General features: G+C 44.2%; 1 protein-coding gene across 2 annotated transcripts; it reads right to left on the bottom strand.

Annotated features, from left to right (window-relative positions):
* Positions 1 to 26,307: 26,307 nt before the first annotated feature.
* Positions 26,308 to 226,482, bottom strand: LOC143943086 (deubiquitinase DESI2-like). Of its 2 annotated transcripts, none has more exons than XM_077464623.1 (5): positions 225,625 to 226,482; positions 81,943 to 82,015; positions 51,904 to 51,997; positions 43,383 to 43,524; positions 26,308 to 33,344 (listed from the first exon to the last, which is right to left on the bottom strand). In XM_077464623.1, exons 1-5 carry the CDS (start codon positions 225,661 to 225,663, stop codon positions 33,159 to 33,161), a joined length of 534 nt encoding a protein of 177 aa, XP_077320749.1. In that variant the 5' UTR covers positions 225,664 to 226,482; the 3' UTR covers positions 26,308 to 33,158. The 2 variants fall into 2 exon arrangements, with proteins under 2 accessions (XP_077320749.1, XP_077320748.1); XM_077464622.1 differs by having other exon boundaries at positions 26,308 to 33,419; positions 225,625 to 226,469.
* Between the last annotated feature and the right edge of the window lie 36,557 nt (positions 226,483 to 263,039).

Below are 263,039 nucleotides of genomic sequence, written 5' to 3'. Positions count from 1 at the left end.
TTCACTACTGTGTCCTGGGAAGAACCAGGGAGAACAGGAGGTATGTTGTGGAATAAATAAGACTTTGCTGCAGAGGTAAGTATTCACAGTGTTCTATTGCAGGAGCAAATACCTCTCTGGCATGCGGTACAGTTGTGGGCAATTACTTCATAATTTGGAACTTCTGCAAGTGTAGAAAACCTGCGTCCCTTGCTATAACCAATGGTTCTTGCCACCAGCACTTGTATCACTACTGTGCCATAGGAATAACCACAGTGGGCAACAGGTGAACCAGGCACTTTCTTTAAAGCGGGAGTCCATCGGGACTCCGCGTTTTTTTTTTTTTAAAAGCCAGCAGCTACAAATACTGCAGCTGCTGACTTTTAAAATAGTGACACTTACCTGTCCAGCACGCCCGTGATGTCGGCACCCGAAGCCGATCTCTAGATCGACACTCGAGTGCTGCCGCCGCCATCTTGGGTATGGGAATCAGGAAATGGAGCCTTTCGGCTTCATTTCCCGGTTCCCTACTGCGCATGCGCGAGCCGCGCTGCGCAATGAGGAAGGTCCCCGCTGCCTCTGGGATCTGTGTGTTTCCCAGCAGGCAGCGGGGCACTTGCGGAAAGGGGCGTAAGTTACGCCCCTTTCCGCAGAGAGCTATCCCGGAAGTGGGTGCCGATTGTGGCACCGGAGGGGGGGAGGGTTCCGATGAGAGGAAGGTCCACTTTAGGGTGGACCTCCGCTTTAAAGAAGAATTCATATATTTTAAGATAAAATCAAAATATTTTCTTTAACCACCTCCAGACCGCCCGCCGTCGTTATACATCGGTACTTTGACGTTAAATACCGGGGTTATGACAACAGATAGCTGCCATAACCCCGTTATTTTCTTAAACGGCGGGCAGTCCGCTTTAAGATAAATTGGTCTCTGTGGTGGATTCGCCGCAAGATCACTTTTATTGGTGGCGGAAGAGGTGAGCCCCTCTCGCCGCATCCCGGCCATCTCCGCGGCTTACCGGTAGTGGTGGAAATGAACGATCTTTTCCCCTGCTTGACACCAAGTTGAATGAGGGAATGATGGCCCCCACCGACTCAATGCCATTGGATGATGGAAGCGTTGTCAAACGTCACTTCTGCCCAACGGCCTTAAAGGGACAATTTAAAAAAATATATATTTTATTTTATTTTGTTTATTGCATTTAAGTGTAAATGTGAGATCTGAGGTCTTTTTTACCCTAGATATCACATTATAGAGGTCCTCTCATGCTTTTTTATATTATAAGGGATGTTTACATTCGTTGTAATAGGAATATAAGTGATCAGAAAAAAAAATTAAAGGGGCAGTGTAAAAATAAAAAGTAAAATAAATAAGAAATATACATATTTTTTAAAGCACCCCATCCCCGCGTGCTTGCACGCCGAAGAAAACACATATGTAAACGGTGTTCAAACCACACATGTGAAGTATTGCCACAATCGTTAAGAGTGGGAGCAATAATTATAGCAAAAGACCTCCTCTGTAACTCAAAATTGGTAACCTGTACAAATTTTTAAACATTGCCTATGGTGATTTTTAATGGTCAAAATTTGTTGCCATTCCATGAAGCATAACATGTTGGATATCAATTCATAATTCATAATGTAAAGATTGGGCAAATTTTACTGATTTATTATTTTTTAATTTAAAAAAGTGTTTTTTTTCCCCAAAAATATTGCGTTTGTAAGACCGCTGCGCAAATACGGTGTGACATAAAGTATTGCAACGATCTACAGTGGGGATGGAAAATATTCAGACCCGCTTACATTTTTCACTCTTTATTATATTACAGCCATTTGCTAAAATCATTTAAGTTAATTTTTTCCTCATTAATTTACACACAGCACCCCATATTGACAGAAAAACACAGAATTGTTGACCTTTTTGCAGATTTATTAAAATAGAAAAACCTCTAATATCACATGGTCCTAAGTATTCAGACCCTTTGCTGTGACACTCATATATTTAACTCAGTTGCTGTCCATTTCTTCTGATCATCCTTTAAATGGTTCTACACCTTCATTTGAGTCCAGCTGTGTTTGATTATACTGATTGGATTTGATTAGGAAAGCCACACACCTGTTTATACAAGACCTTACAGCTCACAGTGCATGTCAGTGCAATTGAGAATCATGAGGTCAAAGGAGCTGCCTGAAGAGCTCAGAGACAGAATTGTGGCAAGGCACAGATCTGGTAAAGGTTACAAAAAAATGTCTGCTGCACTTAAGGTTCCTGAGAGCACAGTGGCCTCCATAATCCTTAAATGGAAGACGTTTGGGATGACCAGAACCCTTCCTAGAGCTGGCCATCCAGCCAAACTGAGCTATCGGGGGGAGAAGAGCCTTGGTGAGAGAGGTAAAGAAGAACCCAAAGATCACTGTGGCTGAGCTCCAGAGATGCAGTCGGAGATGGGAGAAAGTTGTAGAAAGTAAACCATCACTGCAGCCCTCCACCAGTCGGGGCTTTATGTCAGAGTGGCCCGACGGAAGCTTCTCCTCAGTGCAAGACACATGAAAGCCTGCATGGAGTTTGCTAAAAAAAAACACCTGAAGGACTCCAAGATGGTGAGAAATAAGATTCTCTGGTCTGATGAGACCAAGATAGAACTTTTTGGCCTTAATTCTAAGCGGTATGTGTGGAGAAAACCAGGCACTGCTCATCACCTGTCTAATACAGTCCCAACAGTGAAGCATGGTGGTGGCAGCATCATGCTGTGGGGTTTTATTCAGCTGCAGGGACAGGACGATTGGTTGCAATCGAGGGAAAGATGAATGCTGCCAAGTACAGGGATATCCTGCATAAAAACCTTCTCCAGAGTGCTCAGGACCTCAGACTGGGCCGAAGGTTTACCTTCCAACAAGACAATGACCCTAAGCACACTGCTAAATTAACGAAGGAGTGGCTTCACAACAACTCCGTGATTGTTCTTGAATGGCCCAGCCAGAGCCCTGACTTAAACCCAATTGAGCATCTCTGGAGAGACCTAAAAATGGCTGTCCACCAACGTGAAGAATTACATTTCACAAAGGCACTCTGCATCTAACCTGACAGAACTGGAGAGGATCTGCAAGGAGGAATGGCAGAGGATCCCCAAATCCAGGTGTGAAAAATCTTGTTGCATCTTTCCCAAAAAGACTCATGGCTGTATTAGATCAAAAGGGTGCTTCTACTAAATACTGAGCAAAGGGTCTGAATACAAGGGATGTTTACATTCCTTGTAATAGGAATATAAGTGATCAAAAAAAAAAAAAAATTAAAGGGGCAGTGTAAAAATAAATAAGAAATATAGAAATAAATCTGCAAATATGTCAACAATTCTTTGTTTTTCTGTCAATATGGGGTGCTGTGTGTACATTAATGAGGAAAAAAATTAACTTAAATGATTTTAGCAAATGGCCGCAATATAACAAAGAGTGAAACATTTAAGGGGGTCTGAATACTTTCCGTCCCCACTGTACATTGTATTCTCTAAGGTGTCTGAAAAAAATATATAATGTTTGGGGGTTCTAAGTAATTTTCTAGCAAAAAAAAAACAACTGATTTTAACTTGTAAAAAAATAAATAAAGAAAGAATAAGCCTGGTCCTTAAATGGGTTGTAAAGGTTTGTTTTTAAAAAACATGTTATACTTACCTCCTCCGTGCAAGGGTTTTGCACAGAGTGGCCCCAATCCTCCTATTCTGGGGCTCCCCAGCGGCACTCCTGGCTTCATCCCCGTACCCCCTTGGAGACCTGCATTCCAAGGGGACACCCGTGCGGACCCGCTTCCGAGTCGTGCTGCTGCATCCATTCACACAGACAGCAGGACTCGGCCCCATCCCCCGGCTCCCGTGTTACTGGATTTGATTGACAGCAGCAGGAGCCAATGACTACGTTGCTATCAATCTATCTAATGAGGACCCAAGACAGCGGCAGGTATAGATATTTTATACATAGTTACATTGGTCCAGCTTGCCTTGGACTAATGTAGCTTTGTATATACCTGGCTGATGCCCCTGGCAGCTGGTAATCACTGAAGTAGACACCGCTACTCCAGTGATCTCCACTTGCTTTCATGTCCTGAGCTGAGGGGCTGCTGCTGCACTTGACAATGCACTCTCCTTGTTACCAAAGTATTTTCCAAAGTGTTTTCCAGTGATATCAGCTTGTAAAATTCAGTTCTGGGAGGGGCTAGAAGCAGTTGTGCCAACAATCATTGCGCAGGCATCTCTTGCTATCAGGGAGCAAGTCCAGAGTAATAACATGCAGCCTTTGTTGGCGCTAATGTATGTAGACAAGAAGTGCCTGCAAAGAGGCTGGAGGAGATCCAGAAGTACTCAAAGCAAAGAACACTATTGTTAGGTATGCCTGGATATATATATTACATTTTTTTAAAGCATAGGTTTTCCACAGCCTCTACTGTGGAAAACCAAGTGCAAAAGATTGCATTCTAGGGTCCAAGACTTTGACGTCTAGCTTGTTGGCATTTAAATTCCTCTCATCACATGAACCACACTCTCTGTAAAATCATCCTGATGTAAAAGAATGATTCACCATTTAAACACCAGAGGGACCCATCGTCTTATTTCTTTATGGCTTTCTGATAAATTGTAGCAAAGTAGTTTGCTAATGGAAATGAAGCATTACATTTCACAAAGGCACTCTGCATCCTTATGGCAGCAGAACCTGGTTCATACTATCAACAATGTTGCTATCTAAACTGTAGTGTATTCTAATTAAATATTTGAATACATTTAGTATATATTTCTATCATTCATCACTCTTTTATGGGTCCTTGCATATATTGAAAATACTGGAAAATTGCTTTACCGCCAAACCTCAGACAATTAAAGTAGTATTATAGATCCTCAGTGTTTTTTAAGTTTACCACATTGTGACAATTCTTACCCCAGTACAGACAGAGCCAAGCAATCTGGATTAGTAGCAAATACGCATAACAGGCCATAGCTAAAAGACCATGATCTGTCAACATAACACGTTGTACATATTGACCACAGAGCAGGCCTCTGGATGTATAGGCATGGACACTAAAGGTACTCTAACACCAGGGTCATAGTTGCCAACATTCTCAAAAAATGTATAGGGACACTTTTTTTTGTCTGTAGGATGAGTCTTATAATTAGGGGACAGGGCATTCATTTGTAGCGTGGGGTGGAAAAATTCAGTGAAAAAAAGAGGTGTGGTCTAAACTAAATATTGGTCGTGGCTTAAAGGGGGTGTGGTTAGAATCTGAGTTGAAAGAGAGATGGGTGGAGAAGGAAGAGAGGGATGGATGGAGAAAGAAAAGGAAAAAGTAAGAGATAGGGAGGGAAGAAGGAGAGAGGAGAAAAGAAAGAAGGCAGATAAAGCAGATAAAGATACTCCAAACACCTGGTGTTGGTTGTTATGGTTTTAGGATGATTGAAGCGTGTTAGTTCTTATATTACATTGTAATATAAAATGAAATAGTTTACCTCACCATAATGCAGAATAAGTAGGAGCCCTCAGTGTGTCACTTGCCACTGTCACCTACCACCAGATTGTTAGAAACCATGAATCAGACCGAGATAGAAGTACAGTTAAATCACACTTGTTTAATAATAAAAGTAAATAGAACAAACGTGGCCAAAACATAGCCAAAGTTTGGTAACTGGAATGGATAGTCAGACAAGGCAGAATGTCAGGAAGCCAGTGAACAGCGTAGTGGAATAGCAAGCAGGATCTGGAACCAGAAGGAATGTCAGCCAAGCAAGTCTTTAACAAGAATGCAGGAATCTCTGTGATGTTGACCAAGGCGAAGGCAGAAATCATCTGGGCTGGACGGCTTAAGTAGGCTGACCAGCAGCATATCATCAACAGGTGATATGGAAAGATAGGATCTGGCAATTAGCCGACATCTGAACGGCCAGCTCAGAGAAGGAAGGGCTGAGCCCAGTCCTGACAGTACTCCCACGTCAATGACCCATCTCCCTCAGAGGACCACCAGGCTTGAGGGGAAAACGGATGGAAATCACAGAAGAGGATGGGGCATGTACTTCCAAGGATGTGACCCAAAAGCGTTCCCCCGGACCGTACCCTTTCCAATGCTCCAGGAACTGTATGCGCCCACCGAGCCTGTGGGAGTCAACAATGGACTCTACTTCATATTACATATTAGTACTAACAATAATTTACAAAGCCATCCATAACTCTGCCCCTAGTTACATCACTAACCTAACCAAGCCGCTCTCTTCGGTCATCCCAAGACCTCCTGCTCTCTAGCTCCCTTGTCACCTCCTCCCATGCTCGCCTCCAGGATTTCTCCAGAGCTTCTCCCATCCTTTGGAACTCCTTTGGAACTCCCTACCCCAATCTGTCTGACTGTCCCCTACTCTATCCATCTTTAGACGATCCCTGAAAATCCTTCTCTTCAAAGAAGCCTATCCTGCTTCTAACTAACACTGTTTTACTTCCTCCATCAGCTCATCCCCCCACAGCTATTACCTTTTGTATCAATTGACCCTTTTTAGATTGTAAGCTCTAACGAGCATGGCCCTCTGATTCCTCTTGTACCAAATTGTAATGTAACTGTAATGTCTGCCCTCATGTTGTAAAGCGCTAAGCAAACTGTTGGCGCTATATAAAACCTGTATAATAATAATAATAATATTCCTCATGGTTCTCAACCTGTACAGGGAGAGGACGAGGCACTGAGGTGGTAAAGCAGTTGCAGACCAAAGGTTTTAATAAGGAGACAGGAAATACATTTGAGATACACATATTAGAAGGAAGGTCTAATGCGTAAGCCACTGGGTTAATCCTGCAAAGAATACGGAAAGGCCCAATAAACCAATGTGCGAACTTCAGAGAGGGAGCACAAAGTTGGAGGTTGCAAGATGACAGCCAGACCCTGTCCCCAACCTGGTAGGAAGGCACAGGCAGGCGTCTGCGGGCAGCATGGAGTCTGTACCGATCATTAGCATATCGCAAACCCTCCTGGACTTGTGCCCATGTGGAACAAAGATCACGGATATGCTCCTCTAATGCAGGAATACTCTGTGAAACAAATGAGTCAGGCAACATGGAAGGTTGGAAACCATATACAGGGACAATCGGGAATCAGGATTCAAGGCACTATTGTGAGCAAACTCCACCCACGGTAAGAGGTCTGGGTATGATGGTCAGAAATATAGCAACATAGGAATTGCTCCAAGAACTGTTTGGCTCCTTCTGTGGCCCCATTAGACTGCGGGTGATACTCAGAGAAGAAAGCAAGCTGTATTCCCAACTGTGCACAAAAGACTCGCCAGAACCAGGATACAAACTGACTACCCCTGTCTGAGATAATCACCTTAGGTAGCCCATGTAAGCGAAAGATCTCCCGAGCAAAAATGGAAGCCAGTTACTTTGAAGTGGTCAACTTCTTAAAACGGCGCTCCACCCAAAAATGTAACTTCCACTTTTGAACTATTGAACTTCTTATTTGGCATGTCCTTTTTTTGGGGGGGGGGACCCACTTTTTAGAGGGTTTCAGCTTCCACTTCCTCCCGGGGTACAGTGGGGCCACAAGTAAATTCACCTCTCCCCCCTCCCTCTCTACAATCATCTGGGACACGTCACAGGTCCCAGATGACTGCCCAGCCAGTCACGGCGCGACGTGCTGCTTGCACATTCACAGTGCGTGCTCAGCTGTGATGCCACAGTCGGGTTGCCCACAGTAAAAATGCCGGCACCGCAAAGAGGAGGGAGAGACAAGTGGGGCTTCATTCCCCCACATCGCTGGACCCTGGGACAGGTAAGTTAAAAGTCAGCAGCTGCAGTATTTTTCGTGAATTTTTGAGAACCGGTCAACCACCATAAGGATAAGCCCTGGGAGTTGAGTAACTCCACAATGAAATCCATAGACAGGTGGGCCCAGGGCCTCTCTCCATTGAGTATGGGTTATAGGAGGCCCACTAGCAGGTGTCATGGAGTCTTCCTCTGAGCACACACAGAACAGGCACCTACGAAGGCACATAGACTAGGCCACCAGAATTGTTGGGAAAATGGCGCCAAAGAGTTTATTCTTCCCAGGGTGGCCAGCAGCCTTTGGAGAATGGTAAGTCTGGAGCACGACAGAACAGAGACTTTATGGGACAAAGCAGTGGTCACAAGGTTTTTCAGGAGGAGCATGCAAGAATTTTGTCACCCAAAGGAGAAGTGAGACTGGCGTGAACCGTAAGCCAGAATACAATCATGGGGAATCACAGGAACCGGAACCGACTCTATCTTGGAAGTGGAGGAAAATTGTTGTGACAAAGCCCTTACAGTCTTAGTACCGGGTAAGAATGAGACAATGTAATTGAAACTAGACAAGTAAAGAGCCCTTCACACCCTTCTGGGAGAGAGCCGTTTAGCCTCAGACAAAAATTTGAGATTCTTATGGTCAGTAAGATTGAGAACTGGCACAGTGGTACCTTCAAGGAGATGTCTCCATTCTTTCAGAGCTAAAATGATCACTATCAGCTCTCTGTCACCAATTTCGTAATTGCACCCCGCAGGTGACAATTTCTTGGAAAAGTAGCCACAAGGATGCATAGCACTCTCACAGGTAGGACGTTGAGACAGAAGGGCGCCAACTCCATTTTCAAAAGCATCAACCTAAAGCATAAAAGGTAATGTAGGATCAGGATGAGCCAACACAGGAGCAGAAACAAAGGCAGACTCTCAAAGGCCTTAACGGACTCCGGAGACCAACTCTGTGGCTTACCGTCCTTTCTGGTCATATCAGTCAGGGCCTTGACCAGAGATGAGAAGTTACGAATAAACTTCCGCTAATAGTTGGCAAAGCCCAGAAAATGCTGCAGAGGACGTAAACCCACAAGTCGGGGCCACTGTGGGACTGCTGAAAGTTTATCTGGGTCCATCGAAAAACCAGCAGTGGAAATTACATAATCCAGGAATTTAACCTGTTCACAATGGAATTCGCACTTCTCCAATTTACAATAGAGATTGTTCTCTCTTAGTTCTCTCTTAGTTTCTGAAGTACACAACAGACATCTGTGTGGTGGCTCTCCAGGGACTTGGAAAATATGAGGATATCATCAAGATAAACCACCACACATAACTGCAACAAATCTTGGAGGACATCGTTAATAAATTCCTGGAAAACTGCTAGGGCGTTACAAAGGCCAAAAGGCATTACGAGGTACTCATAATGGCCTGTTCTGCTATTAAACGCAGTTTTCCACTCGTCACACTCCTTAATCCTTACAAGATTTTATGCCTCTCTCAAATCAAGCTTTGTGAAAACCGTTGCTCCCTTTAGGTGGTCAAATAACTTCATAATCAATGGAATCGGACAGGCATTCTTAATCGTGAAATGATGGAGACCCCTATAATCAATACAAGGTCTTAGTTCACCACTCTTCTTCTTCACAAAGAAGAAACCAACACCAGTAGGAGACAAGGATTTGCAGATGAAACCTTGAGAAAGTGCACCTGCAACATACTCCTCCATGGCCTTATTCTCCAAGACCGACAAAGGGTAAACGCAGCCACAAGGGGGTATGGCACCAGGTTGAAGGTCAATAGTGCAATCATATGACAGGTTTGGAGGCAAACTACCGGCTAAAATCGCAGTACTCCTCTGGCAGGGAGGAGAGTGAATAGGTGCACAGGACCTTGGATACCTTCTGGAAGCATGTCTTACTGCATTGTAGCGACTGGGAGAGAACCTCAGCACGGAGCCAATAAAAAGAGGGGCTGTACCTCTGTAACCAAGGATAACCAACAACCAGCAGAAACTTAGGTGAGGAAATAACTTGGAATTGGATTATCTCATGATGAAGAACCCCTACGGCCATGGACAAAAGAACAGTCTCATGAATCACATGGACAGGCTGTAGAGGTCTCCTGTCAAGAGCCTCAGTGGCGAGTGGAGTGTCATGCAGCTGCAGTGGAATTGAGTACTTTGATACAAAGGCAGCATCAATGAACAGGCCTGCAGCACAGGTTGTACCGAAGCAGCCACAGTGGAAGATTCCAGGTGAGCCGTGCAATTCAGGAGCGTTTGAAAGGCCATGGCAAGCTGATCCATGCAGTGAACCTGCTCATCCAATCTGGAAAAGATATCCCCAACAAGTGGATTGACTGTATCTTCTAAATTCATGGCCTTCGCCTACTGTCAGAAACCATGAAATCAGACTGAGACAGACGTACAGTTCAATCACACTTGTTTAATAATAAAAGTAAAATAGAACAAACATAGTCAAAACATAGCCAAAGTTCAGTAACCGGAATGGATAGTCAGCCAAGCCAAAGGGTCAGGGATCAGTGGAGTGGAACAGCAAGCAAGATCTGGAGCCAGAAGGGATGTCAGCCAAGCAAGTCTCCTGCAGGAATGCAGGAGATAGTCTCTGTGATGTTGACCCAGGCGAAGGCAGAGATCCTCTGGGCTGGACGGCTTAAGTAAGCAGGACTGACGGGCAGGATATCATCAACAGGTGAGTAGCTGTGGAGAGATAGGAGCTGACAATTAGCCGACAGCTGAACGGCTAGCTCAGCGAAGAAAGGGCTGAGCCCAGCCCTGACACTCACAGCCCCTCTGGCTACAGGTTTGTATGTGTGATTGAATTCTCCCACTGGATCTTAAGGGAAAATGGTGTTCATTAATGATTGACTTTCCAAGTGACACCTGTCTTTCACCATTGTTTGAAGAGGCTCCCACCAGTGAAAGTTTCCCTGCAGTTGTTACCACTTTTCTCCATACCTTGCCCATGTGTATTGATCACACATGTGTATGGTCTGATACTTATGCTTTATATCCGTGTCGGAGAGGTATCACCATTCCACCCACACACCCCCCGGTGTAATGCACAGACAGGATGGCAATGATTACCCATTATGGTTAAATTAATTCACTACTTGTGTGACAATTGTCGCATTACATCCTTTATGTGCATTATGGGCAAGTGTCCGGGCGCTTTTTGTTTTTAATATGTTTGCACTGTTTAGTTACATGTATGTCCTTAACTGCTGCTCCTTGGTGGAGCGCCTATTCTAGGGGCTAATACCATATAGAGGATAATGTGAAGCTGTACTCCAAGCAGAGTGTAGCAAATTGTTGTTTTTTACTGCTTGTTAAATAAATATTTTTCTCAGTTTCTACTATAGAACTACCCTTTGTTACCCATAGTAACAGCTATGCTTTCCCAATGTCTGTGATTGGGATAAACCCCCCTTTTTTTGTCTACAGTTTATGGTTACGGTGACAACACCTTACTTGTTGAGTGGTAGGTGAGTACTATATCAAGTAAGAAAGTGGATCTTTGCCATACCCATTATGTTTTGTTTTTGGTTGCCACCTGCAACAGAACCTGTCTCTTCATTTGTCTAAAATCTCACTTACGTAATTCTGGTACATGTGCATTGTGCCACCTCCACACTCACAGATATTTTAGACTACATGATTTAGACAACTCAAATAATCCAAGTGAATTGTTAATATCCCAATGTACTTCTGAAATCCTATTAAACACAAACCGTTATGCAAATGAAGAAATATGTGTCAGTCTGGCATCTCCTAAAATGTGTTAGTTTGTTAATACAGCAGAACTTTGTGCAATTGTGAAGGTACATACAATAACAGAAATAAATGAGTTTATTACAAATAAAATACATGAAAAAATCAAACACAAATGACCTGAACATCGGATGTTGGCTGGCTACTAAGCAAGACAAACGCCTCGTAGTAAGGTTGAATCCAACATCTGTAGGTGGGATCACCATTATTGTGGCCATACACTACAGTTGGGGGCCTACTTGTAAACAGGTCTTTCCAGGGAATATTTTGTATTTTGTAACTGCCCAAGCACACATAAACGCACTTGTCTAATAACATGTACAGGGATACCGGCATGAGACTGGCTCACTCCATCCCCCTGATCCAAGTCCATAACAACCACAGACACTTGGAACACCTCTCACACAGGCCTATGATGTAACAGTGCACAGATTAGGGCCCTGGGAGGCCACTTGAACACCTGGACCCATGGTACACAGAAGCTCGGGTCACCTTGGGCATATTCCATGACTGGACACTTTCACCGCCAGGAAGGTGACTCCTTTCCTTTAATTATCACCTGCGCCTGAGATTTGCAATCAGGTGGGCACAAATATTCACACTAAAGCCTCGTAAACACGATCTGATTTTGCGCAGACAAAACCTTAGACTTTTGTCCGAAGGTGTGTGCCTGGATTTTGTCTTGCATACTAACGGCAAGGAATTGTTGGCCACCAAACACGAATGTAGTGATGTACTATGTGGTTTTTCAGATCTTTAGCACCACCCATTGTGCTCCTGCTAATTTCATGTTAGTAGAAGTTTGGTGAGTGTTGATTCGCGCTTTTCTTTTTGTGCTTTTCAGTTCATTTCTGAACGGCCGTTTGTCAACCAGACATGTTGCGGAATCGGAGGCGATAACATGTTATTTATAATTGGGCTTGGAGTTATTGCTTTGACCCAAGTCCAGTCCAGTCCAAGAACAGCAAGAGGAAGAGCTCTTGGACCAAAAATTGGTTGGTTTATTAACCACTTTCAGACCGGACCATTTTGCTGGTAAATGACCAGAGGTCTTTTTACAATTTGGCACTGCGCTGCTTTAACTGGTAATTGCGCGGTCATGCAATGTTGTACCCAAACAAAATTTGCGTCCTTTTCTTCCCACAAATAGAGCTTTCTTTTGATGGTATTTGATTGCCTCTGCGATTTTTATTTTTTGCGATATAAACGTAAAAAGACCGCAAATTTTGAAAAAAAATGATATTTTCTACTTTTTGTTATTAGAAAAATCCAATAAACTCAATTTTAGTCATACATTTAGGCCAAAATGTATTCAGCCACATGTCTTTGGTAAAAAAAAAGTCAATAATTGTATATTTATTGGTTTGCGCAAAAGTTGTCACATCTACAAACTAAGGTACGTTTTCTGGAATTTACGCAGCTTTTAGTTTACGACTGCCTATCTCATTTCTTGAGGTGCTAAAATGGCAGGGCAGTACAACCCCCCCCCCCAAATGACCCCATTTTGGAAAGTAGACCCCCTAAGGAAATTGATAAGTGGCATGTTGAGCCCATTGAATATTTTTTTTTTTTTTTTACACAAAGTTGTCACTAAATGATATATTGCTCACACATGGGACTTTTTGGGAGCCTAGCCGCGTACGGGGCCCCGAAAACCAAGCACCGCCTTCAGGCTTTCTAAGGGCGTAAATTTTTGATTTCACTTCTCACTACCTTTTACAGTTTTGAAGGCCATAAAATGCCAAGATGGCACAAAACCCCCACAAATGACCCCATTTTAGAAAGTAGACACCCCAAGCTATTTGCTGAGAGGCATTTTGAGTCCATGGAATATTTTATATTTTGCCACAAGTTGCGGGAAAATTACAAACTTTAATTTTTTTTTTTTTTTTTTCACAAAGTTGTCACTAAATGATATATTGCTCACACATGCTATGGGCATATGTGAAATGACACCCCAAAATAAATTCTGCTGCTTCTCCTGAGTACGGGGATACCACATATGTGGGACTTTTTGGGAGCCTAGCCGCGTACGGGGCCCCGAAAACCAAGAACCGCCTTCAGGTTTTCTAAGGGCGTAAATATTTGACTTCACTCCTCACTACCTATTACAGTTTTGAAGGCCATAAAATGCCAAGATGGCACAAAACCCCCACAAATGACCCCATTTTAGAAAGTAGACACCCCAAGCTATTTGCTGAGAGGCATGTTGAGTCCATGGAATATTTTATATTTTGCCACAAGTTGCGGGAAAATTACAAACTTTTTTTTATTTTATTTTTTTTTCACAAAGTTGTCACTAAATGATATATTGCTCACGCATGCCATGGGCATATGTGAAATGACACCCCAAAATAAATTCTGCTGCTTCTCCTGAGTACGGGGATACCACATATGTGGGACTTTTTGGGAGCCTAGCCGCGTACGGGGCCCCAAAAACCAAGCACCGCCTTCAGGCTTTCTAAGGGCGTTACAGTTTTGAAGGCCATAAAATGCCAAGATGGCACAAACCCCCCCCAAATGACCCCATTTTGGAAAGTAGACACCCCTAAATTTAGGGGTACACTAGTGAGACTAGGTAATAAAAAAATAACTAACCAACCAGCGTCACCTGTAACAGTTATATGGTGATCACTGGTGAAAGGGTTAACTAGGGGGCAATCAGGGGGCTTTATGCGGTAGTATATGGGGGTCCCTGGCGCTATAAAAAGCTGCGGCGAACCTAAATACCTACCTGCCTAACTAGCGTCACCTGTGACACTAATACAGCGATCAGAAAAACGATCGCTTATTAGGCTGGGTTCACACTGGAGCGATGCGGGAACGCCACGAATCCGCGGCGGGTTCCCGCATCACATGCCTCCCAGCGGCAGTTCACACTGCCCTATGCGAACTGCTGGGAGTGTCAGTGAAATGTTAATGACACCCCCAGATCAGTTCGCATATCGTAGTGCGATCTGCAAACTCGGATCGCCTGGTGTGAACACCCATGCGATCCGATTCTGCTGCGGACCAAAAAAAGGGTCCCGTGCGAGTTTGCGGCGGGTGCGACACGAATTCAGCCATACTATCTGTATGGCTGAACTCGAATCGCACAGAGATCGGATGTGATTTGCACTGCAGTGCGGTGCGAATCACATCCGTTCTCATAAACCGCTGCAATGTGAACCCAGCCTTAGTGACACTGGCGACGGGGGGTGATCACGGGGTTAAACCTTTATTGGGGGGGTTAGGGGGGTACCTTAGAACTAAAGGGGGCTAACCCTAACTGCCCTAACAGTTATTACAGTCACAAATGACACCCGCCGGGTGATCAGGGGGTTAAACCTTTATTAGGTAATAAATGGCGGGTGCCCTGAAACTATAAAAAAATAACTAACCAACCAGCGTCACCTGTAAGGGCCGATTCACACTGCAGGCGAGGCGAGGCGACTCCGACTTGCCTCGCCGCGACCTGCCGCGACCTCGGCGGCAACTTGCAGATGACTTCTGTATAGAAGTCAATGCAAGTCGCCCCGAGGTCGCCCAAAAGTAGTACAGGAACCTTTTTCTGAGTCGGAGCGACTCGAGTCGCTCCTCTCAGAACGGTTCCATTGTACAGAACGGGGTCGACTTGCGAGAGCGAGGCGAGGCGAGGCGAGGCGAGTCGTGTCGCCTCGCATCGCCCGCTGTGTGAACCGGCTCTAACAGTTATATGGTGATCACTGGTGAAAGGGTTAACTAGGGGGCAATCAGGGCTTTATGCGGTAGTATATGGGGGTCCCTGGCGCTATAAAAAGCTGCGGCGAACCTAAATACCTACCTGCCTAACTAGCGTCACCTGTGACACTAATACAGCGATCAGAAAAACGATCGCTTATTAGGCTGGGTTCACACTGGAGCGATGCGGGAACGCCACGAATCCGGGTTCCCGCATCGCATGCCTCCCGGCGGCAGTTCACACTGCCCTATGCGAACTGCTGGGAGTGTCAGTGAAATGTTAATGACACCCCCAGATCAGTTCGCATATCGCAGTGCGATCTGCAAACTCGGATCGCATGGTGTGAACACCCATGCGATCCGATTCTGCTGCGGGCCAAAAAAAGGGTCCCGTGCAAATTTGCGGCGGGTGCGGCGGGTGCGATGCGAATTCAGCCATACTATCTGTATGGCTGAACTCGAATTGCACAGAGATCGGAAGTGATTTGCACTGCAGTGACAGTTATTACAGTCACAAATGACACCAATGCAAAAAAATAAAAAATGACATTGGTGTCACTGTGACTGGGGGGCAGGGGTAATTGGGGGGGTGATCGGGGGGGGTGTGAGTGTGCCTGGCATGTTCTACTGTGTAGTGTCGTGTTGGTGCAACTCACCGATCCTCTCTCCTCGGTGTCGGAAAGAAAAATACCGACATGGAGGAGAGATTACATCACTTCCTCTCCTGTGTTTACATTACAGGAGAGGAAGTGATGTGACGAAGGATTTCTATTCGTCGGGAGCGATCGCGAGGGGGTGGCCATGAATGAATGGCCGCCCCCTCATCCCGGATCGCTCCCGAACGAATACCGACCCGCGGGAAGGCAAGGACGTACATGTAAGCCCTTATGCCTGCCCGTGCCATTCTGTCGACGTACATCGTCGTGCGGCGGTCGGGAAGTGGTTAATCGTGACCAATTATGTCATATGCCTTTGCTGCGGGAGCTCCAGGAGAATAATCTGGATGTTTTTCTGAATTATCTCCAGATGACCAACCCCGCTTTCACCAATTCTTGGCATTGTTGACCACTTTATATTAGGAAGCAGTACACATGCAGCTTTTATTTTATTTTTTGGTTGAATAAGGATTTGATTTGGTATATTTTCTATATTTTTGGATGCATAGAATGCACATTTGGTTAATTTCTATTGGCAGATAGCATGTCAAATTTTATTTGTTTTCTTTTTTTAATGCACAATAAAAAAAATTGTGTAGAATAATACTTGGCTTTGTGTTTTACTTCAAATGACAGTTTGGGAGTAGGCAGTTACATTTAAAAAAATACAATGTAAAATTGACAAGGAACACCAACATTGTTTTATCTTTGATTTTAAAAACTACTGGCTAATAGTGTTGTGGTAAGTTGCCCAAAGAAAAAAATAAATAAATCATAATAATATTATTCTTGATATCACTAGAAAATAAAAGTCTTTTAAAATGTGTTTGCCATAACTCCATCAGTATCACCAGCAAAGCAGCTTCATTATTATCCCATTAAATAAAGAAGATGAAAATGTGCGCTGCATTTCAAGATTTCATGAATTGACGAATGTCAATTCTCCATTACGAACGCTAGTTTACAAGACTGACAGCTCCTGGCTCATATTTGCTTCCGAGCATGCGTGTTTGTACTTTGGACTTTTGTCCGACCGACTTGTGTACACAAGCTCAGAAAATCCGACAACAGACATTTGTCTGCGGAAAATTTTATAGCCTGCCATCCAACATTTATCCGCGGAAAATCTGACAGTTGTCTGATGGAGCATACAAATGGTCGGATTTTCCGCCAACAGCCTGTCATCACACATTTCCACCAGAAAATCCGATCATGTGCACACGGCTTTATTCTTCTCCCCACGTATACGCTGTGCACACTTTTAATCACTTTCATCACAACACACGAAGGCTGCTTGTTGTATTTTAGTATTTTAATCTATGTTTGTATTTAATCTATGTATTTAATTTATTTTATTATATTTATTTCAAATAAATGTAAGCAATCTATAACAGCGACTATAGCACAATTCCAGGCAATTGGTATTGATTTCTAACAGTCCATGTATCCACAACTTCCAGCAAAGTGGAGGGAGTATTGTGTTATGCACTGTTAGATACATAACTTCACCTCATCCTGAGGCCTCATTTGAGGGTCACAGCCTTCCTTTCCTAATCAGGCCTCTCCCCAAAGGGTAGGGAGCACAACACAAAATGACAGTGCTAGGTCCCACTGTCAGAACTCAATTACCCAGCAGGAGAGATTCCGCCACCCAATGGAAAAGTGTCAATAAGAAAGCTATTGTTGAAAGAAAGCCATAAGAAGTCCTGTTTTTAGTTTGCGAGAAGCCATGTGGGGGACACAGCAAACATGTGGAAGAAGGTGCTCTGGTCAGATGAGACCAAAATTAAACTTTTTCACCTAAAATCAAAGCGCTATCTGTGGAAGAAAACTAACATTGCACATCACCCTGAAACACCGTGAAACATGGTGGTGACAGTATTATGTTGCAGGGATGCTTTTCTTCAGCAGGACCGGGGAAGCTGGTCAGAGTTGATGGGAAGATGGATGGAGCCAAAAACAGGACAATCTTAGAAGACAACCTGTTACAGTCTGCAAAAGACTTGAGGCTGGGGTGGCGGTTCATCTTCCAGCAGGACAATGACCCTAAACATACAGCCAGAGCTACAATAGAATGGTTTAAATCAAAGAATATTCATGTGTTAGAATGGCCCAGTCAAAGTCCAGACCTAAATACAATTGAGAATCGGTGGTAAGACTTGAAAATTGCTGTTCACAGATGCTCTTCTTCCAATCTGACAGAGCTTGAGCAATTTGCAAAGAAGAATGGGCAAAAATTACACTCTCTAGATGTGCAAAGCTGGTAGAGACATCCCCAAAAAGACTTGCAGCTGTAATTGCAGTGAAAGGTGGTTCTACAAAGTATTGACTCAGGGGGGCTGAATGCAAATGCACACCACACTTTTCAGATATTTATTTGTAAAACAATTTGAAAAACATTTATGACTTTCCTTCCACTTCACAATTATGTGCCACTTTGTGTTGGTCTATCACATAAAATCCCAATAAAATACATTTACAATTTTGGTTGTAACATGACAAAATGTGGAAAATGTCAAGGGGTATGAATACTTTTCCAAAGCACTGTATATCAAATATGTCAGACTATATCAGTGAAGCCTATAGGTGGCTGAATGATACTATTACTTAGATAACTCTTGGTGCTGATTCTACAAAATAATTAATAGATGTCTTGTTTTAGTATCCACAGATGTGAAAATGGGGATGTTTTTAAAACAGACTGAATTTTACACTGTCAAGCAACCTACAATTCCCATTATTTATCATTTACCTAAGGTTCATGAAGGGAATCTAACCTCTTGAAGCAGATCAACAACGTCCAGAATATAAAAACGGGTAGTGGGGTATACAAACCCTGGGAACTCCTTTCAGTGAACATATTTTGGCCCTTATTCAATGAATCAGGGGAGAGACATCAAACCAGACAACACATCCCAAATAAATAGAAACACAAAAACGGGCAGTGGGGCATACAAACCCCCGGGACATTTAAAGTGTCAAAAAACAAGGTAGATAGATATTTAATGAATATCCATAAAACAGTTTTTATTACAAAAAAATATATAATACAATAAAATTATCAACATCAATTTTTTATACAGGACAAAGCAATTGGTTAACACCGAAAATACCACTCAAAATATACCACTCAACATGTTTCGCTCATTTGAGCTTCCTCAGGAGTTCAGGTACATTGTATTGGTGGGCTGAAAGCAATAGAAAGATATGGATGAACTATTTTTTAAAACACATTTGAATATATCTATTTAGCCAACAAAATATATATGTATATGAAATTGTATGTCTATTTATGAAAGTTTATCCATATCTTTCTATTGCTTTCAGCCCACCAATACAATGTACCTGAACTCTTGAGGAAGCTCAAATGAGCGAAACATGTTGAGTGGTATATTTTGAGTGGTATTTTCGGTGTTAACCAATTGCTTTGTTCTGTATAAAAAATTGATGTGGATAATTATTTATTGTATTGTATATCTTTTTGTAATAAATTATTTTTTATGGATATTCATTAAATGTCTATCTACCTTGTTTTTTGACACTTTAAATGTCACAGGGGTTTGTATGCCCCACTGCCCGTTTTTGTGTTTCTATTTATTTGGGATGTGTTGTCTGGTTTGATGTCTCTCCCCTGATTCATTGAATAAGGGCCAAAATATGTTCACTGAAAGGAGAGTTTAAAGGGTAACTCCACTTTTGTGGAAAAAAATATAGCAAATAAAATAGTAAATAATATAACATTTACAATTACTACAAAAGACATGCTATAATTTAATGTTATTAAAAATACCTTTCCTTTTCAATTTGCAGTGCTTTCATTTTCAGTAAAATTTAGTGCAATATGACAACCTGGAGGCAGATCAAAAAGATGATCAAAAAGCCTGAAAAATTTAATTTCCTGCTTGTACGGTTGGCTCACTGATTTTCTCAAAGTCTACACTAAGATATAAATCCGATTTTAGACATTCACTGCAAAAGAAATGTAAGTTTTGGTGAGATAAGGATACTTCCTAAGGGTTAATCTTAATCACTTCTATAGTGATGCAGATACTGAAACTTTCCTCATTAGAACACAGAAAGTACTTTAGCTGATTGAAAAAGTAATAAACTTAAAAGCAAACATTTTATTAGGTGATAAACTGAATAAGCTTGGAGCAAACCAAACTAATGACTCAGAACCGTCTTAATTGATACAGCTGCTGGCACTGATCACAATCTTATAAGTGCGTAAATATATAAAAACAAATAAAATGCCGTGCTATATTAAGATTACCAATGTGATATGACACATATAAAATGCATGAATATCTTAGTGCAAACCATGCATGTTATTAAACATAATAACATATAATGTATAGGGGAGGGGCCCGGGACGGTGCAGTAGGCAGCAGGTTTGAATGCTGTGAACAGACAAGCTATCTTATCTGCTATAGAGTGGTGCGCTTCGGCACCTGCAAAATGTAAGTACTCAGATTGATGTTTAATAAATAAAATAAGTTTTTAAATGATAAAACTCTATTTGGACTTTATTTTTATATATGGATGGAGGAACTGACTGCTGGACATCTCAGGATCCCAAAGAGCTTCATTCCCATAGAACCCAGGGGTGGTTCACAGGCGTTTTTTGACCAAATTTAGGTGTGCGGTCAAACACCCTGAGATGAGCAGATTCACACAGGGGGAGCACAAGTTTGTTGTCACCTTGTCAACTTTGGAGCACCATCACAGGATTTTGCTTTGCCAGCACAATGGACATTTTTTATTTTATTATTTAATATGTTTGATATTAAGCACGTTTTGCACTAAGTCATTCATGCACTTTATTTATATGTGTCATATCACATTGGTTACTTCAATACAGTATAGTGCAGCACTTTTCATCTGTTATGCCCCATATACATGGTCGGACATTCCGACCACAAAATCCGTCTAATTTTTTTTGACGGATTTTGGCTGAAACTTGTCTTGCAAACACGGTCGCACAAAGTTGTTGGACAATCCGATCGTTCGGAAGGAGGTGGCGTACAAAACATACAACGGGACTATGTAGAGGCCAGTAGCCAATAGCTTTCGTCTGCAAATTTTTTCTGAGCATGCATGGCACTTTGTGCGTCAGAATTCTCTACACACAATCGGAAAAAAGTCAGATCGGATTTTGTTGTCGGAAAATTTTAAATCCAGCGCTTAAACTTTTTCCGTCAGAAATTCTGACAGAAAAAGTCCAACAGAGCCCACACACGATCGGATTTTCCGACAACATAATTCGATCAGACTTTTTCCATCTGAATTTCCGACCATGTTTATAGGAGCATAATGTTTTTAATTTGCCAGCACAATGGACATTTTATATATTATATGTTATTATGTTTAATATCATGCACGGTTTGCTCTAAAATATTCATGCCTTTTATACAGTATTTGTCATGTCAAATTGGTAATCTTAATACAGCGCGGCATTTTATTTGTTTTTAGCAAACATTTTAAAATATTGTAGTTTACCAATTCTTAGGTTCTGGTGATCCTGCCAGTAATGGATGGGAAGGAAGAGGCGACAAAAATGCCAAAAGTGTAGCACTTTTTTTTGAGCAAAAAAAATGTAAAACATAAGTAATTCACTCACAATGTTTCCAGGGTAACAGGCACGTGTAGTGTAAAACGTCTCCTCCAGGGATAACAGTCCGCGTTGGTGCCGCCGTGGAACAGAATCCACCACGGGCGGAGATAAAGGGAGCTGGGAAGAGGCTGGGAAAGGAGCCGTCAAGGAGCTGTTTTTCCTGGAAGTAAACTAGCCAATAGGAACTCGGAAGCAGGGCCATGCCTCCTTCGTCAACCTTCATCCTCTTTTTCAAATTCAGATGCATTTGAAAATAAGGGCAGAGTCCCTGGAAATGAGTCATGTATATCCTGACTTCCACCAGGCATTTTGACAGCTATCATCCTCGTATGTGGCTGAGAAGACTGTGAGCTGGCTGGAGCTCTGTCAACCTTGGTTTCTGTTTACTCAGTGATGCCTCCAGCCTCAAACTGATCACAGATGCTTGGTCTCAGATCTCCCCTAGCTATGCTGTTTTATGCTAACTTCAAGGTAAGTGTGATGCTTATTTTAATAAAATCATTTTTTTATTTGATACTTACCTCAGCACCCTAATGTTAATTTTCTTCTGCATCGGAGTGATCTTTCCCAGATTTTCTGCAGGAGCTACAAATGTTCCAGTCTCAGTCCCTGCTCCCGCTCAGTCATCCTTCCATCAATTACGCTATCATCCATCCATTAAGTTGCCTTATCCCTGCCTCTAGCCTTTTGATGGTCTACACTACAGATACAGATGAAGGTTCCAATGGACTAAGTGACTCTACACTTCTAGGAGCATTGTATGTATGTACTGTGTACTTCAGCCTGCCATGCTGATCGAGCAGGGAAAATCCAACAGGACGGTTGTACAGAAGTCAGTCAGTAGACTATATAACCTCCGGGCCCATACATGAATAAAAATGTATCTGGTTCCTGCTGAACTGACCCAATTTTCGATCCATGCATGTCTGGCTTAAATGATTGCCAATATATTGGCCAAGAATTAGCATGTGTTCCCCAGCGGCCCTGGAGCTGATTTTTCACAAGCAAAAAACATCTGATCATTGATCAGAGTAATAGGGATGACCTAAAGGTTTTTTTCTTTCTTTTAATAATTAAAATGATAATCATAATGTTTAACCACTTCAGTTCCAGAAGATTTGGCTGCTGACCGGCCATTTTTTGCGATTTGGCACTGCGTCGTCTTAACTGACAAATAGAGCTTTCTTTTGGTGGTATATGATCGCCTCTGCGGTTTTTATTTTTTAAGCTATAAACAAAAAAAAGCAACAATTTTGAAAAAAACACAATATTTTATACTTTTTGCTATAATAAATATCCCCATTTTTTTTTTAAAAAAAAGCTAATTTTTTATCAGTTTAGGCCGATATGTATTCTTCTACATATTTCTGGTAAAAAAAAACTGCAACAGGCATATATTGATTGGTTTGCGCAAAAGTTATAGCGTTTACAAAATAGGGGATAGATTTATAGCATTTTTTTTAATAGTAATGGCGGCGATCTGCGATTTTATTAGGACTGCGACATTATGGCGGACACATCGGACATTTTTTACACATCTTTGGGACCATTGGCATTTATATAGCAATCAGTGCTGTAAAAATGCACTGATTACTGTAAAAATGGCACTGGCAGGGAAGGGGTTAACAGTAAGGAGCGATCAAGAGGTTGACTGTGTTCCCTAGTGTGTTTTTTTAACTAAAGGGGAGGGGACTAACGAGAGGAAGTGACGGATCGTGGTTCCTAGCTAATAGGAACACACGATCTGTGACTCCGCTCTGAACAGAGCAGGGAAGTGTGTGTTTACACACACTCATGACTGTTCTGTCTCTTGTGCTCGCGATCGCTCGTGGCCGGCGGTCATTGTGACCGTCGGCCACGAGCATGGACACCCCTGCTCTGCAGCAGGTGCACGCAGCCTGCTATCCGAATCCCGCGAGCCAACGTATAACTACAACAGTTCGCGGGATCGTGCCGACCTGCCGCAGTAAAATTACGACGGCTGGTCGGCAAGCGATTAATATTCCTATTTATATATCATTTTGATCTATTTGCAGTGCTCCAGTTTGCTTACATTTGGAAGGAAACCAAACCACTCATATACTGTATATCACGAAACACTCTGTACTGCTATATTCACTGGTACAGTTTCCATCTATAGATCTCTGTGGGTCAAAGTTTAGTGTTTTTTTCCCTTCCAGTGTTCAGAAAATACATACTTTACAGTCCAGCATGCAAAACACAAACAAACTGGAAGCAAAACTCATGCAAATGAGAGGCAAATTGCATACAATTCACAATTAAAATATACACACAATGCGTTTTTTTTTTCTTTTTAAATACAGCTTTGGACGGAGAGCCTTCTTTAGTGGTTTGGTATATGTAGTCAGGAAAAATATAGACAAGTTGTAACTTTTCCAGACAGCTCAGTTTTACATTGTTTTAAATCAAAATACTGGAAGAAAATCTTTGCTTTGTCGCTCACTGATCTTTTTTTTTTATAGTGAATGTGGCTGTTTATTTATAACCGCCCATAGTCTGGTATTCCAGTGCTTTTATTGCTGCATCCATTCATTTCATCATAATCAGAATAAACAAGAAGTCTTTGCATTCATTGTTGGTTGTTGGCAGCAGCTTATTTCTCATTGCCCTGAGGCAGAGATACAGTCTTCTACAATAGAATATAGTAGAAAAGTTGCTGGGTCAAACTCTGTTTAAATAGATCACCATCTGTCTGCAGGAGCCACACTATGTTGTACTAATGATTCAATTGTCTTCCATATAATCGCACATCTGCATGTCACAGTAGAGGATCAGATTTATATCCACCACAGCTGCACAATGAAAATAAATAAATATGTAAGTGTGTCATTTTCTTGCAGTGAGCAACAGTGGGAGATTGAGGTTGCTTTTTTTCCACATAGCATGTCGATGTAAACAGCTGTAAATCATATTGGTAATATTTTTTTTAATTATTTTTATTTTTGCTTGTGAAACGAATGCTCTGCTACACCCTAAGCTGTTTATCATGCAAATCACTTCATCAGGGCCTGGCTATCACAATGTAAAGCCTTGTACACACTACTATTTTTTATTTTTTGTTCAACGCATTGGTCAGGTCGGAGCTTTGGTCGGAGCAGCTATACTAACAATCCGATGTTAGTACAGTGATATGCCCTGCTGAGCTATTGTGTTCTGACAGGGGGAATCCCCCCACCAGAACACCTTCCGGTCAGCACTCTCAGCCATTGGCTGAGAGTGCTGAACGAGAGTTGGCCAGCAGACCTTTTTCGGTCATGACCCCTGGACAGAAGTCAGCCAAACGGCCGGCTTCTGTCAAACCAGCTGCCACACACACGGGCTGAATGTTGACACAAGTGAGTTAACAGGGGTCTTGCTTTTTTAAGACCTGTATGAAGATCTTAATTAAGGTATGAGTGGCTAGCTGTCTTGCAACAAGATTGCAACCGCCAAATTTGACATTTGATGGTATTCAGGGCCAATTACTGATCCAGGCCTGACTAAAAAAAGGTCAGCATTCATCCCACAAGGTACTTTCCATGTGTAAAACTGGACCTTTTAAGGCAAGTAGTTTCAATCGTTTTTATTGGTATTTTGAAAAATGCTAAGTAAATGAGTACTGTGTAGAGATGCAAACAATCCTCACATGCTCTGAATCATACAACAAGAGTTGGTACAGAAATGAGGGGAGGTGAGTAAAAAGTCATCAGGGGAAGATCTTGGTAAACCAGTTAGGTCTTCAATAAGGCCACGGAGGAACATATGGGCATTAACAGAAATAAACAAAGAAAATAAACTTTGAGTTATGAACATAGTACATTACGAAGACATTATTAACCCTGAGAGGTAGCTGTCAGGACTATTGCCCTGTATATCAGAATAAGAATTAATAAGGGCAGGAAGATCCTGAGGTTGAGACCCTACTGAAATGTAATCACTTTTTTGACAAACGCTCCGGCACTAAGTGCTACCTGGCGTTGACTTTATAGCCTGCTTCTATCAAGGCTACATTCAGCATACCTTTATGAATCCGCTTGCTCCATTTACACCAGTCTTCCGCCTCGGGGGTTATGAACAGATCCCTTTCCCATGCCACCTGGTAAGATAATCTATTGTTCGTGTTGATGAACAGTTCTTATAATAGCGAGATGCTACCCCACAGAGCAGCGTCCTGCATGCACCTGTTTTCAAACACAGTAGGGACTGCCACGTCAGAGCTGCCCTTCTGTAGGGATTGGAGAAAGTGATAAATTTGTTGCCAGTGAAATCTCTCGGCGGGGGGCATCTCCAAACTTCCCGTGAAATGAGAGGAGGGATGTATGCCTCTGTGATCAAAATAGTCACCTATACAGTACATTCCCTTATTCAGCCACCAACCATACCTGTCAGGTTGCATACCTGGCGGGAACAGGGGGTTGCCAAAAAGAGGAGCTACTGGGGTGTGCATTGAACGCAGAGGCCATCTCCTACAGCTTGTGTCCGACACCTGAAGTGAGTGGGAGAGTGTTGGGCTCAGTATAGCCCTTTGATGTTTTGGGGGGGACCCAAAGGTTCAGATCCATTGCAAGTGGGAAGCTTTTTTTTAACCAATCAATTTTTACATCAGTACTAATTTTTAGATGATGGGAGGCAGTAATTTCTGTACACCCAAGTCCATGTGCTGATCATCTAAAAAAAACTCTCCTAATGTGTGCAAGAACCTTACAATTTCAATATTTTATATGAGACTGAACATGGAAAGGCTTATATTTGCACACAGGTTACACACACAAGTTAAAGGTGAATTTAAACTCATAATCATATTTGCAAAAGATCTTTTTATTATTGAATGATATCAAAAGACATACATTTAGAGCGCTTATATTTCCTTTGTAGACTCAAAAATATAAAAATGCTTAAAATTCCCCAGCCAAATATGAGACTGGCATCCCATCCAAAGAAACAAACAAAAAAATCAGGCACAAAAATCAAAAGACATAAAGGAATTCCATAATAATTTCTGTATTTCAAGGAATTATATATCCTGAATCAAAACCCCAGATTCAATCTGCATCAGGAACAACATATATATTATGCAATGACTCTTCCTCCCTGAAACCAATCATCAGACCTTTTGTCCTTTGTGTACAAAATCTCAATAAGGGTTTAAGAGTGTCAATGATAGACTGGGTATGAGTATATTCATAAGGCATACAGCTACCCAATTGGATGTATCCTTAAGAAAAATATTTGAAACATATAGTAATCCAGTCCGATGGAACCTTCCAAACACCATCAACAGTCAATGGCTGAAACAAGTTTACAGAATATAAACACTAGAAATCTAGATTCATAAAAGCATGGATTTTGTATATTTTAAGGTGGTCACCACATTGTCTCAAAAATTCTAAGCACATACTGTACATGAATGGTATAGGGAATGACCTGCAACTTTGTCCAGGGAGTAACGTGTATATATGACATCCAGCATAGTTAAAAAAAACGTCCTACTTTCACCCAAATATGTATTAAGTAATAAATAGTTCAACCTTGTGGTTAGGTTCACCACTTCTAGATTATAGAGGAAGAATTATAGCTAGCAAGAGTAAAACATTGATATTCATGTGTACATTACACAGGTGATACATGCAAGACAGGGAGGGCATTCATCCACTTGTAGTTTTTGAATATATGCAAAGAAGGATTCAATAGACTAATCAATAGTGGAATCCCAAGGTGATTGAAATGTTCCAAAGCTAAAAATGATAAAAAAAATTGCTAAAGGAACAGGAAGGAACAAAAATAAAGTAAAAAATGTACTTGTACAGCAAGTCGTGTCACTGCTTTAGTCTGCAAGGCATTGTGTCAGCACTAATGGTGGCTTTTGGTGAGCACTAATGGTGACTTCAAGCAACGTGGTGAGGAATAGAGCCTTTACATAGGATATATAAGCGCAAAATGGTGCCAAGGGGGGGGGGGATGCCGAATGTGTTACATCTGGGACCGTAACTACGTCACTGGAACCAGAAGTGACATAAGCGGAACAGGAAGTGCATCTATAACAATGATAAAAAAAACACCAGGACCAGATATGGTGAACCCCAGCAACCAAGTCTTGTAGTTCTCAGTCTACTGGAGAAATATGATAGATGACACATTAGCATCTCCTGTCTTCTGGTATTTTAAGTGTTTTTCCTACTGGTGCTTCATCGATTACTGCTTCATCAACCCAAGATGTCAGACAGATAATTTTTCACCTTGCTCAGCTATTTGCTGAATCTATATACAACCCTACAAAAGTCAATATACAAACTCCAGTTCTGATTGCCCTAAAAACATCACTTTCTCATGTGGTTGTTCTTTCTTTGTTTCCTTTTTCACTCCATTTTCATTAGGTACAGAATACTTCTAGCACATCAAAGATACTACACATTTCTCAAATAATTCTTTGTTTCCTCTTATTCTACTCTTTTATTGTTACTGTTTCATGTATTCAACTTTATACAAATCAATTGTCTAAAAGCAATAAACATAGAGAAATAAATTACTGATTTAACTGCATATAAGAATGGATGTTAGAGGTTTTCAGCACCTCTTTACAGAAAACATTTTCTTCCCAGTCCTTATAAAATTGTTTGGTGCTTAAGTGTGGTCAGCACTAAAGAGAATCTGTAAATCATAGAAAATGGTATGACATCATTGAAGATCTTTTCAAAAAACTGAAGTTCAATAACTAATTGGAACAGTCTAGGCTGTTTTTTTAAACAGTTAAAAATCTGTCTTTTTACCTATACAGTAGATGTCTTGGTCATTTATTATTTTAACATTATGTATTTAAAAAAAAAACGTATGAAAATCAAAATGAATACATAGTTACAAATTTGCTCCTGTTAAGCGGATTCTACACTTTTCCTCTGTGTTGAAGTTTCAATGAATAAATATCTTTGCAGCTCTCTCTCTTTTTGTGTGATTGGTCTTGTATTCGCTCCTCCTGTAATTTTCTGCAGGCAGTTTTCCACCTACAGCTCTGCTCTCTGCACAGGCTGTGTTCAACAGTGTAGATGCCACTCATTCTCTTAGGCTAAAGCCCCATACATACTAGTAGTTTTTATTGTTCATCCCAGCAGGGCTGAACAAAAATAAATTGACAGCTCCAGAGGAGCCACTGTATTAGCCATGTGATGTTAGTACAGCGATCTCCCTTGCTGTGTTATTGTGTTGTAATAAGGGGCCAGCCCTCCTGCCAGTACACTTTGATCAGTGCTCTCAGCCATTGGCTGAGAGCAGTGATCAGATTCCAATCTTCAGACCTTTTTCAGTCATGCCCCATCGACAGAAGCCAGACAAACATCCCGCTTCTGTCTGACCGGCTGCAGTACACGTAGGCCAAATGTCAGCTGGTTTCTATTGAGCTGGCCGATGCCACCCAACATTCGGCCCATGTGTACTATCACACTGGCAATGAAAGCAGGCATTTGGGGGTGTTTTTATTGCTCCTCAAATGCCTATGCAAATTATACTATGCACAGCACACAGTGCTGTTCACATTATCAAAATATGAATAGTTAGCATCAGGTCGCTTTGCTTCAAAATTGAAGCCTTGTGTCTGGAGGCGTTTGAAGCCTTTCAATTCCTCCCATTTAGCCCTATAGTAATGCTCTGTAAACGCACTGGTAGGCGTTTGTGGCATAGATGCAGCGCGTTCAAACTGGTTTTAAAAAAATAATGCAGGAGGAATTGAATGTACCACAATTGAGGAGAGCATAGAGTATCCTGCGGTCACTTCCTTCTATGCACTTCCTGTTTGTGCTGCTTAAAGATGGCTGACATCAACTTCTGAAGGTAGGTGTGTAAATCATGATACAGAGGATAAAAGTGCCCTTTAGAATATCTCTGAGAAACAATTGGATGTACCATATACCGCCTGGATGCCCTTCTCCTCTTTCTCTGCTAAGCCAATTGCTCATACATCAGCATCATCTGCAGGAGGCCAAACTTGCAATAAAGCAAAGTAAAGTAATCCATGCTTTTGCTTTCCCTACTGATGGAGTATGCACAGGAAACATTAGCCATGACAAGCCACACTTCAAATTGTTTATTTCCTGTAATGTCACTTACCTTTAAAAATAAAACAAAAAATTGGCATTTGTGGAGTGGTTTTAGCGCATCAATAATGCATCAATAATGCTTGTAAAACTTTAGTCTTACACCTATACTAAATCGCATTAACGCCAGCCTAAAGCATATACTAAAGCGTGTTAATGCTATAGGAGCATTTGTTAAGAGTTATAAATGTATTCAAGTGTGAACAAGCCCTTACACAATAGTATCTGGGCTTGTAAATGCAGTTGGTGCACATTTATGTGTTTTGTGGCAATTGAAGAATTTATTTCAGTAAAAATGTTTGTGCTTAGAGTTCAGCTTAATACTTACCTTTGCTGCTTGGTGCAAAGCTAAGCTGACAAAAAAAATTTCTGCATTTGACACACTTCCAATTGTGTCTGTGTTCTCTATGTGGTTCCAGCTGCCGCATGCTATGGCATATATGTGTCTTTTAGTGGCATATTATCAGGAAGGAACCAAAGTGCAGAGCAAACATGAGGCATCTGGCACTCTCAAATCTGTCAGATCCAGAAGATTTTTTATACTGTGTTTTGTAATAGATTGAATATCAGTGGCTAAGGCAGTGGGGAAGATAAGTATTAAGTATTTTATATACATGCTATAATTTTTTTAATGTTTATCTAGCAACAGAGTTGCTTTAAGAACTAAAAAGGCAGACATTATAATGTTGTCCCAATTAACCCACGGTTCACACTGCCACGACTTGTCATGTGACTTGAGAGTTCAAAGTCGCATGACAAGTCATGCTCCGATAACTGCAATAGAACCATTCCAATCGGTGTGACTCAAGTTGCTTCAACTTAGAAAAAGGTTCCTACACTACTTTTGGTGTGACTTAAAAAACGACTTAGATCGACTTCTGTTGAAAAAGTTGTATGCAAGCTGTGATGAAGCCATGTGGGATGTTGGATTGGAAGTCGCGGCAGTGTGAACCCAGGCTTATTGTTTATGCAAGAATACTTCACATTCATAAGGATCCAACTACTATTCCAATATACTGTGAGTATTTACATGTTTGTTTTAGGAACAGTTGTTATTTCTCTTTAGTGACTAATCAGCATCAGACCTGTCCTAAAAATATAAATTGGTTTGGTGTGGGAAAATAAACAGTTCTTGGTAAGAACACATTGATACATACCCATCGATACATAAGCCTCTGTATGTTTCAGTTTGCGCACTTGTCTTTGAAATGTCACCTAAGTCTTTATGTATAATCTAAAAGGTCGTAACAGACAGTATATGTTAGCTTTAAATCGTAGCACTTGGTGTATTTTCCTGAGCTCTAAGTGCACCTGGAAATAGTGCATTAAACTGAATGGCTTGGTACACTTGAATGCTTGGTGAAGTATTCACTTTGCTTTGTGGCACGTCAAAATCAGTGTTACTCAGCTCATTCCTCTGTTATCATGTCCCGGTTGGCAATATTCTTTGCTCAAGTAGAGAATGAAGCCCCTGAGGTCATATGGCCAAAGTGGGAGAATATACCAAGTAGGAGAATAAGCCATTTATATAAAGACTACGATGATATCTCAATGACAGATGCCCTCTACTCTGTTAGAGACCCAAACTCCCTTCTTATTACCTAAAATTTAAGTTGCCATTCTTCGACTCACAGGCCAATTGCTAGTTCACTGAAAATGCATGTCCTTGTGAAGATGTTAAAGCGGTTGTATACTCTATTTTTCACTTTTACTTACAGGTAAGCCTATAATAAGGCATACCTGTAGGTAAAAAAAATATCTCCTAAACCTGTATGGTTTAGGAGATATTTCCCCTGGCAATATTGCAGCGGCGCATACGCACAGGGGTTTCTCGGCTGGAAGTCCGGCAGACACCGGACCCTGCCGCAAAGAAATCTCCTGTGCGCATGCGGGTTTACTACCGCTTTAAAGAAACTCTGTCTCTTTGCTAATTTAGGACAAAGTGACAATCTCTTGAAAGTCAACCCTAACCCACTTATATACACCTCCCTGCCACTCCACTGAAACCCTCACAAATAGAGAGTGTTCCTGGGTATTGGGGAGAATGTGACCTCTCTCCAGGATGTAGTGCTTGGGCCTCATGTGAGGAGGAGGACACCTCAATCCTTTTCTAAAGATCTGGCACCATTCAATTTAGAGTTTACGCATGGTTTGACCACTAGCTCTCATGAAGGAACGGAACAGTTATGGGGCACAGGAAAGGTGAGTCTGATAGTAAGTAAGGCACAATGGAGACTTGCAAGAAACCAAGAAACTCTGGTACTTTGTGAAATGGCAACTTCCATTAGAGTTTCAGAGACAAACACTTGCTGCTTACTTACCATCAGACCCTCTAAAGATTATGTGTCCTCCTTACCCACAGCCATTCCTATTGTGTGGCCTAGATGGGATGGGTACTCTCACTTTAACTACTGCAACATAAAGTCTCCTTTTATATACAAAATCCAAGGGGTAAACCTGACAATGTGGGTCACTGCATATGAACACTCTGATGAATCACTGAGCTGGGATTCCAGAGCAAAGGAAGGAACTTATTTCAGCAATATTTCAATAGCATGATATTACTATTTAAAAGGTTGGCTTTCTTTAAAGTATGTACGTAGTTGCATTTAAAGCAAAAATACCCGAAAACTAAACTTTCATAAACCTAGCCACTCTGTGGGGCTGACATTTAAATCGATTTTTGCAGAGCGCTCCACAATGAATGGTAAGTTTTGGGAGTTACATAACATGATAGGGGTGCTTTAAAGTGACACTTCTGCCAAAATGTTTTTATTAGCTTTGGATAGAGCAGGGAAGGTTAAGAACCTCTGTTGGGTTATCTTTCTGTATCAGGCCTCGTTAGTGATTTTTCCCCTTCTCGTCCTGGTAGCAACATGGTTATCCAGTATGGCAAACCTCCAGTGGGAACACAGACAACTATAAAAATCTGTTAGGAGCTTCAGCCCTCCCCCACTCTACTAAAAAAATATGTTTATTGATGTCTGTGTCCATTTTTTAGATTTCCTCTCACTTATTATTCTGCTCACTCATTGTCAACAAGAACAATAAATACCTTATCCACTCTATCCAAATCTAAAAAAATAAACGTTTTGGCTCAAGCTATGCTTTAAATATTAAATGGAAAAAACAACACTAAAATTGCAATTCTATACCTCCAACAATAATTAAACCTAAATTTTGTCAAAATAAGCTTGTTGTACAAATCATCTTTGCAATATACTTATTCTGCCCAAACAGGTCATGCTGTTTAAGCCTTATCCTTTTTTGATGAAGCTCTATCAATTATGGTGTCCAGGAATGAAGACAGTCCAACCAAAGTTAAAAGATACCAATAAAAATTGTACAGTCGGAAATTTGTTACATTCCTTGGACATTCAAAGAAATGAAAGAAAATGTACATTTTTTTGCATAATTATGATCCAAAGAATCACAATGAAAGAGAAAATGAAAAAAAAGGGATAAACTAATAAAAATTGAAGAATGTTGTTTCTTTCTTGAGTTGGAATTAAAGTTATATTCTCCTTTGGAGAATGAAAACTATAAGTCTGTGAAGGTCACAATGTCATTTAAACTCTTGTGTGTCTACAGGTTCGTGAAGCCCCAGTGGAGGCAGTCGATGTTGCTGTTGCGGCAACACCTGATGTGGAAGGAGAGTCTTCATCTGTGGTTTCTCCGTGCTCCTCTCTTTGAAGACCAAGGGTGATATGACTCTGTAGTGCTGCTGGTGTTAGCCATTCTTTTGGAAGGCAGCTCTGAAGAAAAGGGATACAGGAGCTAAAATAAGCAAGGCGATTCACCCACCGGGGAATTTCTTTTCCACACAACATCTAGAATATACAAGAACAACAGTGTTAAAATTGATGAAGGAAACATAATTGTACTGAGTCAAACATTTGTATAATGTGCAACTGGGTTGATTTACTAAAGGCAAATAGACTGTGCACTTTTGCAAGTGCAGTTGCTCCAGAGCCCAGTAAATGCGGTAGAGCTCTATTGACTTATCCAATCTTGTGCAAGCAAAAATGCTGTTTTTTTTCCTTGCATGTTGTTGGGTGTTCTTTGTAAAGTGAAGCTTTACCTCATTTATTAAGCCTTGAAGCAACTGCACTTCCAGAGTGCAATTGCACGTTCAAAAGTATATAGTCAATTTTCCTTTAGTAAATCAACCCCAATGTCTTAGCAGGCCCTATAATTTGGTTCTGGTACAGAAGTATTTTTCTGTAGAAGATTAAATATGAACTTAAGGATAAGCAAATATAATCTAAATACAAGAGACATTTGTGTTGTTTCTTGAATCTTGGTGTGCTTTGTGTATTTTTTACGGATTACTGCAGTAAACTGTTTTAAATACTTAGGTGCAATTCCCTTAAAAAAATTATACATAGTTCATCATTTAAATATGCCAGTGCATATGTAAACAATAATATATGCAATCAATACAAATCAATAAAAACCGTGAACATGCAGTAATGAAAAACGATATAAATGCAGCTTCCATGCAATATTCTTCCAACAACAAATAGTAGAGTAAGTGTTTCTCCATGTGACTCCTCCACCAAAAAAACTGTCAGCCTCTTACCAGATGTTATTGATCCTCTATGGCAAGGGAGATCAGTATGCGCTCAATATACATAAGCTTCTTTAAACTGCCTGCTTCGGCCAGTACACTTCCCCAGATCTCCAGCAAACCTGACTCAAAGGGTTAACAGCATGGCATGTTAAGTTAATATATCCTCATCTATAGAAGCTTACTTTTCCATTATGCAATAGCTTCCTGTAATCAAGACCAGTCACTGCTACTCTCTGTCCTTGTGCATGCAACCTGTCGTTGGTGGACTTGCTGGGTTCCTCCCACTTCTCTGCCCTCTCTACAGGCTATGTACAGCACGGTGAAGATGCCACTGCCACTTTTACAAGTTTATCTCTGGGTTTGCAAAGCCATTTGGGACACACAAAGTTGATTTATAACCCTTGTGGCTTTAAAGGAAAATATTTAATTACACATTTTTGTTTTCAGTGTTCATCTTTAACTGAAAAGGAAAATAATACTCTGAAACACATTGAGAGCTTGGAGGACAAGCTTCCAATCACATGATCACTGCGATAGCCTTTAATTAGCTATCACAGTCATCAATAGTTTTAGAACACCCCCAATCTTTTCTTCTTTTGTGGAGAGAATGAGATACATTGTATGTTTTTCCCCTCGTTTAAGGGGAAGTCTGAAAAAAAGAATGAATAAAGAAAAAATAAACTAGATCAGGGCCTGCTTTAGGTTAGTCTTATGCCCTGTACACACGAGTGGAATCTACGTGAGTATTCACAAGGTTAAAAATAGGATTCATGCAGTGCATAAATCCTATTTTTAACCTTGCGAATACTCACATAGTGTCAATGAATTATAAGTGAACTACATCTGTGGTAAATTTGAAGGCTTGCTATGGTGGTGATATTTATTACTAACCCCTTTTTTTGCATTCTGTAATTTCTCAGATGGGATTTTCTCTGTATGAAGAATTTCTGAAACGCGTCAGTTCAGGGAGATCTTACCACATTTCATTGACGGTTTTTAATTGTATTCATAACTGTCCACTGTGCACAGGCATTACATGCATTTATATATATGTTTTTTGATATGTCAGTTTTTTTGTAATAAAATGATATATCTTTTTCGTATACATTTTCTATTTATATTTATTTTTCTTAGTAGGGCCCTAAAAGTTCCACCTCAGGAGTATCTCCATTTTCACTTCTGTATAGGTAGGACCACTGTCTCCTATGGCAACTAGTATTGTAACAGTCACTAACAGTAGTTGTACATTACTCCTTTTATTTATCTCACAGTATCCCACTGTAGATCTCCACTCACTGAGCTCCCAGTCTCCCACTAGACTTCCAGATGCCTGTCGTCACTGGATTCCCTGAGCAATTCCACAGCTATCCCGCTGTATACTCCTCAAGTGTCACAACCACTATCCTGCTGGGTCCCTGGTTCAGCACTGGCTGATGCTTTCTCACTTCTTCACCGCTCCCGGCTGTTGAGAAGACTACTCTGGGACTTGCTTCAGCTTTCTCACAGTAGTCTCCAGTAACAAGGAGGTTGGTCCCTTAGTGGCGACAGCTTCCCCTCTACCTCCGACCACAACTGGTTCCTCATCCGACTGAACTGTCTCAACTTGGTTGGACTCCAATCCTGCAGCCCCAACCCTACGCTGCTTCTCCTGCTCCTGGATAGGCCTCAGGCAGCCTAGCAGCCAGGTGTCCCCAGGAATAGGCCTCAGTCTTCCGGCCTAGCAGCCCAGAGCGACATAACACACGTCCACCCAGACAGCTGTCCAGGTGGCACAGAACCCCGGTCACCTGACTCCACCCAAATAAATAGGCCCCCAGCAGGCCAAGGGGCTTAAAGAAACCCTTGCCCATTGGCTGAGACACCCCATCCATTCATAATCTGTTCTTGCTATGCCCTTGTCTATCTAATGTCACCAGTTATAATGCCACCTAGTGACAGAAGAGAAAGTGGAGCAATTCCAGAAGTAGGGGGAAATCAGTAGATCACCTAACAATTAGCCAGGACAATTACTGCCTGGCAAACTAAATTGGTTAGCAGCCCTGCCTAAACACCAGGGTGCTACACAGGTAACTCTCAAAATAATAAAAGTATCACTCTTTGAACTACAGATGCCAGGTTCCCTTTTTTTCATCTTGAACCTCAGGCCTTACCTTAGAAAAATACAAAGTATGTTTAATAAGGAATTTTTCAGGTAGCATCGTGAGAGGAGACAGCAAGCAGAGAACAACATGTAAAATCTGACTTTTCTATTTTTTTTCATGTCTTTACAACTGTGGGTGGATCCAGCAACTAAGCCTATCTGAACAGGTGGGGGGCGCAGACTGCCTAGAGCCCCTGAGCTAGAACACCGCTAATGGTGTGTGGTACAGTGACGTTAGTGCCAATGTGCTGATCCTGGTGCATTACACTGTTTACTTTTTTAAGCAAACATTAGGTTCTAGTGGCCACAGTGAAATGTGAGGTGGTGGATTACGTTGCACCACACAGCACTGAAGAAAAGCACTGCATGCCATATTTTTTTCAGCAACCACTGCCAGAAAGGGGTGGTGTAAACTAGCCTGATAGGAGACAAGGCATTTTTCCTTATTGTCAGGACTTTATCCACAAAAATGGCTCACATGCATTGAAACAAAGACCTGGCATTTCTGCCAGTATTCTACATGGTCGCATTTGTTTGCGTAGGAATGCGAATAGTGGATGCATTGGGAATGCAATGGACCACGGATGCGCACTGGCATGACCTTGCCCACCCTCATCCAGGATTGGTGCCAAATGGCCTTTAAAATGGAGTTAGCTGCCTCCAGAGATTGCTGGTTGATCTTCGGCTCTCCACTGTGCTTGTTCCTATGCACCCTGTATCTGTGGATTCTCCGTTACAAACTCGGCTTGCTCTGGGACCTATATTCTGCCTGCCTGGTTTGACCCTGGCTTGCTTAACAGACTTGCTTATTCTACTCTCCTGTGCATGACTCTGGCTTACCCTCCTCACCATTCTTTGTCCCAATGTCCACACCTAGTACCTGACCTCGGCTTTGAACAGGATACGCTTCTGGCTTCTTCTCTACTTGTGACCTGTCTCTTACCGCACCATGTGCCTCCAGTTAATGCACCAATCCTACTTCATCTGCTCCAGTGCCTTGGCTGACTACCTGGATGCCTGATCCAGCAATGCTCCAGTCAGTACATCCTTGCTAGCAGTTCCAGCAGGGGAGCCGTGCTTCTTTTGGTCCTAGTATCCCTTGTTCTCACTTTTAGGGGTGCCTGGAGCTTAGCTGCAAGGGAAGCTCTCTCACCATTTGGCCTTCAACCAGGTATGTGATTACTCAGCTTGCAGTAGGACTGTACTGGGCAAGGCTGTCCACCATAGTCCCACTGAATCTGGAATTAATGGACCCCTAGAAGAGCTGTGAGAATCTGTAGATTTGGCATGTGCTGTGCTCACTTCCCCTTCCTCTTAATGATTTCCATTGATGAATTCTACAAGCCTGTGACAACTCTCATCACATTTTAGTTTTATTTTTTTACAATATCACCCATTTCACCCAAGTAATTGTGTAACAGTGATTTGTAGCAGCCAAATAATTTCTCTCAATATTTTCCTAGGATAAAATTGATCACAATTAATGAAAGGTCCATGTGATTTGTAGCTCAGTCAGGCTGGGTTCACACTGCTGCGGGGGGAGATCCGGATGTGATTCGCACCGCAAATCACATCCGATCTCCGTAGCGCTGCGAGTTCAGCCATACAGATAGTATGGCTGAACTCGCAGCGGTCCCGCAGCAAACTCGCACGGGACCCTTTTTTTCGTCCGCAACAGAATCGGATTGCATGGGCGTTCACACCATGCGATCCGATTCTTGTGCGAGTCGGCAGATCGCACTGCGATATGCGATCGGATCTGGGGGTGTCATTAACATATCATTGACACTCCCAGCCGTTCGCATAGGGCAGTGTGAACTGCCGGCGGGAGTCGTGCGATGCGGGAAAACGCCGCGGATTCGCGGCGTTCCCGCATCGCAGCGGTGTGAACCCGGCCTCAATGAGCGATTCACATGTGCAGCGTTTGAGTAGCTAATTATGTTATCCAATGTAGCTGCTGATGTTCATGGCACACCTGCTTATAATCATGTAGTCAGCTACAGCAGAAAATCAGTATTCTGCTACAAATACTCAGAGAAAAAAACAATTGAGATATTTGTAGCTGCTATAAAGTTGGTAGTGTGACGTGGCCCTAACAGTTACATGGCTGGAAATTAAAGAGGTGAAGCCAATACAAATTGATGTGTTTATTTGTGCCTTGGCCCTCCTACAGCCTTGTACTTGCCTTGCAATTGAAGCTTCCCTTAAAACTCAATAAATCAACTCAGGGTGCAGCTAGACTGTAAATGGCTAAGCTTTTATGTTTATTTAGCAAGCTGATTTAGGACAAAATTAGCCTGTTCTCTGCCAGTAGGCTGTAGAGAGTACTCGGGGCCGGTGCTACCACTAGGCAAACTAGGCAGCTGCCTAGGGTACACTGCTCTCTTCTCTCTGCAGCAAGCCAGAAAGTCTCAGCATCAGCAGGCAGCCATCGCTCCATTCACGTATAGTGTCAGAGGCCCAGCGGCGGCGGAGGACTGTGTCTGTGTCTCCACTCCCAAATGAATGGAAGCAAGTAAACATTTGTTGATGGGCGCTGGTAGGCTGCATTGATGGGTGCTGGTAGGCTGCATTAATCAGCACAGGTGAGGCTGCTTGATGGGCACTGGTGAGTCTGAATTTGATAGGTGCTGGTGGGCTGCATTTGATGGGCGCTTCATTAAAAAGGTGGGGTGTCCATGGGCATGGCAAAGGGGACAGAGTCAGGGGTGGAGCCAGGGGGAGGGGCGGAAAAATTAGGTTTCGCCTAGGGTGTTTAAAATCCTTGCACCAGCCCTGAGAGTACTGCTGCTTTCAGAGCCAGTGTCAGAGCTCCTGGACATGTCAGCCTGCTGGAGAGAGTCCACTGCTTACTAGCAGAGAGCAACAGTTCTTATGGCTGTCCTGAATTGATTGAATGACTTCTAAATTGAGCTTCAGTTGGGCCTTAACCACTTCCAGTCTGGGCCAATTCTGACATTACCCTCCTACATGTAAAAATCTGCATTTTTTGCTAGAAAACTACAAACTACTTAGAACCCCCAAACATTATATATTTTTAAAGCAGGAGTCCTAGAGAATAAAATGGTGAGTGTTGCATATTTTCATGTAACACGGTATTTGTGCAGCGGTTTTTAAATGCAAATTTTTAGGAAAAAAATAAATTTTAATCAACTGTATTGCACAAAAAAATATAATACACAATTGTTTGGTAAAATATAAAAGACGATGTTACGTTGCGTAAATAGGTACCATGTCACGTTGTAAAATTACGTGTGTACATGAAACGGCGCAAAACGACAGTACCTAAAAATCAATATAGGAGACATTTTAAAAGCCTGTAAAAGGTTACCAGTTTAGAGTTACACAGGAGGTCTGGCACTACAATTAGTGCTCGTGTTCTGATGTTCACAGCAATATCTCACATGTGTGGTGCGATCGCCATTTACATATACAATGTGTGCATTAGCCTTTGCACGTGAGCATGAGGGGACCAGGACAAATAAAACATTTTGTTATATTTTATATTTTTAGTTATTTTATAAAAAAAAAAAAAATCAACACTGTATCTTAATTTTTTTTATCAACTTTATTGCTATCACAAGGGATGAACAACATTCCTTGTGATAGCATAGGCTGTGATAGGTTTTCTTTATGGAGAGATCTGGGGTTTATAAGACTCCAGATCTTTTCTCTAACCTCAAAAGCATCAGATCAATTTGATCTAATGCTTACAGCCAGTAATAGTTTGCTTACGTGAGACCAAAACCAGAAGTGCTGAAATCCTTGTCGCTTCCTGTGTCTGACGTCACACAGTGGGAGGAATAACATCAGTTCCTCGCACTGTGTCCCGGGAACCAGATGCCATCAGTTGCATTCTTACCGGGTTCCGATTGGAAGTAGAGGCAATGGCGGAGGGGTGAACTCCCTTCCACCGCCTGTAAAATAATCCAGTGGCTATTTAGCTGCTCGGATTACTTTTACCAAAAAGAGAATCAGCTGCAGAAAAACATGATACCGGGATCATGACTGTAGCTGCAGCCATGATCCTGGTATAACCACTATCCTAGTTTTAGTCTGTAGGGTTCGATATTGAATTGGCCCACCCTTTTCAGCTATAACAGCTTCAACTCTTCTTGGAAGCCTGCCCACAAGGTTTAGGAGTGTGACTATGGAAATGTTTGACCATTCTTCCACTTCTGAGGTCAGGCACTGATGTTGGAAAGGAAGGCCTGGATGCCTGGCTCGCAGTCTCCGCTCGAATTCAGCCCAAAGGTGTTCTATTGGGTTGAGACCAGGACATGACTTTATGGACCTTGCTTTGTGTATTGGTGCGCAGTCATGTTGGAACAGGAAGGAGGCATCCCCAAAACTGTTCCCCCAAAGTTGAGAGCATGAAATTGTCCAAAATGACTTAATATGCTGACGTCTAAAGGGTTCCCTTCACTGGAACTAAGGGGTCAGGCTCCAAACCCCTGAAAAGTCCTGACCTCAAACTGATAGAACACCTTTGGGATGAATTAGAGCGGAGACTGCGAGCCAGGCCTTCTCATCCAATATCAGTGCCTGACCTCACAAATGCACTTCTGGAAGAATGGTCACACATTCCCATAGACACACTCCTAAACCTTGTGGACAGCCTTCCCAGAAGAGTTGAAGCTGTTATAGTTGAAAAGGGTGGGCCAACTCAACATTGAACCCTACGAACAAAGACTGGGATGCCAATAGAGTTCATGTGCGTGTAAAGTCAGGCAACCCAATACTTTAGCTAATATAGTGTATCAATAAAGATATATTTTCCTGAAATTGTATGCAATTAATTCATGTTATGATAGTATATACAATAGTAATTCCTGCCAGGGGTGCTTACAATGCTCTCCTGACAGTATGATAGTTTTTCCCAAAAAAGCATCCAAGAAGCGCTGGGATTAGGTTAGGTTAGGCTGCTCAGAAGACAGGGCTACCCTCCTGAGGGACCCGGCAGGTTACCAGAAATAAAAGGAAGGCGCGCCAGACCAAACGATTAAAGATTTCAAATGAATTTATTGGTTTACACTCAAAAACATTTCACGTGTTTCGGGGGCTCTTTCACATTGACTAAACCCATGATGAATGGGAAGTTTCTTTTGGCCCAGAAAACATACTGGATATTCTTTAGTGTAAACTGATGAATTAATTTGGAACCTCATCATTTGTTCTGGCACTCCTTCCATTGGTACATAGTCAAAACATACCCTTAGGGTGCTGACTCCAATGATCCATCTTCACTCTAACAAAATATGCAACTCCTTCCGTGTTTTTTTTATTATTATTATAGTTTGATCAATGGTCTCTATGGGGTTCATTTAATAATACTGGAAATGAAGTGTAAAATCTGATGCAGCTCTTCAAAAAAGCAATCCAGGTTTCCATTTCAAGTTTTTTTTTCAAAGTCTAAGGCCGCGTACACACGTGGGGACTGTTCGCCCAACTTTGTCCATCAAACAGTTTCGGCAAACAGTCCGCTCAAAATTAGCATGGACGGACATGGCCACACACGACGGACGAACAGTTTGCTGAAACCGTGCGCGATGACGTGAACGGCACGTACGACGGGACGAAAAATACGACGTCCTATACACTGCATTATAACTTTCGGCGTGTAAATCCTTTCTGAGCATGCGCGGAACTTAGTTTGACGAACAAGCCTACACACGAGCGGACTGTTCGCTGAAACAAGGTTTCAGCGGACAGTTTTTCGGAAATTCCGAAAAACCTTGTTCGTCAAACTGTCCGCTGAAACTGTCCGCTGAAAGCCCACACACGAGCGGACTGTCCGCCCAAACACTGTTCAGCGGACAAAGTTGGGTGAACAGTCCGCCCGTGTGTACGCGGCCTGACTGAACAAGCTGAAGTTAGAAGCTGATTGGCTACCATGCATACAGTGCCTTGAAAAAGTATTCATACCAGATTTGGTATTGGCATTATTACCAGACATCCATTTAAAGACCTGAGACTGGGGCGGAGGGTCACCTTGTAGCAGGACAACGACCCTAAACATACAGCCAGAGCTACAATGGAATGGTTTAGATCAAATAAATAGTCATGTGTTAGAATGGACCAGTCAAAGTCCAGACCTAAATCCAATTGAGAATCTGAGGCAAGACTTGAAAATTGCTGTTTACAGATGCTCTCCACCCAATCTGACAGAGTTTGAGCTATTTTGCAAAGAAGAATGGGCAAATATTTCTCTCTAGATGTGCAAAGCTGGTAGAGACATCCCCAAAAAGACTTGCAGATGTAATTGTAGCGAAAGACGGTTCTACAAAGTATTGACTCAGGGGGGTTGAATACAAATGCACACCACCCTCAGATATTTATTTGCAAAAAAAATTGGAAACCAATAATCCTTTTGCTTCCACTTCACAATTATGTGCCACTTTGTGTCACATAAAATCCCAATAAAATACATTTACGTTTTTGGTTGCAACATGACAAAATTTCGGGGGTATGAATACTTTTTCAAGGCACTGTAGCTGCACCAGATTTTGCACTCTCCAGTTCTAGTAAATTAGCACCTTACTGTCACTTACCTTCAACAGCTTGATCTATATGTTGTATAGAGTATATATAATTGTGGATAATATATATAACTGCATAGGATGCAAGAAAACATTTGATATACTAAATGCTACTATTACCAATATTAATCACATGCAGTTACTGGAATACAATTTTTTGCAATAGTGGTTCTTTAGTTTGCTATAAATGAAAACCAAACAAACCTTATTTAGATATTTCCATTTACAGTTGGTTTAGAAATATAGCAAATAAACATGTGCTTTATGAAGTGGGTAATCATTTCATGACCAACATCAGCAAGAAGTCAATGTGAATATTCTGAAAATTGGCGCTTGCTGTGTTCAAGTCTTTCCCTTCTATCTTTTTTTTTTACATCAGCAGCTGTCTTTTTATATTTGAGATGCTATAATGTAATCATACTCCTCCAGATTTATTCAAATGAGAGAGCAAACAGGGACGTGGCTGCTGTGTAACAGCAAATAAGGGGCATGAATGCAAATTAGCGTGGTACCAGGCAGGTGGGATCACGGTGTCACAGACCTCAGCCAGAGCTGCAGAGAAGTGATTGCAGTTTTTGTGCATTAAATGGTAGGCGTTGCCCTTATACTCCTTCCCTAGCTCCTCCATGATGTTATCAATGTCTTCCTCTGTGAAGTCTGTTGTACCAAGGGCAATGGCTTCCCTGTAGAAGACACAAATGACAGAAATGACAAGGAGACCGTGTGACCACCATTAAAACCAGAACTCTGCAGCACACATATGTCAGCTAGATTAGATAGAAGGGTCTAATGAAAGGTTCTAGGGAAATTATTGTTATAAAGTTTAGACATTGAATATTTCTTAAAGTGTAGCAGTGAATTTTCAGCATATTATTTCATCAGAAGGATTTGCAAATTACAACTTTAATGTTGTCTAAATATTTCCACCTGAGAATCCTGCAATTCAGAAAACTTGACAACTGTGATTAATAAATTGTATGATGCTCTGCGGACTGGACAGGTCTGCAATTATATATTTAGGCAAATTGAAAAAACTCATGATTTGCTTACTTTGAAAAGTGACACCTGTTAGTACATAACAGGTTGCATGGACAGCAGTGGAAGTAAGACACATACTGGCGAACCCCTAGTTACAAACACCCAACTTACAAACGATTCCTACTTACAAACGGGGGGAGACAACAGGAAGTGAGAGGAAATCTACTCCTAGGAAGGGAAATTCACTCCTATAAGCCCTTGTACACATGGTCTAACATTCTGACAACAAAATCCGTCTGATTTTTTCCGACGGATTTTGTCCAAAACTGGTGTTGCATACACACGGTCGGACAAAGTTGCTGGAAAATCCGATCGTTCTGGACCTGATGACGTTCGTTCATTGCGACGGGACTACGTTGCGGCTAGTAGCCAATAGCTTTGGTCTCGTAATTTGAGATTCCGACAACCAAATCTGACGGATCTTGTTGCATACACACGGTCGGACAAAGTTGTCGGAAAATCCGATCGTTCAGAACGTGATGACGTAATTTCGTTACGATGGGACTACGTTCAGGCTAGTAGCCAATAGCTTTGATGTAGGAATTTGATCTGAGCATGCGTGGCACTTTGTCCGATCGGAATACTCTTTATATCCAGCTCTCAAACTTTGTTGGTCGGACACTCTGACGGAAAAAGTCAGATGTAGCCCACACACGGTCGGATTATCCAACAACATGGTCTGATCGGATCTTTTAGGTAGGAATTTCCGACCGTGTGTACAGGGGCTAAGAGTTATTATGGGAAAAAGGTGTCTCCAACTGATGCTTTATCACCAATGCTTGTTTCCACAAAAACCCAACATTTTCAAAAGCCAATAGTCATTGGGACAAAGTAAGGTGAAATATTGTAAACAGAGACACAGACAGCAAAACAAACATTCCAGGGGTTATAACTAGGGATGAGCTTCGTGTTCGAGTCGAACATACGTTCGACTCGAACATCGGCTGTTCGCCCGTTCGGCGAATTCCAAATGTTATGGGCCGTTCACGCCAAATTCGTGTGGCGCTCACGGCCCACAATGCACTGCGATGGCGCAGTGCATTGCTGGCTCATGATTGGCCAAGCATGCACTGTGACCCCACATGCTTGGCCAATCACAGCGCCGGCAGCGAGGAGAGCCATGATTGGCCACAGGCAGGATGCCTGTGGCCAATCATAGCTCAGGCTGTGTAGTACATGCCCCACACTATATAAGGCCGCCAGCGCGGTGGCCTTGTGTAGTGTGTTGGCGTCCGTAGCAGTTAGTGGGTGTTCTGTGTACCTTCAACACAGTATACACCGATCGTTATCGGCCGATTTTTCGTTCTTGCTCTTCTGTAGTGGTTGTTGTCTACGTGCCCTGACCGCAGTATACACCGCTATATTCACCTATATAGCTAGCGATATATCTATCTTTTATAATAGAGCTTTCAGTCAGTGTTAGGAGATTATGCGTGCTGTCTGCGTGCTCTGAACGCAGTATACACTGCTATATCCACCTATATAGCTAACTATCTTGCTCGTTTTAAATAGAGCTTTCAGTCAGTGTTAGGAGATTGTGTGTGATGTCTGCGTGCTCTGAACGCAGTATACACCGCTATATCCACCTATATAGCTAACTATCTTGCTCCTTTTAAATAGAGCTTTCAGTCAGTGTTAGGAGATTATGCGTGCTGTCTGCGTGCTGTGAACGCAGTATACACCGCTATATCCACCTATATAGCTAACTATCTTGCTCGTTTTAAATAGAGCTTTCAGTCAGTGTTAGGAGATTATGCGTGCTGTCTGCGTGCTCTGAACGCAGTATACACCGCTATATCCACCTATATAGCTAACTGTCTTGCTCCTTTTAAATAGAGCTTTCAGTCAGTGTTAGGAGATTATGCGTGCTGTCTGCGTGCTGTGAACGCAGTATACACCGCTATATCCACCTATATAGCTAACTATCTTGCTCGTTTTAAATAGAGCTTTCAGTCAGTGTTAGGAGATTATGCATGCTGTCTGTGTGCTCTGAACGCAGTATACACCGCTATATCCACCTATATAGCTAACTATCTTGCTCGTTTTAAATAGAGCTTGCAGTCAGTTGTAGGAGATTGAGCTACACTTTAAAAATGTACCAGTTGAAAATTACAAACAGATTCAACTTAACACAACAAATCTAAATAGTCCCTGTCTTGTTTGCACTGCCTGTATACTGCTGTTCTAAGTATATAGGGCCTGGGGGGCCACACGCATTTCCTTTTTTTAACATGGGTACGGGGTTCCCCTTAATATGCGTACAAGACCCAAAGGGGCTGGTAATGGGCAGGGAGGGCTACCCATGCCATTTTTTTCAATGATTTTCAACCATATTGCAGGAACCAGATATAACATTTAAACCGCAAGCAGTTTTAAATGACGTTATTTCCGTTAAATGTCATTTTGTGCAGGGACTGTTCTAAACACGGGAAACACGTGGCACTTCACAGGCATTCCACAGACACCCCCCAGGCACGATATTTAAAGGAATATTTCCTTTTTTTTTTTACTTTAATCGTCAATAAAATCAGTGCTCCCGCCAAAATGGCCATTTTTTCAACTTTTTTTTGCATTGACCCATGTCCCCTGGGGCAGGAGCCAGGTCCCCAAACCCATTTTAGGACAGTATCTTGTATATTAGCCGTTAAAATTAGCACTTTTAATTTCGAACGTTCGAGTCCCATAGACTTCAATGGGGTTCTAACGTTCGTACGAATTTGGGGTCCGTTCAAAAGTTCTGGTGCGAATCGAACCAGGGGGTGTTCGGCTCATCTCTAGTGATAACCCTTTCCTATGCTATCCAAAAACCTTAAAAATATATTTTTTCACTGGAGCTACACTTAAAAAATCTACCTGTTCCAACTTACAAACAGATTCAACTTAAGAAAAAACCTACAGACCCATCTTGTTTGGGACCCCCTGTACTAGGAATTGTTGTTAATATTTGTTTCCTTTTTATTGTTCTGTGGGTTAGCATTTAAACCAATTAATAGATCCAGAAAAATATGCAGCTGACTTTATCAAAAAATCAAGACTTTTCTGTTAATATGGAGCTTGGCTCCATCCCTCCTACCTCTCCAAGTTTACCTAATGGTGGAGACTTGCATATAACTTCAACACATATGTCTCTGGATGTGCGCAGCATTTTATTCAATGGATTTCACTTAAAGTAAATCTAATGATGTTTGTTTTTTTACATCATGTTTTGTTGGATTTGCCCGGTTTAAGAAAGGTTTACTTTAAGCCCATCCCTTTCATAGACTATATGCATGCTTCTATGACAGTTGTGCTGAAATAAAGTTGTGGGAGAGCTGGATATCAGTTAAAAATATATATCAGATTGAGTTGCTAAAAAAAGAGGTGTACCAATCGCCAAAAAGAAGCAGTTTGAGTGCTCCTGACACACCAAGTACTTCCTGGAGCTCGTTGTATGTAAATTGAATGGAGCAATTCATACATGTGCTGAAGCAAGGGTCTTCTTGTTCTTTACATGGTTACATAGTTAGTAAGGTTGAATAAAGACATCAGTCCATGCTGAGTGAGTGTGGTTCATGTCCACAACCTCTATGCATTGTGTCCCATCAAGATGCTCATCTATTATTATTATTTATTTATTTATTTATTTAAGGTACCCATATAGCATCATCAATTTTTACACAGTGCTCCACACACACATCGGTCCCCACCCCCAAGGAACCCACAATCCAAGGTCCCCAACCCACACCCATGCACTAGGGCCAATTTATTTTGGACAGAAGCCAATTAACCTACCAGCATGTCTTTGGAGTGTGGGAGGAAACCCACACAGGCACAGGGAGAACATGTAAACTCCAGGCAGGTAGTGTCGTTGTTGGGATTTTAACCAGCGAACCTTTTTACTGCTAGGCGAGAGTGCTTCCCACTACACCACTGTACTGCATCTGTTTTAGTATGTAGACATCTAAGTTCAGTCTGTCCTGAAAATGTGCTCCCAATTATTTTTTCCCACCCTGAGTAGACCCTTTACTTACAAGAGCATCAGTGTTTTTTTTATTACAGTGATTTTTTTTTTGTCTTGGAAACTCCCAACAGAAAGATTTCCCTTGAAGCTCTGTTTTTGTTTTGTTTTGGATGATCTTGCCCATTATTGTAGGGTTTAGCACCTCCCAATGCATTGAACACATTATAAAAAAATGTAAATATAACAAAAGGAGGGATCCTTTTATATTGTCATACAGGCGCTCAAGCACAGTGATCTCACAGAGATATAAAAACACAATGAAATCTTAATCAATATTAATCAGCCTACAGCAAATGTTTACAATTACAGGTTTGCTTTAAGTCTTAGCATTGGTGTTTTGCAAGGCCTTGTGCAATTATCTCTTTTAAAAAAACAGAAAGCTGGACATGACTGGCCTGTGGCCTCTCATATTTATAGAATAGCACAGCTGATACACAGGCAGAACATTACTCAGTAGCAATAAATGATCCAGTAATTACAATTCACCTTTTGGTATTCATCATTAAATACCAAAAGCAGCTGAAATAACGTCTTCTAGCACAATCTATTTTAATATAACTCATGCCCTGTAAAAGAACTGTTGATTAAAGCTGAACTACAAGCAGATAAAGATCACTATTTAATACAATTATGAATTCAATTAAAAATAATATTTTTTTTTTATAGATGTTGATGTACCGCTCTATGCTAAGTATGTTTGTCTCTTTAATTGTGTTTTTTTTATAACTTTTGTTCTCTTTCTCCCCATTTTCTTCATCTTTGGAAGCCGGGAGAGATGACCTATCTACCTTCTACATTTTGGGAACCCAAGCTATATGCTTTAGATGGGTGGCTGCCTTTCATCCGGAGAGGGGTAAGCAGCAGCCTAGCAGCCCCATGCCTCAATTTTTCAGTACACCATGGCTATTCTCTTTTCCAAGAATGTTCCCTTTACCCTGACTCAAGAAATCAAAGACGCTCGTGGTCCTAAACTTTTGCTCAAGGGTTACAAGATGAAGGGAAGTCCACATCCTTGCTGCTCTTACAGTAAAGAATCCTCTATGTAGTTTAAGGTTAAATCTCTTTTCTTCTCATTTTAATGAGTGGCCACGTGTCTTGTTAAACTCTCTTCCACAAAAAAGTTTCATCCCTATTGTGGGGTCACCAGTACGGTATTTGTAAATTTAAATTATATCCCCTCTCAAGCGTCTCTTCTCCAGAGAGAATAAGTTTGGTGCTCGCAACCTTTCTTAATAACTAATTTCCTCCAGACCCTTTATTAGCTTTGTTGCTCTTCTTTGTACTTGCTCCATTTCCAGTACATCCGTCCTGAGGACTTGTGCCCAGAATTCGACAGCATACTCCAGGAGCGGCCGAGGTCTTGTAGAGTGGGAGAATTATTGCTTTATCCCTGGAGTTAATCCCTTTTTAATGCATGCCAATATTCTGTTTGCTTTGTTAGCAGCAGCTTGGCATTGCATGCCATTACGGAGGCCATCATCTACTAGGACCCCAGGTCCTTTTCTATTCTAGATTCCCCCAGGAGGTTCTCCCCCCAGTGTATAGATTGCATTCATATTTTTGCCACCTAAATGCATTATTTTACATTTTTATACATTAAACCTAATTTGCCATGTAGTTACCCACCACATTAATTTGTTCAGATCTTCTTGCAAGGTTTTCACATCCTGCGGAGAAGTTATTGCCCTGCTTAGTTTAGTATCATCCGCAAATACAGAAATGTAACTGTTTACCCCATCCTCCAGGTTGTTTATGAACAAATTAAATAGGATTGGTTACAGCACAGAACCCTGTGGAACCCCACTACCCACCCCTGACCATTCCGAGTACTCCCTATTTTTATCACCACCCTCTGAACTCACCCTTGTAGACAGTTTTCAAGCCATGTACTCACCCTATGGTCCATGCCAATGGACCTTATTTTGTTCAGTAAATGTTTATGGGGAACTGTGTCAAATGCTTTTGGAAAATCCAGATACACCACATCTACGGGCCTTCCCTTATCTAGATGGCAACTCACCTCCTCTTAGAAGATTAATAGATTGGTTTGGCAAGAATGATTCTTCATGAATCCATACTGATTACTGCTAATGATACTGTTTTTATTACTAAAATATTGTATATAGTCCCGTATCATCCCCTCCAAGAGCTTGCATACTATTGATGTTCGGCAAAATGATCTGTAATTCCCAGGGATGTATTTTGGGCCCTTTTTAAATATTGGTGCTGCATTGGCTTTTCTCCAATCCGCTGGTACCATTCCAGTCAGTAGATTGTCAGTAAAAATTAGGAACAATGGTCTGGCAATTACTTGACTGAGTTCTCTAACTACCCTCGGGTGCAATCCATCCAATCTTGGCGATTCATTAATGTTAAGTTTCCCAAGTCCAGATGGCATTTTTGAATTACAGAGGCGATCTAGGGCTAGAATTATTGCTCTCGCTCTACCGATCGTGGAGATACCTCACATGTGTGGTTTGAACACCTTTTCATATGCGGGATCTGCTCATGTATGCATTCGCTTCTGCACGCAAGCTCATCGGGACGGGGCGTGTTTTATAAAAATAAAAAATGTTCTTATTTATTTTACCTTTTATTTTTACACAGTTTTTTTCTTTTAAAGTGTCACTTTTATTTCTATTACAAAGAATTTAAACATCTCTTGTTATAGAAAAAAGCATGACAGGGGACAGACTTTTAAATATGATATCTGCGGTCAAAAAGACCTCAGATCTTATATTTACAATTAAATGCAATAAAAAAAAATTGTCATTATTGTCATTTAAAAAAATTATTTTAAAAAAATCGCCCCTTAAGAGCTATAGGTGGAAGTGACGTTTTGACATTGCTTCCGCCCTGCATTGTTATGAAGACAGGTGGGGGCCATCTTCCCCTCACTCGCCTCAATGCCCAGCAAGGGTGAAGATTGTATTGCCTTTGCCACTGCCGACAGCTCTGGTAAGTGGTGGAGGGCACCGAAGCGCGGCGGGAGGGGGGCTCCCTCTCCCGCTGCCAATAAAAGTGATCTTGCAGCGAATCTGCTTACAGAGACCACTTTTATCTGAAACTGGACCGCTCACTGAAGAAGAAGATAACGGGGTTATGGCAGCTAGCTTACTTACTTAGAACCCCCAAATATTATATATATTTTTTTTAGTAGAGACCCTAGAGAATAAAATGGTGGTTGTTGCAATATTTTATGTCACAATGTATTTGCGCAGCAGTCGTTCAAATGCAATTTTTGGAGAAAAAAATTACACTTTAATGATTTAAAAAAAAACAAACCAGTAAAATTAGCCCAATTTCTTTTGTATAATGTGAAATATTTATGCTGTGAGAATCGCGAAAGAATTGCAAGAGAATTGTGATCTTTTATTCTAACCAAAAAAATTGTGATTCTCATTTTGGCCAGAATCGTGCAACTCTGCTAGAGAGTATCCTGAAGATAATGAAGTGCATCAAGTCTGCTTTTGGCACTATGGTTAAACCAGTGTGACTGCTTCCACAACTAATCCGGTACCAAGCGAGAGTTGTCATCATCCTCTGTGAATAGTTCCAGTTAGAGCATCCCACTAATCCCTTCTCCCATCCAAGTTCCAAAATAAAATACAAAAACCCAAATACCTTGGATTGGTCATTGAGTGGAGAGCAAGCAGGAGTAAGAGTGGGACAAGTGGAAACCCCTAGCAACTGAAGTGGAAAACCCTTAGTAACCAGAGAGAGGTCTATGTAGTCAACACACAGCAAGCCCTACGGGGACAGTGTTACACATGTAAATATTCTCTAGTACTAAACATGAAACTAAAATGCTTATGTTGATAATCATTTTTCAGTATCTAAAATATCTTTCATGGACTTTCTTTCCTCTGAATAAAAATGGATGTGGAGTTTCCATAAACTGGTTGAGCTTCACAAATTACATCAAGATTACTGGCTATTACCACAATGCTAACTAAGCACATGGTGACATGACATACTTCGTATCAAGTGCATTAAGTGCATAAATGGCGTAAATTAAAATTACTTGAATTTAAATGTTTCTCCAAGTTCCACTGCGCTGCCGGGTGTAATTTCGAAAATGCCACTGAATGGGTAGGGATGTCCTCCATAGGCAAACTCTGTAAATAAACAATTACAGATACTTAAAAAATGTTAATAATAATCACTGAACAAGAAAGAGGTATTTAAAAAAGTGTGAATATATATTGACATAGAATGTCACTATTTCTTTGAAATAACTTTATTCAACTTGTTTTAAATCAAGTAGACGTGACTGCCTAAAGCATATTTAAACCCAAGAAGTAAAATATAATATATTGTAGGCAAAAATAAAATGAAAACCCAGACTAACTGTCTTAAAAGTAAATTATACAGGTCAGTCAAACTGTGTGCCTGCAAACCTTTACTCCCAAAACTGGCAAACGGTAATGTTGCTACATCCACCTTCTAAAACTTAGTGAATATAAGAGCTGACAACCAAATGGCTACTTACAAACCTCAGAAATTAATGCTTGTTGTCAGAGAGTTTGGGATGCACTTACACTTCTCGTAGGTTGTGCTGTAAGCAAAATTATTGGTTCTTGGTGCTTGATGGCAGTGCTGCAACACCCTAATGTGCCCCTCTACAACCATCAACAGAGAATCTGACCTAGGAATCCCAAACATGCTATTCAAAATACACCCCATTGCTCCAGACTATATCCAAAGAATGTAAGGCAAATTCCTTTGGGTGGACTGGCTTAGGATAAAGAAACAAAAGTGCAATGTTTTTATTCATGTGAACATCTGATACCACCTTACCCAGAAAAAAGAGTCTTGTACACAGGTCAACCTTGTAAGCTTGCAAGATAAATTTACCAGTTCAGAGACTATACATGATGAACTACATGATTCTTTGCCCAACCCAGGATGTGAAACTTTTCCAGTGCTGCTTGTGGTCCCCCCAATGATTTATATGAACCACCTCCATGGCATTCTGTGATTGCAACTTCCCTCTATTAGATACATTCAGCAAATCAGAGCCCATCTGATCACTTGAAGAAGAAGCAGGGAAGCAGGGACTACTCCAGGCTCCAGGAACCCTGAGTGGACTGGAGACCTGGTACTCCCTTCTCAATGTTTTACAGTAGGAACACCTACCTTGGCCTGATTGGTAATCAATGGGAGCACCAGATATTTCAGGAGACAAAATCAGCAAGGAATTCTTGAAATGTAAATTCTACCTCAATTCCTCCAAAGTCCAAAAGATGATAGAAGGGTTGGACTCCAGTTTTGAGTAAGACTCCACACAGAATAGAAGGACATCCAGGTAACCGGCTATTGTTATATCTGGCAACAATATCTTGACAAAGCTGCAAACTAATAAAGCTTCTTCTCTACTGCAAAATGCAAGAACCTCTGGTGCTCCTGGTAAATGTGTACATGGAGGTATCTTTCCTTGATATCTGTGGCTGCCAGACAATCCCCCTGATGCTGGGACACTATTACCAAACGGGTCAACTCCATCGTGAACTTGTGAATGTTGGCAAAAAATCCAAGGTCTTACTCCATCCCTCTTGGTCATTGTGAGGAGGTTTGTGTAAAAATCATGGAATCTTCCTGTAGCTGGAACTGGATATACCATCTCCTGGACCAAGAGTCCCTTGATGGCTAGACATAAATTTGATAGCTGGTGAGGATAAAGGCACAGGTTGGAGGTGGAAATCCTTTGTGGAGGGGGTTTCTGAAACTCTTTTTTGTAGCCCGAGGCTGCCAATTTGCTAACTTATTTGTCTAACATATGCACTAGCCAACAGTACACAAACATGTGGGGGCCAAACCTCACACAGACGAGAATTGTTTCTTTGTGCCCTTTTTGGTCTGGGATTGCCAGAACTGCTTGCCCACTGTGGAGGTAGAGGGCCTAGAAGACTTAGTCCCCTTGTCTGAATTGACTGTGAATGAAAGAAAACTTTTATGCCTCCACCACGCCTTAAGGGACTAGCACCCAGCACAGCCAAACAGCCATCACCCTAGCTCCAGTTGTAACCCCCATTAGGCAGATCTCCAATGGTTTACCCCACTATACATGGGGGAGGGGACAGGGAAATGTGTGTGGGTGCACAAAAGGGGAAAACCCCCTACTTACCACCTTATAGAGAATCTTTGTTTGAAGTCTCATCATCTGCTTGAGACATTGTCAGGGCCCATGCTTGACTGTAGGCAAGACACACTTGTCTTTCTACTCCTCACCTGGTTGCCGCCACACACGGTTGACACCATCTGAACCAAATAAGTTTATCTTGGTCTCATCAGACCACAGGACATGGTTCCAGCAATCCATGTCCTTTGCCTGCTTGTCTTCAGTAAACTGTTTGCAGGCTTTCTTGTGCATCATCTTTAGAAGAGGCTTCCTTCTGGGACCACAGCCATGCAGACCATTTTGATGCAGTGTGGTGTATGGTCTGAGCACTGACAGGCTGACCGTTCACCCCTTCAACCTCTGCAGCAATGCTGGCAGCACTCATACGTCTGTTTCCCAAAGACAACGTCTGGGTATGACGCTGGGCACGTGCACTCAACTTCTTTGGCCGACCATGGTGAGGCCTACTCTGAGTGGAATCTGTCCTGTTAAACCGCTGTAGGGTACGGACACCATGCTGCAGCTCAGATTAGGGTCTTGGCAATCTTCTTATAGCCTAGGCCATCTTTATGTAGAGCAAGAACTTTTTTTTTAGATCCTCAGAGAGTTCTTTGCAATGAGGTGCCATGTTGAACTTCCAGTTACCAGTATGAGAGACTGAGAGCGTTAACACCACATCTGCTCCCCATTCACAGCTCAGACCTTGTAAAACTAACAATTCACATGACATTGGGGAGGGAAAATGGCTAATTGGGCCCAATTTGGACATTTTCACTTAGGGGTGTACACACTTATGTTGCCAGCGGTTTGGTTTACACATTAGTGGCTGTGTTCTGAGTTATTTTGAGGGGACAGCAAATTGACACTGTTATGCAAGCTGTACACTCACTATTTTACATTGTAGCAAATTGTTATTTCTTCAGTGTTGTCACATGAAAAGATATGATAAAATATTTACAGAAACGTGAGGGGTGTACTCACTTTTGTGAGATAATATATATATATATATTTCTTGGCCATTTTTCAGAGAATATGAATGATAACACAAAAACATTTATTTCACTCATGGTTAGTGTTTGGCTGAAGCCATTTATTATCAATAAACTGTATTTACTCTTTTTAAATCATAATGGCAACAGAAACTACCCAAATGACCCTGATCAGTTTACATACCCTGGTGATTTTGGCCTGATAACATGCACACAAGTTTTACACAAAGGGGTTTGAATGGCTATTAAAGGTAACCATCCTCACCTGTGATCTGTTTGCTTGTATGTGTATAAAAGGTCAATGAGTTTCTGGACTCCTGAAAGACCCTTGCATCTTTAATCCAGTGCTGCACTGGCGTTTCTGGATTCTGAGTCAAGGGGAAAGCAAAAGAATTGTCAAGGGATCTGCGGGAAAAGGTAGTTGAACTGTAAAAAACAGGAAAGGGATGTAAAAAGATATCCAAGGAATTGAGAATGCCAATCAGCAGTGTTCAAACTCTAATCAAGAAGTGGAAAAACGAGGGGTTCTGTTGAAACCAAACCATGGTCAGGTAGACCAACTAAAATTTCAGCCACAACTGCCAGGAAAATAATAAAACTTCAGGTGAAATACAGGACTCCCTTAAAACGTGTGGTGCGGGTGTTTCAAGATAAGGAGGTACTTGAAGAAAGATGGGCTGCATGGTCGAGCCGCCATAAGAAAGCCATTACTATGCAAATGACACAAAGTATCCCACTTACAATATGCCAAACAGCACAGAGACAAGCCTCAAACCTTCTGGCACAAAGTAATTTGGAGTGATTAGACCAAAATTTTGCTTTTTAGTCTATACCATAAACGCTACATTTGGAGAGGAGTCAACAAAGCCTATGATGAAAGGTACACCATTCCTACTGTGATACATGGAGGTGGCTCACTGATGTTTTGGGGATGTGTGAGCTACAAAGGCTCAGTGCATTTGGTCAAAATTGATGGCAAGATGAATGCAGTATGTTATCAAAAAATACTGAAGGAACATATGCATTAATCAGGCGTCTTCAATATGCCAAACAGCACAGAGACAAGCCTCAAACCTTCTGGCACAGTCATTTGGAGTGATGAGACCAAATTGAGCTTTTTGGCCTCAACCATAAATGCTAAATTTGGAGAGGAGTCAACAAGGCCTATGATGAAAGGTACAGAGGTGGATCACTGATGTTTTGGGGATGTGTGAGCTACCAAGGCACAGGAAATTTGGCAAGATGCATGCAGTATGTTATCAAATACTGGAGGAACATTTGCATTCATCAGCTAGGAAGCTGCGCATGGGACTTACTTGGACATTCCAACATGATCCAAAACACAAGGACAAGTCGATTTGTCATTGGCTACAGCAGAATAAAGTGAAGATTCTGGAGTGGCCATCTCAGTCTCCTGACCTCAATATAATTGAGCCACTCTGAAGAGATCTCAAAACGTGCAGTTCATGCAAGACAGCCCAAGAAATTACAGGAACTGGAGGCTTTTGCCAAGAGGAGTGGGCAGCTTTACCATCTGAGAAAATAAAGAGCCTCATCCACAAATACCACAAAAGACTTCAAGCTGTCATTGATGTTAAAGGGGGCAATACACGTTATTAAGAACTGGGGTATGTAAACTTTTGATCAGGGTCATTTGGGTAGTTTCTGTTGCCATTATGATTTAAAAAGAGTAAATACAGTTGATTGATAATAAATGGCTTCAGCCAAACACTAACACTTTTTGTGTTTTCTTATTTTTATTCTCTGAAAAATGGCCAAGAAATCATAAATTCTGCCAGGGTATATAAACTTATGAGCACAACTATATATATATATATATATATATATATATATATATATACATATACACACACACACACACCAAAAAATAGTTATAAACTCATAAATGACCCATATCAAACCTGTCTTTAGGTCGTAGGTGGTTGCACTTGCAGTGATTAATAGATATTGCCATGTAAAAACCTCTGGCACTGCAATAATATAGCCAAAAATGTATCATTTGGGAGGTTTTGTTGTTGGTTCATGCGATGGTAATAATCAAAGTTACTTGACAAGCATATCCTAGCAGTGAGAGGAGCAAAGGATTCTCATGCCATCCTTAGTTGTATATACAATATCAAGCCATAAGGGTCTCATTTATTTGGCTCTGAGGAAGAGAGGACACCCCTCGATGTGGATGTGGAGAAAGTATTGGAGTCTGACTACCACACTTGTGCGCAGGAGGTGATTTACTGTATAAAGCACACAGCTTTATGAACATATCCAAGCGTAATATACCCCAGGCACACGTTCCGGAAAATGGCTGTAGTAATGCTGGGTGCTGTAATGACCATTGGCTGGAAACCATAGGCAATTCAAAGGGTAGAAATTACATCAGCACACCAAGGATTCCTCAGAAGGATCCAAAGCTTTATTTACATGGTCACAAAGTACACATACGGCAAAACAATACAGCCGTATGTGTACTGTGTGAACATGTAAATAAAGCTTTGGATCCTTCTGAGTGAATCTTTGGTGTGCTGATGACATTTCTACCCTTTGGCTTTATGAACATGTCACATAAAAGCTTCAGCAGAGCCCTGTTTTCACAAATGGCAGCAGCTAGCTATATAAATTAATCTATATTTTACAAAATGGCAAGCTGTCTCTATTTTATACTTTAGGAAAACATACATATTGTTTTATTTGACAAACGAACTGTTACATTAGTGACATTTTGCTGGAAATAACATGCTTTTGAAATGTATATCACTTTAAAAAAAATCTATGCCAAAACAGATGCCAGACTCAAGTTGGCAGGGTATCCTGATACGTATTCAAAGACATTTCTTGCAATGAACTTGTTATTTTCATAAATTGAAAATATAAAAATATCACAGTATTCAAGATAAACCTCTTACATCTCAAAAACAAAATTTGGGCCTTTCTTTTCCTCAAATCTTTAAAAAAAGGAGAAGCAGAACTGGAAAGTGATATTAAAATCCAGATTATGTTGTTGTCCTTAAAGCATATCTCTCAGACATTTTAAACAATTTTAATTTAAGGAGAAATATAGGAACAAAAAAACAAACACATACTCATCTCTATGCTGCAGCATCAGTGTGATGCTGCAGCTGTCCCATATCAGTTCTAAGTTTGCTGATCACTCAGCTCTTGGCTTTTTCTGAGCAGAGAGAAGTGACTGTCACTTACTACTTTCCGTTCTGCGCCTCCAGCGCTCAAGGGAGATCTAGGAAGGGGAGGGGAGGGTGTAGCTGACTTCGGTTCTCAGCCATGTGTTGAAAGGTGGAGCCAGTTGTCAGTCAGGCAGCTGGGCTGATCCTGATAATATAGTTGGGTCTATCCAGATCCTGGAGCGTCTCTGCGATGACAGCTGACAGAAGGCAATTGCACGCTATAAGCTGACTCTGGGTCACAGGAGTGCAAAAGTAAGTGCACTCCTGTGACACAGAAAAGAAGTATGATCAAAAAAGCTTTGGCTATACTGAACCATAACAAGCTGACCTCCACCCACACCTTTTACCCCCACCCCCTTGAACTAGTAGGATGATTTCACAAGGAAAATAACTAAATTACCTACATACCCCAATGAAATCATCTGGGGTCAGCTGTATACAACTGGATACAAACAAAAAAAGGAGAAGAAACAAACTACTTAAAAGCAGCAACAAGCTAGTATTTCAACAGAAAATAACAAGTAATCAAAATAATTAAAGAAAATTGTAAATGGTTTATCTTGCTATCCAATTTCTTTACTAAGCCTATCTTACAATGTTAAGGTTTTCAATTCTGTCATGAAGAGGTGGCTGGCCTTAAAAGAATTTCGACAGTCAAGGGCTGATATCATTTTAATACAGGAAACCCAATTTCGTAAGGGCAGTTGCTTTAAATTTGCATGCAAATATTTCCCTTCTATACACATTGCTTCTGATTCCAAGCTGGAGTGGCAGTGTTAATTAAACAGGCCTTTCCTTCAACTGTCTATATGGGGGTAAGCTCCTTACAATTCTTTTCGTATACACCCCAAATGCTGGTCAACTTGGTTCCCTATCATTTCACCTCTGCTGCAATCCTCTCATCCCTATACATTTATGGGGGGGTGAGGGGGTGGGGGTATTGGGACTTTATTTTACTCATGTCCCCCACCAGAGATTGGATATCTCTTCAAGGCCACCAACCTTCTAAACAGCTACTTAGGCATTCAGTCCCATTCCGCCAATGGATGAGAGAACATATGATAGGTTATTTGACTCTTGCTGTGTGAAACATTGCACTCACTGTGTTTATTCTAGATTAGACACTCTTTTGTCTCTACCCCCCTCCTAAGGACTATAGTGTCTTCAGACATTGACCTGATTACCTGATTGGTCTATTCCTCTCTTGTCCTGGATTTTGAACTGGCTCCAACCAAACACAGAACCTGCCATTGGCGCTTGAATGACTTTACTCCACAATGACAAAATTACAGCCACTCTTTCCCAGGCACTGGAGGAATTCTTTTGACTAAACACAGGCTTGGTATCAGAAGCTTCTGCTTTGTGAGACACTCATAAGGCCTTCATTTAGAGGGCAATATATTGCTGCTGCCTCATGTCACAAATGTGATTTAACTAAATTGTTAATGATAGGTGTTCTTCCTCACCAGCTGTTTCATCCCTAAAAAGATTGGACCACCATGCAATGCACATGGTTGCAGGGCAGGTGCAGTGTGGCCATATACAGTTAGGTGGGTTGCGTTTGGCCATGGAACTGTACGTCAAATACGACATGTGCTTTTTTAAATGGGTGGTCTGGGGAGCAATAACATTGTGGCACAATTTTTACTTTTTACTCTACTTTTACTGCCGACCTGGCAATAGAGGCGGTACTAATTGTAGGTGGTTATTTTTGGGCAGAGGTTGGCTTTAAAATTCCTGCCTAAAAAGTGGATACCAGAAGGTACCTACAACTAAATTATTAGATAGAAAACCCTATTCTGTGTGCCTCCCTGATTTAGTTAAATTTTGTTACTATGAGCCTAGGTTTCCTGATTTCTGTGCTAAATTCTGTCCAATTGCAAAGGATCCCAACCATATTATCAGGACCTACCCAGCTGCCTGATTGACAGCTGGCTCTGCCTCTCTGCAGCTGAGAGCCATAGCCAGCTCTGTCTGCATCTTCTCCAGCCTGGTGCTCCAGTGAGCGCTGGAGGGAAAGCGTGAATGAACAGTGACTGATAGTCACTGCTTTCTGCTCTGAGCAGACAAAGAGCTGAGCCATCAGCAGTCTCAGTCTTAGAGACCATGAGGGATAGCTATAGAATCATACCAATTCTGCAGGATAGAGGTGAGTATGTAGGTTTATTTTTTTATCAACCCCATACTTCTGTTTTAAAGTCATTTTTGAGGAGGTGGTAAATGGTACCCTTCCATATTTCACGTGCTATACCTGGATATCCCCCCAGGTGTTTCAGGGGACGCAGTCCTACCCAGAGCCATCATTTTTGGTCCTGAACTTAAAAGTAATTTATACTTTTCTAGATAGACCCTTATGGCATGGCAGAGGCCCTCCTAATTAAGAAAACAGTTAGTTGTGCTAAATCATAATTCCATTAGCTTACTCATAATTTTACGACCACAAAACAGACCATTGCCAGCAATTGAAGAAAACTACATTTCCTTTTGAGGAATCACATTATTTTGTGCATGGCCTATGAGAAAAGTCAGAAACTTTTTCCGTTGTTCTCACCCCTGGTCTTGCCTAGATACTGTTTCTTTTCTGTTTCTGTTTTTTCTGCCCACGGGGTTATCTTGCTCCCTAAATAATTTTGTCTCTGATGCGAGTCCAGAGATGAAATATCTCTGGGAATGCTCTTTGCAGTGCACACTCTGGATGCTGTAACAGATTAATAACTATTCCATTGCCCTAAATGATAGTCTTATGTGGCTTTCTATTTATAATGTTTTTCTATATGCAACATAATGACCACATACTATTCTATTCTACTGTTTCCTTACCTGGAAATTGTTAGAAATTCAAGAATAACTGCTGAAACAGAAAGTGCTTATTGAGGGTATTTCTTGTGAATAGGGTGCAGACAAGTAGATAGAGATTGACCAAATGTCATGGAGGTCAAGCTTCTTGAAAGAAATAGCTATAAAAGGAATTTAAGCAGTATTAAAGATTCCAAATTTAAAATCAACTATTCATACTAAGCTGAAACGTTTTCCAAATATTTTAAGAAATACCTCACCATGAACATGGGTATCTGAAAGGTTTCTTTCAGCTGACAGGAGGAATTTCCTGCACAAACAATACAGATTTTTTAGGGGTTTTTTTTGTTTTTTGTTTTGTTTTTTTGCTTCAGAAAGGTACATTCCAAATCAAAAACACAAATAAATATTATTTCTTTTTATATATTTCTTACTGAATTTTGTTTGCCTAGAATTCTCCTTTAAGCTACTCATTGGACTCCCAACTGAGATTAGATGCCGTTGTTCAAAATTCATGATGCATTCATGTACAAAACCCTGTGCGACCTTTCACAGCTCTGTGTACAATAAAGAAAGTGAAAGGCACAAACAAATAGCTTTGGATTTAGGACAGTGCAGACAAATTGAGCACAATTTGTTTGTCAGGAACATTGAATAAATGACTGGAGAGAGGTGCAATTATTTTACAATGTCACGGACTGACATTTGGAAAGCCGCAGAGAAGGTGAATATAGATTAGTAGAGAGAGGTAGAGAAACAGTAGACAGCAAAGCCGATTGATAAAACGAAGCTATCAGATTAATTTATTTCTCACTTAAAAATATTTAACTATTAGAGGTGGACAACTAACAGATCTCATGACTAAAATATATCTTGATTCCCCTGTGGCTTTTTAGGTCTTTAGATTAAAATTTCAATGCATGAATTTTGTAATTTACATACGTTCCAAATTCCTGAGACCCAGGAGCATATGTAGGCCAAGGACACTGCTGTGATGCACCAGTTACATGGACCATGAAGAATTGACATGCAAAAAATTATTGGTTTAATCCACAAGTGTTTTTTTTCACCTCTACTTTTCCTTTATATTGGCTCTTAAAATGAACAAATTCAATCATTTAGTGGTCAGTTGTTTTAGTGTACAGCAATAACACTTTGAAATAGTACATTTCTCTATAGAGGTCTTTATAGAGGTCTATACATAAGACTAAAAAGAGGGACAAATGAGGAGCAAAGAAGGACAGGGGAATTTGGTTCCAAAAGAGGGACAATTCGTCCAAATCAGGGAAAGTTGGGAGCTAAACAATTGTGTATTCATGGATGATAATTATACAGTAAATGAGTTAATACATGGCTAGTATAGGGTAGTGGTCCCATGTGCTAATCTTGTTTTTACAAATAAACTATTGACAAATCTTTTTTCAGGGTTGCTTAGGTGTTCAGTAAAGCTCTGCATAATTACGTTTAAAGCACACATACTGTACTTGTCACAGGCTTTTGTTAACCTTTTTTTTTTTTTTTGTACACATTTTTTCAAGAAATCAGTAAGATCTAACTTGAAAGAAAGAATGAACACCGCGCTCAGCTATGCAGTGTAACAAGTGCAAAAAACAGTATGATTCATAGTGATATAATAATGATATGATAACAGTCCCACTTCAATATGAGGTAAACTGCTCTTGCGATGATCAAACACCAGTGCTCCAGTTCGGTGTGCAGACACAGGTGCCCCACATGGATATGCATTCACCCTTATGAGTTGAGAATCTATCGCTAGAATGGTCACTCGTGCTTTGTGGGGATAATGAGACCCTTAGATGATATACTCCAGGTCAGCTATACTCAGACTAGTCCTCCATAGGTGGGGAGAGAGAAACAACAGAAGGAGGCTCCCATAGTGTAAACACATTTGTTTATTTGTAAATGATTGAAGTTAAGAAATATATACACTCACATTTTTAGGTGCCTAAAGCCCGGAACCCGATGTGATCAGCATGTATGATGCTAGGGAATGTTGGGCAGTCTCGATCTTTAGATGCTGCTGGCCCGCGTTGAGGTTCAATTCCCTGAGATAGTGATTTTGGGTGAATATGTGGTAGCGACGATGTGATCAAAACGTGACGCGTTTCAGCCAATAGGAATGGCTGTCATCAGGAAGTTCTAAATTTGCCATCTTAAGCTTAGGTCTATATTCCCATATAGGCAACAGCCTTAGTTATTTCATGTTGTGTGGTACTAGTTAATGTCCACACATGCTGTACACATGGGTGCTTACAGTATTAACTTTAATTGCATAGAAAATTTATTAAAAAACAAACAAAATAAAATGATATTTGGATATAAAATTTATCATTGTAGTAAATGGGTATGTCGCCAACCAGTGACAACCTAATGGTAATTACAAGTGAGGCTGCTATTATGGAATAACATAAAGCTCCATCTTATGTTTGAACCACATTGGTGCATGCATTGCCCAAATTGACTAATTACATATAAAATGCCTCCATATTAGTTGATACTAACATGTTTTGATATGAAGCTGGTTTGGAAATGAGTTGAAATATTTAACTGTAAAATTACACAAAGAATTAGAGAAAAATTGGAAAAAAATAGGTTGAACAGTGGAAGTTGATATACGTCTTAAAAATTTGTAATAAAGCAAATAAGATCCAGTTCCACGTTCAACCCCTGAGGCGTCAATGTTTGGAGTTCGAATATCCATCTGGTCTCGTTCTGGGATATTATTTTGATCATATTAGAACCCCTTCAATGCCTCTTAATACTATCAATGGCATAAAAGGTCATCTCTGCAGGGTTGTTATGGTGTTTGAGTCTGAAATGATTAGACACGCTATGTTTGGGAAAACCATTGCATATATTTGTGATATGCTCACTAATGTGTTTAGTTTTTGATGTCCTTCCTACGTGTTGGCACACACATGTGCATTCCATAACATATGTGACATTCTTTGTTCCACATGTGATGACATTTTTAATGGGGTACTGTCTGTGTGTTTGGTGGGAAACAAATGTTAATTTTAACACTGTGGCATAAACACTTTAAAGCAACAATTTAAAGAGGGATTCCGCCCAAAAAAAAAATATTAAAAGCCAGCAGCTATAAATACTACAGCTGCTGACTTTTAATAAATGGACACTCACCTGTCCCGGGTTCCAGCGATGCCGGCAGCCGAGGCCGATTGACCGCTCGGGCCTCGGCTGCTGCCGCCGCCATTCGAGGTGTGGGTATCAGGAAGTAAAGCGAATCGGCTTCACTTCCCGGTTCCCTACTGCGCATGCGCGAGCTGCGCCGCGCAATAGGAAATCTCCGCGCTGTCACTGGGAACCGTGTGTGTCCCAGGAGACAGCGCGGCAGGGAAGGAAATGGCGTGGGAGTCTATGCCCGGAAGTGGGTGAAAATACCTGTCTTTGACAGGTATCTCCACCCCCCTCCCCCCTGAAAGGTGTCAATTGTGACACCGGAGGGGGGGAGGGATCCGATCAGCAGAGGTTCCACTTTAGGGTGGAATCCCGCTTTAATAAGTTATTGAGACCATGTAATATCCATAATGATCGGATTAAACAAAGGCAGGAAAGCGTAGATGGCCCATGTTGTATGCATGTTATTTAAAATGAAAGACATTGCTATAGTGAAAGAAGGCCAGTGGTGTACTGAGAGAAAGCAATTATTGGAGCAGGTACAAAGTTTAACTAAGAATATATTAACAATGGTTGCAAAGGCATATGCAAATGTTTGTGATCACACTGAACAATTAGTGACTGAGAAATGTGTATTGGAATAGAAAATTTAAGAATTAGAGGAAACGTGTAAACAAAGAGGAAAGTTGCATTGCAGAGGCAATGCAGCTTTCTTCTTTGTTTACACAGTTCCTCTAATTGCATCAGGGAGAAGCTGAGAATGTGCGTATTAAACCGAAAATAGTCAATTCAGACAGGAAAGGTATCACTATGTAGAACAGTTGCATAAACTCAAAATGGAGGTAGATGCATGTTCATTCAAATATAGCACTGTGAGCTGCATGTGTGGTAAGAATTTTCTGGTTATAGTTTCTTTGCTATGAATAAGGTTTAGATGTGAGTTACAGAGATTTGCCCTTCATGTTTGAAATATTATAGCAGACCTTGATATATTTTTAGTATTTTCAAGGATAAGCCTCTGGATTGCTTTTGTTTTAATTTTTTTGTGATTTTTTTTGTTATTTCTGTATTCATTTATTTTATTTTTGTTTTGTTCAGGTGGAAAATTGTTAGGTTTAGTCCACCTGAAAGGGGAGCCATTGGCTATGCCCTCAATTAGCAGCTGAATATATATTTTTTTTAAGACAAGAGTTGGTAGGAATTCATTCTAGCCACTGGAGTTATTGTCGTTTTTTTCTTAGTTTTTTTTTCATAAAAAGTATAACACGTTAAAACCGTTATGGACTGTTCCATAGTAGCTGTTTTTGAACTACTTGTTGAGAAACGCAACAAGTTAAGACTGTTCCATAGGAACTGGTTCTGAAAACACATGTTGGGAAGCGCAATGCATTAAGACAGTTATGGACTGTTCCATAGAAGCCGTGTCTGAAGAAGGGTGATATGCCCCCTTTAGGCGCAAAGCGGATGGGGGAAGGCAACATGTTTTATTTCATAATACAAGAGGTGGTTGAAATATGAGCTATGGCTATACCAAGCCTCTGCATTCTTGGTGGCTGTCTGGAATGTAACAAGTTGTACAAAGCTTTATAGCATATCAGAATCTTCATCTGAAAGAAGAAGTCAGGCCTCTATCAAGGCTGAACAAAAGCTTGGCTCATGATCGACTGGTGTGATAACACTATGCAAGCAAGCTTCAAAAAGGATCCTTGCTGACAAGATGATTGATGAATGTCCTGCTACAGAAGATCAAAGGGTCAGCTAAGAACTGCTCCTAGAGGCCAATACAGCAGGATGGACAGAAATATAATATATTTAAAGGACTACCTCTTGGCAATATCTCGTTGGACAGGAGGCTAGTGGGGTGTGGTTACGAGTGGGTCTGAATGAATGTGTCAAAAAGTACATGCAGAAGGGAAATCGTCCCTTTTCCACTTTTGGTTCATGCCTGATGGCTCTCTGAGCCTCATGGCTCTCTCTGTTACCATCTTGAGCCCAGCTGATGAGACCATGTCTAAGGGACAGCCTTGCGATAAGTATCTTTGATATTCTTTTGTTATATGCTCTATGGTATTTTCATGTTAGCATTTTCCTATTTTCTTGGGAAATAAAAGACGTTGTTTTATTAACCACTTGCGATCACACTCACGGGCACACCGCACAATTCCGCTTCTTAAAGGGCAACTTACAGGTACGTTAATATGCCTGTACGTGCCCTTCTGCCGACGTATATTGGCGTGAGCCAGTCGGCAATGGGTTAAGCAGTGTGTTTGTTTTAATAGCTAACCTTATATTATTGTGCTATCAACAGTAATATTATCAGAGTTTTAATAGACTAGCTAACTATAGGAATAGACAAATTAATATATATAGTTCCATAATATATGGAATAAATATAGGCAATTTGTAACCACCCTCAGATAATATTTATTTTAGAAGTTATTTCATTAGTTGTTACATTTAATTTTTGGACACATTCACTGAGCGATGGGACTGCAGAGAGAATTGGGATGAGCATGGTCAGAATATTCGATATAGCTTGTCAAGGCTGAGGTGGTATTGGGAGTTGAAAAGTGAAAACACAAAAGTAAAAGGAAGTACAAAGGGAAACACAGCTAAGACCATGGTTATGAAGAGTGTAAATAGTTTAGCAGAATATGTAAACTGCTGAATATTCAGATAGGGAGTAACTGTAACTTGCGGTTTACTCAACAGGTTCAAAGTTATAAGCAATATTGCAAGAGGAAAGGATGGCAAAGAACATACTGTCAGGAACCATGAAACAGACGGAGACAGAAAATTCAGTAAAAATCACACCTTTTAATAAAATGGTAAAAACAGCACAACTGGTAAACGTAGTCAAAACATAGCCAGGGTTTGGTAGCCAAATCGGGTAGTCAGAACAAGCCAGGAAATCAGGGAGCCAGAGATCAGCGTAGTCAGAGGCAGGAGACAGGATCAGGAACCAGAAGGGACATCAGTCAGGCAGGTCTTCAAAAGGAACACAGCAGAGAGTCTCTAGATATTTTTGACCAAGGTGAAGGCAATTGATGAAATGAACCAGGCAGTTTAAATAGCCAGGAGGAGCTGGCTGTGGGCTTGACTGACAACCCGGAGATGATCAACAGGTGAGCCACTGTGGAAAGATGAGTTCTGGCAATTAACCAACAGCTGAGCAACCTGAGCACAGAGAAGGAAGGACTGAGAGCCCAGCCCTGGCAGTACCCCTCCTCAATGGCCACTCCCCCTCAGAGGACCACCAGGTCTGAGGGGAAAACATCTATGGAAAGCACAGAGGAGGACAAGAGCATGTACTTCCGAGGATAAGACCCAAGAGCGTTGCTCCGGATCATACCCTCTCCAATCAACCAGGTACGCGCCCACTGAGCCTACCAGAGTCAATGATCAATTATATCTCATACTCCTCATGGTTCTTGACCTGCACCAGGCAAGGACGTTGTACTGGACTTGGTGAAGCAGTTGCACATCAAATTTTTGAGTGAGGAGATATGAAAAGCATTTGAAATATGCATGTTAAAAGGAAGGTTTAATGCGTAAGCCACTGGGTTGAACCTACGTAGAATATGGAAAGGCCTAATAAATCATGGCGTCAGTTTTAGTGAGGGAACACGAAGTCTGAGGTTACGAGATGATAGCCAGGCCCTCTCCCCAACCTGGTAGGAAGGCGCAGGTAGGCGTGGAGTCTGTACCTCTCACTGGCACATCGCAAGGACTCCTGGACCTGCACTCAAGTGAAGCAAAGATCACGTAGATGCTCCTCTAATGCAGGAATTCTTTGAGGAACCTAATGCATCAGGCAACATGGATGGTTGGAAACCATAATTTGCCATAAACGGAGACAATTGGAAAGCAGTATTCACGGCACTATTGTGAGCAAATTCCGCCCAAGGTAGGAGGTCTGACCAGTTGTTATGGTGGTCAGAAATATAGCAGCATAGAAACAGCTCCAAGACTTGGTTGTCTTGTTGTGCAGAACTATTGGACTGCGGGTGATATGCAGATGAGAAGGAAAGCTGAATTCCTAACTGTGCACAAAAGGCTCGCCAAAACATGGATACAAACTGGCTACCCCTGACCGAGACGATAACCTTGGGTAGCCCATGTAATCGAAAGATATCCTGAGCAAAAACGGATGCCAGTTCTTTGGATGTGGGCAACTTCTTAAGTGGAATGCGATGTGACATTTTCAAGAACCGATCAACCACCATAAGGATGACTGTGTTGCCCTGGGAGTTGAGCAACTCCACAATAAAATCCATAGACAGGTGGTTCCAAGTCCTCTCTCCATTGGGTATGGGTTGTAGGAGGCCCACTTGAAGGTGTCATGGTGTCTTACTCATAGCACAGACGGAACAGGCAGCTATAAAGGCAGCTACATCAGTGTGGAGACTAAGCCACCAGAATTGTTGGGAAATAACCCAAATGAGTTTATTCTTCCCAAGGTGGCCAGCAGCCTTGGGAGAATGGTAAGTCTGGAGCACAGCAGTGGGGAGACTCTCAGGAACAAAGCAGAGGCCACAAGGTTTCTCAGAAGGAGAATGCATCTGAGCGGCAAGAATTCTGTCACGCAAAAGTGAAGTGAGACTGGTACGAACCGTAGCCAGAATACGATCAGGGGGTATTAAAGGAACAGGAACCGACTCTATCTTGGAAGTGGAGCAAAACTGCAGCGACAATGCATCAGCCCTTACATTCTTAGTACCGGGTAAGAATGAGACTACGTAATTGAAGCTTGACAAGAAAAGAGCTCATCGTGCCCTTCTGGGAGAAAGGCATTTAGCCTCAGACAAGAATGTGAGATTCTTATGATCAGTCAGAATGAGAACCGGCAGAGTTGTACCTTCGAGGAGATGCCTCCATTCTTTAAGTGCTAAAATGATAGCTAACAATTCTCTGTCCCCAATCTTGCAATTGCATTCTGCAGGAGATAATTTCTTAGAAAAGTAGCCACAAGGTTGCATAGCGCTCTCAGGGGTAGGATGTTGAGACGGAAGGGCACCCACTCCAGTCTCGGATACATCAACCTTTAAGAATGAAGGGTAGAGAAGTTCCAAATAAATTTCCAATAATAATTGACAAAGCCAAGAAAATGTTATAATGGACGTAGACCTACGGGTCGAGGCCACTGTGGAACTGCAGATAATTTCTCTGGGTCTATCGAAAAACTGGCAGTAGAAATGTCTTTACTAGGGATGAGCTGGGTCGAACATCGGGTGTGCGCCCATTCGGCAAAGCCAAAACTTTGTGGCCGTTCGTGCCATATTCGTGTGGCGCTCATGGCCCACAATGCACTGCGCCATCGGCTGATGATTGGCCAAGCATCAACTGTGACCGCATGCTTGGCCAATCACAGCGCCGGCAGTGAGGAGAGCCATAATTGGCCACAGGCAGGATGCCTGTGGCCAATTATAGCTCAGAGGGTTTAGTACACGCCCCATACTATATAAGGCCGCTTGCGTGGCGGCCTTGTGTAGTGTGTTGCGGCGTTCATAGAGAGAAGGATAGGCAGGGACAGTGTCTAGATTTCTTGTGATTGAACCTAGCACAGTTACAGTGGGTGTATTGTGCCCCCTGCACAGTATACACCTGAAGCTACTCCCAATTGCTGGTGTTGTTGTGTTCCTATACCACAGGCATCTGCAGCAGTTACAGTGGGTGTATTGTTGCTCCTGCACAGTATACACTTGAAGCTACCCCCAATTGCTGGTGTTGTTCTGTTCCTATACCACAGGCATCTACAGCAGTTACAGTGGGTGTATTGTGCCTCCTGCACAGTAAACACCTGAAGCTACCCCGATTTGCTGGTGTTGTTCTGTTCCTATACCACAGGCAGCTGCAGCAGTTACAGTCGGTGTGTTGTGCCATCTGCACATTATACACTTGAAGCTACCCACAATTGCTGGTGTTGTTCTGTTCCTATACTACAAGCAGCTGCAGAAGTTACAGTAGGTGTATTGTGCCATCTGCACAGTATACACCTGAAGCTACCCCCAATAGCTTGTGTTGTTCTGTTCCTATACCACAGGCAGCTGCAGCAGTTACAGTCAGTGTATTGTGCCCCCTGCACGGTATACACCTGAAGCTACCCCCAATTGCTCGTGTTGTTCTGTTCCTATAACACAGGCAGCTGCAGCAGTTACAGTCGGTGTGTTGTGCCATCTGCACATTATACACTTGAAGCTACCCACAATTGCTGGTGTTGTTCTGTTCCTATACTACAAGCAGCTGCAGAAGTTACAGTAGGTGTATTGTGCCATCTGCACAGTATACACCTGAAGCTACCCCCAATTGCTTGTGTTGTTCTGTTCCTATACCACAGGCAGCTGCAGCATTTACAGTCAGTGTATTGTGCCCCCTGCACGGTATACACCTGAAGCTACCCCCAATTGCTCGTGTTGTTCTGTTCCTATACCACAGGTATCAGCAGCAATTACAGTCAGTGTATTGTGCCTCCTGCACAGTATACACCTGAAGCTACCCCCAATTGCTGGTGTTGTTCTGTTCCTATACCACAGGCTTCTGCAGCAGTTATAGTCGGTGTATTGTGCCACCTGCACAGTATACACTTGAAGCTACCCCAATTTCTCATGTTCTTCAGATCATATACCACAGACAGGCAGCTGCAGTAATTACAGTCGGTGTACTGTGTCATCTGCTCAGTGTGCACCTAAAGCTACCCAAATTGCTGGTGTTCTCATCTCCCTGCAGGCCATTAGTATGTCTGGAAGGCCAACAAGGAGAGGCAGACAGTCACAAGCCAATAAAAGAGGGCAAGCAGGCTCTGTGTCTAGAGGAAACGCTTGTCCTTATTTTCGGCAGCTGGACGTGTCCACTTGGTAGAGCGGATGACCAAGCCCTCCTCATCCTCCTCATCCTCTCTAACCCAGGCTCAGGTTAATGGCAAACCATCTGCCAACGCGTCCTCTACTCTCGTCTCAATGGCATCAGTCACTCCTTCCCTAGACCCACCATGTCCTCCTGAGGAGTCCCCCGAACTGTTTATCAGCACAGTGTTAGGTACATGCTCCAGGAGAATGCCCAGCATTTTGAAGGTTCTGATGATGATACCCAGCTAGAGGAAGGCAGTAGCGTGAGCCCAGAGAGAGGGGATGCTCAAGAAGGACAGCAATCTGGCAGTCATGTTCTACCAGCTGCAGCATACTGCCAGGTTTGCTCCAGTGATGATGAGGGAGGGGATAATGAGGTCACTGACTCCATGTGGGTGCCTGATAGGAGAAAGGAGGAGGAGGCACATCTCCAATGAGGCAGGATGCCCTCCAGGGGCCAGCTTAAGGGCAGCACTCCGACTGAATCACACCGCAGAGCTCCGCCTGTGCAGGGCGCTGCCTCTGCGCGTTATTCCACAAGTTCTTTGGTGTGGGTCTTTTTTGAGACAATTGCATCAGATAGCACCGCTGCTATTTGCAACATATGTCTCAAGCTTATATCGCGTGGCCAAAACATCAGCTGCTTGACCAGACATATGTTGACCTGCCATGCAGCTCGTTGGCAAGCGTGCTTTAAAGACCCACACCAAAGAACAAAGCGGACCTCTCCTTGCTCCTCATCAGCTGGGATCCCCAACCCCACTATACCTTCAGTCCTCTCTGAAACCTGCACTGAGAGGAATGAAGTGTAGAATTAGGTGTGTCACAGCCAAGTACTTGCGGGCACTCTGCTAGCAGTACACAAACGTCCGATTGTACCAGGCAAATTTCCCTGCCCCAGCTGCTGGACCATCAAAAGAAGTTCACTCCCAGCCATCCACATGCCCAGCAGTTGAATGCTAGCTTGGCTAAATTGCTAGCACTTCAACTGCTGCCTTTTCAGTTGGTAGACTCGGCCCCCCTCCGTGAGTTTGTGCAATGTGCGGTTCCTCAGTGGCAGGTTCCCAAACGCCACTTTTTCTCACAGAAGGCGATTCCGGGTCTCTACTGGCATGTGGAAGGTAATGTCCATGCCTCGCTGGACAGGGCAGTCAGTGGTAAAGTGCATATTACCGCCGACTCATGGTCCAGCAGGCATGGACAGGGACGTTACCTATCTTTCACGGTGCATTGGGTCCCTCTTCTGGCAGCTGGAAAGGATGGAGGACAAGGTGCAGTAGTGTTGGAGGTCGTTCCGCCACCACGCCTCTAAAATGCTACTACTGGTTGTGACACACCTCTCTCCTCCACTCCCTCCTTTTCTTCTTCCTCCATGGCCTCTTCCTATGCTTTGTCCTCGGAACCAGCAGTTCAAGGGGCTACACAAGTACGCAGGCAAAAAGATGCCATGCTGTGCTTGCGCTGGTGTGCTTGGAGGACAGGAGCCACACTGGGGCAGATGATCTGTCAGCTCTGCAGGGGCAGGCTGAGAAGTGGTTGATGCCATGCCAGCTTAAGCCAGGAATGGTGGTTTGTGACAATGGCACCAACCTCCTCTCCACCCTCCGACAGGGACAACTGACCCATGTGCCCTGTGTGGCTCACATGCTTAATGTGGTGGTGCAGTGGTTTTTGGGCAGATACCCGGGCTTACAGGATGTCCTGAGGCAGGCCAGGAAAGTCCAAAAGGAGTTGAACCTGCCCAAGAACCGCCTTATCTGTGACATGCCCACCAGGTGGGACTCAACGTTGGCCATGCTACAGCGGCTGCACACGCAGCAGAGGGCCATCAATGAGTACCTGTGCGACTACGACACCAAGACAGGGTCAGGGGAGCTCAGTTTTTTTCCCCACGCCAGTGGGCCATGATCGGGGATGCATGCACTGTCCTGTCACCGTTTGAGGAGGCCACGAGGATGGGGAGCAGTGACAGTGCATGCATCAGTGACACTGTACCTCTTGTCCACCTAGTGGAGCACACGCTGCGTGGAATAATGGACAGGGCACTTGAGGCAGAACAGAGGCAGGAAGAGGAGGACTTCCTTTCCTCTCAAGGCGCCCTTTATCCAGACAGTGTTCCTGCTGTCCCGCCGATCACACAGGAAGAGGAGGAGGAGGATGAGGATTGTGTCAGCATGGAGGTAAATCCTGGCACTCAGCATCAGCAGCAGCAGTCTTTTAGGGATGATTTACAGTCCCAAGAAACCCGTGGACTTGTACGTGGCTGGGAGGAGGTGGCTGCGGATCATGTCGTCCTTAGTGACCCAGAGGACTCCGAACCGAATGCCTCAGCTAACCTATGCTGCATGGCTTCCCTGATCCTGCAAAGCCTGTGGAAGGATCCTCGTATTCTTGGGATCAAGGAGAGGGATCATTACTGGCTGGCAACTCTCCTTGATCCATGGTACAAGGGTAAGGTTGTGGACCTTATCTTGCCATCGCAGAGGAGCAGAGGATGAGACATCTCCGGGAGGCCTTGCAGAAAAGTCTGTGCAACGCGTTCCCAGAGATTGGGAGGTTACAAGCTCCTGGTCAACTGAGACTTTGGTCAGTCACAGAAGGAGCAGTGGAGAAGGTGGCCGTCTGACCGATGCGTTCAGACAATTTTTTAGTCCGCAGCCCCAAAGTATGATCAGTTCCAGCAACCGTCGCCAGCGTCTGATTTACATGGTGCAGGAATACCTAGGGACAAGGTCAGACTTGGACACCTTTCCCACCGAAAATCCTCTGGGTTACTGGGTCTTGAGGATGGATCACTGGCCAGAGCTTGCACAGTATGCAATTGAGCTACTGGCCTGTCCTGCATCCGGTGTTCTTTCAGAACGCACATTCAGTGCTGCTGGAGGCTTTTTAACTGATCACAGGGTGCACCTGTCCACCGACTCAGTTGATTGACTGACCTTCATAAAGATGAATCAGTCTTGGATCACCACCAGCTACCAAGCACCTGAAGCTGATGTAACCGAATAATTTTTTTTTGAAATGTCACATCCCTTCAAGACTGCCTATGCTGATGCTGAGTGACTGTCCTGTTATGTTGGGGCATGTAATTACAATTTTTGATGCAATACTTTGCAGCAGGGCTCATTCCGGCACTCCAACTACAGTATCTGGGAAAGGTTGCAGTGTCGTGGCACCAGTACCAGTGCCTAAGGCCCAATTTTTCAGCCCTTGCTTAACAGGGGCGTGTAATTACAATTTGTGATGCAATATTTTGCAGGAGGGTTCGTTGATGCGTTCAACTACAATATTTGTGAGTGGTTGCAGTGTCGTGGCACCAGCACCAGTGCCTAAGGCCCAATTTTTCAGCCCCTGTTTAACAGGGGCATGTAATTACAATTTTCTATGCAATATTTTGCAGGCGGGTTTGTTGCTGCACTCAACTACAATATTTGTGAGTGGTTGCAATGTCGTGGTACCAGCACCAGTGCCTAAGGCCCAATTTTTCAGCCCCTGTTTAACAGGTGCATGTAATTACAATTCTTGATATAATATTTCACAGCAGGGCCCGTTCCAGCACCCACCGAGAGTAACTGTGAGGACTTACAGTGTTGTGGCACCAACACCACCACCAGCACCACCACAACCACAACCACCAAAGGCCCAATTTTTCTACCACTGTTCAACAATGGCATGTAATTACAATTCTTGATATAATAGTTCACAGCAGGGCATTCCAGTGCCCACCAAGAGTCACTTTGAGGGCTTACAGTGTTGTGGCAACACCAACACCTTAGGCCCAAATTTCTGAAGAGCATATAGGGCAGGCCCCTACTTTCAAACATCCAACTTGCAAACGTATCCTACTTACAAACAGAAGGAGACAATAGGAAGGGAGATGAAAAAAGATGGACGGCAAAAAAAATTATACAGGAGTGATAACCCTTCCCTATGTTTTCCAAAAAGCTTAAAAATCGATTTTTTGACTGGAGCTACACTTTAAAAATGTACCACTTCAAAATTACAAACAGATTATACTTAACACAACAAACCTACACAGACCCTGTCTTGTTTGCACCGCCTGTATACTGGTATTCTGAGTATATAGGGCTTGGGGGCCCCACGCCTTTCTTTTTTTTAATTTGGGTACGGGCTACCCATGCCATTTTTCTCAATGATTTTCATCCGTATTGCTGGAACCAGGCAATACATTAAAACCGCAAGCAGTTTTAAATGACTTTTTTTCCGTTAAATGTCATTTTGTGCAGGAACTGTTCTAAACACGGGAAACGCGTCCCACTTCACAGACACCCCCCAGGCATGATATTTAAAGGAATATTTCACATTTTTTTTCACTTTAAGCGTCATTAAAATCAGTACTCCCGAAAAAATGGCCATTTTTAAAAAAAAAATTTGCATTGATACGTGTCCCCTGGGGCAGGAGCCAGGTCCCCAAACCCTTTTAGGACAATAACTTGCATATTTAAAATGAGCAGTTTTGATTTTGATCTTCGAGTCCCATAGACTTTAATGGGGTTCTAAAGTTCGTGCAAATTTTCGGTCCGTTCGAAGGTTCTGGTGCGAACCGAACCAGACCGGGGGTGTTCGGCTCATCCCTAGTCTTTACCCAGAAATTTAACCTGTTCACGATGGAACTTGCAGTTCTCCAACTTACAATACAGGTTATTATCTCTTAACCTCTGTAGCACATGGGAGACATCTGTGTGGTGGCTCTCTAGGGATAGTCGCCCTCCTTGATCCTCACAAGATTGTATGACCCTTTCAGATCAAGCTTTGTGAAAACTGTTGCTCCCTTGAGGCGGGCAAATTATTCCATAATCAATGGAATCGGGTAGGCGCTCTTAATCGTGATGCAATTGAGGCCCCTATAATCGATACAAGGTCTCAGTTCACCACTCTTCTTTTTCACAAAGAAGAAGCCAGCACCAGTAGGAGACGAGGATTTGCAGATGAACCTTCAAGAAAGTGCGTACGCAACATAGCCCTCCATAGCTTTATCCTCCGAGACAAAGGGTAAACATGGCCACGGGGAGGCATAGCACCAGGTTGAAGGTCAATTGCGCAATCATATGACTGGTGTAGAGGCAAACTACCAACTTGACCTTTGTCAAAGATATCGCTAAATTTGCAGTACTCCTCTAGCAAGGAGGAGAGGGAAGAGGGGTAAAAGACCTCTTTTCAAAAACATGTCTTACTGCATTCTGGCAACCAGGAAAGAACCTCAGCACAAAGCCAATCAAAAGAGGGGTTGTGCCTCTGTAAACCAAGGATAACCAATAATCACTGGCTAATGAGAAGAGGAAATGACTTGAAATTGGATTATCTCATGGTGAAGAGCCCCTACAGCCATGGTCAACGGATTAGTCTCATGAGTTACAGGGACAGGCTGTAGAGGTCTCCCATCAATAGTCTCAATGGCAAGTGGAGTGGCACAAAGCTGCAGCGGAATTGAGTGCTTAGACACAAAGGCACCATCTATGAACAGGCCTGCAGCCCCAGATTAGATTAGATTAGAGCCTGTATCTCAATAGATGACTCAGACCAAAAAAGGGTAACCAGAACCAGGGGCTTATCCTTCTGGATAACTGGGGACATAAAGCCACCTAAGGTCTGTCCCCTACAGAGGTAATATTCGAGGTGGATGCCTGCACAGAGACTGCAGTAGCTGCAGGGATGGCCTGCAACACATGTTATACCGGAACAACCACCGTGGGAGGATCCAGGTAAGCAGTGTGAATCAGGAGTGTCTGTAACGCTATTGCAAACTGATCCATGCGGTGATCCTGCTCATTCAACCTGGAAAAAAATATTAACACTAGGTGGATTGCCTGCATCTTCTGAATTCATGGCCTTCACCTACTGTAAGCAACCATGAAACAGATGGAGACAGAAAATCACACCTTTTAATAAAATTGTAAAAATGGTACAACTGATAAACGTAGTCAAAACATAGCCAGGGTTCAGTAGCCAAATCGGGTAGTCAGAACAAGCCATGAAATCGAGGGAGCCAGAGATCAGCGTAGTCAGAGGCAGGAGACAGGATCAGGAACCCGTAGGCGTGTTTTCGTCTAGTAGTGTTTTTAAAGGGAAACGTTTTACTTAAAGTGGTTGTATAGTTAAATTTTGTACTTTAACCTACAGGTAAGCCTATAACAAGGCTTACTTGTAGGTAAAAAGAATATCTCCTAAACCTGTATGGTTTAGGAGATATTCCCCTCGCAATGAGCCGCTGACTTCAGCGCCGCATGCGCACTGGGGATTCTCGGCTCAAAGTCCGGCAGACACCGGACCTTGCCGGGAAGAGAAACTCCTGCGCGCATGTGCGGGAGTGACGACATTGCGGCTCCGGCCACTCACAGCGCCAGAGCCGCGATACCCAAAAATATTCACAAACGTATTCCCATGCACTAAGAAGTGCTATGTGCAAAGTGCTATTTTGCTTGATTCAGAAGCTGACATGCGTTATATATACAGTCCATTCACAGTTCAAAACATCCAAAGCAACTGGTGATGGCAAAACGTGTCCTTGTGTCCACTCTGGTACTCACCCTTTAGTATATGCGCTCACCTTAAAGCGTGTGACCTTGCAATTAAGCCTGGTCAAAATATGAACCGCCTCCATAGAGAGCCAGTCACAATCTCCTGCTATGCGAATTGGATGCAGGAAAAACCAGCATCCAATTCACATAAGTGTGATCCCAGCCTAACTCTATAATCTGTGTCTGACAAGCTTGTGCAGTCTCTAATGGGGTGGATACTTTCTATAGAGCTATGGAATATATGGATACTTGTAAACACTATATCCACTTCCCGACTGGCGCACGACAATGTACGTCGGCAGAATGGCACTTGCAGGCAAATTGGCGTACTGTCATGGTTATGCAGTGATCTTCCTGTTTGCTTACCTCCCTTCATGTGTTCAGACTAGAGGCCAGCCACTTCCACCTGGTGGTTTTTATAACCTCTCCTCTAAGCATGGCTCCACCCCAGGCCCTATCAGGGAACCTTATTTTAACCTGTGCACTACAAGCCAACAGTGCTGATCAACCATTGTGTATTCCTTTGTGTGTTTAGCTTCCTGTTACCTGCTGTGTGATCTTCTGTTGTTCCGTTACCGACTTTGGTGTGTCTTTGACTATCCCTGTTTGCCTGTGATCCTGACCTTTTGGCGTGTCCCTGACTATTCCTGTCTGCTTGTGGCCCCGACCTTGGCTTTGTCCCTCACCATCCCTATCCTCCTGTTGCCTACTGTGGGTGTGAGCTGGGGGACCCTGGGGGTCGCGACCTGGAGCCAGTTGCAGCCAAGTCCATCCTCACCACTCGAGGCTCTGGTGAACACCTGCTGGCTCTTAGACTCCGCGCCCCAGGGAATCTTACGCTCTAACCTTGGTGGGATCTGTCTCCGTCCGCAGCAGTCAGCCGTAGGGTCCACAACCTTGCGGTGCACTCCTGATTCCTACGGTGTGCATCTGTCACCTCGCCTCAAGGTGACCTGACACGTACAGGTACGTTCATTTGAAATTGCCACCCTGCCATCGCGTGCGTGCCGTCAGTGGCGCACGCACATGCTGGTCGGGACCTCCGTGAGTCCAGTCGCAGGTCCCGCGGACTCGATCGCTGCGGGGATACCCGCAATCGTCTCACAGGGAGGCGGAACGGGGAGATGCGAAAGTAAACAGCATCTCCCCGTTCTGCCTAGCAACAAGTGACACTGATCTCTGCTCCCTGTGATTGGAGCAGAGATCAGTGTTCACTAACACACAGCCCAGCCCCCCACAGTTAGTAACACGCCCCTAGGACACACTTACCTCTACACTGCCACCCACTTGTTAACTCCTTCGCTGCCAGTGTCATTTACACAGGAATCAGTGCATTTGTATAGCACCGATTGCTGTATAAATGACAATGGTCCCAAAAATGTGTCAAAAATGTCAGATTTGTCCGCCATAATGTCGCAGTCACAATAAAAAAAAAAAATCGCTGATCGCCACCATTACTAGTAAAAAAAAATTATTAATAAAAATCCCATAAACTATCCCCTATTTTGTAAACACTATAAATTTTGCGCAAACCAATCAATAATCGCTTATTGCAATTTTTTTACCAAAAATATGTAGAAGAATACGTATCGGCCTAAACTGAGGGAAAAAAAACGTTTTTTTAATATATATTTTTGGGGGATATTTATTATAGCAAAAAGTAAAAAATAATGCTTTTTTTCTAAATTGTCGCTCTTTTTTTGTTTATAGCGCAAAAAATAAAAACCACAGGGGCAATCAAATCCCACCAAAAAAAAGCTCTATTTGTGGGAAAAAAAGGACGTAAATTTTGTTTGGGAGCCACGCAATTCTTAGTTAAAGCAATGCATTGCCGAATCGCAAAAAGTGGTCTGCTCTTAAGCCAGCAAAATGGTCCGGTCTGAAAGTGAATATAAATGCATAAAATCATTATGTTTAGAATGTCTATACTTCTCTCCTCTGGAGCTCTAGGTGTAAGAATGAGATTAGGGTTGAACATAAGTTTGACCTGAACCCAGCCCGTTTGCTGTTTGGTCAAAGGATAAATGAACTGGTCATATTTGACCAGTTTGATTGCACGAATCCGAGCTGATGATTTAAAACAGATATTTATGAACTACCACAACATTAATGATGCCCAGGGCACTGGTGTTTCTAAACAGATCAACTGGGATCCCAGACTCCAAGACATCATGACCGTATTTGGTCATTGATCTCACCCAGAAAACCCGGCTATTTTGTTTGCATACAGCAGCTGCCAGATATCTGGCATTGTGCTTTGTTTTTTTGAAAAATCTTTTTTATTGATTTTCATGGTGTAGTACACATACAACTGCGGCCCACGCGGGGCAAGACCAAGTGGTCTAAATTCACATCTACCTTTAAAACAAGAACAAAACAACTGAAAACAAAACTCCTAAACTACTTCCCAATAAGGAGAGTGAGATCTTCTCAGGGGTAGCAAGGCTCAAGTAGCAAGGCTCAAACAAAGGTGAAAAGGATATAGAACATAGTAACAATTCTATGACAGTGTTAGTCAAGGCCTACTCATTAAGTTGGGCGGCACAGTGGTGTAGTCGTTAGCACTCTTGCCTAGCAGTAAGAAGGATCGCTGGTTCAAATCCCAACCAGGACTCTACCTACCTGGAGTTTGCATGTTCTCCCTGTGCCTTCGTGGGTTTCCGCCAGGTACTCCGGTTTCCTCCCACAAACCAAAGACATGCAGGTAGGTTAATTGGCTCCTGTCCAAAATTGGCCCTAGTATATGAATGGGGACCTTGGATTGTGGGCTCCTTGAGGGTAGGGACCAATGTGAGTGTGTAATGTACAGGGATAGGGACAATTGTAGACACTCAGGTTGAACTGGATGGGCTGGTGTCTTTATTCAACCTTACTAACTATGAAACTATGAAACTATCATTCGACTCATTGGTTGCTGTAGAAGTGTCATCTAGCCAGCATGACCAGATCTTTTGAAACTTATGGGGGAACCCACTTGCATATGTAGCTTTGTAAAGAGGTAAACTGGCATTAATCAGTCCCTTCCAAAAAGGGATTGTAGGAGGCAATGTTTTCTTCCAATTCATCGTGATGGCTTTGCAGGCATAAAATAACAAGAGACTAATGAGTATTATCCTGGCCACTGTAATTGTCAGCTGATCCACCAGCCCCAGCAGACAGTATCTCGGGTCTCTTGGCACAGGTATGTTAGATGACTAAATATGTTAGATGACTAAATACTGCTAGGACCCCCTGCTAATATTGCGTTATTTCCAGGCAGGTCCACAAAATGTGAAAGAATTCACATGTTGAAATCTGGCATTTTGTGGTGGTAGTGTGACAGGCAAACATCATCAGGCAGTGGATCATTGTGTCAGTTGGTCAAGATCGTTAAGCAGCAGGTCATCATAAGTCACAAGGATCACAGTGATTCATGAGGATCAACATGATTTTTTAACGGTGTGGGTTAATTATTATTATTTTTTTTTTTTTGGGGGGGGGGGGGGGGGTGAGTAGCAAGAGTCACTATGTAAAGTTCTAAGTTAAAAAAAAAAAAAAAAAAAATTAAAAATGACATGCCAAATGTTGCAAAGGAAGGGCGGAGGAGGACCTAAATTGGAACTTCCCCTTTTGGGTGAAGTTCGGTTTTAACTATTTATCTGCATTGTAGGGATCAGTTATGTGGTAGAATGGAGCCCTTTGTCAGTTCACTGGCCAAGGAGTAGCAACTTACCTACCTCTATTACACAATTCTTCTTCCTAACTCCCTCAAGTACTTCTTTGGCAATGGAGGTGCCGCATCATCATGACAACAGCCTGATTCGTTGAGAGGACACCACCTGTCCTTATGTCCTATTCTCTGATGAAATTTGAATAGGCTCAATTCACACAGATAAGTTCACTCAGCTCTAATAATCACGTTGCAGTGCTTACATTTCATGGAGATCAATATAAAAAGTAATGTAATCAAACAGACTATGAGGAAGCATAGGGCTTGCCCTGCTGCAGGCATTGGGGTGTAACCTATATCTACTGAGATATGTCCGACAGAACCTAAGATATGCCAGCAGAAGTATATTTTCCAGATGATAGCTTCAATGGTGACAGTATTAAGCCTTGCAGTGGTATTAATAACGGAATTATCTATCTATCTATCGATATATCTAGGACCCATGTTTTCGACCAACACAGCAATTTTAATTGTTCAATTAAGCTTATTTGTACTCATCTTTGCTTGTAAGTCAAGTGAGGAACAAAGACCTAATGGAAAGGTGGACATCATTGGCATAGAATAATTTGTCTTTCTATATCAAAATCAAAACATTTTAAGTCCACCTCTCATCTGCTGACACATGTTGAACATATGTGCACATTTGATAACAAAATACAAACATTTTTAGTTGAGAACAAATGTCCTAAACACATGATGAAAACTTACCTCTGCCATAGATTTCTATCCCTGAATGAAATACTCCTATGCCCAAGGTTGACGTATATTCGTTTATCCAATACTGAAAGAGAAAAAAATGGATTGCCATTGGGTGACAAAGGGAAATATTTTCATTTTGAAACTGGAATAGTCTATTGCATTTTATGGAAAAAAAATGTGATTACATATAAATTAGTACAATCATTTTTATTTAAATATTTATGATGTTACCTTTCCTATTCAGGGCAAAGTGACAGTTGTTCTGTACAGTTCCCTTGCCCCCCAAACCACTGATACTTACTTTGGAAGGATACTCTTGATACTCTTTCCTACAGCCTGCACCAGAATACCCTATGTTGGCTGGAGAGTATTAGTGGATCAGAGCACATGTCAATTTTTATTTTTCAGTAAAACACATCAGTTTGCAGTGCAAATGATACTAATGTGAGCAGCCTCAAAAAATGTGCTAGATATACACAAAGCAATACACCATGAACGTATTCACAGCGCTTTACTTTTTTTCACATTGGATTCAATTCATTATTTTCTTCAAAATTCTACAAACAATACCCCGTAATGACAACGTAAAAGAAGTTTGTTTGAAATCTTTGCAAATTTCTAAAAAAAAAAAAAAATCAAAAAAAAATAAATCACATGCACATAAGTATTCACACCCTTTGCTCAACACTATGTTGAAGCACCTTTGGCACCAATTACAGCCTCAATTCTTTTTAAGTATAATGCTACAAGCTTTGTACACTTATTTTTAGGCAGTTTCTCCCATTTACCTTTGCAGGACCTCTCAAGCTCCATCAGGTTGGATGGGGAGCGTAGGTGCACAACCATTTTCAGATCTCTCCAGAGATGTTCAGTCGGGTTCAAGTTTGGGCTCTGGCTGGGCCACTAAAGGCCATTCACAGAGTTTTCCCATAGCCACTCCTTTGTTATCTTGGCTGTGTGTTTAGGGTCATTGTCCCTATTAGAAGATGAACCTTCGCCCCAGTCTAAGGTACAGAGCACTCTGGAGCAGGTATTCATCAAGATGTCTCTGTACGTTGCTGCATTAATCTTTCCCTTGATCCTGACTAGTCTCCCAGTTCCTTCCACTGAAAAACATCCCCACAGCATGATGCTGCCACCACCATGCTTCACTGTAGGGATGGTATTGCCCAGGTGATGAGTGGTGCCTGGTTTCCTCCAGACATATCACTTGCCATTCAGGCCAAAGAGTTCAATATTTGTTTTATCACACCAGAGAATTTGGTTTCTCATGGTCTGAGAGTCCTTCAGGTACCTTTTGGTAAACTCCAGGCGGGCTGTCATGTGCCTTTTACTATGGAGTGGATTTCTTCTGGCCACTCTACCATACAGACCCGATTGGTGGAGAGCTGCAGAGATGGTTGTTCTTCTGGAAGTTTCTCCTCTCTCCACAGAAAAACACTGGAGCTCTGTCAGAGTGACCATCAGGTTCTTTGTCGCCTCTCTGACAATGGCCCTTCTCCCCTGATCACTCAGTTTGGCTGGGCCGCCCGCTCTAGGAAGAGACTTCCCCTTCTTACATTTATGGATGATGGAGGCCACTGTGCTCATTGGGACCTTCAGTGCTGCAGACATTTTCTATACCCTTCCCCAGATTTGTGCCTCAATATAATCCTGTCTCTGAGTCCAATTCCTTGGATGTCATGGCTTGGCCTCTGACATGCACTATTAACTGTGGGACCTTATATAGACAGGTGTGTGCCTTTTCAAATCATCCAATCAAGTTGTAGAAACATATCATGGATGATCAGTGGAAACAGGATGCACCTGAGCTCAATTTTGAGTGCTGTGGTAAAGGTTGTGAATACTTATTGTATGTACATGTGATTTTTTTTGTTTTTTATTTTTAATACATTTGCAAATATTTCAAACACATTTCTTTCAGATTGTCATTATGGGGTATTTTTTGTAGAATTTTGAGGTCAATAATGAATTGAATCAATTTTGGAAAAAGGCTGTAACATAACAAAATGTGAAAAATGTCAAGAGCTGTGAATACTTTTTTCCTGATGCATTGTATAAAAAGAAAAAATAATGCTGTGCTTATAAGGTATAGTGAAATAACTCAAATCATACATATGCAATTTTAGAAGATATCAATATTATATACCAAAGAAAAACACTGCGCACAAATAATGTTCCACCCAGACAACCACTTTAAAGGCTTCCCAGATGATATGTGACTCTTGATATAAACGAGTCAGAAAGCGTGACCGAAAGTAGTGGCAGCATGCGCACAAGTCAAACAGCGTTCTGGGTATTTTAGTCGCCATACTGCCGATTGATGTGTACTGTTTTACTGCCGTTTGTTGAACTGGAATAAAGTAAACTAAAATATTTTCATTCATGAAGACAAGTCACCATTAACAAAATTCCAATTTAATATAGTGTTCTGAAAAAATGTTGCAGGAATTAGAATTTGAGTAACATCCAAATTTCGTCACATTCTTTTAGAACCAGGGCAGCTACAAAAGCTGCTAGGATTGGTTTTGATAATAAAGGTATAGAAGGTATACAAGTCTGATTCTAATAAGTTTTATGTACGACCTAATTCTGTCTTTTGATTATTATAGGTCGCCAGACAGTGGTCTGGTCACACATGTCCACACATGACTGGACATTTCCAGCGGACTAGGTCCAGCGGACAATCAGCCGGACTTTCGGCGGAGGTCCGCCGGACTTTTGAAATGAACGGACTTGCCCACACATGAAGTAAAGCCCGTTCATTTTGAACGTGACTCCAGGTAGACAGGACTAGCGAAGGAAGTCAATGTCGCCGCCTCCATCGGTGAGATTGACACCTCGCTAGCCTCGTCACCTGGTATGGATTTAAAGAGGAACCCCTACTCCCTGGGACTGTGACATCATAAGGGGAGGGGTCACCATGTGACATCACCCGGTGACCCTGCCCCTTGTGCCTATATAAGTCGGCGCGCAACGCATCCCTGCCATTACGGGCGGAGAGAGCGTCGTGTCAACATCGGAAGAAGAGAAGAAGGGAAGAAGAGGAAGAAGGCAGTGACAGCGAGAAAACCGGCCCAATGCTAGTAAAAAAGCTGTAAGAAGATAGCGGAGGCCCGGCAGAAGAACGGAAGAGCGGGACAAGACCCCCGAAGTTGGAAGAAGACCCCCGCACGGCGGCGACGAAGGAGAAAGCCCCTGGACCTGTCTAATAACGTACTTTAAAAACCTGTGTACCCCATGCTCATTCATATAGGGTGGGGGGCTGGGATCTGGGGGCCCCCTTATTAAAGGGGGCTCCCAGATTCCGATAAGCACCCCACCCGCAGACCCCGACAACCAACGGCCAGGGTTGTCGGGAAGAGGCCCTTGTCCTCATCAACATGCAGCAGGCCCCCCTTTCCCCAAAGCACCCACCCCCCATGTTGAGGGCATGTGGCCTGGTATGGTTCAGGAGGGGGGGCACTCGCTTGTCCCTACCCCCTTTCCTGACCAGCCAGGCTGCGTGCTCAGATAAGGAGGGGGACCCCCACGCCATTTTTTCGGCGTAGGGGTTCCCCTGTAACTCCATACCAGGCAATGGGGCTCGTGAGGTGTCAATCTCGCCAATGGAGGCGGCGACATTGACTTCCTTCTCTAGTCCCGTCTACCTGGAGTTATGTTCAAAATGAACGGACTTTACTCTGTGTGTGGGCAAGTCCGTTCATTTCAAAAGTCCGGCGGACTAGCACACAGATGGGCGGATTGTCTGCCAGATTGCCGAGTCCGGTGGACAATTTTGAGTCAAGTCTTCTTTCTAAGTGCGCCGGACTTTTGGGAAGAAAAAGTTCACCGGAGCCCACACGCGGGCGGATTGTCCAGCGGACTCTGGCCCCCTGGACATCCTGAATTTGAAATGTCAGAATTGTATTGCATTGGCTGCGGGCTTGTGGGGGGATGTGACAGGTGAAGAGGCTTGGGCTCCCACCTGTCATTTGGGACAGTTAAAAAATAAATAAATAAAATTAATTTTAAATACAAAGTTATTTCAACTTGAGTCTGAGTGGCTAATCTGGGTTTAAACATGTATAAGATTGTTAATATTGGTGAATTGGTAAATTAATGTATTTACATTGTGTTTTTTAAAAAAAAGCAATGGAAATAAGTCAGAAATGATCCAATAAATAAATAAATAAAATAATAATAAAAACGTTAAATACATTTTTGGTGTGGTGTTTTCCATTATTATGTTCAGGCCATCCTGTTTACGATCCCATACAAGGAAAAGGAGGGTAAGCCTGTTTCAAGGCCCCCCTTTTCTTATGGGATTGTGACAGGAGCAGTTTCAAGGCTTGCTCGCTGATTTTGAAGGCAACAGGAGTCTATTAGAGGTTAGTTAGGGCAGTTAGAACTGTAAATTTCTGGTATAGGCCCCCCTTTTCATGATAGGTCAAAATGGGTCAGATGACCTCATGGAAGGTTCCAGAATGTCTGGGGGTCAATATATAAAGGACCACCTCAATATGTACCGGGCCAGTCATCATAGGGAGGACCATACCACAGAGCTCCCCACCCAAACCCCCCCCCCTTTAAAAAAAAAAAATATATATATATATATATATATATATATATATATATATATATATATATATATATAAAAATATATTATATATATATATATAGTCATGGCTTAGAATATGGTTTAAAGGGACAGTTTAAAAAAAAAAAAAAAATAGAAATACATTTTAAATACAAACTTATTTCAGCTTGAGTCTGAGTGGCTGAGCTGGGTTTAAATGTGTATATGTAAATATGTTAATATTCGTGAATTAATTTATTTACATTGTGTTTTTAAATAAAAGCAATGGAAATAAACCGTGGGCAAAAGAAATGATCCAAAAAAAATTTTTTTGGTGTGGTGTTATTCATTATTATGTTCAGGCCATCAAAGGGACTTTGTTGGTGTCAGCATCCAAAGTTGTTGGGTATCAACCCTGGGAACCCCTAGACTTGGAAGAACAAGCCAAGTGGAGGTAACCGGTAAGCCCAAAAAGTTAAGGCCGTCCTGCAAAGGGTTATGGCCCCTACACGACCATCGCAGGTTTTTTTTTTTCTTTTTTGGAAGGCTGGAACTCCACATTAAAGTGGAGTTCAACCCAAAAGTGGAACTTCTGCTTTAAGGACTCCTGACCCTCTGACATGCCACATTTGGCATGTCATTTTTTTTGGTACCTAGTTTTGACAGGTACCCAGCTCCCACTGGAGCCTCCTCTCCCCCCTCCCTGCAATCTTGGGACATGTCACAGTTCCCAGAAGATTGTCCAGCCACTTAGAACGTGCAGCACAGCAGTGCGCAACTGGCTGTGAAGCTGCAAGCTGTCACAGCTGGGTCCCCACACTTGCAATCCCGCCGGCGCCGCAAAGAGGAGAGAAGCGCTTCGGATGGCCGCATTGTTGGACTGTAGGACAGGTGCGTGTCTGTATATTAAAATTTCTGTAGCTGTTGACTTTTAATAAACACAGGAATAGGTAGAACTCCGCTTTAAGCCCTGTATCCGGTGACATCGGTCTGTTCAATAGAAACCAGCCGACATTTAGCACGTGTGTACATCTGTCTTTTGCAAAAGGGGCATGACTGAAAAAGGTACCAAATCAGCACCCTCAGCCAGTGTCTGAGAACGCTGACTGCTATCTTCTGGCGGGGGGAGACTGTAGCTCAGTGGGGAGATCACTGTAGTTAGTACAGGATCTCCTCCCGAGCTTTTCATTTATTTTTTCATCCAGCCTGCTGGGTTGAACGAAAAAAAAAACTGTTAGTGTGTACTAGGCTTTAATCATAACTGTGATCAAGGCTTCGGCTGAAACGTATTAGCATCCTGTTGAAGATATGGATGTTTGATACTGCTGATGATTTTAACAATAAAGGATTACTGAAAATTGTATGAAATTTCCAGCTTTTTGTATGTATACTTGTTCTGGGTCAGTAATACAGATAATACTGAAACCATTGGACCGAAATTACAACAGGCAGCCTCCATATTTCTTTCAATAAATGTTTTCTTTAATAAAAAATAATAAAAAAATATATATATTATATTATATATATATATATATATATATATATATATATATATATATATATATATATATATATATATAATTGTTATTTTAGATTCTATTCCGTTACAGTCAGCCCTTGTTCAGAAATCTCAGAGCTAGACTGTCAGGTCATATCTATTTATCACAACAGTTTGGAATGTGGCATGGTACACAGCCTTCTGTTACTAATTGACATCTCCATTTGTCTTTGTGTGATGTGACCTTATAAACAATGGGAAAGCTAAGATACATTACAGAGAGCAGCTCCAGAGGGGATGGCAAAAAAAAAAAAAATCTGCCTAAAATAAATATCCCCAAACTGAGATAGAAGGTGTAAAGTAATTTATCAAAGTTTCTCAAGTGCAAACGGTAGCTGTGAATCTATACACGTGGGTGAGAATGAGCTCTTAATGGTTTCCATGGCAATATATTTTCTTATCACATGATCAACTGCAATTGGGCCATTTTACATGCTTCTGATTTATTTCAGGATATGGATTGTGTTATTATTGGCATCCCTCCTATCCTCGCTGTTCATAGTTGTCTTTTTTTTTGTATTCCTGTTTTTCTTACTTACTGAGCCTGTATGTAAAAGATACACACAAAGGGTCAGGCTACCCAAAAACTGCATGTAAAGTAAATCCACAATTGACCATGTTATATATTGCATCATACAAGTCCTTTCTAGAGTCCCTGTTAGAAGTCTTGTGTTATGTATTGTGTACTAAACTAAAATTTCAAACACGTTCAGCTTTCCATCTTCTGTGAACTACAAAACAACTCCGCTCTATGTAAGAGAGATGAGAAGTGAAAGGTGTTTGTAGCCCATATAGGGAGAGCAGCTGGGGGTAACAACTAGAGTTGGGCGAACAGTTCAAGCCGAGCAAAAGTTCAGCCCGTTCATCCATTCAGCGAACACCCGAATTTGTGGGGCGCTCTGTGGTATTTTCGCCCATCGAGCACCCCACAATGCACTGCTCGCTGCATAGTGCATAGTTGTTTTTAAGGAGCAGGCCTTAACAACAGATGAGTCATCACCTGTCAACAGGCTTCCCCCGCTGAATGAAAAAGAAAACATTGCTGGTAATAGAAAAAAAAACAGCGTGGGGGTCCTTCCAATCCATACCAGGCCCATAGGGGGCAGCGTGGGCCCCCCCCCAATCCATACCAGACCCTTATCCACGCATGCAGCCCAGCAAATCAGCAAAGGGAGGACAAGTAAGCGCCCCCCCTCTCCTGAACCATACCAGACCACATGCTCTCAACATGAGGCCCACTCCAAAGCACATTGTACCCATGTTGATGGGAATAAGGGCCCCTTCCAGACAACCCTGGGCAGTGGTTGTGGGGGGGGGGGGGTCTGCGGGCAGAGGGCTTATTGTAATCTGGAAGCCTCCTTTAACAAGGGGACCCCCAGATCCCACCCCCCATGTGAATGAGTATGGGGTACATTGTAGCCCTACTCATTCAACAAAAATAGTGTCAAAAATATATAAAGACAGGAGGCAGTTTTTGACAATTCTTTTATTAAAAAAATAATGTAGATTTATCGTCAATCACGATGCCCGACACACTACCGAACCTGAAAAAAAAAAAAATTGCTCCGCCTGCAACGAAGGCTAACTGCCAAATGCCTGCTCCACCGTTTGACAGTTCTTAAATAGGTAAGGGGCAACCCAGCATGCATCCACCCCATGTTGACGGCAAGTGGCCTGGTATAGTTCAAAAGCCCCTCTTTCCTAATCAGCAGGTTTTCATGCTCAGATAAGGGTCTGCTATGGATTTTGGAGGGAGCCCACGTTTTTTTTTTTTACATCAATTTAAATGTCTTTTTTTCTTTAGAAATGTCAGTTTTGCTGCAGCAGGTTCTATACATGGTACAGATATGCCACTTTACATTCACATTAAGCATCATTAAAATCACTGCTTGTGTAAAAACGATCATTTAAAAAAAAAAAATAATTAAAATGTGCATTGATACATGTTCCCCAGAATATTTTTGGCTAACTTGCATATAAGCCTTCAAATTGGGCACTTTTGGTTTTTCAAGTTCGAGTCCCATAGACTTTAATAGGGTTTGTAGTTCCAGTCTGAAATTTTGCGATGTTCGAGAGTTCTGGCGCAAACTGAATCAGGGGGTGTTGGCCCATCTCTAGTGACAATGCTGCTCCTCTGCAGTACAGCGAGTGTGAACTGTAAACCTCTAACATGAAATGTGTTGCCAATGGAATAACCAAGTGGAAAGAAAGAAAAAAAAACCTTAAACTATTTCAGCCACCACATTTGAGGATTGATTAGTTGCAATGAAAAGCCTTTTTAGGCTGTAAACTCAAGTAACACTCACTATGGCATTCAGCTCCGTCCAGCCACAGCCTGCCATAGACTTTGACAGGATACAGGGAGAAGGGCTGGACATGGCACCTGTGCTTGGCACACTAAAACAAGAGGGATGCACATCAGCTAGATGCCCCTGTGTGCAAAGGGCTTTAGAAGGTTGCATTAGGTCTTCCTCATACTACTATATAACTACTTTTAAGCTGAAGAGAAGGGAGAGAGAGTTTCATGTTTGCACAACTATAAGAAGCCCTTCCACACTGTCACTTGCTGAATTTAGCTAGAAATATGTTAGTAGATGCAGTTAGCTAGCCTGCCACTACATGGCTCTGCTCCCAATATTGCTTGGAACGGTATACCAAAAATGGTAATTGGGTTTTAGGCCCCTTTTACAGAAAACCTTCCTCTAGTGATGTAATGGGTAGACTTAGTGCCCAAATAAATACCAGGATGTGAGGGAGCTATCCGGATGTAGTTGGTAGGGATGAGCTTGATGTTCCGGTCGAACATAAGAACAGCGAACATTATGGGGCGTTCGCGGCAAATTTGAGCGCCATGGAATGCCCCATAATGCACTGCAAGATTGCAGTGCATTGCTGTAATATTGATTGGCCAAAGTATTTACCTGACCTACATGCTTTAGCCAATCACAGCGCGCTCTGCTGAAAGAGCCATAATTGGCCAAAGGCAGGGTGCCTTTGGCCAATCATGGCTCATGGGGATTAAGTCCACGCCCCACACTATATAAGGCTGCTTGCACACCAGCCGGTTAAGCAGGCAGGTTATTCAGTTAATGGCAGTGTATTTGATATATATATATATATATATATATATACACTATATATCTATATATATGACTATATATATGACTATACAGTCTTGTGTATATATATATATATATATATATATATATATATATTCTCTGCATCCAGTGTAGCCTATATCTACAGTACATTCGGTGGTGTACTGTTTCTAATACACTTCAGGCAGTACACAGTATCTAGTACAGTGTGTACAATTTCTACTACACTTCTGGTGGTGTACACAGTATACAAAACAGTGCAGCCGTTGTACAGTTTCTAATACAGTGCAGGCGGTGTACACAGTATCTAATACAGTGTGCACAGTTTCTATTACTTTTCTTTTGGTGTACAAAGTATCTAGTACAGTGTTTACAGTTTCTACTACACTTATGGCAGTGTACACAGTATCTAATACAGTGTGTACAGTTTCTGCTACACTTCAGGCAGTGTAATTAATATATATATATATATATATATATATATATATATATATATATATATATATATATACACACACAGTCTAATTATATATATATATATATATATATATATATATATATATATATATATATATATTTATTTATTTATATCTTTTTTGAGGTTGGCAGAGATAAAGTGCGCAGGGGACATGGATGGCAGCACTGATAGTGACGAAGGAACAGTAACAGGTAATGGCATGCTGGTATTACCTGCAGAGGTGCCAGCTTACACAGAGGCTATGGGAGCAGCAGCAACTTCCACCTTGGCTGGGCGGGCCTCCATTACATCCATGCTATCTTGCAGCAGTTAAATTGGAGTGGAGAGAATGTTTAGAACTGTGTGAATCTGGGTCAGTGACGTGAACAAGGACACATGGCTGTGGCTGGGATGGGCTTGGAAATAATAGCCTAAACAACTCCGCTTTACTAGCTATGGCCGAGAATAGAATGCCCCTGCGTTGGAGCTCTGCTATGAGCTTCGGTATAGTCAAGTTCCTCAGAGATGGGGCGCTGCCATGCTCTGAACGGATGAAGGCAAATTCATAGCTCTCCGAAACGTGTGACATATCCAAATCTGTAGAAAAACCCAACTAGAGACCATTAGACCCAATCAAATTAAATCCTGAAAAACAATGACACCCTACCGTGCCTAACTCTGTATGAAAATGTAGGTGCCGTGAATCAAAACAAACAGGAACAGAGCATGACGGTGAACCTAGTGACCGTAACCCCTTGTGTGTATGCAGTAAGCGAGCCCCAGTAACCTGCAACGCAAAGACAGGTAATTAAAAAAAAGAACACTCAGCTTGGAACCTACAGACCATAGTAGACAGAAATAGGAATGTAAGTGACGTGCAACGTATGCCGTATGATGTACAGGCAAGAAGACTGCAAATATTACAATTATTAAAAAATTAAACCTCAGCCCATATGGATCTGTAGACGTAACAGATCCTGGTATGTAAAGCAACTAGCTATGACCCACAGAATACACCTTGCCCTTCCAGAACGTAAAATGTAGAATCCAATTGCAACAACATCATGACGTATGCACAGAATAAAATGATGGAATGAACAAGCAGAAAATCCAAAACCTAAAAATGCAACACCAAAATAAGACACCACCTGAACAGAGTGAAAGGTCAGTTCTGTGGCGGGAGAAAGAAAGGTAAACCCGCAGCAGAGAAAGAAAACCGTGAAACCTCCTTTTTTTTCTTTATATTTTAAAAAAGGGGGCTGGAGGAACAGGTTGTGCGTGGCCAGACCCACCTGTAAGATGCAACATGGTGCTAAATGCCATGACAGTGGCAGCCCAAATGAGGGGCTAATGTGGCCACCAAGCTGTGGAACTACAAGACTCAGCAATATGCCTGAGTAACGTCAGTGAAGTTCCCAGGGCTGAGGCCCCTGGAACTGTGTGGCTGACAACTAACCCTGAACAACCACCTGAACAGAGTGTGACATGTACTTGGTGGTGGGAGAAGAAAGGTGAACCTGTGTCAGAAAAAGAACTAAAAGGATTGTGAAACCCCCCCCTCTCCATGTGTATCGTATAAAGGGCTGGAATCACCAGGCTACGTGAGCCCTACTATGCCTACCATGCCTGACCTAAATCGTGCTAATTTACGTGATGTGGCAACCCAAATGAGGGGCTGAAACGAGACCACCAAGTTGTGGAACTACAAGACCCAACGGTTGCATGAGTGACGCCAGAGAGGTCCCCAGTGCTATGGCCCCTGGTTCTGGAATGCTGACAGCTTGCCAAACTAACACCATGAACTGACCCAGTGATACACCATGCATATGGGGGTCAGGTGACTAAGTGAAACCCCCAATGAAAATGGTGCAGCAGACCCTGACAGAGCAATTTGCAGTGACAGATCCCTAAATCACTTTGCCAGTGACCCCCCATGGTAGAGGTTGATAAAGGAACCAATGAGATTTTCCGAAACACGTCCCTCTTTGATGACTGCTTACTGTTCTGTTTCCGGTCCATGCTGGTTGCTGGTTATTGTCTCCTGCCGCTGACGTCACTTCCCAGGATCGGCATTTCTCGTGTTTTGAGACTGTGACTGCGGGCTGGCCTGTCAGTTCTCTTGGAGCTCCCTGCTGGTCTTCCCGTTGGCATCCACGGGACCCCCCTCGCTACTGGACACACACAGCCTAAAGAACTTGTATATGCCAGTGACCACTGCCTTCATGCCAGACCACCTACATGGATATTAATGATATGCTCTGCCAGTCTACATATCTTGTAAATGTTTTTAACCCTTTTTGGGGAAATGAAACAGCTTTTAATTCTACACTTAGAGGCGCCTTTTCTTTGTTTTTCTGACCCCCCATGGTATAGCACCTGCATTCCCCCCCACCCCCCTTAACATCCTGGCCTACCTTTACCAAACCAAGGTGCAATGCCCTTGGGAGGTACCTGTACCGATAGCCAAGCCATATGAGCCACCGAAAGCAAGCTGGAAATGAGGAGAGCATCCACACAGCTAACCCCCCTGCCATCCGATACCTGGAAATTATGACACCGACTGCTTCCCTTTATGATCCGGACTAAGCCAAGATTCCCCTGCGATACATGCGCTGGAACACTCACCTAACAGATAAGAAACATTGATCAGATGAAAGCGTCCGCATTGCCAGAAAGAGAAATCACACTGAGCTTGACCCGGAACTGAAAGTGACTCGTCGACTGCTTCCTCCAACCAAAAAACGCTAGCCAACGAGTGTGTAGGGAGGGAGGGGGATTATAAGCCCCAGACTCCTCCTACAAACTCAGGCTAGCCAATGGCCAGCCTTCTAACATAAACAGTCTAGTATATATATATATATATAAGTGTCCTTTCAGCATATGTGTATATCCTATTTCCCTTCATTACATCTTGCAGTAATATTTCTCTTCTTTTGCCCATCTAGCAAAATATATGTGTTCCTCTTTCCCTATCTTAATTATTTTGTGCCAAAAAAATAGACATTTGTGGCGAATTATGATCCCAATGGTGCATTCTCCCCAACCTATCCCAAATCTTAAAAGTATTTCTAGTTAGTGGGTTTGTGCTAATGGCTAGATGCAGGTATTGCTGTGGTATCCAAACCATCTTTCGCAAATCCACCTTACTTTGTGTTATCTCAATATTTACCCAACATTTCCTCTCCTTATTATGGGTTCACTCTGCAATCCGGGAGACATAGATCGCCTAATAATATATCTTGAAATCTGGTGCTGCTAGTCCCCCTTCCCTTTTTCCCTTCACCAATGTTGCATATGTAATCCTAGGGTGTTTATGTGCCCAAATGTATTATTAATTGTCCTTTAATCTTGTTAAACACTGGTATATAATTAGCTTCAAACAAACATAGTCCTTAAAGATGCAGTCAGTTTTGTTACCAAGTACCCCAATCCCTCCTCACACCACACAAAAGGGAAATTAGGTTGAATTGCCAGTTGATCCTCCCTTGGAGTGGTAATATTCAGAATCTCAGATTTAGACATTTTTATTTGAAAATTTGACAGTTTTCCATATCTATTCAATTCCTCTAATATAATTGGAATTGTTATCCTAGGGTTGGACACATAAAAAAGCAAATCATCCGCATAGGCGGCTACTCTATAATCCCGTTCCCCGCTCTCACGCCTCTAATATCTGGATTTTTACGGATTGCAGCTATCAAGTTCCAAAACAGCCCTTCAAAGACCTTAGACCCAGTAGGATTAAGCTGAGGTTTTTTAGTTAATAGTTAGGTATAAAATGTATTTTATGCATTACGATTGTTTATATTGTTTGTATTTCATTTTGTTGTAATAAAAGGCTGCTATGGTCAGTCTTGGGGGGAGGGGGTGTGGAAGAATGGGGTTTAGTTGTTTATTTTACAGGAAGCCTGAGCCTCGGTAATCTGCACATCTCTCAGTCACGTGCTGATACCTCCTGACCCCCTAAACTCTGTTTCACCCAAGTCATCATAGATCTTCCGTACTGCTGAGCTGTCTTTTATATAATGTAATGTCAGATGGTATTGACTGTACGGTATATGCTACAGCCATTGCATGAAATATTTTGCAACAGAAAATGTCTCACCAAAGAACGGATCGGCCTCTTCTGAAAAGGTCAATACAGTTAGCATTACTGTTACCAATTTGCTGAAAAAGAAACTCCTTCATGTGTGTCTGGTTTTAGTCAGCACTCTCCATGGATTGTAAATGGCAAAAACAGGCCGTGTTTACAGTTCTATTCTCCTGGCTCTGGAAGGTGTTTTCATGTAGCCTGTCTTTTTCCACTGTTATTATCAAATGCCATGCGGGTTGTTTTTTTAGTGCACCGAAGAACACAGCCAGGCTTTTTTTAACAATCATTTTAAAATAAGCATGTAAAAAGATCAGCTTGTTAAAAAATAGTCCTATTATAGGACTCCTATAAATGTTGTAATGTATTTAAAAAGATGCTTCTACATATAACTTGTACATTTATATATTTCAGGGCAGCTAGATTCACTCTCTACATATGCAGCACTACTTCGCATTCTACGTTGCAGCACTACTTCAAATTTGTGCTTTATGCTCCTGTGTCTGTGGGTCAGCTGACTCATTGAAAACAATCTACTGTACTCCCTAAATTACTGTATATTCTATTTCAACATTGCTAAAAGGAAATTCTAGCCCGAACTGTCAGGTTATTTTATTTTGCTGTCCGTGTGCCCACTTAGGAGGCTTCTCTACACTTTCTGTCCCAGAGACACAGCTGTTATGTCCCGTACACGCGATCGGAAATTCCGCCAACAAAAGTCTGATGTGAGCTTCCCACCAGCAAAAGATTGAGAGCAGGTACCAATACAGGTCACCTGTACCAATTCCGACGCGCAAAATTCTTAGGCATGCTCGGAAATAGGGATGAGCCGAACACCCCCCAGTTCAGTTCGCACCAGAACTTTCGCACGGACCCCAAATTCGTACGAACGTTAGAACCCCATTGAAGTCTATGGGACTCGAACGTTCGAAATTGAAAGTGCTAATTTTAACGGCTAATATGCAAGATACTGTCCAAAAAAGGGTTTGGGGACCTGGCTCCTGCCCCAGGGGACATGGGTCAATGCAAAAAAAAGTTTTTAAAACGGCCGTTTTGGCGGGAGCACTGATTTTAAAGTGAAAAAAAATGTGAAATATTCCTTTAAATATTGTGCCTGGGGGGTGTCCATAGTATGCCTGTGAAGTGCCACGTGTTTCCCGTGTTTAGAACAGTCCCTGCACAAAATGACATTTAACGAAAATAACGTCATTTAAAACTGCTTGCGGTTTTAATGTTATATCTGGTTCCTGCAATATGGTTGAAAATCATTGAGAAAAATGGCATGGGTAGCCCTCCCTGCCCATTACCAGCCCCTTTGGGTCTTGTATGGATATTAAGGGGAACGCCGTACCCATATTAAAAAAAGGAAATACGTGTGGCCCCCAGGCCCTATATACTCAGAACAGCAGTATACAGGCGATGCAAACAAGACAGGGACTGTGTAGATTTGTTGTGTTAAGTTGAATCTGTTTGTAATTTTCAACTGGTACATTTTTAAAGTGTAGCTCCAGTCAAAAAAAATATTTTTAAGCTTTTTGGAAAACATAGGGAAGGGTTATCACCCCTGTATAATTTGTTTTGCCGTCCGTCTTTTTTCATCTCACTTGCTGTTGTCTCCTTCCGTTTGCAAGTAGGAGATGTTTGTAAGTTGGATGTTTGAAAGTAGGGGCCTGCCCTATATGCTCTGCAGAAATGACGGAACAAGGTGTTGGTTTTGCCACAACATTGTAAGCCCTCAAAGTGACTCTTGGTGGGCGCTGGAGCGCCCTGCTGTGAACGAGAATTGTAATTACATGCCATTGTTGAACAGTGGTAGAAAAATTGACCTTTGGTGGTTGTGGTGCTGGTGCCACAACATTATAAGTCCTCACAGTTACTCTGGGTGGGCACAGGAACGGGCCCTCCTGTGAAATATTATATCAAGAATTGTAATTACATGTCCCTGTTAAACAGGGGCAGAAAAATTGGGCCTTAGGCACTGGTGCTGGTGCCACGACACTGCAACCTCTCCCATATACTCTAGTTTTAGTGCAGGAATTAGCCCTGCTGCAAAGCATTGCATCAAAAATTTGTATTAAACGCCCCTGTTAAACAAAGTAGCAGAAAAATTGGGCTGATGGCATCACCCAGAACCAAAAATGTTCTTCCAACATATCAGCGGAGGAAGAGGATAAACAATCAACATAACAGGACAGTCACTCAGCATCAGCATAGGCAGTCTTGAAGGGATGTGATATTTCAAAAACAATTATTCGGTTACATCAGCTTCAGGTGCTTGGTAGCTGTGGGTGATCCAAGACTGATTCATCTTGATGAAGGTCAGTCGATCAACTGATTCGGTGGACAGGCGCACCCTGTGATCGGTAACAAAGCCACCAGCAGCACTGAAGGTGTGTTCCGAAAGAACGCTGGATGCAGGACAGGCCAGTAGCTCAATTGCATACTGTGCAAGCTCTGGCCAGTGATCCACCCTCAAGACCCAGTAAGCCAGAGGATTTTTCGGTGGGAAAGGTGTCCAAGTCTGACCTTGCCCCTAGGTATTCCTGCACCATGTAAATCAGACGCTGGCGATGGTTGCTGGAACCGATCATACCTTGGGGCTGCGGACTAAAAAATTGTCTGAAAGTATCGGTCAGACGGCCACCTTCTCCACCGTTCCTTCTGACCGATGCCTCAGCAACACGTTGTCCATGACCAGGAGTTTGTAACCTCCCAGTCTCTGGGAACGCGTTGCACAGACCTTTCTGCAAGGCCTCCCAGAGATGTCTCATCCTCTGCACCCTCTGCAATGGCAAGAGAAGGTCCGCAACCTTACCCTTGTACCGTGGATCAAGGAGAGTGGCCAGCCAGTAATGGTCCCTCTCCTTGATCCGAAGAATACGAGGATCCTTCTGCAGGCTTGCAGGATCAGGGTGGCCATGCAGCGTAGGTTAGCTGAGGCATTCGGTCCGGAGTCCTCTGGGTCACTAAGGACAACATGATCCGCAGCTACCTCCTCCTAGCCACGTACAAGTCCACGGGTTTCTTGGGACTGTAAAACATCCCTACAAGACTGCTGCTGATGCTGAGTGCCAGCCTCCACCTCCATGCTGACTCAATCATCCTCCTCTTCCTCCTCCTCCTCATCCTCTTCCTGTGTGATGGGTGGCACAGCAGGAACACTGTCTGGATAAAGGGGGCCTTGAGAGGCAAGGAAGTCCTCCTCTTCCTGCCTCTGTTCTGCCTATAGTGCCCTGTCCATTATTCCACGCAACGTATGCTCCAAGAGGTGGACAAGAGGTACAGTGTCACTGATGCATGCACTGTCACTGCTCAACATCCTTGTGGCCTCCTCAAACAGTGACAGGACAGTGCATGCATCCCTGATCATGCCCCATTGGCGTGGTGAGAAAAAAACGAGCTCCCCTGACCCTGTCCTGGTGCCGTAGTCGCACAGGTACTCATTGAGTGCTGTGTGTGCAGCCGCTGCAGCATGGCCAACGTTGAGTTCCACCTGGTGGGCACGTCACATATAAGGCGGTTCTTGGGCAGGTTCAACTCCTTTTGGAGCTCAGCCAGCCGAGCACAGGCATTAAATGCTCGGCGGAAATGCACACAGACTTTCCTGGCCTGCTTCAGGACATCCTGTAAGCCCGGGTACCTGCCCAAGAACCGCTGAACCACCAGGTTAAGGACATGAGCCACACAGGGCACATGGGTCAGTTGTCCCTGTCGGAGGGCGGAGAGGAGGTTGGTGCCATTGTCGCAAACCACCATTCCTGGCTTAAGCTGGCATGGCGTCAACCACCTCTCGGCCTGCCCCTGAAGAGCTGACAAAACATCCGCCCCAGTGTGGCTCCTGTCCTCCAAACAAACCAGCGCAAGCACGGCATGGCATCGTTTTGCCTGCGTACTTGCGTAGCCCCTGGAGCACCTACGGAGCACCGCTGGTTCTGAGTACAGAGCACTGGAAGAGGCCATGGAGGAAGAAGAAGAGGAGGGGGTGGAGGAGAGAGGTGTGTCACAACCACCAACACTACTGCACCTTGTCCTGCATCCTTCCCAGCTGCCAGAAGAGTGACCCAATGGGCCGTGAAAGACAGGCAACGTCCATGTCCATGCCTGCTGGACCATGAGTCAGCGGTAATATGCACCTTAATGCTGACCGCCCTGTCCAGCGAGGCAAGGACATTGCCTTCCACATGCCGGTAGAGAGCCGGAATCGCCTTCCGTGAGAAAAAGTGGCGTTTGGGGACCTGCCACTGAGGAACCGCACATTGTACAAACTCACGGAAGGGGGCCGAGTCTACCAACTGAAAAGGCAGCAGTTGAAGTGCTAGCAATTTAGCCAAGCTAGCATTCAACCGCTGGGCATGTGGATGGCTGGGAGTGAATTTCTTTCGCCGGTCCAGCAGCTGGGGCAGGGACATTTGCCTGCTATAATCGGACGTGGGTGTACTTTTAGCAGAGTGCCCGAAAGCACTTGGCTGTGACACACCTAATTGTACACCTTCATTCCTCTCAGAGCAGGTTTCGGAGAGGACTGAAGGTCTAGTGGGGTTGGAGATGCCAGCTGATGAGGAGCAAGGGGAGGTCCGCTTTGTTCTTTGGTGTGGGTCTTTGAGGTACGCTTGCCAACGAGCTGCATGGCAGGTCAACATATGTCTGGTCAAGCATGTGGTGCCCAAGCGGCTGTTTTGGCCACGCGAGATACGCTTGAGACATATGTTGCAAATAGCAGCGGTACGATCTGATGCACTCTTCTCAAAAAAGGTCCACACCAAAGAACTTTAAGAATAACGCGCAGAGGCAGCGCCCTGCACAGGCGGAGCTCTGCGGTGTGATTCAGTCAGTGTGCTGCCCCTAAGCTGGCCCCCGGAGGGCATCCTGCCTCGTTGGACATGTGCCTCCTCCTCCTCCTCTCCCCTACCAGGCACCCACGTGGAGTCAGTGCCCTCATCATCCCCTCCCTCTTCATTGCTGGAGCAAACCTGGCAGTATGCTGCAGCTTGTGGAACACCTTCTTGAGCATCCCCTCTCTCTGCATTCACGCTACTGCCTTCCTCTAGCTAAGTATCATCATCAGAGCCTACAAAACACTGGGCATCCTTCTGGAGCATGTACCCAACACTGTGCTCAAAGAGTTCAGGAGACTCTTCAGGAGGACGTGGTGGGTCTAGGGAAGGAGTCACTGATGATGACATTGAGAGGAGGGAAGACGATGCGTTGGCAGCTGCTTTGCTAGTACCCTGAGCCTGGGTGAGAGAGGATGAGGAGGATGAAGAGGGCTTGGTCATCCACTCTACCAAGTCGTTGGCATGTTGCGGCTCAACATGTCCAGCTGCCGAAAAGAAGGACAAGCGTGTCCCATGGCCACGTGCTGATGATGACGATGCACCGCATCCACGACCAGCACTGTTGTCTCTAGACACAGAGCCTGCTTGCCCTCTTTTATCGGCTAGCGCCTGGGTTCAGAGCACGCAGACAGCACGCACAATCTCCTACCACTGACTGCAAGCTCTATTTAAAACGAGCAAGATAGTTAGCTATATAGATGGATATAGCGGTGTATACTGGGTTCAGCGCACGCAGACAGCACGCACAATCTCCTACCACTGACTGCAAGCTCTATTTAAAACGAGCAAGATAGTTAGCTATATAGGTTGATATAGCAGTGTATACTGGGTTCAGAGCACGCAGACAGCACGCACAATCTCCTACCACTGACTGCAAACTCTATTTAAAACGAGCAAGATAGTTAGCTATATAGATGGATATAGCGGTGTATACTGGGTTCAGAGCACGCAGAATCTCCTACCACTGACTGCAAGCTCTATTTAAAACGAGCAAGATAGTTAGCTATATAGGTGGATATTGCGGTGTATACTGGGTTCAGAGCACGCACAATCCCTTACCACTGACTGCAAGCTCTATTTAAAACGAGCAAGATTGCTAGCTATATAGATGGATATAGCGGTGTATACTGGGTTCAGAGCACGCAGACAGCACGCACAATCTCCTACCACTGACTGCAAGCTCTATTAAAAAAGAGAAATATAGCTAGCTATATAGGTGAATATAGCGGTGTATACTGTGGTCAGGGCACGCAGACAACAACCACTACAGAAGAGCAAGAACGAAAAATCGGCCGATAGCGATCGGTGTATACTGTGTTGAAGGTACACAGAACACCCACTAACTCCTACAAATGCCAACACACTACACAAGGCCGCCACGCTGGCGGCCTTATATAGTTTGGGGCATGTACTACACAGCCTGAGCTATGATTGGCCACAGGCATCCTGCCTGTGGTCAATCATGGCTCTCCTCGCTGCCGGCGCTGTGATTGGCCAAGCATGCGGGATCACAGTGCATGCTTGGCCAATCATGAGCCAGCAATGCACTGCGATGGCGCAGTGCATTGTGGGCCGTGAGCGCCACAAGAATTTGGCGCGATTGGCCCATAACGTTCGAAATTCGCCAAACGGGCGAACAGCCGATGTTCGAGTCGAACGTATGTTCGACTCGAACACGAAGCTCATCCCTACTCGGAAACAATTCGACACATGCTCCGAACTTAATTTTCTCGGCTCGTCGTAGTGTTGTACGTCACCACATTCTTGACATTCGAAAGTTCTGAGAACTTTTGAGTGACCATGTGTATGCTAGCCAAGCTTGAGCGGAATTCCGTCGGAAAATCATCCAAGTTTTTTCCGATTGAAAATCCATTCGTGTGTGGAAATATCACTACAATAAGGATAAGTCTCACTTCTGATGGGTGTCACAGAACAGGTGTCCCCATTTATAGATTATGCAGGCCAACACACATTTTGATGCCTCAAATAATAGCCCTGTTCCCGAGTATATTTGACCTGCTGATTCCAAAAATTACAACATCAGCTCTTAATGCCATATACTGCTCTTCAGTATGGTCACCAGTCAAAAACCAGGGTACAAATATAGCAAAATACATTGGGATGATTCCGGCAGCACCATTGTGAAGTAGCCATAACCTCTACAGCGCTCTACAAAAATGAAACAATATGAGGTGCAATATTCACACAATTCCAGTACGGCCATAACTATCAGCCTGGGTTCACACTTGTGCAATGCGGGATACAATGATTTGGATAGGAATCTCACCGCATTCCTATTGAAATCACATACGATTCCATGCAGTGCGATTTGAGCCCATTCATTTTGTATGGGCTCAGTTCGCACTGCACCGCTTGAAAAAGGTGCAGCGTCTTTTTTTTTTGCCGCATCGGCAAACATACCATGCATCGGATTGTTGCAATTGCACTTCGTTTTGTAACCTGTTTTGGGGTGTTGTAAATTTTACATTGACACTGGAGGCAGATCGCATTAACGGAGTGTGAATTTCAATGCAGTGCAAGAAATGCTCAAGATTCGCTGTGGTTCCTGCACCGTACTGTATAAATGTTAAACTGGACATAAACAATGTGTATAATAACAAGAGGAGTATTGTAAAAATTGAACAAATAGAATGTATCATATAATTCCATTGGCCATGCTACTGGTACTTCCGGACACCCCTATGGGAGCATACTGTGAGGCGGGAGCATGATCAATCATCACACTGTGTAAGATTTTTTTCTTCTTTTTAAAGAAACTGTATTAACATAATACATATTTAGTAATGCATTTAGAATTTACAATAAAGAATATTAAGGCTACTTTCACACTGAGGAGGGCGATGGCGGTAAAGCGGCTCTATATTTAGCGCCGCTTTACCGTCATTCTAGCGTCGCTATTCGGCTGCTAGCAGGGCAGTTTTAACCCCCGCTAGCAGCCGAAAAAAGTTAAAACCGCTCGCAAAGCGGCACTTTGCAGCACTGCCCATTGTTTTCAATGGGAAGAGGATCTTTAGGAGCGGTGAATACACCGCTCCTACAGCACTCCAAAGATGCGGCTTGCAGGACTTTTTTGACCGTCCTGCAAGCGCACTGCTCCAGTGTGAAAACCCTCAGGGCTTTCACATTGGAGTGAATTGAGCGGCTCTTTCAGGGTGCTTTGCAGGTGCTATTTTTAGCACTTTAGGGCCTGCAAGGGGCCTCAGTGTGAAAGCAGCTTAACTCTTAAGCCATTTTGCATTTGAGAGCTTTCAGGGTCAGTAGATTTAATTGTATTTTCGAAGTTGTATCAAAAGGGGTGTAAAAGTTTTATTATTGAAATAAAAAGGGGTTATGGGAGGGAGAATAACTTGGATGTTTGAAGAAGGATTGGTTTGTTGGTATATCTTGTAGAGAATGTTTGGTCCGCTAATTAGGGGGATCTCCGTGTAGAGAATTTGAGTAGTGGATGCAACATGCCCAGGTTTTACTAAAGGTGCCTTAAACCATCACGCCAATGCCAGTTCTGGGAAATCTCCTTTCTTCACAGTTTATGGGCAGCATCCATCTGTTCCCTTTCCTGTTCCCATTTCTCCTGTGGTACCAGCAGCAGCCGAGACCCAAAGGTCCTTCAACTCTATCTGGAAAGAAGTCTCTGGGAATTTTCATCTAGCTGCTTCCAGGCATAAAATGGCGGCAGATCGTCATCGCCGCCAGCTCCTAAGTTCCTGCCTGGCGATAGAGTTTGGCTCTCTACCAAGCACATCCGACTCCGGGTACCCTCGATTAAATTTGCCCCTCGTTTCATTGGTCCATTTCCTATTCTCCACCAGATCAATCCAGTGGCTTTAAAGCTCCGTCTACCCTCTCATCTCAGGATACCCAACACCTTCCATGTCTCCCTGCTCAGGCCACTGGTCCTCAATCGCTTCTCTCGCCCTTCTTCTCACCCTGCTCCTGTGGCTGATACCTCGGATCAGTATGAGATTAAAGTAATATTGGACTCCAAGTACTCCCGGGGGAAGTTATTCTATCTCATTCTGTCTCACCTTTACTGCAGTGGGTCGGCTGGCATCTGTTGTCCACTGTCTGGTGTTCAGCTCTGTGCACTCTCCAGCTATGGGTGTCGACGCCCTTCACCTGTTGCCTAATATATGATTCCTTCCTGCTACTTCCTGTCCAGCCCTCATGTGCTTCTCTATTTAAACCCCTTTTAAACCTGCTACTGGTTGCTTGAGCAACGTTTGTTCCTAGCTCCCCTGTGTAACCTGTTTACCTGTCTTCTCGTGATCTGATCTTCTGTGTACCGACCCGGCTTGTTCTGAATACGTTGTCTGCAGCCCGCCCTGACCTTGGCTCACTACCTGGCTTTCCTTGCTTCATCCATCCATCCTTGTCTACAGTGTCTTCGGGTACTTCCCTAGCGAGCAGGGTGAACCCGGGGGTCGTGACCTGGGGTCAGCACGCAGCTAAGTCCAAACCTTTGTGAGAGGGTCACTGGCGGAACATCAGCTGACTCTTAGATTCCACGCCCTGGGGGATCCTGTGTCACCCGCTCACCTGAGGGTTCGCTGTAAGTAGTACCGTGACACTGGCCTGAGAAACCATCTCAGGCCATTGTGGGGGGTTGGGCATTCCAGCTAAAAATGTTCCACGTAAGCATGCAAGTGCTTGGAGATAGAGAAAAGTGGTGTCTGTTAAAGTAGACATCTCCTTGGTAGCTACGTTGTCAGATGGCCATGGAGAGAAGAGGGTTGTCTTGTCTGACCTCACAGCTAGCCTTAGTTATCTCATACTGTAGAAAGATAGAAATAGGTATTACATGTACCCCAGGCAACAGAACATATAAGTAAATATTAGAGATGCACAATTAATCGGCCAAAAAAACGCGATCTTCATTCAACCTCCATCACGATCTTAATCCAGCATTTCCATGATTCATGTAACAAGTACAGAGCCCCTCTCTGTTCACAGCTGACAGCTGTCAAAAAAAAACTGACAATGTTTATCACAACATTGCTCAATGCCTGAAAAAAAAAGAAACATTGTATAATTTGGCTCTTTTAGATCAAAGAGATAAACTTCCGTCTGTAAATTAGGTCAGTTTACCCACTTAAAGTGGAACTTCAGTCATTTTTTCATCTTTCCATCTATTAAAACTTCTGCCCTTTTTGATCTAACTTTGGATAGTAAAACATTTTTTTTTCTGCCAGTAAATTCCTTATGCAGCCCACTTTCTGTTTCTTGTCTAGAAAAAAGCCTAGGCTTATGACATCATGCACAGCTCTCCCTCTTGTAAGAGTTTGCCAGGAAGGGAGGTGGGTGAGTCATAAGAGAGCCAATGAGAGCTGCAGAGCTGGAGGTGTGCCTCTGTGTGTCTGTGTAAATACACAAAGTGGTTGCAGCCAGACTCAGCAGAGGGAGAATTCTGCAGCATATTTGGCAAGTACAGAATCACAGTATATATAAAATACAGGCATGCCCCACTTTTAATTACACAATAGGGTTTATATACTAAAGCTGAAAAGTGCAAAATCAGGTTCGCTTCTGCATAGAAACCAATGAGCTTCCAGGTTTTATTACCAAAGCTTAATTGAACAAGCTGGGTTTAGAAGCTCATTGGTTTCTGTGAAGAAGTGAGCCTGATTTTGCACTTTCCAGCTTTAGTAAGTAAACCCCATTGTGTACTTAAAAGTGTGGTATGCCTGTAATATGCAAAGTGGTTGCAGGGAAGCTTCAGAATGTCAAAGATGTGTTTATTACGAACTAGAAAATGCATTTCCTGGAGAAAATGCGTGGGAATGCTGAATAGCATCAAAACTGCCCTATCATATTGCCACCATCAAAACTGCCCCATCATATCACATAAGCCAGGATGCTCTAACTTGAATGACATTTTCTGAAATGATCACTAAACTTAAACAGCTTTTTGACAAAAACTGTAAAAGATATCAAACTGAAAAGATATAGCCAGATAGCTGAATATGTTGTGAACATTTTAAAGTTTGTTTGGTGTCCGTAGGTGGAAGTATGAAGGAGCTGAAACTTTTGGTAGCGGAAGAAGATTTTAAGGATTTTAAGCATGCTCTCATTGACTTCAATGTTAAAAAAGTATTAAAAAGCTTAATATTTTAAAAAGTAGAAATAGTAGAATTTTTTTAAGAAGTCCCATCATCAGCTGAAAGAGCTGAACATTTTAAAAGTTGAATGGCTTTAATAGCTGAAAGTTTGCAGAAGTTACGCAGAGCCAAAAAGCGTACAGAATAATAATAAAATTTAAATTAAAAAGATGATTAATAAATAAAATAACAATAGTGGGACTGCTGAAGCATTCCCACTAAAAACTAATAACAATAGTATATATATTTTTTTTTTTTTAATTTATTTATTTATTTATTTTTTAAGCAGAGACCCTATATTTAATTTTATGTCACACTGTATTTGCGCAGTGGTCTTTCAAACACAATTTTTGGGGAAAAAACACACTGCAATGAATTAAAAAAAAAATGAAACTATAAAGTTAGCCCATTTTTTTTGTATAATTTGAAAGATGATGTTACACCGAGAATCATGATCTTCTTTATTCTAAGACAAAAAAATGTGATTCTCATTATATCCAGAATCGTGCAGCTCTAGTAAATATGGAAGTGAAAAATGTTAAAAACCTTTAGCTTGATTTGTTCGTCATTTACTTTAAATTCATCTAAAACTACATGTCCTCTACAGGGTGACAATGTTGTTGTCATTTTAGTACAGCACAAAAAGCATTGTCACTCTGTTATAGGAAGTGAAATATCAACTTAAAATGATACCAAAGCATTATTTTATTTTTTTAAGAACAAGCATTTTATACTTTCCGGCTCTGTTGCAATGGTTTTGCACAGAGCAGCCCCAATCCTCCTCTTCACAGGAACCCCGCCAGTGCTCCTGGCTCCTCCCTCTGCCAAGTGCCCCCATAGCAAACCGCTTGCTATGGGGCACTCGTGTGTGCTTACTTCCGAGCCCCGCTCTGTTTCCATAAGACACACAGAACAGGGTTCGCTGACCCCCCCCCCCTTTTTTCACTGGCTTTGATTGACAGCAGCAGAAGCCAATGGCTCCCGATGCTGCCTCTGAGCGAATGAGGAGGCAGAGACCCAGGACAGCAGCCATTCTTGTGCACTTCGCTGAATCAAGCTCGGGTAAGTATCAGGGTAAGGGGGCTGCATACCGAAAGTTTGAATAGAATGTTTAAAAGGTAAAAAAAACTTCAGGCTTTACAACTACTTATGTTACAGGGAGAGTCAAAAAAAATCACAAACTGATGTGTTAATATATCTGATAAAATTCAGCAAAGATAATTTTTGCTTTTGACAAAAGTTCTTCTTGAATTTTTTACACTGCTAAAATGACCATTGGAAAATGATTGGTTGCTTAGAACAACACTGACACTTGATTCCTTCAGGTTTTATTCTTGCCAAAAAGACCTACAAGTACTAATGAGCCTTTGCTGTATATATTCTGAGGCTTTGGTTTAGCGCCCTAAATTTCTGTTTATGCCACATCCAATGCCACTTGTCCATAAATCATTGGGATATTTTCTTTTATCATGCAGCTGCAGCCAGCAGCTCATCATCTCAAGCCCATCAATCAATGTGTCCAAACCACAACAGCTCTGCAAAATGCTGAAACTGCTGTATCTAAGGTGCTTTTATATTAGAATGTGTTTTCATGGCTTGCCAGGACTGGAAAAGGAAACTACAAACACACATCTGTGACCTCTGCTTCAGCCATTATTCACTTGCTTTGATAGATTATGCCGGACAGCTGTTTTTTCTGTCCATCCATAACAAAATGCATGACCTAATCCAGGGGTTGTCTTTGGGAAATAGATGTATGAGTGCTGCTAGCATTGCTGCAAAGGTTGAAGGGGTTGAGGGGCAGGGGCGTACCAAGCGTTTGGCGAGACCGGCGCACGTCAGGGGCGTAGGCCGAGGGGGAGTGCCAATTAGCAGTGTTTCAGTCACTTCAACACAGGCGCCAAGCACTGCTGCTTGCCGCTGGGCTAGTGGGCTGTAGTGATGGACGAACTTCCGATGGGACGTTTCACGATCGTTCGCGAACCGTAACGTTCGCGGCAGGCCCCATTGACTTCAATGGGAGGCGAACTTTGCAAACCTACAGGTCAGATTTGCAGCCACAAAATAATTGCTAGCTGTGCAAACATAGTCCCACCACATGGCCAATGACATAACAGATGTATGAGGTGAATCTGGGATCGACAACTAAAAGCATTCTTTTTTTATATGTGAAATTGTTGTGACAATTCAGGACTGTGGAGCGCATGAAGGCAATGGAGGAGAGGGAAGGTCAGGGTAGGCAAAGAAGAGGGTGCGGGAGATGATCACCAGCAGTGTGACATACAGCAATGACACCTGCACCGTGATAGAGTGATCTGACACCAGCACCGTGATAGAGAGCACTGACATCAGCAGCGTGACATACAGCAATGACACCTGCACCATTATAGAGAGCACTGACATCAGCAGCGTGACATAAAGCACTGACACCAGCACCGTGATATACAGCACTGACACCAGCACAGTGATAGAGAGCACTGACATCAGCAGCGTGACATAAAGCACTGAAACCAGCACCGTGATAGAGAGCACTGACATCAGCAGCGTGACATAAAGCACTCACACCAGCACCGTGATATACAGCACTGACACCAGCACCGTGATATACAGCACTGACACCTGCACCGTAAGCAGCCCCAGGAGGAAGTCAGCATAATGAGCATAGCACAGGGATGGTGGGAGCCCCTCATAATATGCACAGCAGAGGTACAGCCCCAGGAGGAAGTCAGCACAGCACAGGGATGGTGGGAGCCCCTCATAATAAGCAGCCCCAGGAGGAAGTCAGCATAGCACAGGGATGGTGGGAGCCCCTCATAATGAGCATAGCACAGGGATGGTGGGACCCCCTCATAATATGCACAGCAGAGGTACAGCCCCAGGAGGAAGTCAGCACAGCACAGGGATGGTGGGAGCCCCTCATAATAAGCAGCCCCAGGAGGAAGTCAGCACAGCACAGGGATGGTGGGAGCCCCTCATAATAAGCAGCCCCAGTAGAAAGATGACACCGCTCAACCTCTTCAAACAGGAGGATACAGGCATATAGTACGGTGTGCTTTTTTTGGATAAGGAAGTGAGCCAAATGAAGAAAGAAGGTCTGTTTGCTCGATTAAAAAAATAGTTTATAGACATATACATGGTCTACTGGTCACATGTGTTGAATTCCTCCGAGATCCATCCCTCATTCATTTTTAGAAATGTGAGGTAGTTAACACTGTCGTGAGCTAGGCGAGTACGCTTATCGGTCACGATCCCCCCTGCTGCGCTGAACGTCCTTTCGGACAGGACACTGGACGAGGGGCAAGCCAACAGTTCGATTGCAAATTGGGCAAGCTCTGGCCAGAGGTCAAGCCTGCCCACCCAGTAGTCCAGGGGTTCATCACTCCTCAGAGCATCCACATCGGCCGTTAACCCGATGTAGTCGGACACCTGACGGTCTAGGCGTTCCCTGATGCTGGATCCGGATGACACCTGTCGATGGGTCGGCTGAAAGAATGACCTCATATCCGAAGTCACCAACACATCTTCAAAGCGGCCTCTTCTTGCAGGCGCTGTTGGATTGGTACCCGCAAACTCCTTCTCTGGGAGTGGGAATTGCTCCTCTGCCAGCGCACGCAAAAGCAGAATGCAGCATTTCTCGAAGCAAGGCCTGGAAGTGCTCCATTCTGACAGCCCTCTGTGACGGCGGTAACATTTCCGCCATTTTGTGTTTGTACCGGGGGTCTAAGTACGTTGCCACCCAGTACTGGTCCTTGACCCTTATGCTTTTTATACGGGGATCCCTATTAAAAACACTGGAGCATGAAGGCCCCCATTTGCACTAAACTGGAAGCGGTGTGGTGGCCTGGCTCCTGCTCATCATCCAGGATAATGTCGTCCTCTTCATTCTCCTCTCCCCATCCACGCATAACAACAGGGATCCCAGAAAGGTTTAAAGCATGCTCTTCTTGCTCCTCCTCATCCGCCCCGGCACCATCCTCCTCTGACTCCTCTTCAGACTCCTGTTGTTCACTTGTCTCAGATAGAGTAGCCCCTCCTGGGAATTCATCCAGCATTGCGACTTCCTCATCTTCCCGCTCCTCCACAACTTGATCAATGACACGACGCAATGCACGCTCCATAAAGAAGGCATAAGGTACCATGTCACTGATGGCGCCATGGCTGCGACTGACCAGTTTTCAAATGGCCGCAGAACTCTGCATGCGTCGCGCATGAGCAGCCACTGGCACAGTGAAAAAAAACCCAGCTCCCCAGAACCTGTTCTGCCGCAGAGTTCATACAGGTAGACGTTAACTGCACGTTTCTGCTGGAGCAGCCTATCAAGCATATAGAAGGTTGAGTTCCATCGCGTGGGGCAATCGCAAATAAGAAGTCTGACCGTCAGATTGTGTCACCGCTGAATGTCAGCAAGGCGAGCCATGGCCATGTAAGATCTTCTGAAATGGGCTGAGATTTTCCTTGCCTGCCGCAAGATGTCCTGGACCCCAGGGTATTTGACCACGAATCGCTGCACGACCAAGTTTAAGACGTGTGCCATGCATGGCATGTGCGTGATTTTGCCCTGTTTCAATGCGCTAAGCAGATTGGCACTGTTGTCACAACCACTTTACCAACTGTCAAATTGAGCGGTGTTAGCCACTGATCTGCTTGTGAACGCAAAGCTGAAAGGAGTGCCGGGCCAGTGTGGCTCTTGGCTTCCAGGCACAACAGACGCAGCACGGCATGGCAACGTCTCACCTGGCATGTCGAATAGGTTCTGGGGAGCTTGGGCGGCGCAGCGGAAGAGACGCTAGCAGCGGAAAAGGAGGAGTCAGCCGAGGAGGAGAGGGAGGAGGATGGAGTAGGAGGAGGAGGAGAAGAAGAGCCAGGCCTGCATGCAATCCGTGGCGGTAAAACCAAATCTACACAGGTGCCACGGGTTACATGCTTGACAGCCGTCAGAAGGTTCACCCAGTGGGCAGTAAAAGTGATATACCTTCCCTGCCCGTGTTTGCTAGACCACGTGTCTGTGGTCAGATGTATCTTGGCACCCACACTGTGTGCCAGAGATACATTCACTTGCCGCTGAACATGGCCATATAGCTCTGGGATGCCCTTCTCTGAGAAATACTTCCTTCCTGGGACCTTCCATTGTGGTGTTCCAATGGCCACAAATTTTCGAAAGGCCTCCGAGTCCACCAGTTTATATGGCAGTAGTTGGCGGGCTATCAGTTCTGACAAGACAGCCGTCAACCGTTGGGCAAGAGGGTTATCCGGCGTCATCATTTTTTTACGCTTGAACATTAGGCCCACGGAAGCCTGCCTTTTTGCAGAAAAACGTGAGCTTGGCGTGATGGAAGGTGGGGCGGAGGACAATTGTGAGGTGAGAGGAGAAGGAGAAGTAGAAGACGAGGCTGGACGGTGAGAGCCTGGAGTGTGGCTTTGTGTGTTCCGTTGCTCCCACTGGGCTCAGTGATGGCTGCTCATGTGCCTTTTTAAGGCGGTCGTCCCTAGGTGAGATTTGGGCTTACCGCGACTAATGCGTTGACTGCAAAGATTGCAGATGGCAACGCTATTGTCAGCAGCAGACACGTTAAAAAAGCCCACACTGCGGAGCCATGTGTCGGCGTCCTGGGGAGCGCCAGATGTGACCGTACATGGTCGATGACTCGCTCCTGATACATTAGCAATCTGCTTTGTTCCTCCTGTGCAATGTAAATTATTCCTGCTTCTCCTCCCTATCTGCTGGTGCATATCTCCCTCTGAACTCCCCTCCTCTTCCTCTCTTGTGGGCACCCACGTGACATCACTAGACACGTCATCATCGACGTCACCTTCCCCACCGCTATAAGTAGAGATCTCAGAGTAGGCAGCAACACCGGGAAACAACCTCCTCCTTGGGCTGATCTGGGTACTGTCGTCAGACTGCTGAGTGGCGGTTGTTGCTACCTCCTCTTCCTGATCCAATGCCAAGAGTGGCTGCGCATCAGAAATGTCTTGATATGGATCGGAAAATAATTCCTGTGACTCAAGCGGAAGGTATGTGGTGGTGGTGGTGGTGTTGTTGGTGGTAGTGTCTTTGGGGGTGCACATAGCAGAGAGTGAAGAAGAGGGTGCAGATCGAGAGGATGAGGAGGGTGCAGAAGAGTAAGGCTGAGTGAGCCACTCAACCAAGTCTGGTGCATCCTTTTTTTTTTTTAAATCAAATAAGTTTTTATTGCAAAACACATATGGTACAAACCAAACATAGGAGTAAAGTACAGTCGTACAGCAGCATTGGTTTTTACATCCAAAGGTATACAGGAAACACAAAGTACAAATAGGCTCAGTTTGTAGACCGCTGAGACATGGAAAATGTCAATGAAACAAAAAAAAAAGTAAGAAAAAGGAACCAAAAATAAAAACAAAAGTAACATTCTCTCATAGACCACACCGCACCAGGAGGCAGCCACATAAGTACCATACTCATGCACTGCGGCCAGCATCCCTCCACCCATTCCTACTGGTGTCTCCCTGCACCCCTTACAAATACCGGGTGAGGGAGAGACATAGAATTAGCCCCTTACCGGGAGCACATGTGTTTATATACCTCCATGCACATGTCCTTGGACCTTCAGTCAACCCTGTAAAAGTCTGTCCTGTATAAGTTGGTGGGGAGCTAGTCCCGGAACCTCGAGCCATCCCCCCCACATGGCATTAAATTTGTGCGGTGCATTTCTGTGTTGGTATGTTATCTTTTCCCTGATCAGCATCTGGTTCACCTGTTCCGTCCATTGCTGCCTGGTGGGAACCCTGTGTGTTATCCGCAATCGCGCTATTAATTTCCTGGCTACGTATAGCAGCCTAATAATGGCCGTATGAACCGAGGGCGTCAATGATTCTTCATCCAGGGCCCCCAACAGGCAGACCAACAGACACCGCGGAATACCAACAGAGAACACAGAAGATATAGTGTCAAGGATTCCATCCCAATACCGTTTGAGTTTCGGGCACCTCCAGAACATATGCATGAGATCCCCATGGTCCCGCATACATTTAGGGCGAAGGGGAGACCCCCTAACACCCCAACTGTGCAGTTTAACTGGTGTCCTATAAGTCCTATGTAGTAAGTATAGATGGGAGAGCCTATGGGAGGCCGACACCGACACCAACGGAGCGGAGGATAAGCAAAGGTTCCAGGTCTCCGCGTCCAAGGGCCCCAGGTCCGCCTCCCACTTCTGCCGACACGGAAGACGTGCCGGGTCCTGCACTGCGTCAAGAAGCATAGCATATCCCCTAGAAATCATACCTTTACGTTCAGTCTGCATGAATATCCCCTGTACCACAGGATGGTCCGTTAGGGAAAGCTGCATACTGCGTGCCTGTGTCTGTAGCGCATGGCGTAACTGTAAGTATTTGAAAAAATCCCTACGTGGGATGTCAAACTCAGCCTGTAGTTCCATGAAGGACTTCAGTACCCGTCCACTATACAGCTGCGAGAGGTACCGGAGGCCGCTCCTACTCCAGTTACCAAATCCCTTGAGCTTAAAAATCTCACAGTAATTAGCATTCCGCCAAATAGGGGTGAGGGCAAGGAAGCCACGTATTCGTAATAGTCGTTTAACATGGGACCGTAAGGTGTTCAGCAGCATAATAGTCGGGGCACTCCTGTCCATATGAGGGAAGCCTGCTTCCAACCTGGCCAACGCTATGTCCTGGGCGACAGTGTCATCCAGTATCCTACGTATCGGGTCCAGGGGATCATCTGACCCCCAACCACCCAGGTGCTGGAGCTGCGAGGCCAGAAAATACATCCTAGCATGTGGTAGTGCCAACCCCCCTTCATCCTTATTATATTGCAGGGTAAGCAAACTAAGCCTGGCCGTCTTTCTACACCATATTAATTCCCTAAACTGAGAGTCAATATTATCGAACCAACGTTTCGGGATCCAGGTCGGGGAGTTATGACAAACGTAGAGCAACTGTGGGGCCCATACCATTTTAATGAGGTTCACCCTTCCCACTACCGATAGCGGTAGTTTGCACCAGATCTTACACTTATCCCTAAACTTAAGTAACAATGGCAGAAGATTCAGATTGGCATAGTCCGTCACCTCGGGTGATATCTGTACCCCCAGGTATTTAAAGGACGCAACCGTCTGGATCATGTTTGCACAAGGGGGTAGAGGTGCCGTTAGAGGGGACAAGGGCAGTAGTACAGACTTGTCCCAGTTAATCTTAAAACCGGATAATGTACCAAATAGGGTAATCAAGTGCATTGTGGCTGTGAGGGAACCCTGTGTGTCCCCCAGGTATATAAGCGTGTCATCTGCGTATAGTGATACCACATCCGTTCCAGTGGGCCTGCAGAATCCAACAATGTCCGGAGCCGATCTCATTCTGGCTGCTAGTGGTTCAAGCGCCATGGCAAAGAGCAGGGGCGATAAAGGGCACCCCTGTCTCGTGCCTCTATACAGCACGAATGGGTCGGAGAGCTCCGCATTAGCTCTAATTCTAGCCGTAGGCTTGGCATATAATAGTTGGACCCAGCTAATAAATGTACTGCCCAGCCCCATCCGCTCCATCACTTTCCACAGATAAGGCCACTCAACACTATCAAAGGCCTTAGCCGCGTCCAGCGAGAGGACGGCCTGATTACCGGGGTTATCCACAGGGACCTGTAGGTTTAGGAATAAACGGCGAATATTTAGGGCAGTGGAACACGAGGGAATAAATCCTGATTGATCCCTACGGATCAGTTTGTGTATTACCAGGGACAATCTCGTCGCCAAGACCCGAGCCAATAGTTTGACGTCTGCCGTGAGCAAGGAGATGGGCCTATATGCATCCGGTGACGTCGCTACCTTACCCGGTTTTAGAAGTACAATTATGATTGCTTCGTTCATAGAAGCAGGCAGGACCCCTGTCTCTAGGGCGTTGTTGAATACTTTCAAAAGGGTGGGCAAAAGAACACCGGCATAACGCTTGTATACCTCGGATGGGAGGCCATCTGCCCCTGGAGCTTTGTTATTATGGGAGTGTTCCAGTGCTGAAGCCAATTCATCCTCCGTTATGGGGGCGTTCAACAGCTCCCCATCCGACGCAGACAGGCATGGGATATCACAACCATTCAAAAAGTCCACAATCTCCCCGTCACCGGGCTGCACCCTGGAGGAGTACAAGTCCGCATAAAAGGACCGAAATATCTGTAAGATCCCAGGGGTGTCCGAATGGGTCACCCCCTGCGAATCGCACAGTGAGTGAACCATAGGAGCGGAACCCTGAGCCCTCGCCAGCAGCGCCAGCATATGGCCTGTCGTTTCCCCCTCCTCAAAGTGCGTTTGTTGCAGGAAAAATCGTTTATTTTCTGCCAGTTGTAAAGTCACCTGTCTAGACATAGATTGCGCCCCCAACCAAGACCTCTTAGTGTCCTCCGAAGGATTGTCAACATAGGCCTGCTCAGACTCTCTAAGTGCTCTACCGACCTCCATTTCCCAAGCTTTAGTATTCAGTTTTATACCATTTATAGCGGTGATAAATTGCCCCCTAAGGAAGGCCTTAGCTGCATCCCAGACTACGTCTATAGAGGCCGAGCCTAAATTGTCCTGCAGGAAAAGTTTAAGGGCACTTGCTATGGGGTCAGGCTGCGGGAGAAGTGCAAGCCAAAAGGGGTTAAGCTTCCAACTCCTAGGTGCGAGGTCAGTAGATAGGGACATCTCAATCCACAAGGATGAGTGGTCGGATACATGTCTAATCCCATAGCCAGAGTCACTAATTAGGGGAAGAAGGGCGGAGTTCCCCAGTCCCAAGTCTATTCTGGACAAGCTCCCAAACGCTGGAGAGCAACAGGAGTACAAACGGGTGTGGGGGTGGGTTCTCCGCCAGACATCTACCAGCCCAAGTTCAGCTAATAGAGCTGCAAAGGGAGTATCGCCATTAGGGCGGGAGGGGACCACAGGAGGAGTTGGAATCTTATCCCACAGGCCATTAACATAGTTATTAAAATCACCCATCGCCAGCAGGGGTATGCCAGGGAATTGCGCCATGAACCCAGCTAGGCGCCTAAGAATCTCCGCCGAGTACGGCGGCGGGATATAAACGTTAGCGATAATGCAATGTACAGTAGCAATCTTACACAACAAGAAGATGTACCTCCCCCCGGGTCAATAACCTGTTGGGAGCAAGAGAAATGGGTATGTTGTCTAATTAGGATACTCACTCCCCTTGCGTAAGCAGAGTTTGTAGAATGGAATTGCTGGGTATACAGTCTAGACCCAAGGCTATGAGTGCCAGCAGGAGCAAAATGTGTCTCCTGCAGACACACAATACCAGCCTTCATATCCTTAAGGTGCCGCAACACCGCTAGCCTCTTCACCGGACTGCCCAGCCCCCTGACATTCCAAGAAATAAATCTAACCTTAGCCATCAGGAATACAAAATATAAGTGTAGTTAGGAGTGGCCATATTAACATTCGTAAACAACCAGGGAGGAAAAATACAGTTAACACATATATATCAGCAACAAGCGACTGAGAAGTCGCATCACCTGAGATGCCCCAAAAATGGGGAGAAAAAAGTCCGGCATGAGCTGTAGCAGCTAGGAGGAGGCGCCCAGACGGGTGCAGACAGGCCGGGAAATAGTCCTTGTCCGTTGTGATCCCGAGAGAAAAAAAATTAAGCAAAATGAAAAAGAAAAGAAAAACAGTTAAACAGCAAAAAACCGTGGTATCTTCTGTATTAAAGCCCGCTGGGCTCCCACACGGGAAAGATAGCAGTCTAATTGTCCCCATCCATAACTCGGGGGCTGGGGGAAGGCCATGGAAACACCCATAGAAGACTCTTCTAGATGACAAGCAGGGTTTCACATGTGCAGTGTAGCTCTAATGGGGTTGCAATGGAACCAAAAACCTCTGCCTTCCGCCGGACCTGCAAAAGTGGAAATCCAGTCATCCTGTCTGAAAGTGCCGTTATCGTGGAGGAGATCTTTGAAGCTTGGCGGCTTTGAGTGCGTTGTGCTCCTGGTCAAGCCACTGTGCTGCCGCCGCAGGGCGATCAAAAAAGTGCGTGGAGCCCAGGGCCGTAACCCTGAGCCTGGCCGGATATAGCATACCATATTGAACGTTAAGGTCCCGAAGGCGTCTCTTAACTTCAAGAAATGTCGCACGCTTCTTCTGGAGCTCTGCTGAAAAGTCCGGAAATAACGAAATCCTGGAATTCTCAATCTCCATTTTATCTGATAACCCCCGCGCTTTAGAGAGAATGGTATCCCTGTCTCTATAGTTGAGGAGTTTAAACAAGAAGGGCCTGGGGCGATTTCCCGGAGGTAGGGGACGAGACGGCACCCGGTGGGCGTGTTCTACAGCAAAAAGCGGTGACAAGGATTCTTTACCAAAGGTGGCAATCAACCAATTTTCAATAAAGTCAACCGGGTTTTTACCCTCAACACGTTCCGGAATCCCCAAAGCGCGAATATTATTGCGTCTCATGCGATTTTCCATCTCATCAAGTCGCATAGCGTGCTGTTCAGTAAGATGGCAATTATATTTTAGATCCCTTTGCATGGGGGCCAGATCATCTTCTACTGTACTCAGTCTGCCTTCCAAGGCAGCTGTTCTCTCCCTGAGCTTTTGCATGTCATGGCGGACAAAAGTTATTTCAGCTTTAACCCCTTTAATGTCCTCTGAGAGGGCTGCAATAGAGTGATTACAGGAGGTGACAGCAGCAAATATGTCCCTTAGGGTAGGCTCACTTTCCAGTGCTGGAGAGGGGATGGCCTGTGCCTCAGGCCTAGCACTGTCCCTGGGTGTACTCACTGTGTGCCATGCTGCGGACAATCCATCTTCATCCTCCAAGGGGACTGTGTCATCTGCTTCAGGAGAACCTCCAGGGATAGCTTGAGGAGAGGGCTGGCCAGCCAGGGCATCCTTGTACGATTTACCACCATAGAGGAGCTTTTGTGCCGCTTCCTTGTTCTGGTCTCTGGCTGCACGCCGCGCGCCGGCGCCATCTTGGCCTGGGGGGTCCGTCGGCCCCTTCCCTCCGGTATGGCATCTGGACATCACAGCGGGGGTCCCGAGATATACCGCGGTGGTCCGGGATGCTTCTCCTAGCGTGGCAGGAGGTAAGGGCCCCGAAAACAGCGTTTCAGAGCAGACTGTAAGGATGTAAGCACGGATGGCCGGCGGAGCTCAAGGCATGCACGTCCTCCTACATCAGCCGCTAAGCCACGCCCCCTGGTGCATCCTTTAAAGTAATTGAACGCACCTTCTGCAACTTCCCACTTTGGCTCAAGCCTGTTGCTCCTGCCCTACCCCTACCACCCCTGCGGAAGGGCCTGCCTCTTCCTCTGCCTGTCATTTTTTAAATGACCCTGTGACAAAACTCTCAGTCCCTATACTGATAAAGGACTGCTGCAGTATAGGGCAGCAGTCAGCAGTAGTGCACCTCAACCCTATATATTGTGGACCTATACCAGTCCTTAAGGAATAGCAGACTGTACCTCACTCAACCCTATACCTTACCAGTCCTTATAAGGACCTTTGTGGAACTAGTAGGTTGTGAATGATTAGCAGACTGTACCTCAGTCCCTATACTGATAAAGGACTACTGCAGCAGAAGGGCAGCAGTCAAGTATAATATTCTTTCTATATTTGGAAGAAAGAATATTATACGTGTACAAGCCTATTACCATACCAGTCCTGAAAAGAACCTTTGTGGACCTAATAGTAACAGCTACTGATTAAACTGACTGTCCCTCAGTGCCACACACAGCTTCCTGCCTGTCCCTATTAAAACTGACAAAACACAGGCTGCTGGAACAATAACTTGAATAGCACTCAAAACTATATCCTGTATTACTTTACCATACCAGTCCTGAAAAGGACTTTTGTGGACCTAATAGTAACAGCTGATGATTAAACTGACTGTCCCTGCTGCACACAGCATCCTGTCCCTCTCTCTACACTGACAAAAGACAGGCTGCTGCAACAATCACTAGCACAGCAGTGCCTCAAACCTATATCCTGAACTACACCTAACACCTATACCAGTCCTGAAAAGAACTTTTGTGGACCTAATAGCTAGCGATTTTGGTCACTGCAGTCTCTCCCTGCTCCACACAGCAACCTCTCCCTATAGTGACAGTAGAAAGAATGTAAAATGTCCATGTGCTGTAATGTCTCAATTTGCTGTCCTGTACCCCATGATGGATGTGTCATCATAGGTCAAAGTTCTTTTACACAGTAAACACGGAAGTCTGCCGGGCGAACGGCGGCAATAGTCCGCCGATCGGGCAGACGGCGAGCAGCCGAAATTCGCCGCGAAACGACCGCCGGGCGAACCGTTCGGCCATCCCTAGTGGGCTGGCCCAGTGGCGTACTAAGTGGGGGGCGGGCCGCCCTGGGTCACGGTGCCACACTGTCAGGCTGGCCACCGGCGCCCCCCCTCCATGACTGAAGCAGAGACAGCGGGCGGATTTGAGCAGCTCTCATGGCAGCACCGTGGCTGAACGGCTCTGATAAGTCTCGGCTATGACTGTCTCACACAACCGAGCAAAGTGAAGCCGCCGCCCCCTCCTGTGTCTACACGTGCTGAGTGCTGACTATGCATGTCCCGCGCCGTACTGATGCTGATCATCTGAGCCAAGGTACAGTAACATTATGGGTCTGAAGAGGGGGTCTGTATTGTAGGAGGGGGTCTGTACTGTAGAGGGGTCTGTATTGTAGGAGGGGGTCTGAAGGGGGTCTGTATTGTAGGAGGGGCTCTGAAGGGGTCTGAAGGGGAGTCCAGAGGTGTAGGGTGCTGTGTAATGTAAAGGGGTCCAGAGGTGTAGGGTGCTGTGTAATGTAAAGGGGTCCTTAGGTCAGACAGACTGACAGATCAGAGTGCTGCCTGAGAGCCTGAGCCTAGGTTGAGGCTGCCTTGGCTCCCTGACTCTGACTCCTCCACTCTGAATGGCATGCTGGAGCCTTGGTCTCTCTTTCCGGCCGAGGCTCCGGGGGGGGGGGTCTGTATTTTAGGAGGGGGTCCTGAGGGGGCTCTGACAGATCAGAGTGCTGCCTGAGAGCCTGAGCTTAGGCTGAGCCTGCTGCTTCTGCCTGACTCTGAGTTTGCCTGCCTGGTGTGGTGGTGCTGGCTAAGTCTAAGCCCTTGTACACACGGTCGGAGAATCTGTCGGAATGAGTCTTATCGGACCGTGTCGTCAGATAATCCGACTGTGTGTGGTATGCATCGGACTGATTCCATCCGAATCTCCGTCCGACCCAATTTTCCAACATGTTGGAAATATTTCCCGACCAACTGGGCCGGACGGACCTAATCCGATCATGTGTAGAGTATTTTCATCGGACCAAGTGCCACGCATGCTCAGATCAAATTCCTACATCAAAGCTATTGGCTACTAGCCTGAATGTAGTCCCATCATAACGAAATTACGTCATCACGTTCTGAAAGATCGGATTTTTCGCCAACTTGGCCCGACCGTGTGTATGCAACAGTTTCGGACACAATCCGTCGGACTAAATCCGACGGGCAAAATCCGACAGATTTGGTTGGCAAAATCTCCGACCGTGTGTACGTGGGCTTAGACCGCAACAAGGAGAGGAGGTAACCCTCCTCCTCCACTCTGAATGGCATGGCTCCAGCCTCCAGCATTCAGAGTTGGGGGGTGCCGATACAGATTCTTGCCAAGGGCACTGTAGATCCTAGGTATGCCTCTGTGGGGGGGTCAGCCTGTCAGTGCTCAGACCATAAGCCACACATTGCATCAAATTGGTCTGCATGGCTGTCGTCCCAGAAGGAAGCCTCTTATAAAGATGATGCACAATAAAGCCCGCAAACAGTTTGCTGAAGACAAGGAGACTAAGAACATAGATTACCGGAACCATGTCCTGTGGTCTGATGAGACCAAGATAAACTTATTTGGTTCAGATGGTGTAAAGTGTGTGTGGTGGCAACCAGGTGAGGAGTACAAAGACAAGTGTGTCTTGCCTACAGTCAAGCACGGTGATGAGTGTCATGGTCTGGGGCTGCATGAGTGCTGCCGGCACTGGGGAGCTACAGTTCATTGAGGGAACCATGAATGCCAACATGTACTGTGACATACTAAAGCAAAGCAGGATCCACCCCCTTTGGAGACTTGGCTGCAGGCAGTATTCCAACATAACGATGGACTGCCCAAGCATGTCTCCAGACTTAATCCCTGCTGAGCATTTGTGGGTCATCCACAAACTGAAGGTGGAGGAGCACAAGGTCTCTAACATCCACCAGCTTGTGATGTCGTCATGGAGGAGGGGAAGAGGACTCCAGTGGCAACCTGTGAAGCTCTGGCGAACTCCATGCCCAAGAGGGTTAAGGCAGTGCTGGAAAATAATGGTGGCCACACAAAATATTGACACTTTGGCCCAATTTGGATATTTTCATTTAGGGGTGTATTCACTTTTGTTGCCAGTGGTTTAGACATTAATGGCTGTGTGTTGAGTAATTTTGAGGGGACAGAAAATTTACACTGTTATACAAGCTGTACACTCACTACTTTACATTGTAGAAAAGTGTCATTTCTTCAGTGTTGTCACATGAACAGATATAATAAAATATTTGCAAAAATGTGAGGAGTGTACTCACTTTTTTGAGATACTGTATGTTTTTCAAATGTTTATTTAGCTGTAGTCCAATTTTAATCCCTAAGGGCCCAAAATTGTGATTGTTGTAGATCAATGAACTTAATCACAATATTGAAAATCTACTGTCTATCAGCTCACTTTAAGGCTGGGTTCACACTGCTGCGGGGGGAGATCCGGATGTGATTCGCACCGCAAATCACATCCGATCTCCGTAGCGATGCGAGTACAGCCATACAGATAGTATGGCTTAATTCGCATCGCTCCCGCAGCAAACTCGCACGGGACCCTTTTTTTGGTCCGCAACAGAATCGGATCGCATGGGGGTTCACACCATGCGATCCGATTCCTGTGCGAGTCGGCAGATCGCACTGAGATATGCGGACGGATCTGGGGGTGTCATTAACATATCATTGACACTCCCAGCCGTCCGCATAGGGCAGTGTGAACTTCCGGCGGGAGTAATGCGATGCGGGAAAACGCCGCGGATTCGCGGCGTTCCCGCATCGCAGCGGTGTGAACCCGGCCTTAAAATAATGTCATGGAAAAAGATCTCAAGGTTTTTTTTTTTAACAGAAGGAATGTTTATTTGAGATAAATCATCAGGTTACATGTGAATAACAGCAGGTGTCACAATGTTTAAGTCTATAAAGTACCATCAGAATGCGTTAAGTTAACAGGGGTTTCACTTGAACAGAATGGAAGATAAAGGAGCCTTCCAGGCTTGTCTCATAACAAATCAATCAATAGCATAGCATTTCCTGCCTTTTGGATAAACAAGGGGCACAGTGGAAACAGCGTATGGGTTTATTAGAAACAAGGGGGGAGGAAATAGGAGACACGGAATAGAGTGGAGCAGGTAGGGGAACTGGGCAGAAATGAAGAAGGAAGAGGGGGACCAATGCAGGAGGCTACACTGTGAGTTGTCTGGCCTCCACCCATGGCGACAAGATTTTATAGAATTTCTTCGGATAGTGATGACCCATGTATGTCGGCTTGTATAATGGGAGAGTTGCATTGACCAGTTCCTTCCAGGAGGAAGTCCTAGGTGGATCCTGTGCCTTCCATTGAAGCAAGATCATTTTCCTAGCATAATATGCAGTGTAGATGATAAATAATTTAATATGAGTGGTAGTGGTTGGTTACCTGTCACGCCCAGTAATAGGACCAAGGAATCAAGTTTAAGGGACTCCCCACTGATCAAGCTCATGTCAGCAACCACTGCCTGCCAAAATTCCTGTATGCATGGACACGACCATACAATATGTATGTAGTTTCCTACTTCTCCTTTACATTTTGGGCACACACCATGAGAGGTATGATACATAACTGATAGCCTCTGTGGTGTATAATACACCCCATTAAGGAATTTTAGCTGTATGAAGCGATCCCTAGCTGAAATCATAAGAGGGATATACTGTTGGAGGCTCTTAGACCAGTCCTCATCCGTAAAGGGCCAGTAAGCCACGCTGCCAAGCTAGGAATGCCTTCCTAGCCCCAGCACCACCCACGCATGTAAGTCGGAGGTAAATAGAGGATTGTGTTCTATCTATAATATGGTCCATAAGAAGCTCTCTCAACCCAATGGGGCGCCACACTGATAGATCCCGGGAACTGCACCTGAACCGCATGCCGAAGCTGCAGGAACCTAAAGTAGATCCGGGGAGAGGCCTGAATCTATTCTTCAGCTAGCCGAAGGAGAGTAAAAGCCCCTCAGGCATGACATCACTCAGTGTTCTCACTCCATGTCAGGCCCACAGCTGCGGATCAGGCACAGTTCCCGGGTGACACAGCGATGGATTACCCCACAAAGGGGTATAAGGAGAGAATGTTTGTGGCTCAGCCAGAAGCCTCGAAACCTGACTCCACACTAGCATGGCGGTGGTAATTTGTGTACTGAATCTAGACTTCCAATATACCAGGTTGCTAAGTTCAGAATAGGACCCCAGTATGACTGCCTCACATACGGATTAGATTGATCCTGGGCAAACCACCACCTCACTGGCACCAGAACAGCCGCCCAATAATATTTCTTAAAATGGGGCAGTGCAGGCCCCCCTCAAACAACGAAAAATGGAACGTGGATCTAGCCACCCTTGGGACTGTCCCCTGCCATACAAAGGCGCTAAAAGAATTAATTATACTAATGGGGGTGTGACTAAACACATATAGGAACTTAGGGAGGAAGATCATTTTAATGAAATATTCTTTTCGAGATTGAAAATTTCTGAAAGAATCGCTGAAAAACCCGGAGGAACATTGGCCACCATGTAACTCGGGAGATATCTATGGATCTGGATACCTAAATATTTAAAGCTGTCTACCCACTGGAGAGGGGCAGCTAGATCAGGGGGAGATCCCGTCTGATTAAGGGAAATAGCACTGATTTGTCCTAGTTGATTTTAACACCAGAAAATATACCAAAGGCATCAATAAGTGCCAGGGCAGCTTTAAAGGATTGGAGGGGGTCGTCAAGATAGAGGAGGGTATCGTCTGCATATATTGACACTTTTTCAACAATGGGGTGCACCGATATACCAGTGACTGTAGGGGGAAGATCGAAGCAGACAAAATGGGGAAGTTAATTGAGTCCAATCGCGGGAAAGTGAATCGCGTCCAGAAAGGAGTGGAGTTCCTTTGGGATGTAGCCCACCCCGGAGGAATACAGATCCTCATAGTAGGAAGCAAAGCAGGATTTTATTTCCCTAGGGTCTGACAACAATTTCCCAGTTCTATTAATAATATTAGCGACGTGAGCAGAGTTTGTTTGTTCCCTGGAAAGCCATGCAAGCAGGTGTCTCGTCTTCTCCACCTGTTCAAACACTTTCTGCGATTTTTAGATAAATTATTTTTGGGCTGCCAAAAAGCCTGAGTAGCTGAACCTCCCTTAGAGCTGCAAACAAATCCAACCTCTGACTCTCCTCCCCAGTCATTACATATTGTGCTTCCCGCATCTGGGTGTTGGCTTCAGCTTGGGCGAGTGAGGCCCAGGAACACCTGCTTGTTGAGCCAATAGCAGATTGGTACTACCTTCTTATATACGTTTTGAAACCTTCCCAACGACCCGGTGACGAGGCCGAAGAGGGTTCAGAGGACCAATATAACAAAATGGCTAATTCTACCATTGGTTCAACCCGCTCATCTGCGATCCAGTATCTCAAAAGACACCACAAGCAGTTAGGTGGGGTTACTGTAATTTGTAACTTCAGGAGGATTGGGGTATGGTCTGAGATACCTCTAAGAAGGACAGACACATCCCGGACCTTAGCCAGAACGGGGCTGCAGACATACATGAGGTTGATACATGAAATAGCTGTGTGTGTGGCAAGGCTGCAAGTGTATCCTCTAGCCCTGGGTATTTCCATCTCCAAATGTCTGTGAGGCCAAAGGTAGCTTCCCAACGGGAGATTGGAGAGTCTGTGGCTGTGTCAGGAGTCATTTTGTCCATAGTGGGACAAGGGACCATGTTGAAGTCCCCAGTCAAGACCACGGCAGCAGTCGGTTAGGTCACTACAAGCTGGGTTATCTTGGTTAGGAGCCCAACTGTGGCTGCAGGGGAGTTATACAAGCCCACCAATAAAAAAAGGCATGCCATCAACAGCGCACAGTACTATGTATTTGCCCTCAGGATCCAGATGCAGGTCCATTAGTACAAAAGATAGGGATTTTCGAATGAGAATGCTAACCCCCTTGGCATGGGAGGTATACAGTCCCTTGTGAAAGTATTCGGCCCCTTTGAACTTTTCAACCTTTTGCCACATTTCAGGCTTCAAACATAAAGATATAAAATTTTTATTTTTTGTGAAGAATCACCAACAAGTGGGATACAATTGTGAAGTGGAACGAAATCTATTGGATTTTTGAAACTTTTTTAACTAATAAAAAACTGAAAAGTGGTGCGTGCAAAATTATTTGGCCCCTTTACTTTCAGTGCAGCAAACTCACTCCAGAAGTTCAGCGAGGATCTCTGAATGATCCAATGTTGTCCTAAATGACTGATGGTGATAAATAGAATCCACCTGTGTGTAATCAAGTCTCTGTATAAATGCACCTGCTCTGTGATAGTCTCAGGGTTCTGTTGAAAGCGCAGAGAGCATCATGAAGACCAAGGAACACACCAGGCAGGTCCGTAATACTGTTGTGGAGAAGTTTAAAGCCGGATTTGGATACAAAAAGATTTCCCAAGCTTTAAACATCCCAAGGAGCACTGTGCAAGCGATCATTTTGAAATGGAAGGAGTATCAGACCACTGCAAATCTACCAAGACCTGGCCGTCCCTCTAAACTTTCAGCTCAGACAAGGAGAAGACTGATCAGAGATGCAGCCAAGAGGCCCATGATCACTCTGGATGAACTGCAGAGAACTACAGCTGAGGTGGGAGAGTCTGTCCATAGGACAACAATGAGTCGTACACTGTACAAATCTGGCCTTTATGGAAGAGTGGCAAGAAGAAAGCCATTTCTCAAAGATATCCATAAAAAGTCTCGTCTAAAGTTTGCCACAAGCCACCTGGGAGACACAGCAAACATGTGGAAGAAGGTGCTCTGGTCAGATGAAACCAAAATCAAACTTTTTGCCCACAATGCAAAACGATATGTTTGGCGTAAAAGCAACACAGCTCATCACCCTCAACACACCATCCCCACTGTCAAACATGGTGGTGGCAGCATCATGGTTTGGGCCTGCTTTTCTTCAGCAGGGACAGGCAAGATGGTTAAAATTGAGGGGAAGATGGATGCAGCAAAATTCAGGACCATTCTGGATGAAAACCTGTTGGAATCTGCAAAAGACCTGAAACTGGGACGGAGATTTATCTTCCAACAAGACAATGATCCCAAACATACAGCAAAATATACAAAGGAATGGTTCACAAATAAACGTATCCAGGTGTTAGAATGGCCAAGTCAAAGTCCAGACCTGAATCCAATCGAGAATCTGTGGAAAGAGCTGAAAACTGCTGTTCACAAACGCTCTCCATCCAACCTCACTGAGCTCAAGCTGTTTTGCAAGGAAGAATGGGCAAGAATTTCAGTCTCTCGATGTGCAAAACTGATAGAGACATACCCCAAGCGACTTGCAGCTGTAATCGCAGCAAAAGGTGGCTCTACAAAGTATTAACGCAAGGGGGCCGAATAATTTTGCACGCCCCACTTTTCATTTTTTTATTAGTTAAAAAAGTTTTAAAAATCCAATAGATTTCGTTCCACTTCACAATTGTGTCCCACTTGTTGGTGATTCTTCATAAAAAATAAAAATTTTATATCTTTATGTTTGAAGCCTGAAATGTGGCAAAAGGTTGAAAAGTTCAAGGAGGCCTAATACTTTCGCAAGGCACTGTAAGTGGTGTGATAGTAATATCCCATCCATGGCTTCCTAAGGCTGAGGATTCTACTCCCTATGAGATGTGTTTCTTGCAATATGCAAATGTCCGGGCAATAATTTTAAAGGAATTCGAAAACTAGGGCCCATTTGATTTTGGAGTTCAGCCATCGGACATTCCATGAGATCAGTGTCAATTTGTCAGAGGCCATGTTGAAAGGGAGAGAGGCATGAGGGAAGGTCCATTCATCACATCTGCATCCCTAGGGAGGGTCACAAAAGGGAGAAGCCACCATGGGAATTTAAATGGCGGCCTTAGTCCTGGCTGAAACACCCGTCTACCATATAGATCCAACATTCCTTCATCAGCTTCAGCTGATAAGACCGTAGTAATGCTGTCCGATGCCCTGGTTTACACTGCATGTGATGTCACATGGTCACATGGGGTGTAGGAGGAAGCTCTGAATTATTCTGCAATCTCCTGGGATTTCAGTGTTGTGTGCCGTAGGAAGTCCTGATAATAGATAGACAAGTACACAGAGTATGCCGTATATCAGGGGAGATCTCGGCATGCTCAGTGACGTCATTCTAAAGAACAAAAAGTATTTTTTTATTTTTTACCTTTTTTATTGCACAGATAAGTAGTATTCATTACAAAGATAAGTCAGCATTATTCTCCTTATATAAACCTATCCAATATAGCAACATCTGAAACAGATCCTTAAATTGCAGACTTCTTTCTAGCCACATGTGATTCGCACAAACATGAGAAATGAGAAAGAAAAAGACATATAAACTTGCACATATTTGGTACATGGTAACATATGCCACAGTTCTTGTACCCAAAAAATATGCTTTCATTACTGTGCCAAAAGCATGAGTCTAACAGACATGCATAAACCTCTGCACAATTATTTGTAAAAATCAAGCTCTAACAAATTAAGCTCTAACATAGCACACAGGCTAACACAGGCTAACTAAAGCCCCCCGCCCGCAGACCCCGACAACCAACGGCCAGGGTTGTCGGGAAGAGGCCCTTGTCCTCATCAACATGGGGACAAGGTGCTTTGGGGTGGGGGGGCCGTGCGGCCCCCCCTTCCCCAAGGCACCCCCCATGTTGAGGGCACGCGGCCTGGTACGGCTCAGGAGGGGGGGGGGCGCTCGCTCGCCCCCCCTTTCCTGGCCGGCCGGGTAGCGTGCTCGGACAAGGGTCTGATGTGGACCTGGGAGGGCCCCCACGCCGATTTTTTTTGGCGTTGGGGTTCCCCTTTAAGTCCATACCAGGCGGCAGGGCCAGCGACGTATCCTTCGCGGGCCCCGCCTACCTGGAGACCCGCTCGAAATGAGCGGACTTTTCTCCAGGCGGGAAAAGTCCGCTCATTTCAAAAGTACGGCGGACTGGCATACACACGGCCGGATTGTCCGCCGAAATGCGAGTCCGGCGGTAAGATTGGAGTGTAAAACTACTTTCTAAGTCCGCCGTACTTTCGGGTCAAAAAAGTATGCCAGAGGCTACACACGGGGGATTGTCCGGCGGACTTGAGTTTGCCGGACTTTTCCACCCGCTTGTTTGATCGTGTGTACGCGGCATTAAGGAACTTAATTAAAATCGTCAGTGATTTCTTAGCAACCAGCAACAGTTGTACAATATAAAGTATGCAGTAATGAGGGCTATCAAATACACAGCATAGTATATAAAACTTAGGGATCAAGGGTGTGTAAAGCACAGAGTGCAGGGGTCAGAATTTCATGATACACAGAGCACATGCCTAATAAGTTTATATGACACAGAGTACAGAGGTCAAAAGTGCACAATGAATTGTGCAGGGGACAGGAATAGTTATTGAACAGAATGCAGGGAACAGATGTGTGTAATGCAAAGAGTTAAAAGGGTTGGGGTATGTTTAAGCACAATGTGCAGAGTCAGGAGAGTAAGTACAGGTCAGTAGACTGAATACAACAAAAAAATGACCTCCCTTTCCCAAGCACAAATTCCCTCTTCAATACAGGTCACCCCTATTCCACCAGCACGGATTTCTATCCCCCAGTATAGCTCTCACCCCAGTACAGATCCCTTTTCCTTACTAGTGTAACAAGTAGACATGTGCAATTTATTTTGTAATGAATCGAAATTCGGCTGAATTTTGCATCATGTCGAATTAATTTGTTATATTCGCTAAAATTTAGTTTGTTTTCGTTGGAATTCGTTATTTATAAACGAATATAAAATAAATTTTAGTGAATATAACAAATGAATTCGACATGATTCGCTAATTCGTTAAAGATTTCATGAAACATAAGTACAACTCAAAGTAAATCTTACAGTCCAATCAGCTGATTAATTTTGTGCTGGAGGTTGGATTACTGGCAAAGTGCATTCTTGAGAACTGAGTGAGAAGGGTGTTGTATTGTATTTGAGCAGAGAAGAAGGGATATTGTCATTGTGTGTGTTAATAGTTTCAATAAACAAACGACTTTCCAAATTACGAATCATTATCACAAATTTATATACATACAGAAATATCAAATTTCAACGAATACAAAATCAATTATAGCGGATATAACGAATGAATTTGACGCGATTCGAGATTCAGTATAATGAATATTGACACTCTACAGAAATAAGGAATTATCCAAAAACAAATTAACGTAATATAACAGAACAAAATTATATATTTTACGAATGACAAAGAGAAAAAAATGTGTGTTAATACTGTAGCTGCCAAAGGCATTCATACACTGAAGTAACCTCCTAATGCTCAACCCTACCCTACTGAACACTAAAGGCCTGTACACACGATTGGACTTTTTGACAACAAACATGCAAAATAGCTGTTTTAAGGCAACATCCAACCATGTGTACGCTCCATCGGACAAACTTTTTCAGTTTTCATCGGACTCTTGTTGGCTGTGCGAACGGACAAACTTTTTCACAACATAAGTCCGATGGAGCAAAGTCCGATTGTGTGTACACAAAACCATTGGACTTTTGTACAAAGTACAAACACGCATGCTCAGAACCAATGCAAAAGATCAGACAACAATACAGAAGTTGACCAAAGGGTTGCCTGAAGTAACTGAACGTCCTTTTTTGAAGCGTTGTCAGTACGTTGAAACGTCACTACTTTTGTATTTGTGGCCTAAAAAGTCAGATCGTGTGTATGCAATACAAATTTACAGCCAACACCCTTTGTACAAAAGTCCATGGGAAAGTTTGTACAAAGTCTGATAAATGGGGCATAATTGCCTCTTCCTTTTCGGGACCGATGTCCCTTTAAGATAAGCCGGTGCCAGCGTGAGGAGAGGAAAAAAAACCGATCACCAAGCTTTTGTTTACATCATGTGATCAGCTGTCATTGGCTGACAACTGATCACATGGTATGGGGACGGGAGGCTGTCATATGATGTCCTCCCGGGAATTCACATCCGCGCTGTGGGCGTCATTCGGCCATAGCGCGGATGTCAGGTGGTTAATCTTCCTCAACGCGTTTCCAAAAAGCTAAGCCCAAACATTAACTTGGCTTCTAAACTAGATCTAACAGTAATTAATTCCTATCCCCCCATCCTGCGACAGGAGCCTCTGTGTGCTAAAACCATGTAAACAGTCAATTTCTTATACCGAAAGCAGTGCAGCAAGCATGATTCCCAGGCTGAAGGAGAGAAATGTTACCCTGTATGGCCAGCATCAAGTGTACAGAAATAAGACCGTTCATGCTGGTCATCGCAGCTGCTACTTCTTGACCAGACTTCCACTTCAATTTACTATTCTACTATTCTAATTCTATTCTAATTATTTATTGTATTTTATCTTATTTTAATACTACTATTGTGTCTTTCCTGGCACAGTAATAAACAAGTAGTGTAACTATGCCAACACTTCATCTTTAGGATCTGTGCTCTTCCTCGTGTCTTGTTCTGGCAATGTAATATGACTGCTTGTTTATGTAAATGGGAACAGCCTAGGATTTGTACACTGTGCAGAAAAGAATGTGACAGGGAACATGTAATGTTATGTTTCTGGATAAGTTACTTTTACTTAAGCAATAACAAGGAGATAATATTCCTCTCAGGTGAGAACACAGGGATGAAATAAATAATTCAGTGTGGTAAAGCAGTGTAGGGTTTTCCTCTTGTGCATATCTTCATTCACTTGGCACACGAGGCTCCGTTATTTTGCTTAGACATGTAACAATACAGAAATCTACATGCTCCAACCTATAAGCAACATTTACAGTGAACAACCAGCCCTTTTCTTGTTATTTTGGACAGTATGGGTTAGACTCTCAGAGTTTTACTTCTTTTTGGATTCCATTTAAGGTTGGGAAGTAAGGGGGATCACAAATGGAGACAGAGACAGCAACAAAAACAAAGTGGGAAGAATTAGAACACCTGTCAAATATACACTATATCAGTGGTGGCTGGTGAAGTTTTAGGATGGGGGGGGGGGCAGACCCCGCCCTTCCTTTTTAATCTCTCCCACTTGGTGAAAATGGGCGTGGTTTCAGCGAAATAGTGGGCGTGGCTCTAAGGTGGTATGGGTAGTGTCTGAGATGAACGAGGGACGGAGGGAGAGGGAGAGAGGGAGAGAGGGATAGAGGGACAGATCCTACACAACAATAGAAATATGTGTATTCTAGAAAGTTTAACAATCAGCAGATAAAGATATTTCAAACACCTGGTGTTAGCACTTCAATCATCCCGGCACCATTGTTGTTATGGTGTCAGAATGATTGAAGCTCATTATTTCTATTATAACATTGTAATATAAAATGAAATCATTCAACTCACCATAATGCAGAATCAGTGGGAGCCCTGAGTGTGTCACTAGCCACGTCGCCTCCCACCAGATGCCATCAGGTGTCCCCAGCGGAGTCCCTCATTACAAGCAGCCTGTGTCCCACCAAATGCAGCCTGTGTCATCACCAAATTGCAGCAGTATGTGTCACCATCAATTGCAGCAGCATGTGTCTCGTTCAAATTGCAACAGCATGTGTCCCCATCAAATTGCAACAGCATGTGTCCCCATCAAATTGCAACAGCATGTGTCCCCATCAAATTGCAACAGCATGTGTCACCATCAAATTGCAACCGCATGTGTCACCATCAAATTGCAACCGCATGTGTCACCATCAAATTGCAGCAGTATGTGTCACCACCAAATTGAAGCAGCATGTGTCACCACCAAACTGCAGCAGCATGTGTCACCATCAAATTGCAGCAGCAGCATGTGTCGCCACCAAATTGCAGCAGCAGCATGTGTCGCCACCAAATTGCAGCAGCATGTGTCACCTTCAAATTGAAGCAGCCTGTGTCACCACCAAATTGCAGCAGCATGTGTCCCACCAAATTGAAGCAGCATGCTTCCCACCAAATTGCAGCAGCATGCGTCCCACCAAATTGCAGCAGCATGCGTCACCACCAATTGCAGCAGCATGCGTCCCACCAAATTGCAACAGCATGTGTCACCACCAAATTGCAGCAGCATGTGTCCCACCAAATTGCAGCAGCATGTGATCACCACCAAATTGCAGCAGCATGTGTCATCACGAAATTGCAGCAGCATGTGTCATCACGAAATTGCAGCAGCATGTGTCACCACCAATTGCAGCAGCATGTGTCACCACCAATTGCAGAAGCATGTGTCCCACCAAGTTGCAACATCATGTGTCACCAAGTTGCAGCAGCATGTGTCCCACCCAGTTGCAGCAGCATGTGTCCCACCAAGTTGCAGCAGCATGTGTAACCAAGTTGCAGCAGCATGTGTGAACAAGTTGCAGCAGCATGTGTCCCACCAAGTCGCAGCAGCCTGTGTCCCACCAAGTCGCAGCAGCCTGTGTCCCACCAAGTCGCAGCAGCCTGTGTCCCACCAAGTCGCAGCAGCATGTGTCCCACCAAGTCGCAGCAGCATGTGTCCCACCAAGTCGCAGCAGCATGTGTCACCAAGTTGCAGCAGCATGTTTCCCACCAAGTTGCAGCAGCATGTGTCCCACCAAGTTGCAGCAGCATGTGTCCCACCAAGTTGCAGCAGCATGTGTCCCACCAAGTTGCAGCAGCATGTGTCCCACCAAGTCGCAGCAGCATGTGTTCCACCAAGTTGCAGCAGCATGTGTCGCCAAGTTGCAGCATAATGTGTCGCCAAGTCAGAGCAGCATGTGTCACCAAGTTGCAGCAGAATGTGTCATCAAGTTGAAGCAGAATGTGTCACCAAGTTGCAGCAGCCTCACCAAACCCCCCCCCCCCTTAATTACCTTGCAGTGTGTTGTCATCTCCAGCGATTTCGCCTCATACTTCCTGCTTCCTCTCTCCTGGGCGAAATTGGAGAGAAAAAACAGGAAGTGAGATCATCTCAGATGTCAATCAAACCGCCCGGCCGTATTAATATACACTACGAATGGGCGGAAGCTACTTGGCGCTTCACAAAGCTAAGGCTAAATGCCCGCAAATGAAGCGCCATGTCTGCAATCTCGTGAATGTCCGGCGTCCGAACACAGTGCACTTAAGGCTTAAGGACTTTTTTTTTTAAGGGCCAATTTTTTTTTGACTGCCTGGAGGGGAGGGGTGGTGTGGGTGTGGGTGGGGGTGCCCTACGGACGGGCCACCCCTGCACTATATTGTAAAAAGTATTAGGTCGCCTGCCTTTACACGCACATGAACTTTTAATGGCATCCCAGTCTTATGCCGCGCACACACGGATCGGAATTCTCGTCAGAAAAAGCTCTGATGGTTTTCCTGTCGGAATTCCGCTCAAAACTGTCTTGCCTACACACAGTCACACCAAATTCTGACCACCAAGAACAACACATACAACTAGAAAAAGGAAGTTCAATACCTAGTAGACAATAGCTTCCATCTCGTAGTTGAATCTGAGCATGCGTACGTTTTTGCGTGTCGGAATTGCATACACGCGATCGGAAGTTTTTCCATCTGAAAAATTTAGAACATGCTATCAAATTTTTTGCTAGCAGGAATTCGGCCAGCTAAATTCTGATGGAGCATACACAGTCGCATTTTCCGATGAAAAGCTCTCATCTGTCTTTTGCTGGCCAAAATTCCGATTGTGTGTACGTGGCATTAGTCTGTAGTGTTCAATATAGAGTTGGCCCACCCTATGCAACTATAACGGCTTCAACTCTTCTGGGAAGGCTGTCCACAAAGATTAGGAGTGTGTCTATTTTTGACCATTCTTCCAGAAGCGCATTTGTGGGGGTCAGGCACTGATGTGAACGAGAAGGCCTGGCTCGCAGTCTCCACCCTAATGCCCTGTATGCACAATCGGACATTCCGACAACAAAATCCATCGGATTTTTTCAGACAGATTTTGTGCCATACTTGTCTTGCATACACACGGTCGGACAAAGTTGTCGGAAAATCCGATCGAAGGGATTACGTAGAGGTTAGTAGCCAATAGCTTTGGTCTCGTAATTTAATCTGAGCATGTGTGGCACTTTGTCCGTTGGAATGCTCTTCAAACAATCGGAAAAAGTCTGATCGGATTTTGTTGTCGGAAAATTTTAGATCCAGCTCTCAAACTTTTTACGTTTGGATTACCAACGGAAAAAGTCCAATAGAGCCCACACACGATCAGATTTTCCAACAGCATAATCCGATTGGACCTTTTCCGTCAGAAAATCCGACCGTGTGTACAGGGCATAATTCATTGCACAGGTGTTCTATTGGGCTGTGGTCAGGACTCTGTGCAGGCCAGTTAAGTTCCTCCACCCCAAACTTGCTCATCCATGTCTTTATGGACCTTGTAACAGAGAGCTATAAACCTTAGCGCCTTTGCATAAAAGAACTGATCATCAAACTCCAGCTGCAGTAAAAAAATCTTGCTATTAATCAAATGGCAAAGAAGCAAAGTAGGAATGTAAAAACAGTTTGCTGCGCTTATGGTTGATCAAATTCACGTAAAACATGCAGAAAACGCAAAAAAAATGTAGAATACACAGAAAAATTGCAGAACACACAAAGGATTAATAAAGTCTCATTAGGTGATGAAATAAAGTGCTCGTGCTTTTGACATCTCTTGTGCAATTGTGTTCAGATTGGGTGCCCCACATAGATGTACACTCACCCTGGATGTTGACTAGTATGGTCTAATAGGCATGTGGGGATACCCCTAGGGAGCCCGTTGAAATGACGTCTCTTGCAAGAGTGCACATCATAAATATAGATGGAAAGGACAAAGGAAAACCTTCATTGCGCAATGCCGTAAAACCATTTTTTTTAAATACACAGATTAAAATAGTTTCACTCACATTTAAAAGTGCCTTATAGTCTTGGCACTCGGCGTGTGTAGCAGGTTATTGTTAAGTGTAATCAGCCCTGATAAGGAAAGACGCCGTTTATGGCGTTCTGCTCGATTCCCAGGGAGTTTCGTATGGGTGGAAGAGACGTGATGACGCGGTGTCACCATCGACATTTTGGCCTATCACAAAGACATCATCAGTAAGTGGTATCCCCTCATGCCTATTAGACCATACTAGCAATAGTTAGTAAACATCCAGGGGGAGTGTACATCTATGTGGGGCACCCAGTCTGAGCACCATTGCACAGGAGATGTCAATTTAAGCACAAGCACTTCTTTTCATCACCTAATGGGACTTTATTAACCCTTTGTGTGTTCTGTAATTTTTATGCATGTTCTGCATTTTTTTGCATGTTCTGCATGTTTTACATGAATTTCATCAACCCTAAGTGAAGCAAATTGTTTTTACATTCCTTCTTTATGGACCTTGCTTTGTGCATTGATGCGTAGTCATGTTGGAACAGGAAGGGGCCATCCCCTAATTGTTCCCACGAAGTTGGGAGCATGAAATCGTCTACTTTACTGTCTGTTTACCTGAATTAAGGGGTAAACAATCCCACACCATCATTCCAAATCCACCAAATGATTTGAACCAGTGCACAAACAAGGTCCATAAAGACATGGATGAGCAAGTTTAGGGTGGAGGAACTTGACTGGCCTGCACAGAGTCCTGACTCTAACCCGATAGAACACGTTTGGGATGAATTAGAGCGGAGACTGCAAGCCAGGCCTTCTCGTCCACATCCGTGCCTGACCTTACAAATGTGCTTCTGGAAGAATGGTCAAACATTCCCATAGATATGCTCCTAAAACTTGTGGACAACCTTCACAGAAGAGTTGAAGCTGTTATAGCTGCAAAGGGTGGGCCAACTCAATAACGAACCCTATGGACTAAGACTGGGATGCCGTCAAAGTTTATATGTGTGTAAAGGCAGGTGTCCCAATACTTTTGGTATTATAATGTATATTGTAGGCTGCAGAAAATGTGGTTAATGGGAAAGAAAATTAGGAAAATTTCCCCAAAGGGGGTGCAGACAGCTCTAAAAAGTTGGCAAAGTTTACCACTTTCCACACGTCTAATGTGCTTCCCAAACCCAACGTTTTTATTTTTTTATTTTGCATAGAGCAGTGAATGGTTACAACCCCTAAAAAAGTGTGTGTGTTTTTTTTTTTTTTTTTTTTTTACTTTCTGTGTCTCATCAGGGACATTTCCATTTCTGCCCCAGAGACACAACAGGAATTGAGAAGAAATCCCTAGAAAGTTGTCACCAAGATCGTTGTCCCCATTGGAAGATTTCTCTTCTATTTCTGTTTAGAAGGCAATCATAAAATGTTAGATTATCTTCACTTTATGTGCCCATGACAATGGCCATCAGGATTTGTATCTCTGTCCATCCAGTTGCAAGATTTGTGCAGCTCTGTCACACAGCATAGCCCTGCCTAGCAGGGGAGGGGACATGGTCTTTCCCTGCTACAGTTTCACTTTACCTTTAGGTCTCCTCCCCAACCTCAGCACTGTAACTGGACAAGGAAAGGAGAAGCAGCACATTGATGAGCTCATGTTTTTATGACTGTATTCTCCTTCTGTCAACATTCTCCTTACAATGCAGCACACCGGATTTGCTCCTTGCACTGATCCCCTCTCTGAACTCTGCAATGCGGTGGATTCCAAGAGGTCGATGCTATGTCAAATTCAGTCATTGAGATTGATAGTATTGACTCTTCCTATGTTCATTCTATTCAAAAGGAAAACTTTAACAAGAAAAATGTTAATTGGTCAAATGGGCACTTGTTGGGAAACAAGGGTTGCAAAACACTATAGTAGACTTATTTTCAGTAACTGCAAGTAAACCCTTTTTATGTTAAGATCATAAGTGTTCGATCAACCAATCGGCTGCCTTAGTAGATGGGGAAGGAAACTGTATATCAGGAAAAGTTTCTGATTTCTGGTAAATATTTTGTGAAGGAACAAACCAGAATGTAATATACAATATTGCGTGCATTGAAGCCTCCTAGGTGCATAATGTAGATTGGACATATATGCTGGATGGGTGGAGTGTCTATATGCTTGCTAAGATAGGAAATCACAGGAATACTGGGGAGGTTTCTAATCGTTATATTATTTTGCAAGTGTAGCGCTTACTCCTGTAGGGGCCACTGGATTTTTGATCTTCCCTTTACACGCAACCAGCCTACGAGAATTTTGCAACGCTCTCAGAGGCTCAATAATCAGTCATGGGGATTTTTGTATTGTTCTGTTTATTTTTGTTTATTTAGTGGATAACCTTGGATAGGGAATGAGAAGCTTGGGATACCCAGAACTGTAGAACTTGAATGAAATCTTGGGATTTACTAATCTCTCTGGCTTCTAGGTATCGATGTCAAAAATGCTATTTTCAGCTGGAATTGATGGCCCAGCTAAACTGACAACTGAAGAACTGAAGAATGCAGGTGCTGGTCCTTAGATACATTCTATCGCAACTGGTTGCTTCTGACACAATCTAGAGGTATGGGGTGGCTCCTGATAGCTTTGTACTAATGCTGGGCTGTCCCTTGGTTATGGACAAGCAAGGTATTGCACCTTGCTGTCCCCTCTATCCAGGCTTGTGGTGTAAAGAAAGGAAGTTACATACTCGGTCCCTTTTTGGTGAATACTGAAGTCCAAAAGGCTGCTGTGTCAAGCCTTGCCAAGCCTAGCCGAGGCTAGTAAAAAAGGGAAAATGGTAAGAGGCTCCCAACTGCACCTTCTCTCTTCTACCTGCTCCATTTTTCCAGTCCTTTCTTCTCCTGCCTATGTACAGAGACCCCCCCTCCCTAGCACAGAAGTCCCCTCTAGGCAACTGGACCCCAGACTCTGGTCCCTCACTGTCATGCTCCTGAACATGTATGGCCTATTTCCCTACCTTACCGCCCCAGGGATTGGTGGAAACGCCATAAATATTCAGGCTTTCCTCCACCCTCCAGAACTATCCTGAACTATCCTGAAAGCCTCAGAAGCCAGAAGTCCCCTCTAGGCAACTGGACCCCAGACTCTGGTCCCTCACTGTCATGCTCCTGAACATGTATGGCCTATTTCCCTACCTTACCGCCCCAGGGATTGGTGGAAACACCATAAATATTCAGGCTTTCCTCCACCCTCCAGAACTATCCTGAACTATCCTGAAAGCCTCAGAAGCCAGAAGTCCCCTCTAGGCAACTGGACCCCAGACTCTGGTCCCTCACTGTCATGCTCCTGAACATGTATGGCCTATTTCCCTACCTTACCGCCCCAGGGATTGGTGGAAACACCATAAATATTCAGGCTTTAGCCCCTGTTCCTCCACCCTCCAGAACTATCCTGAAAGCCTCAGAAGCCAGAAGTCACCTCTAGGCAACTGGACCCCAGACTCTGGTTCCTTACTGTCATGCTCCTGAACATGTATGGCCTATTTCCCTACCTTACCGCCCCAGGGATTGGTGTAAACGCCATAAATATTCAGGCTTTCCTCCACCCTCCAGAACTATCCTGAACTATTCTGAAAGCCTCAGAAGCCAGAAGTCCCCTCTAGGCAACTGGACCCCAGACTCTGGTCCCTCACTGTCATGCTCCTGAACATGTATGGCCTATTTCCCTACCTTACCGCCCCAGGGATTGGTGGAAACACCATAAATATTCAGGCTTTAGCCCCTGTTCCTCCACCCTCCAGAACTATCCTGAAAGCCTCAGAAGCCAGAAGTCACCTCTAGGCAACTGGACCCCAGACTCTGGTACCTTACTGTCATGCTCCTGAACATGTATGGCCTATTTCCCTACCTTACCGCCCCAGGGATTGGTGGAAACGCCATAAATATTCAGGCTTTAGCCCCTGTTCCTCCACCCTCCAGAACTATCCTGAAAGCATCAGAAGCCAGAGGCCTGCACAGCTAAGCACAAACAAATTAGCTCCAGCTCCTCTGCCAACAGAGGAGCCAAACTAAATTTACTTACTCTGTGCACTGAGGGTGCTACACAATTACTCTGTTGGACTTTGTCATCTACAGTATTTTGGAACCCAATAACCGCTCTTATCTGGAAAAATCAAAGTTGTCACGGAAATTTGTTTTGGGTTGCAGGAGTTTATCTTCTATACCTGTCTCTGCTTTCCTGTTTCTACAATACAAATAATTACATTAAATATTAGTCCTTTGTCATTATTATTTACAACAAAAATCACATTGAAAGACTTATTTACATCAAGCTGACCACCTTTATATGTAAAATAATGCCCCATACACACGATCGGACATTCCGACCACAAAATCCGTCTGATTTTTTTCCGATGGATTTTGGCCCAAACTTGTCTTGCATACACATGGTCGCACAAAGTTGTCGGAATTTCAGATCGTTCTGAACGAGGTGACATACAACACGTAAGTCTGGAGTATAAATGGCCAGTAGCCAATAGCGTTCGTCTCTTAGTTTATTCTGATCATGCGTGGCACTTTGTCTGCCGGAATTGTCTACGCGCGATCTGAATTTATGTGATCGGATTTTGTTGTCGGAAAATTTTAGATCCTGCTCTCAAGTCCGATGGAGCCCAAACACGGTCGGAGTTTCCGACAACATGATGCGATCGCACATTTTCCGTCGGAAAATCTGACCATGTGTATGGGGCATTAGACTGAAATGGAAATTAGCAGCTGGCTTACTAAAACTTCCAGTTATCCTAAATTAATCTTGACGTTACCTGGATGCTCAAAATTTGTTAGTTGAGCATTTTACAAAAGCTTTTACCAAAAATTCTAATCTGAACAGTAATTTCTTATGAAAATTAAGCACATTTTTAAAAATCCTATTTATTTTCAGCTCATTGAAACTATAGCTCTATGCAAGATTCTTGGGGCGCAAATCTTGCCCAAATCTCTCCATTAGGATTTGTCTGAATCCTGGATTATGTTCATCCTTAATTGTTATTTCACACACTGCTTCTCTCTCCACGTTCCTGTGAAGATTATCAGGCTCGCTCTAAGGAATCGCTGTCTTGGAAAAGCTTTAATATATATACTGTGTACATATCTCACCAAAGCCTCAGCAATCTCCTTTTATTAATTTCCTCTGCTAAAGCCGGCAGCATGTGATTGATTTTTCATGCCGTTATTATTTTATAATAACTTAACTCTGCAATTTTTCTTTGTGAAAGGAGACGAAAATGGCAAAAATGTCAAATAATCAATGTCTTACTGTAGCAGAAAGGCATTGTGCAACCTGGCCAGGCAATGTTAGGGTTTTGCTTAGCATGGAAAAGAACGTTTTAGATTCAGGATTTTCAGCAAAAGCTTCCTTTTATTAGGATATTTGTGGCTACAACAATCCAATCTCCCATCATTACAGTCTTTCTATAAAAATTTCCCCAAAGCATTTACGCAAGCTTTAACAAGGATATTTTTTTTTAGATAGAACTACAATGAGCATTGCTTATTGCCCCTGATGTTAGATATGAATTTTTCATGAACTGAGCTGGAAAAAAGGAACAAAAGCATATGATTGAATCAAGATCATATTAGTACACTGGGCCCAGCAGCAGAGAGGATCAGTATAAAGAGAGGTGCCTGTGTCAAAGACCTGTGCTGGATGGGCTAGCTGCATAATGACAACTACTGGCAGATAATCTGTTCATGCACTGTATATTAGGGTGACCACATTTCCAAACTGCCATTCAGGGACACCAACCCCCCCCCCCCGCCCCAAAAAAGATGATTTTTGACATTTTTTTTGCCGATTTTTGGGGCAGGGGTGTATGGAATCAGCGGACCTGTGAAGAACAACAACATGGCGCGCAAAGTGTGTCGTGGTGAACAGTGGACATGTCTTAAATTGCGCTAAATATTGGCTTAAAGGGGGTGTTGTTAAAGAGAGTCTGAGATGACTTATATAGTGCAGAATATGGTAATGTTAAATAGGGAATGCAGAATGTATTGTGGTGAGTAGTATGTACAGGAGAGGAGTGTGGAGTGTATGGCGGGGGGTAATATGTACAGGAGAGAAGTGTGGAGTGTGTGGTGGGGGGGTAATATGCACAGGAGAGGAGTGCGGAGTGTAGGGTAGGGGAGTAATATGTACTGAAGAGGAGTGCGGAGTGTATAGCATGGAGTAATATGTACAGGAAAGGAGTGCTGAGTGTATGGCGTGGGGTAATATGTACAGGAGAGAAGTGTGGAGTGTGTGGTGGGGGGGTAATATGCACAGGAGAGGAGTGCGGAGTGTATGGTGGGGGGTAGTATGTACAGGAGAGGAGTGCAGAGTGTATGGTGGAGGGTAAATATGTACAGGAGAGAAGTGTGGAGTGTATGGCGGGGGTAATATGTACAGGAGAGGAGTGCGGAGTGTATGGCGGGGGGGTAATATGTGTAGGAGAGGAGTGCGGAGTGTATGGTGGAGGATAATATGTACAGGAGAGGAGTGCAGAGTGTATGGTGTGGGGTAATATGTACAGGAGAGGAGTGCAGAGTGTATGGCAGGGAGGTAATATGTACAGGAGAGGAGTGCGGAGTGTATGGTGGGGGGTAATATGTACAGGAGAGGAGTGCGGAGTGTATGGCGGGGGGGTAATATGTGTAGGAGAGGAGTGCAGAGTGTATGGTGGGGGGTAATATGTACAGGAGAGGAGTGCGGAGTGTATGACAGGGGGGTAATATGTACAGGAGAGGAGTGCAGAGTGTATGGCGGGGGGTAGTTAGTGGAGAGAGGAGGAAGAGGAGTGCAATACCACCTCCTGATAGTCTGTCAGCCACTGCTATACCGCCTTGGTGGCTGGGCACTCTGAAAGGATGTAAGGGGGCACTCTGGAGGCACTAAGGGGGCACCCTGGAGGTTGTAAGGGGGCACTCTGGTGGTACTAACTTAGTCAGAGCCCCCTTACATCCTCCTCCAGAATTGCCCTGAATCTCTAGCAAAGTTCCCAGGATTCCAGACGGTACAATTGTCCCCTCAATAGCAGCCAGTTTTTCTTTGAAGATGGGGAAGGGGGCAAGTTGTCAAAGAAGAATACTTGCAGTGATTTTAGGGTATAAGAGCATGCTGGATGTGCTAGGAGGCACAATTTGGGAGGGGAGAGAAATTGTGCAGGAAGGGGGGGGGGGGTTGAATAAAAAATCTGACCCCCCCAGCACAATTTCTCTCCCCTCCTAAAGTGCCTCCTAGCTCATACAGCATGCTCTTATCCCCCAAAATCACTGCAAGTATTCTTTTTTGACAACTTTCCCCCTGTCTCTCTATGTCTCCTTCTCCTGCAAGTGCCAAGCATTAACATTCTGTGCAAACCTCAGATCAGCACGTCCCGTCCTGTTGTGTCCATTCTCCTCCCACTCCTTCTCCTGTCTGTGACATCCGAGCCGAGGACAAGGGGGAGGGGACTTCAGTCCGTTTGTTAGTGTGAGGTGGGCAGGAGGGGGGAGGAAGGCAGAGATGCCATGCAGTACACACTGTAATCGCAGTGTGTGGGAACAGAAACACCCCACACAAGCTGCAAGCCAGTCACTGGAGCCAAGTGCGGAGGTGAAAGAACCAGCAGTGACTCCCAGCAACACTGGCGCGGAGGAGGAGGATGTGAAGTCCTCCTCCGCTTTAAATGCTGGGCAGTGACGTCACTGGTTGCCAGACACAAGGCGGCTATAGCAACCAGTGATCAGGGGTAGGTGGAGGAGGTGGAGGCGGAGCCAGCGCTATGGCGGCTCGGTCCGCCCCTGTTCCCAGATTGTCTGTTTCATTCCGGGACACTGTATTGTCCCGGAATGAAGGTGCCCGGGACCAGGGACAAAGATGTAAATCACGGGATAATCCCGGGCAATCCGGGACACGTGGGCACCCTACTGTATATCTGAAGGCTCTGTGTACATATGGAGGTGGACAATGCAGAGTGCACACCATGTCCTACTTCATGTTGAGGAATAAAGATTTAGAGTTATTGATCCAGTTCTGATGCAAGGTCAGAAACCGGTTTGGTGTACTGACCCAATGGACCAGTACTAATAGAGCCTCAGAGATCTGTTGGTGCACTGAGCCATTAGTCCAGTGCTAATGGGGGTTAGAAATATATTTGGTGCACCAAGACAAAGGCTCGGTACTAATGGGGGCTCAAAGACCTTCTGGTGCATTGGGGCAATGGCCCAGTACTAATGGGGGCCATTGCTCTGCACCAATTGCCCAGTATTAAAGAGGGATCAGAAATCTGTTTGGTGCACTGCACCAACAATCCAGTGTGAATAGGTGCTCAAAAATGAGGGCTCAGAGATCTGTGGGTGGAATAAGCAAATGGAGGCTCGGAGATAGGTTTGGTTAGCGGGTCAATGGCCCAGTACTAATGAAAGCTCCAAGGTCTATTACTAGAATAAATCAATGGTCAAGTCATATTAAAAGCTAAAGATTTCTTTGGTGCACAGGACAATGGCCCATTACTAAAGGGGAATTATAAATCTGTATGGTACACTGTGCCAATGACCAGGTACTAATATGTGCTCAGAGATGACGGCTCTAAAATCTGTCAGTGCAATGAGCTAATGGTTTAGTACTAATGTAACCAAAGAGGTTTGGTCTGTGAGCCAGTGGCCTAGTACTAATGCGAGCTCAGAGGTCTATTGGTTCTATGAGCTAATGTCTCAGTACTAATGGAACTCAAAGATCCATTTTGTGCATTGAATTAATAGTTCAGTGCTAACAGGTGCTCAGAGTTCTGTTGTTATGCTTAGTTAATAGTTCAACACTATTGGGGACTCAGAGATCTGTTTGTCAGCATTGACATTACAGGCCCCTCATAGCCTGTGTCATTGCATCTTTGTTTAGGTAACTTCTGAAGTCTATGTTGACTTGAGAAATTAAAGTCCTGGTAAGTTACAACACCTGGAGCTTACAGTAAGGCACCTATGGCTTCAGGAATTTAATATATACAGTCTGGAGGAAAGAAGGGAAAGGAGGAGACATGACTGAAACCTTTAAATACATCAAGGGGGCAAAGAGGTTCAGGAGGGCAGCATATTCAATGAAACCAAAATCAAGAACACTGAGATATGACCTCAAACTAACTATAGGAAAGTTCAAAACTAATCTTACAAAATGTCATTTTACCAAAAGGGTAAAAGGGTAGTTGGTGCTTGGAATAAACTTCCAGCAGAGGGAGTGAGCCAGTCAACAGTAAATGGCTTCAAACATGCTTGGGACAAATATAGATCTTTACTCAGACAAAAAAGTTAACGAAGCAAAAAAAAAAAAAATACAAAACATATAAAAAAAAGAAAAAGGGCTGACTCAGTGGGCCACTCAAGTCTTTTTTTTTGCTTCTTTTTAAGTCCTTTTGGACTACATGTAACTAGAAGCATTGACCCACACAGATTTTCCTACAGGTGCAGTTAGTTAACATTCATACAAAACCAAAGAAGAGCACATTTTAACATTCCTGATAGACACCTAGCACTCTTATGTATTCAAACCATGATAATGAGTAGGCATGAGCTCGGTGTTCGTGTCGAACGCATGTTCAACTCGAACACTGGCTGTTCGCCCGTTCGGCGAATCCAGAACTTTGTGGACCGTTCGCGCCCATGTGCGTGTGGCGCTCACGGTCCACAATGCACTGCGCCATCGCAGTGCATTGCTGGTTGATGATTGGCCAAGCATGCACTGTGACCCCGCATGCTTGGCCAATCACAGCGCCGGCAGTGAGGAGAGCCATAATTGGCCACAGGCAGGATGCCTGTGGCCAATTGTAGCTCAGAGGGTTTAGTACCAGCGCGGCAGCCTTGTGTAGTGGGTTGCGGTGTTTAGGGAAAGAGCAGGATAGGCTGGGACAGTGTCTTCTTTTCTTGTGAACCTAGCACAGTTACAGTGGGTGTATTGTGCCTCCTGAACAGTATACACCTGAAGCTACCCCAGTTGCTGGTGTTGTTCTGTTCCTATACCACAGGCATCTGCAGCAGTTACAGTGGGTGTATTGTGCCTCCTGCACAGTATACACCTGAAACTACCCCCAATTGCTAGTGTTGTTCTGTTCCTATACCACAGGCAACTGCAGCCGTTAGAGTTGGTGTATTGTGCCACCTGCACAGTATACACCTGAAGCTACCCCCAATTGCTGGTGTTGTTCTGTTTCTATACCACAAGCAGCTGCAGCAGTTAGAGTGGGTGTATTGGGCCTCCTGCACCGTATACACCTGAAGCTACCCCCAATTGCTGGTGTTGTTCTGTTTCTACACCACAGGCAGCTGCAGCAGTTAGAGTCGGTGTATTGTGCCACCTGCACAGTATACACCTGAAGCTACCACAATTGCTGGTGTTCTTCAGATCCTATACCATAGGCAGGCAGCTGCAGTATTTACAGTCGGTGTACTGTGTCATCTTCTCAGTGTGCACCAAAAGCAATTGCTGGTTGTCTCATCTCCCTGCAGGCCATTAGTATGTCTGGAAGGCCAACAAGGAGAGGCAGACAGTCACGAGCCAATAAAAGAGGGCAAGCAGGCTCTGTGTCTAGAGGCAACAGTGCTGGTCATGGACGCGGTGCATTGTCATCAGCACGTGGCCATGGGACACGCTTGTCCTTACTTTCGGCAGCTGGACGCGTTGAGCCGCATCATCCTGAAGACTTGTTAGAGTGGATGACCAAGCCCTCCTCATCCTCTCTCACCCAGACTCAGGGTACTGGCAAATCAGCTGCCAACGCGTCCTCTTCCTTCGTCTCAATGTCATCTGTCACTCTTTCCCTAGACCCACCATGTCCTCCTGAGGAGTCCCTCAAACTGTTTGAGCACAGTGTTGGGTACATGCTCCAGGAGGATGCCCAGTGTTTTGAAGCCTCTGATGATGATACCCAGCTAGAGGAAGGCAGTAGTGTGAGCGCAGAGAGAGGGGATGCTCAAGAAGGACAGCAATCTAGCATTTATGTTCCACCAGCTGCAGCATACTGCCAGGTTTGCTCCAGTGATGAAGAGGGAGGGGATGATGAGGTCACTGACTTCACGTGGGTGCCTAATAGGAGAGAGGGGAAGGAAGAGGAGGAGGCACATCTCCAACGAGGCAGGATGCCCTCCAGGGGCCAGCTAAAGGGCAGCACTCCGACTGAATCACACCGCAGAGCTCCGCTTGTGCAGGGCGCTGCCTCTGGGCGTTATTCCAAAAGTTCTTTGGTGTGGGCCTTTTTTGAGACAATTGCATCAGATTGCACCGCTGCTATCTGCAACATATGTCTTAAGCATATCTCGCGTGGCCAAAACATCAAAGACCCTCACTAAAGAACAAAGCGGACCTCTCCTTGCTCCTCATCAGCTGGGATCTCCAACCCCACTATACCTTCAGTCCTCTCTGAAACCTGCACTGAGAGGAATGAAGGTGTAGAATTAGGTGTGTCACAGCCAAGTACTTGCGGGCACTCTGCTAGAAGTACACCGACGTCTGATTGTACCATGCAAATTTCCCTGCCCCAGCTGCTGGACTGTCGAAAGAAGTTCACTCCCAGTCATCCACATGCCCAGCGGCTCAATGCTAGCTTGGCTAAATTGCTACCACTTGCCTTTTCAGTTGGTAGACTCGGCCCCCTTCCGTGAGTTTGTGCAATGTGTGGTTCCTCAGTGGCAGGTTCCCAAACGCCACTTTTTCTCACGGAAAAGCGATTCCGGCTCTCTACCAGCATGTGGAAGGCAATCTCCATGCCTCGCTGGACAGGGCGGTCAGTGGTAAAGTGCATATTGCCGATGACTCATGGTCCAGCAGGCATGGACAGGGACGTTACCTATCTTTCACGACGCATTGGGTCACTCTTCTGGCAGCTGGGAAGGATGCAGGAAAGGTGCAGTAGTGTTGGAGCTTGTTCCACCATCACGCCTCCAAAATGCTACTACTGGTTGTGACACACCTCTCTCCTCCACCCCTTCCTCTTCTTCTTCCTCCATGGCCTCTTACTGTGCTTTGTCCTGGGAACCAGCGGTGGTCCGTAGCCATTCAAGGGGCTACGCAAGTACGCAGCCAAAAATATGCCATGCCGTGCTTGCGCTGGTGTGTTTGGGGGACAGGAGCCACACTGGGGCATATTTTTTGTCAGCTCTGCAGGGACAGGCCGAGAGGTGGTGGACGGCATGCCAGCTTAAGCCAGGAATGGTGGTTTGCGACAATGGCACCAACCTCCTCTCTGCCCTCCATCAGGGACAACTGACCCATGTGCCTTGTGTGGCTCAGGTCCTTATCTTGGTGGTGCAGCGGTTCTTGGGCAGGTACCCGGGCTTACAGGATGTCCTGAGGCAGGCCAGGAAAGTCTGTGTGCATTTCCGCCGATCATATTATGCCAGTGCTCGGCTGGCTGAGCTCCAAAAGGAGTTGAACCTGCCCAAGAACCGCCTTATATGTGACATGCCCACCAGGTGGAACTCAACTTTGGCCATGTTGCAGCAGCTACACACACAGCAGAGGGCCATCAATGAGTACCCGTGCAACTACGGCACCAGGACAGGGTCAGGGGAGCTCGTTTTTTTTCACCACACCAGTGGGGCATGATCAGGGATGCATGCACTGTCCTGTCACCATTTGAGGAGGCCACGAGGATGGTGAGCAGTGACAGTGTATGCATCAGTGACACTGTACCTCTTGTCCACCTGTTGGAGCATATAATGGACAGGGCACTTGAGGCCGAACAGAGGCAGGAAGAGGAGGACTTCCTTGCCTCTCAAGTCCCCTTTATCCAGACAGTGTTCCTGCTGTCCCGCCGATCACACAGGAAGAGGATGAGGAGGAAAAGGAGGAGGATTGTGTCAGCATGGAGGTGGAGCCTGGCACTCAGCATCAGCAGCAGCAGTCTTTTAGGGATGATTTACAGTCCCAAGAAACCCGTGGACTTGTAAGGGGCTGGCAGGAGGTGTCTGTGGATCATGTCGTCCTTAGTGACCCAGAGGACTCCGGACCGAATGCCTCAGCTAACCTATGCTGCATGGCCTCCCTGATCCTGCAAGGCCTGTGGAAGGATCCTCGTATTCTTCGGATCAAGGAGAGGGATCATTACTGGCTGGCAACTCTCCTTGATCCACGGGATACAAGGGTAAGGTTGTGGACCTTATCTTGTCGTCGCAGAGGGAGCAGAGGATGAGACATCTCCGGGAGGCCTTGCAGAAAGGTCTGTGCAATGCGTTCCCAGAGACTGGGAGGTTACAAACTCCTCGTCCTGGACAACGTGTTGATGAGGCTTCGGTCAGTCACAGAAGGAGCGATGGAGAAGGTGGCCATCTGACCGATGCGTTCAGACAATTTTTTAGTCCGCAGCCCCAAGGTATGATCGGTTCCAGCAACCATCGCCAGCGTCTGATTTACATGGTGCAGGAATACCTAGGAGCAAGGTCAGACTTGGACACCTTTCCCACCGAAAATCCTCTGGCTTACTGGGTCTTGAGGGTGGATCACTGGCCAGAGTTTGTACAGTATGCAATTGAGCTACTGGCCTGTCCTGCATCCAGTGTTCTTTCCGAACGCACATTGAATGCTGCTGGAGGCCTTGTAACCGATCACAGGGTGCGCCTGTCCACCAACTCGGTTGATCGACTGACCTTCATAAAGATGAATCAGTCTTGGATCACCACCAGCTACCAAGCACCTGAATCTGATTTAACTGAATAATTTTTTTTTGAAATGTCACATCCCTTCAAGACTGCCTATGCTGATGCTGAGTGACTATCCTGTTATGTTGACTGACTATCCTCTTCCTCCTCAATGATCCTGCTGATAGCTTGGAAGAACATTTTTGGTCCTGGGCGCCGCCACCAGTGCCTAAGGCCCAATTTTTCAGCCCCTTTTTAACAGGGGCATGTAATTACCATTTTTGATGCAGTGCTTTGCAGCAGGGCTCATTCCTGCTCTCCAACTAGAATTTCTGTAAGGTGTTGCAGTGTTGTTGCACCAGTGCCTAAGGCCCAATTTTTCAGCCCCTGTTTAACAGGTGCATGTAATTACAATTCTTGTAATAATATTTCACAGCAGGGCCCGTTCCTGCACACCGAGAGTAACTGTGAGGACCTACAGTGTTGTAGCACCAGCACCATCACCACCACAACCACCAAAGGCCCAATTGCTCTACCACTGTTCAACAATGGCCTGTAATTACAATTCTTGATATAATAGTTCACAGCAGGGTGCTCCAGCGCCCACCAAGAGTCACTTTGAGGGCTTACAGTGTTAACTTGTGGCAACACCAACACCTTAGGGCCAAATTTCTGCAGAGTATATAGGGCAGGCTACTTTCACACATCCAACTTACAAACGTCTCCTACTTGCAAACAGAAGGAGACAACAAGAAGTGAGATGAAAAAAGACGGACGGCCAAAAAAAATTATACAGGGGTGATAACCCTTCCCTATGTTTTCCAAAAAGCTTAAAAATAGATTTTTTGACTGGAGCTACACTTTAAAAATGTACCACTTCAAAATTACAAACAGATTCTACTTAACACAACAAACCTACACAGTCCCTGTCTTGCTTGCAACGCCTGTATACTGCTGTTTGGAGTATATAGGGCCTGGGGGCCCCCACGCGTTTCCTTTTTTTTATTTGGGTACAGGGTTCTGCTTAATATCCGTACAAGACCAAAGGGGGCTGGTATTGGGCAGGGGGGGATACCCATGCTATTTTCTCACTGCTTTTCATCCATATTGCCAGAACCAGACATTAAAACTGCAAGTAGTTTTAAATGACTTTTTTTCCGTTAAATGTCATTTTGTGCAGGGACTGTTCTAAACACGGGAAACATGTGCCACTTCACAGGCATACTATAGACACCCCAAGCACGATATTTAAAGGAATATTTCACTTTTTCACTTTAGGCATCATTAAAATCAGTGCTCCCGAAAAAAGTGCAGTTTTAAAAAAAAAAATTGCATTGATCCATGTCCCCTGGGGCAGGAGCCGGGTCCCCAAACCCTTTTTAGGACAATAACTTGCATATTAGCCTTTAAAATTAGCACTTTTGATTTCAAACAGTCGAGTCCCAATGGGGTTCTAAAGTTCATATAAAATTTTCGGTCCATTCGAATACTGGTGCGAACTGAACCAGGGTGTCAGGTCACCTTGAGGCCAGGTGGCAGATGCACACCGTAGGGATCAGGAGTGCACCACAAGGTTGTGGACCCTATGGCTGACTGCTGTGGACGGGGGTCAAGGTGATAGGAAGGCAGGGCCTTCAGAACACCAAGATGGATCCCACCGGGGTTAGAGCTTAAGATTACCTGGGGCGCGGAGTATAAGAGCCAGCAGGTGTTCACCAGAGCCTCTAGTGGTGAGGATGGACTTGGCTGCAACTGGCTCCAGGTCGCGACCCCCAGGGCCCCCTAGCTCACACCCACAGTAGGCAACAGGAGGATAGGAATGGTGAGGGACAAAGCCACGGTCGGGGCCACAAGCAGACAGGAATAGTCAGGGACACGCCAAAATGTCAGGATCACAGGCAAACAGGGATAGTCAAGGACACGCCAAAATCGGTAACGGAATAACAGAAGAGCACGCGGCAGGTAACAGGAAGCTAACACACAAAGGTTGATCAGCAGGGTTGGCCTGCAGTGCACAGGTTAATATAGAGTTCTCTGATAGGAGCTAGGGTGGAGTCATGCCAGAGGATGGATTACAAAAGCAGTCAGGTGAGGGTCGGCTGGTCTCTAGAGATGAACACATGGAAACAGGTAAGCAGACAAACTCTATTGCAAAACCATGACACAGGGGGTGTGGATTGAAGTGTTGCCCCACATTATGAAGATTTTAACACCTGTTACTTACTTTGGGAGATTGCTGAAAATAGATGCACGTCTTTAGATTTACATGGATTGCGGAGATGGATGTCATAGGTACTCGTTTTTCAAAACACTGTACACATAGGTTGGACTTGATGGACTTGTGTCTTTTTTCAACCTCACCTACTATGTAACTATTGTGAGGGGTTTGCTCGGTAGCAGGTGTGTGTGACCCCCTGGATGGGTTCACAACACGAAGTCAGGCACAGCAGACAGCGGTGTAGGTTCAAAAAACAAAAGATCCGGTTTATTTTTGCTACATGCAGTGATACAAATAACAGCCAAACAAAATAAAACAAGAAAATAAATCCTGGTCAGCTTGACCTCTAACTACACACGTAGACTCCCTGTCTAACAACTGGGTGCAGCCTTGTGCTGCCCCAGTCCCTGTCTCTATTGTAGGGGTTTGCCACACAGGCGTTAACTCACCACACAGAACAGATCTCAGACTCCCCAGTCTATACACACAAAACTGGTTCCAGGATGGAGCATCTCCCTATGCATGCTGGGGTTTTTTGTAGAGGCCTTAATGAGCCCACTTACTACAGCTGGGCTCATTAACTCTTCCCCTCTAATTGTAAAAGTCTGCATAAAGCCTGAATCTAGGACACACATATTTCCCATCCTGAATACAACCAGGTGATTTTACCTGCGTGCTGCCACACTATGCAACAATACAACCAGAAGGTAGAGTTTATATTCTGCTTTTGTCCAGGAAGAACATTCTAAATATATGCAGAAAAATTCAGTAAAATGATCACTGAAGCATGTGAAAAAGACCATAAGAAAAACATGTATCATAACACTCAATGGCAATGCAAGAAACTGCGATCCCAGCCTAAAAGGGTCTCCTAAGGATGAATTCATGTTTGGAAAGTTACACACCCACTGTGCTGCAAACACAGAAAGAAATGACAATCGTGTAAGTATAAAAAATTGCTCTAAACATTTTTGCAGCAGGAAATAGACTTCCACCAAAAAAAAAAAAAAACCTCCGGAAACTATTTCCTATTTTAAGCCTTAACAGGATATGCTTTGTTATCTGGGGTGAAATAACTTTTCGCCTGCTCTATAACATATACAGCAGATAATTCTTGAACTTTCAGTTGAAGATGAAAAATGTTTCAAACTTAAATATGCACAGATAGGTTCCCTTGTAATACAAAGATATTATACTCACCTGTCCCCAGTAGCATAGCGTGGGGGGGAGGCCGGGCAGGGGGAGCCGTGGCCCCCGTGCGCAACATTTAGGGGGGGGTGGATCCCACGCCAGTGTGTGTCACTCTATCCTAATTCCTATTTGTATTTACTGTGTCGCTGCGCTCCAGTCTCAGTCTCTGTAATGGGTGGCCAGAACCCTATGATTGGGTGAATGCGGTCATGTACGATAGCGGGGCTTGGCTGTCCATGATTGCGGGTGGCACATGTGCAAAGGTTGCTCATGGAGTCCCACCTCTGCCTTGCTGTCAGTCTGAGCCACCCCCGGCATGTTAGACATAGTGCCTTAAGACACTGATAAATGCCCACTAGGGCATTCCTATAGAACCTATTTTTAACCTATATATATTTTAACCTATATTTTCATACAGAAAAGCTAAAAATGTCAAAAACTCAGTGGCCCCCAGCAAGCATAAATCTCCACATCACCCACACAAGCCCTATGCCTCATCTCCCTAGTGGGCATGTATCAGTGTCATAAGGCACTATGTCTAACATGCAAACATGTAATTCATGGCCAAAAGGATTATAAGGTCAAAGGTAAAATTTATCAAATCCCTATTTTTTTTCATTGTTCCACAGAATTTGTGGTATATTGTCTCATTTGTACTTGTGGTCTGCATTATGTTGGGAGAACCATCTGTATGTTGAGAAAAAGATTTGGGGAGCATTGTTGTTTTGTAGGGGGCGGAGAAGATAAACACAGTGGGCCCCGACATTTTTTTAAATATCATGACCAATCCTCTACAGGCCTCAGGGTGTGGGTCATAGAGTCTATTCCCAGCACATTTCCAATGGCGGAACATTTTAAACGTCTCTGTCAGAGAGAAACATTTTGGCTTTATACCTTGGATTCTCTCACACCTGGAGGCCTTAATGAGGAAATAGAGGTCAACAGTCCTGATCTCATCCATAATCTAGTCCAATTCCCTATTGTACTTTGCTTTGGTTATTTTATACATCCCCCTGATTTCTTCCCCCCTTTTTTTAGCATTTCCTTCTCCTCACGGCTTCTTTCCTTTGCCCTTTTCTCTCCCTCCCCCCCCCCCCCCATTGGAGTGTGTATAGATACACGTGTGTATTTCATCTCACACATATAGTGTGGTTATATATCTACACATGTGTGTATATATTTTCATATTTTACAAAAAAAAATTTGATTACATATTTGATATAACCTGCTGACACCGTTTCAGCATGTATGTGTATGTATTTATGTATGTGGAAGGATTAATGTGCGTATATGTATGTATATGTATATATTTTTAATTATTCATTTTTTATTCTAATTATGATTGCACCAAAATAACTCATATTTTTCATTCAGGTTTCATTTATTCAGCTTTTACATAAGAGTTTGGACCCTTAAGGTCTTCACCAACCAAAGTACCCATATAGTATAAAATTCAGTTGTTCAACCATCTTATATCCCACACAACATTTTGGTCATTTTTTAAAATATACATATCCATTTTTTTTATAAAAAGCACTATTATTAGTGTGTATAGAGGCTCACGAGCATATACTCCAAGTACACACAGTAGTCCCATTTCATATTTTTGTTTATTTTTATTATTATTTATATTATTATTATTTATGTTGTTATTATTATCATCATTTTCATTTTTTCTTATTTTTTCTTATTTTTCTTATTTTTATTTATTATTATTATTTTTTCACATTTATTCTTTATTGCACATTTCTTTCATCATTTTTGTCATGTTTAAGTGTATTCATAACTCCATGGTAACTGCATTAATTTTTACTTCATTCATCTGTTATCGTGTATCCCCTTTATTGTATATTGAACTTGTTTGTAAAATCCCAAACAACTTTTACTCCAATTTAGGCAAGTTCAACCCTCATAGCAATTGTAATTCATGTGTTTATAAAGCCACAAGACTTTAAGACCCAGCAGCGGCTATATTGCTTATAATCCCTTTTTAAAAATGGCATCAGCTAGGCCTAAAGAAGGAGTGCATGCTCCGCAAACGCATTGCCTATTCTCTCATCCTGGAAGTGACATCATCATCGGTTCCCTGTGCGTTACAGGACTTCAGGAAGTGTCTGCAACCACCGGTGTGCGATCCTTTCAAGTGCCACACTGCAGACGCCATCCTGATACACAAGCTTCATGGACGCCATTGCACTATTGTGCTCAATGCCTTTATTTTATCCTTGTGAGTACCAGTATCCACATTTTGTAATAAATGACCTTACTCTCTACACTTAGATTGGCGCCTGTGCTTTCTTCTCAGTTCTACAATGTATATCACTGCTCTTTGGTAATTTGATTACATCCATGTAATCTTAAACTGGCGATACAACAATTGATTTATTTTAATCAGCATATGAAGAAAAGTTAGCCTGAAGCATGACGATAGCATGAAGCCAAATTTAGCCTGGTTGTCACACCACTTCCTCAAACGCAATCTATCCAAACCCACGCTCATTTTTTTCTTCTCTTACATGCCTCTTCCCCTGATTTCTCTGTCAAGATTAATGGCACAACTATCAACCTGTCTCCACATGCCAAGGTGTACTCCTGGACTCTGAACAGACCTTTTGACCCTACGTCCAATCACTGTCCAAATCTTACCTCCACAAGATCTCCAAAATACGCCCCTTCCTAATCAATGATACCACAAAACTCCTAATTCACTCCCTGGTTATCTCCCGCCTTGACTACTGCAACTCCCTCCTCACGGGATTACCTTTACATAGTCTATCTCCCCTTCAGTCCATCATGAATGCTGCTGTCAGACTCATGCACCCTACAAAGTGTAAGGAGTAAGGCGTGTCTGCTACTCCTCTCTGTCAATCCCTCCACTGGCTTTTGCCTACCCAACTAATTAAATTAAAAATACTAACAACAACTTACAAAGCTATCCACAATTTGCCCCCAACTACATCACTAACCTAGTCTCAAAATAACAACCTAATCATTCTCTTCATTCCTCCCAAGACCTCCTGCTCTCTAGTTCCCTCGTCACCTCCTCCCATGCTTGCCTCCAGGACTTCTCCCCAGACTCTACGATGTTATGGAACTCTCTACCCAAATCTGTCTGACTATTTTCTATTCTGCTTGCTTTTAGACAATCCCTGAAAACCCTCCTCTTCAGAGAAGCCTATTCTGCCCCTACCTAACAACTGTACTTTTATTTTCTCCATCCCCCACAGCTGTTACCTTTTTTATCCCTTGACCCTCCCTCCTAGATTGTAAGCTCTAAAAAGCAGGGCCCTCTGATTCCTCCTGTATTGAATTGTAACTGTAATGTCTGCCCACATATTGTAAAGTGCTGTGCAAACTGTTGGCGCTATATGAATCCTGTATAATAGTAATAATAATAAACCTAACAGATTCCTCCATCTAAACAGTACAGATGGACAAATCCCCCACTGCTAAAATACCCAAACAGTGGCTGAACCTGAATGGACTGGAGTGCTGTTTGGCTGGCAATTTTCTACCTGACTCCTTCAGTTGTTCAATTAAAGGATGTTGGGCAGAGTGGCGCCAACAGGGCCACCCACTGATTGAACTGCAACTAATTCATTAGGAAAATTTGCTCAATATAGCATGTGGCCAGTTTAACAGAGAAAGATTCTTTTAATACCGATTTATTTATTCAGGGACCTATAGTGCAAAAATGATGGCAGCTACCGTAGCTGATTTCTTTCTCAAAATGCTAGGTGCCTCACTGTCAAGCTAATCTAAGCCTCAGGCCGCGTACACACGCGGGGACTGTTCGCCCAACTTTGTTCGTCAAACAGTTTGAGCGGACAGTCCGCTCAAAATTAGCATGGACGGACTTGGCCACACACGACGAATGAACAGTCCGCTGAAACTTGCGCGATGACGTGAAAGGCACGTACGACGGGACTAGAAATACGACGTCCTATACGCTGCAATGCAACCTTCGCCGTGTAAATCCTTTCTGAGCATGCGCGGAACTTAGTTTGACGAACAAGCCTACACACGGGCGGACTGTCCGCTCAAACCAAGTTTCAGCGGACAGTTTTACGGAATTTCCGAAAAACTTTGTTCGTCAGACTGTCCGCTGAAACTGTCCGCTGAAGCCCACACACGAGCGGACTGTCCGCCGAAACACTGTTCAGCGGACAAAGTTGGGCGAACAGTCCCCGCGTGTGTACGCGGCCTCAGAGCTTTCTGAGTCACTGACCTGGAACAAGTATACTGTACAGATTGGGATATCTTTGCTTATTGGGTGTCTTTACTAGGTCTGTGCCTCAGAAAGTACTAATGCCCGAGACAGCCAGGCAACTAATATTTTTAGAGGGAGGTCAGTAGTAGAAGCGTTCAAGTTTCTCTTACAAGAAATTTCCTTTAATGTATTTTTCAGGTCAGGTTATGTTTATATAGCGGAGGTCAGCAGGCAAGAGTCACTGAACCAGGGTGCGTCTCTCGCTGTCATCTCCTATATAATCAAATTCCACTTTGCCAGCTCTATTGACAGGGACTACAATGCTACAGCAGCATCCTATTAATCTTATTTAGCTGTATCTCCCAGCGTGCTCACACATCCAGGAAAAATAGATAAGCAAAACACCATAATGCATATCCAAAAGTCAAGCAAGAGTGAGTGGAAAATTACAGTCCTATGTCACAATCGACCAGTGCTGTTATTATAAATAACCTCTGTCCTTTTCTTTTTTCATTAATGTGTTCTTGGTTTATTGTTTTAAATCACAGGTAGCATTTAAACAGCTGAGAAATCTATGTAGATTATCTTCAAGACAATACAGTTATTTTAAATGTTCGGCTGATGGATTGAGAAATAAAACATCTTCCCAAAGGAAAGAGTACATTAATAACCGATGAAAGGTACAAGTTGTATCAATATGTCTGTGTGATCAGGTTTAGCGGCCTATTCTCTTGCAATCGGGGAAACATTGCAGATGCCTGAAAAATGAACCCAAGCTTGGCAAAGACTTGCAGTAAAAACAGAGAAACAATCAGAAAAGAAGGATAACTAATTTCTGGTGGAGTTCCCTTTTAAAGTAGATGTAAACCCTGAAAAAAGACATATCTACAAAAAAACTAAAATTCCATTTTACCGATATATAAAATGAATTGTAGTGAGGGGAAAAGAGTTACTGATTGCTTACCCAAGACAGACCAGAGCCCAGATGGCAGTCAAGGTAGGCACACCACCAGGGATCCCTCGTGGCGGAGACGGGGGGGGAGGCAAAACTTATAAGTATGTCAGTAATCAATAATTGCTGAAAGTAAACACAGAATACTATTCTAATTACTTGGTAATAGTCAATATCGTATCTATGGTATAGGGACCCAAAGAGAAACAACGGGGAGGAGGATGGGAGAGGTGGTCATTGAAGTAGAAAAGTGGGGGGGAGGGGCTAGGAACAAAGGGTTCACTACAATTCAATGATATATTGGTATAATGGTAGCGTCTAGAGGTGATTCAGTTCGCATTGTGCGCTATACAAGTATTTCATTCATTCATTCATTAATGGAATTTTTGTTTTGTTGTATATGATCCCATAAATAACTACTCCTGAGGAAGCAGCTTCCGCTGTGAAACATGTAGCGGATATACAGTACATTGTGAATTATATGCCCTCAGAATCTGACCATGACCAGCTATGTGACCAGCTAGACATGTTTGTATAACTTACTGTCTGTTTATGTTATCAATAATTTATGTTTTATCACAATTGCACATTTATGTATTTTTATTATTTTTGTATAAATAAAAATTTACAGATATTTTTTATATTTTTGTTCAATAATTGGGTACCGAGATAGTCCATTACTCTTCTTACTAGGGGCTTTGTAGGGGTCACCCCTGGTTATTTCTTCTAAATACTAAATTTAGGATGATGGTGCCTCTATAACCTTTTAAATATCTACACAGACATAGGCTTACATGCTCCTTACAAGTTGTATTTGTGTTGTACATTGTAATATGTTGAGCCAGCTAAAGCGAATTGTCTCAGACAGAGTTTTTTTAATATACAGTATCTCACAAAAGTGAGTACACCCCTCAGATTTTTGTAAATATTTTATTCTTTTCTATATCTTTTTATGTGACAACACTTTAGAAATGATACTTTGCTACAATGTAAAGTATTGAGTGTACAGCTTGTATAACAGTGTAAATTTGCTGCCCCTCAAAATAACTCAACACATATCCATTAATGTCTAAACTGCTGGCAACAACCTGACCTGATTGAGGAGGGGGAGACGGACCCCCTATCACAATTTGGATTAGCAGCAAAGATGGGAAGTGTTATCATAATGCCGGATTTTAATTATCCAGACATAAACTGGGTGGAGGGGACCACGCATTAGTCTAAAGCCCCGTACACACGAGCGGACTTTTCAACATCCAAAGTCTGAGGCCGCGTACACACGGGCGGATTGTCTGCCCAACTTAGTCCGCTGAACCGTGTTTCAGCGGACAATCCGCTCATGTGTGGGCTTCAGCTGACTTTTTCAGCGAACAGTCTGACGGACTTTGTCTTTCGGAATTTCCGTAATTTTGTCCGTCCAAACTTGGTTTTGTCCGTCCAAACTTGGTTTCAGCGGACAGTCCGCTCGTGTGTAGGCAAGTTGGACGGACTAAGTATGGCGCATGCTCAGAAAGGATTTACACGGCCGAAGGTTGCATTGCAGTGTATTGGACGTCGTTTTTCTAGTCCCGTCGTACGTGCTGTACACATCATCGCGCAAGTTTTCAGCGGACTGTCTGTTCATCGTGTGTGGTCAAGTCCGTTCATTCAAAAGTTGAACGGACTGTCTGTCGGATTGTCTGACGAACTTAGTTGGGCAGACAATCCGCCCATGTGTACGCGGCCTGACGGAATGATTCCGTCAGACTTTTCGATCGTGTGTGGGCTACAACGGACTTTTGATTCGCAAAAGTCTGACAGACTTTAGAAAATGGAACATGCTTCAAATTTTTCCGACGGAACTCCGCCGGACCCAGTTCCTACCGAAAAATTCGCTCGTGTGTATGCTATTCCGACGGACTAAAACCGACGCTAGGGCAGCTATTGGCTACTGGCTATGAACTTCCTTATTCGAGTCCAGTCATACGTCATCACGTTCGAATCCGTCTGAGTTTGGTGTGATTGTGTGTGGCCAAGTCCGCTCATTCGAAAAGTCCGTCAGAACTCTGTCGGAACTCCGGCAGAACTCCTTCGGAAGTCTGTCAGACATAAGTCTGGTCGTGTGTACGTGGCATAAGGCTCGCCAGTTCCTCAATTTCTTGCATGACAATTTCATAGGTCAGATGGGAGACGCACCAACTAGAAATAAAGCGTTACTAGATCTACTGATTACCAACAATACAGACCTGATCACGGATGTGGAAATGTGGGGCAATTTAGGAAACAGCGATCACAGGTCAATTGGCTTCTGTATAAATCACACAAATAGGAAACATAAGGGAAATACAAAGACACTGAATTTCAAAAGAGCCAACTTCCCTAAATGACGAACCTTGCTAGAAAACATAAACTGGGATAAAATCTTAGGATAAAAGAACAAGGAGAAGAGATGGATTAGCTTTAAGAGCATATTAAATAAGGGCATTAGCCAGTGCATCCCATTGGGTAATACATTTAAAAGAGCCTGGATGGCTTAACTCCATTGTAAAAATGCATATAAAAGCAAAAGAGAAGGCCTTCAAAAATACAAGGTTGAGGGATTATCATCAGCATTCAGATTTTATTAAGAATGCAACAAGAAATAGGGTACAATTAGGGTGGCTAAGATAGAACACGAAAGACACATAGCGGAGAGGAGCAAAAAAATCCCAAGGAATCCTTTAAGTATGTGTAGCGCTCTGGTCGTAATGGGCAGACGCTATAGGTGTAAATTTAGGTTTGTCTGAGCTGTAGTTTAGCTCAGACTGATTGTGTTAAATTTCTGGTTTCTGTTCCAGTTCAGCTGGGTTGTGTTGTTTTCCACTTGGGGGGAAGCTCTCATCATCGGTCAGGGTTGGAAATGCAACAGGCTGGGTGTATTGAATACCTCTTTGCCCAGAAACAGCCTATTGGGAGTGGCTTACCCCCTGTGCATTCTGGGAGAGGGTACCTAAGGGACAGACATTGTTGTCCAGGTCTCTCCGACCTAAAGGCCCTCCTGGCCTAAGGTGTGCCGTAGTAGTTCGGACTCGGCTGGCCCAAGGCCTCGTCACTGAAGGTAGGCCCAGGGGTGGTCCTGTGCTGTCTTGCCTGCGGGGAGAAGCCAAGCAATTGGAGAAACCATGGAGGACTTTTCTCAGAGAGGACCAAGCAATGAGGCTGGTATCTCAAGAAGAGCCTAGAGACTCAATTGGAGGATGCATCTCATCCACCTCACAGTATTGCCGGCTTGGCTGAAAGAAACTGGTAACGTGTGACTGTACTTTGACTTTGCAAAAGTTATTGGTTACACAATACTGTGGCAGAGGATTGTGCAACGATTCTACTGTACTCTTCAAGTCTGTTGCAGTGACTATGACCGAGCATCGTACTGACTGCTAGGTCAGTGAGAGAGGTCTATCCGGTGATTGCTAGATTCAGCTTGTGGAAGTTGTTGTCCTTTGGATCAAAGAAGTACCCGTGATTCGCAATGCAAGGTACCTGAATCTCCCCTAATCCTCCATTGCTCTATTTGATTTTGTTAATAAAAGCTTTGGGAAACAAAGACTAAGTGTTTGGAGCTAATGTCTGTGAACAACTTTCCAATGGGACCCCTATGACTGGCATGGTGGAACAGTGAGCTAACGGTAGACCTAAAAGAATTAAAATTAGCAGCTCCTTCAGGGGTCAGTACTACATATGTAAACAGTAAAAAAGGGAGGACAGACCATATTGGCTCCATAAAGAACGAGGAAGGGCATCTGGCTACAAAGGATGGGGAGATGGAAAAGGTATTGAGTTTATGCTTCTCCTCATTCTTCACGAGGGAATCGGGGGGCTTCAGTAACCAAAACTGCAATGTTTGAAAAAGCATTTGACACAGTTCCCCATAAACGTTTACTGTACAAAATAAGGTCCATTGGCATGGATCATAGGGTGAGTACATGGATTGAAAACTGGCTACAAGGGCGAGTTCAGAGGGTGGTGATAAATGGGGAATACTCTGAATGGTCAGGGGTGGGTAGTGGGGTCCCACAGGGTTCTGTGCTGGGACCAATCCTATTTATTTTGTTAATAAACGACCTGGAGGATAGGGAAGAGACGCTTGAGAGGGGATATGATTTCAATTTACAAATACTGTACTGGTGACCCCACAATAGGGATACAACTTTTCAGCAGAAGGGAGTTCAATAAGACAGATGGGTACTCATTAAAATTAGAAGAAAAGAGATTTAACCCTAAACTGTGTAGAGGGTTCTTTACTGTAAGAGTGGCAAAGATGTGGAATTCCCTTCCACAGGCGGTGGAAGCATCGATAGTGTTAAGAAACTATTAGCCCTTGTACACACGGTCGGAGATTCAGACGGAATGTGTCCAATCAGACCGTTTTGTCGGATATTCCGACTGTGTGTGGTCTACATCGGACTGTTTCCGTCGGAGTATCCAGATCAAATTCCTACACCAAAGCTATTAGCTACTAGCGTGAACGTAGTCCCTTCGTAACAAAATAACGTAATCACGTCGGATTTTCCGACAACTTTGTCTGACCGTGTGTATGCAACAGTTTCGGACAAAATCAGTCGGACAAAATCCGACAGACAAAATCCGACAGATTTGGTTGTCGGAATCTCCGACCGTGTGTACAAGGGCTTAGTTAAATACCTGAATGACCACAACATACAGATATACAATCTAATACTGACATAAAATCACACATATAGGCTGGACTTAATGGACTTGTGTATTTTTTCAACCTCACCTACTATGTAACAAAAGTGAGTACACCCCTAAGTAAAAATGTCCAAAATGGGCCGAAAGTGTCAATATTTTGTGTGACCACCATTATTTTCCAGCACTGCCTTAACCCTCTTAGGCATGGAGTTCACCAGAGCTTCACAGGTTGCCAACTGGAGTCCTCTTCCACTCCCACACGGTGACATCATAGATCTGGTGGATGTTAGAGACCTTGCACTCCTCCACCTTCCATTTGAGGATGCCTCACAGATGCTAAATAGGGTTTAGGTCTGGAGACATGCTTGGCCAGTCCATCACCTTTACGCTTCTTTAGCAAGGTAGTGGTCGTCTTGGGGGTGTGTTTGGGGCCGTTATGTTGGAATACTGCCCAGCGGCACAATCTCTGAAGGGAGGGGATCATGCTCTGTTTCAGTATGTCACAGTACATGTTGGCATTTATGGTTCCCCCAATGAACTGTAGCTCTCCAGTGCTGGCAGCATTCATGCAGCCCCAGACCATGACACTCCCACCACCATGCTTGACCGTAGGCAAGGCACACATGTCTTTGTACTCCTTACCTGGTTGCCGCCACACACGCTTGAAACCATCTGAACCAAATAAGTTTATCTTGGTCTCCTCAGACCACAGGACATGGTTTCAGTAATCCATGTCCTTAGTCTGCTTGTCTTCAGCAAACTGTTTGTGGGCTTTCTTGCACATCATCTTTAGAAGAGGCTTCCTTCCGGGATGACAGCCATACAGACCAATTTGATGCAGCATGTGGCGTATGGTCTGAGCACTGACAGGCTGACCACCCCTTTAACCTCTACAACAATGCTGGCAGCACTCATACGTCTATTTCCCAAAGACAACCTCTGGATATGACACTGAGGATGTGCACTTAACTTCTATGGTCGACCATGGCAAGCCCTGTTCTGAGTGGAACCTGTCCTGTTAAACCGCTGTATGTTCTTGGCCACAGTGCTGCAGCTCAGTTTCAGGGTCTTAGCAATCGTCCTATAGCCTAGGCCATCTTTATGTAGAGCAACCATTCTTTTTTCAGATCCTCAGAGAGTTCTTTGCCATGAAGTGCCATGTTGAACATCCAGTGACCAGTATTAGTGGTTTAAAACAATTGCTCCACATTCACACCTGAGAATTTGTAACACTAAAGAGTTAGATGACATCAGTGAGGGAAAATGGCTAATTTGGATATTTTCACTTAGGGGTGTACTCACTTTTGCTGTCAGTGATTTAGACATTAATGTCTGTGTGTTGAGTTATTTTGAGGGGACAGCAAATTTACCCTGTTATACAAGATGTACACTCACTACTTTACATTGTAGCAAAGTATAATTTCTTCACTGTTGTCACATGAAAAGATATAATAAAATATTTACAAAAATGTGAGGGGTGTACTCACTTTTGTGAGATACTACATATCAGGCATGTCCAAAGTCCAGCCCACGGGCCAATTGCAGCCCATGGTCCGATTTCATATGGTCCCACTGGTAATTTGGATATATAAATCTTTTGTAGCCCCCCACGAATCGACGCTCTGGGATGCGTTGGGGGGGGGCAAAAGATATACACTGTATTTATTGTTCCTCAGAGGGGACAGGGAGGAGGCGAGACGAGTGCCGTCAGATTATATTCAGGAGAATCTCCTGTTTACTCGGCTGCCTCTGTAATAGGAAGACCCGTCTACTGGGCTGGCATTGGACGACTGTTCTTTTTATCATAGGAGATGGGACTTTGTAGTAAAGAGGTCACTGAGTAAACAGGAGATTCTCCTGTATGTAATCTGTTAGTGCTCGTCCCGCCCCCTCCCTGTCACCTCCGAGGCTGTAGATGCGCATGGATCAGGCTGCACTGATAGCAATGGTGAGGCTGCATTTATGGCAATGGTAAAGCTGCATTCAGAGGCTGCATTCATGGCAATGATGAGGCTGCATTCAGAGGTTGCATTCATGGCAATGGTGAGGCTGCATTCATGGCACTTGTGAGGCTGCATTCATGTCAATGGCGAGGCTGCATTCATATCAATGGTGAGGCTGCTTTCATATCAATGGTGAGGCTGCATTCATGGAAATGGTGAGGCTGCATTCAGAGGTTGCATTCATGGCAATGGTGAGGCTGCATTCATGGCACTTGTGAGGCTACATTCATGTCAATGGTGAGGCTGCATTCATATCAATAGTGAGGCTGCATTCATGGCAATGGTGAGGCTGCATTTATGGCAACGGTGAGGCTGCTTTAATGACAACGGTGAGGCTGTAGATGGGCACTGATTAGGCTGCATTGATGGGCACTGACCCTTGTTTTGCTTCACAGTTCTTTATTAAAAATGTCGTCTTTTTCCTGAAACTTCCCTCTTAAAGTGAAGGTGTGTGTTATACTCCAGTGCATGTTATACGCCGATAAATGCAGTTTATCCAAATAACACGCCTAAGCTCATCCTTAGACTCTTCACCACACACAGTCACATAGGCAAGAGAATTCTTGTTGGGCAGTGTATTAGTTAATTTGCAATTAATTTTAATGGTTTAAAGAATGTCAGGCAAAATGGTTGGCCCTCACGCATTTTCACTTCATCAAATCTGGCACTCTTTGAAAAAAGTTTGGACACCCCTGCTGTATATTTACAGTCCAGAGTAAAATGGCAGTCTATTTTATGCCAAGAGCGATATCAGATGCAGTGTCAGTGTAATGAACATGGCAGCCCATTCAGGAAACTCTTTGAGATCATCTGTATTCCCAAACATAACAGGAAATAATCTTTGTGTTAATCTTTTATGTACACATGGTTGCAGAATAGGTCCTGTTCTGCATATGAAGGCAGTGACAGTTTTTTGGGAAGATGGGAACATGACATAAGATGCTGCCACCCAGTAAGCATGCTGGACATACATTCAGACTACACACACCTCATGCATTTGTCTTCCAAAATAGGCAAGTGTGTAGTCATAAGAAAAATAATTCTTTTTGGTAGAATCTGTTGTGATGATCTTGTTGGGTTGTAGTGTATTATATAAAAGTCTTGCATGCTGCATTTTGGTTGCATTGACCCAGTTTGTCATTTAAGTCAATATATGTAAAGTGCTGCGTAAATTGACGGCGCTATACAAGTACCTGAAATAATAATAATAATTCACTTGAAGTTTTTCCAAAATACAAGGAGGCTGATTTCCTGAATTAAGAATCTTTACTCAGAAAAGTGTGTAAATATTAACTTCAATTATCCATTCATGTGAAAAGCAAACTCCTGTTGCATTGGAATACCAAGTCACATGCAGATGTTTTGCATTTCAACTCCTTTATTATATCAATCCAAAAGTATCTAAAATACATGTTAAAGCTTGTTAAACCATGCATGGTGGTTTGAACAAGCACCTAAATCTGACCACCAGGCAAATGTTAAAACAAAATGAAAGAAGAAACCTATAACTTTAAAATATTTTGTCCTGAGTTCCTATGTGCTTTGTAAACCTTAATATGAAGTCAGACAGAGAACATCTATTCACCCCCCCCCCCCCCCTTTTCATGGGCTTCTGACAAAATAGCTAGCAAGGAAACGGTTTGTATCAGCTACAAGCGCTTGCCTGAGAGAGAGACGGCAGTGGCATCACTAGGGTTGGTGTCAGTGCGGCAAAACACGGTGTCACCCCCCCCCCCTCCTGTCTATCCTGCCTGGCGCCATGCAGGCAGTGCATAGTCATGGGGCACACCCCCAAATGGCTCCTGTAAATGATGGTATAGAGTGGTATAGGGCAGGTTAGGGCGGTATAGGGCAGGCTGGGGTGGTATAGGGCAGGTTGGGGTGGCAAAGAACAGGTTGCGGTGGCATCAAGTAGATTGCAGTGGCATAGGTCAGGTTGCGATGGCATAGGGTAGGTTGTGGTGGCATTGGGCAGGTTGCGGTAGCAAAGGGCAAGCTGGGGTGGCATAGGGAGGCTGGGGCGGCATATAGGCAGGTTAGGACTCTATGCAAAGACAGACAGTGTGCAGTAACTTACAGCATGCTCCGAGATGAAGACACCGGGGGCTGCTGTGTTCTCACTTTTTGCTCCTCCAGGCTCCAGCTGCGGGATCAGCCAGAGTGAAGGAGTCTGTGGAAGGAGTGGAAGAGGCAGCCACACCCCCAGCTCTGCCCACCAACTCTGGCTGCCTCCGGAGATATTGGAGATCCTAAGGGACAGGCAGCTTAAAGAGGAAGTAAACCCTGATGGGTTTACTTCCTCTTTTTTTCCCTGCAAAGGTAAAGCATAATGGACTACTATGCATCGCATAGTAGCTCATTATGTGTCACTTACCTGACACAGGAGCCAGCGAAGTCGCCGCTGATCCCTGTAGTCCGCCGCATCCATCTTGCTGGTGGCGTCTCGCAGCTCCGAACAATGACAGCGGCGAAGCCGCGATGACGTCGCTCCCGCGCATGCGCACGGGAGTCGCGTCTCGCAGCTCCGCCGCTGCCATTCGGGGAAGCCGCGATGACGTCACTCCCGCGCATGCGCACGGGAGTCGACAAATTAGGCAAATCCATTCTTGGACTTGCCGCATTTAGTGCGCCTGCGCGCCGCTGTCTACGGCGCATGCGCCGTAGACAGCGGTGCCCATTTTCGGGCAAATATCTCCTAAACCATATAGGTTTAGGAGATATTGCTTGGACCTACAGGTAAGCCTTAATCTAGGCTTACCTGTAGGTCAAAGTGGTTTGAAGGGGTTTACTTCCTCTTTAAGATGGGGGAGTGCTACAGGCAGCCTCCGCTGCACAGCTTGGTGCTTTGCTCCCTCCGCTCCACTGCAGCTCTGAAAGCATATAGCATGGGTGCCCCCGCCCCCCTAGCAATGCCACTGAGAGACGGCAAGCAGAATGCAGAGGAAGGGAAGGCTGTCACTCCCCCTTTCCCTCTGAATTCCTCAGACCAGCACTTGTCTCATGCAAGTGCTTGGAGCTGAGATAAGTGCTGGTTATTAAAGTGGTTGTAAAGGCAAAAGTTTTTTTACCTTGCTGCATTCTATGCAGTAAGATAAAAAAAACTTCTGCAAGCAGCTCCTCTCGCTCCCTTTTATACTTACTGAGCCCAATCTCGATCCAGCAATGTGTACGAGAGCCGAGGCTCTCTCTGAAATCAGCTCTCTTGCTCCTATTGCCTCAGATACAGCAGTAGAAGCCATTGGCTCCTGCTGCTGTCAATCAGAACCAATTACAGGAGCAGGGGGTGGGGCTGTGTGTCTTATGGACACAAAGAGCAGGGCTTGGAAGCGAGCATGCACGAGTACCCCCATAGCAAGTGGCTTGCTATTGCAAGTGGCTTGCACTCGCCACTGTATATTCCACATGTGTATTTAGCTGTTTGCTTGCATCTCCTGTACTATTTGCTTGCAAACTATTACTAAAGGATAAACAGGGGCTTCCAAGAATACCAGCTGCCTGGCTGCCTTTGGCTTCAATATTTTTGACTCATTGACCTGGAACATGTATGCATAATAAAAAGTAAGAGTGAAGTCAAATCTCCTTATCTGCATACACCCTTGTTCTAGATCAGTGACTGTGTCATTATATCATCATGACAGCCAGACAGCTATTTTCAGAAGGAGACGTTGACAATGGCAGCCTACATAATTGCTCAATACAAGTTTCCTTTCGATCCTCAGCATTACTAAATTGTGAGCACTCTGAAATCATTAAAAAACCAAACCCTTAGCACCTTTCAGAGTTAATGAGAGCAAGCAATTATATTCTATTTGGATCTGTATAATACATCGATCAGTGTGAAGCTCAACTGGAACAATGCCATATAGAAGCTTAAAGTATACAGGGGTTCCTATTTTCATCCACTCTTACACCATCAGACCAATTTTTAGATTTCTAATTATTGGGCTGGCACCAAAATTTGCGCTTTTATTATTTCCCTAATGCCTCAGCTGCGGGCTTCCTATGGGTTGATGCCTTAATTGTGTTTTCTAATTTTCCCCTTAAACCTGCTAAATGACATCCATTAATAGATCTCTTGCTGATCACCACGTGTGCACTACTTAACCACCATGCAGCTACTTTAGAAGAAAGTACAGGCAGTGAATGAAGATGGGACGAGACTTAATAATACATTGCTAGAATGTAGCAGCGGTGTGCTAGAATACTCCAATAGGTGGTTAAGATCTGTCCGTGCCATTGAAAAGGTTGTTTTATCTATACCTCTTTTATTTCCAGCACTGCTACTATACATTTAGCTGCTGGTTGGCAGCTGAATTCTTTCTCATAGCAATGTCTGCTTCTTTTATGAACAGTGGAAGCATGATAGCATTTTAAGGCTTGATGTTAACTGGCCATACACCAAGAGAATCCCTGATGAAGCCACCAGTGGCTGGTGCTACTGGCCCCCAGCCACCCAGCATCTCTATATCGAAAAAATCGAAGAAGCCACGCAGAAATGTATTGGCTGAGCATCATACGCATCCAATCAGTAGCAGGCACTGTACAGGTATTTTGACAGCTGAATGGGATCAGCTGGCAAAATACAATAGCTGCACTAGGGGATGTAGTATAGATGGAGGGATCTGTTAGATTTTTTTTTTTCTTTTCAGCCTGCACATGTATGGGCAGCTTTATATAGTTTTATCATGTAATTCAAGAGATTCACAATCTTTTCTGGTCATAAAGCACTGCAGCATTAACCATGGTACATGATACTAATCCCCCTTTCACACATGCGGGACTGTTTGTCCATTTTTCATCCACCTTGTTGACGGTTGAAAAACAGACATCAATGCATCTCAATAAAAAACGGGTGTCAATGGATGCTCATGATCCATTGACATCCGTTTACATCCACTTCCACCAACATCCATTTTTTGGAACGGATCAAAGCCCTAATTTTCTTCCGTTAAAAAAAAAAAGGATTGGACAAAATGGTTAATTTTTGCATGACAGAGCGGCTCCAGGACTCAAGTAATTAAAGTGATTGTAAAGTCAATTTTTTTTTCTATTAAAATAACAAACATGATATACTTACCCGCTCTGGGCAGGGGTTTTGTAGCCCAGAGTAGCCCAGATCCTCCTCTTGTCAGGTCCCTGGCTGGAGATCCTGCCCCCTCCCTCCTGTCCAGTGCCCCCACAGCAAGCAGCTGTGCTGTTTCTCCTTCCCTCAGTCTGAGCTATGCTCTATAGGGACTAGAAGAGGCAGTGTCGGATTAAGGCTGGCCATACATTATACAATTGTCTTGTAAAACTTTTCTTTAGATTTACCAAAATCATATAATATGAGGTCAAACTTGAACACTTTCAATTTGTATGCAATCAGGCAGACCCTTGCACTACATAGTTGAAGGTAAATTTAAAGGAAATTGAACAAGAAAATTGTATAATGTATGGCCAGTCTTAGACCTTGGGGGGCCCAGGGCATTTCAAGTACAGGGGCCCCTCAACATAGAAATGTAATTATATATCAAATAAAAAATGAACTGAAATGAATGATATATCTTGTTCTATAAAAATGTTAGGTTCCAAAGAAGACACTTGTCTGAATTTTTTGCTATATTACCGTATTTATCATAACGTATAACATGAACCCCAAGTTTAGGAGGGAATTTTAAAGAAAAAAACTTTTAGGAGGGAAGTTTAAGGAAAGAAAACTTACATTTAAATGCCCATTAATGCAGCCTTGTCAGTGTCATTTGCAGCCTTGCATTGCAGCCTTGTCAGTCATTTGCAGACTTGCATTGCAGCCTTGTCAGTCATTTGCAGCCTTCCATTGCAGCCTTGTCAGTCATTTGCAGCCTTGTCAGTGTTCCGGCTGTTTCAGTTATTTTCGGCCGCATTTGGCTATTTTCAGCCGCCGAGAACGGCCAAGTGTGGCTGAAAATAGGCGAAAGCCGCCGAGAACCGCAAAGAAGCTGACAGTTGGTGGGGGATCGGCGTATAACATGCACCCACGATTTTCCCCTGATTTTAAGGGGGTAAAAGTGTGTTATACGCCTATAAATCCGGTATATTGACTGTAAGAATACACATTACACAGGTAATTGGAACTTGGTAAGTCATATGTCACAGTTAAGCATCACACTACAATATTTCTCTGTAAAATCTTTCCAAGCATTATGGCAAGTCCCCTCTCTTTTTTTGTGAGTGGATGTCGTTGAAAGGTGCATAGGATTTGACGTGTATGGATCCACAGGCTGAAAGGTTTGGGAAATGGATAATCACTTATGGGAAGCCTGGTCAAAGTATTCAAGACACGGGAAAACCCCACTGGTTAGGAGCCGACTTAATTACTACACACTTTGTTAATTTTTAATTTTTTTTTAAATGAATTTTATCATTTAAAAACAAAATAATTATAAAGGAAGTCTGGGGCTCCCTCTGGTAGGGAGGCCTGGGGCAGTTTCCCTTTTTGCCGGTATTAAATCTGACACTGACAAGAGGCTGGTACCAGGTAAAATGCAGGTACTTACACATGCTTCTGTTTTAACAAATACATTTAGTGATGTATTACTTAAAACAGAGCTACATTATTTTGTGTTTTATTACTGCTTGGAGATCGGTTTTAATGAATCAGCTGAGGATTCATTCACATAGATCATCCATACATTTACAAACAAAGGTACTGCTTTTTACAGCTATTGTTGCATGCATTTGGGTAATTAAAGTGAACGTAACTATACTGTATTAACTAAATTAACATTCTGTACTACTTTAATAAATCAGCCCAATAGTAATATACATTATGAATGATACATAATTTTCACAATAAACATTATTTAATTAGTATGATTACATGAACTGCACCAACAGCCTAATATTCATATAGATAAAAAATGTATCAAAACAGCATAATATTCCCATAACTAGGATGAAATATCTCCTATCTACACCCAAGACTAATATAACCGCTTAGGAAGCACTGCGGGTGCCAGCCTTTCTAAGGGGGAACAATAACTGGCTGGGAAAATGCTCCAGCTTTTCCTCAACAGGGCAGTTTAAGTCAGAAATGTGGTGGTGACTATAAACAAATTGACATTTCTCATTACAAATATAAATGGCTGGAATAAAACAAGCAAACAATTTCTAATTGCTATAGCCCCTTTAAAGTGGACCTTACCTATAACAAAATTTTTATTGGGGACACCCAATCAGTACACTAAAATTCTACCTTCTGAATCTGTGCTTCCTCTACATCTTCAGCTGCTTCATGGCCAACCCCCTACCAGCCAGAAGGACAACTCTGGTTTGAGGTAGCAAGGAACGGCTTGTAGCAAGATGGCTACCTCCACAAAGTAAACCATAAAGTAAACCAGTTGAGCATGAGTATGAGATGTCGGTCATAAGGAAAAGTTGCAGGGAGCCTAAAGACAATCCTCATGAATATTCCTTTGAACCCTCAGGTTGCTTTGTTTGGCTAAAGCCACAGTATAAGGTCCTCTTTGAAGCTATTTTTTGTTATTAAAATAGCAAGCATGCCACAAGCTACATTCTCCTTCTGGGGAACCTGTGTAGCACACCCCAAGAATAGCACCAATGTTTTGTGACTATTACGCAGCCCTTTACAATATAGATTTGAATGCTTCTCCTACAGAGACCACATGGAAGAGAGCACGCATTGAGGACTATCTCTCCTCTTCTGGCTTTCCTAGCCTGTCCCCTGAGCAGCAGGTTGATTTGGGCCTTCCTATATCTCCCACTGCATTGTGGGCTACTATAAGATCCCTTCCTGAAGGAAAGAGCCCTGGGACCGATGGCTTCATGAAGGCCATTTTACTCAAAATTCTTTACCCAGCTGCAGACCCCTTTGTGTAGGTTTTTCAATTCTCTTGCTATGAATGGGTGCTTTCCACAAGGGGCCTCGTTGGCATACATATCAGTCATCCCAAGGGAAGGCAAAGATCATACCCTCCCGCAGAGTTACCATCTAATTTCTTTGTTGAATATGGATTTTAAGTTATTTGCTAAAATCCTGACCAATCACCTTAAACACCTCCTTCCTGAGATAGTTCACCCTGATAAGACGGAATCTATAATGGGACGGGAGGCAAGAGACAATTCTATCAGAGCTCTCCAGCTCATTCATTGGGCCTTTACACGCGATCATTTGCTGCCTTACTTGATCCTTTCAACTGACGATGAGAAGGCGTTTGATCACATGGACTGGGACTTCCTAAATGCTGTGCTGGTGAGGTTGGGTTTGGGTTCACACATGTTAAGTTGGATCTCAGGGATATACAAGTCCCCCATGGCCCAGGTCAGGGTGAATGGGGGCTTATCCCTGATGTTCCCTATGCGGAATGGCACGAGACAGGGGTGTCTACTTTTACCCCTACTATTTGCTCTGGTACTGGAACCACTGTTACGGAATATACGATCCAATCAGGATATCTAGGGGATTCCTGTAGGTGCCATGCAACATAAGCTATCGGCTTATGCGGGCGATGTCCTTTTCCACATTGTGGACCCCATTGTCTCACTGCCAAACCTGATGGAGGAATTATCGGCCTATAGTCCGGTGTCTAATTTTCAAATTACTTATGCAAAATCTGAAATCTTGACAATCACTGTTCCTTCCCCTTCACCTGGGTGTCTCACTCCATGAGATACCTTGGTGTACATCTCAAGGACAACTTAGATACCCTATACACCTGCAAATATCTCCCTTTACTTAAAAAAATCAGCTTAGACCTAAAAACATGGAATAAAGAGACTTTTACATGGGTTGGGTTAAAATGACAATATTGCCTGTGTACTGTTTCTCCTGCAGATGGTGCCAATACCGCTACCCCCATGCTTTTTAAGGAGCTTCATAACCTGTTCATTTGGTTTATGTGGAGTGGCAGGAAACCATGCCTAGCCGTGGTGATTCTGCAGCGGTCTAAGCGAAATGGGGGTTTGGGTCTACCTATCATTTCCCAATATTACCAGGCAATTGTATTACAACATATTCTCAACTGGAGGTTCCCCACAAGCTCTAAATTGTGGGTTCAAATGGAGAAAGTTATAGCCAGTTGGAACCTGACGTATGCTCAGTGGGTTCCAACATAGGACAGGGGACTTTCAGATTGTGTGTTTCCGATGAATGCCTATACTCTGAAGGTGTGGGACAGACTGAATAAAGATCTCGCCCTGGCCCCCCCCAACCACGCCGCTGGCCCCAGTGGGTGGATTCCCTAGGTTCCTCCCTGGTGAGCGGCTGTCCTTTCTTAGAACCTGGGCGAGAGATGGCATCCACAGTTTGGCATGTTTTGTTCAAGGACAAATTTTGGTTCCACTTACTACCCTACGTGAACGTTACAGCAGTTTCCCCTTAGATTTTTGGTGCTACGGCCAGCTTTTGAACTTTGTCACATCGCAGAATCATGTCACACCGATTAGAGCTACCCTTTGAAAGCCTATGGGCCGAACAAGACCCTCAGCCACACATGATCTCTGCTCTTTATAAACTACTAGAAGCCGCTAAGCTTAGTCCTAAACCCCTTTATACCAAAGATTTGGACCGTGACCTCCAGTGTGAGTTTACGAATGAACAACTGAACCATCTATATTTCCTAATGCACTCAAGTTCAGTGGAATCTAAAACTCAAGAGAATAACTATAAAATACTTTCATGGTGGTACGATCCTGGCTAGGATTTATCCCATGGCTTTTGGCTGGTGCTGGAGGGGTTGTGGACAGAGAGGAACACTTCTTCACATACGTATGGTGGGAATGCCTCATACTGAGATCTTTTTGGTCAGTAAGCATATCTCTGATGGTCTCGGTGTGGACATTCGTGAATTACCGAGTCATTTCCATCTCCACCTCCCCTCCAAACCGCTTTCCCACACCTTCTCAACGTGACTAGTCATCTAATTCCAATATATTGGAAAAGCTTGTGCATTAGTAGTGGAGTGGAATGGATGGGAAACGTGGGGGAATGGCTTACTATGTGTAGGAGTAACCAGAAACGGTTCAACTCTATTTGGGCATCTTGGAAAAACCACATCTCTAGTTCCTCTCAGTCTCTTCCAGCTTGGACACTGCCTTACTGGCTCTGGCTGACCCCAAATTTAAACAACTAGTCATGGCGAACCAAAACCTCCTTAGTGTGAAACCCAGGGCTACGGTGTCCAGGCGTGTCAATCAGTGAACGAGGAGTGAACATCGAGTTTGCATGCTGTGAACAATAACTTTGACTCAATATTCTTCTGGTCATCAGTATAATGATTATGTTGTGAGTCCTATGTTGGTAAGGATTTTGTTTGAAGTTAACAGGGTCCTCCTCCCTCTCCCTGTTAAGGGGGAGGGTTGTTTCCATAGGGACCGATTGTCGGGGAGGAGGACTTCACTGGTTTAAAAAAAGCGATGACTTACGACATTGTCTTTCAAAGTCATAGATGATGATGTTACTTTGCTTTTTTCTATGCTTTATGTTTTACTTTATTTTTTCTTTTTATGTTTTTTATTGCTGACCTGTTCTGATTAAAACTCTAAATAAAGATTATATATAAAAAAAAAGTAGCAAGCTTGTTATACTTGCAACAAAAGTCTGTACAGTTCCATGTGTATGGTGTCACTGAAGGGAATATTGTATTTACTTCCTTGGTTGCATCCTATTCATAGGATATAAGCATGGTGGTGGCAGCTGCACTTGGTAACAGACCCATAGCATGGAGCATTGAATTAATTGATAAAAGTAACAATGTTTCTTTTCAGACGGTTCTTTTTCTGACAGCAACAGTTGTTAGAGCTGCTGTATTTACACAGCAACACCCAGCTTTATTTTCAGGGACCAGAATTGCTGGGAAGTGGAGGGGGGTAACAGCCGACGGGCAGAAGGACTGGATGTTTTACACATGTATTATGTATTTTGATGGTGTGTTTTTGAGTGTTTTTAGCATGTCCAGTGTCCCCAAATAAGTACATTATTTTTAGGTATGCTCTGTGCATGGAAACACATTACAAATATATAGTGCATATAGTGGAGATTTCTCAAATTTGACTGTGAAAGTGGAACTACAATTCGAGGTTGCCCATAGATGTTAGAGTGCACCAGGGTAACCATTTATCACCTTCCATGATCAGGACAGGGAACTAAGGAGCTTTGCTTAATCATCAGGCTAAGTTAATATGAAGGGAGATCAGAGGAAGAGAGGATGAGTAGTACAGACATGGTCACTGCTTGAGCTAATCTGTGCATTTCACTGTTCCCCTGCAACTTTAGCCAGTGTAATATGGCACAGATTGGATATCTTTTTGTAATCTGGCTGAATTGAATGGCCATCCTCATACCTCATATGTTTACAGGTAGATTTTGTACACCATGCTAATCTGTCTTTAGTTCAGAACATCATATAGGTAACAAAGAAATCTATTGTTTATAGATGTTTGATCTGATTGAAAAATAACACAAGGAAAGAAAAGATCAGTTTGACTGAAGTTAGTTGCATTTTCACCCAGGATCAAGCTTTCCTTTTTAGTATAAACAAATGTGCATTTGACGGTGGGCGGACGACAAGCGGTTAAACAATATAAGCACTTATTTTTTATGTTTTCCATAGCTATACCTGCAAAAGGACCAGCATTAAGTGAGCTATCAGGACCTAATTTTCTGACTGAAGTTCCACTTTCATTTTAAAAACATACCATTTTTTCATTCTAGTGACTGTTATTTAAAAGATCAAACCTTTATGGCTATAGCATAGGCAGCAACAAATTCTAACCTCTGCGGTGGCTATAAGTATGTACAGTATGCAGGGCTTGCCAGAGAAAGGGCTGGTTCATTTGGGAGGAGGCAAAGCTTAATATCACCTTCCCAAAATACATTTGTAATTAAAATAATAACTAATATAATTTCTGCTTTTTCAGTTCAAAATATTGATTAAAGTTCCCCTATAAAACCAATTGTGTTGAATAATTGTATTTATTTCGGTATTTTTTGCAGTTATAGTAATAGTATAGGACAGTATATTAATTGTTGTCACAAGCAATGAATCAAACAAAAGACCAACACAGATATTACAGAAATATTTCTTTAAAGGAGATATACAGTGCAGAATCTAATCAAATGAGGAATCTTTCCCCCACAGAATTGTAATATTCTCTCTGTGAGATTGAATCTTGTGCAGCCTGCATCAATATTGCCAGCAGAAGGCCAGGCGGAGATGTTATGAAGCTGATTTGTTATACACAGAGATGACTTTCTGGAGTGACAGGGACAAATGTATCAGGTGACAACTCCCATCAAACCTTTTTACTGATTGACTGGTATGCTATTACAGAATGCATGGTGGTTATGGGGTCTTTCCATAAACCATTTAGTCAGAAGCACTAAACACAGTAAAGACAAAAAAAACATATGTAGAAGATCATCAGTTGGTGTTAAAAACTGAGGGATGATTCAGGTACAGACCAGAAGGGGTGTCTGGTGGAAAACAGTTCCTTGAAACTCATGTCTTCAATTTTGCATATACATTGTCAAGTCTTCTTGGCCCATTCTTTACTGGTTTACCAACAGATCTTACCTTTGCCCTCTTAATCTGGGCATAAATGAGTCACAATTAGACAGATGAATGCTGAATCGGCCAAATCTCAAGCCATAGGTGGCACTGCAGTTGTTTTCAGGCAGCCATGGGTGCCACAGGTGCTCGGTTACAATGCAGATTCCTTCATCAATGCTGTTAGGAGAATGGGGGAATCAAATAATTTTTTGTCTGCCTCTTGCAGGCTGAACGGTCAAACTTTAAGCCGACTATTCCCAGCCTTATTGCTATGCGTAGCCTTGCTTCTCTGTTTTACTATAAAAACTGATATAATTGCTACACCAATAAAGTTGCATTTTAAATTAGCTCTAAACCAATCATTAAAATCTTATATAAGCTGACCTCAAATTTATTCTTGCAATGGGGCTCCCCCAACACTGCAAGGGTTAAATGGTCATTATGGTCTAGGTGGAGCATAAATAGTATTTTACTTACCTTTTCCCTCACTCTTCCGGCAGCCAGCACTCTCTTCTTTTCTCCAACCTTCCAGGCTGTGGGTGGGCCCATGGTGTCCTTATTTACGATGCAGAACTGCTGTTCCTGCATTGTATCGGAGCCCCTGAAAATGAAGGAGCAGCAAAGAGAATTGGCTTCGAAGGACTGGTCATGCAGATGGGGCAACCAGTCATGCAGTTGGGAGAAAACCTTTGGGAGTGAGGGATAAGGTAAGTAAAGACCTTTTTTTATATGTTACCCCTAGACAAAAGTTAGCATTTAATGCAAGACTAAACCTGAAATGTAAAAAATTGCTAGTAGATATTTATGGCAGAGACTTTTTCGCCCTGCCTAATAGCAGATTGTTGTAAATTACACAATGACAGTCACACTTACATAAATTAAGTGCTGGGATGAATGAACTCCCATGAGCATGTGTGGAAGTGGCATTATTCAAGCCCAGACAATCAAGGCAGCTGAAGACTCCTGGAACTGGATGAAGATGGAGAAGAAATGGAAGCATCAGCAACAGGAAAATAGCCAACGTTGTAGCACTGTAGCAGGGGCTTTACAAGTTAAGAGTACCATAATGTGTAAAAATCCTGCGCAAACTTTCATATTATGACAAAAGCTTCTAGGAAACTTGAAAAGTTTAACCCCACTTTTGTGTCCTCCAGTCATGCAGATCCTCTTTGGAGTATGTCTCCTCTACTCTTAAGAATCTGGTTATAGCCCAAATATCATAAGTCCTTTAGCTACCATCGGTGTATGTTACTAATGTTTTTCATGTACCAGTACTTTTCTATTTTGTATTGTATGGTCTTATATATTTAAGGTTTATAACCTTAATAAACTTGATTGGAAAAAAATATAACTTACAGATGGCTGTCTTCAAATCTCAATAATTTTAACCGGGTTGGAGCAACATCTATTGGTATCAACAAACAAAAGCAAACACCCCTATCCAATTGCACTCAAGGGAGTTAGCAATTAGCTGGATGGGATTTTTTAAGCTTCCAGTTACCATTTCGCCTGAGATTAGCCTAGGTTCAGCGAAAACTAGTTACTCGACCTCCATGAATATTAACATATAAGCTTGGGAGCTGGAACATGCATTTTGATGTCATAATGATTCAAAGATATTTTCAAGGTCAGAGTGTGCCCACACATCTGACTGCTCTTTTTACTGTCTGAACCAGCTCTAGACTGTAAGTTTATTTAGATCACACTCTTTTTGCCATGGTTTAGTTGGAATTTTGGAAGCTTGTCATGTGTATATCCTTACAGAAGAGTAATTACAACTTTCAGCCGAGTGCCCCTTGTAACATGGGGGACCATTAGCTCTCATGGCCGATGCGTTTGTTAGTGATTCAAGCCAGTCGGGAACTATATTTAAGGGCATGGTAGCCCATTTTTATTTAAAAAAAGCAAATAAAAGTCTGTGACATAAAGGTTTCCCACACAGGGGTTCTTCTCCAGCAAATAAACACACAGAAAATGCTAGCCCACCTGGCTCTTTAGCAGTACATCTGCTCTTTGTTCTGGTCACACAGACCATAGGATTCATCAATGTGAATGGCTTCTCTTTAGCGCTCACAGCTCCGCTCTGGCCTTAGTCCTCAGGCCGTTGCACTGCCTCTTGCAGTAACACATTCTGGCTGCCTCCTGCAACCTCTCTAACTCCTGGAGACCTCCTGTCTCTCTGGGTGTGGAGCAGTCTCCAACTGGGAGCCATGAGGTCTTCCCATACCCTCATTATAAGTGCTGTGCTCACCTGAGCACACACCCTGCTGGTAATTTACAAAGTCTGGACACAGGGTTGGAATCTCCAAACTTCAGAGCCCCATGACCGAATACCAAAACCTGGAGAAAGTAGTTTTCTCCAGTCCTCATTTATGCTCTGTAGCCTTGCACCAAGCAAATGTGCATACCCTGTGTCCCTGAAACTATCAATGTTACCTTGACAGCATCTCCTACTGTCTCCATCTGCAAGCCAATGCCATTTTTAAAATAAACAATAATAATGAACTATAGTACAAAGCAAAATTACAGTTTAGAATAATAAATTGATATTATTTAACTAACCAATAACTCCACATTTGAAACACATTTGTTTTTTTTTTAAAGTGTATGTAAAGGGTATTTTTCGTTTTGGATAAAGGATGAAAGGTTAGATCCTTTGTCAAGTTTTTATTGCTTTAACAGAAAAGAAAACAAACTGAAACATAACACTTCTTCCAGAGACTTTATTCCAATAAAATTCATGGGCACAATCCAAAGAGTAGTCAACACATTTTGGGGTTTCAAAAACCATTTTCTGCCAAAAAGCTACTGACAAGGGCTGTGTTTGTAGAGTGCTTTGAAAAAGTATTCCCGTCCCTTGAAATTTTCCAAGTTTTGTCATGTTACAACCAAAAAAATTTAAATATATTTTATTGGGATTTTATGTAATAGACCAACAAAAAGTGGCACATAATTGTGAAGTTGAAGGAAAATGATAAATGCTTTTCAATTTATTTTAAAAATAAATATCTGAAAAGTGTGAAGTGCATGAGTCAATACTTTGTAGAACCACTTTTTGGTGCAATTACAGCTGCAAGTCTTTTTGGGGATGTCTCCACCAGCTTTGCACATCTAGAGAGTGATGTTTTTGTCCATTCTTCTTTGCAAAACAGCTCAAGCTCTGTCAGATTGGATGGAGAGCTTCTGTAAACAGCAATTTTCAAGTCTTGCCACAGATTCTCAATTGGATTTAGGTCAGGACTTTGACTGGGCCATTCTAACACATAAAATCCTTTTATCTATAACATTCCATTGTAGCTCCAGCTGTATGTTTAGAGTTGTCCTGCTGGAAGGTGAACCTCCGCCCCAGGCTCAAATCTTTTGCAGACTGTAACAGATTGCCCTGTATTTGGCTCCTTCTATCTTCCCATTAGCTCTGACCAGCTGCTTTGTCCCTGCTGAATAAAAGCTTCCACACAACAGAATGCTGCCATCACCATGTTTCACTGTGTGTGTGCCGTGCTCAGGGTGATGTGCAGTGTTAGTTTTCTGCCACAGATAGCATTTTGCTTTTATTAGTATTATTATTCATGATTTATATAGCGCCAATAGTGAGCTGTGGATCTCTGCAGCTCCTCCAGAGTTAAAATGAATAATGCTGAATATGAATGAATATGCTCTCCAAGCCTAGCCTGGCAGTTTAGGTGGACAACCATGTCTTGGTAGTTATGCAGTTGTGCCATACTCTTTTCATTTTTGGATGATGGATTCAACAGTGCTCCGTGAGATGTTCAAAGCTTGGGATATTTTTTTAAAACTCAACCCTGCTTTCTCTGCAACTTTATCCCTGACCTGTCTGGTGTGTTCCTTGGCCTTCATGATGCTGTTTGTTCACCAAGGTTCTCTAACGAACCTCTGAGGTTTAATAGCTGTATCTATAGTAAGATAAATCATCTATTAAATTTCTATTTACTATTATTTAGGTGACTTGGCAATTGTTTCCACTAGATTTTAGTTAGGGGTATCAGAATAAAGAGGGTTGAATTCAAATGCACCCCACACGTTTTAGATATAAAAAAATTAAAACCATTTATCATTTTCCTTCCACTTCACAATTTTGTGCCACTTTTTGTTGGTCTATCACATAAAATCCCAATAAAATACATTTACGTTTTTGGTTGTAACATGACAAAATGTGGAAAATTTCAATGGGTATGAATACTTTTTCAAGGCATTGTATTTACACTGGAAGAAATAACTAGGTCCAGCTCACTTCTAGTTCATTCACATTCTGTTAAATTATGCCCCTGGTGAAGGGGACATTTTTGGATCCTTGAAACATGTTGGGTCCTTTCTGGGTTTTCCTCTTGATTTTTATTGGGATAAAGTAGTATCCAGATCTATTAGTAGTGGTGGTGTGGTACTTCAGGTCACATTTTTGATACTCTACACTGTAAACCAAGGAGACTGATGAGATCTTCTGGAGTGTAGAAGCCGCCTTGGGAAGCCAGATTATTTACATCATCATCAGTACTTTAACAAAACCAATAAGATAACCTTATGGGTCCAACGCTATTTTTCCACTTTCCTTAAAGTTTTTATTGCTGCTAGATTCACCCCTCTATTTTTTCTGGTGACCATTGTCATCAAGACAGAACATGAGAAGAAATCCAAATACTTTGAGCTGTCATCAGAGAAAAAGATATGAGAGAAACCTCCAATGGGGACACCTCTTTAAATTTCCACCAACTTTTACAACTTTGTCTTAAAGGAATGACAACTCCTCCACCACTCGATTTTGGATAATTATTATTTTTTTTTTTACATACCTTTTATCATGTACCTTGTGTACTTCCGCCCCAGCCTCACCGCAGCCCAGTGCGTCACGTCCTCTTCTCCCTCGCTCCCTTCTGGGACCTTTGTGTGACCCAGAAGATGACGGGGCCATTCAGGAAGCGTTGCACGACTCACAAATGCGCAGTAGGAAACCTGAAGGCTCCACTGCTGTTTTTTTCTTAGTTGGAATGGCTGCGCCTGCACCCGATCTGATGGATGGATCAGCCTCGGGGGGCCGACATTGCGGGCTCCCTGGACAGGTAAGTGTCTTTATTAAAAGTCAGTAGTTACAGTGTTTGTAGCTGCTGACTTTTAAAAAAATTAAAATTTGTGGCTGGAACTCGGCTTTAAGTTGAAAGTTTCATTCACCCAGTATGAGACAGACAGCTTGAAAGGGGGTTTAACTGTTCTCTTCGCTAGTGAATATTTAAAAAACAATGGTTTTAGATACACTTTTATTATCAAATGACGTAAGGAAATATAAAACTTCTTATGTTTTATTCTTGATGCTGTGATTGCAATTATCACAGGGCCAGGCCGATATAGACATTCCATTGAGGTCACACGTTCCGAGGTGAGCGTCCATTACCTAAGAGTGGGGAGCACCTGAGTGAGATCACTGCCAATGATCTGCATGATCACGGTAACCAATCAAGTCACATTTGTTTATTTATCTTTTTTATATGGACTTTATATTATTTTTGAACTGATTCTGTGTGATCAGGCTATCACGGATTTATATGCACTAGAGCACTTTATGATCACTTGCATGTTACTATATAAGTTATATGTGTATACATTTTAAGGATATGTGCGTTTATTCACTATTTAAGTGGAATTTTGTATGGTGACACTAGTCACATTTATATCACTACAGTATTAGGGGGTTATTTACTAAAGGAAAATCCACTTTGCACCGAAAGTGCACTTGGAAGTGCAGTCGCTGTAGATCTGAGGGGGGCATGCAAGGAAAATAAAAAACAGCATTTTAGCTTGCACATATGATGATAAAATCAGCAGAGCTTCCCCTCATTTCAGATCTACCCCTCAGATTTAGAGCGACTGCACTTCCAAGTGCACTTGCAGTGCAAAGTGGATTTGCCTTTCCTAAATAACCTCCTTAATGTATCTACTACTGATTTAGCAGACTAGTTGGGAGGTAGCACAGCACATGATTTATTACTATTTGGCTATTATACGATAGTATGGGATGTGATTAGTGCTAGCAGCTATCTATCTATCACTGAGTGATAGAGGAGATTTTATTAGGTAGCTTGCGAGACCTTTTCTTTTGTGTGTCTATGGGAATGTTTGACCATTCTTCCAGAAGCGCATTTGTGAGGTCAGGCACAGATGTGGACGAGAAGACCTGGCTCGCAGTCTCCTCTCTAATTCATCCCAAAGTGTTCAGGTTAAGGTCAGGACTCTGTGCAGGCCAGGCCCCTTTCTGTTCCAACGTGACTCCGCACCAGTGCACAAAGCAAGGTCCATAAAAAAATGGATAAGTGAGTTTGGGGTGGAGGAACTTGACTGACCTAAACCCAATAGAAAACCTTTGCAATGAATTAGAGCAGAGACTGTGAGACAGGCCTTCTCGTCCAATATCAGTGCCTGACCTCACAAATGCTCTTCTGGAAGAATGGTCAAACATTCCCATAGACACACTCCTAAACCTTGTGGACAGCCTTCCCAGAAGAGTTGAAGATGTTATAGCTGCAAAGGGGGGGGGCAACTCAATATTGAACCCTTAAGACTAAGATTGGGATGCCATTAAAGTTCATGTGTATGTAAAGGCAGGTGTCCCAATACTTTTGGCAATATAGTGTAGTACAGTTTCATAAAGACATAGATCTAAACACAAACACATGCTTCATAAAACTGGACAAAGCTAACACTAAGTACATACAGTGCCTAAAATCAATACTATAAATTCACTTCATAGACCATCGTTTGCAACTCTGTGTCTAGTAATAGCAACACAACTACAAATCAAAGTCTCTATAGCTCAATGACAACACTGTTTAAAAGAGTTTAAAAAAATTACCAACATGCATAAAATAAATACTTTTAAATGCTCTTTTCCATCTTTTTTCCTTTGCCAGCACTGCATCTGGGAATCATGACCAATGGGTCTAGATAAATAAAAGATAAGGAATAATATAAAACCTACAACCATATATTAACCATTATTTTAACAAAAATTGTTTATACTTTATAACAGACATGGTTTTGCCGTTTATGATGATAATGAGGTCTAACTAACCCCAAACTGAGTAGGGAGAAGTCATACTGATCGCAGTGCCACCCTAATTTTACCAAAATTCCCATGTCAGTGACAAAAACAGTCAAGTTTATTTTTTGTGCCTGGGATGGACAACCAGAGAGACCGGTGAGATACTTCATATAGCTTCCAACTAGAACACAGTTCAGATTTAGGACACAGTGGCACAAGCAGAGAAGGTGAGAACTTTAACAAGCTTCAGACCAGTCTAAAACACCCTTGAAAAAAACACAGCCAGCTTAGGAAACATTTAGCAAAAAGCAGAGTCACCATAAATCTCATTAAAACATTCCAAGCTACAAGCAAACCAGATCGTCACATACCTTTAGTAAGCCAAAGCCTGCTCATAGCTATTGAAAACCTGTCATTAAACAGTATAGAGCAAATACATCTATGAGCTTGATATTTGACCTGGAATGAAACTGCCAGGACCAAACTCTATACATAATCCATAATTGCTATGATGAAGCAACATTTAAAACACATTTTTACACTAATGTATAAGAAAATAATCAGTTTGACACCAAACACACCTATGGTACAAAGTGCAGAAGGTCGTTGGGACACATCACTTAAGAAGAATATGCATAAGATCTATATCATGTTTGGTGTTTAACAAATCATAATATAATTCAGTTCAATAATAAGTTGGTTGTTAGATTGTAAAACATGGTCAATGGAAATATACATATAGTTATGATGACTGATATTAAGTGAGTGTTTGCTGGAGCATCATAACATTTTTCGACACCCCTGCAGCACACCCTTCAGGCCCATGGATTGGTTACACTAATTCTGTAAATGCCATCTTCAGTGACCTGAAAAGATGGCTACAATTGGCAGCTCAGCCCTTTTGATTACCATGGGACCATGAAGGAATCCTAATGTGAGCCAGTGATTCTACTATATCAGATTTTACTACTCTGCAAGCGTATTGGACTCTGCATTAAACCAAATATCAGGTGAACATTGTTAAAGTGGAGTTCCACTCAAACTTCTGTTTATCTGGTGCCACACGTGGCACCGTTGAGGGGGGGAACTGGGACCTGTTTTTGACAGGTACCGTTCCCCACTTCTGGGAGAGAGGGCCATGGCCAGGTCTCTCAAAAGTTCTCCCCCCTCCTCCTTCCTCCGCTGCTGGACCAATTGGAAAATGCAGCACACTTCACGCATGCACAGTAGGGAACCAGCTGTGAAGCCAGATGGCTTCACTGCTGGGTTCCCTTACCAGGAATGGTGGCGACTGGGTGGCAGCTGGGGTGCCGACATTGCGGGCTCCCTGGACAGGTAAGTGCCAGTTCACACTGGGACGACTTGTCAGGCGACTTAGCCGCCTGACAAGTCGTGTCCCATTCTGTACAATGGAATCGTTCTAATCAGAGCGACACAAGCCGCTCCGACTTAGAAAAAGGTTCCTGTATGAATTTGGGGGGGACTTCAGGCGACTTGCATTGACTTCTATAGAGAAGTTGTTTTGCAAGTCGCCGCAGCTGTCGTGTCCAGGTCGCCTGAGGCAGTCGCACTGCAAGTCGTGCTGCCTCAGTGTGAACCGACACTAAGTGTCCATATATTTGTATTTGTAGCTGCTGACTTTTAATTTTTTAAGCCTTCTCTTTGACTATTTTTTTTAACTTGCACTGTTTTGCAATATCTTTTCATTTTTTTGGTTGCACTTTTTTTCTTTTATTTAAAAAAAAAACTACATTTAAAAAGCATTATGCTGAATTGGTGAATGGTTTAAATCAGAAATTAAAGAATGTTTGCTGATGTAAGGGCTACAGCATTTTAAAACTCTGTTACATCCCTATGTGGACTTGACAGCGAGTGTCAATGGCATAGCTCCAAGGTCAGTGTTGCTACAGCTGATGCTGTGAACAATGTATGTTTCCATTAAAACACATGGGGGCGGCTACTGTTTGTGTGTGTAAAAGGTATTCCATTAAGGTGATATTTAAGCTTTAAGCTTTTTATTTGATTGAAACTATTAACATGTTATATTTACCTGCTTTGTTCAATGGGTTTGCACAGTCCCGATTCTCTTTTGGAGTCCCCGACCAGCACTACACCAGCTTCTCCTCTTTGGCGAGTGCCCCCATGCCTCTTTCTATGTGGGCACTCATGTGGGCTTGCTCCCGAGCAACCCTGTCTTTGTTTATTGACACAGAAAGGGCGGCTCAGCACTTCTGCCCAATCCCTCATCACAGAATTTGAATTATAGCAGAGGGAGCCAATGGTTCCTGCTGCTCTAAACCTGCAGAGAGTCGCTGCTTTCGTGCACATTGGTGGATTGAGATAGGGCTCAGGTGGGTATGGGGGGGGGGGGGGGGGATCCTGCAGCACAGAAGATTGTTTACCTTAATGCATGGAATGCATTATGGTAAAAAAACCGTAAGATTTTAGAACCATTTTAACGTACCTCATCGATGATCATTCTCAGTTTACTTAATTGGTAACATTCAATTTAGTAGTTAACAGCACTTTCTTTGGTAAGTCAAGCCCAATGATAGACACAAAACAAATGAGTAAAAAAATAACTTTTGTGTTGTACCAGAAAAAATACAATAAGCAACCAACCAGATTCTTTCAAGACAACTGATATCTGAGTAAAACACTATTTAATTTTACACCATAATCACCACCTTTTTGTAATGGGACAGCTTTCCAGCTTCACCTTACAGCTGTGACACAGTGTATGGAAAACTTTAGCTGTGGTTTCTGATTACTGAGATTCCATTATCAAATTAGTCCTGGCACAATTCTGAGAGCTCTGTATTTTTCTCTAGGCAATTTGATCCTGCAGCACAGATAAGTAGTCAAATTGTGTCTGCTTCTCTTTTATATAACGATGCATGCATGCATCAGCTAATGCACTGAACTGAAGGGTACATTTAAAAGGATTCATAAATATAAAATAGAATTATAAAACGGTGAGTGATTTTCAAGAATGAATCGAATTCTCATTGATTATTCACATTAAAGAAAGGAGTAACTATAAAAAAAGCCACTTATATAATCTGTGAGTCGTGCTTGCGGTGTCCTCACATGATATCACACTGCTAGAATCATTGGGAAAGTACATTGGCATGACATGTCATAGAGCAGGGGTGTCCAAACTTTTTTCAAAGAGGGCCGGATTTGATGAAGTGAACATGCGCGAGGGCCGACCATTTTGCCTGACATTCTTTGAATCGTTAAAATTCGGTCTAAGTGTGTTCGTTCGAGCACTAATACACTGCCCAACAAGAATTCTCTTGCCTTTGTGGCTGTGTGTGGGAAGAAATGAGCTTGGGCGTATTTGTACATACTGTATTAATTGGCGTATAACACACACCTTCACTGTAAGAGGGAAGTTTCAGGAAAAAAAAATGTTTAAATAAAGAACTGTGAAGCAAAATAATGGTCAGTGCCCACCAATGCAGCCTAATCAGTGCACATCTGCAGACCCACCTTTGCCAGGAACACACCCACCACAGCCAGGAATGCCCCCACCATAGCCAGGAATGCCCCCCCATAGCCAGGAATGCCCCCCCATAGCCAGGAATGCCCCCCCATAGCAAGGAATGCCCCCACCATAGCCAGGAATGCCCCCACCATAGCCAGGAATTCCCCCACCATAGCCAGGAATTCCCCCACCATTGCCAGGGACACAGCACCATTGCCAGGGACACAGCACCATTGCCAGGGACACAGCACCATTGCCAGGGACACAGCACCATTGCCTGGGACACAGCACCATTGCCAGGAATGCCTCCCCAAATGCCTCACCATTGCCAGGAATGCCTCCCCAAATGCCTCACCATTGCCAGGAATGCCTCCCCAAATGCCTCACCATTGCCAGGAATGCAGCACCATTGCCAGGAATGACTCACCATTGCCAGGAACGCAGCACCATTGCCAGGGACGCAGCACCATTGCCAGGGACGCAGCACCATTGCCAGGAATGCCTCCCCAAATGCCTCACCATTGCCAGGAATGATTCACCATTGCCAGGGACGCAGCACCATTGCCAGGGACGCAGCACCATTGCCAGGGACGCAGCACCATTGCCTGGGACGCAGCACCATTGCCAGGAATGCCTCCCCAAATGCCTCACCATTGCCAGGAATGCCTCCCCAAATGCCTCACCATTGCCAGGAATGCAGCACCATTGCCAGGAATGCAGCACCATTGCCAGGAATGACTCACCATTGCCAGGAATGCAGCACCATTGCCAGGAATGACTCACCATTGCCAGGAATGACTCACCATTGCCAGGAACGCAGCACCATTGCCAGGAACGCAGCACCATTGCCAGGAACGCAGCACCATTGCCAAGAACACAGCACCATTGCCAGGAACACAGCACCATTGCCAGGAACACAGCACCATTGCCAGGAATGCACTGACGAGCGCCAAAGGAGAATCTCCTGTTTACACGGCGGCTTCTTTAATAGAAAGTCCCGCCTCCTTTGATGGACAGAAAAGTCGTCCAATGGCAGTGCAGGAGAAGGACTTCCTATTACAGAGGCCGCCCGTAAACAGGAAATTCTCCTGTGTACGGCGCTCGGTCCTGTCCTCCCTGTACCTTCCGAAGCATATATATCAGGGGTAATGAATTAAAATTAAAGGAGGTCCGGTCACCAAAATTTTCTTTGGGCCGAGGTCCGAATCTCAAGTCTGTGCTACGACTCAGAAATATTGTAGTAACTGTATATCTATCAAAAACATGAGAAATGTACAATTTCCTTAGCATTTCAACAATATTTATTGTCAAGTTACATCTGGTGATCCCAGATCAAGTTAAATCTGGTGTCCCCATCACAGTGCCCCTTTAAATCAGGTGTCCCCATCACAGTGCCCCTTTACATCAGGTGTCCCCATCACAGTGCCCCTTTACATCAGGTGTCCCCATCGCAGTGCTTCTTTAAATCAGGTGTCCCCATCAGTGCCCCTTTACATCAGGTGTCCCCATCACAGTGCTTCTTTAAATCAGGTGTCCCCATCACAGTGCCCCTTTAAATCAGGTGTCCCCATCACAGTGCCCCTTTACATCAGGTGTCCCCATCACAGTGCCCCTTTACATCAGGTGTCCCCATCACAGTGCCCCTTTACATCAGGTGTCCCCATCACAGTGCCCCTTTACATCAGGTGTCCCCATCACAGTGTCCCTTTAAATCAGGTGTCCCCATCACAGTGCCCCTTTACATCAGGTGTCCCCATCACAGTGCCCCTTTAAATCAGGTGTCCCCATCACAGTGCCCCTTTAAATCAGGTGTCCCCATCACAGTGCCCCTTTAAATCAGGTGTCCCCATCACAGTACCCCTTTAAATCAGGTGTCCCCATCACAGTGCCCCTTTAAATCTGGTGTCCCCATCACAGTGCCCCTTTACATCAGGTGTCCCCATCACAGTGCCCCTTTACATCAGGTGTCCCCATCACAGTGCCCCTTTACATCAGGTGTCCCCATCACAGTGCCCCTTTAAATCAGGTGTCCCCATCACAGTGCCCCTTTAAATCTGGTGTCCCCATCACAGTGCCCCTTTACATCAGGTGTCCCCATCACAGTGCCCCTTTACATCAGGTGTCCCCATCACAGTGCCCCTTTACATCAGGTGTCCCCATCACAGTGCCCCTTTACATCAGGTGTCCCCATCACAGTGCCCCTTTACATCAGGTGTCCCCATCACAGTGCCCCTTAACATAAAATGTGCACATCAGGATTTCCCTTAACATAAAATAAGTGTCATGCTGATGGGCACATTTTATATTAAGGGGCACTCTGATGGACACAACAAAACATGCCCCTTAACTTAAAATTTGCCCATCAAAGTGCCCCTTTTAATATAAAATGTACCTATCAGTGTTGCTCTTAAAATAAAATCTGCCCATCAGCGTGCCCCTTAACATGAAATAAGGGTCACACTGATGGGCACCTATTATGTTAGGAGGCATTCTGTTGGACAATTTTTATTTTAAGGGGCATGCTGATGAGTATATTTTTAATGTGCACATCGATGGGCATATTTTGTAGGGCACATTTTGTTGTACCCATCAGCGTGCTCCTTAACAAAATATGCCCATCGATGTGCACATTAAAAATATACCCATCAGCGTGCCCCGTAAAATAAAATTTGTCCATCGGATTAACCCTTAACATAAAAGGTGCCCATCAGCGTGACCCTTATTTTATGTTAAGGGGCACGTTGATGGGAAAATTTTATGTTAAAGGGCACTCTGATGGGCACATTTTATTTTAAGGGACACGCTGATGGGTATATTTTTAATGTGCACATCGATGGGCATATTTTGTTAAGGAGCACCTTAACAAAACATGCCCATCAGTGTGCACATAAAAAATATATCCATCAGCGTGCCCCTTAAAATAAAATGTGCCCATCAGAGTGTCCTTTAACATAAAATTTTCCCATCAGCGTGCCCTTTACAAAAAAAAGCCCCTTAAAATATGCCCAACAGTGTGCACAATACTGATCACTAATAGATAACTAATGTGCCCACATACCTTAACTGCAGGAGTGTGGGCACAACTGAAGCTGCCTCGCGATGAGATCCAGGACCCGGGAACTGCGGGCAGCAGGGGGGCGGGGCGCACACGTGACGTCACACCCCTACTGCCCGTGTCTCTTCAGCTCCGAGAGACGCGGCCAGGAGCTGGGGGCGGGCGCATGCGCGCAGCGTCACTGGTTGCTGGGGAAACCCGCGGTCCCAGCAAACCAGTGATTGCTGTCGCTTGCTACACTGGCGGCATGGCAGTCCGGGCAGAAGCGCTGCTCGGTCCGGACTCGGACCGCGGGCCGCCATTTAGTGACGGCTGATATATATCTTTTGTGGCCCCGGCGCTGGGAGATCATCGGGGGCCACAAAAGATATGTATGTCCAAATAACCAGGCGGGCCGCTCAAAACCGGGCCACGGGCCGCAATTGGCCCACGGGCCGGACTTTGGACATGCCTGTCATAGAGTGAAAACAGTTGGAACAGACCACCTTCAAACTTTGGAAGTTTATTCAGAGGGTCTGGAACATTTCATCTAGTCCCCTGTACTGTTTATAAGAGATTAAACTGTGCCAAGAGTCTGTGTCTCTGTCTTGGGCTTTGAAGAATGCAGGCCCTGTCCTGTGAAACAACTCTTGCTGTCTTTGCTGTCCTAGTCACACAATGGGGGTTAATTTACTAAAGGCAAATAGACTATGCACTTTGTAAAGTGAATTAAGGAAAGCTTAAAGTGTTTAAACCCCCCCCCCCTCCCCCAAAAAAATAAAAATAAATAGATCCTGGTCCCTTAAAGCAGATTAAATAGCACAGTGCTTGTGCTGTGTAATTTGCTCATCTCTTAACTGTAAAGAACCTGCCTGTTCCTGCCACTTCCTGTATCCCTCTCTCTGCGCTGACCACGATAACCAGGGCTGCTCAGCCCTGAGCACCATGGTCAGTTTACGTCCCTCCGTCATCCACAGATCTGCTCTGCTCTCATCTCTCCTCCTCCTCCCTGCCTGTCAGCTCTGTGTTCTGTATTTTGTTTTCGCCCCCCCCCCCCTATATTAGTTAAATAAAAAATGATAAATGCTCACTGCCAGCCCCTCTATTATAGCTTGGTATAGCACACTGTATTATTCTTTTATAAAAACAAGGCTTGTAAATATCTGTTTAGAGTGATCTTCAGGTTGGTCACGTGACTGTCGGCTGGTTTCCAGGACTCCTGCAGTAGGGGCTGAGCGCCCATGTGACCTCTTCGGCTGATGTCAGGGGGAGATTCCGGACCCTTCTGCAGAAGCCATCCATCGGAGCTGTACAGTGGCCATGAGTCATGTGACCGGCCTGAAGATTGCTCTAAACCAGGGGTGGCCCATCCAGTAGGGGTGCCTGAGCACCGCTCCCTCTCTCCTTGCCACCTCCTATGCAATGGATAGATTCATGCACAGCATAGTTCCCTGTATTCAAATCAAAAGATATATCACACACCATAAAAGGGTCCAACATTTTACTAAACAATCTATTAAAAAAAGCACTCTATAAGTACCATTTGTTTATTGAAGTATTCAGACCTGGGCGAGTGGCACTTTTCCGGTCTTTTCTCAACAGTGGAGGGGAGTGGTCCTTTCTCTTGGATGGGTCAGCTCTCATGTAATGATGTGTGTGCACTACCCAGTCCATGAGTACTACAATTCCAGGCTGCAGGATGACATCCCCTCAGGGGGTGTGTCTTGACAGCCTGAGATCACTTGAAATGAGTTGGATGATGCTGGCCATCACTCAACCTGGAAGATAAGAATGCTGGAAGTCAGAGTCAGGCTCAGCACCAGGGATAAGGCAAGTATTGCAGTAAAAGCTTCTGTTTTAAAAGGTAAGGGGAAAAAATGGTTTTCCAATGTATTTAAAGTGAATCCAACTTCCCTGGGGTGTTCTTTTTTCCACTCCTTTAGTATATCACCCTCTGTATATTTATGCTGATTACATGCTGCCACAGTAAAGCCAGCCATATATGGATCTAAATTCAGTCGGTTCAATGGGTACACTCGTATTTCAATGCATGTATCGGCAGGTTGGTTGTACAGAAGTCAATCTACAAATCAACTTCTGTCCAACTGCCCTATTGGGTTTTTCCTAAATGATCAGTGTTGTCGCTATAGCCGGCAGCACTGATCAGTGTATTCTGATGTCTCGGAGGTCTCCTCACTGTCAGAATACAATATCACAGTGGGAAGGATTCCCCCTCCCACATATCAAGTGTGTAAATGGGGGACTTGGATCCTTTTTTCTTTTCAATCCGCTGGTATAATGTATGTTCACCTAAAGCTGATGTCAAAGCTGAATAGATTCTTGCTGGCTGAATCATCTCCTCCTTATACCTTTTATGGACTTAATTTGAGAATTTTCTTTACTAAACGAAAATTTCTGTCCATTGTTATAAAGAATTAATCAGTGTGCCCTTCTGTTTTCATTTATTTGCTGTTTCATACTTTAGTGAGGATACAGCTAATCTTATATTGTGCAAGGAAAGGGAACGATGACTGCGAGGCTAGTAATAATCTCACAGAGTACTGGGTCAGATGAAACAATTTCCCAAATTCCAGTTTTGCAATAAAAGAAGAAAAATCCAGTATGAACTATGCAGCAAAGTAGAGAACATTAATGAGAACAGACAGTGTTTGAATACCATGTACATAAAGTTTCTGTAAAATTGATGGATCGTACATCACATCTAATTAATGATCTGGAATTTTATGGTCAGAAAAGTTTGGGGGAAAAAAAGCTGTCCCTGAATAGAAGGGATCAAAGTCACAGTTTTAGTCACAGTCTTTGGACTAATATGCCATTTTAGTTTTAATTGTATTTTAGTCATCTGAATTTCTTTCGTTTAATGCCCCATACACACGGTCGGACTTTCCGATGGAAAATGTGAGATCGGATTGTGTTGTCGGAAATTCCGATTGTGTGTGGCTCCATCGGACTTTTTCCGTCAGAATTTCCGACACACAAAGTTTGAGAGCTGGATATAAAATTTTCCGACAACAACATCTGATCGTTTAAATTCCGATCGTGTGTAGACAAATCTGTAGACAAAGTGCCATGCTCAGAATAAATTACGAGACGAAAGCTATAGTCTACTGGCCCGTTTATAAATCCGTCGTATGTGATGATATATGTCACATCGTTCTGAACGGTCGTATTTTCCGACAACTTTGTGGGACCGTGTGTATGCAAGTTTGGGGCAAAATCCATCAGGAAAAAATCCAACAAATTTTGTCATCGGAATGTCCGACCGTGTGTGCGGGGCATTAGTTTAATGGGTCTAATGGGTTTAGTGAAATTGTAATGCATTATGTAAGGATTACTCTACAATTTATATTATATACTCCTGGAGTAAAAATCTAATAACATATTATTATTTATGGTATTAAGGTTTGGACATACACTACAGACACAGATTTTGCCATTGAGATATATAACGTCTTGATAAATAAAATCAAGTTTCATAAACAAATAAAAATATTGATTTTTGACAAACAGAAGTGCAAAATCCCAAAAACGGTAAACTCTATTGGCTGTAATGCTATAGCACATATTACCTGAATAAATTACAACAATAAATATTGATGTAGCACCCTGGTGTTTAGGTAGGTAGTAATTGTCCTGGTTAATTGTTAGGAGATCCACTGACTTCCCCCTAATTCTGCAGTTGCTGCACTTTCCTCTACTGTCACTAGGTGGCATTGTGGCTGGTGACATTAGATCAACAAGGGCATAGCAAGGACAGATCATGAATGGATGGGGTGTCTCAGCCAATAGGCAGGGGTTTCTTTAGTCCCTTGGCCTGATGGGAGAGCTTTGTTATTTGGGTGGAGTCAGGTGATCGGGTTCTGTGCCACCTGGACAGCTGTCTGGGTGGACGTGTGTTATGTCGTCCCAGGCTGCTAGGCTGGAAGCCTAAGGCCTATTCCGGGGTGAATAAGTGAATAAGCTTGAGCAAGTACCAGAGCAGTCTTCTCACAGCCATGGACGGTGAAGAAGTGGAAAAGCTTCAGCGAGTGCCAAGCCAGTGACCCAGCAGGTTATCGGGGGTGACACTTAAGGAGTATACAGCGGGATAGCTGTGGAAGAGCTCAGGAGATCTGGTGATGACTGGGATCTGGAAGTCTAGTGTAAGACTGGGAGCTCAGTGATTGAAGATCTACAGTGGGATACTGTGAGATAGGAAATGGACTGTTCTGTGTTACCAAGAGTTATATATAACTACTTTTAGTGACTGTTACAAGTTTAGTGCCATAGGAAACAGCGCTCCTACGTATACAGGCGTGGAATCCGGCTGGAGGCCTTTCCCTGTATAGCTGTCTTCCTATAGTGTCTCGGAGTCTGCCAACTAACATTGCATCTACCTAAGGGTGTCCTGGCCCTAACCCGCTCACCCACAGTTCTTGATAAGAGATAATAATAATTTCTTGTTTACATTCAAAAAGTGAATGGCGCCCATAAATTTTTTCTTGCATTACACCCACCATGCCTGGTAACCCCCTTTACAAGGAAGGATGCCAGCTCTCCCTAACTCTTGAGGTCACCATTAGGCCTCTGGGGGCCTGGGACTCTGCTACATTAGAAAAAGCCTTTCTCTTATTTAATTTTTTTCAACAGCTTAATAAAATGCCATTTTAATTTTAGCCGTATTTTAGTCATCTTAATTGTTTTAGTTTTAGTTGTATTTTAGTCTAAAATAGTGTTTAATCAATAAAAATATTTTCATTAACGAAATTAAAATTTCTCTGAGCTGCTGCTTTACAGGCATAAAACAGATGACCACTGGGGGATTAAATGGTTCACTGGGGCACTGAGTGATTCACTGGGGATTGAGTGATTCACTGGGAGATTGAGTGATTTCCTGAGGGATGGAGTGATTCGCTGAGGGATTGAGTGATTCACTGGGGGACTGAGTGATTTCCTGAGGGATGGAGTGATACGCAGGGGGATTGAGTGATTCCCAGGGGGACTGAGTGATTCACTGGGGGATTGAGTGATTCGCTGGGGGATTGAGTGATTCGCTGGGGGATTAAGCGATTCGCTGTGGGATTGATTGATTCACTGGGGAATTGAGTGATTTCCTGAGGGATTGAGTGATTTACTGGAGGATTGAGTGATTACCTGGGGCACTGAGTGATTTGCTGGAGGATTGAGTTATTCACTGGGGAACTGAGTGATTCACTGGAGGATTGAGTGACTCGCTGGGGGATTGAGTGATTCACTGGGGGACTGAGTGATTTCCTGAGGGATGGAGTGATTCGCTGAGGGATTTAGTGATTCACTGGGGGACTGAGTGATTTCCTGAGGGATGGAGTGATTCGCTGAGGGATTTAGTGATTCACTGGGGGATTGAGTGATTTCCTGAGGGATGGAGTGATTCACAGGGGGATTGAGTAATTCCCTGGGGGACTGAGTGATTACCTGAGGGATGGAGTGATTCGCTGGGGGATTGAGTGATTCACTGGGGGACTGAGTGATTCACTGGGGGATTGAGTGATTCGCTTGGGGATTGAGTGATTCACTGGGGGACTGAGTGATTCACTGGGGGATGGAGTGATTCGCTGGGGGATGGAGTGATTCGCTGGGGGATTGAGTGATTCGCTGGGGGATTAAGCGATTCGCTGTGGGATTGATTGATTCACTGGGGAATTGAGTGATTTCCTGAGGGATTGAGTGATTTACTGGAGGATTGAGGGATTACCTGGGGCACTGAGTGATTTGCTGGAGGATTGAGTTATTCACTGGGGAACTGAGTGATTCACTGGAGGATTGAGTGATTCGCTGGGGGATTGAGTGATTCACTGGGGGACTGAGTGATTTCCTGAGGGATGGAGTGATTCGCTGAGGGATTTAGTGATTCACTGGGGGACTGAGTGATTTCCTGAGGGATGGAGTGATTCGCTGAGGGATTTAGTGATTCACTGGGGGATTGAGTAATTCCCTGGGGGACTGAGTGATTACCTGAGGGATGGAGTGATTCGCTGGGGGATTGAGTGATTCACTGGGGGACTGAGTGATTCACTGGGGGATTGAGTGATTCGCTGGGGGATTGAGTGATTCACTGGGGGACTGAGTGATTCACTGGGGGATGGAGTGATTCGCTGGGGGATGGAGTGATTCGCTGGGGGATTGAGTGATTTGCTGGGGAATTGAGTGATTTGCTGGGGGATTGAGTGATTCGCTGGGGGATTGAGGGATTCGATGGGGGATTGAGTGATTTACTGAAGGATTGAGTGATTACCTGGGGCACTGAGTGATTTGCTGGGGAATTAAGTGATTCACTGAAGGGTTGAGGGGTTCACTGTGTTTTCCATTTCTTTCTGAAAGTGGAAGAAAAAGCAACTTTTACAAAAGGAGAAAGGAGTTTTTGGGTAAAGTCCTATTTTATATGCAAGGTGTGTAAGAGAACGCTCCACTCATTGAATTTTTAAAGGATCACCTGAACTTTGCTGAACAAGAACATGTACTTGAGAATATACTGTATCAGCATTTGGGGCCTTGTCATCAGCTTGGAGCTCAAATTTCTGATAGGTGTGTTTGAGATGCCATGACAGTAACCCCAATGGTGTACTTAACACCTATCGGGAGACTACAAGAAATGACTTCTAGAAAACATGTAGTAATATGTGTCACTAAAGAAAATAGGGCTGAGTGCTATTTTTACATGGCAGGGAGGAAGGTTAATGGCCTACAAGTGGTACTTGTACCCTAGACGATTAAGGAAGTACTTCTACTAACTAAAGTTGATTAATCACATCATTAGAGTGCTTTAGCAATAAAAAAATCAGACATAAAACAGACCTGAACAAGTATTCGGATTTACTGAAGGACCAGCTCCAGGCAAAATGTTTTATTTTGGTTTGGATATAGCAGGGAAGGGTTAGATCCTCTGTAAAATATGTCTGCGCAAGGGTTCCTTCATATGTGTTGCAGCTGTTGCTGACCCTCTGTGGTGGATTGCTTTTCAGAGGCATTTTACAGGCCGTGAGGAGGTGATACGTTTCCTCCTCAATGCCTTATTTAACCCTTTAAATGCCACACTGCCAACAAATGCATTGCACATGGTTACAGGGTAGTTGCAGCACAGCCTAATAGACCTGTATGAGTCGTGTTCAGTGGCAGTAAGGCCCACCGAATCCAACATGCTCTTTAATTTTTAACATGACATGGGTACAGTGCCGAGCAGTTGTGTGTCTATGTTTGGGTGTGTGGACAGGGGATGGTAAAAAAAACTGCAACTGAACTGCCTGGTTTTACTACCCCCTAGCTAACCTTGTGCATGAATTGCAACACATTTTAGTAGCATAGGGAAAGTTAGAAACTCTGATAAAGTTTTAATGGCTGTCTGTGCCTTTCTCTCACAGATGTAAATAAAAATTTGCCAATTTGAATTCTTTCCTACTGTAGCCAAAACTAAGACAAAATATGTGGCTGGCGCTAGGTTTAAGATTATTTCATTTTAAAACAGGCTTGTTTTTGTGTTAAAAAATGGATGCCAAATTTTTATCATATGACATTTTTCTTGGGAAATACCCAAAATAATGAAGCCAGAGACAATTGGGCATTTCAAGAAAATCTCCCTGGCATCCTACCTGTTTCATTCTGTACAGGTTTATGTTTTTCTTTCTTTTCTTGTTTTATTTATAAGAAAATCAACACTTTTTTTAAAGCTTTATTTATAAGAAATCAAGAAATCAACAATCAATAAATATTAATTACACTTGTAAAATATAATTTAAATTCAGGTAGCTAAAAAAACACATTCTATATGCAATCATTTTAATAGTTATAGAATTACCTGCAGGGTAAACATAGTACCCTGGCCAAACAGCTACTGTATAACACTGGACATGTATCTCTATATTTCAGCCAACATTCAAAATGACCTTTCTTCCCAAACCTGGTTCTCCTTCCCCTAAGAAAATTCCACTGTCAAAAATCTAAAAATCTGATATTTGATTTTATTTATTCAGGATAATCTTTTCTCCATCCACTTTCTGAGTAATTCCTTTAATGTAATCAGCATAACCACAGTGTATGTGTTATTTAAACATTTGTAGAGATCTGTGTAGATTGAATGACCTGAAGGTGATTGGATTGTACCAGCTCATCAGACCACCCTCTGATGTCTACTAGAAATCAGTTGTTTTTTGGTTAAGGTTTACGGGTCCTTTAAACTGGGCCCATGGATAGAAAAAGAGACAACTCTGCTTTATATTGCAGTCGTTTCCAGTGTGTATGTGATTCTTTGAAGAGCCTTGAATAGCGGATAGCTTTGATATGCAAAATGTTGAGCTTCCATAGTCGCTGCCTGTGTGCCGCTCCCTCCACACCTTTCTCTTGGCCTATCAGTGTTATGAACAGCATCACTAGCCAATTGTAAGCTTCAGAAGGACCAGGCCAAGCTGGTGACCACATAAATAATTGCTATTAGCATATTGGAGTGCCCCAGCATGCTGGGCTCCTAGAGTGCTCTATACAAAATCTAAAATAACTGAAAGGCACCACATGCGTCCACTACACACAAAAAAAGACAAAAGTTTGATATATTTTCTATCCATGGGGACAATTTAATTTACAATTTCTACACTGCGTCAGAAACAATTTCAATCAGCAAACTAATTTTGAATTGCCTACAGAAATCTGAGCCATCAATAGATTACTTTGTTGCTATGAAAATCCTACATATTATATTTATTGTGCACAATGTAGATGAATGTGTTATTGAACTGAGCCTCCACCTACATGATGCATAATCTAAATAAAGGAGCGAGCGCAGAAAAGCAACAATGATTCTGAATAGAGGCATTCTCCTGGGAGTGCATTATTATAGAATGCAGCCACTTTACTTGTGGTGCAGCTTTTCATACTAATATGTAGTTGCTCAGATACATACTGTATGTCCTCATTTGATGCTGCTGCCTAGACTGTAGGTTAGCTAACAGCATGGAGTTTCACAAATAATATCAAGCGCCTAAGAATAGACACGGCTTTATTTAATCAGGCATCATACGTAACGTTCATAGCAACCAACGTTCACATAGCAAAATAATTCTTTATTTGTAGCAGTGAAATATGAATTATGCTCATGCCTTTCTGACTCCTACAGTAACTAAAACTGTTTAGAATGATTAAGACAAATCCAACTATTTTTAAATACCGAGTGCCAGAATACATGGTGACCCTATACTTATTCAGAAATTTGAACTTAAACTTTATTTTTATTTTGGAGAGAGTAAAAAATGGGTAAAACCACTATGAGGTTTTTTTGTTTTGCCATCAATGTCCTATCAGACATTACAGTGTCCATCCTCTGCCAGCTATTAGTAGCCCTCAGAGCTTCTGATGTGGCTCCTCCTTGGTAGTCATCAGCAGGGTGGAACAGGACTGCCACTCAGCTATACAGGGCTGCATCCTGCTTCCAAGCCAAATTTAAGCCCCCCGTAATGACAGATGACAGAGCCCGGGCCTCAGTAGGGTGAGAACAGGGCTGTCACTCCAAGACCTCATCTACACAGGGACTCATTCTGCTTCCAAGCCTAACCTGTGTCCCTCTACTGAGATGACGGGGCCCGAGGCTCCTCACCAGTCATCAGTAGAGTGAAAACAGTACTGTCACTCCCAGACCTTATCTACATGGGCACTAACCGTACTTCCAAGCCTAACCCAAGCCCTCCTACTGAAGAGCCTAGTTTCATAAGCCAGTCATCAGTAGGATAAGAACAAGACTGCAGTTTCCAGACCTCATTTACAGGGGACCCATTCTGCTTCCAAGCTAAACCTGGTCTCCTTGGTGACACACAGGCTCATAAGCTCCTCCTCACCAGTCAGCAGTACGGTGTGAACAGGAGTTCCACCCCCAGACTTCATTCATGTAGGGATTCATTTTGTTTTCAAGCTGGACCTGGGCCTTTCTCCTGACCCTGTACCCCTTATTAGTGGTTCAGACCCTACATTTTCCTGATGGTAGCTTTTTCCTTAAAGTGGATTTAGCCAAGTAGAATCAACATGGTGATAGAACAAGAGATTCAATGCACTAAACTATGAGCCATTTTCATTAACATGCATTAACATTAATTGCTAATTTTTTATGACTGAAAATCATGTTTTAATTTCTTCCAACTTCCTCCAGGCAGAGCCCAGTGAGTGAGATGGCACCTCACAGGACCAGATCCCTTGTGGTATGATTCTGCAATCAGCTGAGCAAAGTCCAAAAGGTAGCATAGTTTTGGACAGAGGGTGAGAGCAATTGCTGCCGGAGTTATCTTTTCATGTTAACAAGCTTTTGATTGATTGCTAGGACTGTGTCTTAGCAACCAATCACTGCTGGTTAACTTGAAAACTTAATTTGGGCAGCTCCTCTCCAGCCCTCTGTCCTGAGCTGTGCTGCCTCCCACTCGCCACTTTGACATGAGGATGAGAGCGGTCAAGGAGGCTGGGGGAAGTAGCTGCACCCAGCGTAGGTCGGCAAAGCAGGAACGTTGTCACGATCTACCCATCACCTGCCGGCGGTCGATGGGTAGATCTAGATCTATGGGTTGCCGACCCCCCTCCACTCTAGAGCATTTGTACAGTCCATGAGCTGTCTGAGAGCAAGAGCCCCTGCACCGGGGAACCCCCCAAGGAGAAGGAACCCTTCTGGACACTCCACCCCAGGGATTGCCTGGAACCTGATATTTTTTAGGCTGGTTGTTTTGAGTCTCCCACCCTAAGCTCTGGAAGCTTCTTTCAGAGACAGGGGGAAGCAATCAAACACCCAAGCCTGTAAGACCCTGAACAGGCCAGAATAACAATTACTTCACAAAGTTAAATATGCCTAGCAACCTACATTAGGGGGGTGCTACATTGATATGAGCTTATTGTTACCAATTAACAAAGGCAGGTTGTTTTGATATACACTTGAGCGTGGGCAGCTTATAAATACCTTTACCAATGTGCATTATTGTTCTTAAAACCTTGTGGCAATGTAAAATTTGTAAACGTATATGTACCTGGGCCAGCTGTATGTGCTAATTATACACACAAACTTTGCCTCCTGCTTAGTAGTGCTATTCAGTCATTTTATTTTTTTGTGCCTTTGTCTCAGTGCAAGTCAATCATACTGCTCAGGCTGAATAAGAACAATCAACTCTCTATAGGCCTAATGTATCAACATGTTCTTTCTGAGAACTGGAGTTCTTTAGCCACAGCAACCAATCCCAGGCAGCCATTACTGTTAGAATATTATTCCAAATTCATAATTCGGCACTTATAGGCGTTATAATATATTTATGGCAAGCTTGCAAAACATATTTGGTTTTATGATTAATCATAGTAAATAGTATGTGTGAATGACCTTGATCAAGTGTTCAGTGAAACATATTCTCATCTGAAGCTGAGTTAGTAATAAGTTTCTGAATGTAGCTATTTGAGTATGACATATATGGTATCTTGGTACAGAATGTCATGAGAAGACAAAAATAGACATGTGTCTACGTAGCTAAAGCAATGATACATTGTGGATTATATCTTGTTAAAATAAGTTTAGAGTAGTCTCAGTCATGTTAATACATATTAGTATATAGTTACTTAATGTAAAGTTGTTAATATGTGTTCATATTATGTAAATGTATGGTTGTATGACATTATATGAACAGCACATTATGTCACGTATGGAGTGTTACATGTGAGCTTGTCAATCAAGCTCCATATGACTCTCTGAGTATCTACTTACATTGCAGAAGTTAGCAGATATGAATGTGTGCCATACAAGGTTCTAAATTTGTGAGGTTATGACGTTCACATGTAGCATAAAAGCCGAGATGTTTCGAGATTGAAGGTGGGCACTCATTGACGGACACATACACGTACCCTCATACTCTCACAGACACACACACACACACCCTGACATATTCACACAGAGACTGATGGCTTGGGACAGCTGAATTCTGCCAGAAGTCTAAGAACGTCATTTCCTGCTTCTTCTTGAAGGACACTCAAGACAGCAAGAAAGCAGCCATTAAAGCACACATGCTTCCATAAGCTTATTACAGCTTGACAACTATTCAATTTTATATATTTTTACCTACACTGAACTGAACTATTATACTTTTTACATTGTATTTATGATGCCAACTGTGTGACAAATAAACACACACTTTCTTTAAGTCAGTTTGACTATCAATGCTATTGATTCGGAAACGCCTCTGAGATATAGAATATTAGACAATAATAATATTCTTCAATTACCAACCGATTGCCGGCTGTGGGGGAAAAAACACATTGATACATCAGGCCCTATATGGCACATCCTGTGAACTCAGTGATTGTGTTGTTGGAAAATTGATGACTGCCTAAAAAAACAGACAGTATTAAAAAAATTTAAGAAATCAAATTGCAACTATATGGAACATAAGCATGTAATATGCAAAGATTGATTCACAAATTATATTAAAGGCATTAAAAAACCTTTTCACCTACACCTTGTGTTTTTTATATGCTTAAAGTGGTTGTAAACACTTTTTGTTGACTTTTACCTATGGGTAAGCCTAGAATAAGGCTTACCTATAGGTAGTGGAAATTTATCCTAAATGTGCACCGTTTAGGAGATATGTAACTTGTAGTGCACCGATGTCATCATCGGTGCATGTGCTGTGAAGAAACGGACCACCGTGCAGTTTCTTCCCCCAGCACGTGCCATGACTGAAGGCTCCCGTGTCACGTGACTCTGCCCAGTCACAGAGCCGGAGTCTGTGGCGCCAGAAAGGAAGAAGGGCGAAGATGGACGCGGCCTGCTCAGGGGACAGCGTGGGCTCCGTTTGCAGGTAAGTGTTATATAATGGGCTAGTATGCAATGCATACTAGCCCATTATTATTTCATTTGCAGGGAGCAAAAGAGGAAGTAAAGCCCATTGGGGTTTACTTCCTCTTTAAGATGTGCATTGATCATGTAGTTTCATGGTGTCATTTGTTGCTCTGTTCACACAGCTTATAGTAGAGTAAATCAATGTTCAAATTTGAGGCATGCTGCATGACACTAAACGGGTAATGCATGACCTCTGGCTGTAGTCTAGGAACTAACACTCCTTGTGAAGAACTGCATATCCCATAATCCTTGGGTCTCTCAATCTGGTGCTGTGCAGGTAAACGCTGCATAGTAATTCGATCTGAAACAGACACAAACAGGCAGAGTAAAAAGGGAAAGATTGCTCCATCACATTAGCACGTCCAAATTTGTGATGCAGTACAGAACAACTGGCAAATCACAGATTGGGCACTGTGTAGCTAAGAAAAGGAAGTTGCTTGTCCCCTTAGCGAATAGGAACAAGCTCAGTGAAATAATATAAGGTCAAAGAGGATTAGCCACGCCATTACAAACTGCAGCCACAACAGATGAGCCCATCATTATAAGGTAAGGAGAGATAATGACACAGGAAATAAAACGACACTTACACATAGATAAAACATTTGAAAGCATACAATGCCTTCAAAATGAATTTAAAGTACAAGTAAAGAAAAAACTTTTACATTTCTGTAATGGATTGGTAAGGGGTTAGACCCTCTGCTTAGTTTTTGTTCTTTTGCTGTCTGTGTCCCAGCTGAGAAGATTTACCCCTCTGTCCTGGTGACCATTGTCATTGAGACAGAAAGTAAATCCTTAAGTCTCGTACACATGATCGGATTTTCCAACGGGAATTGTGTGATGACAGGCTGTTGGCGGAAAATCCGACCGTTTGTACGCTCCATCAGACAATTGTTGACAGATTTTCCATGAACAAATGTTGGATGGCAGGTTTTAAAATTTTCCTTGGATAAATTGTTGTCGAATTTTCTGAGCGTGTGTACACAAGTTTGTTGGACAAAAGTCCAAAGTACAAACACGCATGCTTGGAAGCAGAAGCGGTTGGTCTTGTAAACTAGCGTTCATAATGGAGAATTAACATTCAGGACGTGGCAAATTCTGAAATCTCAAAATGCAGCGCACATTCTCTTCTTCTTTAGTGGGATAATAATGAAGCTGCTTTGCTGGTGATACTGATGGAGTTATTGCAAACAAATTTTCAAAGGCTTTTTATTTCTAGTGATATCAAGAATAATATTATTATGCTTGTTTTTGTTTTGGGCAAGTTACCACAACACCATTATCCTGCAGTTTTTAAGATCAAACATACAACTATGTTAGTGACCCTTGTTAATTTTACATTGTATTTTTTAAAATGTAACTGCCTACTCCCAAACTGTCATTTGAAGTAAAACACATAGCCAAGTATTATTCTACACAATTTTTTATTGTGCATTAACCACTTAAGGACCGCCTCACGCCGATGTACGTCGGCAGAGTGGCATGGCTGGGCACAAGCACGTACCTGTACGTTGCTTTTTAGGTGCCCAGCCATGGGCCGGTCCTATGCTCCGTGACCGTGGCCGCGGGACCAGCAGACCCAATCGCTGCTGGTGTCCTGGGATCGGGTCACAGAGCTGAAGAACGAGGAGAGGTCTGTGTAAACAAACCTCTCCCCGTGCTTCCCTGTGTGGCTGTCACTGATCGTCTCTTCCCTTTTATAGGGAAGGACGATCAGTGACGTCACATGCCAGGCCACGCCCCCTACAATAAAAAACCACATAACGTCATACATAACACCTACACTGCCCCCTAGTGGTTAACTCCTTCACTGCCAGTGTCATTTACACAGGAATCAGTGCATTTAAATAGCACTGATTGCTGTATAAATGACAATGGTTCCAAAAATGTGTCAAAAATGTCCGATGTGTCCACCATAATGTCGCAGTCACAATAAAAAAAAAATCGCTGATCGCCGCCATTACTAGTAAAAAATTTTTTTTGAAAAATGCTATAAAACTGTCCCCTATTTTGTAAACGCTATAACTTTTGCGCAAACCAATCAATAATCGCTAATTGCGATTTTTTACCAAAAATATGTAGAAGAATACGTATCGGCCTAAACTGAGGAAAAAATAATTTTTTTTATATATTTTTGGGAGATATTTATTATAGAAAAAAGTAAAAAATAAAGACCGGAGAGGTGATCAAATACCACCAAAAGAAAGCTCTATTTGTGGGGAAAAAAAGGACAATATATTTTGTTTGGGAGCCACGTCGCACGACTGCGCAGTTAAAGTGACGCAGTGCCTAATCCCAAAAAGGGGCTTGGTCCTTTGGCTGCAAATTGGTCCAGGGCTTAAGTGGTTAAAGAAAAAAAACAAATACAATTAGACCAAAAAGTGCATTCTATGCATCCAAAAATATAGAAGATATACCAAATCAAATCAAAATAAAATAAAAGTTTCATGCATGTGTCCTGCTTCTTAATATAGGGGATCAACAATGGCAAGAGTTGGTGAAAGCAGGTGTCCGTCATCCGGAGATAATTTCGAAAATCATCCGGATTATTCTCCTGGAGCTCTGGCAGCAAAGGCATATGACATAATTAGTCACGATTAATAAAGCAACCAATTTTTGGTCCAAGAAATCCTCCTCTTCCTGCTCCTGGACTGGATTTGGGTCAAAGCAATAACTCCAAGGCTAATAATAAATAATATGTTATCTCCTCTGATTCCACAACATGGCTGGTTGATGAGCAGCCATTCAGAAATGAACTGAAAAGCGCAAACTTAAAAGTGCAAAATGAAAAGCGTGAATCAACACTCACCAAGCTTCTACTAACATGAAATTAGCAGAAGGTGCCCAAACAGTGGAGTTAAAGAGCTGAAAAGCCACGTAGTACGTCATTACGTTTGTGTTTGTTGGCCGACGATTCCTTGCCATTTGTATGCAAGACATGTTCGTGGCCAACGCCCTTCGGACAAAAGTCTGAGGTTTTGCCTGCAGAAAATCTGATCGTGTGTACGAGGCTTTAGAGTAGAATTCCATGTTTAATGAATGAATGAATGAATTAAATACTTGTATAGCGCACAATGCGAACTGAATCGCCTCTAGGCGCTGTTTACTATGACTTTAAATAGGTACAGTGCCTTGCGAAAGTATTCGGCCCCCTTGAACTTTTCAACCTTTTGCCATATTTCAGGCTTCAAACATAAAGATATAAAATTTTAATTTTTTGAGAAGAATCACCAACAAGTGGGACACAATTGTGAAGTGGAATGAAATCCATTGGATATTTTAAACTTTTTTAGCAAATAAAAAACTGAAAAGTGGTGCGTGCAAAATTATTCGGCCCCTTTACTTTCAGTGCAGCAAACTCACTCCAGAAGTTCAGCAAGGAACTCTGAATGATCCAATTTTGTCCTAAATGACTGATGGTGATAAATAGAATCCAGCTGTGTGTAATCAAGTCTCTGTATAAATGCACCTGCTCTGTGATAGTCTCAGGGTTCTGTTGAAAGCGCAGAGAGCATCATGAAGACCAAGGAACACACCAGGCAGGTCCGTAATACTGTTGTGGAGAAGTTTAAAGCCGGATTTGGATACAAAAAGATTTCCCAAGCTTTAAACATCCCAAGGAGCACTGTGCAAGCGATCATTTTGAAATGGAAGGAGTATCAGACCACTGCAAATCTACCAAGACCTGGCCGTCCCTCTAAACTTTCAGCTCAGACAAGGAGAAGACTGATCAGAGATGCAGCCAAGAGGCCCATGATCACTCTGGATGAACTGCAGAGAACTACAGCTATGGTGGGAGAGTCTGTCCATAGGACAACAATCAGTCGTACACTGCACAAATCTGGCCTTTATGGAAGAGTGTCAAGAAGAAAGCCATTTTTCAAAGATATCCATAAAAAGTCTCCTCTAAAGTTTGCCACAAGCCACCTGGGAGACACACCAAACATGTGGAAGAAGGTGCTCTGGTCAGATGAAACCATAATCAAACTTTTTGCCCACAATGCAAAATGATATGTTTGGCGTAAAAGCAACACAGCTCATCACCCTCAACACACCATCCCCACTGTCAAACATGGTGGTGGCAGCATCATGGTTTGGGCCTGCTTTTCTTCAGCAGGGACAAGGAAGATGGTTAAAATTGAGGGGAAGATGGATGCAGCCAAATACAGAACCATTCTGGATAAAAACCTGTTGGAGTCTGCAAAAGACCTGAAACTGGGACGGAGATTTATCTTCCAACAAGACAATGATCCCAAACATACAGCAAAATCTACAAAGGAATGGTTCACAAATAAACGTATCCAGGTGTTAGAATGGCCAAGTCAAAGTCCAGACCTGAATCCAATCGAAAATCTTCGGAAAGAGCTGAAAACTGCTGTTCATAAACGCTCTCCCTCCAACCTCACTGAGCTCGAGCTGTTTTGCAAGGAAGAATGGGCAAGAATTTCAGTCTCGCGATGTGCAAAACTGATAGAGACATACCCCAAGTGACTTGCAGCTGTAATCGCAGCAAAAGGTGGCTCTACAAAGTATTAACGCAAGGGGGCCGAATAATTTTGCACACCCCACTTTTCATTTTTTTATTAGTTAAAAAAGTTTCAAAAATCAAAAAGATTTCGTTCCACTTCACAATTGTGTCCCACTTGTTGGTGATTCTTCACAAAAAATAAAAATTTTATATCTTTATGTTTGAAGCCTGAAATATGGCAAAAGGTTGAAAAGTTCAAGGGGGCCGAATACTTTCGCAAGGCACTGTAACTTGGGCCTAGCTGGCTCAAACTATTTCCAATATTAACTGATTCAGCTGCAGTTTGCGCTGTACTATACTGTTGTAGCCTCAGCTTATGGTGCACAGAAAATAAATTGTCCAGCCAGCATATATACCTGTGACCCAGAAAATCCAGGTTACAACAAGCCCATAAATGTCTCTTATCCATTGTAGGCAAAATAAGAGGGGGCAGGAGACCACCTGTGGCTGCTATCCTCAGAGTTGTGACTGGCTCTGTGTAAACGAAGTAGAAAGAGATAAGCAGTAAGGAAGAGCCAGCTAAGTGTAGTATCCCAGTCAAAAAGGTTTATTAGCAATGGATTTAAAACACTCACAAAAGAATAAGATAAAAGTATGCTCATCTGGTGCAATGGTAGTAGATGTTAGTGCCAACTGCATCTGTCCTGCCAGACTGCTGGCATCGGTTCTGGCTGCTAGAGATGGTGATGGCTGGCTCAGGAGCCTGAAGGAGCCCCAAAAGACCAATGCACGGCGGAAGTAACATCGCCGGAAAGATGGGAGGACCAGACGAGAAGAAGGTTACGTGCTCTGGAGGGACTAACATCTACTACCACTGCCCCAGATGAGCATACTTTTATATTATATGTTTAAAATCCATTACTATTAAACCTTTTTAACTGGGAAACTACACTTAGCTGGCGCTTCCTTCCTTCTTCTCTCTCTATACTTAGAGTAAGCAGTAAGTTGTGACTTCCTCTCTACAGCTGGAACTAAATTAGGTCAACCTGAATGCTTCTCAGTTATTCAGGAAAAGCCTTGTATTTATATCAATGAATACAAGGCTCTGATTGGCTGAGGTGGAGAGGTGGGAGTATGACGTCGTGATTTCCTTCTTGGCCAATCGGTAGAAAGCCTTATAATCATTGATAAAAATACAAGGCTTCCCTTGAATAACTGAGAAGAATTCAGGTGAGCTCAATTTAGTTGGCCAGTAATGCTGCAGAACACAACACCACATACTGTATGTAGCTGATGCTACTATAGTATAGTATATAGTATAGTATATATTATACTATAGTATAGTACAGTGCAAACAGCAGCTGCATGCGTTAATTTTGGAAATAGATTGTTTGGGCCAGCTTGGCCCAAACAGACTAAGGTCATAGTAAACATGGAATTAAAATTTAATAATAGATTTGTCACAAGAGCAAGAGATGGGGAAGTCGTCCCATGGTGACGTATGTTCTGGTGACAATAAATATTCCCTCTCACTTCCTTTTGCATCTCCAGGACAGGAAGTGAAGGGAAATCTCTACAGCAGAAGCCTGACGGAAGCTTTAAAGCGGGAGTAAACCCAGTTTAAAAAAACACTTACATTCCCGGCATGCCGGAAATGCTAGCTTTCACATTGGTTGTGCTCTCAACCAAACTTTCAAACCATCCAATGGCTGGTGTCATAACTGATCACACATGCAGCATTATGGCAGTTGAAGAATCATTAGAGGCCAAGATGGCAGCTTCCTTGACTGAAAACGATAGAAGGGTTTACTTCCACTTTAACCCTTCCATAAGCTATCCAAAAATCAAAAATGTTTTGGCTGTACATACACTTTAACAATATTTGTTTATGTATTTTTACAGAAAAGTACATTGTAGTTCCTCTTTAAAGTATAATAGCAGGTAGAGAAAAAAGCCACACATTACATCCAGTTATGTACAGAGGTCTTTAAAGAAATTGCAAATTGCCAGTGCAAAATACACATACTAAACTGTATGATGTTATAAGATTCTCACACTTTCACCAAACACTGTGGAAACCTCTCAGCTCCAGGACTTTTGAAAAGAAGCAGTGATCTTTATTCTCCAACCCCTGTAGATCAATTGTTTCATGGAGACGTTTGAACAAAGCCCAGCCTGCCAGGGGCCTCAGAACAATCAGGCTTAGTCCAAGATTGCACCTTGAAAACCACACATTTCTTGAAGAAAGTAGAACATCACTTTAAGATGAAAAATCTTCCATAACAAAATGTAATACCCCATAAAAATACAATTTTTTTTACCAATTCCAGGCTTATTTTCAGATAGATTAAATGTTTTCTTCAGCTGGTTGATTCTTGCAGAGACTGAAATTGCTTTGCTTGTTAGGTAGCAGGGGAGGAATTGTGTTGTCCGTGACAAATAAAATCCAAGATGTTAGGTGCCCATACTGGAAGCTATGGGGAAGGCAGTTTACTATGTGGGTGAGATTGCAGATGGCTGTTCATTGAATAGAAGGGAGTGAATACCCTATTGGTGGAAAAACTAAGCTCTGGAGGAAAATACAGTCTCCTGTTGTGATGACGCAATGCTTAAATATAGCCTAAGCGCAGAATATACAGGATGACACTGAGGGTGTTAAAGACAGTGTTTAGTGTTTTCCTTGTTTGTTCAAATAAACACATAGAAGACATCAGCTTGATGTATATAATCTTATCAATATCTTATGAAAGTGACTCTGTCGGGAGGGAAACAAATATCATCTCAAATGTCTTGCAAGGGAAGAGACTTTATACTAACCTGGTCTGACTCCTGTTCTTTGAACCTTACCTGTCCTAAACTATGCTTCCCCTAAGAATCTTCACATCTAATACACTTCTGGAATTGTTGGATGCCTGTCTGATAGGGGGGGGGGTGAGACAAAGGAGCATGGCAGGGGGCAATCAGGTATCCAGCATACCTGAAAGTGATCCTTCTAGGAGGCAAAGCTCTGCAGGAAAGGGAAGATTCAACCAACAAGTTATAGACCAAGTATCTTCCTTTACAGGACATTTTTTATTTAGTTTTTTTCCCTCTGACAGGGTCACTTTAATATTTTAACACAGCTTTTTTAATATAGAGTTTATGCGTATATGCTGTATGTATATGTGGGCAGGCATATTTATTCATTACAATTAGCAACTAGAAAGTAAAGTCCTATGAGAAAGCGTGTGTGGTCTGGAATTTGGGATAAACAGTGATCTTAAGCCCCCCATTCACACTTGAGCGTTCTTCTGCTCCTTTTCCTATGCCTGATTATATTCAAGGCCCTACGCTCTTTTTTTAGCTTATTCAGTTCTTTTTGGTCCCGTAGACTTCAATGGGAAAGCGTGTAAATGTGCACTGCACAGGTTTTTGAGCATCTTATGCTTGAAGAAAACAAATGTCACAGCACACTAAGGATCTTCAGAGTGGGTCCAGCGCTTCAATCAGTGATCACATCGTTACAGCAGATTGCAGCGTTTTGGTGCCACGCAGAACCCCTTTATCAGGCTTGAAGAACTCCTTTCCTCCTACAGAACTGTTCTCCATCCCTTGCCCAACCAAGGAAACAAATGCTCGAAGCTTGATGCTTAAAACATGCACAATATTGCTTGGAAAATGCCTGTAAGGCCCCTTTCACATGGGCAGACTGATCAGGTCCTCCTGTCAGTTATTTAGGCGGACCCAATCAGACCATCTATTGCCCTCTCTGGAGTGGCAGATGTCAACAGACATGTGTCGTTGACACCCGTCGACATCCGATCTTATCTGCTAAAAACAGATGGATGGGGGATTGGTTCCCCATTGGTTTGGAGAATCGGATGACAGTCGGATGGAAACAGACAGGTGGTCTGTTTCCATCTGACTGCCCATACAGGAAAACGAAGTGGACACAGACTTGTCATCCACCTGCTCAGTGGGGATCAGCAGACAGACCCTTCACTGAGCAGATCCACTGTCAAAGTCTGCCCATCTGAAAGAGTCCTAAATAAGGTGTGAATCTGGGCTAACTGCAAGCTGGTGTAAGGTGTGAATGTGGGCTAACTGCAATGTGGTGTAAGGTGTGAATTCAGGCTAACTGCAAGGTGGTATAAGGTGTGAATGTGGGCTAACTGAAAGGTGGTGTAAGGTGTGGATGTAAAGTCTCTGGTGTGAAGCCGGGTTGCTGAGAGGGTTCCCCTTGCGGCTAAGTGCAATGCACTCCTGGGAGTGATACAGGGAGTGCGGTGCCCAAGGAAGCACAGATTACCGGTACTGCTGCTGGATGAGCTGGTTAGCAGAGGGCAGCTGGGGAGCACTGGGTGAACTATGTTGGCAGCCATGCAAGGAGAGATCCCAGGTATGGAACAGCGGGTGAACCAGGAACAGAGTCAGTAGCCAGGCCAGGGGTCATACAAAGTGGAATTAGTTTGATATGGATACAGCAGCAAGCAAGGTCATATACAGTGGGCAGGAGATAGCAGAGTAGTCAGCCAAGCCAAAGTCAAACATGATGAGACAGACAGGAGCACAGGTCAGGACGTAAGCCAGGGGTCAAGCCAGAGGTTCAGGATAAACAGGTATAGCAAACCGGGTCGGTAGCCTGAAGTCCAAGGGTCAGGATATACAGGACACAGAAGACACTGGAAGCTGATGATAATTCAGCAACCTGTATGCGCATGTGCACGGGGATTCGTCTTGAGCAACCATGATGGGTACTGGCAGGATTACCCATTCTTCGCCCATTTCTCTGGCAGTTCCACCCCCCCCCCCCCCAAGGGGCAGCCTCCGGATGCCTAATCGGACCCATCTTTCGGGGTATGGGACCCAAAATCTCTGTAAGCATCTAGAGGCGTGTATGTTGCCTGCAGGTTCCCAACAACTTTCTTCTGCTGAGTATCCTTTCCATTTGATAAGAAATTTAATTGCTCTACCTCGCCTACGACAGTCCAGGATGGCTTCAACTTCAAACTCTTTTTCATCTCCCACTGAGACTGAAGGTGGTGGAGCTTCTTCTCTCCCTGGAAATGGACTAGAAATAACAGATTTAAGCAGAGAAACATAGAACACTGGCTGCATTTTATAAGAACTTGGTAGTGCCAGTTCGAATGCCACTGGGTTAATTTCTGATTTTATTTTAAATAGGCCGATAAATTTTGGTCCCAACTTCTGGGATGGTCAAGGAAGCCTGAGATTTGCCGAAGAGAGCCATACTTTATCTCCAACCTTAAAGATAGGATTCCCTCTCTTCTTTTTGTCGTATTGTTTCTTATAGTTCTCTTGGGCCCTTTGCATGGTTACCTGGAGGGTTTGGTAGTTAGCCTGGTAAGAATTTATCTTGTCCTCAACTGCTGGGACTGAGGCTTCCCGGATGACATTAGGAAGAAATGAGGGATGGAACCCATAATTGGCCCAGAAAGGTGACTGTTCAGTGGTTGTATGTACTGAATTTTTGTATGCAAACTCTGCACACGGGAGTAAAGAGATCCAATCGTCCTGGGAAAAAGAGCAGAAACAGCCTAAGTATCGTTCTAAGGTTTGATTAGTTCTATCGGTTTGACTGTTAGGCCGCGTACACACGCGCGGACTGTTTGCCCAACCTTGTTCGTCAAACAGTTTCGGCAAACAGTCCGCTCAAAATTTGCATGAGCGGACTTGCCCACACACGAGCGGACTGTTTCAACGAACTGTTTGCCAAACAGTCCGCTCAACTTTTGAAATGAACGGACTCGCCCACGTAAGGCGGAGGCAAATCCGCCCATTTCGAGCGCGTGTACAGGTAGGCGGGGCCCGCGAAGGAGACGTCGCGGGCTCCGCCGCCTGGAATGGGCTTAAAGGGGAACCCCAACGCCGAAAAAAATCGGCGTGGGGGTTCCCCCAAAGTCCACACCAGACCCTTGTCCGAGCACGCTACCCGGCCGGCCAGGAAAGGGGGGCGAGCGAGCGCGCCCCCCCTCCTGAGCCGTACCAGGCCGCGTGCCCTCAACATGGGGGGGTGCCTTGGGGAAGGGGGGGCCGCGCGGCCCCCCCACCCCAAAGCACCTTGTCCCCATGTTGATGAGGACAAGGGCCTCTTCCCGACAACCCTGGCCGTTGGTTGTCGGGGTCTGCGGGCGGGGGGCTTATCGGAATCCGGGAGCCCCCTTTAAGAAGGGGGCCCCCGGATACCGGCCCCCCACCCTATGTGAATGAGTATGGGGTACAATGTACCCCTACCCATTCACCTGTGAAATAAAGTACAAAAAAAAACACAACACAGGGAAAAAATATTTTATTGCACAGCTCCGGGGGGTCTTCCGTCTTCGGGGGTCTTCTCGCCGGACTCCTCCGCTATGTGTGTGTAGCTCTTTTACTAGCGGAGGAGTCCGGCTTTCTTCCTCCCCGCCGCCGGCCTCTTCTCCCGACTTCGGGGGTCTTGTCCCCCTCTTCGGTTCTTCTGCCGGGCCACCGCGCCTTCTTGTAGCTCTTTTGCAGGCGGTGGCCCGGTCTTCTGTCGCCGCTGCCTTCCGTTCTTCTGTCGCCGCCTTCGGTTCTTCTGCCGGGCCACCGCGCCTTCTTGTAGCTCTTTTACAGGCGGTGGCCCGGTCTTCTGTCGCCGCTGTCGTCGCCGCCGCCGCCGCCTTCCGTTCTTGTTCTTCTTCTTGTTCTTCTTCTTCTTCCCCAGGAGATGTTGACTCGACGAGCTCTCCGGCCGGAATGCCAGAGCCGCGCTGTGCGGTCACTTATATAGTGACAATGGGGCGGTGTCACATGGTATATGTCACATGGGTTGGTCACATGGTGACCCCGCCCCCTTACGATGTCATAGTCCCCATGTGACATCAACCCATGTGACCAACCCATGTGACATATACCATGTGACACCGCCCCATTGTCACTATATAAGTGACCGCACAGCGCGGCTCTGGCATTCCGGCCGGAGAGCTCGTCGAGTCAACATCTCCTGGGGAAGAAGAAGAAGAACAAGAAGAAGAACAAGAACGGAAGGCGGCGGCGGCGGCGGCGACGACAGCGGCGACAGAAGACCGGGCCACCGCCTGTAAAAGAGCTACAAGAAGGCGCGGTGGCCCGGCAGAAGAACCGAAGGCGGCGACAGAAGAACGGAAGGCAGCGGCGACAGAAGAACCGAAGAGGGGGACAAGACCCCCGAAGTCGGGAGAAGAGGCCGGCGGCGGGGAGGAAGAAAGCCGGACTCCTCCGCTAGTAAAAGAGCTACACACACATAGCGGAGGAGTCCGGCGAGAAGACCCCCGAAGACGGAAGACCCCCGGAGCTGTGCAATAAAATATTTTTTCCCTGTGTTGTGTTTTTTTTTGTACTTTATTTCACAGGTGAATGGGTAGGGGTACATTGTACCCCATACTCATTCACATAGGGTGGGGGGCCGGTATCCGGGGGCCCCCTTCTTAAAGGGGGCTCCCGGATTCCGATAAGCCCCCCGCCCGCAGACCCCGACAACCAACGGCCAGGGTTGTCGGGAAGAGGCCCTTGTCCTCATCAACATGGGGACAAGGTGCTTTGGGGTGGGGGGGCCGCGCGGCCCCCCCTTCCCCAAGGCACCCCCCCATGTTGAGGGCACGCGGCCTGGTACGGCTCAGGAGGGGGGGCGCGCTCGCTCGCCCCCCTTTCCTGGCCGGCCGGGTAGCGTGCTCGGACAAGGGTCTGGTGTGGACTTTGGGGGAACCCCCACGCCGATTTTTTTCGGCGTTGGGGTTCCCCTTTAAGCCCATTCCAGGCGGCGGAGCCCGCGACGTCTCCTTCGCGGGCCCCGCCTACCTGTACACGCGCTCGAAATGGGCGGACTTTCCGAGCGGGAACAGTCCGCTCATTTCGAAAGTACAGCGGACAGGCCCACACACGGGCGGACTGTTCGCTCAAACACGGTTTCAGCGGACAGTTTTTCGGAATTTCCGAAAGACTTTGTCCGTCCAAGTGTCCGCTGAAACTGTCCGCTGAAAGCCCACACACGAGCGGACTGTCCGCCCAAACACTGTTCAGCGGACAAGGTTGGGCGAACAGTCCGCCCGTGTGTACGCGGCCTTACTTTGGGGATGTTAGGCTGACAATAGGCACACATCAATCGGACACAATGTTATCAGGTAGGCCGTGTAGTCTACCTAATGAACATTTTTTCAGTGTCCGCAGCAGATTGCCTATCATGGGCAAAATGTGTACCATTTTGGACAGACAGTCCACAACTACCAGGATAGTTGTAAACTCTTCCGAGGGAGGTAGCTCTACTATGAAGTCCATAGATATAGTGCCTTGCGAAAGTATTCGGCCCCCTTGAACTTTTCAACCTTTTGCCACATTTCAGGCTTCAAACATAAAGATATAAAATTTAAATTTTTGTGAAGAATCACCAACAAGTGGGACACAATTGTGAAGTGGAACGAAATCTATTGGATTTTTTAAACTTTTTTAACTAATAAAAAAATGAAAAGTGGGGCGTGCAAAATTATTCGGCCCCCTTGCGTTAATACTTTGTAGAGCCACCTTTTGCTGTGATTACAGCTGTAAGTCGCGTGGGGTATGTCTCTATCAGTTTTGCACATCGAGAGACTGAAATTCGTGCCCATTCTTCCTTGCAAAACAGCTCGAGCTCAGTGAGGTTGGATGGAGAGCGTTTGTGAACAGCAGTTTTCAGCTCTTTCTGAAGATTTTTGATTGGATTCAGGTCTGGACTTTGACTTGGCCATTCTAACACCTGGATACGTTTATTTGTGAACCATTCCTTTGTAGATTTTGCTGTATGTTTGGGATCATTGTCTTGTTGGAAGATAAATCTCCGTCCCAGTTTCAGGCTCTTTTGCAGACTCCAACAGGTTTTCATCCAGAATGGTCCTGTATTTGGCTGCATCCATCTTCCTCTCAATTTTAACCATCTTCCCTGTCCCTGCTGAAGAAAAGCAGGCCCAAACCATGATGCTGCCACCACCATGTTTGACAGTGGGGATGGTGTGTTGAGGGTGATGAGCTGTGTTGCTTTTACGCCAAACATATCGTTTTGCATTGTGGGCAAAAAGTTTGATTTTGGTTTCATCTGACCAGAGCACCTTCTTCCACATGTTTGGTGTGTCTCCCAGGTGGCTTGTGGCAAACTTTAGACAAGACTTTTTATGGATATCTTTGAGAAATGGCTTTCTTCTTGCCACTCTTCCATAAAGGCCAGATTTGTGCAGTGTACGACTGATTGTTGTCCTATGGACAGACTCTCCCACCTCAGCTGTAGTTCTCTGCAGTTCATCCAGAGTGATCATGGGCCTCTTGGCTGCATCTCTGATCAGTCTTATCCTTGTCTGAGCTGAAAGTTTAGAGGGACGGCCAGGTCTTGGTAGATTTGCAGTGGTCTGATACTACTTCCATTTCAAAATGATCGCTTGCACAGTGCTCCTTGGGATGTTTAAAGCTTGGGAAATATTTTGTATGCAAATCCGGCTTTAAACTTCTCCACAACAGTATTACGGACCTGCCTGGTGTGTTCCTTGGTCTTCATGATGCTCTCTGCGCTTTCAACAGAACCCTGAGACTATCACAGAGCAGGTACATTTATACAGAGACTGGATTACACACAGGTGGATTCTATTTATCACCATCAGTCATTTAGGACAACATTGGATCATTCAGAGATCCTCGCTGAACTTCTGGAGTGAGTTTGCTGCACTGAAAGTAAAGGGGTCAAATAATTTTGCACGCACCACTTTTCAGTTTTTTATTTGCTAAAAAAGTTTAAATTATCCAATAGATTTGTGTCCCACTTGCTGGTGATTCTTCACAAAAAAAATTAAAAAAAATTTAAATTTTATATATTTATGTTTGAAGCCTGAAATGTGGCAAAAGGTCGAAAAGTTCAAGGGGGCCGAATACTTTCGCAAGGCACTGTATTTTTCTCCATGGTTGTTCTAGCAGGATTCCTTATTTCGCTGGCAGGTAGTGCAGGAGCACACCTACTCTCTGCAGTCAGATTTCAAAGTAGGCCACCAAAAAGATTGTTGGATAAGTTCCATTGTTTAACGCACCTCAAAGTGGCCCGCAAGTTGGTGATCATGCAATGTCTGGATTCTGGCTTGCTGCGGAACAAAGATTTTGTCTTGATACTAAAGGAACCCATTCTGGTTTCTTCAGGAGGATGCAGCTGGTTCCAAGCATTGGAAGGAAGCCTGTTTAAGTGAAGAGTTTAGATCAGATTGGATTATGAGAATGTTTTGTGGCGACAAGATTGTGCTGGGAGCTGTCTCTTCAGGAGTATCATGAAACATCTGGGATAGAGCATCAGCTTTCCCATTCTTGGACCCAGGGTGGTAGGTGATGTGAAAATGTAACCTAGAAAAGAACAGAGCCCATCTAGTCTGTCGGGGTCTTAGGCATTTGGCAGTGAAAGGTACTCTAGGTTCCTACGATCCATGAATATCATAATAGGGTGAGTGGCACCTTCAAGAAGATATCTCCAATCCTCTAGGGCTGTTTTAAGGGCCAAGAGTTCTCCATCGCCTACATCATAATTCTTCTCTGGCTGGCTCATTTTCCATGAGGAGAAGGCCACGGGGTGAAGCAAAGATTTAGGCCCCTGGCATTGTGATAATACTGCCCCTGTGGCTACTTTTGAGGCGTCGATCTCTAAGATGTAGGGCAGGGCAGGATCAGGGTGTGCATGCAGGTGGGTTATTTGGGTTATAGGTGAGATGATGGAAGAGAGGTTCCTTATAAATCTCCAATAAAAATGTGCGAAGCCCACAAATCTTTGCACCCCCTTCTGGTCCAATGGAGTTGGCCAGTCTAGGACTGAATGAAGCTCCAAGGTAGCTGAGAATATGAGGATGTCATCCAGGTCACAGTAGTCTAGATATTCCCGGAAAATATAATTTACAAAATGTTGGAACGTGGCCGGGGCGTTACAGAGTCCAAGTCGCATTACTAAGTTCTTTGAAATGTGCGAACTGCGTTCTAAGCGCTGTTTTCCATTTGCCACACTCTCGGATGCGAACAAGATTGTACGCCCCCCGTAGGTCAAGCTTGGCAAATATCTGAGCCGTACGGAACCTCTGAAAGAGTTCAGGGACTAGAGGAAGTGGGTAGCGGTTCTTTATGGTGATCTTATTATGCTCCCTGTAGTCCACACATGGTCTTAATGTCTTGTCTTTTTTTTTTCCGACAAAGAAAATAGCGGGACTGGCAGCAGAGAAAGAAGGACGGATGAAGCCTTTTTCTAAGTTTTCATCGCAATGTTCCTAACTCCATCTCAGAGAGGGAAAATATGCATCCAAACGGGATTTTGGCCTCTGGGAATAATTCAATAGGACAGTCACATGGCCGATGTGGTGGTAGAACATCAGCTTTTCTCTTATCAAAGATATCCAGGAACTCCTGGTAAGCTGGTGGTACACTCTGGCTATTGGCAGGTTGGGCTGGTGGCATCTCAGGATTCAGGAACAAGGCACTGCTGCTGGCAGTAGGTAGAGGTGAACAGAACCTCCCTCTTGATCCAGCTGATCTGGTGATTATGCGCTTGGAGCCAAGGAATACCCAAGATGACTGGGAACATAGGTTAACTCAGGATGTTAAAGCGTATGAATTCATGATGGCCATCAGGAGTAGCAACAATGAGAGGAGCAGTCTCTTGTGTGATGGGGCCAGAACTAGGTATGGTACCATGGGCCAGATGAACTTCCAGTCTATGTTTCTTGTGGAGAAGGGGCAAACTAAGGTTTCTTGCCAGGTTCAAGTCCAGAAGGCAGCTACACGCCCTAGAATCAATTATGGCCCGAAGCCGAACTTCCTCTTCTGCCAACTGCAACATGGTGGGGAGAATGAGATGAGAAGTAGAAATTACAGAGACCTGGAAGTACACTGGGTTTTAACTAAGTGGCTTACTGGGCATTATGGGGCAATTACATAGGAAGTGTCAGTTTCCTCCACAATAGAGGCAGATATTGGCTTGACGACGACGACGTTTCTAATCAAGGGTCAGTCCAGATCGCACCAGGCTAACTTACATAGGTTAAATCCCAGGGGTAGATGTATTGGAGGGCACAGGCACTGATGGAGTGGGAACCTTAGGCAGCATCCAGGCAGGACTGGAGCTCTGATTGTTCGGACTGTTGCTCCTGCAGGCGTGTGTCTAGCTGTATGGCCAATTGAATGAGACCCTCGAGTGTAGTAGGGGTCCCAACCCTGGCCAACTCAATCTTGATAAATTCAGAAAGTCCAAGGCAGAACTGGTGTTTTAGAGCTACCTCATTCCAGCCTGTGTCTGCAGACCATCGACGGAAGTCCACGTTATAGCCCTCCACCGGCTGCCGTCCCTGCTGTAGTGAGTGCAGAGCGGCTTCAGCGGTGACCGTACGCTGGGGATCTTCGTAGAGCTGTGCTATAGCTGCAAAAATGTGTCCACTGTGTTAATAACTGGACTTTTCTGTTCCCAGAAATTGTGGGCCCATGTCTGGGGTTCATTGGACAACAGGGAAATGAGGAACCCAACTTTAACAGTCTCAATGGCAAAAGTCCAGGGTTGCAAGGCCAGATACAGTAAGCAGGCATTCTTGAGGGATCTGAACTTTTGTCGTTCTCCGGATAATTGATCAGGAGTTGGTACTCGTGGCTCTGGAGGAGGAACTACCACAGAGGGTCATTCTTGGGCAAATGCTGTGGAGCTGGTGGAAGATGGACCTGGGTCCGCAGAAGCAAGTGGCACTGCCAAATGTTGCAGCCGACCCTCTAACTGGAGGTATCCTTCCTGTAGCCTTTGAACTACTTGAGTCAGAGTAGTGGCCTCTTGGCACAAAGCCTCTATCGGGGATTCACCTCTGTTGGCCTCAGACATGGTTGGATTATAATGTCGAATATCTGGTGTGAGGCCAGGTTGCTGAGAGGGCGTCCCTTGCGACAAAGTGCAAACTACCCCTGGAAGTGATACAGGGAGTGTGGTGCCCTAAGGAGCACGGATTGCCAGTACTGCTGCTGGATGAGCTGGTTAGCAGAGGGCAGCTGGGGTGTGCTGGGTGAACTGCAGGGGAACCAGAAACAGTGTCAGTAGCCGGGCCAGGGGTCATACACAGTGGAATCAGTCTGAGATGGATACAGCAGCAAGCAAGGTCATACACAGTGGTCAGGAGATAGCAGGGTAGTCAGCCAAGCCGGGATCAAATGCGATGAGACAGACAGGAGCCCAGGTCAAGACGTAAGCCAGGAGTCAAGCCAGAGGTTCAGGATAAACAGGTATAGCAAGCTGGGTAGGTAGCGGGAAGTCCAAGGATCAGGATATACAGGGCACAGGAGACACAGGAAGCTGACGATAATCCAGCAACCTGCATGTGTCAGTGGCAGGTTTAAATTGGGCAGGGGGGCACCAACATCTGTCATTGGCGTGTGCGTGTCTGCGTGCACCTGCCGTCGCTTACCTGTGTGTGTACGCACACAGGGATTTTTCTGGCGAAACCATGATGGGTACTGGCAGGATTACCCATTCTTTGGCCATTTCCCTGGCAGAATGTGGGCTAATTGCAAGGTTGTTTATGGTACCATAGTTACTTTCTAAGTGCCAACAAATATGGACTCTTTCTTGCTTGAATGAAAATGCTCACAGGACTCTTTAGTAAACAGGAATTGTATATAAGAAGCGCAGCAGGTATCAATTGATCACTTTTAACCTTCAGTGCTCCAAGACTAAGAGTGAGTGCTCTATATTCTAGAGCCTCAGTATTTGTTCATAACATTATACATACCATACTCTAAGAAAAAGCACTTATAAGCGTGAAACGTATAGCAGCTGTATCCTTTGCTGTTTAGGGATATTAGACATTTTCCACAATCTGGTTGTATAACGGATCATTTTTATTGACAATATATACTTCGCACATTGTTGATGCTCTTTGCAACCTGTTGGACAAACCCAATAGGATGAAAAGAGCATTGACAACGTGCAAGGCACACTGCCAATGAAAAGAACTGGCCATAAAACCAGATTGTGGAAAATGTAGGCATTAGACACAGCTCCTACTCATTTCACACTTATATGCAGTTTTTCAAAGAGTACACAATGTCTTATAACCAAATATTGAATGTCTAGAATATAGAATTTGCAGTTGGTATTGTAACACTAACTACAGAATGGCTTCTGCCTTCTGTACTTTTCATATGCCAAATGCTTGCTTAGTGGTATTAGTTTATTTTAGTTTTGTCTATATATGATGTAAAGGCCATAATGAGGGCTGCATTTAAATGCATGTGACAGAAGGAAAAGGGCACAGTGCACATAATTGTAGTTGAAAAAAATATACAAAAAATAGAACTTGACAATTATTTGGGAACGGCTCAAATGGAAAGTATGTTGCATCAGAAGGGGGATTAAAGTTCTGTCAGTGAGTACCTCAATGATTTTCATTGGCAGCTTTCATCCACTTCTGTGGAGCCTGCATACTATAAGTACCCAACACTGTTGGAGCCCTCATCTACTAGCAAAGTCTTACACTGATTTTTTCTGATTGCAAATATACTATGTGCATTTTTATATATGAACTCTCTTTGAAAGCTTGATTAGGATTGGAAACTTGCCTGATTCATCTTAATTAGTACCACCTTCCCACTAGGCCTCCACTCATCACCTAACAGCCAAAAGAGTGGCTTGTATATCATAGGAATGGAACTTGTAAGTATATCTATTGTCCCGTGGCCCCATGGGATTACAGCACAGTTCCTGTTTCTCTGAATTTGATTCTCCTGGGAAGAAAGGTGTGTAGTAAATTTTGTAATGTAGGCAAGGTCTTCAACCCCTGTTGTCCAGTAATACAATAGACACTATGGTCTGACACAAGAAGCACACATGCTTCATACCAAAGCACCAATCCCAGTAGAGAACCACATATCTTATTACAACTAAACAGGAAATGCCTGTGCCCAGGCAATCACATTTTTAAAAGGTGTTCATAAAAGGAACCATGCACCCTAATGTATACAGCTTCGTATGTAAGACCGATTCCCCTGCCCATTGTCTGCCTTGTAGGACACAATGGAACATACCCTGCTGCATTATATGCTGACTCAGGGGAATATGATTTAACTATAATGCTGGTCGTCAGGGGCGGACTGACCATTGAGCAACTCGGGCACTGCCCGAGGGCCCCAGGCCACTAGGGGGCCCCATCAGGGTTGCCAGGCTCAGTAAAACCAGGGACAGTATGTCAAAATCCTCTCCAGTACCTTCTCAGCCAATAGAAACGTGTCTGTGTATACTATGTGTACATGTATGTGTATACTGTGTGATTGTATACTGTGTGGCCCCATAATCTCTTATTGCCTGGGGGCCCCATAATCTCCTATTGCCCGGGGGCCCCATGAGTTGTCAATCCGCCCCTGCTGGTCGTAGACTGCCATATTGGTATAGGCAACCAGTGATGGCAGTTGTCACCTGCTTTGGAAACAGTTCACCGTTCCTGACCACAGCAAGAGAAGGTGGCTTCAGAATTTTAGGATGTAACTTATTATGATACTATGTGATATTATTAAACTTAGAAGATCATCAGTGCTCTTTGTACTGACTAAACAAATATATTACATTATTTTGGAGTGGTCACCTGTATTACTGATCTGCTACATATTTTATAACATTCAACATATCCCATGTGTTTTTACGTCAGAAGCACATGCTAAGCAATAAAAGTGAGTCCTCAACAAATGTGCGACAATTCCTCTAATCTAAGTGAATCTTATTATCCTGTGAACAATTTTCATAGGAAATATCACTCACATATTAAGGTGATTACAATAGGTGAACACAAATCAGTAGATATGAGTGATGGTGGATAAATATAATTGGATATGCCTGAACGTAAGCATCAAACAAGTAGCTACCGATAAAGAGCAAATGATTACATTTACTTGTCTATAAACAAACTCCTTATGCATATTATTATTATTATTATTATTGTGTTTTTTATATACAAATGAGCACAGTACTTTTAGAATTATTATAGTTGTAGGGTTAAAAATGCTTTCTAAAGTCAAGGCAGCGATGGCAAAGCTCCAGTTAAAATTAACATCAAATGGAGGCTGACAATTCTATTGGTTTTTCCATTAATTTAATTTGCTATCCATTAAATCAATATTGTGTTCCAACAGCATACAGGCCATTGGCTGCCTGTGCATCCATTCGAATCTTTCTACTAAATTGTCTCATATGTTTGTTTTTTTTCACGCCTCATTTATGAAATATAAGCACATGATTTTTTGCTGTCTGTGTCTCAAACACACTTACTTAGGTTGTCTATGTCTACCACAATTAAGAACTGTTTTTCATAGAACTGCAATGCTGCAAGAGAGCAAATTAGACATTCTGGCTGTATAGTAGTAAATAGGTAGGGGAGGGGACTGTGAACTCCTATGCTTTTATCTATTTTAAGTGAAATCATACAAGTTGGATGAAATCAACTCCAGTGTAGACAGAATACTGTGTAAGATAAAAACCACATACGTCAAACAAAAAAAAAAAATAATAAAAGAAAGAAAAAAGCTGGTTATTGTACAGCAGACAGAGAACTTCACCTGATGCTAGACCTGATAAAGCGTGAGAAGTGAAGAACACTGTCAGTATCTATGATGAACGACTTCTTACTTGCTTTTCAACCAATCATATTACTGAAAACCAAGAAATGAAAAGCAATCTTTCTCTATATGTATCATCAATCAACAAAATGTGTCAACTGTTTCATGTTAAGGTCCACCAAGCTAGATATTATCTTAATAGCCCGGAGAGCTTCACACTACATAATTTTTAATAAATTTTACTGGTTTTCGATCAGATCTGAAAAACAAATTTGACTGTGTGTAGCAGGCTTAAAACTAAGTCCACTCTACTGCAACAATTTAATAAAGAGACAAAAATTTCATGTAAAGCACCCACTGGCTGCTTACTTATGCTCGGGCTCCATCCACTTAAGTGGCCTCCATCCACCAAAGTTCTGGTCTGCTGCCTAAACATGGCCATTCACTAACTAAAGCTATAGGACTTACTTATGCTTGCCTCCAAATGGTTTCCCTAGGTGTGATAGTAATTGCTACAATAGTAGTGGTGGGGGTAGCAAATCACATGGCACCTGGCACTTGTCTTTGGATGTTTGCCATGCAACAATGATTTATGGACATGCTAGGTCTTTAAACCGATACATCAATAAAAATATGAAGAATTCATTTCTCAATTTTTGCTGACCTGAGTTCAGTGGAAATCATTCCCAAGTAAGAGATATGACCACAGATTAGGCTTTAGATCTCCCATGTTATCTCAATTTGAAAGACTACAAACAATTATTGTAATTGGTTTTACATAAAGGAAATGTTGAAATCAGTATTTGTTCTGATATACAAACTAACTTACTTATTGTTACCTGGAAAATGCTAGTAATTACTATTAATTAATCTAGCTGAGAATACAGGGTTTCTGAGACAGTAGGCAAAGGCTTGCTCTCTAAGAACCAGCTGCAGCATTACATGAGCAACTCCAACCACCCCACATAGGTTGTCTACTTAACGCTTAAAGATTAAAATATAAGCAAGCAAAACTATCTTACCATATCATAGACATTGAGTATAACTGGTTCATTGGCCATTGCGAGTCTTGTCCTTTGCTTATGACTCTCCAAGGTGTGTAAGATCCCTCTGGTCAATACTGCAACTGCTTACAGAAGGAAGAGATGTTTTCATTCTAGGTCCTCCAAACAAACCGCTCGGGGGCTCTTTTCAGTCAAAGTTAAGGTAAAAATAGGTTTCTTTCTGACACCACAGCTCATGGATAGAGCCAAAGGTGACCACCAGGTCTGGTGAGAACCTCTAAGTTCTATATTCCACAATCCAAAACCCAAGGGGACAACATTGAGAAATAAAGCAGTGTACTAAAGAATCTGCTGCAGTGAATTTGCCATCTGTACGCCAGTGACCTTTACAGTGCTTAAGGTTAGCTCAGCGTTTAAAAACATGCTGTTCTTCTCTGCATCATCCAATTCACTCAGTTGTGCAAGATAGAGACCTCTGTCTATCCTTCTCAGTCTGGCGGCTAGCACTGCACAGATTGCAGGGAGACGGTTTCATACATTCATGCATAAGGCAAGGATGGCTTTAAATCTGGGATTTGTATCCTGTGTTTATCTCTGCTCGTGGGAATATTGACTGTTCACAGAGCCCATGATGATGCTGCTGATGCTGTTTCCAGGATAATAAGGGGGGGAGACAAGTCATGGCTTATGATGTAAGGAGCTGAGACAAGAAGGAGCTGTGCCATCCATAGGTTTTCAGCTTAGAAGAGGTATGACCCTGGTGCTGCCACAGTGCAGACTATATAGTATCCATAGAAAAATAGGGACAGGATGACCTAATCTAAATAGGAGGAGGAGTCCTGGCTGGACGCCTAATAGATGTGAATGGGAGTTGCAGGGAGGCCAGTTACATCATACAGCATCCCCGGTCCTCTGGAGACGGAGATGAAATCATGAATACTGCATGTGAGCCATTCATGAAGCAGGACTGAGAGTTCCCCTCTTTATTTTATATCCAGCATGTGGAATTCCCTAATGAGATACTTAGCGAGCTTATTCCTGGCAAGATTTACAGACAAGCGTTCTATTAACCATGTCAGTACAGGAAAATACTGCAGCTATAGGGAAGCTTCATCTAATCACTTATCAAAATAGGAAATTTTACACTTTTTTACATAAATCATTTTATTTCCCAGAGAGTAATGACGAAGATGGCTCTTTAAAGTTTAAATAAGGATTGTTCATTATTGGGAATGGTTTTCAGAACCAAAAATCCACCAAAATATAGTAAGGTGTTACTAAACCCAGGACCCTGTATTCACTACATCTGGTCTCCCACAGTACACGGAATATGGAAATGCAATTATTTTAGTAAATATAAACTGCTAAATACCTTTTCTCATCAGCAGTATATAGCGTAGCAGTCTTATTACTTAAAGCTTGCAGGACTCTGACTGTTCTATGAGGCTTACAAGACCCCTGACCCTCTGTCTGGACATTGCTGATTGGCCCTGTACTGATCACATGCACTGATCACATGCACTCTCCCAGGAGAAAAAAAAAACTCTTTAGCAATACATACCAAACTGAGCATGTGTGGAATGACTCCAAAGGCTCTGTCTTATCAGGAGATAAAGTAGAGACAGTGGAAGAAGGGGAGGGTCAGAGAAGACAGGATTAAACAGCCTTTTTACACAATGCAGAGGATTAACCCCTTAGGTTCCACAGTGAGTATAGCAAGCATGCTTTACTGCATATACAGACTGATTTTAGTGTTGTGGCTTTAACACTTTAAGGTAGATACTCTCTGCATCTGAGCACCATAAACCAAAAACACAATTTAATCTTTTTAATATTCAAAGCAAACTCCCCCACCCGTCCATGTCTTTGTGCTTTATTTTGTTGAGAAATCACTTTGAAAAACACCCTCCTAGCATTTATGTACAGGAGAGGAGGGATGTTGGGAAGGTAGGGAAAACATTGGGAGTGTTCCAGCTCTCACTGGTAATCGTGCTGGAAGGGTGCAGAAATGTTTATATTTAGGACACATATATGTGGCCTCTCGTTGTTAAAGCCCACCCTCCAAGAGGTTGCATATATGTGTATGGCCAACGGAAAGTGGTTAAAGCGGAGTTCTGTCCCCTACAAGAAAATTTATTAATTTATTCATTAATTAATTAACAAATACTGTAGTTGCTGACTTTTAGACCCCTTTCACACTGGGGCCTTTTTCATGCGTTTTTCAAGCGTTTTAGCGTTAAAAAAAGCGCCTGTAAAGCGCTTGAAAGAAGCCTCATCTGCAGTCCCAATGTGAAAGCCAAAGTGCTTTAAGAGCCCTTTTACAATGTCAGCGCCCAAAAAATGCTCGTAAAGCGCCGCTTAAACTAGCAGCGCTTTACCAGCGTTTTTCGAGTGTTATTGGGGCGCTTTTAACCCCTGCTAGTGGCCAAATAAAAGGTTAAAAGCGCCCAAAAAATGCTGCTGCCAATAGCGTTTTTCAGGCGTTTTACAGGCGCTTCCCATTGATTTCAATGGGAAGGGGCGCTTTAGGAGCGTTGTGTTCACTGCTCCAAAAGCGCTGCAAAGAAGCTGCTTGCAGGACTTTTTTTGACGCTCTGCCAGCGCAGCGCCTCAGTGTGAAAGCACTCAGGCTTTTACATTGGGATTGCAGTTGCAGCTTCTTTCAGGCGCTTTTTTTAACGCTAAAGCGCCTGAAAAACGCCCCAGTGTGAAAGGGATCTCAGTGTGAAAGCACTCGGGCTTTTACATTGGGATTGCAGTTGCGGCTTCTTTCAGGCGCTTTTTTTAACGCTAAAGCGCATGAAAAACGCCTGAAAAACGTCCCAGTGGGAAAGGGGTCTTAATATTATGGCAATTACTTGTTCAGGGATCCAGCGATGTCGGCACCCCAGTAAATTTTCAGATTGGCTCTCGGGTACTGCCGCCGCCATTCATGGTAAGGGAAACTTTACAGACAGTCCCCTACTGTGCATGTGCTTTCTAACTGGCCTGGCGGTGGAGGAAGGAGGAGGGCGACTGGACTTCCGAGGGACGGTGCTGCGGCGCTGTCTCTCGGAAGTGGGGAAGGGTACCTGTCAAAAAGAGGTACCCGTTCCACCCTCCCCCCTGAAAAGTGGGGGGAAATGTGGCACCGGAGGGGGGAGGAAGTAGATAAGTAGATAAGTGGAGCTCCCATCTTTGGGTGGAACTTAGCTTTAAGGACTGTTATTTTATATATAAAGTGCTTAGTTAGGTAGTGAGTATTTGATTGTACAGAGTTGGTTAAAAAGGATGGTCATAAATTAAGTTCACATTAACTGGACAGAGTGAGTGGGGTTTGTTTGTATATACAGTATAGGGCTGTGTGTCAGTTTGGGAAATGTCTGTCGACTTTGGGGGGGGGGGGGGCTGTCTCAGATGAACCTCCCTACACACACACACACACACTGTCTTCTCTATTTCTCCTTGTCACCTAGGACTCTTCACTGCAAAACAAATCCTCCTAGGAGAAACTTTGCAGCTTACATCCCCAAACAGACCTCCCCCAGAAAAGCTCAGCTCACCTCTCTCTCTTCCTGCAGTGTGCCCCGCCTCTCGATTCGCCCCTGGCCGCCTGGCATCTAGCAACCAGTGACATCAAGGCCGCGATTCCCTTCCTGCCAGCATTCAAAGCAGAGGAGAATTTAAGTTCCTCCTTCTCCGCGCTACTGCTCAAAGCCCAAAGCAGCTGCACCTTGAGTTAAGCCCCCCCCCTGTCATAGTCCTGGAGAATCCCGCCGCTTGACCAGTGCCAGCGGGGTGCAGGGCAGCAACATCTTCAAATAGCAAGGGGGAGGCCCCGGCAGCTGGGAAGAGGCTGGCAGCTTGCTATAACCGAGAGCAAGGGAGTAAGTGAGAGAAGATGAGACCTCACCTCCACCCTGACCTGAACAGCATCCCCGGTGCCTCCCAGAGCCTGCGCTCCTTCACCAACCTCCTCTCCTAGCTGTGACTGTCATGGAACAGGAAGAAGGCAGGCTGACCGAGGACAAGGATGAGGACAGGTGGGATGTAGGTGCATCACACACGCCTACCAACACAGACAGGATCTGTGACAGGGGAGACAGTAGGGACTGCAGGCAGGGCTAGGGGGTCTCTCTCACCCACCTCCCTCTCAGCCACCCTCCCCCTCTCTCTCACCCTTACCCACTTCCCTCTCTCTCCCCCACCTCCCTTTCTCTTTCCCCCCCTACCCTCTCTCACTAATAAAGGGCTCGGGCATGTTCAGATCGAACCTGCCAGGAAGTGTCACTGCACACCGCCAATCATAGGCAGTTAGGCTTTTCCCGACTGGCAGCTGCACATACACACGATGCCTATGATTGGCAGTGTGCAGTGCCGGCTGCCTGGCAAGTTCGATCCGAACATGCCCGAGCCCATTCTTAACTCTCACCCACCCACCCTCACCCTCTCTCACACTTTTCCTAACCCTCTCTTATCACCTCTCTCTCTCTCACCACCACTCTCTGTCTCACCCCACCTTTTTCTCTCACCCCCTCCCCCTCTCACCCCCCTCTCTCTCTCAACCCCTCAACCCCCAATCTCTCACTCTCGTGCTCTCTCTCTCTTTCTCTCTCACCTTCTATCTCCCTTTCCCCTCTCTCTCTCACCCCCCTCTCTCACTTAAACTCTCTTTCACCCCCTCTTTAACCCGCCACTCTCTCTCAACCCCCTCTTTCTCTTCTTCCCTCTCTCCCATGCAGGCAGGAGGAACCAAGTGGACACTGACTGACAGGTGACAGCAAGTGAGAGTTACTGATCCCATTCCCCAAAGCACTGCCACAGAACCCATCACCCCAGCACTACCACTAATCCCCCCCCACCACTGCCACTGATCCCATCCTCCTGTTGGTGGATTACAGGTTCCAGCATGAACCCTTGAGATATAAGGGCTTACATCCTTAGATCTTAGGGGTAATGTAGTCCTTTAATTTTGGAGGGAGTCACATCCTTAGATCTAAGAAGTTCATTTTGGAACGTGTAGTTCTTCACTTTTGGGGGAATTGACCCCCCTAAAAGTGAAGGACTACAGGTCCAAGCATGAGCACCTCTGAGCTGAGGATGTGACAAGCCACCCCCAACTAATGAAGGAGTACAGGTTCCAGCATGAACCCGGGATGTGACCCCCAAAATTTAGGGACTGCAGGTCCCAGCATGAACCCCTCAGAGCTGAGGATATGACCCCCCCTCGCTACCCCCTACCTAGTCAACTGGTGACCTAACTAGTGAAGGACTACAGGTCCCAGCATGAACACGTGAGATCTCAGGGGTTTATACTGGGACTTATAGTCCTTCAATTTTGGAATGAATCACATGTATTAAACAAGAAGGGGTGGGGCAAATTTACATATGGGGGAGTGCCGATTTTAGTCTTGCCGAGAGCAGCACAAAACCAAAATTCACCACTGGACACAGTCATTCTAACAACAAGCCAACAATGGAATATATGATTCCTTTCCCTCCTGTGTGGCTATCTTTACCCTAGAGCGCTAGGAGAAAGTGACATCAATTCCTCCTATGATAGAGATAGCCACACAGGAGGGAAAGGAGTGATAGATTCAATTGTCGATAATTTTGAAATCCTCTTTTTTTGGGAAGGGGGGTGTCCCTGAATGGTTGTTTGGAAATGTGGTCACCCTAGTTTGCCACCCAAATTCAGACATATGGAACTTCCATAAATACTAATAGGAAATGACTGCAGGAGACATTTCATGGTGCCACTTCTGTCCCCATCACCCTCCATTGGTGCAGTGAAATTAGAACTTTAGTGCACACTTACCTGCACACCTATGTTTAGACAAACACATCATGGCATTCACACTAATTTACAAAATAGCTGCAAATGTCTGACACCCCAAATTCATGTCAGTTATCCCAATATTATATATATAGGAAATAACATTTTTATTGCATTCTATTTTCTTCTTTAGCGTCTTGGCTTGCTTGATTTTTACCATAATCCTGCTACAATTGCATACATTGCATTTGTCACAGAGGGGTAAGGCCGAGCTGCACCTCTTTTTTACTCATTTAGCACAGGAGTGCTTGCTTAGCTCATAAATGTACAAATATAATCAGAAATTGTCCAACCTTAATTTATCTGCCATAAAGGCCAGTTCACACCCACACCCATATTTATAGGATGCTAGCAAACATAGAAAATATATCCTAGGGACTTCTTCTTTAAAGAGATCTTTGTTCAATGGCTTTGTAATAGCAAGACTGTGGTATGAAATTTTAAAGGTACAGTCCAGTCAGGAGTATGTAAGTAAAAAGGCAATGGCCAGACAGATTTCCTGAGGAGATGAGTAATCTGTGCACTGGATTGGAGAGTATTTCTTACACCCAGACACAGCATACAGTGGGAAATGAAAAACCGGCAACCTGGTAATCTGAATATGATGATTTAATTATTGCAGATAGAGTACAATAAATACAAAGGTTTACGCGTTTCGGCTTGTGGACTTAGGGCCAATTCACACTGCAACCCAAAGCGGCAGAAATGATTCACAGCTGTACATAGCCAGCTGTGCTAGGGGGCAGTGTGGTGCATGATTTATGGTGTGGTGCATTTTTTTTGTTTTTTTTTATGAGCTTTATTTGAAGTGTACAAAGCGTACACTTCATTCACTGCAATCTCCGGCAGCATGCCGCGCTGTACTGCCTGACATTGCAGTGCAATTCCGGCCAGTGCACTGCAATAAAATGCAGTATGTCTGCATTGTAGCGCAGCCCTAGGCTGTGTTGCAGTGTGAATGGGACACGTAGGAAACAATTATTTGTTTCCATGTAGTAAAACATCTGTCACCCCACATAGTGTGAATTGGCCCTTAGTCATTGCCACAATACTTTCCATTGCTAGTTTTCCATATCCCACTTTACACTCCAGTCAGGCATGAAAACTCAATTACATTTTTCATTTCAGCTCATCCTCACCGTATTCACCTAGCTAAGTGGCAATTTTCTACTCCTGTAGTAAATCAACCCAACAGACTTGTATTTCTATAAATAGTAGTAAAGCATAACTATTGGTAATACAGCCAAGCAGATAGCAGACCCTGTTTTTGAAAAAATGTGATATCACCACCCCATATATAAATTGTGCAAAAAAAAATTACTGTACAGAAATCTTTTTTTTTTTTTTCAAAGATTAGAGCTCCTTTCTCATGGGCAGTGTCCGTTCCAATCAGCAGAAGATCCACTAAAGTGGAGGGCCACCCTGAAAAAAAAAATATTAAAAATTACAAAAAAATTAAAAAAAAAAATAAAAAAACATTTTTTTTTACTTACCAGAAATGCCTGTTGCTAGGCACATAATCCTAATCTTCCTCTTCCTCCTCCGCGGAGATCTTCTTTCTTCTCTCCTCGTCGCGTTGTCTTCTGGGTAATGGGTCGCGCTTTGTTCTGGGAACTGTGTGTTCCAGAACACAGCGCGTCCCATTCACAAAGCGCTGCGCGACTTGCGCATGCGCAGTAGGAAACGGGCAGTGAAGCCGTAAGGCTCCACTGCCTGTTTCCCTTAGAAGGAATGGCGGCGCCGGGACCCGAGAGCCGAGGGATGGGTCGGCCTCAGGCGGCCGACATCGCGGGCGCCCTGGACAGGTAAGTCTGCTTCATAAGTCAGCAGCTGCAGTGTTTGCAGCTGCTGACTTTTAATTTTTTTTTTTTTTAACGGCCCTCCTCTTTAAATTGATAGTAAAGTCTTTTTTGGTACTTGTACCTACAGGTAAGCCTATAATAAGACTTACCTGTAGGTACAGTGAATGTCTGTATGGTTTAGGAGATATTTACACTGCATACAGCTGGTGATGTCCTATACCTATGCCATCCCTTCAGTGCTCCGTGCCGCAGTCAGTGACTCCCACGTGTATGCGTGGGAGTAACATCATCACGGCATGGCCAATCAAACAGCTGGGGGACGCAAACCCAGAAGGATGACCAGGTGAAGATAGAAGCCCTATCAGTGGTGACAGCGTGCAGCTGCACTACTGAAGGGCTCTGTTCAAAGGTATTTCCTAATGTGCTAGTATGCAATGTATACTAGCACATTGTGCAATTGTCTTGCAGGGTTTTAAAAAAGCGCAATTTACTACCACTATAACAGATCGCGTGATACAAAAAAAAAGGCCTCAACAGACCCATGTTAGGTCTATGGGCAGGCAGATGTATACAGGCATGTATTCGTTTACATCTGGTTACCTCCAATCTGTCACCTTTAGATCTAAGTAATGGAAAAAGAACACAAACCTTTTTCATTATTATCCAGACCTTGCCAAACTTGTAGGTATTCAGATGTATGTGGACATGTCTGTTTACATTCACCTGCTCATAGACTACCAATGATTTGAAACGATCTAAACACACATTGATAAGATAGTATACATCTACCTCATCACTTTTACTTTTGTATCTAAAAATAAGTTTAAGGTTGAGTTCACACTGGGTTTCCCTGCATCTAATTCGCATGACAGGAGACTGTGATGGGCTCTCAATGGAGACACATCTGCGGGACGGCTGCAGTTCGCACTGAAAAGGGTCCTGTGCATCTTTGGCTCAGTTTCAGGTCCGAATTTAGACAAAAATTTGGACCTGATTCGTACCTAAAACAGAAAACAAGGACACACCGGACCCCCTGCTGTGAGCTGTGGCCACAGCTAGTGTGAACCTGGTCTTAAAAAGTACCTTTGCCTTTAGGTATTCTTAAATTGGAACATGTTTTGTTGTTTTATATAAAATGGGAAAATATTAGAACCTTAGTCAGGTTTCTATTGCCCCTCACTTCTTGTCCTGAGGCAAGTGACATTAGGGTAGGACATGATGTATAATCTTTCTAGTGGAACACATACCATACAACAATAAAATCCAGACAAACCTTTCCCCACCATATCCACTAGACATGTGCATTCGTTTTCGTCCGAATGCATTTTCGTCTTAATTTCAGGTATTTTCATTATCGTTTTGACAAACGATAACGAAAGCACAGAGTCCGAAAAACGAAAAGATCTGACATAAATAAATGCTTTATTTTCATTTTCGTTGTGACACAGTTCGATATAGAATAGGAGATTCGACGTGACTCTGACAATAACAATCTGTGTTTATTGAACCTGTATCATTAACAGTCCATTCACACAGGGGCAACACGACTTCCAGCATGACTTTGGGAGGCAACTTGGACACGACTTGAGTGTGAATCACAGCGCGACTTACAACACGACTTTAAGTCGCCCCCAGGCCAGGCGACTTTAATTTAAAAAAAAAAACAGCATGGGTTCCCCTTCAAGAGCATACCATACCAGTCACCGGGTGGGCTAATTGGGTGTCTTCCACCTGGATTCAATAGAAACAAAATGAAAGGTCTGCAGTCACCAGTGATACACCTCCATCCCTATATACATGAAGGGTCTGGTATGGATTTTGGGCGGGACCCCAACGCCATTTTTTTGGGGCGCGGGGTTCCCCATAAAATCCATGCCAGACCTGAAGGGCCTGGTATGGATTTTGAGGGGGACCCCCACGGCATTTTTTTTTTGTTGGCGCGGTATTCCCCTTAATATCCATACCAGACCTGAAGGGCCTGGTATGGAATTTCGGGGGACCCCCACGCATTTTTTTTCTTATTTTTTTTTCTTAATGCTAATGCTAACATGACCTGTGTGCAATACCTCCCCTATATAGCCCATCCCATATGGGAGGCACCTCAGTTTTTTCGCCAGTGTCTAAGGTGGTTGGTCACGTAAAACATGTGCTATGAAGAAAGCTCTGTGCAGGTCCCTGCGGGGGTCTAAGGGCTATGATAACCGGATCTATATCTCGGGCCGATATTTGACTCCCAAGATGATATGGTACCCGGGCCTGGTCATCCGAAGAAACGAGGTTTTGCCTGTAAGTCCTATCCTTTTGGAAGACTGGGCTCTGGGAAAACCAGACTTGGTATACTATTTAAAAGGTCCAGGTAAGAGGTTCCTCTGAGAAGGAACACAAAAAATCCTGAAGGTTGGCGCAACTCTGCCCGCCGTGATGGGTGAAGGCTGGAATATGTCTGTTTTCAGCAATTCCTGCGGCGGGGACAGGTAAGAGAAGTTTATCCTATATAAATCATATATTATGGATTTCTTCATGTGAGTATGTCTTACCTGGTTTCCACCACTAGAGGGAGTAAGAGCAGCCTGATGCATACTTACATGCCTTTCAAATACACATGCTCAGTGAAGCCTGTTTTCAGATGGCTCACATCTTCCGTTGCAGACTCTGCCATAATAGAGGTAAGAAAGAGGTCCCACGTAGTCTAGGGGTCCCTAGAGCAAACAGTAGTGCTCTTAAACCACAGTGTTACCAAAACATTAGAACACCTGAAACACCTAGGTTGGATTATAAACCTAGAAAAGTCGTCCCTACAGCCTGCTACCAGGTTGGAGTATCTGGGCATGGTCATCGACACCGCTCAGGGCGGGGTGTTTCTACCAAGGCCAAAGGCCATGGCTATAGGGGCTCTGGTGTGCCTAATTCTGGGCAGAATAACTTCCCCCATTCGGTTGTGTATGAGACTGTTAGGGAAAATGGTCGATTCCTTCGAGGCCGTTCCATTCGCCCAGTTTCACTCAAGGCCTTTGCAAAGATGCATCCTTGAGGCTTGGAACAGGAAGCCCCAGGCCTTGGACCTTCCTATGCGTCTATCCCCAGGGACACGCAAGAGTCTCGTTTGGTGGTTACAGACCAAGAATCTGCTGAAAGGCAAAACTTTTCTTCCCTTTCCATGGAAGATTATAACTACAGATGCCAGCCTGATGGGCTGGGGAGCAGTGTTGGAGGAGGTATGCACGCAGGGGAAATGGTCTGCGACCGAGAAGTTATTGCCCATAAACATTCTGGAAATTCGGGCAGTTTATATTGCCCTCATGAACTGGTCTTACAGAATACAGGGTCTCCCTGTTCGAGTTCAGTCTGACAATGCCACAGCTGTGGCCTATATCAATCACCAGGAGTCTGGTTGCACAAAGAGAGGTGAATCGCATACTTGCTTGGGCAGGAAGGCATGTTCCATGCCTTTCTTCAGTCTTCATTCCAGGAGTGGAAAATTGGCAAGCGGACTTTCTAAGCTGCCAACAGTTATGCCCAGGAGAATGGGCTCTACACCCCAACATATTTCAGAACATATGTCACAAGTGGGGCATTCCAGACGTAGATCTGTTTGTGTCCAGATTCAACAGGAAGCTGGACAAATTTGTGTCAAGGACAAGAGATGTACTTGCTCAGGGGTCAGATGCTCTGACAGTTCCCTGGGATCGGTACAATCTAATTTATGCCTTCCCACTATACCCGCTTCTGTCACGGTTCCTGGGAAGAGTCAAGAGGGAAACAAAGTCGGTTCTTTTGGTAGCCCCGGCTTGGCCCAGGCGACCTTGGTACGCAGAGATCATGAAGTTGGCAGTAGGCAGGCCATGGATCCTTCCTCTCCGGCCAGATCTGCTCTCGCAGGGTCCAATTTACCATCCTGCTTTACACAGTCTGAATTTTTAATGGTTTGGCTGCTGAGACCCACATTCTGAGAGATCGTGGACTTTCGGAGCCAGTCCTTTCTACTCTGGTTAATGTCAGAAAGCCGGCCTCCAGGCTTATTTATTACAAAATCTGGAGGGCATATGTTTCCTGGTGTGAACCCAGGGGATGGCATCCTAGAAAATATGTCATTAGCAGAATCTTGGCTTTCCTCCAGTCAGGCCTAGAAATAAATTTGGCTGTAAGCACCATCAAGGTGCAGATTTCGGCCTTGTCAGTGGTTTTCCAGAAGCCACTTGCATCACATTCCCTGGTGGGGGCTTTCATCCAGGGGGCTATGCGGTTAAGGCCGCCAGTCAAACCTCTAGTATGCCCATGGGATCTGAATTTAGTTCTCTTGGCATTGCAGGGGCAATCATTTGAACCTTTGCATCAGGCTTCATTAGTTCTTTTGACTAAAAAATTGGTCTTCTTGATAGCCATATCCTCGGCTAGAAGAGTGTCAGAACTAGCAGCTCTCTCGAGCAAGGAACCTTATCTAATCATTCATAAGGACCGGGTAGTAATGCGTCCTAATAGGTCCTTTCTGCCTAAGGTGGTTTCAGGATTCCATTTGAATCAAGATGTAATCCTACCATCCTTTTTTCCGGACCCACAGTCCGCAGAAGAAGAATCTTTGCACACTTTGGATGTGGTAAGGGCAATCAGTATCTATCTCCAGGCAACTGCTCAGATAAGTAAGACTGATTGCTTATTTATTTTGCCGGAAGGCCCTAGGAAGGGCCAGGCGGCATCAAAATCCACTCTCTCAAGGTGGATTAGACAGGTTATTCTTCAGGCCTATTGTGTAAAGGGGAAGAGTCCTCCTTTTCAAGTGAAAGCGCACTCAACTAGGGCTGTAAGTGCTTCTTGGGCAGTCCATATAGTGAAAAAGATATTTCAGAAAGAGTCCACTTGTGTAATATATCTTCAATCAATAAATCAAGTGACGATGTGATCCCTTCACCATTGAGCAAGTTGAACTCTCACCTCAACAAGTGGACCTCTGATAAATCAGATAGGTCAAAAACGCATGTTCCCATCAAGGGTAGATCATAAGATTACAGCAGACCAAGCGGAAGCATTTCCAGGTAAAGTTCTCCTCCGTATCATCAGATCAATGTGATATCATATAAAAAAGAACAGGCAAATCTAGTGCTCTCCGTTGATGTAAATTTATTAAACAGATAAATAAAAACAAATACCACTCACATTCAGAGGCACTGATCTCCAGTGCTGAGTGCTCAGATAAAAAGTACCATGCATGGATCAGTGTGTCAGCTGGCGGATGACGTCACGACGCAGGTCACGTGGTCCGACCACGTGACCTGCGTCGTGACGTCATCCGCCAGCTGACACACTGATCCATGCATGGTACTTTTTATCTGAGCACTCAGCACTGGAGATCAGTGCCTCTGAATGTGAGTGGTATTTGTTTTTATTTATCTGTTTAATAAATTTACATCAACGGAGAGCACTAGATTTGCCTGTTCTTTTTTATATGATATCACATTGATCTGATGATACGGAGGAGAACTTTACCTGGAAATGCTTCCGCTTGGTCTGCTGTAATCTTATGATCTACCCTTGATGGGAACATGCGTTTTTGACCTATCTGATTTATCAGAGGTCCACTTGTTGAGGTGAGAGTTCAACTTGCTCAATGGTGAAGGGATCACATCGTCACTTGATTTATTGATTGAAGATATATTACACAAGTGGACTCTTTCTGAAATATCTTTTTCACTATATGGACTTCTTATTTATATTTTTTTCACTTTATGATATTTTCTGTATCACTTTGTATTTGCGCTGTACTGATATATTTTATGAATTTTGAAATGTGGGATTTGGTAATTTGACCTACAGTATTCTAGCTGCACTTTTATATTTCTTTCCACTGTACTTGTTGTGTTTTTTAGCGCTGGTTGATTTTTTACTTTATTCTTCTTGGGCAGTGTCTCCCTCCCCTCAAACTGAGCATTGCTTTGGGACATCCCACTATGTAATGAAGCTCCTGTGTCCTGTGATGTATGATCAAGAAAATAGGATTTTTATACACAGCTTACCTGTCAAATCCTTTTCTTGAGAGTACATAACGGGACACAAAGCTCCCGCCCCTCTTGGGTTTTACGTGGTTTCTTTGCTTTGCTACAAAACTGAGGTGCCTCCCATATGGGAGGGGTTATATAGGGGAGGAATTCTCCTTAATTGGGGGTTAGCCAGTGTCCAATCACCAGAGGTGCCTATATAACCCACTATGTAATGAAGCTCCTGTGTCCTGTGATGTACTCTCAAGAAAAGGATTTTACAGGTAAGCTGTGTATAAAAATCCTATTTTCATTTGGTTTTTTGGACGAATGCAATTTTTTTACGAAAAACTAAATAAATAAAAATAAATTTCGGGAGTAACTACATAAATGTATTTTTTGGACGAAAACAAAATTCCGAAACTAAATATTTCAGTGTGCAAATGTCTAATATCCACAACTAGAAAAAAGTAGCAGGAGAGCACACCGTGGTAATTTCTCTAGCTATGCCAGAGTGTACTTTCCTCCAATGATCAGACATGATCTGTCATGGCCCTGCTGCACAGCCATTCACTGGGAAGCTCAGTGTGCTGCTGTTCCTCCTCCCCACTGCTCTGATGCAGCTGAGAACAGAGGGAATGTGATCGCTTAAAAAAAAGATTAAACAGGTATTTATAATGTTTTTTTATATCTATACAAAAATGTTTTGCTTTTCATTTCTATTTTAAGCTGAATGGGTTGTTTTACAAGGTGATTACGGTATTTACAATTGCTTTAAGGTAATTAAAAAAGTGGTCCTAAGTAGCAAAAGTGGTCCTGAGTGCTTTTTGCCCTGTAAAATATAGTAAGCAGTGTTATCAGCCCTGCTAGAGTTAGAGAAGCAAATACCACTTCGGGTGAGGCATTCCCATTTAATCTCTTCTCTGTACAACTATGTCCAGTCTGTGTCCCAGACTATCCAAATGTGTGCAAAGAGGTTGACCGCACTTCAATCACTAGAAAAAATGTGAGCTTTATTTGCTGAAGTATAAGTATAAAAACATCACAAACCGAGAGTACAGGATGACAGCAACAATTGTGAATGCATTTCACACAGAATGTGCTTAATGATAACACTAAATTATATTTTCTTGACAGGCTCCATGGCAGCATACGTGTGGGTAGCCCTGCCTCCATAATTACCCAAAAGGACCCAACTTCCATAAATCTTTGCTCCCAGCTGCTATCCGTGTTCCTTCTTTGTCCTCCCCCGTAGGACCAGGTGGTTTTCTTTTCCCAGAACAAAACTTCACGACGATCGATCGGCCGATTGACTGAGAGTTGTCCTCCGATAGGCCCTGACTGTTAAGCAAGGTATGGAGTGTATTTGAAGAGTAGCGCTGAAGAAGGGTTCTACTTACCTGAAGTGCGCACGGTCTGTTTTCCCGTTGCTATGGGTGACCATTATCTGCTGGGAGGTGCGGTGTGTCTGTTCCAGTCCATTCGGCCAGGTGATCGTTGGTGGAGTGGGGAGCTTCTTGTCTATCCATGGCAGCAATGTTTATGTGTATTTGCTCTTCTTATGTGTCTAGTAGTCTCCTCTGTGCTGTTTGCGGACGCTTCCGCGTTCCAGCAAACCTCTCTCTCCTGTTTCTGGGTTGCACAGGTGTTCTGCGCATGTGAAACCGAGGCTTGGTTTCCGTGCATGCGCGCGAGCGCCTCACGTCTGACGTCAGCAATGACATCACGGGTGCCACTTTTAAAATCCTTTGGAGCTGTCAGAGCCCTGGGAATGTTTGCAGAGGACACTGCGACTTCCCGGGGCTGACAGTGTGGCGGTTTGAGGTAAGAGCATGTCCCTTAGGCTAGGGATATGCTCGCTTTTCATTTCCTTTTAAAAAAAAAAAAAATTATTTTATTTCTCTTTGGCTTGCAGTGTCTCTTTGATCTATTGATCTGTTTGGATATGGATGTCTTACTGCCTCCTAGTGGAAAGCCCGCTCATGTTAGGTAGGTTGCTAGTATTTATGTGTTTATTCTGGAGAGAGTTAAGCATAGGTAGGAATGACTGTGTTTCTTTTTCTCTTTTCTGTCTGTTTGTTTTCACAGCCCTTCCGGGTCTGATCCACAGCATAATGCCTCTGGACGCAGTGGATCATCAAAATCACACCGCCATAAATCCTCCTCAAGGTCTAGCCAGCATAGGTCAAGGTCTGAACAGCGTGACAAGGATTATTCTCGCCCCCCTGCTGCTCACTCTAGCAAGAGGCCGGAAAAATCATGCTGGAGGTGCAGGATGCCTGTTCCATTAGACAAATCTCTATGCGATCATTGCTTCTCTAAAGCTGCAGATGAAAGGGATGGTGCAGACCAGCGCTTGGAGTCAATAGTAAGACAGGTTGTGAAGGAGTCTCTGCAGGAGAGGGAAGCTCTACAGTCATGTGAATCACCATCAGATTTATTAGGTCCTCCAACAGGAGAAAACGTATTGCAAGAGACGTGGGAATCCTCTCAACCAAGTCGCCACTCTGCTCCTATCTCAGATAGTGAATCTGACTTGGAGGATCCTGGGTTAGGATTTGATTATGGACTGGTTCCTTCATTAGTCAAGGCAGTGAGAGAAGCTCTGAAGTGGGAAGACCCTATTACTTCCCCACCAAAGCAGAGAAAATTCTTTAAGCAGCTCAATAAGGAGCAACAATATTTTCCTTTCCTTTCGGAGTTGGGTGACATTATCACCGAGGAATGGAGCAAGATGGATAAAAAGGGTTCCATGCAGTCAAAGATCTTGAAGCTATACCCTTTTAAGGAAGAGGATGTGAAACACCTAGAGTCAGCTCCACTGGTGGATGCAGCGCTCATGCGTTTGGTGAGATACGTAACTGTTCCTTTAGAAGATACGGTATCTTTTAAAGATCCTTTAGAAAGGCGGATCGATTCAGACCTGAAAAGGATTTACCTGACTTCTGGAATGGCATGCAAACCAGTGCTTGCAATGGCAGCGGTCTCTAAGGATATAGAATCCTGGGCTGATAATGTGGAAGAATTCCCGAGGGGTATTTCTATCGAAACAGCCAAAGACTCCCCTATCCAAGAAATCAGAATGGCGTCTGCCTTTTTGGGGGAGGTATCTATTAATGTTATTTGCCTGATGTCTCGGGATATGTTAGCGGCTGTTTGAGCACGCCATGCGTTATGGCTCTGCCCATGGCTGGCGGATCCAGCATCTAAACAGGCTTGGTGCCGTATCCCCTTTGAGGGGACATCTTTGTTTGGTAATAAGCTGGATACTGTCATATCCCGGGCCATATGGGGGAAATCTGTGTTTCTTCCCCAGGACAGACGTCTTCAGAATCAAAAACATCCATTTCCCAGGAGACAGGGCCCTAATCGTGCCAGGGAGGCATGTAGCTATAGGCCTGGTTGGGAGTTCTCAAGGTCATGGAAATCCAGGCAGTCTTCTTTTAAAACACCTCAAAAGGGGGTTCGTCTGGCAAGCAGGATTCCGCTAAATCCTTTTGAAATTGGGCCCGCTCAAACTTGTCAGGTGGGGGCTTGTCTTCTCCACTTCAGGCATGTTTGGGCGGCCTCAATTCTGGATTTTTGGACAGTAAAAACAGTATCCTCAGGTCACAAGTGGGGTTTTGTCAACACCCCAAGGTTAAGATTCGTTCCCACAACTCTTCCAGGATCAGAAGAGAAGAAACAAGTCCTATTGACCTACGTGAGCTCTTTACTGGATCAAGGCGCAGCCGTACCCGTTCCAGAAGACGAACATGGTGAAGGCATGTATTCCCCTCTGTTTATGGTTCGGAAGAAAAACGGCACGTGGAGGCTGGTAATAGATTTGACCCATCTCAATTCCTTTATTTGCAAAGAAAAGTTCAAGATGGAATCTCTGCTTACTATCCAGCAGTCAGTGCATCTGGGGGACTGGTTGATATCAATCGACTTGAAGGATGCATACTTTCACGTGCCCGTGGCAAAGGAGTTTCAACAGTTCCTCCGCTTTGCGGTAGGCGAACAACATCTACAGTTTACATGTCTTCCCTTTGGGTTAACGACGTCTCCACGGGTCTTCTCCAAGGTTCTTTTAGCAGTAGTGGCCCTTCTTCGAGTCAAACGTGTTCGTCTCCACCACTATCTCGACGACCTACTTCTGCTATCTCAGAACAGAGAGCACCCCTTGGAGCACAAAGATCTAGTTATCTCCACCCTGCAAGAGTTTGGGTGGCTTCTGAACCTAGAGAAGAATCATCTAGATCCAACTCAATCACTAATCTTTCTAGGGGCGCAGTTCAACACGGTGGAAGGTACCATCTCCCTTCCAGAAGAGAAGGTTGGAGTCATACGAGACAGGATCCACGCAGCCCTTGCGTCATCTCATCTTTCGGCTCTCCAATGTCTGAAGGTGATTGGCACAATGTCAGCCACCATTCCCATGGTAAAGTGGGCCCAGTGGCACACTCGTCCCTTTCAGAAAGGGTTTCTGCAGCAGTGGGATTTATCCAGCCAGACACAGCGCATATTCCTCACTCCAGCCATGAGGACGTCTCTTCTTTGGTGACTTCAGGGGAAGAATCTGCGCAACCACCATTCAATCATTCCCATCTCATGGGTCACGGTAACATCAGATGGCTAGCAATCGAGGATGGGGCGCTCATTGCCTTTCAGATGTCGCTCAGGGCAGGTGGACATTTCCATCGCAAAGGGTTGTCTCCAAAGTTCTGGAGTTGAGGACCGGCTTCCAGGCGCTCCTGTCATTTCCCCATCTGGTGGCGAATTCCTCGGTAATGCTAAGGTTGGACAACACAACCGTGGCGTACATAAGGAAGCAAGGGGGAACTCGCAGCTGGTCTCTGTTACAGGAAGTGGAGCCGATAATGAACTGGGCTCAGAAGAACTTGTCCAACCTTTCTGCGGTCTACATCCCAGGGGTGCAGAATGTTCAGGTGGACTTCCTATCATGCATCAAGATGGACAACAACGAATGGTCCCTCCACAGGGAAGTATTCGAGTGGCTTCTGACATTGGGATTGTCTCTGGAGGTCGACCTGTTCATTTTCCCGTGCAATCGGAAGTTGCCCAAATATTACACGAGGTTCAGGGATAGATGCCCTCACAGATCATTGGAAGTTTCAGAAAGCTTATGCCTTCCCTCCAGTTCGGGTGATCCTGCAGTTCCTTCAGAGGCTCAGAACGGAGAAGGTAGAGATCCTTGCAGTGATTCCATTCAGGCCCAACAGGCCTTGGTTCCCTCTGCTGCTGCTCCTTAGTTATCAAGAGCCAGTTCCCCTGCCTCTCCGGCCGGATTTACTATCCCAAGGCACAATGTTACATCCATGCCCGTCATGTCTACACCTCAGGGTAGGGTTTTTGAGAGGGAGAGGCTAGAAGCTCTCGGTTGTCCGGAAGAAGCTATTCCAACCCTTCTTAATTCCAGACGGGAGAGTACTAACAGGGTATATGAGCGTATATGGTCCAGGTTTTCGGTCCATATGTCCTCCAGAGAAAATTCCTGTAATTCTCCAACAGTACAAGATATACTGAGCTTTCTCCAAACAGGCCTTGATTTACCTTTGGCAATCAGTTCATTGAGAGTGCAAGTGTCGGCTATTTCAGCTTTTATGGGAATTTCATGGGCGAATCATGCACTAGTACAGCAATTCTTTAAGGGAGCCATCAGGCTCAAACCTCAAAGAAGACCAAGGTTTCCTAAATGGGACCTCCCTTTAGTGCTGGACTTTCTTTTAAACCTTGGAAAGGATCCTATTGAACCTCTGTCCGTAAGGGATCTCACTCTCAAGACCATCTTCTTGGTAGCTATAACCTCAGCCAAGAGAGTTTCAGAGATTAGGAATCTAGGTTCGGAGGAACCTTTTCTGACCTTTTTTCCGGACAGGGCAGTATTGATTCCCATGTTGGGATCGAATTCCAAAATAACCTCTGTCTTCCATGAGAATCAGGAAATTGTGCTTCCTACTTTCAAATCATCGGATAGTCAGGATGTTCATCCTCTGGACATAGGACACTCACTAAGACAATATTTAGAAGTGACGGCTCCTTTTAGACAAACAAATTTTCTTTTTGTTCTTCCTCATGGCAAAAACAAAGGAATGCAAGCTTCGGCCAGATCTATCTCTTCCTGGATCGTTCAGATCATCCAGAGGGCATACAGAGCAAAGGTCTTGGCTCCTCCTGAGGCATTAACAGCTAATTCGACACAAAGTATCTCAATGTCATGGGCAGCCTCTCGGCATGTTGCGCCTGAAGTCATTTACAGAGCGGTTTCTTGGTCTTCCATTAATACTTTTGTTTCCCATTATTGTGTAGAGCCAGCTGCTCTGTCTTCTGTTAATTTTGTTTTGCAAGTTTTGTCGATTGACAATGCTATATAAACTTTAGTTCTTTGCTCGACATTTTGCCCACCCGGGTGTGTTTGGCGAGTTATTTCCCACACGTATGCTGCCATGGAGCCTGTCATGAAAACTGAAAATTTGTATCAAATACTTACCGTAATTTTCCTTTCCTGATAGGCTCCATGGCAGCAGGAGTTCCCTCCCAAATGTCTGGAGTAGGCTAGTTACGGCACACGGATAGCAGCTAGGAGCAAAGATTTATGGGAGTTGGGTACTATTGGGTAATTATGGAGGCGGGGCTACCCACACGTATGCTGCCATGGCGCCTATCAGGAAAGGAAAATTACGGGAATTTCATATATCAAGTATTTGATACAAATTTTCAGTTTTTGTTCTTGTATTTAGATACATTTTATGTTTTGGTTTTTTAACTTCCCTGGCGGTATGATTATTTCAGATTTTAGGTGCTAAAAGCGGTACAATTATTTTGCATGAAAATTTGGTGTTTTATATTGTAGTCCTGTCCCAGAGGATGCTGGGACTGTGACATCATAATGGGCGGGGACATCATCCTGTGATGTCCCTATATAAGTCGCCGCACGCCTCGTCCCTGTCATTGTGACCGGAGAGAGCAACGAGGCAACATCTCCAGAAGAGAAGAAGAACAGAAGAGAAGAACAGAAGGCCAGAAGACAGTGGCGACAGAAGACCGGGCCACCGCTTGTAAAAGAGCTAGAAGAAGGCGCGGTGGCCCGGCAAGAAGAACTGAAGAGGGGGGACAAGACCCCCGAAGAGGGGGACAAGACCCCCAAAGTCGGAAGAAGAGGGTGGCAGCGAAGAAGAAAGCCGGGCTCCTCCGCTAGTAAAAGAGCTAGAAGAAGGCGTGGTGGCCTGGAAAGAAGAACTGAAGAGGGGGGACAAGACCCCCGAAGAGGGAGACAAGACCCCCAAAGTCGGAAGAAGAGGGCGGCAGCGAAGAAGAAAGCCGGGCTCCTCCGCTAGTAAAAGAGCTAGCAGAAGATAGCGGAGGAGTCCGGCGAGAAGATCCCCGAAGACGGAAGAAGACCCCCAGAGCTGTGCAATAAACTATTTTAACCCTTGTGTGTTGCGTTTTTTTTTTTTTTCACAGGTGAATGGGTAGGGGTACATTGTACCCCATACTCATTCACATAGGGTGGGGGGCCGGTATCCGGGGGCCCCCTTATTAAAGGGAGCTACCGGATTCCGATAAGCCCCCCGCCTGCAGACCCCGACAACCAACGGCCAGGGTTGTCGGGAAGAGGCCCTTGTCCTCATCAACATGGGGGCAAGGTGCTTTGGGTTGGGGGGCCGCGCGGCCACCCCTTCCCCAAGGCACCCCCCATGTTGAGGGCACGCGGCCTGTTATGGCTCAGGAGGGGGGGGCGCTTGCTCGTCCCCACCCCCTTTCCTGGCCGGCCGTTTAGCGTGCTCGGATAATGGTCTGATATGGACCTGGGGGAGACCCTTTAAGTCCATACCAGGTGACAGGGCCAGCTCAAAATGAGCGGACTTTCCTCCGCGCGTGTGGGCGAGTCCGTTCATTTCAAAAGTATGGCGGATAGTCCGGCGGACTTGGTACGCCGTATTAGTCCACTGAAAAAGTGCCATGTGTGGGCAAGTAACTCGTTCGGAGTACGCGGCATAAGTCTATAATTTCAATGGTAGGTTTAGTTTAACATTGAGAGACAGAATAACAACAAAAATATCCAGAAAAATGCATTTCAAAAAAGTTATAAATGGATTTGCATTTTAACCCTTTCATGCATATTTCTGACATTTGTTGCTTATGAGTTAAAATCAGTATTGTTTGCTTGAAAATTACTTAGAACCCCCAAACATTATATATATTTTTTTAGCAGAGACCTTAGAGAATGAAATGGTGATTGTTGCAATATTTTATGTCACATGGTCTTTGAAACACATTTTTGGGGGGAAAAAGAAGAAACACATTAAGGTTCTGGAGTAGACTATCCAGTCTACAGACCTTAATCCCATAGAAAATATGTGGAGGGAGCTGAAGGTTCGAGTTATCACGCATCAGCCTAGAAACCTTAATGACTTGGAGAGGATCTACAGAGAGGAGTGGGACAAAATCCCTCCTGTGATTTGTGCAAACCTGGTGGCCAACTACATGAAATGTCTGACCTCTGTGATTGCCAACAAGGGTTTTGCCATCAAGTACATGTTTTGCGAAGGGGTCAAATACTTATTTCACGCATTAAAATGCAAATCAATTGATAACGTTTTTGAAATGCGTTTTCTGGATATTTTTGTTCTTATTCTGTCTCTCACTGTTAAAATAAACCTACCATTAAAATTATAGACTGATCATTTCTTTGTCAATGGGCAAATATACAAAATCAGCAGAGCATCAAATACTTTTTTCCCCTCACTGTACAAGCTTTAACCAGTGCTTGGCTGGACACTGATAGAAGTCACAAGACTGCTATATACTGCTGATGAGAAAGGGTACTTAGCAGTTTGTATTTACTAAAATAATTTCCATGTTCTGTGGGGGACCAGATATAGTGAATGAAGGATCATGGGTTTACTAATACTTTAACTGCTTGCAATAGGGAGCACCTTCTGGGGAACCTGGTTTATCATCAAAATACTAACCTCGCAGTAAATCAGAAAAACACTACCCAGACCTTGTATATGTTAAACAGGCTCACCATTAATTAGAAGTAAAAATAGATATGTTCTCACCAACTGAATCCAGCTGAGCTGGCTGAGGTTTTAAATTACCAGTGCTTTGCAATCTGTTACTTCCATGGCTGCTTATTTTGCAGGGATATGGGAATGCAATAGCACTTTGCTTTCTTATAAGGATAGACAAAAAGCTTTTTTACCACGTCAAATAGAATAGAAAATTATGTTTTTGCTGAGTCTATAAGCCAGCAAGTGGATCGTCTTTCTTACAAGGCCATTTTCCATTCATATGTAGCTTATTATTTTTCTTACATTTGTAATGCCAGGGCTGGAATAGAGGGTAGGCTGATGGGGTGGCTGTCTAGCGTTCAGCTAAAATAGGGAGGACTTATTTAATAAATTAGAATTTTCACAAAAGAACGCTCAACCAAAAGTAAAGATCTGTGTTTAAAGAGTTTTTATGGCTATGACTCTTGCCCTGCATTTTGTAGGGGAAATTCATATGGATGCCAAAAGAGGACACCCAGAATGCATTTTCCATACCTGCCAATCACTTGAAAACTGCTGAGTTAAACTGGGAGCACCAAACCAAACAGTTTAGCACACATTTCTGCATTTGATGGTTATCACACTGCAGCACATTGACATTGCTCACGCTTAGCCATTTACTTTAATGGCTTCCCTGATGACCCACAGGGAGAATGTGGCCGGCCTTTTAAAACCTGAAAAACTGGATTATTGTGTATACAGCTGTAGCGGTGGCTCCTGAAGAGCACGCGCTATGTGTTTTTCAAAGTTAAACTTTACCTAAACTGCAGTTTGTTTTTTTTGTTTTTTTTCTAAACTGGGCCTCTGCATCAGTCTGACTGAACTGTGAGATGTTCAGCCTGGCCACAGGGGGCACTGTCTCTTGTGGCAAGTGTGGAACTAGGGTCTGGTCAGGCGCTTAAGTTACTCTTTTTCGGAGCCAGGTCAGTGGCAGTGGCCCTCTCGCTGTGCCCTCTGAGAGAGTGTATTTAAGATGCGGACGTCACGTGGTTCGGGGTTCCGGTCCAGTATGAAGTGCTGATTACATGGTCCTGGTCCTCCTGACCAGCCCTCTCTGCCGGCGTCGTGGGCGTGGTCTCACGTCCTGTATGCCGGTGCCATCTTGCTACTCTCTGGGGGCATGCGCTGTCCCCCGGGGGTAGCGTTTTGATGGCGCCGGGTGTGGTGGGCGTGTGGTGGGCGTGTCCCCGGGATGGATGCTCTGATGGCGCCGGGTGTGGTGGGCTTGTCCTCAGCCCGGTGCCGTTTTGCCACTCCCGGGGCACTTGTCTCGTCCCCGGGATGGGCGTTTCAGTGGCGCCGGGTGCGGGGGGCCGGTCCCAGGCCTGGCGCCGTTTGTGGACTGGTCTGGGTGGCGTGGGGAGCATGGCCCCACGCACACCGCCCAGGGGGCTGACCTGTAGCAGGGAGATACGTGCTTACCAACAGCTGATGCACTGCAATCATCAGCTGTTGATAGTTAAAGGGGCCTTTATTATCAGAGCCACCCTGACTGGTGTCTGCAGACCTTATTTGCAGGACGCCGGCTGGACGGACCTCTCATCCTCTCCCATAACTCCATATGGTGAAGTAAGTTATCAAAGTGCGGTTCACCCTGCGTTTTTTACTCCTATGCAATATTGATCACAGCAGGTATAGTTTTTCCCTGTGGTTCTATACTTCTAAGGTGAATTCTGCTTGTGCTATTCAGTGTATATTTGTTTATTTATACAGATGATATCTGATATCTCAATACTCTTTACTCCATTACATAATAAGCAGATTTGTCTGATACACATAATATATAGGGAGGCCCCCTTTTGCAGCACTGTCAGTACCAAACTTTTTGTTACTATATGCTGGCTGTCATCTTTTAATTTACTCAGATGCAACCTATACTTTAATTAAAAATTAGTTTCTGCCCTGCACTGTAATTGTCAGCCCCAGTGTTTCCCCACTTGCACCGCTCACCCGGTGGGGTCAAACCTTTTACTTTTTTTTATTTTATTTATTTTCTATTTATTTATTACTTTTTTTTTTTGCATTGTTTAATGTTTAATTTTCAGTCTTTATTTATATATATTCTTACCCCATTCAAATTACTATCATTACTTTTTATTTCTCATTTTTTTCTATCCAGGGTAAAACTATAAAAGTCCCAGTTCATATGGGAAAAAAAATCTTCTTCCCTCAATAGGGGACTGCAGACCTGTTTTCACACCACTCCTGCAGGATCTCTACAACACTTTATTGAATAGGGATAGACTGGGGCATATACCTCGAGCATTGGCGGAGTCAAATATACCCATATGGTCCTGTACAATTGTTGGTTCTTTTATCAAATGGTGCCCAGCGGCTATTGTCATATATGTTAACAGTATTGTAAGTATTTTGAAATTGTGTCTGTTTAACTATTTTTTTGTACCCGTGTGTCACCACCACCTGTTTAGATACTATATAACTGTGCTACCCTGTTCCTTGCCATTTATTAGATTCTACAGAAACATTGTATCCACACACCCCTGAAGAAGGACATGCTTTTCCAAGCTCCGAAACGCGTAGGGTGTTTCTGTTCAAATGAATGATACGACATAGCATCAATACTGGTTGTATATATACCTGTTGGTGTACTCTCTAATGTATACTGTATATTCAATTACCTCTTGTTGGTTTTATGTAATAAAATAATTTGTATACTATTATAATTTGTACGTGCCTTAATAGTCCACCCTCAGGGGACCCCCTCTTCTTTGTTGTGATGTTTTAGGATGTGGCACAACAAATTTTCGTGACCCTGTCATACCCTCTCTTTTGTTTGACCAGCCCCCAGGAAGGCTATGGCCTGGGGTGCGGATCCACCCGACTTTAATGTCTCGGGGCTGGCTAGCCTGAGGCAAGGAAACTAAAGGAGGATTCTGAGGTTGTTGGGTGCCGTCTCTGGTTCGAGAGAGACCCAGAGTACTTCGAGCATTTCAGGGGAGGACTCTTTAGAAGAACACCACGTACGGGTTGGTTTTCTTAACAAGAGCCTGGAAGGGCTGAAGTAACCGAGAGAATCCAGTCTTGTGGATATCGCCAAGCAGGCTGAAAGATCCAGGCATCCTACAACTGTTCTACAGCTTAGTTTCCCTACATGTTCTGCAACAACGTTTGTGACAAAGACTTTGTTCCTGAGTAAACACCTTGTTGGCTGCTAGGCCTTGTGAGAGAGGGACTGTCCAACCTGAGTGTTCATCCAGATGTGAATGGCTATTCTCTGGGTGCAGTCAAAGCAAGCAAGTTCTTTAACGTTTTTGGACTTTGACATAAGAGTACCTGAACTTCCTTTCCAACCCTCTGATCCCAAGTTGAAAGACTGTTCAATTGACTGAGTTTTGCAAATAAAATCCATTCAAGTGGATCTATCATCAGTCTCTAGTTACTGGGCTATTTACCTCGGGTCATCCCCTAGACGTGCCACAAGGAGAAAAGAAGGTAACGGTAAGCCCAAAAATAACCAGTAGCTCCTTCGGGGGTTAGTGCTACAAAGCTATTCTGTGAATATGACTTTACTGCCAGAGTGAAATAAAAATGGACAATAGACAAACTGAAATACTCAATTAAAATGTGAATGGCTTTACTTGTCAAAAAAATTTGTAACTGAACTCTTCTGATTCCAACATCCTGCCACAATGTACAACAAGATCTGGAATCTCTCTGCAGACTAAACTGCAGTCAAAGTGGACCTAGTGTCAGACATTTTTTATGCAAAAGCTGAACTCCAGCAAATATCTGTATTGTATACTGGTGTAGCACCCTCTAGTGTGTGCTACTAGATCTGAGAGTAGGTAAAACATATTTCTGGCAAGGAATAACCTGAGTCACTGAATTGGGTCAGGGTTACTAGAGGCCAGGGCTGAATGACTCATCATGGAAGCTCTCCATTGCCTCTCTCTGGTGTCTGGAAGGTTGGAGAACCTTCTAGAGAACCTTCTAGAGCTAAAGAGCAGGGTTTAGGAGGAGCTGCCATGAATATTTATGGGGAATATTTATGGGCCTCAGCCAATACCCAGAAGTGGGCTGGCAGGGGACTGTGACAACCCCATAAATAGAAATGGGCCATTCCAGCATTGCTGAGCCTATCGTTTACTAGGGCCCTCAGTTCCTTTTCCATCCTAGATTCCCCCAGAGGTTCTCCCCCTAGTGAGTAGATTGCATTCATATTTTGCCACCCAAATGCATTATTTTAAATTTTTTACACATCAAACCTCATTTGTCATGTAGTTGGCTACCCTATAAATTAGTTCAGATCTACTTGCAAGGTTTCCACATCCTGCGGAGAAGTTATTGCCCTGCTTAGCTTAGTATTGTCCATAAATACAGAAACTGAACTGTGTACCCCATACTCTAGGTCATTTATGAACAAATTAAATAGGATTGGTCCCAGCACAGAACCCTAGGGGAGCCCACTTTCCACCCCTGCGAATTACCATCTATAGGCACGTGAAGTGAATGTCGGCAAAAAAAAGTGAGTGTGGCTACATTAAATAAGATGTGTGGCTAATTTAGGGGCATGGTGTTCCAAGAAACTGGCCTTATTGCATAGACACTTTAATCTATATATATATATATATATATATATATATATATATATATATATATACATCTCCACAAATAGGCAATAGATGTAATAACCAACATCTCTCAAAGTTAAGGGCTTACCAAATCCTCTTGCTTACAGAATAATCGCTCCAGCCTCCACTAAATTTCCCATACAAAATCAGACTTCCATGACAATAGTACCGGGTTCTGTAGCGCAAGCCCAATTTCTATTTGATTGTGTTGGAACAGGCAGTGATGGACATTCCTCACTCTAAAAACACGGCTAGAATACGTGTAAATTTTCCAGTCCAAAAGGCTGCTTTTACACTTGAGCCAAGCTTCTTTGGTTATTTTTACAGGTTGCTTTAGCATTTGTTTAGGCGTTTTTACTTGAGTGTTTTTAGCCAATGGAAAGCTAGTAACTAGAGGGAAGAAAGTGTGATACATGCTTTTTTCAGGCGTTCCCATTAAAGTCTATTGAGGCCAATAATGCCTGAAGCCTGTGACTCAAAAGAAGCACAGACAGTGAGGCCCGGAGTGCATGGACTGCAAGGCAAGTAATGGAGGGCCGGGCATGACAGGGATGGATAAGGGACAGTAAGGGGTTAAGTGAGAGGTGAGGCAGAGGCCGAGGGGGGGGAGCTGGTGAGCGTTCTGTGGGACGGAAGGGGGGCGGAGCCATATAAAGGGTGGAGGGGGTGGAGCCGAGATCAGTCCGACGGAGGAGACAGAGAGAGGAGGCAGTTTTTTCGCTGCTCCTCTGAAGATGGCCGAAGTGGATCGACTGCTGGCGGAGCTGCGGCGTCAGGCGGAGGAGCGAGGACCGGACTGGCTTCGGGATCACCTCGGAGGACTGGCGGGGTCGGCCGGAGCGGACGTTCGGAGGGGTGAGCTGCTACCGCGCGCGCGGAGGTCTCGGCCTCCGGCGCGTTTTTCTCCTGGGCCTGACCCTCGGCCACCTCGTGTTGTGCGCAGCCCTGGGGAGGATCGTTCGCTTCCTCCCGCGAAGCGGACACAGGGGACTTTGGGGGGTGCTGAGCGGTCCTCACGCCGCGGCCCCGGGGGGGAGGGGTGGGTGGGTCACGCGGACGGCGGGCGGCCATCTTGCCTGAAGGGGGGGGCGGTGTGGAGTCTGCTGCTGGACGCTATGCTGAGGGGGTAAGGGCGGCTCGGGATGGCTCTGCTGGGGACCCGGGGGCTCCGAACAGGGGGGATGTCGTCCGGCCTGTGCAGGTTCGAGGATCGCCTGCGGGTTGCTCTACACGGCGTGGATCGGTGAGCGCCCGGGGGTCGGCCGTTCCAGGGGCTTGCAGGGCTGGTTCTCATCACCAGGCTGCCGAGGAGGGATCAGCCGGGAGCGTGGCTGCACCCCTGCGGGCTGCGACGTCGGCCTCCGGGGTCTCTTCCCCCGGGGGGCTTACACCCCCGCCTACCTGGGGTCCGGATGATCGGTCAGAAGGGGAGGTCTCGGAGGATGACGAACTGCCTGGTCCAAGTGGTGCTGTCGCCGGTCCGGCATGAGGAGCGTCCCTGGGCCGCCAGGTGAGTCCCCTGATGCGTTGTCCGTGTCGCATGCATTGCAGGGTTTGCTGGGAGTGGTGCAGGCGGGCATGGGGCGGCCAGTGACGCCTGTGGGGGGGGAACCAGGGGGGGGCGTCTCGGCGGCGGGGGTACCGGGGGGGGAACCTGCCGGGGTGTTGCGGGATCTAATGTAGGGGTTGCGGGCGTTGGTGGGTCGCTTCGACCGGGGACAGGCCGCGCCGCCTGTGGCCCCGTGGGTGGCTCCCCCGGCGGGTGAGCTGGGGCGGCCCTGGGGGCCGCCGGGGCTGTTTCCTCGGTGGCTCCTGTGGTGCCTGCGCCGGCAGTGGAGGGGGTGGTGGCTGCGGTTGCTGACGAGGGTAAAAAAGATGCGGTTGTGCGGGCGGACATGGTGCGGTTGGCTGATGCGGTGCGGTGCGAGGTTACGTGTGTTTCGAGGGCCCGCTGGGGGCCCATTTGAAACGGGGGGTCCGGGACAAGATCTGGAAGGGGGAGTTTGTGGAGATTTTCTCGCTTCTCCCTTTGGCGCAGTTCAACTTGGATAGGGTCAAGCCCGATGATTCTAAGAAGGAGGATGAGGAAAAGCGGCGGTATCGGCTGAACTTTCTCAAATTGGCTTCAGGCGTTTGCCATCTTGGCGAGCGTCATAGGTGAGAAGAGCCCCGAGCATTGCTTGGCGCTTTTCTGTTACATGGATGCGATTGGCGAGGCCCACCGGGTGTATGGGGGGGTGGCGTGGCTCCGGTACGATGAGCAGTTTCGGCAGCGTAAGGCGGTGCGGCCGGAATTGCGCTGGGACCACAAGGACATCAGCCTCTGGATGCGGCTGATGTCTTCGGCGAGGGCGGCGCCTCAGTTTCTTCAGGGGGGGGCCGGGAGTGCGCCTACCTCGGGACTGTCGGCCGGAAAGACGTGGGGGGTTTGCTGGCAATACAATGAGGAGGCCTGCAAGTTCTGGGGCACGTGCAAGTTTAAGCATGAGTGTTCCGGTTGCGGCGGGGCCCACATGTTGTCCCGCTGCTTCCGAAAGGGGAAGCGGGCCGGGGATACCGCTCAGAAGAGGGAGGACGCCGGTGATGCTGGCAAGGATGCTCCCTTTTCTAAGTAGATATCCGGATGGGGCGGCGGCTCGGTTGCTGGAGGCGGGGTTTCGGGATGGCTTTCCGATTCCGTGCTCGTTGCCGGGGGTGCCGCGGGTCGCAAACAATTTGAAGTCAGCGTTGGAGCGTCCGGGGGTGGTGCGGAAGGAGGTGGCGCTGGGGCGCATGGGGGGGCCGTGGCCCGACTTGGTGGTTTCCCCGTTGGGGGTGGTCCCCAAGAAGGAGCCTGGGAAGTTTTGGCTCATTCATCACCTGTCCTTTCCTAAGGGGGGCTCGGTGAATGATTTCATCGACCCGGAGGTGTGCACTGTTCTTACACGTCGTTTGACGCCGCGGTTCGGTGGGTACGGCGGTATGGGCGTGGGGCACTGATGGCCAAAGCCGATGTGGAGTCGGCTTTTCGGCTGCTTCCGGTTCATCCTGACAGCTTTCGGCTGTTGGGGTGCTGCTGGCGCGACGAGTATTTTGGCGACATGTGCCTGCCGATGGGTTGCTCGATTTCCTGGGCGTACTTCGAGACGTTTAGCTCCTTGTTGGAATGGGTGGTGCGGGATGCTGCGGGTCTGGAGTCGGTCATTCATTATTTGGATGACTTTCTCTGTGTGGGCCCCCCCCTGCCTCCGCTGTGTGTGCGATTTTGTTGTCCACGTTGCAGCACATCGCAGGCAGGTTTGGGGTTCCTCCGGCGGCTGATAAGACGGAGGGTCCGACGTCTGAGCTGAGTTTCCTGGGGATCGTGATCGATTCCCAGGCTATGGAGTGCCGGCTGCCAGAGGCCAAGCTGTTGGATTTGCAGCGGGAGATTCAGGGTCGACGTAAGGTTCAGTTGCGGACCTTACGGTCGCTTTTGGGTAAACTGAATTTCGCTTGCAGAATCATCCCCATGGGGCGGATTTTTGCCGACGGCTGTCGGCGGCGACGGCGGGTATCAGCGTTCCCCCTCACTTCGTGCAGCTGGGGAGTGAGCACCGTGCGGATCTACGGGTCTGGCACGAGTTTCTGGCTTCTTACATTGGCAGGGCCATGTGGATGGCGGGCCCTGTCAGTAACTTTGACTTGGATCTGGTTACGGACGCTGCGGGTTCCTCAGGTTACGGGGCGTTTTTTAAGGGCAGATGGAGTGCGGAGCCTTGGCCGGAGGCATGGCGTGCGGCGGGGTTCCTGGGCAACCTGGTCCTGTTGGAATTTTTCCGATCGTGTTGGCAATGGAGCTGTGGGGGGAGGAGTGTCGGAATCTGAAGTTGCGCATTAATTGCGACAACGTGGGGGTGGTGCAGGTGGTGAACCGAGTGTCGGCTTCTTCCCCTCCGGTTATACGGTTGCTGCGGCAGTTAGTCCTGCGTTGTTTGCGGCTGAATGTCTTTGTTTACGCTGTCCACATACCGGGCGTGGAAAACGAGTTGGCTGACTCCCTGTCTCGTTTTCAGTGGGACAGGTTCCGGGAGCTGGAGCCGGGCGCGGAAGCGGACGGGGCCCCTTGCCCGGAGTGGATTTGGAGGCTGCCAATGGAGTCGCCGCCGGATGGATTCGGCAGTCAGTGAGTGGGCCCACCTGGTTGGCCTATTCCAAGGTTTGGTCTGAATGGTTGGGGCTGGTTCGGGAGGCGGGGGGGTCGATCGGGGCTCCGATTGGCGGTTGTTGGTGATCTATTTTGTGGCCCGGAATATGGAAGGTGGGGCGTCGGTGTCGGCGATCGGTCGGTAGTTGGCGAGTCTGGCGTTTTTGTTTAAGCTGTTGCGGGTAGAAGACTGGACTAAGGTTTTTTTGGGTACGTCAGGCGTTGAAGGGTTATCGCAGGCGCTGCAGGACAAAGGATTCGCGGAGGCCGGTTACGTTTGCTACCTTGCAGGCGATCTGTGCTCAGTTGGGGTTGGTATGTTCTTCGGAATATGAGGTACGGCTGTTTCGGGCGGCTTTTTCCTTGGCGTTCTATGGGGCTTTTCGGATTGGGGAGTTGGTGAGTCCGTCCAAGCGCGTGGCTGGGGGTTTGTTGGATGGGGAGGTTCGCTTGGGTGCGGAGAGGGTTGGACTCTGGCTGCATAGGTCCAAAACGGATCAGCTGGGCAGAGGGGTTCTGGTGTCGCTGTTTGCTTTGTCGGGATCCGGGGGTGCCCAGTGGCGGCGGTGCGGGATTTTCGCGCTGTCCGTTGTGGGGGGGAGGGTCCTTTCCTGTGTCACGCGGAGGGGTCCTTTTTGTCAAGATACCAGTTTGTTTTGGTTTTCCGTAAGTGTTTGCGGGCAGTGGGTTTGGATGGGAGAGACTTTGCGTCCCATTCGTTCCGGATCGGGGCGGCCACGGAGGCGGCCCGGTGCGGTCTGGACGAGGCGGCGGTCCGCAGGATTGGGAGGTGGGTGCGTTTCCGTTCTTATGTTCGGCCGCACTTGGTATTGCTTTGATAAAAAAAAAAAAAAAAAAAAAATTTAACTCAATGTTTCACGGTTACAATCGCAGCTGCGCTATGTGGGGTGTGTTCTGCTTGTTGCCTTCGTGTCCCTCCCTTGGGATTTTCCTTTGTGGGTTGTTTGGGGGTGGTTGAGGTGGTTGTCCTTTTAGCTGTGGCTGCGCTGTGCTTGGGTGGGGATGCTTTTTACACTGTTGGTTTTTCTTTCAGATGGAGGTCCGGCTCGCCTCGTCTGGATCATGGGCCACTCCTATGTGTGTTGGGGGGCCAGGAGAGGAGATCAGCGACCGGAGGGCAGGCAACTTGGGATCTCTAGGGGGGAGGCGTGTTTACGTTGGTTGGGGGTCCCTGGGATGCGCTGGGGTGGTTTGGTGGAGGAGGTTGAGAGACATGTGTCTCCGGGGGGTTCCCCGGCGGTGCTGGTGATTCACGCGGGGGGGAATGACCTGGGGGTCCGGAAGGTTAGGGATTTGCTATCAGACATCAAGTCTGACTTCCTGCGGCTGCGCTTCCGTTTTTCGGGTACGGTGCTGGTGTGGTCGGGCATCGTGGCGCGGACGACCTGGCGTTGGGCTCGTTCGGTGGCGAGCATTCAGAAGACCCGCATTAGGGTTAACAAAGTTGTGGGGCGGTTCGTGGCCAAACAGGGCGGGATTGTGGTTCGCCACCGGGAATTGGAATGCAATGTGGGCGTGTACCTGAGGCGGGATGGGGTGCACTTGTCCGATGTGGGGATTGATTTGTGGTCCCTGGGTTTGCAGGAGGGTATCCGACGGGCTTTGCGGATGTGGGGTGGCCCGCAAGGGTAAGGGGGTCACCCTTTTGGGCCGTGGCGGTGTGTGTCTGGTGGTCTTTGACGGTTGGTGGTAAAAATCAGAAGTCATCTGATATGGGGTGGGGGGCCCATTGCTAAGATGGGTCCCTCCGGTGTATTCCTGAACGTTGGAGGGAATACCGGTATGGTTGTCACTGCGGAGGTTGTCTCCGAGCGGTCACAGCTGGAGGCCTGGAGAAGTGGGAAGTGGGTACCGCAGTGACTTGTTGGGTTGGTAAAAGTTATGGGTTACCGTCAGAGATCACCAGACCGGGCATGTTAGCTATATGCTATTCGTTTACCAGATGTGTGTTATTGGTTATATGTATATGGTTATAAGTATATTTTTATATTGTACATTGTTTTGGTTATATATTTATATGGAGATATATATTTATATATTTTGGTTGGAGTATTTTGAGTATTGTAATAGAGGCTGTTATGGCCAATTTACTCCAAAGCAAGGTGTGGTCTCTTAATTATGGGTGGAACATGGGGGGTGAAGGTTGGAGTGGAATGGGTAACAGGTAATTTTGGGGACCTTTAGACTACCCTGGGCAAGTGAGGCCCGGAGTGCATGGACTGCAAGGCAAGTAATGGAGGGCCGGGCATGACAGGGATGGATAAGGGACAGTAAGGGGTTAAGTGAGAGGTGAGGCAGAGGCCGAGGGGGGGGAGCTGGTGAGCATTCTGTGGGACGGAAGGGGGGCGGAGCCATATAAAGGGTGGAGGGGGTGGAGCCAAGATCAGTCCGACGGAGGAGACAGAGAGAGGAGGCAGTTTTTCCCACCCTCCCGCCCTACTTTTATGCATTTGAGGTGTTTGGGGTTGTTGTTGTGTTTTGTCTTTCAGGTGTCGTTGCTCGGATGTCATGACAGCGGTACGGTCGGAGTTGGACGTTGGCGGTGTGTGTCTGGTGGTCTTTGACGGTTGGTGGTAAAAATCAGAAGTCATCTGATATGGGGTGGGGGGCCCATTGCTAAGATGGGTCCCTCTGGTGTATTCCTGAACGTTGGAGGGAATACCGGTATGGTTGTCACTGCGGAGGTTGTCTCCGAGCGGTCACAGCTGGAGGCCTGGAGAAGTGGGAAGTGGGTACCGCAGTGACTTGTTGGGTTGGTAAAAGTTATGGGTTACCGTCAGAGATCACCAGACCGGGCATGTTAGCTATATGCTATTCGTTTACCAGATGTGTGTTATTGGTTATATGTATATGGTTATAAGTATATTTTTATATTGTACATTGTTTTGGTTATATATTTATATGGAGATATATATTTATATATTTTGGTTGGAGTATTTTGAGTATTGTAATAAAGGCTGTTATGGCCATTTTACTCCAAAGCAAGGTGTGGTCTCTTAATTATGGGTGGAACATGGGGGGTGAAGGTTGGAGTGGAATGGGTAACAGGTAATTTTGGGGACCTTTAGACTACCCTGGGCATGAATTTGCAATGTAGACAAGATTTTGAGAAGCAGGAGGCTGCAAATATCTGAGGAGGCCTCTTTCATCAGAAAGCAGTAAGTGATCACCTTATTGAAGAGTTGAGGCTTAGATGAGGTTGGGAAGCTAATGAGGATGAATTGATTTTTAATAAATCCAAACTTGTCCTCTTATAAAATGTCAACAATCAAAAAGAAATCACGTAAAACGTCAAATCTTAAAAAAATAACTTCAGGGTAAACACTGCAATATTTTCAAATATGTGCAGGCCAAAGGTACACTATTCCTTTAATCAATCCAAGAAGATGGTTCTTCCTCCTGTCAACCCCGTGTTACTTGATGCCCTGTAGGGACACAGGGCCAGTGGCCAGATTAATACACAGAGAAATTAAAAGGAATCTGTTACATTGCCCATCCACTGATATCCTCCATGTGCTCACCTGTAGCTTTTTTTCTGCTAAACCCTCAGAAATCCAATGTGCCTACAAGTATGGGGAAGCATGTAACCTAGTTCCCTTGCTCCCAGGGAACAGTACTGGCCAATCACCAGGCCGTCACTGTCACATAGGGGAGCAGTTCAAACCTCATATGTGCTCTGACACTCACCAACATGAAGCATACACAAGTTTAGTCCTATGGTTCTAACAGAGGAATGTTTCAAGAAAACCTGTCATTTGGCCTTGTATGGGCAAAATCACGGATTCTTTTTAACTGTGTCAGTATCCTAAATTATGTGTGTGTGATGTCTTTGATAAATCAAAAAAAAAGGCAGCGAAAGCAGATTGTTAGGTATGATTAGCGAAATGCTTTTCAAAGAAAAATGTCTGTAAAGTTCCTTAACCTACCTATTAAATTGCTAATACAAAAAGGGAATCCAGAAATATGACATAAAACATATATAAAAATGTATACACCCTTTAAAAAAAAAACACATATAAACAGTGGATATTCCATGACTGTACCAGGACATCTATTATTTCTGTGCCCTTTTTTTGGAAATGTGTAAATTAACCTTGTCTCTTTTACATTCATTTGAGTTGTAGATCAATCTGGGGTCCTCCCCGGGGCTCTACTGTCTGAAGGTACATACTATGCTGTACAATTCACTTGTTATTACTCAGGAACCAGCAAGGCAACAAATCTGCCTATGTGGTCCAATGAATTGAGATGTAAAAGGCCCTAAGTTTGCAAGGTTTACTCCACCCATTACATAATAGGACTCACTTCTATGAACAGCTTAAAGGTGTGGGTCCCCCTTGATGTTGACCGTAAACCACAGTGACCTTGTTGTCTGACTGAATTAGGACTCAATCTGGCCAAACTTCTCTTTACCATCAATATCTCACAGGGCTTTAATAAGTTCAAAACTACTCAAAAACCTTAACCTGCCCTGCACTTGTGCTTTATCGCAGGGTACTTTCCATCCAAGTTTCCTAAGATATGATGTAATTGTGTTTCATGAGGACTACCTAGATGAACAACTGAGCAGACTACGTGGTCCACCACCACAGAATTGTTTGCATTGTTGTTATTACTTTCATCCACTGAGACATTGACTGTCTTGTTCACTGGTCAAGGAACCCCTGTTGAAATGGCCCTAATGCCAGTGGGATGACCAAACAGCTGATATGCAACACTGAGTCATCGCTATTTAGCTTTTGGACAGTGCATACTGTACACTGCAATAACATTCTCCTGAGGGAGATTAACTGTCTTCTCTGCAGTATTAAAGGGGCCTTCTAGGTAGATCATATGCTGGGTAGACATTATCTGGCACCTTTCCCAATTCTTGACCCATCCAAACTTTTGTAGATTATTCATAAAACTTTTTTCAAATTATCCTGCAGCATGTTCTTCAACTGGGCTAATATGTAATTGAGGTAATGATAAATTTGCATTCCTTGCTCTCTGAAAGGGATTATATATGTGAATGTCGTTGGTGATGTGCTGATGAGTGGTAAAACTGTAGTAATGTGGTACCACAGTAAAGTACATTTCTGAAATCATGGTAAAATTGGTATATACATCTTGAAGATCTAATGAGATCATTTTACCCTGAATCTGTATTATAGGGATTCCATTTGAAACCTTTCAAGCATTTTGTGCTCGTTGAATCACTTTAAAAATATGACTGGTCTCCATCCCCAGTCTTAAGAACATAGAACATGAGAAAATCCTGGAAAATTGTTCCAAATCTGGAGCCGACGTGACATCTCCTTGTTTGATAAACTAGTGGATGTATAGAGACAGAGCTTTTGCCTTCTCTTCGGACCACAGACCACGGGACCTTTGTTGGCTGAAAAGACTTGATTGGAAAAAAGCTTTGGATGAGCAGAAATGTCATACAGGCTCCTTTTTAGTTCTTGCAGCATTGTCAGATGGGGAGAGGGCCTGTCTGAACACAATAGTTAGAAACAGATTCGACAGGGACAGATTTGAACTGGACATGAGGTTGGTTTCAGTTGGTTTCCAAAAGTTTAAAAATAAATGCTGGTTGCAGGGATGCAGGGATCAAACCTATCAAGAGTTTTGGCACAACTGAAATTAAAAGGAAAATAGCTAAGATTTCAATGCCTCTATCCTGAACTTTACAACAAGCGATCATTCATCTCTCTAACTATAGGTATTGTGAAGAAATACATTTTCAAAGTATTTTTATTGCTTGTTCAGAATGTAAATACTTTAGTATGTATGATCCAGAAAAAGGTTTACTTTAAAGTGGAACTTCACTTAAAGTGTTTGTTAACTCAAACATAGAAAGCACTGCCAGCCCCTCTATTAGAGCTATGCATACCAAACAGTATTTGTCTTTTATAACAACGAGCCATGTAAATACCTTTTTAAAACACTCTTCAGGCCGGTCACATGACTCGTGGCCATTGTACAGCTCGTTTTTGTAAAAGACTTATGCAGTGTGCTATCTGTAATA

The sequence above is a fragment of the Lithobates pipiens genome, unplaced genomic scaffold, assembly GCF_037356315.1.
Source record: "Lithobates pipiens isolate NorthernLeopardFrog02 unplaced genomic scaffold, aLitPip1_a1.2 Scaffold_30, whole genome shotgun sequence".
In the NCBI taxonomy this organism is placed as follows: Eukaryota; Metazoa; Chordata; class Amphibia; order Anura; family Ranidae; genus Lithobates; species Lithobates pipiens.
Note: the sequence above shows the minus strand (reverse complement) of the source record. Positions and strands in the feature narration are given on the sequence as shown.

Excerpts from the sequence above, each read along its gene's own strand:
- LOC143943086 (XM_077464622.1), bottom strand. The coding sequence starts at position 225,663 with ATGGCCAATGAACCAGTTATACTCAATGTCTATGATATG. Across the intron at positions 43,525-51,903 it reads GGAGAAACATTTAAATTCAA|GGAAGCCATTGCCCTTGGTA; the intron begins GTAATTTTAATT and ends TGTCTTCTACAG. Across the intron at positions 33,420-43,382 it reads TCTCTGCAGCTCTGGCTGAG|ATGTTGTGTGGAAAAGAAAT; the intron begins GTCTGTGACACC and ends TGTATATTCTAG.